The 222,806-nt window shown below is 43.6% G+C and overlaps 12 protein-coding genes and 1 long non-coding RNA gene across 28 annotated transcripts; 4 read left to right on the forward strand and 9 right to left on the reverse strand.

Moving 5' to 3' along the window:
• Positions 1-931: 931 nt before the first annotated feature.
• LOC115559768 (SH3 and PX domain-containing protein 2A) lies at positions 932-47,855 on the reverse strand. 3 transcript variants are annotated; one of them, XM_030378831.1, is made up of 14 exons: positions 47,531-47,855; positions 45,347-45,427; positions 38,196-38,271; positions 37,000-37,076; positions 35,082-35,173; positions 29,943-29,971; positions 21,670-21,798; positions 12,774-12,887; positions 10,060-10,143; positions 7,029-7,146; positions 6,234-6,637; positions 5,754-5,803; positions 5,540-5,659; positions 932-3,928 (listed from the first exon to the last, which is right to left on the reverse strand). In XM_030378831.1, exons 1-14 carry the CDS (start codon positions 47,600-47,602, stop codon positions 1,916-1,918), a joined length of 3,459 nt encoding a protein of 1,152 aa, XP_030234691.1. In that variant the 5' UTR covers positions 47,603-47,855; the 3' UTR covers positions 932-1,915. The 3 variants fall into 3 exon arrangements, with proteins under 3 accessions (XP_030234691.1, XP_030234692.1, XP_030234693.1); XM_030378832.1 differs by lacking the exon at positions 10,060-10,143; XM_030378833.1 differs by lacking the exons at positions 10,060-10,143; positions 29,943-29,971; positions 35,082-35,173; ... (2 more) ...; positions 45,347-45,427; positions 47,531-47,855 and having other exon boundaries at positions 21,670-22,673.
• A 1,371-nt stretch (positions 47,856-49,226) lies between these two features.
• On the forward strand, positions 49,227-76,622 carry slka (STE20-like kinase a). Of its 5 annotated transcripts, none has more exons than XM_030379676.1 (19): positions 49,227-49,819; positions 51,999-52,163; positions 56,176-56,224; positions 57,239-57,388; positions 57,671-57,743; positions 58,663-58,857; positions 59,307-59,388; positions 59,650-59,781; positions 60,171-61,343; positions 61,782-61,912; positions 63,050-63,173; positions 63,829-64,008; positions 66,373-66,465; positions 69,236-69,365; positions 70,804-70,928; positions 72,319-72,510; positions 73,033-73,158; positions 73,912-74,025; positions 74,232-76,622. In XM_030379676.1, the coding sequence occupies exons 1-19, from the start codon at positions 49,670-49,672 to the stop codon at positions 74,376-74,378; spliced, it is 3,531 nt and encodes a 1,176-aa protein (XP_030235536.1). In that variant the 5' UTR covers positions 49,227-49,669; the 3' UTR covers positions 74,379-76,622. The 5 variants fall into 5 exon arrangements, 4 of the variants coding, with proteins under 4 accessions (XP_030235536.1, XP_030235538.1, XP_030235537.1 ...); XM_030379678.1 differs by lacking the exon at positions 66,373-66,465 and adding an exon at positions 67,233-67,304; XM_030379677.1 differs by having other exon boundaries at positions 60,174-61,343.
• Positions 76,623-76,697: 75 nt separating this feature from the next.
• On the reverse strand, positions 76,698-108,434 carry col17a1b (collagen, type XVII, alpha 1b). The gene is made up of 56 exons (XM_030379675.1): positions 108,177-108,434; positions 107,033-107,097; positions 105,275-105,325; positions 104,999-105,121; positions 104,215-104,532; positions 103,961-104,017; positions 103,511-103,546; positions 103,201-103,251; positions 102,528-102,677; positions 101,592-102,224; positions 101,132-101,215; positions 100,858-100,917; positions 100,112-100,267; positions 99,730-99,819; positions 99,607-99,651; positions 97,846-97,992; positions 95,663-96,538; positions 95,061-95,111; positions 94,941-94,967; positions 94,823-94,849; positions 94,663-94,716; positions 94,228-94,332; positions 93,593-93,646; positions 92,923-92,949; positions 92,766-92,819; positions 92,592-92,624; positions 92,438-92,464; positions 92,298-92,351; positions 91,841-91,876; positions 91,436-91,507; positions 88,901-88,927; positions 88,737-88,772; positions 88,432-88,467; positions 88,107-88,187; positions 87,686-87,721; positions 87,164-87,238; positions 86,620-86,697; positions 86,244-86,294; positions 85,855-85,917; positions 85,601-85,660; positions 85,217-85,243; positions 84,977-85,036; positions 84,526-84,603; positions 84,048-84,095; positions 83,843-83,959; positions 83,315-83,434; positions 82,932-83,036; positions 82,566-82,709; positions 82,015-82,134; positions 81,207-81,395; positions 80,637-80,780; positions 79,944-80,183; positions 79,042-79,206; positions 78,587-78,667; positions 78,282-78,365; positions 76,698-77,977 (listed from the first exon to the last, which is right to left on the reverse strand). The coding sequence occupies exons 2-56, from the start codon at positions 107,085-107,087 to the stop codon at positions 77,925-77,927; spliced, it is 5,871 nt and encodes a 1,956-aa protein (XP_030235535.1). The 5' UTR covers positions 107,088-107,097; positions 108,177-108,434; the 3' UTR covers positions 76,698-77,924.
• A 3,997-nt stretch (positions 108,435-112,431) lies between these two features.
• On the forward strand, positions 112,432-114,300 carry sfr1 (SWI5-dependent homologous recombination repair protein 1). 3 transcript variants are annotated; one of them, XM_030379295.1, is made up of 4 exons: positions 112,432-112,527; positions 112,687-112,810; positions 113,220-113,567; positions 113,994-114,300. In XM_030379295.1, exons 2-4 carry the CDS (start codon positions 112,715-112,717, stop codon positions 114,180-114,182), a joined length of 633 nt encoding a protein of 210 aa, XP_030235155.1. In that variant the 5' UTR covers positions 112,432-112,527; positions 112,687-112,714; the 3' UTR covers positions 114,183-114,300. The 3 variants fall into 3 exon arrangements, with proteins under 3 accessions (XP_030235155.1, XP_030235153.1, XP_030235154.1); XM_030379293.1 differs by having other exon boundaries at positions 112,433-112,527; positions 113,220-113,582; XM_030379294.1 differs by having other exon boundaries at positions 112,467-112,810.
• On the reverse strand, positions 114,171-136,143 carry cfap43 (cilia and flagella associated protein 43). Its single transcript, XM_030379296.1, has 38 exons — positions 136,034-136,143; positions 135,590-135,843; positions 135,194-135,290; positions 134,938-135,105; positions 132,609-132,759; positions 132,187-132,325; positions 131,821-131,903; positions 131,342-131,473; positions 131,017-131,127; positions 130,638-130,715; positions 130,027-130,175; positions 129,571-129,671; positions 129,076-129,261; positions 128,554-128,714; positions 127,757-127,921; positions 127,273-127,403; positions 126,440-126,611; positions 125,635-125,736; positions 124,815-124,892; positions 124,186-124,311; positions 123,702-123,806; positions 123,265-123,390; positions 122,330-122,500; positions 121,474-121,680; positions 121,108-121,197; positions 120,623-120,703; positions 120,134-120,262; positions 119,912-120,031; positions 119,663-119,770; positions 119,324-119,410; positions 119,133-119,221; positions 118,668-118,872; positions 118,155-118,267; positions 116,886-117,051; positions 115,962-116,126; positions 115,710-115,784; positions 115,451-115,583; positions 114,171-114,508 (listed from the first exon to the last, which is right to left on the reverse strand). The coding sequence occupies exons 1-38, from the start codon at positions 136,060-136,062 to the stop codon at positions 114,345-114,347; spliced, it is 4,947 nt and encodes a 1,648-aa protein (XP_030235156.1). The 5' UTR covers positions 136,063-136,143; the 3' UTR covers positions 114,171-114,344.
• Positions 136,144-136,207: 64 nt separating this feature from the next.
• On the forward strand, positions 136,208-138,431 carry LOC115560017 (glutathione S-transferase omega-1). Its single transcript, XM_030379292.1, has 6 exons — positions 136,208-136,389; positions 136,817-136,925; positions 137,018-137,240; positions 137,434-137,535; positions 137,685-137,791; positions 138,175-138,431. Exons 1-6 carry the CDS (start codon positions 136,362-136,364, stop codon positions 138,323-138,325), a joined length of 720 nt encoding a protein of 239 aa, XP_030235152.1. The 5' UTR covers positions 136,208-136,361; the 3' UTR covers positions 138,326-138,431.
• A 12,537-nt stretch (positions 138,432-150,968) lies between these two features.
• On the reverse strand, positions 150,969-154,304 carry LOC115559569 (uncharacterized). Its single transcript, XR_003979607.1, has 4 exons — positions 153,450-154,304; positions 152,380-152,498; positions 151,538-151,752; positions 150,969-151,120 (listed from the first exon to the last, which is right to left on the reverse strand). It is a non-coding gene; the product is annotated as an uncharacterized LOC115559569 (long non-coding RNA).
• Positions 154,247-157,509, forward strand: inaa (internexin neuronal intermediate filament protein, alpha a). Its single transcript, XM_030378428.1, has 3 exons — positions 154,247-155,380; positions 156,065-156,189; positions 156,723-157,509. Exons 1-3 carry the CDS (start codon positions 154,301-154,303, stop codon positions 156,946-156,948), a joined length of 1,431 nt encoding a protein of 476 aa, XP_030234288.1. The 5' UTR covers positions 154,247-154,300; the 3' UTR covers positions 156,949-157,509.
• A 2-nt stretch (positions 157,510-157,511) lies between these two features.
• On the reverse strand, positions 157,512-167,459 carry pcgf6 (polycomb group ring finger 6). Of its 2 annotated transcripts, XM_030378429.1 has the most exons (12): positions 167,120-167,459; positions 166,425-166,572; positions 165,360-165,460; positions 164,978-165,077; positions 164,661-164,757; positions 164,104-164,159; positions 162,244-162,303; positions 161,836-161,953; positions 160,250-160,277; positions 159,470-159,568; positions 158,466-158,552; positions 157,512-158,288 (listed from the first exon to the last, which is right to left on the reverse strand). In XM_030378429.1, exons 1-12 carry the CDS (start codon positions 167,255-167,257, stop codon positions 158,238-158,240), a joined length of 1,083 nt encoding a protein of 360 aa, XP_030234289.1. In that variant the 5' UTR covers positions 167,258-167,459; the 3' UTR covers positions 157,512-158,237. The 2 variants fall into 2 exon arrangements, with proteins under 2 accessions (XP_030234289.1, XP_030234290.1); XM_030378430.1 differs by lacking the exons at positions 166,425-166,572; positions 167,120-167,459 and adding an exon at positions 165,574-165,797.
• Positions 167,460-174,269: 6,810 nt separating this feature from the next.
• On the reverse strand, positions 174,270-180,110 carry LOC115559570 (RING finger protein 122). 6 transcript variants are annotated; one of them, XM_030378431.1, is made up of 8 exons: positions 179,912-180,070; positions 179,585-179,648; positions 178,129-178,285; positions 177,255-177,297; positions 176,926-176,967; positions 176,516-176,598; positions 175,924-176,041; positions 174,270-175,462 (listed from the first exon to the last, which is right to left on the reverse strand). In XM_030378431.1, exons 1-8 carry the CDS (start codon positions 179,981-179,983, stop codon positions 175,373-175,375), a joined length of 669 nt encoding a protein of 222 aa, XP_030234291.1. In that variant the 5' UTR covers positions 179,984-180,070; the 3' UTR covers positions 174,270-175,372. The 6 variants fall into 6 exon arrangements, with proteins under 6 accessions (XP_030234291.1, XP_030234294.1, XP_030234295.1 ...); XM_030378434.1 differs by having other exon boundaries at positions 179,727-180,068; XM_030378435.1 differs by lacking the exon at positions 179,585-179,648 and having other exon boundaries at positions 179,912-180,109.
• A 10,565-nt stretch (positions 180,111-190,675) lies between these two features.
• calhm2.1 (calcium homeostasis modulator family member 2, tandem duplicate 1) lies at positions 190,676-193,629 on the reverse strand. Of its 2 annotated transcripts, none has more exons than XM_030378438.1 (4): positions 193,364-193,629; positions 192,392-193,085; positions 191,394-191,912; positions 190,676-190,826 (listed from the first exon to the last, which is right to left on the reverse strand). In XM_030378438.1, the coding sequence occupies exons 1-3, from the start codon at positions 193,402-193,404 to the stop codon at positions 191,508-191,510; spliced, it is 1,140 nt and encodes a 379-aa protein (XP_030234298.1). In that variant the 5' UTR covers positions 193,405-193,629; the 3' UTR covers positions 190,676-190,826; positions 191,394-191,507. The 2 variants fall into 2 exon arrangements, with proteins under 2 accessions (XP_030234298.1, XP_030234299.1); XM_030378439.1 differs by having other exon boundaries at positions 192,392-193,004; positions 193,364-193,627.
• Positions 193,630-193,997: 368 nt separating this feature from the next.
• On the reverse strand, positions 193,998-198,569 carry calhm3 (calcium homeostasis modulator 3). Its single transcript, XM_030378440.1, has 5 exons — positions 198,516-198,569; positions 197,850-198,152; positions 196,787-196,914; positions 196,432-196,559; positions 193,998-196,083 (listed from the first exon to the last, which is right to left on the reverse strand). Exons 2-5 carry the CDS (start codon positions 198,134-198,136, stop codon positions 195,568-195,570), a joined length of 1,059 nt encoding a protein of 352 aa, XP_030234300.1. The 5' UTR covers positions 198,137-198,152; positions 198,516-198,569; the 3' UTR covers positions 193,998-195,567.
• Positions 198,570-198,828: 259 nt separating this feature from the next.
• hells (helicase, lymphoid specific) lies at positions 198,829-208,713 on the reverse strand. The gene is made up of 23 exons (XM_030379518.1): positions 208,400-208,713; positions 208,176-208,276; positions 207,804-207,922; positions 207,507-207,629; positions 207,257-207,298; positions 207,122-207,155; positions 206,922-206,980; positions 206,793-206,834; positions 206,281-206,520; positions 205,762-205,944; positions 205,008-205,151; positions 204,449-204,645; positions 203,786-203,879; positions 203,314-203,478; positions 202,831-202,994; positions 201,721-201,865; positions 201,449-201,532; positions 201,116-201,235; positions 200,764-200,880; positions 200,387-200,546; positions 200,100-200,196; positions 199,670-199,746; positions 198,829-199,364 (listed from the first exon to the last, which is right to left on the reverse strand). The coding sequence occupies exons 1-23, from the start codon at positions 208,414-208,416 to the stop codon at positions 199,276-199,278; spliced, it is 2,613 nt and encodes an 870-aa protein (XP_030235378.1). The 5' UTR covers positions 208,417-208,713; the 3' UTR covers positions 198,829-199,275.
• Positions 208,714-222,806: the final 14,093 nt, after the last annotated feature.

Below are 222,806 nucleotides of genomic sequence, written 5' to 3' on the forward strand. Positions count from 1 at the left end.
TCAATGACCTGTATCGCAGGGGTCTCAAACTCGCGGCCCGGGGGCCAATTGAGGCCCGCGGGATGATATTTTTTGGCCCTCTACTTGACATCAAAATTTAGCGTTAGTGCGGCCCGCACATTGTTGTCGAACGCACATTTCTGCTGAGTCGCTTGCCACGCTTTTTTATCACTTGTGGTAGGGTGACCAGATGTCCCGACAAAAGCCAAAGGACGCTAAAATGTCCTGGTTTCCACCAACGACTAGGAATTTTCCCCTTTTGTCAGCGATTACATAGCCAAAGTTATCTAATTATAGCCCGATCATTAACTTAGATTGGGTCAGTTGTGCTCCTTTTTTCTGTGGAATACTTGATGCGGCCAGCCTGACCCAGACTCTACCTCCAGCGGCCCCCAGGTAAGTTGAGTTTGAGACCCCTGCTGTATCGGATCCATTTCTGACAATATGTCAGAATACAGATACATGGTTTGGACACTTCAATAGCCTACATCTCAAAAACCAAATATCTGTTTTCTAGATATTCACTGGACATGTTCTTCACTGTAAATCTCATAAAAGTGTCTGATAAATTACAAAATAGTAAAATAAAAGCGATAATTAACGTTATTCCAAAGCTGTGATTAGGCTGTTAAAGTGCTAAGTAATGCTGCCCTCCAGAGGCTATAAGAAGTAGGCCTACTTGTTAGCCGGACAGCTTCAATATATTGCTCGCCTGGTGGCAATATTATAGGTAGGCTACGTATTATTTAGTACTTACTTAGACAAATGGCATATGAGGGTTTGAAGTTATAATAACAACTACCTAATTTCTGAATGAGAACGTTTTCATAGAAAATTGTTCTGAAGCACAATAAATCTCACTGATGACACGATGGGAAAACAATAGAAAGAACGAAGATACAACTTATAATAAATAAGACTGAGCCAATGATTATGTGCATTGAAGTGCATTTATTTACTTAATTTGGCACGGTTATCATCGTTGTTCACAGTTATTATAAAACATTAATGAGCGTCTGTAACTTAAAGCTGAAGTCAATTTTACTGCCCAGCAGAAACTGAAAAGGCAATCGAGATTATGCTTGATTCATTATTTTTTTAATTTACAATTTGGCCTCAAATGACTTCATAAAATAATGAGACTCCTATCCCGGCACAAGGTAGTTGTTCATACCACTAAAATCCTTTTTCTTTATTGTTTATTTTACAAAGTGTTCATAAATATTGTCAGCTGTTTAAAAAAGGGAGGTAATAAAAATGTCATCAATTGCTAAAATCGCACCATAAAAATGAAATTATTAACGAGGGGTTATTTGGATTGCATCAGAGATTTGGTGGTACATGTTTAAATAAGAAAGACAATACTTTTTTCTTATTAGACAAAGTAATACTTTAAGAGCATGAAATGGGTAAAATATCAAAATAAGAAACAAGCCATGCAACAAAACAATACGACGGTGACAGAGGGTTCGCAAACATCGTTTTTGGTTGTTTTCTTCATCAATCGAAAAGTAGAAAAGCTTACCAGCCTTTGGCATTGTCAATATACTGAAAGCATTTTAAACATGCATAACTTTATATGCTTGAAAATGTAAAAATATAAAACAATATTAACCAGAATGTTAATAAATTGAACACATGAATTTAAATTCAGTCTTTCATGTTGCATGTAACAATTGAAGAAGAGCAAAGTAAAGCCAATGCTTTTTTTTATTTGAAGAAGTCTTGATCATGATTTCTTGTCATGATTTGGTCTTAAAGCCTGATGAGAGGATGTACCTGTTAAGTTTCCAAATCTCGGCAGATGTTCAGTTCTTTATAACTGACAAAATAAAGTCTCTGTGTAAACGTTTTTTTACAAGCATGTACAGATGTGTCGCCATCTCTCCACACTGTGAGAGGGGGGGGGGGGAAACTAGTGTTTTTTCTCGAGGTAATTGGAAGGCACCCACCCTTTCCGGGGTCGGCCACTGTCCAGCACCTTGCAGTACCACCACCCGTTGGGGTTCCGCTCCAACACCTCCAGACTGGTGCCCTCCGGGAAGCCCATGGTCTCCTCGTCACCGTGGTAATCGGCGATGGAGAGGTACAACTCCCGCTGCAGGTTGTTGTGGATGATGTGGGGCTTGGGTCTCACCGTGGACACGGGGATGGTGGAGGGGGACGACGTCGCGTTCTTCTGGCCCAGGGACTCGGCGCTGCCCGTGCCCGATCGGTTCCTGCCGGGCATGGTCGTCTTTGCCACGGAACTGGCGCTGTGTGTCGGCACGGGTCCGAAGGAGGCGTGGCGCCTCACCGTCGGGCTGGAGCGCGGCGGGTCGGCCGCGCTGAGGGACTCGTTGCGGCGCAGTCGCGGGCTGCCCGAGAGGTGGGCGCCGCCCGGCACGTCCGTTAAAAGGGCCATGGGCGCCGAGATGTAGACGGACTGAGGCCGTACCACCTGCTGCTGCTTGGTGCCGCCTCCGCCGCTCTGGTGCTTGAAAGCAGAGAAGCCGTTGAAGAAGCCGCCGGGCTTGGAGAAGCCGCCGGGGGGCTTGCTGGGGATGGGGGGGGTGGCGCGCTTGAGGCTCTGGTTGATGTTGTTGAGTGCCTGCACGCGCTGCTCGTTCTTCTCCAGGCTGTTGGACTTGCTGATGCTGCCCGGGGACTTGGTGGACGGGCCGCCGTCCGACTCGGAGCCGGCCGCGTCGTCCTGCGCCCCGACGGGCTCCAGGTAGTAGGTGGGCGCCCAGCCCTCGGCGTCGCCCAAGCGGACGTACCACCAGCCGCTCTCCTGCTTCTCCACCACCTCCACCTCCGCCCCGGCCGGGAAGCTGATCTCCGTGTCCTGGACCTTCTCGTACGGGTCGGTGGTGCGGTACCGGCTGCCGCTGGCGGAGCAGCCCTCCGGCTCGAAGTCCCCCCCGCGGCTGCTCTTGGAGTGGGTGGACGAGAGGTCCGAGGTGCTCTGGGAGGAGAAGGAGTCCTCAGAGGAGATGACCGACGCCGTCTCGGAGTCCTCTCCCTTGGAGGCCTTGCAGCCGTTTTTGAGCTGCCCCGTGGGGCGCAGCTGTCTCCTCAGGGTGCTGATGTCCATCTTGTCGGCGCTGGAGGCCTTGGCGAGGTGAGGTTTAGGCCTCACCACCGGCTTTGGTTTGCAGGCCCACTTGCCGGATGAACCAGACTTACTCTGGTCCTCCTGGTCTCTTGGGGGTCTGGACTGCTGGGAGAGGTCTGGGGTGGATCCGGAGGAAGGGGATTTAGGGCTGCTGGGTGACTCCTCAGCTTTGGCTGAAAATGAGAGGCTGTTGTTCAGGTCGATCTTGAGCTTGTTCACGGTGGGGGGGGCCTTGCCCGGGGGTTTGCTGGAGCACGCCGATCGGGCAGTGTCCACGGCGACGACGGGCGGAGGGCTCTTGGCGGGCTCCCTGCTGCACTGTCTCTCCGGGGTCTCTCTCCGGAACGGCCTGAAGCCCTCATTCTCGTAGATGCACTCTCCGTCGCCGTCTGCGTCGTTACAGTCCTCAAAAGACTCGCCCAGCTTGGACGAGGAGCTGTGCGGCGAGGACGCCGGACTGGGTTTGGAAGACGACTGGTTCAGGTCCTCGCTCTTACAGTCCACCAGCGACCCACCACCCCGCAGGAACTCAAACTCAGACTCCATGTCCAGGTCGCCGATGGCGGGGACGTCGTATTCTGGCTCTTCGTAGACGGGCCGTCCTGCCGAGACCGGGGACTCTGGGGCCTCCGACCCAGGGCTGCCGGGGGTCTCCACAGAGTCCTGCTTCTTAACGGGCGGGGCCGGGGGCGGGACTTTGGGCCGGGTCAGTGTGCTGGTGCGGCGGTTCAGGTTAGGCTTCTTGCGCTTGTCGATGTAGGAGCAAGGAGCCCAGCCTTCACGCTCTCCTATCTGCACATACCACCACCCACCAGAGTTCTTCTCAATAACCTGGAGTAGGCAAAAGTAGGCAATAGATTATTATCATGTTTTTGCATTATTTTCTTACTAGCCATTAGGGGTAAATGATTTTGACTATATGGAGCAAATTTAAAAATGACATGCCAATTAGTTTCTATTGTTGTGTATTTTACAAAATGCAAACGTTCAATTTATATCTGCTATGATTCTTGTCAGCAGCCTAACTTGTACATTTCTTTGGATAAATCGACAAAACACCAAATGAATAACTGTATTTCATCCAAATCCTTCATTATTTTCCTTGTTCTCGGATCTATTGCTTTTGTCTACCTCTTCTAGCGCTGAGGTTCGAAGCGAATTTTTCTCAGTATGAGATACTGAACTAATGGAGGTATTTTCACGACTTGCGTAATCTGTTAAATATAGATAGTTTACATTTACATTTGTTTTGCTAATTAGCGTGAATAGCTAAAGACGAACATAATTAATCAATATAACGGTCACATTAGCATAACTAGTTACGGCTTATCTATGTAGGGGATGTTCACAATGTTTTTGCCTTTGTGATAGGAGAGATTCGTTGGGAAACCTGTTGACTTCGCTTCTGCTATGTATTTTCATAGACAATAACGTTACAGGTATGTAAAACAAACTTAAGTACATTTATTTATGTGACTTCAGTTCCAAATCAAAACAAAGATTCATGTTCAGCCAGTCACAGGTGCACCAGAACTACAAATATATTAATGCATTACATTTTTTAAGTGTATTTTTTAATACTACAGTATAGGGCTGTCAACGAATATTCGAAGTTCGAATATTCGTTCGAAATGTATCCAAAAACGCGAATTCGAACGTGAAAATTAATATTCGAATGTGAAAAAACACTCCCGCGGTACAAGCGCCTCTATCTGCTTTGTGAATGAGCCTCTGTCTGTTCGCGATGTCCCTCATAATATTCGAATGTGAAAAAACACTCCCGCGGTACAAGTGTAACAGACTAGTATTGTGAAGAGCGAATGTATTTTATCCCCTCAGGGTTTCCGTACTTGGATATAGGTATTCCAGCTCGGCTATGCCATTCAATAAGCATCCGAAGTAGAGCTCAGGGAGCTAGTAGTCTGGCTGGTGAAAGCTGCTATAACGCAATGTTCTCGGCAAAGTCCGAGACAGCTTTTTTTTCATGAATCCGAACGGTGCGTAGTGCTGGCCCTTTCGCTAGCATGGTGGAAGACGTAGGCGACATGCATTTTTTTCTTTATCGATTTTAATAGGCCTTCTCGATAAATGGTAAGCAAAGCAAGGAACGTTACCACTAGCATACTTTGTAACATTCAGAAGCGGGCGTCTTCTTCAGATTACTATAGTTTGCTCGCTTGCAGGTGTGGTGGTGAAATGCAAGCGATACAAAGTTGTGGCTTTTCATGATTAGGCCTCCACGTTACTGGGCTGTTTATAGGATAGATAGATATATATCCCACTAATTTGAACCATGGTTTTGTCGCATTATTGACATATTGACGGCAACTGCGTAAAATAGGCAACCAGATATTCGAATAGTTCGAATTCGTGATTTTTTTCCAAACGAACATTCGAATGTCATTTTTGAGCAATTTTGACAGCCCTACTACAGTATCTTACCTCTGCTTTCTGTCCCCCATTGAAGCTTATACCATCTGATATACATGACTGGAATTCCGCAATGGTATAGTACTCGGCTTCGACTGTAGGGGGCTCTGGAGGGCATGGCAATTGAAATCCCTGTGTACACAAAAATGTGGGACTTTAGACATACTTTTGTGCGGAAATGTGGTCGGATAAGTGAGTTAGTATAAGTGGAAATATAAACATTTACCAGAGTTGTGTCTCTTCGAGGAGGAGGTTTTTGCCTCAGAACTGGAGATCCTTATAAACAAAAACACAAAAAGGATCAGACACATTTTGTGGAATTTGAATGAATTTACATTAAATTAACGTGTTGGCATTTAGCAGACACTATTATGCAAAGAGGCTTTGATGTAAAACTGAGGAATAATCAAAGCGGAACAAATGACATTGGCATGAGTACAGATTTCAAGTCCTGAAACAACCCTGCAGCCCATCCTACGATACAATATCTAATCATCCTACAAAGTCCTTTTTAGCAGAGCCTTTATCCAAAATAACCTACAGTGACTTTAGATACATGTCATTATGTCGCAGGTGGAGGTTCGGTCTTATGCCTACAGGTGAGCTGCAGACTTTGCGGTTTGAACCAGAACCTTTTTACTGAGGTAAATAAAATCCATGATAAAAAAAATAAATAAAAATTGTATCAAAAGTGTTAAGGACGTACCGATCTCCACCCGATGAGGGGCGATGCGCGCGACGGCCGGTGAGGCGGGTTGAGGGGGCGAGGACGGCTCCGCCTTGCTTTTAGCCTCCAGCAACGGCGGGGGTGGCATGGTGGGGCATGCGGTGGTGGCGGTGACACCTGTCACATTGGCAACGGGCTCCGTGCAGGGCAGTGGCAGGCTGATCTGCCTCCGCGCCAACATGGGGCTCTCCTCAGGGAGGGAGGGCGGCGGCACGGTGTCCTTCTCGCTCAGCGGCTTCTTGTTGTTCAGGAGGTTGCTGATCTCCATGATGTTGCCGATGATCTCGACGGGGCTCGCCGTCGACTTCTTGCGCTGAGAGGTGAAGTCTTCCTTCACCTTTTTCAGGTAGGAGGCCGGGGCCCAGCCTTCCTTATCCTGGTACCTTGAGGAGGGAGAGAGACTGACTGAGTCATTGGGTGCTTATCCCTCTGGCTTATGTCATATCCCCGAAGCCCCAGGACAGAGACGGGGACTCTTGTTGGATGAGACTTTAAACCGACTTTAAACCGATGTCCTGATTGATCCCTGTGGTCACAAAAGATCCCATGGCACTAATCAGCACCACAAGACCCTACCCATGGTCTCTGATTGGATCGTTTTATTCTTAATTTCTCAGCTGGAATGGCCAGTATTTGTGGTATGCAGTATGGTGCAAATTAGCTGGTGTGCATCCCCAAGGTGGGTGCTACACACCGGTAATGAATGAAGTGTGTTGGTAGTGGATAAGGGAGACATTTTCCAGGCCTCAGATGTCTTGAGTGCCTGAAGGTTACCTGATAAACCACCATCCCTCCAGGTTCTTCTGGATGACCTCCACGATCACTCCCTTCTCGAAGGCGATCTCGTCCTTGCCCTCGCTGGTGTAGGGCTGTACTGTGACATAGCTCTCCTCTGGTGGCAGTCCAGAGGGGAAGAGGCAAGGGATGTTAGGACACAGCTCGCAGGCAGGAAGAAACTTATTCATAAAGAAGAAAACATACATATATAGTATATTTAATCAGGGTTTTCCCTGGCTCAGATTGGGCCTTTGCCGGGGTTACTACACATGATTTGTCTTCGTAAAGTAAAGGCAATGTCTGTTTTACCTTATTTGACAGATATCTAGGAATTTTCTGGTTATTTATAAGCATTTGATAAACACAAATATGTATTACGCTTAAATAAATAAACCCCAATAACAAAACTGGTATAGAAAATAAATATTGTATTACAACATTGGAAGGACCAGGCAATTGCAGTGGTACTTGACTGATCAATTCTGATCAGGTTCCTGGTGCCAAACTAACTAAATTATAAAAGCCAACATAAATCTTTAATAGCTACTCATGGGTCAGGTGTTTAAGAATCTGAAGTCATTGAAACTTTTTTTTCTTCTTTAAAGCACAAACACAAAAGTGACTCTTAACACAAAGGAATGCTATCTGAACCCGCCCTCACTTCCTCCCCTTCTCCATCATTCACCTCTTGTCTCTCTATCTAATTTATGCTTTGAAAAATAGCAAATGTAAATGTCTAATGCCCGCAGATTATATTCTGTTTGCTCACCTATACTGTTTGCTCACGAGATCTATCTACCGGTAGGCACATTATCGAGGATACTTGTGTGGTTAATTATGCGTTTATAGCAACGGTTTACTTTACACAATGGCTTAGTTGTTGGTAGGTTTTATATGTTGTGATTCTATATTGTTTGTAAAGCTTTCTTTTTTTTTTGGAATTCTTGTAGACATCCTTTAAAAATAAAGTAGGCTGGGATGTAGTTTAGGCTTTGGGATTTTACGCTTGGCTGCAAAAGGAAACCAGATCCACTTGTCACCGCCAGTCGTCTCAGCAGTACGAGACAGACTGGTCAATTGAATGTATAAAAACCAGCAGGTCCAATGTGGAGATTACATAACACGATTTGTCAGGACGTTCTTCGTCTGTGCTAGCCAGCCAAAGACCATTCTTATCAATGGGTCTGATTGGTTGGCTTCTAGTAAGCATACAACGTACCGCCATCCGCTGGCCAAGGGACCATATTGCATCCAAAATCAATTCCATCAAAGATTACTTTATTTTACGCTTTCTTTATTAACTGTCTCTTTGGTGTCGACATTATGATTATGCGCCCAATAATGGAAAAACCTGATAATAATCAAAAAATTGTAATTTCCTACGATAAAATATGTATTTCTTTCTTAATTTCTGTGCTGTGTGCACAGCAAGCAAGACCCCTTGGGATAAGGTAAAATGGACCCTAAACCCCATGTTTATTTGTGACTTCCCAAGAGGCCATGGGGCACATTTGGAGACAGTTTCCTGCCATTTTAGAGCAGGGGTCTCAACATAAACAGACATTCTGCAGTCTGTTTGAAGAAATTGGAGAAGAAACTGAACTGTACACAACTAGCCACTGGGCTGAGCAGCAGAAATCAATACTGTAATTTAAAAATACCTTTTCTTTCCTTTGGCATTGTATATCAATGTAGTATACTGAACTGATACTTTGGATTGTTATAGGAGAGAGAACTACATTTATTTTGCACCAGTTCTAATATGTACATATGGTCCTGCAAACAAATGAGTGCATGAGGACATTTCCTGTTTGTTTAGGTTTCTGTCTCTGAATGCTTCTGGACGCTTGTTTGGAGCATTTCCTTTTACTGAGCAAGCTGTCCTGAACCTATTTTCAACAACCACAATGACAGTGGTAGACATGGCATTTCTAAATCAAGATATTTTCCCCAAAACCCATTGTGTACTTTTTACTGTGAGCTGATTTATTTTGATGAGCCAGCACGATGTTGGTCATTTTTATTTTTTGTGAAGCAGGATTATGTTCCTCGTGTGGAAAAAAGGCCTCCCAGAGCTGCTTGGTGGAAAGTGTCTCAAAGCACAAACTAAACTTAAACAGCCCTAGTGCTCATTCCTCTGACTGCTGTCCAACTGAAACATTGTTATAAAAAAGAAAAAGTATGATTTAGAGGAATTATGGGTAAAAAGTTGTTTCTTTGTTGTTTACAAACCGACTCATATGGCAACGTCATAGAATAGAGAAAGGTACCCACCTTTACAGTTGCCCCTTGGAAGCAAAGCAAAGTTGCTAAATATACCATTCACTATTCCAAGCCCTATTACTGCACAACTTCTGATGGGCGGTTGAGATCCATTCCTTAAATAATTTGGAAAATATCGGTCCAGGCAAATTATACTCAATAATAATAAGATGCAGTACTTGCATAGAGAAATCTTCTGATTTAATGTGAGGTCGATTTACATAATTGTAGCATTGAGTTTCGCTTTCACTTTCAAATGACTTTAGTGTCAGTTAGTGGTTATTATTGTGAGTAGTGGGCTGCGGGTCGTGATAACAGCGTGACTTAAAGACAGCATGGAGAACAGGACCAAACAACATAACGCAGCCACATCAGGCGTATGATGTGGGAGACCACACTGCATGATGGAGAGGGGAGGTTTTTATGTTGGGGGGGGGGGGGGTGATGAGGAAGAGAAGGGGAGATGGAGGGGGAGGAGGAGGAGGAGGAGGAGGAGGTAAAGGGTCATGGAGGGAGGAAGGTGAGGAAGAGGGGGAGAGGGATGAGATCGGAGGTGGAGGAAGGGAGAGAAGAGGTGGAAGGGGAGGTGGAGGCAGGGAGGGGATCAGAGGAGGAGAATAGGGAGGTAGCACGAAGGAAGAAGGGGAGCGGGAGGGAAGGATGGAGGTAAGATAAGGACGGCAGCTAGGCCGGGGGAGGGAAGGGTAGATGAGGTGGAATGGGTGAAGAGAGGGAGGAGGAGGTGCAGAATCAAGTCTGGTGTCACCTCGACTTTGCTGCCTGCTGATGACACCACCCAAAGTCCAGCGCCGGTCCAGCCTCTTAAGGTGAGACTTGCGTCGCTTAGTAACTGACAGAGGGATGAGTGAGGTGTTATTTAGACACACAAACACATAGAGCACACCATGGGGTACGAACATGGGTTGGGGGTTGGGAAGCAAAAAACAAACATTTGCAAACACAAAACATGGATGGAACTGTTAAAGGGTGTTATTAGTGACATGTGGGAACATCTAAAAAGACCACAAGGTGACGGTGAGTGAGGACAGATGAGATGAATGGTTGGATGATACCAGGAAGGAAGTGTTGAAACAACCTGAGCCTCCTTCTCTCTCCATGGCATATAATTAGCATTGTTGTTTACCAACATCTGGGGCGCACATTGCAGCTCGAGACGGCTTAAGAGTTCAGTCCTGTGTGTGTGTGTGTGTGTGTGTGTGTGTGTGTGTGTGTGTGTGTGTGTGTGTGTGTGTGTGTGTGTGTGTGTGTGTGTGTGTGTGTGTGTGTGTGTGTGTGTGCATGTTATTCGCTGGATCTTGACATGGTCTCAAAATGAGAAATGAGAAATTGGCAACAATCTAGAAACATCTGACATTTGTACTAACTCTAGGAAATATGCTTCCAAATGTGTTTAAAATAAAAAATAAAACCTGGTTATTATAAAAAAACATTGACTGGTGGATACTAGCTGTCAAAAAGCAGACATGGAAGAAACAAGTTTAACTCTAAATCAAAATGCCAAATCATTTTTAATAATTTAGACCCAACCAACCAAACCAGGGGAGACAAAACACTGTTTTAATCCACTCTCCTAAAAAAATCAATGCACTATAGGGATACACATTTAACTTTATACATTTAACTTAAGAGCACATTTCATTCAAGAACCAGTCAAACCATCCTTTAGAAAGCACCAAATATATAATATATAGTGACATTACAGTTACAATAATATCCCAATATCTCTAAATCTAATTTCTCTGCAACAGAGTTAGTGAGTTGACTGCTAGAGGCTGTGGAATTGACAGCAATGCACTGATTGGTGGTGAGACATTCTTTAGCCTGACCGGGCCAATAAACACTATGTACACTGACTGGTTGTCTCTACGACAACCATCTGCCAGCTATCTGTGTCTGCGAAAAATGCACCACTTTGTGTGCGTGTGCACACACACATGGTTTTGTACACGTGAGCATATTTGTGTGGCCTCTGCGGTATGCAAGTGCATATTTGGTAGGCATGCATTAAGAAATATTCAAGTAGTAAATAAGGGTTTTGGAAGTCCAAACAGGGTGGGTGAAAGGTATTCATCGCATTGTAAAACTGTCAAGCCATTACAGTAATGTATTCCGCTGCACTTTCCCGCCCTGAAGATATACAATACTAAAAGAGATGTGGGCTCCCCTTTAACCAAGTGCAGAAAGCGCAACAGCGTAAAGTTGTCTCTCTGACTGAAGTGATTGTAAATTACATTCATTAGCGATGTGCAACATCATCGCTTTTGCCCCAGTTAACAAGCGTGGCGCCTACATTTCGTGTCTGAATGTGTATGCTGTCGCACTTAAAGCACTAACCTGTCAAAACTGAAATAGGACTAACTCGCAGCAGTAAACATCGAACAACGATTCCGGCTGTTTGTGTGAATTTATGATGCGATGTAGTTTGCCTGTGTGCGTTAAGAATCCGTCAACGTTAATTGTGCAATAATACGGAGGGAATGTGAAATGGGTTCAAGCACGATGACACCCGGCCACCTGGGGGAAATCTTGACGCTTGTGTGACCTATGTGAGCATTTATTGGAATATTCATCATTTATGTATAAGGCGTTTCCTGTATGGGATTTGGGGACTTGCAGACTTGCTCTGATTCCAAGAAAACATAAACAACATAACAAAGGATATTTTTTCATCTGAAAGGTATTGTTACGAAGGGGCTGGGTAATCGCGTGGCAAGCTGTCTAACCCCTAGCCGCTCATTAATGTGTGACTTTGTTTTATAGACGTTCAGTCATTTTTTGACTTGTTGAATCCTCTTCTGAATGGTGAATGAATGGCGTAACTCTGCCATAGCCTTTAATCTGCTATTTCAAAGCTCCTGTAATTGCTGATTGATCCAAAGTGATGCCACAGTGATTAAACCCCATTGTGTTAATAACTCTCTACTGTTGACAGGTGACAGCCCACAATAGGTGTGAGTGTGTGCTTCAATGATAGGTGTGTGTGTGTGTATGTGCGTGTTTGGCTTTATGTTTCATCCATTGCGGAGGGTCCAATCTCGGCGGCGTACATTGCCTTCACTGTAGAGCCCCGTTCTGCTAAACACACCTCTGTGGACGTCTGTGGCCCCCATGGCTCCTGGCCCTCTTCCTGTCTGTATTGACTTAAGCTCGTCTGAATCAGTAGGCTGTTCACCGGAGAGTGGGGCAGGGGAGTGGGCCTAGCCACTGCTAACAGACAGATAGTGTGGTAGCCCTTGGGTGGTTCTGTTGTATTTTGTCCGAGATGGAAATATGTGTGTGTGTGTGTGCAAGTATTTTTACCATAACCCATGATAAGCTGTGTGTGTGTGCGTGTGTGCGCGCGCGTGTGTGTGTGTGTGTGTGTGTGTGTGTGTGTGTGTGTGTGTGTGTGTGTGTGTGTGTGTGTGTGTGTGTGTGTGTGTGTGTGTGTTTCTTCCTCGTAACACTTAAGTGTCTTACCTTCCCCAGCCTTGGAGGCCCCTAGGTCGAGGTCGTCTCGGGTTCCGCTGTGGGAGTTCAGATACGTGGCGGGGACCCAGCCCTGCTCCTCTGCGGTGCTCACAAACCACCAGCCTAATGGAGACACACACAGACACAGAGTTAGCAGGTAATTTAGCAAGCTAACCTAGCAAGTTAATCTAGCAAGCTAACCTAGCAGGCTATTGTATCGTCACATATATCTGCAGACAGATAAGATCTAGGACATGCTGCATGTTGGCTTTCTATGATAGAGCTAATGTAGCATGTCATGTGAATCACACACAAATTCCCCGCTAAGCTTTGCTATCAGGGCTAACTTAGCCAGCGCATATCTAGTGACTCATGCGTCTACAGACAAACCATATGATAAAAACTAAGCACGGTTACGCAAGTTAAACTGTAACTTCAAGGCATGAGCTCATCTTGCACATGAATTAATCAATGATGTCTTCTAGATAAATTCGTACACTATCTATTAAATTCATATATCTGCAGTTTGATATCTGTAAAACCGCAGCTACACTTGGAAGATGAGCACAGTGCTGATCCAATTATGTATCTCTCTCACCCCTCTGAGTCATCATTTGAGCCTGTGCCCACTGTGTTGGTCTCTGGGCAGATCATTGGAAACATCTTTCTGGAGCAGTGAAATTAATTAGCAATGGACATGTAGAGAACTTGAATTGAGTCGGACTGATAGTCTTCGGCTGCAGAGCCAAAAACATCAGAGGGGAAGACAATTGTGGTATCTTATAAAGCAACAGCATTCTAGGAACCTGCTTTCCATCAGTATCAATCATGAATCAATGGGTGTGACCAACTGGGCTAATAAAACTGGCCCCAAATTTGTATTTTGCAATTGTCTTATTGTTTGGTTTGGAGTGGTATCATATGTTGAACATTGGCGCCAGGGATACACTGATAAATGACTTAAAACATACACACAACAGCACTGTTTCATTAAAGACATAATTTCATAATTTAGTTTTTATTGTGCAAGGCCTGAGGACAGCAATTCCCTCCAAACAAAATCGGTGGACATTTCGAAAATGTATTATGAAACAAAAAAGACCGAAGCAGAACAAGTCCATTAAAGTCTCCCTTCAACCTCACACACTTGTGTGTTACTCTTGACTGTGACAAACAGACACCGCAGACAAATCGTTTGTAGTGGTAACACAAAACAATAAGGCATGCAGCTCTCTCAACAACTCTCAAGAGTAGATGTTAGATGCTGCATTGCACATGCTAATACTGCCTTTTAAAGAATAAATGTTTTACAATGGGTTAAGGGTCATCAAATATGTCCATCCATGGTCCAAGTGTGATGTCTGACGCAATGGCATATTCTTTAGGCCCTAATAAACCAACAAACAAAGAACTGGGTTTAATTGGCATCTACTTTTTATGGAAAGTAATGAAACAAAAAAGGGAGATTTCAATGGGCTCTCCTTTCACTAAAATCTCACCAATTTATTGGGGTTTGAGAACAATTGTCTTGCTGCCATTGAACACCACCGAACTTGACACTGACAAAAAGGGGGGATAGCTCCACCATCAGTTGTGAAGTTGCACTCTATTACTGCACTCTACTCATGCACTCAGGTTTAGGGTGTTTAGTGTGGGTAGGGGAGCGAGAATACCTGCGCTGTGTCTGAAACTGAGCCCCGTGTTGGCCAGGAATCAAGAACATAACAGGCCGTGTAATGTGCTGCTCAACTTTAATACTCCATCACTGGTCTCAGAAATCTCGGAACCCCCAGAATTTTGACCAGTTTGTTACTACTGACTGTACCCTTTTACTAAATATTTTCTTCTACTTTGAGGGAAAAACATTAGCTTAAAGATTCAACAATCTAAAATCCATCACCAAAAAAGTTACATTCATGTAATGTGACTGCTGTCGATTATACTTGACACAAACAAAGAGCATCCTTTTAAAGGCAGGAAATCAAGAAAAACACGTTTGTAAATTACAGATAATTACACTTAGGGAAGAAAAAAGTGGAAAGTCTCTTCCAAAGCCAATGCGTCTTGTCCAAAGCCAATAAACATTTCTAGCTATGCTGCAAAATCCAATTCTCACACTACCATGGCATCATGGGAAAAGCAGTTCCCCTTCAACATACGTTTTACAAACTGGTACTGACACTGGTACAAATGTAAGTAAACACCCTCTCCACTAAATTGAAAGCATTCAGCTCAAACGTCTGAATGAGAATACAGCACAAATTCACGGGGTCACCTGGACAGTGCTGAGTAAACATGCAATGTTATTGATGGCTTGGACCGCCACGGTTTTATTTTTTCCTGCCCCCCTATCGGCAGGTGCTTGGGCTGAGTTCACTCAACCTTTAAAAGAGACCATAAAAGAACGTAGAGCAAAAAGCTGGCACGCCCCATTACAACCCTGATGACTTCCTGGCTCAGGCTTATATTGGGCAGGTGGGAATCAGGGCAATTAAAAGAAAAAACGATTCAACACAGGGTCTGCTATATGTCTTTCATTATAAGCCTTAATTCAAACAAGCAATTAGATTCGACCCAATAGCATTGGGACTTATTTATGCTACATTTTGAGAGCCAAAAGGTATTGAGGCAGATCATGCGCAGAACTACGGGAATGGGAAAGATGACCTCAGCAGAAGTATGCACTGTCTCTAACATACGTTTTTCTGGGTAGTAGGGATGTTCAGCTATGGGAGGAATAAGATTGAAGAGGAATATTTTGTGTGCGTGTTAGCTTGCGTTCATGTAGGTGCACATGGATAAGTGAATGTACAGGGGAGTGTGTGTGTGTGTGTGTGTGTGTGTGTGTGTGTGTGTGTGTGTGTGTGTGTGTGTGTGTGTGTGTGTGTGTGTGTGTGTGTGTGTGTGTGTCCACTCAATGTTAACACCCCCAGAAGGGAGATATTGTCTTGACGGGAGGTTTTCTGCTTTCTGTCTGTTCTGTATCAAGATATGCAAAAAAAAAAGTCATGCAGCCAGACCGATGTTTACATTACAGCATTGCACATTCTGACTTTTTTGAACCCTTGGTATTATGAGAAATACCATTGGGCAGCTTCTTTGCAATGCATTTACTTCCCTGCGAGGGTAGAACCACAACAGCTTGTGGTTCTGAGATCAGCATTATTATTTTTGCCTTTTAACTCTCCTCCTGACGTGATCATGGCTTGAATACAACAATATGATTCTTCCCCCCAAAGTTATTTCATATACATCATAAACATCAGAATGTTGAGATCCTAACCACACACATGAAACTAATATGTTCACAACTTCAGACAGAGAAGAAAACGCCATCGGGTCTGACATGAGTGTGCAGAGAGAGAGAGCGACCCCAGCGCACTACAGATTGATGTGGGGGAGACACAGCAGGTTAAAGGTCATGACGGCTGATTATACGACGAGACATGCAGGACTTTGTCTTGGTTTAGGTACATCCTTAAACAGAAATCAACAAGACCATCAACAAAAGTGTATCAACCAGGAGATAATGTGTAAATAACAACAGTGAATACAAAGACAGCTCTTCCTGTCACTTGAGAGCAAGAGAGCAAGAAACTCTTGCTAGGTATAATAACCAAATATATAATAATCCACTTTAGCCCTGAATTCCTGTTTGAATGTGTGATTGTGAGCTTACTGTTAATAAGTATGGAGTAACGTGTGTTACAGTTATACAGCTGTGAAGGGTGGAATAACTGGCTGGATATTCTGGACGGGGGGAAACTGGGGTGACGTCAGCCTATGCCGAGCCCGAGACGTTCAAGCGATAAAACTGTCTGCTTACGGTTATTTAGCCTATATTCTGCACATCTAGTTAGAGGACAGAGATAGGAGAGAGAGAGAGAGAGAGAGAGAGAGAGAGAGAGAGAGAGAGAGAGAGAGAGAGAGAGATAGAGAGAGAGAGAGAGAGAGAGAGAGAGAGAGAGAGAGAGAGAGAGAGAGAGAGAGAGAGAGAGAGAGAGACATAGAGGAGCCTTTTAGTCTCATTTGTCTACCATACGGTACCTGCCATCTGGAAACTCTATCAAGTTAAAGACCCCGGCCGCCGTTTTTTACTGTAATCAACAACAGATTTACAGCTGAGCCAGAAAGAGTGAGCAGAACTCCAGATTCTCCATTTCCTCCTGGTCAATGAATCAACCAATAGGATTAATAAATAGCAATATCTGTCTGATACATATTGTCAGGCTTTATCCATAATTATGAATGACTAGAATTGTAGATTGCCTGCATTACACTCCATAGCGGAAGCAACAAACCAAAGTTGTAGTTTAATTGTTTAGGTGTGGATTGATTTTAGTGTGCATTTGCAGGATAAATCACAGCTTTACTTTAAGCAGCATCAGTCAGTGTTGTGTGCTCTATTCTATTTTGTAGGTCAGGTTCTTCAGTGATAAGGAATGCAGTGGTTCAGTTTGTCAGCAGATATGTAACACCGCTGTCAGGAGTAGAGCGCATTGCAGGAAGGGAAAAAAACAAACCCATTGATCCCCAGCTTCTTCTATTTATTAACAGAGTATCTGTTATCAGAGTGAAAGTGGGATATATATCTAGCTACAAACATACACACTGTTCCACTGTGTTTCCTGACACACCAGAGTACTCCATTACCTGGGTCGCTCCTCTACACTGGGGGAAGTGAACGACGGCACAAAAAGGACTGTTCAAGAATATTCAAGGGCTGATGTTGACCTAAGGAACAACCTCACCTCCTTCTCGCCTCCTTCTCAGCTTCTGAATGAACCCCCTCATGGCAATCTCTCTTTCTCTCTCCCTTGCTCTTTTTTTTTTATGTGCTTCTGCGAATCGGAGACACAGAAATCCTTGGCTTCGCCTGCACACCCTCGAACCTTAGAGAGTGGGTTTACCTTCATGGTCGAATCCTATGTGTGGGTGTGATGGATTGAATTCCTCATCAGACCAAAAAGACGAGACTGTATTGCATGAAGAAATGTGCCCTTCAGGAGCCACTACAGGGTTGAGGGCATCCTGCCCAAGGATAGTATGTTGTGGAAATGTGGGATTGATCCCAGTACCTTTGAGTAAGGAGTGGAACACCGTAGCCTTTCCACTAAACTACCCTACCCCACTAAAAGGATTTCCGGATGGATTTCAAAGATCCCCAATTACCGCAGATACACCGGGTGGTACTGGAGCGCTGGCTGAGGGCGGCTCGGGGGATGCCTGAGGGTCTGAGCGATCAGGGCTGTCTTCTCCAACACAGACATTCCATAAGATAATTTGGCATATTCGGATTCAGACGACTTCATGACTTCATTCAAAAGGGGTTCTCTCTGAATATGGACCAAAGGCGAAAGGGATAGCCTGCAAAATAACATGAACTCTAAATTGAATTGAAAGTTGCGATTATCCGCAATTATTTTTCAACTGACCTGATAGCCAGGTGCTAAGTACTACAGTTTAACAACGGTGCGCGTTTAGTCCCATATAACGTAAGCCCTGGAGGCATCCTGGAGGATACATTAAACCATTGTAATGAATAAACCTCCATGAAGCGCTACGTTTGGCAGGAAATGGATTTTTCCATATTCCCTTCGAGTTTGACCCAGCACTCTCTCTGCTCTCTAGTAAGCGCCTCGCTCTCTCCTGGCAAACTTGGGAAAATGGACAAGAAAGAACCAACAAGGAGGAACGGTAGGAAGCTTTAGGCAACATGCTTTATGGAGTCATGAGGGATGTTTGGCTGATTTGGTTTCAATAGGTATAATATCAATTTATATTCCATAAAATACCAACTATAGAGCATGTCTCAAACAAAAAAGTATGCAAACATACATAATTTGAAAAATTGCATACTAGGTCCCAGAACTTGGCACTAATAGCACTGCATCTAGAATCAACAGTGGACTGTATTGAAAAACGTTGTATCCACAAATGAACACATTGAATCATTACAATATAAAAACAATAAAGCAACTAATGCAGAATAGGCCAAGAACCCAAACAAAAAAACGTCCTCATCAGACTAGCGCAATGGAAAGTCCTGCCTTGGCCGGGGTCTGCAAGCTGGAAAACAGAGAAAGCTGAGCTTGCTTAAAGCCCTGACCTAGATTCAGTGCCCTGTCAAAGGCATATATTATCTAATCTAAGGTAAGGGAAAATCTATGACCACACTAAACAATCACAGGCACAGCATGGTGTACATTCTGTATATAGCAGCTTCACTGAAAGGTGAGGCAAACTTTGGCTCGGGATAACTCAGTGAAGTAAAAATGTGCATTGGTGTTTCAATGTTTTATTTCTATCTTGGACGTTTTCCAAACAAAGTGATTGTGTTGTGGTGAATACAGTACAGTCTAGTGCACTGTCATGAATGGATGATTCTATTGATAACTAATTGCCTGCTTAAGCACAGCTCTGTGATTCCTCGGAAACAAATCCACCCTCTAGTAATCAAGAAAGCAATGGAAGGTAATTCAAAGGTCTTTTCTTTTTTATTATCCCCCTACTTTAACTGATTACATCTGTAAGAGTGTCGGAAAGGATTTTCAATGCACACCGGTTGATCTTGCCAAGAAGAACGGATGCTAAACCTGATGGCTTTGCACCTAGAATTGTTAGTGTTTGCTGCTTTGGCTTGAGTTTGATCTGTGTCACCAATCCAGCTTTAGGCCTGCCTTCATCTCCAGAGTGACGTTCAGCCCTGAGTTCATTGCTCTTGGAAGCAACCCCTGCAGCAAGATGTAAGAGGGCGGGGGTTGTATTTACTGTAACTTCAAACACTGAAATTGTCCATTGGTGCCTCGTAAATATGTCAAAGGTGTTTAAGATGAATTTTAAGATGGATTGACATTGGATCTTTTGGTTTTAACTGCAGTTTTTAACAGTTCAGTTGTCTTACAAACCAATAGTTTAGGAAACCTGGCAAGTAACTCCAATAAATAAATAGGCAATTATTACTTAATAGCAAGATAGCTTAAGGAAGTGGAAAGAGATATGGTATGAAAACACAATTTTCCTCCATGGAAACAAAAAAGAAACTGACCGGGAACGGTTTGGGTAATAAATCGGTTGTAGAGCCACTGAAACTTTCCTACTGTGCACGGATCATAACCCGAGCAAGATCCTCAAAAAGTGAGTGCTTGAGTTGCAGGGCGATCAAAAGCTAAAATATACAGTTTGCCGCACACTCTGCTTGAACGCACAAGGGGTCACAGTTTCCACATTCAAACACATCCTGTAGGGGAGGTCTTGTATAGAAAAGACAGACTTCAAGGTGTTTGAATATCAACCTGAAGCGTGGTCCCCCCCCCCGCCCACCACCACCGCCCGCGGAGGGGATTGGGTCCTTCTTAGGTCCAGGAAGGGAAAACAAACTTGCAAACTGGGGGCCGGCCGGCCATGTAAAACTTCAAAGCAGAAACCACTCCATTACCGCTCCCTTAAGGCCTCCCGAGGAGGGCATGGGGTTTCAGTCACGCTGAGATTAACCCATCCCAGCCGCCTCCGATCGCCATTTCCACTTTTCCCCTGCAATTTATATCTCTCCCAGAAGCCCTCTGACTTCGATTCATATTTTTTCTTTACGTTCGGAGCATGCCGTTGAAGAGATTGTTTTTCAGTCCTCCTTGGCGGATCCCACCACCATAAGGTCACTCTACCGTTTCAGATGATAAATGTTCCGAAAAGGGAAACGTCGGAAAGGTTTTTCCTTTTCTGGCTATAGCATTGAAACACTGGGAATGATCAACGATTGAGCTGTGTTCTATCCAGGAAGTCAGTACTATTAAAAAAACTCCTCAGCATGCCTCATACCATATGGTGTTAGATAATAAACCGATTTGGCCCAACATCAATAATAGCAACGTGTTTTAATTTTATTCCTTTAAATTCATACCACCGTCAAACCAAACAATTGTAGTAACAAAATAACGTTATCAAAATAAAACAACCATTAGTGCTGATGCTATGTGCTTTGTGCAAAGACGATTGTGTTCCTAAACTTGACGACATCAACGTCCTCCCAATGTGTTTCTACTCATGTCTTACGAAACCAGCTGAGTCAGGCCTCTCTGCAGCTGGCATCTGTAAAGCCCCCTCTATGTCTTCCCCGCTTTCCATTAAAGTAAAGCAAAATAATTAGAATAAGCCTAGAGGACATTCCTCCCGCTAAAGGCAACAGCTTGGACCCCAGCCTAAACCAACAACAGTGGCGGGGGGGGCCTGACTGCTGACCGAAGCATGGCGCAAACCCGGGGATAAGACATGAGCAAGAGAGGGTCTGCAGACAAAGAAGGGGTGAGAGAGAGAAAAAGGGGGGAGCAAGACAGGCAAGAGGACGAGAGAGAGAGAGAGAGAGAGAGAGAGAGAGAGAGAGAGAGAGAGAGAGAGAGAGAGAGAGAGAGAGAGAGAGAGAGAGAGAGGGAGAGAGAGAGAGAGAGAGGGAGAGAGAGAGAGAGAGAGAGAGAGAGGGAGCAAGAGAGTGGGAGAGGAAGGGTGAGATAAGGAGAACAGGGGAGGGGCTGCATCAGGGTTTGGAATCAAACACTGTTTAAACAAAAGTGCTTGAACGTGTTCCGTAGAGGGCCTGGATAACAGCTGGCAAACAGGCCAACCTGCAGGATTTTTTTTTGTGCATTTGTTGTTGTATGAATGTGTATGCGCGTGTGCACGTGAGGATTTGTCATTTGCGCACCACATGTCTTTTGTGCCCCTAACTGTACGCAGTAAACGTCTGTGTGTGTGTGTGTGTGTGTGTGTGTCTGTGTGTGTGTGTGTGTGTGTGTGTGTGTGTGTGTGTGTGTGTGTGTGTGTGTGTGTGTGTGTGTGTGTGTGTGTGTGTGTGTGTGTGCGTGCGTGCGTGCGTGCGTGTGTGTGTGTTGTCGTCATTGCCGTCACCTACCACTCTCGCTCTTCTCGATGACGTCCACCACCTCCCCGGCCTGCAGGCTGATCTCGGCCGGCTCCTGCTTCTCGTAGCCGGCCACCACCACGTACTGCTCCAGCAGCATGGGGTCGGACGCGTCCAGACCTGGCGTGGACGGAAAGAAGCACGCCGTCAGCCAGCTGCCGGACACGGACCCCCGAGGGCGGCCCGCGACGGGCGCCGGCCGCTGTGCCATCGGCCCTGTCGACCACTGGGGGGCTCCTCGGCCAGTGACAGAGAGGCACTCAGCACATCTCCGCCCGCCGAGTCCCGTCTGGCCCCAGAGAGGTGTCCCTCCTCCCTATCTCCAGCCCAACATCAAGGGGCGACCAGGGAGACCCAGGGACCTGAGGAGGAGGAGGAGGAGGAGGAGGAGGAGGAGGAGGAGGAGGAGGAGGAGGAGGAGGAGGAGGAGGAGGAAGAGAAAAGGCCTCTCTCCACAACGCAATGCATCAGGCGCTTGGCTCGGAAGAAGATCCCATCTGGTAATGTCGAGGGGCCCCTGCGTCCGTGTATAGTCCAACAACAGTTGCGACGAGGAGAAGGCGAAGTCAATAAAAGAGAAAGAAGTGGACAAGAGGACAGTGAACATAAGAACAGAAAGAGGAGGGAGAGGAAAGGAAAGAAGGAAAGCGAGCGGTTGATATGGAAGAGGAGGAGTGGAACTAGTGACCCAGTTGTGGACTGGACAGTGCAGAGGCAAAGAGAAACGGTTTCCTCTGGAAAATAAACAGTCTGCTGAAAGCCTCCTTCTCTCTGGTCGGGGGGCCGGAGTTGGAGAAAGAGGAGTGGGGGGGCGGGGAGTAACGTACGCCAATCATACAAGTCGACACTGGAGGCCTTAAATAGAACCAGATGAAGGAGGCGGGAGCGGAGCTCAGCAGGCCCGCCCTCTACCTCTATGAAACACTAAAGCTCAGACTAAAGCATGCACACCAGCCAATGACAATCCTTCTCTGCTCTTTCTTTTTTTCTCTCACCAACCAACAGGAATCCTCCTAGCGTTCTTTTTTTTCTCTCCGACTTTTTCGAGTTAACTTTATGAGAACCAAAAGTGAACTAATTGTAATATTATGACACCTCTTTCATGAGCTGATCGTTTATTATCTCATTCAGTTAAGTTTGATCTTAGTTTGAACTTAGTAACTGAATCTTCATCCTTTGACTTATTGACCAGGGACAAATCGCCGCGGTAACCACCAAAACAATGGCCAAAAATGGTATAGAAGGCGTGTATAGCACGCGAATAGTTAAGGTACACATCCAATCTCAAGCAACACACACTTGAGGTTTAAATCTAGAGATACCATAAACAAAGCATGCCTGAAAAAGAAAATGCACAAAGAAAATCAAATGTTGGAGCAAAACTAACTAAGTGGCAGCTGCTGTTCAACAAGCCACAGCTCTGATGTAAATCACACATCGGCATAAGCTTATGAACAAATTCAAACTAATCTTGTCCAACAAACTGTATGTATGAGTGGGCATTCATTTAAATCAATTGTGTTCTTCATTATGCTTCTTGTATTGAACCTCTAGCATTTCAAGTAGAATGCTTCATTCTCTCATCATTGCCACAGAACGTGCCAGAAGAAATACAATATCTCAATTTGTGTCTGACGTTTTCAAGAAAGTGTCTAGGAACTAGAACACCTTCAAGATGAATGATATCAAACTGCTTATCCAATCGATGGAATGTGAGGCTTCGAGATAAGTGTTTGAGATTAATATCACTATGTGGTCAGTTAAAGACAGTGACTACTACCTTATGACAGACCAGGAACTCATTTTTTCCTTTATCCAAATAAGGATTATCTCCTCACTTGGTGTCCTCCAAGAGGAAATAACAGTCCAAGAAGATAAGTATTAGGTTGTAATTCCTCAAGCATTTCAGCTATTTTCCTCAAAACCATATGTTTATAACACGTTTGGGTGACTTGATTTAGCAAGTAAATTGTACTTCACAATTTAAGGTATTTCTATTTTTACCTTGAAGATTTCCATGGAAATAAATGGCTGCCCATGGCCCACTAATGAAAGTACTTGCAATTTGTAGTATGAGGAATATTACAAACAGTGTGGTGACACTTGTTTGTATCTCTGGTAAAAAAAAAATACCTCCAAAGAGTACGAAACAGAATAATGGCTCATAACAATTTTTAAACATACTTTTCTGTTTAACTATTGTTATTATTAAACATGCACTGTTTTCAGCGACCTGGTTTGCTGAAAACAGACCATGTGTGAAAAGTGAGCGGCTGAACAGCAGAGCTAATATTACAACCTCAGCATATGAAATGTTCACCTCAACAAGAACACATGGCCAGAATAAGAAACGCAGCAGTTTGAAGGAAAAAGCCAAGATCAAAATGTTGTGGAAAATAATCCTACAGATCAAGTTTTTTTAAGATGCCTGAAAACATCCTTCAGCTCGTATTAATCACTACCTTGGTTGACTTGCATGTCTCAAAAGTGCATTGTGTGCGTGTCTATGTGTGTTGATAACTTCATTCGTGTGTCTGCATTCGTGTGTGAGGTTGTGTGTGTGTTGGAGGGGAAGAAGTGCCTTATAGAGTGTAATATGGACCTCAGGCCCGTCTATACAGCGTAATCCAGGCAGTATTTATGAGCTCTGAAAAGAAAGCATTCTCCTCTTGGGTTGGGGTATAGTTGGGAGGGGTGTCACCATCAGATTACCCACTCATTCTGTTTACGTTTCTCCTGACTCCGATTTCTACACCCACTTCCTTCCCCCCCTCCCGCCCATCCTCCCGACCTCGTACTCTGAGACACCTTCACTCCCCATAAACCTCTGTCCCACCCCTCATCATCATCAAGATCTATCCAGAAAAAAATCCCTCCATGACAGTTTGGAAGTCTGCGATAAGGGAAGCTTCGGGAGTCTTTTCTGCTGCCAATCTTTTAGCCTTTTGTAGCGATGGCAGACAGATATTGGAATTTGTCGATTTATATAACAGACAGCGTTTGACAGTGGAATACAGTTAACAGAAGCATGGTTGGAAGGGGGGGGGGGGGGGGGGGGGGGGGGGCGCAGAGTTGTGTATCAAAGACGTTGCAGATGGACTAGACTAGAGCTATTTGTTAGCCCCGGCAGCTGCAGAAGGGGAAGTTGGAGATGAGGAGGAGAGGACGCCGGCTCTGCTGCTCTCAATGTAACACAGATGCAATCATGTCACTGAGTGAGTATGTGGCCCCCCGAGAGGAAGACTGGAGCAGGCACAGGAAGTGTGTCCAAACAAGCACAACAGTAATGCAACGGTGACAAACAGCAATACGAGCTTGCATTTAACATTAAGGCACGATCATGCAACTCTTTAATGTGTGTTGCTATTCTTTGTGTTTTTTTCAAACTTTTGTTATTTAGCAGATGCGTTCTTAGCAACTTGAAGATTTCAAATACACTTCCATCACGCATTAGAGCAGTTAGGGGGCTTGGCCATCTTGCTCAATGATGCCTATGACTTAGGCTGCAGATACCGGGGATCAAACCCAGTACTATTTGGCCTGCCCTTGCTCTATTCTACCACTATCCTCTTGTTTCTGCCCATAACGCAGGCCCCCAGGATTTGAAGAGGAGGCGCTCTCATAGGGTGCACGGTTCATAATGGCTTTCCCCTGGTTTTTAACATCATGGATCTTTTAAACCTCTCCCAAAAAGCATGCACGGAAATCCAATGAAAGATTGCACGTGACAGTGGAGTGGACTCTACTCAGTCAATAAGGCGTTAAATGTCTGTTGACTTAGATTAAAGTGTAGCTTTGAGCTATCCTTTAAAGGAGCTCTTTATTCAGCCATTTAATATCGACAGGGAGCAGCTCGCTGCCCAAACAGTTCATCTTTATTAACCCGGCAATTAGAGTACGACCATTTATCATAATTACTTCCTGCCGTGGATAAATCTCCTTTGCATGCCTGGCACACACAAACTTTGTATGTTTGGCTCTTGATGGGTTAACTATGAATGCATTCATTGGCCTTTCCAGTATGGCTATCTTGCATATAAACGCACAAGCAGCACACACTGAAATGTACACACACACACACGCACACACAAACACACGCCTCCCATGGGAGGTGCATGGGAACTGCAGGGAGATGGAATGGAGGGGATAATTAATGCATTTCAGTGAGCGGGAAATCCAAATCGCACACTGTATAAAAACTAACAATGAGAAACGTGTTGCACAAAAGAGCTGTATATGAACGACTGCCCACTCGTGTGCCCCAAAGTGGCAAATGTCATAGTCGCTGTGCACGAAGGGCCCGCTGCACGGCCCCACCGGATGTAGACATCGCAAAGCATGGCCCCGCGCCCTCTCTCTCGTTGCTGCTTTGCAATGTTGATGATTAAAGTGCTTAAAGCCAGGAAATGTAATTCAAAAGGAGTTCATATGGTTCTAGGACTCACTGAATGTCAATTGGCAAATCATGACACCGAATGCTACCCGCTCACTCGGCGCAAATTTGCATAAAGTTAACTGAAGTTCAACTTTTTTCCCGCCCCTGCGAGCCCCCGCCCACTTTGGAGCATTCACACAATTATCTGGGAAATGCGATATTGCATCCAATACAAAAGGTGTGGTCACACTTGCAATCGTTGAGGGCGAAGTTCTTGGCTTCACAGCACCTGACATGTTCTAATTTTTCATTCCTCAGGTCTCATTCTCGTTCTTATTAAAGCCATGTACACACAATTGATCAGACTGCTCACGCCAACATTTTCTGCAACCTGTATAGTATGCATCCTTTATGTTTATTATGTCACTGTAGTGATTTTCTGTTTGTTGAAGCATACACAAGGGTGTGTAATGAAGGGGAAACGGACATGCAAGTGTTTTTCTTTTTGTAACTCTAGATGGAGTTTCAAATGGACAATGGATAATCATGACAAATGAATAACGCTGTTGATGAACTTCGATTTTCGAGGGACCCAGGGATGACATTTATTCATATTTTTTTAGACGGACAAGGCTGACGAATTTGGGCAACCAAGAAGTGTGACCATGACCAATAGGGCTTTCGTGACAAATCCCCTTTCAAACATGCAGTCTTTCCCTGCAATGTTTCTGAACAATTCCTGCATGGGGTCATATGTGAATGTGAACATGGATTGCTATTCCAGGAAATCTACGGTGTAGATTTGCCTGCTCAGGACCAAGTTACTTTTCCGTATAACTGCCGGTAAGGCTGTATTGTAAATAACTAAGCAGTAACTTTGCCAGAAGAGGAACGAAAAGAATGATGTCTGTCGTATGTAAGACACTCTAAAAACCCAATAGACTGATGATGTAGTAGAGTCCGCAACTATTTATCGTGACGCACCAATGCTTTTCGGAGGATTCAATATCAATGTAAATTCAGCTTCTTTCGTTTGCATAGAAGCCCTCTTTTTAAAGAATGACTGGAAATTGGACCGTTTTATGGTGACTGGCATCCACTTCCATCAGTTTTATGACGATGTTGCACTACCGCCACCTGCTGGAGTATCCCCTGGCCCATCTATTCCGGTATGCTATGTGTGAAAGGGGGCAAGACAGAATTATTCCAGAACGTAGCTGAATGTGTGAATAGGAAAACAGTTTCAAGGTTTTTGAAGCATGAATGCAATCAGTAAAGTATAGACTACAACAAATAATAACATTGATTTCAACTCGTTGTCAGTTTTATATTGCAAACTCAGCGCTGATCGGATTGTTAAAAAGCATAAAACACAAACGCGCGCACGCACACACACACACACACACACACACACACACACACACACACACACACACACACACACACACACACACACACACACACACACACACAAACACAAACGCTACGAACACAGCACAGTCAGATGAATTTTGCACGCAAAACCCCAAAACAAACAACAAGCACAAGCCTTCCACAACAGACCTACTCAAACACACGCACACAAGCCCAGTCCATTCCCTATATGGCCCCCTGAGCTTGCAGCTGAAGTAAAGACAGTGAGGAGGCGGCAGCAGCACATAAACACACTCCCTGACTCAGTTCACTCACATGCTTTCCACTGGCCACGGAAACCTCCACTACACACACTACAAACTCCATCTGCTTTTCACATGAACACTAACACTGAGCGCGCTCTCTCTCTCTCTCTCTCTCTCTCTCTCTCTCTCTCTCTCTCTCTCTCTCTCTCTCTCTCTCTCTCTCTCTCTCTCATATTTACATAGTACCTGGTTCAGTGCAATACATCCTTTTCGATCAACCTTGCTGAATGTGTTTTTAGATGACTAAATAAGGAAAAAAGACGGAATGACAGAGAAAGGGGTATTTTAACGGTGGCAGTCGTGACCTGGTAGCTGTTTAACCTAAGCTGCTGAGAGATAGCCTGGGAGTTCATGGGTCCTTTAGCCACGCCAGGTAAACAGTTCTCCCCGCCACCAACCACCCCAACCGCATGCAGTCTCTCCCCCCAGTAGGGTCAGGGCTTACTGTGCGCTTGGGCCAGGCCAGCCCCATGTTATTATGGTGACCATAAGATGCAGCAACAGCACAAATTCACCACAGACCAGGCACACTTTCTCTGGTATCCTTTGGTGCAGAGAATAGAACTAAAACAACGCTAGTCAAGCTGCGGTTGTAGTGTTAACCCCCAAGTTAGACAGGCGGTCCTGGCATTGACTAACACAAGGAATGAAGGCTAACTACGGCCGACAACGATGACAGGAACCACACGTTAGGTATGGGATGGTTAGTTAATAGGCCTGTTTTTTCATTTTTCAAACCAACGATACGTGTTTTGATTTAAAAATAGATTCTAACCATTCAAATAAAATACATTATCAGTGCATATTACATTCTCAGCATAAGCAATTTTCCAGGGCAGTCAATATGGAAACTAATTTAATAACTGGTGAAGACTCATCGCCGGCTGCATGCACGAAAGACGCACACACAGACACACACACACACACACTCACACACACACACACACACACACACGCATACTCACACACACACACACACACACACACACACACACACACACACACATATGGCTGAAATGAGGAAATCTTTCCATTTCACTATGACACAGGAATTCCGAGTTACATAAAGTACCGATAGCATCGACCGTATAAAGAAATTAGCTTAAATTTGTCCTGCATTTCATTGGCTGTCAGCTTACAATACAGTAGGTCAACAGAGGGGAAAAGTAATTGATGGTTATGTATGGTGGTTCTTCTGCTCATTTCATAATTCAGTGTGAAAAGGCAGCAGAAAGGGGGAATAAACATCTGCTTGCAAGATTAATAACCAATTTAGTATTGCATGAAAATATTCAGAGAACTCATGCATATCAAGAGACAGATCGAAAATACAAAACATTTTGATTATGCACAGCTGTGCAAAATAACAAATGTACAGCTGTTAATCAAGCCACATGCATGCAAGTCCTGTACTGTATCATATAAATCTCTCCAAGACACACTCCCTCAATTATACCCACGGCTCGAACGCCCGGCCCCAGACTACATCATTGTGTCAGAACATTTCCACTGTCATGTCATTCATTTATTATACCAAATATTTATTAGTTATTTGACATTGAAAATGTCATAAATAACATAATTCTTGGACAACTGTAAAGATGTAGCGATGACGTTACTCTGTCGGCACTGGCCTTGACAATAGCCCCCCTCCCCCCCTTGTATGACGCCAACAATGGGCTAGCACACAGCTGGCTAACAAACAGCTGGCTAACAAACAGCTGGATAGCACACATTTGGCTAGCACACAGCTGGCTAGCTGGCGGTGGTTCTGGTGTTTTGAATTTTTCTCTCAATCCAACAAAAACCCTCTATTTAGCCACATGCTAATCCAGTTTTACCTAAACGTATGGATTTATATAACGGAAGTAAGACATGCTACATTTTAATTTATGGTTGCCTTTAAACCCTGCAATCTAAATAAGGCTATGATTGGTTAGGCTGAGCTTGCCAACTGTTAAAATGTATGACATAAGTTCTCCATATTATTTCTCGTTCATAGTTTGCTGCCCTTGAGTATCAACACAATGGTGTGAATTCACAACAAACTCCCACCCGTACGTCATTAAGCACAATACTCAAAACATTAGAATCCCCAAAAAATGAATCACATCCTGCAGCAAGCATCCAACGAGGGGGAGCTGGGCTGGTGGGGCAACAGGTGGAGTTACAACAATACGTTTAAAGCAGGTCAATATGCTTCAGCTTACCTTTACGCTTACAGGAGCCTCCGAGATCTCTGAAAAACAAACAACACCAGAAAGCCATGGTCAAAGTGTGTGTGTATAGATATTTGTGTGTATATAAGTGTGTGTGTGTGTGTGGGTAGAGATTAGAGAGACCAGTAAATGTGCTGGTCTCCCACACCCACACCAGCAGCAACTGGTTACAGTGCGAGACGCTGCCAATTCACTTCTATTAAAATATCCCCGCTCTGAATAGTGGCCATCCAATAGCTCAATGACGTCCAAACTATTCGCCAAACCCTTGTTAAGAATGCACGCCAAGTGTGTGTGTGTGTGTGTGTGTTAGTGTGTGTGGGGTGGGGAGGCTGATTCACCGAGGGAAGGAGGAGTGGGTGCTTTTTGGGTTAATTATACTGCTGCAGTCTGTATCCAAGCTGAAACACATACTTAGAAGGCACTTCCCCAAATTAATTTACAGTGTCTGTTACTTTTATTTTATATACATCACTCATTAATGAGCAAGTAGTGGTAAGGGCAACTTGCCCAAGGATACCTACAGAAAGATATCAAACACAGTCTCTTCAAAGTATTTGTTTTTAAGGACAAGTATCTGTTTGAACTGTTGCTTGTGGGAATGACTTTATTTCCCAGGTCCCGATCTGAATGACTGAATTGAAATGAGACTATTAGTCGGAATGAGGAAAGAAGGTAGTATGGGTAAGGTCAAGGCTGGCAGTGGCTATGGATGAGACAACATGGACAAACTGGATAGCCCCTGTCAAACATTCACCAAGGACTGTTTGCCGACCTGTGGTTTGAAATGGTTCACGGCTAACCGAGAGAGAAAAAACAGTACTCACGAAAACATATGCTGCTCTACTTGGACCTAGTGTAATTGATGAACACTAATAACACTGAACATGAAAACAACAGAAGGTGCTTTTACCTGCTGTGGAACAGTGTGTACGTACGTCGACCATTTTAAAATCCCAATAAAGCTTTGTGTATTTCTTCCCCCCAGGTAAACTACCTCCACATCAGATGGTCCACAGTCTACCTGTGGCCATGGGCTTTGATGCCTACAGCAAGATGCACTTACCCCTACCCGCTCCTTAATGACATGTAACCCAATTCACTGTAAGTCACTTCGGATGATGGTACCTCAATTAATAAAAGAAGAGGCGTCCTCACATGATTTCTAAAACCAGGGGTTTATGGAAGCTGCACACAGAAAGAGTCAATTTTGCTTTTAAACCCAGTAACCCTTTTATTTTTGGTTAGCTTAACTGTTAATCCATCAAAAGAGCCACCGTAGAAATAACACATCCTCACACTCTACACACTCTACAGGCGTCACAACAGCAGTCTCTTAACCTGAGTGCTAACAAAGTTCGCCCCCCCATCCCATCTGTGCAATAAATCCGTAATAATAAAATCTGTATTGCGGTAAACAAAAATATCCAGTCATTCATTTGAAAAGAATGTGCTCATCTGGTGCACATGCCTTAATAAACCATGTATGTATTAAGAAGGATGTACCATGGCTGCAAAGGGCTTTCTGACCAGGCCCTGCTACGAGAGAACAATATACAGCAACCAGCACTTGCTGGTTGCTGGTTGCTTTACAATATTATTCCCAGAAAAAGAAATGAGCACACAATTCTGGCACTGACCGCTCTCCTCTGAACACCAGTAAAAACGAATAAATGTTGGGCAGGTTCAGGGGCGAGAAAACATGTCCAAGCGCTATTAAAATGTTTAAGACTCTGTGCATATGTTGTTTTTCCGTGGTGAATTTTTGCCGTTTTTGTTTTTTTCTAACTGAAGGGATAAACCACTTATGGCACAGTTTAGCTTCAGCTGCATTCTGATTCACAATGTGTGCAACAAGCACAGAGGAAAGATTAGTTCAGATCGTTAACTGCTTAGATTGAGCTAAAACGTGCCATCTGCTAGCACATTCTAACTTGGTCTTTGTAGTCTGGCCGAATGGAAACAGAGTGTCTGCTTTGCGTACAATCACACTCATCTGAGCGTCACGACCTCCGCCTAAAAGGTCGCGGGGGTCAACGATAATAAGTACAAAATAATTGCGATCATGTACGGAAGTGCATTTGTGCAGAGACTTGCAGTGTGAGCATGCAGATCCTTAAGAAAAAACGTTTTCCTTCACACCACACATCACAACCAGCACCAGCATTCTCTTTGATGCACTCATGCATACTCAAACACACAGACACAAACCCTTAAAATCCCCAGTAAGGCGAGATCATCAGTGAAGGATGATGTCATTGGAGAGGATTGTAAGTGTGAGGGAGTTTGAGCCACTAATAGCTCTGCTTGTGGCCAACACCGTTTTTCAAAATTAGGTCACAAGGCCGTCAAATCACTCAAGATCGCGAACAGGCCGTAATTTGTTTGTGCGTGTGTGTGTGAAGAAGGGGGGGATGGGGGTGGGGAGGAAGATAGGGGAGGGAGAGTGAGGCAGAGGGGTGGAGAGAAGATGGCAAGAGAGGGAGGAAGGGAGAGGGAGAATGCTGTGTGACCTAGGGAAGGGATCCTCAGATGTTGAAACAATAGACAAGTGAACCAACAAGCATAATGAAAGGAATTATTAAACAGAAAAACATGTCTTTCTGGCAATATAACAGCTTTCTTTTTAAATGCAGGCGTGTCGTTTATTTGCTTGATTGATACCCTCAACTGCTCATCAACTCAGATTTCAGCCTTGCAAACAAAGCAGAACTGCATCAAATAGAACATATTTTTCTGAGAATTATACCTGAATTAAGTTAAACCTGGTCATTTAATTGTGTGCTATTTTAGATTATCATGGTGATTATTGTTAATTCATGTCTCTGCCATTCCCTCTCTCCTCTTTTAGTTGGAGAGTTTTCACCGATCTAATCTCACCAACCATCACTCAAAATGAAATTCAGTGGCTGAAGATTCTCTCCCACATGGAAACAAATCAGTTAAACTGCCATCAGGAGTAGCTGCCTGCTGCAACAGCAATATATGGTTGAGGGACTTAACATGAAACCAATTCAAAGTACTGAACTTTCAACAGCATTGACATCGGCTGATGTATGGCGCCACCTTGTGGCAACCAAAGCAGAGGCTCATTGGATAAGATGACCCTATATACAATAGCCAATAGCACAACTGGCTGCATTCTAATTTATGATTTCTTCCCCAAAGCCATTCATAATCTAAAAGCCCTGCTGTGCCCTGAACCCTTGCTCCTCCTTTGTCCACCTCCTGGGATATGGAGCTGCTGGTATCAGCTGTCACATCTACACATCATCATTATGAGGGCTAGTGACCCCTCACCCTTCACCATCCATCATCCCTGATGGATGGATTAACATGGATCAGACCTCCGGTACAGCTGCCTAATTTAATAGGCATGACCCACACACCCCACACATGACTGCACGCAGTACACACATACACACACACAGGCACATGTATTATATATACCATCATGTGCACATGCATGTAGGTAAACACACACACAATTATGGACACACAGGCACCCACCGTGGGAAATGATGTGTGCACGCACACAATCGTATGCATGCATTGCAAACACACCCACATGTTTTGTGAACATAGGGCTGGGCAATTTGGCCTGCAAATAAAGTAAAAACCAGCTAATGAACAAGTTTGGATTCAAAGCTAGATTTTGATCAGTTTTTCTCTAAACAAACTAAAAAATACCAAAATATAGGGTCCATCATTTGCAACATCTACATCTTTTCAACTACTGTATATATGGGGACTATATCTATTGCGATTTAATATGACAGCGCATCTTTGATGGCCTGCCACCAGGGCCCTGTCTTGTCACGAGGAATGACATGATGTTGACAGTATTGCTGCCAAGGTTACCAGCTTTCTTGCAGGCACTTTGTGGCTGCAAACACATGGTTTTGTTCCCCAAACACATGGTAATATGTCTTATATGATCGTCAACACAGTTATTGATTCCACTCTATGTGAGCATTCCGCTCTGCCTCGAACACCGGTAACGGTCTTGTCGTCAGTATACTAGTCTGTGACGTCACGACAAAGGGACGCCCGAGGCGAGGTGTGTGTGGACGTGTAGCGCTTTGTCTGGGCACCGGTTCAATGCGACGTCCGAGAGCGGGAGAAGCTTCTCGGATATACGTTATAGTATAATGCGACGGTGTGTGTGATGTGTGGAGCTGGAGGGACAGCCGTTGATGTGGATGATCATGTGTCTGAGAGGGAGTCCACACTGCGATGGGTGTGGCTTTGAGGAGCTGCATCTGAACAGCGCTTTATTTTAATGTCCAAGTCTGAGTGAGGGTTTAGCTTCTCAGTATCACAAAGTTGGCAATGGTCTTAGCGCGCCGCCTCCTTCTCAGAACTCTCCACTCATCTTTGAATAGTGTTCAAATCCCAGCTGAAACAATGGCTTAACTTGCCCTTTATGTTGAACATATCTGCATAGTCTCGAACTTTATAAGTCTTGTTTTTTTGTTTAAGCCATTTCACAAATCGCAGGAAAGCAAAAATATGCTAATTAATCAAGCAAATCCAAAAAATCGTAGCTTTATCTGAACACACATAATTATGTGCAAGCAGCACAAACAAGCATACAAACAATCACATGCATACACACACACACGGGAACACCCCAAAAACACGTTTATGTGCATCAAACACGTCAACACACTCACACAATCAGGCATGCACACACACATCAACACACTCAAACAATCACATGCATGCACAAACGTCAACACACATAATCATACATGCACACACACACTGAACACAACCCCATAATCACATGCATGCACACGCACGCACGCACGCACGCACGCACGCACGCACGCACGCACGCACGCACGCACGCACGCACGCACGCACGCACGCACGCACGCACGCACGCACGCACGCACGCACGCACGCACGCACGCACGCACGCACACACACACACACACACACACACACACACACACACACACACACACACACACACACACACACACACACACACCCTTACACGCCACCAGAGGGCAGTGTTTAACGACTTCTGAGACGGCTATGGTCGTGAACAAACTAAAACTCAATGACATCCATTGTGTCTTGTGTGGTCCGGAGCGAGCGCTAGCAATCAGGGACACTCACTCTTTGGGAGGGTTGATGTCCTCTGCGTTGGTTTCGAAGAACCCAAGCACCTCCTCACTCTGGGAGATGTGGGAGGGGAGCTTCAACAGGGCCTGTGGGGAGGAGGAGGAGAGGAGGAGGAGGAGTTCAATGGCCATGTTCCATAATCACAGATTTCTAAATAAATGACACAAATAAGTCAAGACAATGTTAGTGTCCAGCCCTGAATCCCAGTTTAACTAAAGGACAAGGTAAAACTATGCAAACACAGAGGGGAGGAAACCTTGAGAAGGACCACAGAAGAGGGATCCCATAAGGACAGTAAGGCGTGCAATCGACGCCCAACGGGCAGTCGTATAATAGTGGCACAACCCGGAGCAGAGAGGTGACGAGGAGACGAGGGGCGGGGTAGGGGTGGGAGCGGTAGAACAAGGCGTGCAGCAGCAGTCATTGTATGAACAGTGAAATGAGACAATGCTGTGGGGCAGATGGAGGATGTGGAGGGGAAGGAAGAGGGGCCTTGAAACCTCAGCCAACGATACGCTAGACACACCTTTCTGGGAGGAATAACTGGGAGAATAAAAAGAATAACCGAGGTAGCGGTTGAAATAAAGAAGCAACACATGGATATAATTAGTATTTTGTTTCACACATAGTATAAAACCCAGAATAGTCGTTTTTATTTAGTCTACGAAATGACCTCAGTTATTCTTGTTTAAGCCCTTTCATTGATAATTGTTTTTAAAATGTGTATTTAAGTCATCAGTTTGGCTTGGTTATGTTTGTTCAGTTTCCTTTTTCTGTGGTAGTTTTGGGGCCACATCGTGGATTGCCTCTTCTGTTTTGCTCTGCAAACCTTTTCTAGATCTAAAAACATCCTTTGATCAAACCTCAACCAGCCTCCACTCATTGGGTCCTAACTGGGAACTTTTGCACCTTTTCTCCGTGCCGTAAACGACTCACATTCTCACCTGTTTGTCATTGAGACGTTGATACCTGACAGCTGCTTATTGGTCCTACAGTTCATAAAGTATCCCCTTGTTGGGGTTCAAAGAAAGTCCACCACCTAGCTCCAACTCTGAATACGGGGTCCTCCCTATATAAAGAGGGAGAGTTTGGGGGATAGAAGGGTGTAGTCTGAACATAGGGAGGACCCTATGTTAGAGAGATCATGCAACTAGCACCTCATTTGAATTATTGTATATTTATCTGACCAGCTTGTCTTACATTGTTGCCCAGATGCTAAAGGGAGCAGCCAAAAAACACTGAAGCACTTGGAAGTGGAATAAGGGTGAGTACATTCTACAATCATGCTAGCCATTCTGAATAGGCCCTTTGGATCTAAAACTGCAATTATCCTTTAAGGAGTTCACGCTAGGTCCTGTGTCTCTCTGAATGGATAGGGTGTTGCAAGAGCTGCTCACGTTGCCACGGCTGCGATCACCTGACTCACAGTCCCCCTGACGTTGTGATTGGCCAGAACAAGGTCAGGTACAGCCAGCTGTGTTTACTCCCACGCCTCGGATCTGCTGACTCACCCTCGTCTCTGTGACGAACGTCACTTACACACCCTCACCCCACCTCACCCCTCCTCACCCACTGCTCCGTCTCCCTCTCTCCCTCGCTCCGCCACCCGCTGTTTCCTTCGTACGCTGCCTATTTACACTGGTGAAGGGAAATGACCGGGCAAGATAGAGCTACTTGTTTTCCTGCTGTAGAGGCTTGGAAGGAAGATAGATGTAGGGGGGGGGCTCTGTTGTTGTGAGAGCGCTGCATGCTAAGACAAATGGTCTTGGAGATAATTGCATCCACGTTTCTTACTGCCTGCTGAAGCAGTTAATGGTAGAGCGTAGCAGTTAAGGAATTTACCTTGGTTATTGTTATATAGTGCACGTTTAATGTTAGGACACGCGGCTGCGGCTGAAGGATTATTTCTTACTTTGCAGTAGTTGTCCAGGTGCTTCAGGCGTCGAACCGCCACGTCTCTGATGTGGCTTCGCCGAAACAACACCTTACCTGGAAAAGAGAAACGCGTCAAAACAATCCATATTGTATAGTTTTTTTTTCTCTCCAACCGTCAAAATACTGGTATTGTATTATACAATGCATGGCTACTTTACAATCATCATTCTTACAAACATTAATTATATATTGCATGTACGCATACTTGTTTACATGTAATGCTATACAAAGAATCAATAAAAAATATTAGGAGAAAAAGGTCTTACATCGTGATAGAAGTAAGCACTTGAATGTGACAATAGAGAAAAGGGAATATTATGGTTGACGTTCTGTGGAGGGATCTTTGCTTATCTATTTCCCCTAGTCTGTGTGCAATATTTGAACGCTACATTTAGTGTGTTTAGCTGCATCACAAATGACTCTTAAGTGACCTCCGAGAGCATTAGGGGGCCTACTTTAAGTGCTTAGACCCTGAGGTCACAAAACGGTTCTCCACTGTTTCTCTCTTCTTTCAAACCCATTAGACCCCATTATAGCGGTCACCCTTTCAAAATAAGAGCACTGTCATACAAAATAGATTGGCTACAACCTAAACGCCTAATAGCAAACATTTCAAACAACTGCTGAGCATAGCTATTAACGGTAGTTGCTCTTAAAGAACCCCCGCGTGTCTCGGTTCATAAGATAAGGCGTAAAGTGACCACTAACCTCTCTGTTTTTGTAAATGCGCAGAGACCACTTATTCTGATATTTATCTCTGTGGCGGTGGGCTCCTCGCAGCAGCATCCAAAACAGCAGCACAAGTCGAGACTCTAGAGCTGGGCGGCCTTGGCTAACAAGGAGTCTCTTCACTTCTCTCCCCTGCCCCGGGCCGGGGTTTATCAGATTAGATGAATCTCTCTCTCGCTCTCTCTCTGTCTGTCCGGCCTCCTACTGCCATACCAGACCACTAACTGCTCGGGGAGATTGCTGAAGGACAGAATGCCCACAATGCAGTGTTGGTAGGCCTTGCTATGGGGCGTGTAGGCGCAGAGACAAATCTCTCTTGTGGAGGGAAATGTCACTCTGCCATTGAGTGACTTTGCTGACATAGTTACACTTTTCAGTGTTACGCATTACCAAATTTGCGGGACATGGATAAGTGACAGTATGGATGTGTTTTGTTTTTTTTACCAGGCAGAAATGGAATGATCCTCTTTTTGGGGTCTTTCTGGCCGCCATCAATCGGGAATTTATCAAGTATCCGCATCTGAAACAAAAACAAATCGTGAAAAATGAATAAGTCCAAAACATCAAAAGATTATTCTGGAATAGAGTGTCACATCCAGTTCTGCTAAAGGCAAAGCATTCCTTACGATTGAGTAACTCAAACTTAATGATGGGTCGTTATCAAATTAGATAAGATTGGTACTTTATTGATTCCCATTTGGAAATTTCTTTGTGACAGCAGCACAGAACCAATATAACAAGACAGATCCTAATAATGATCGAACAGTGAAGAATACATACAATTAATTGGAATGAAATTATCTGTATTCATATTTACACAATATGTACATAATAACTAATATCGGTAATGGTCAGTTACTTATTGACCTAAACCACCATGTTGTCTTATCTATCAATGAACCAGAGATGGAATTTAAAAATAGGGGGATCATTTGTGACCGGGGGTCACACGCTCGGTGGCAGCGGATGAACTTCCTGTTACTCGGCAGGAAACACAGGGTGTTGTTAACACATCGGCGCTGACAGACTATTTTGTGATGTCACTGGAAAGAGACTCCCTGTGATCTCAGAGCAGGATGGTCAGGGACACATCCAGGCATTCAACGTAGTTTTTGTATAGCAGACCGCTGCTATGTATAACAGAACGTTGCTATGGACGCAGTTCCAACCATATCTAACAGACAAATTTATTAGCGGAAGCATCTTTTTTTGGGTAAATGAGTGGGAAGGTATGGTGTGTACAGTACATGATCCACACTTGCCACAGGTTTCGGTGTGTAGTCTATATTATCTTTACTAAATGCTCATTGTTACTTCATGGAAAAAATGTGTGTGTCTTTGTGTGTGTGTGTGTGTGTGTGTGTGTGTGTGTGTGTGTGTGTGTGTGTGTGTGTGTGTGTGTGTGTGTGTGTGTGTGTGTGTGTGTGTGTGTGTGTGTGTGTGTGTGTGTGTGTGGAAGCCTCATTAAAAACCACCACTACAGTAACGTCTGCCACAATTCTGCCGAAGCTCCCGCCTTGTTTCATTCCAGATGTTCTCCTCTGGCCGCCAGAGGTCTGTGAACCTCTGGAGCTGAAACACAAACATCTGAGTCCAGCCGGGACAGGGCTGGGTGCGGCGCGGGGCCAAAGAGATCCAGGTGGAACAACACAGGACAGGGTCCAGTGGAGGTGTAGGGTTGAGTCCACACTGTCTGCTCCCATGCTGCCTTCTGGGTCACTTGCTTTTTAACAGAGCTGCAGTTGGCTTTTCTCTCCTTGTGGTAACTTTTTGGACTACTTTTGTACTTTTTCATTTCCCTTTGCGGTGGCTTTTAGTGGTATTCTGGCAACCCCCCTCCTCAAATAAATATAGACAGAAAATAAGGAGTGGTTTCCTTTGAGGAGAGCAGCCGGCTTTTTTGTGTTTTGAGTTCAGATGATGAATACAAGGAATCTCTTCGGGTTTAACAAAACCTCTTAATAGGCACAAATGCATCGCCATGTGTTTTGAGGTTTCCACGACATGGCTTTTTCTTCTTTAAACGAAAATAACAACCAGAATAAAACTTGGTTTTAAGCTCTTGTATGGCAATTAGCGGCGAAATAACCCTAAAACTTTTAACAAGGGTTTTGTTGAATGTTATTGCACAGAATGCACAGCAACATAAACCTTAATACATCCTTCGGGATATGAAAAGAATAGCTATCCGACACATCGAAATACACGCCCAACGGCCTGTCTGAATAACAAGTGCACACTCCCTCCATACTAGCTTATGAGAATTATATTGTCAGTCACGTCATAACACAGAATCCCTGGGTAACAGACAGCTGTCATTCAGAACTTGCCAAGATGATGATGAATGGGCCCCAAGATAGGGATTGGACCTATTTTGAGGCACACCCAAAAAGGAATGAGCATACACACAGAAAAATGCATAGGCCGCCACTGTCAATAAGAATTGACAGTGTCGTCAATTCTTACATATATATGTATATATATATATATATAAATAATATACAGTATGTATATATAAATATATTAAAAAAAAACATAAACACAAGCCTGTGCACATGCCATATTATATCATATAAGCCACACCCACACACAATCATGTGCACACACACACACACACACACACACACACACACACACACACACACACACATACGCACCACGGACGCACACAGTGCAAGAGAGAAATATGGGCTGAGTATCTCGTCGGCACAAATAACTATCACCTATAAGTTGCAGTGTCAGCCAAGTTCGTGCCCACTTGGGAAAAACAATTATGTATCATGTAGCAACAGGTGTTATAATATAGACACAGGGTTTTCTTTCACGGCGGCTTTTCAGTTGCGTCATCAAGCAAGCAAAGCGAATAAACGTGTGAAGAGAAGAGAGGAGAGGGAGTCAGGGAGTGCAGATTGTTAAATGGGTTTGCAATCATTCACCTCTTGTTTCTGCCATGGTTGAACATCTGAAATCAGACAGCAGCTCCTGTGTAATGGTAATAGGTAATAAGAGCGACCTTTTTACAAAAGGGTGATGGAGAGAGGTGAGAGAGATGTTGAGAAGTAGAGAGGTAAAGGGACAGAAACCCAGACAAAAAGAGAGCAAGAGTGACGGATATCGAAAAATAGAGAGCTGGATAAAAAGAGAGACCAGAGGGAGTTTGAGAGAGAGGGGTAGAGGGAGAAAGAGTAGAAGAAAGTGCCACATATCACATAGAGAGAGAGAGAGAGAGAGAGAGAGAGAGTAAGTGCCACATATCAGCCAGAAAGAGAGAGTGAGTGCCACAGAGAGAGTGCTTGCCACATTTCACCCAGAGAAAGAGTGAGTGCTATATACAGAGAGTGCCACACAATGTGAGAGCAACATATCACCCAGAGAGAGTGAGTGCCACATATCACCCAGAGAGAGTGAGTGCCACGTGTCACCCAGAGCGAGAGTGCCTGATTCACCCAGAGAGAGTGAGTGCCACATATCACCCAAAGAGAGTGATTGCCACATATCACCCAGAAAGAGAGAGTGACACAAATCTCACAGAGAGAGTGCAACAGACAGAGAGAGAGAGAGTGTGAAGCACATCATCCAGAGAGAAAGAGATTGCAACATATCACCTAGAGAGAGAGAGAGAGCGTACCACAAATCATCCAGGGAGTGAGAGACACTGCCACATAAAGAGAAAAAGGGAGAGAGTGCTACAAATCGGAGAGAGAGAGAGAGAGAGAGAGAGAGAGAGAGAGAGAGAGAGAGAGAGAGAGAGAGAGAGAGAGAGAGAGAGAGAGAGAGAGAGAGAGAGAGAGAGAGAGAGAGAGAGAGTCACAGCCCCAAGAGATAGAGAAAGCTCTTCATATCACCAAGAGAAAGAGAGAGTACAGGAATGCTACAGGGGGAAGATTCTATCCTTCAGCCCGGATTTGAAATCCTGCATGCTGTTAACTGCTCTGAGATTATGTTTAACAACCTTTCCTCTCAGTATTTGCTTCTCATTTTTGGCTGCAACTCTGTTTGTGCATCTCAAAACACGATGCACAACCATCCAATTTTCTAAATTATACCAAGGATTTTTCCGTTTACCATTATTGGACAACGACGTACTTACTCTTACAAAGAAACTCATTGCAATTTCATCTGTTGCTCCTTTGCTTACACACATTTCCCCCAGCCTATTAATTCAGTTGGCCGATTCATTCATATCACTGTTATGTATTATTAGTTCCTCTATTCTCCTGAGCCTGCAAAGTGCTTCAGGTTTTAACTTTGAGTGCAGGAGGAATGGCTGTCACAGAGCAGGCTTATTACAGGAATGTAGGCCAGACAAATTACAGAGCAGACAGGGAGGGAAAGAGACGGGCTGGAGTTCGGCCTTCTGATCCAGAGAATAATGACTTGGTGAACACTGCAGGAGTTTCTCAATTGGGGCAACTTGCACACAGCTCATGTACATAGTGTGGTATAGGGGTGTGGGTGTTCCACTGCCAACTGAAAAGCATTGGATTCGGGCTCCAGTTGTCCAAAGCCTAATCTGTAGGCATCCTTCAAAAAGATGATTAATCACCCCTGTTCCTTAATAACCTGTATCTGCATTCAGTTTGCTTTGGATAGAAGCATCTGTTTAAAAATAGATAATAATAATGGAGTGGAATAGAGCGTAGTTATCAATTGAGCTAGAAGGTTGGGTTTAGGACCTCAGGCCATTGCAGAGTGATGTATCATCACAGCAGATATACATCACTGTGGTGCACCCCACTATTAGTGGATTGAGATCATCTGCTTGACAACAACAAGAGGAGGGTTTAAGAGCGGAGCCAAGACAGTATTTGACAGCTGGGTGCCTGCGTTGGCTCAGGTTCAGGTACATTATCCTTAAGCAACATGGGAGCTGGGATTTTTTTGTGATGTGTTTCGTTGTTAAGTGGCCATGATAAGGTCACGGCATCTTAGGTCACACGGCCGGCATGAGCTGCACTTCTGCCGCTCGTCGCTAGGTGTGTGGGGCATGGGTGTGCAGACAAAGGTTGCAGAGTCTGGTTGGGACTGGAGGTGTCGGCTGGCAGATGAACAATAAAGGGCTTTGTGTGGATTCATGTTCATCATGTTTATCATGGTTTTTTTTTGGCAACACTGGCAGCAGCTCAACTTGTTTGTGCAAAAAACGTGTGCGATACTACAGTTCCGGTTGTACGACTTTGACGTTTTCGGCCTCACTTAAGTAATCTTGGATAAAAGTAATTTAGCGTTAATGAATGACGTTAGTCAGTCGATCAGTTCATAGGACACGACAGGCCACTGTGAACTGGAGCCCATTGTTTTGGGTTTCACTGCTTAAGAGACAAGCTCCCTTGTGTTTCAAAGAATCAACTGAGTGGAGTACTTGATGGAATTAACATCAAAGGGCCATGGTTCATTTAGGAGTGCACTTGCAGGTTCCTGGAGCAGCACTTATCGTGTGTGTGTGTGTGTGTGTGTGTGTGTGTGTGTGTGTGTGTGTGTGTGTGTGTGTGTGTGTGTGTGTGTGTGTGTGTGTGTGTGTGTGTGTGTGTGTGTACTAACCACCTCTTCCAGGTCACAACTTCCTCCTTATTTCCATTCAGATTATTCTGGAACTGGTCTGCCAGCTCCAACCAATCTAGCTAATTAACAATGGCTGGTTGGACTACCGGAAGATTATAACACACACTTACCACCAAAGCACTCAGGTTAGCATGCTCATGCTTGGAAACTTTTGCCTCAATAAAACATTAACTTGATAGTATAATAAAAAAATATATAAATGGCTACACAATAATATGTATATTGGACTCAATGATTCTATCAGACTGGTTAAATACAATAAATAAATTGATAGACATAGTCTATCAATGCTATTCTAGTTGCCAAAAATACAATTAACTGCTACGTCTAAATCACCCACTAGTTTAACCTAACAGCTGGCAAGTTTAAGCACAGAAACTCTGGGGATAAGTATAAGTACTACATGTACTTATCTGACACCACCACCAGAATAAGAAGGAGTGAATGCATTGAGGATAGGAGAGGGCCAGAGTGAGAAGGCTGGTGTTGACAGAGACAGGAGAGCTGCCTTGGAGCAGCACGGGGCAGCAGGATTTTCCTGGCTATTAGCAAGAGGCCCTGGAACAAAGAGTTTCCTCCTGCGCTGGCTCCGACAGCGGCCAGCCCGACCTAGCTCCTCCGTTCAGCGCTGCGCTGGGCCGTTATCTGAGAGGAGCCAATCCTCTTCGCTTGTATAAGAAATGCACATACACACGTACATACTGCTCACACGCCCACACAACCTTATGCACATGCACTCACTCACATTCTCATGGACATACACTTAGACACTCACACACACAAGCATATACACGCACTCTCACAAATAGACTCACCCTAACATACACATACACACATGCACGTAGGAACACACACACACACACACACACACACACTCATATATACAACACACACAGACATACATAGACACTCGCACAGATACACAGACACACAAGCAGATACACATTGTTACACACAGACAATACAGAAAAAACACTAAAACACCAACAGGCGCTCTCATACATGCTCCCATAGACATACATATACACAAATGTGTACACACACCCACACTCTCAGCCACACACATACACACCCACACACACGTTATCTTCCCAAGTACCGTGTATTACTCAGGCAGGGAATGAGTGTGTTTACATGGTCACTATCCATCAAGATAAGGTTACAGAGATATTGAGCCATATTGACGGGTGATTAACCCTGGGCTTGGCTGAATGTTGAGGATATATTTCACAGATGACATTGGACAATCCAACTGCCCTGTGTTTAGACCAGGTGATATGTATGGATATAGCATAATATCCATATGATGAATACAAAATAACATTGCAAACCGTCCAACCCATTGGCTATTGAAATAAGTGGACATTTTAAAGTTATAGGAATCAAAAACAAAATGTTTTTATTCCTGGCCGATTTTTTAAACTTCATATCCTTATACATTTTTAACTGTCTTCTGCTGAGTGGATGTTTGCATTTCATGGCTATCCATCCACCACTTAAAAGTAGATTTCGGCTAATATTAATCATGAATGTGTTGTTAGTAATATATGTGTATGTTGTTGCACCCCGGTAGTCATTTTTCTCAAAGGCATCATTGAATACTTTTTAGTCGTGCGGAAGCAGCCCATGAAAGCTCAAACTCTGCTGAACTTTGAACTTTCAATGCCAGCCCTCCAACCACGGGGCTAGGGTGGGCATGGGGGGGGGGGGGGGGGGGGGGGTGCCATCTGGGATGACATCATCGCCTATGGGCACACACTGGGCACATTGAGACGAGCGGAGCACAGGCGCCCCGACCACACGCTTCAGACCGAAAGGTCAAACTGACCTCATACAGCCAAGAATTGTCTGATGAAAAAGCAGAGGGGGGATTTTGGCCACTTTGTTCCCACAAACTGCTTACAAAGTCCATTGCATGGTGGTTTGGTTGTCTGTATATTTTGTGCGTCATCATATATAACTGACAACTGAAGCCAAATGTGCAAATCTAAAAGAAAACATTGAAAGACAATGAAAGTGTAAAATAACTTTACCTGCAGGTCGAAAAACTTGCTGTAGCGTCTGTAGATGATATGGGAAGTAGAGTCAGAGTAAGTGACATTGATAAGGTACACCTAGAGAGAGAGAGAGAAAACAAACAATCAAACCAGATTCATGAGGGTGTGGTAAAGAGCCCTCTGAACAATCCGCAGCAAACCCTGACTCCCCCGAACTCCATCCACACCCCAATGACCCAGACTGGAGCCACTCCTAACTCAACTCGACGGGGGTCACCAGGGGTCAAATACAATCGTCATGCCTGCACGTCATGCAGCCCCACCTCATCAAGAAGCTGTCACAAAATACTCTCTACGTTTATTTACTATCCTACCACAGCATGGTTGAATACTTGATTCTGATTGGTCAACAACGTTCCAAGAATGCATTATCTACGGGACACCTCTGCCTTTTAAAGGTTTCAAATGCATTTGCTACAAATAAAACATTAAAACAACTATCATACACCTATCGACAACATCTTACATTGCCGACGCAATAAAGACAATATGCTCAAAGCTTGTAACAAATCGCAATTGACATTTGATTTGATGGTTGTTGAACTGTAACTTGTATTCAATTATTGTTGGGAATTGTTGTATAAGCAGAATAAACCACTCAGGGTCTATTCCTAACCTCTTTCATGGTAAATGAAGGGACGGGGAACATCCACACATTCATACTTGCTGGTAACAACTCTGATTCACAGACATGTCACCTTTCCTAGAGGAGTTGTCATCAACAAAGGAAAGGAAAGGACACTGCATTCCTGTAGCACCACATCTTGTGCTCGGCTCAGCAACCACTTGCACCCAAACGCATTTTCTTTATTTATTTACAATTATAGGTAAATTGATTTCAGTTTTCTTTCAGTTATTTTTGTCTAAGGAAGCAAATCTAACACATTCTTAAATCTAAAAAAGAATCTGAGTGGAAGATATTTTCTACAGAAAACACAGTCAGCTGAGTAAATAAAAAACTAACCCGGAAATCAGAGAGTAAAACCTGCAATCAAGTAAACAAACCCACGGGCAATAGAACCCAACCTGTGCTTTTAACCTGATGGCATTTGAGTATACAAAGGAAAACATTAACACATGGGGACAATCTGGAGAGCTTTATTTACCTTTTCAAAACAAAATCTATATTTCATAGCTGCTCAATAATGCACATAACTAGTCAGAATCATGCGTCCTAAGGTTGCTTGTTTGATACAGTCGATCAGCAAAGGCATTACAAAAATATATATATATATTTGCTGAATAGTAGAACCAATGTTTTTTTTTTATGTGTGTAGTGCACATATCCTATCACGCGTTCATATAGTCAGTAGCAGAGTAATTACATATGTTTATTTTGTGAAATAGGCCACTTTGCTTGGAGTTGGCCCGAGGCTTCCTTTACTGGAGGCACACCTCCACAGCCTCTTCAAGTGCCATGCAAAGAGTGACAGTACATTTTGGGGTGGCAGTTTGTCTTTATTTCTGTCTTGAACACAAACGATGAGGTAAGTCTTTAGGCCCTATATCATCAAGCATTTAGGAAAAGGAAACGCGAAATGATACACTATTTGGATGAGCTCATGGCATGATTGCCGGTGGTAGTAAGTCTTTTTGTAAACAGATGAGTCGCCAGCAGGTAGCCTACAGTCTGGGACGCACAGCTCTCTGAAGTGGCTGTCCCCCTGAAAGGAAGCGCGACTTGAGACAAAGGACAATGACTTCATTCCTCTGGGTAGTCTGCTGAGGCATTTCCAGTGGCTTAGCTCGTAGATAACGAGATCTTCCTTCTTGCAGAGAACACGATACAACACGATCTTGCCATTAAGGGTACGATCCCAAGGGGAGAGGCTACGGGGCCCTGGGGGAATACCGTTCACCAAGCGAGAGAGAAATTGAATTGATCCTAACTCTTAAGATAATGAATCCCATCGCCACTGATGGGCAAATTGATTTCCTCAGGGACCTTAGGGACCCTAACTTGTAGGAAATGTCATGAAACGCCATGGCATCTCTGGAAAAATGACACAAGTAGCCTATCATGTGATGTTATTTTTTTCCTTAAACAACTATGTTTGTGTTTGGATCCGTATAGCCTACACTTGAAACAGCATAGTTGACAACGAAGTGTTGACCCGTCCTAAGAACGGTCCCGAGATACAAATAAATAAATCAACTTACATAGTGTTTGGACGGGTTTCTTCTCTTCTGCACATCCACAACTTTAACTTCAGCGACTGTTCGTAGATGCATCCTGACAGCTCACTCAAGACTCTTTAGCGCGCTGGAAAAGTCATGGACATTTAACCCCCTGGAAATAGTCAGTCCGGGAAAAACACGCAAGTAGACGAAAAAATAAAACAAGTAGCAACAAGACGCGAAACGAAGCGTTCCCCACAGTCGCTTATGCCCTTCCTTAATTGTAATATGCGAAAGTTGTCAAGGCTGCAACACGCGATAGGACAATCTGGAAAGCCGTCCCTTGCTGTTAGAAAATCGTCTTGTCCCAGAGAGGGGCTGGGCCATTATGAAGACAGCATGGCCAAGAGAGTTGCTGACGCTCGTTTGACCATTGACATGGGCGGTCCTAGAAAGTGACTATAGAGACAGTAGTGGTAACTGTTGTAATGTTATATTTGAGATCTGTATGACCTCCGTTCAAGGGATTGTATGTCCCGTCCGTCTCCCACCATGCATGTATTCACGCTTTTTGAGGAATGGGTTTGGGGGGGTGGGCATATGAAAGACAACAAAAGTTTAATGATAGAGCCTATACACATGCGGTCGTTTTTATTTTGTTTTCATTTTAAAGCTGTGGTTTGCCTAGAGGGCGTATAGGCATTGATTTTAGCCGAAAAATGAAAATACAGTACGACCAAACCTGATGGTATTGTCTCCACCTGGTGGAGGTTATAGGAATATAAAATATTTGGAAATTTCCACAGGGTTAGGGTTAGGTGGCGCCTGTAAAACTTAGTGACGATTCCCCAGCAGGCTTTGGCTCGGCATTGTGTATCCCAGGAGACAAAGTGGTAACTCAGCTGTGCATTGGTAAAATAATTTACATTTAGTAATTTACCATACACGTTTATCCACGGTGACCGCAGTTATATTCTTGAAGTTTCATAATGTCACATAAGCCAGTTATATGGAGCGTGATCCGAGGTCTTTCTTCTAATAGAAACAAAATAAGAATATAATGGACACACACGCGCACACACGCACACACGCACACACACACACTCACACACACGCACACACACACACACACACACACACACACACACACACACACACACACACACACACACACACACACACACACACACACACACACACACACACACACACACACACACAAATACTAATTACGTATAACAATAATATTATTATTGTAATAATAATATTGACTTGCTACAGGGGATATGGCCTACGTTATTGTTCAGCAAATTTACTAAAATGATGCTGACGGTCATGCTGTACATTTACCACATGGGGGCGTTTAACCCCATGTTTCCCTAAATTATAGCGTCTTCTTTAACAATGTCAATGTGGGTTTAATTTAACATTTCAAAAAAGGGAATTCGTTTCACAAAATTATGTTTTAATATCATTGAATCCAAACATATTGGAGCAGTTGATAGTCTTAATTCTAAAAGCCACGTGTCGCCTAAAAGCCTAATATGTCCAGGTTATAATAGGCATAGTAGTGCGAAATACGATGCAAGAATACATACCTATATTTTTAATGAATAACATTTGCAAATAGCTATTCGTTATTATTCATTAGGTCTAAAGGGTGCATATGGAAAACTTCACCCATTTTTTGCTGATCGTGACGACAGGAAGCGAAGCAACGCATGCGCAGAAGCGCCAATGGGCTGAGCAACGAGCAGCACGTCTTGGAAGAAGAGTTGCAGGATACAGAATACCGCTAACTTCTAAGATCAACCCACCAAGACACCAAGAGCAAGGGACTTTCGTTACCCAATCGTTCGGGAACCTCTTCCCGTTTCCCATCAACGATGTAAAGGAGTTGGTGGTGGTGGATATTGTTTTAACTCCTGTAATCCTTCAAACTGGACCGCTAACGTTAGTCAATGATCGGTTAGTTTGTGTTATTTGGCCGACGAGTGCCGCGCTACGATGTTACGAGTTCAACGGTATAAAGGAAGAAAAGATATGAAAACTCGGATGTATTGATATATATCTGAATGGGACCTATTACTGTTATTTGAAGTACATCGCTTTGGATACCAATACGTGTGGAGTACATTTTCACGGCGGAAATAACCGCATCTAGTTATCCGGCCAAAAAAAATGTCGTTTTTCAATTTTCGGAAGATCTTTAAATTGGGGCCGGACAAAAAGAAGAAGCAGTATGAACATGTGCACAGAGACGAAGACCCGGAGGAGATCTGGGAGATCATCGGGGAACTGGGAGATGGGGCGTTTGGGAAAGTGTTCAAGGTAAGTGTGTGACAATGATGGCCTCCATCTCTTCTCTCCTCTCCGTTTCCTTATTGTGTGTCTGGTCACTATCTGTTGATAAGACCAGTTCACATTTACTGATGAGCTCAACACCACGATCCCTAGTCAGTGAGACACACGTGCTTTTTCAACGCACCTCCATTATATTCCAAGTGTAACGTACAGATCCGCTCTCTGTCATATAAGACTTACTATCTCTGCAGGAAACATGATCAATATCAGTATTGATTAGTGGCATTAGGTAATTAATTTGTCTTAGAGGTCTTCGTTGTCATGTTAGCTGTTAATATGACTTTGCTGTGACATTGAGGTAAAAGTTGGCCCTGGTTCGATATTCAACAGTTGAAAGGTGTGGCTCCACTTCCACCGCCAGCAGTGGCTGAGCTGTGAGGTGAATACCCCTCGAATTCATGGTTTCAAGCCAACTCAGACTGGACACGTTAGTAGGATCTCAAGTGTTATGAAGGGGTAGTTACATGTCACCAGCTGAAGTGCTTGTTATCAATGTGTCGTTGCAACAGTTGGGTGGATTGGGACATTTTGCCCACCAGTGTTTTGTTTACACAACCACGATTGGTCAGGATGTTAGACTGTTTTATACCAGACTACAACCAGAATATCGAGACTTAGTGGGTCGGGGATCGATTGTAATTTTTGGTCGTTCTCAGCCTTCCAACCTGTTAGTCAATTTGTCTAAAAGCGTCTGCCAAAAGGCTCTATGTAAATAGAGCCAAGTCAAATAATCGTAGAGTAAACTGCACAAACGTTATGTTTACCATTGCTTTATGTTGCTGTTTGTATCTGGAACAGCTGAATCGGTAGCTGTAGGTGATATACAATGACGATTAACCCCAACGACTAAATTGATTAATAAAGGCTCCTTTTTGCTAGCATTAATAATTAGCTAGGTTATATTTGCTGAGCCTGATTGCCATGTTTTCAAAATAGAATATTGTGTGTGTGTGTGTGTGTGTGTGTGTGTGTGTGTGTGTGTGTGTGTGTGTGTGTGTGTGTGTGTGTGTGTGCGTGTGTGCGTGTGTGTGTGTGTGTGCGTGCGTGTGTGTGTGTGTGTGTGCATACGAGTTAGCCTTTATCCAGTTTTGCTATTATTAGATTTGAAGTAGGATAATGACACTGTTTTTAAAGTGGTATTGTTAACCGTGCATGAATCAGCCTTTCGAGTTGGGAATGGGCAACTCCCTGGCCTACTTCATTACGTCCTCACAAAGCAACAGCCAACGTCCTCACATGTCTTGGCATGGGCGTTGGGATGTTGCCGTTGAAGTGGGTGTGAGGCATGGCCACGCCAAACCATAGGAGACAGTTCATGCCATTGCCAACACAATCAAGTAACAATTTGGCCCTGTTCGCAGAACCAGCTAGTTCACATAGCTGGATGGGGCTTCTGAATACACCAATTAAGAGACAGAAATGCCTCAGCCTATGCTTTGTCATGTGAATCTTTGGGCTGTAACTGCCAGATTAATTGAGCCATATTGTCAATACTATGTGTTTGACTAACCTTACCCGATTATGTTGACGTTGTAGGTGGTGTCGTTTGTGTTTTATTAATCTATAAAAAAAAGTACTTCTCAAGATCAGACGGAACGAGAGAGCAAGAGATTAAATGAAATGTAAAGAGTTGTGGTATTATAGTCGCTTGCTCTAATGCCAACACTCACTTTTTCCATGCAATACAGTTTGTGGGTCAGCACACGTTTTTGAGTGTTTGGTTTTAATTCTCAGAAGGAAATGTCAAATGTAAAACCGACCCCATCTTAGTACATAATCTTATGATATAATAAACCTTTGCAGAGAACTGACATTTTTTAAATGCTTATTTTGAGCTGCACATCCAATGGAGCACTCCTGTGCTTTTTGCTGTGTTAGCTCTGAAATGCTGCATGCCTTTTTGACATAAATCGCTTATTGTGAGGCTACCATTTTCAAAGCCTGTAGTGGCAGTGGCTCAACTGGCTGTTATGAAGGTCTGTTATCATTCAAAAGAAGGCTTGTTTCCTGCAGTTTTGCTATACCTAAACAGGGTTTCCCGCAAAAAATGTGTTAGTTGAGGTTGTGGGGATGCCATCAGTCAAAGTCACAGGCAAACAATTGATCCAAAATGTACTTCTATCTTTGTGTTGATGTACTTCTCCAGGCCCAGAACAAGCTGAACGGGACCCTGGCAGCAGCCAAGGTGATCGACACCAAATCAGAAGAGGAGTTGGAAGATTACATGGTGGAGATCGACATCCTGGCCTCCTGCGACCACCACTACATCGTTAAACTGCTGGACGCCTTCTTCTTTGAAGGGAAGCTATGGGTAAGAACCCTCTGCCCTGCTAACGCTTACTTCCACACGTTTTGAGCATTTATAGGTGCATGACTTCATGATGGAAGAGTGAAATATGATAGTATTGTTGTATGCACAATGCTGCCATAAAACAGTTGAACAGTTGAACAACGAACAGAGCAAGATGATTAAATGATATGTGATGATGAGCAGGTTGTTTAGTTTTGTGTTTTGAACTGTCCAATCGAAACGCCCTTTATTTATTGTATTCTTGACTGTTTTGAACTGTTGCTAATTCTTTCTTGAAAGCAAAACCAGGAAATAAAAAGGCTGTAATTATTGGCAATTATTCAAGGAATATACAAAAATGTAAAATAGTTGGAGTTTGGCCGGATAGTGCATTTAAGAGCTTGGAGTTGCTTTAAAAGGTGATGCAATATTTCTGTGTCAAAAGTTTTTATGTCACTGATGGATTTCTACTGGTAGGCAGCAAACATGTGGTTCAAACGTTGTACCCTTTGGTTAGGCTCTGCTCCACCATGCGGCCCAGTGTGTTGGCTTGTTCCATGCAGTATAATTGGAACAATTAACCCAACATGTGGTAACATGTTGGGTTAATGTAAATGTCAAGCCTGATGTATAGACTAGTTGTCACCAGACACCGAAACCAATTTCAGCTGACAGGAAATTAGGTTAATTAGATGTGTATTAATTATAATGATGTGTTTAAATGTGTTGACATGAATGGCATTTTTTGTATTTGATGCCCAGTCCATCGCTCTACAGGAGATAAGATAATCATCCACTTATCCTACCAGAAATTCACAAGACTCCTCCCTCCATCTTTTCCTCCAAACCAGGGGAGGTAGCCCCTGCAAAGCCTTCAGGAAAGCGATAAGATGAGACATTTTTGTTAGGCTTAAACAACACAATGCCAGTCAGGGCCCATTCAGTGTGTCTCTGAGACCGGGCCCAGAGAAACGAGACAGCTAGCTCTCAGGGGGTGTCATGTAGCTGTCCCTCATATCCATGGAGAAAGATAATGGAACCAGGAGAGGTGGCCAGAGAAAGTGCCTGTGAATAATTCAGATCCGCATGAGGTCGTTCCCTCGGGTCTCTTTCAGCAAGGGGCCCGGCAGATGTGTGACTGACTGCCCCCATCTGAATGTGTTGGTCCGGGTGTTTTGTTTTTTTTCTGTCAAAAATAAATAAATAATGGTGTGCCATTTTTGTAATTGGAGATGTTACGCTTACCTTTGCTTTAATGCTGATGATTGCTGTTTCATTTAGTTTTGGTCATTATTATATCGGGATTGCCAACCTTGGGTACCGTACCTGGCTGGAGTGAGATTCTGATGCCATGGCCTTAATCACGTGTAAACATACTCGCACACACTTAATCACGTGCACTCAATTACGTGGACCCAATTAACCATCAGGGTTTAAAAACGTAGTCCACTTACACATGTGGTGGGAACGGGAACCTAGGTGTACGATTTGAAGATAAGCCTGACTGACTACACCTGCTCTCTGACCTTCTCCACCCAGGAAGGCACTCCCAATTTCACAATATCATACATACCCTCACCCAATAAAGGGCATACGGGTTTGTACACTAATGTAAGGGAAAGGCGTTTAGTTTAATTCCCATATAAAAAGCTTGATTGAACGCCTTGTTGACTCCTGGCAGTGAACTCGACCAGTGGTCCAATAAACACTGAGGCCCTGTCCTCACGGAGTCGATTTTTTGGTGAAACCACATAAGTCTTCTGCGTTTCGGCCGACCGTCCAGACGGAGCCGGCGAATCCGGTGCCTGAAATCGCACCATGTCCCAGGGTGGTTTCAAATCTATCTGGATGAATGCGGTTTCGTGTTTGGATTCGTGTGGGCGCCTGAAACGCAAACAATGCTGTCATTAGCCCCCCACCAGCTGGGCGACGTCAGAGTTGCTAACTTTATTTTAATTAAAAAATATATACATAAAAATATTTCATTTTCAATAAAAAAAGCTTTAAATACAGCCCCTTGATAAATTGTATTAATAACTTTACATTCAAAAGTTTTTCTGCTCAATTTAAAAGGTTGAATCTCCTCGTGACTGAACGTTTTTATACAGCACGCAGGCTGTATGCGCGCAGGCTTGATGAACTCCAGTTCTTTGCTGGAGTGCTTTAGCAGAAGCAGCGGCCCTTATGGGCCTGGAATGTCTACCACAGTGTTTCTACAGCTCGATGCGGTTTCGCAATGAATCTGTTTTTAAGAAGATATTCTTGAACCGCATAAAACAAAACCGGATCGTTTTCGCCCGTTTTGGCTCTGTGTGGACAGGGCCTGAGATAAGCATCGCACACCAATCCGGGATAATTAAAGAAACCGTTACATGGAAACCCCATATGAAACACCAGGCGTTCGAATACTTTGCTATCTTTTAGAGTCAAAGTCGTTGGACGTTGGTTTAACCATTAAGATTTGACCATAATACGTTTGCCTGTTAATCTCTGTTGCTGTCTCTGTGTTTTGGCGGGAGAATTGTTGGGGCAGTGTTAAAGCGTGAGGCTGCAGGTGAAAGAGTGTGTCAGATGCCTAAAGCATGAGAATTGGCAACCCTGTTGTTATTATTGCATCGTCATTTTTTTTGTAGTATTTGGAACATGGAAGGACCTTAAAGAATCCGGCTCTACTTTTGTGGTGATTCTCAGTTGTGAATGGACGCCATTGTTTGCCTGTTGCAGAGTTATGATTGATATCGTCCCATTCGCCCAATCGATTACCTCCGGCTGTCCGCTGATGCGCTACAGACGCTCATAGACTAAAAGAGATGGTGGTCAGGTACACGGCAGGGGACCATTACCCCCAACGTCGGCCATTGGTCAGGTTTATGGTCCCACTAACCGTGTTAGTGAGATTGCATTATGATAATGTGATTCGCTGCGGAGCTAGGTCCATCGGTGTTTAGCTGGATCGATGGAGGTCTGCTAGACAAAGATAGGCTGCCTCCCTTCGTGTAAGACTTGGCAGATTTATGTAAAGTGTTATGGTAATCAATAAGCAAAGGCAATCATGCTAGCACACAGTCTCTTTGCTTGTGCATCAAACCGTGCATCTTACATAATCAGTTCGGTCTTAGTTATTCAAGTCATTTTGAGGTTGTATTGTAAGTTGCCAAGTTAGTGACGAACTGATTCACATCTGATGTCCGGCTCCCTTTAACAATTTCCTGTACTTCAAAGTTTTTTGCTAGATTTGAACAATTAAGTTAGAAATAGTAATTCTTCACTGTTTTGAAGTGGAAATATGAAGATCAAAACAGTGTATATCCCGGGCAAAGGTTTACCTGGATCCCGAGTTCAGAGCTATGTAACTATATTAAAGAGTATGTGGTGATACTGAAACAAGGAAGTAGTTTTAACTAGAAAATAGGATGAAATAACCTTTCTGACTCAATACACAACTTCTGCTTGTTCCAGAAACACAATCCATTTCCAGTATTATTGAAACCGGTCTTCTGCATGTCAACCGGTCATACCCCAAAGAACAACACCTGCTTGAGTTGCATACACTTAGTTCAGCAGGAATAGATTAAATAAATGCTCTGTATCTCGATAACCTCAAGATACCTCAGGATTGAGGTTGTCTTTTCTAAAATCAAACTCTTGTGGCTTGGTGGCTTATCCCACTACCCACAACCCATGGTCCTATGCTACAAGTCATTCCCTCTCTCTCTCCTTTCATTGAATACAAAAGAATTGGCTAAAATATATATATTTTTTATTTTTTATTTTTAAGTTGATGCCCACGCTGAAAAGGCTGGTGCATTCGATTAAAAACTAGACAGCATAACAGAGCAGTGGAAGACAACATACAACTCAACCCAACACAACCTCAAATGTTACTATATAAAGTGCTGTGCATTATGGGTATCATCTGGATGGAAGAAGGTGTTTTGACTTTAGTGATGAGCCGTTCAGCTGTGCTGAACCTGAACCTGAATCAGGGCTGTGACCCCATGTCCTGTGTTCCGCCTGTCCTCCTCTGCTGCAGATTCTGATCGAGTTCTGTGCGGGCGGTGCAGTGGATGCCATTATGCTCGGTAAGTCACAGTTTATTTTAGGGCAGTGTTTTTTTTTCCGTCGCTCCTTTTTCACTGTGGTGTTCACTTTCTTTCCATCGCAAAAAAACACTCACAGTGGGACATTGTTTCCCCTCGCCCTCCACAGAGTGGGGAGGACCGGCCCAAGTGCGTAATTATCATCCCCGCTCAGATTTCAAATAAGCGGTTGGTCCACTCCAACGACTAATGACTTTTTCTACCTCTTATCAATTTTGATCACACAAAGAGAACACCTTCTTTATGTGAGATGGACCAACGTCATGCTGCGGTGAATACTCAGGATCTGGAGATCTCCCCCCGACTTAATGGCACACTGTGATTAACGCTCGTTCAACGGGAGGTTTCAAAATCTGGGGCTTTGATAAGAGAGATTTTGGGAGAATGTTCTGGGGATAGTTTTCTCCGGTTTTGTGACATAATCATACTTGACACCCTCACGCACACTGACTCACACACACTGACTCACGCACACACACATCTCTCCCTCAACCACACAAATTAAAAATACCCTCACACACACACACACACACACACACACATACACACACACACACACACACACACACACACACCCCTCCACACACACTCAAACCCACTCAAGTTCATTCATCCAGGCTGACTAAAACCCGGGGAGGAGTGCTTCCTCCTTGTTGCTACGGGTGACCATCAGAACAACTATTTATGTTATTGTGCCTGAGTTGCCGGTGTTGCTTTACAGTCAAACAAAAGATTAACTTTGAAATGCACTACAAAAGAAAATGTGCCGCCAACTGCCACTATTTTGTCACAATATTGGCACCTAAATTATAATAATGTATTGTTTATGTTGTATCATTATAATTTCTTTATTATTTCTGCCATAGGTGTAACATTTCTTAAGGATAAACTGTTAAGCAGTGGCATGAGCTGTCTCAAGAATGCCATTTGCGGCACAATGCTCATTCAAAAATAAACGAGGGGGGCTCTGACTCTGTTGCGCACATGGGCCGACAGAGCTGGAGAGGCCCCTGACGGAGCCCCAGATCCGGGTGGTGTGCCGGCAGACACTGGAGGCCCTGGCTTACCTCCACGACAACAAGGTCATCCACCGGGACCTGAAGGCCGGCAACATCCTCCTCTCCGCCTCCGGCGATGTGAAACTGGGTACGATAGATTCACCATTTACCATTTAGTCGTTGATATTATCCACCATTAGTTGATGGGAGCAGGTATTAATTGTGCAAACTGAATGCAATGCAGTGTTTGCATTGGCATTTAGCATGGAGTGTGAGTTGATCCAACCTTTGACTTTAAATTTAAGAAACAGCGCTTTCCAAACTGTTCCAAGGTTACAACCTGCCACTTTGGAAAGTGGAATAGTCAGAAGTGGTTGATGAAATGAACGGAATGAGGAACTTTCTGTCCTACTTTTTATTGTATCTTTAGCTGACTTCGGAGTTTCGGCTAAAAATACCAAGACGTTGCAGAGGAGAGATTCATTCATCGGGACGCCCTATTGGTGAGTCATGCCACCCTTGACAAAGAGCACTTTCTTCTCAGTGTTAATGATTTATCCCCCTGCCCCAACCCCCCCCCCCCCCTCCCCCTCCCCCAACCCCAACCAGACGGAAGTGATCGCATGATATGTCTTAGCCGGGGGGTGATTTCTGACTCGCGGCCACGTATGAGCAACAGGGGAAGCTTCCTGTCCTGCTCAGGCCCCCCAGGTTGTAGCCTGATCCTTGACCCTAACCCTCGTCTCCCAGAAAAGATACATGATTCCCTGATTACGTAATACGCATAAAGAATGTCTCATTAACTGAGACGCCCCCCCCACACCGCCCCAAAGCTGACGGAGGCATGAATTGCCAGACCTACTTATCTTTAGCCTTCTGCAGTTGATGCTTAAATATCGTATTTAAACAATATCACTTAAGCGGGGGTGATGCTATACTGAATATCAGCACTTAATATTCAGTCGTAGGAACGCACACACGCCCACGGGCCGAGTGCCGAAGAAAATCCCAGCCGTGATTGTCTTTTATAAGTTAACAGTAACAAGCAACCGCAGATTATGATTAGTTTGTTTATTTAACTATTATTTGACTATTCCCATGAGTTTTGAAACACCTGTAAGGCGGAGTGGTATATTTTAAAGTCCCAGCTCTGTTATACTCTATATCAACACTCATGGAATGCCTTTTGTCCAATCAAATTCAATTCAATTCAATTTTATTTGTATAGCCCTCAATCACGTATATTCTTGTTTGTCCAAACGTTCCGTCCTTTTATGGCACTATTTAATTGTGATTTTGCTTTGTTTGACCTCTTCTTTTCTCAATTAACTTGCCAGGTTAAGGATTGGTTAAATACATGCATTCCTACACTCACATTTCCTCATCGACCTGTTCCACCTCTCCCCCCCTTGCTCTGGGTAGGATGGCCCCCGAGGTGGTGATGTGCGAGACCTCCAAGGACCGGCCCTACGACTTCAAGGCCGACATCTGGTCCCTGGGGGTGACGCTGATAGAGCTGGCGCAGATCGAGCCCCCCAACCACGAGATGAACCCCATGAGGGTCCTGCTGAAGATAGCCAAGTCGGAGCCCCCGACCCTCATGCAGCCCTCTCGATGGTGAGGTGGTGCACCCGCACTCTGGGGACGGTGGTGGAGAACACACACTGGGCCCCTGTCGGGGTTGGCGTTGGTGGTAAAGAACATTCACTGGGCCCCTGGTGGGGGGTGGTGGTGGTGGTGGAGAACGCACACTGGGCACCCTGTCGGGGTTGGTGTTGGTGGTGGAGAATGCACCTGAATGCTTCTGGGATGTTTTTGGTTGATCTGTTTGTTGGAGTACAGGGATAGGGGGATAATTGTGGTACCCAAATCATTAATCTAATTTCGCTTTATTGAAATAAACAAGATGAGTTTTTGTATTTAATGAAAAGAAAATACCCGTGAAGGTTAAGTTAATCATATGTAAATTATTTTTGTGTAGTTTGTATATATTTGAAACCCTGGGGTCATCAAGTATTTTTTTGTTCTACTTCCTCATATCAACGTTTTTCTTGTCGAAACGGCAGGTCTCCAGAGTTCCGTGACTTTCTGAGGAAGGCGTTGGATAAGAATGTTGACCAAAGGTGGGGCACAGCCCAGCTGCTGCAGGTGAGTTGGCAGGCTCTCTCTCTCTCTCTCGCCCCTCATTCTCTCTGTTCTCTCTGTCGTTCTCTCCCTTCACTCCCTCTCACCGGTCCCCTTATCTCACACAGGGAGGTTAATATGTAACGTAGTGTGCGTTTGTGCTTGAATCAAAGCATTCCACTTCAAACTTGTGTGGTGCTCGGTGAGTTTGGCAACCAACAATCTGTTTGCCTGTCTGTCTGTCTGTCTGTCTGTCTGTCTGTCTGTCTGTCTGTCTGTCTGCAGCACCCTTTCGTGTCCAGCGTAGCGGAAAACCGGCCTTTAAGAGAGCTCGTTGCCGAGGCCAAAGCTGAAGTCTACGAGGAGATTGAGGAGGCGAAAGAAGAGGAGGATGAAGAGGAGGCAGAGGTCCCTCCAGTACGTATGGTTTGAGCATCCACCCTCTGAAATGGTTTGCAGGTCGATATGTGCACATCTCGACCTGCAAGATTGGCAAGCCTGTGTATTGATACTGGACCCATGGAACAGAGAGGCCATTCATGCCAAGTGCTTTTCATAGTCAGGAATCACATTTTAAAGACATTCAAATGTAAAATGTAGGTATAAAAAGGTCAAAAAGTAAATATACCAGACCATGCATATGTTTTTAATGCAAAAAGTAAATGGATGAAGTTACGTCACACATATTGTAAATGTAGAATCCTTTGAATGGTGATCAGTGTCCTGTACGTTCTGCTGCGTAACAACAGAACTGTCCACGTTGTGTGCGTTCACATAGTCCAACCCCCCGTCTCCTCTCTATCCAGCAGGACGCTGGGCACAAGCGGCTGCCGTCGGACGTCAGCGCCGCCAGCTCGGAGGACGAGAAGGTTCCTCCGCCGGCCGCCTCCGTACTGGAGCCCGTGGCCGAGAGGGCCGAGGCCCCGCCCTCCGCCGTCGCCGCGGACGACCACGACGACGACGGCGGCAGCGGGAAGCTCTCCGACGAGGGGCTGGGCACCAGCAAGTTCGACAAGGACGAGGAGGAGGAGCAGAAACCCCCCGAGGCGTCGGACGCGAGCCGGGGAGACGACCCCGTCGAGAAGGTCCCGGTCTCAACGGAGCTCCCGGAGGCCGGGTCAGACCAGGGCGCTGTGACCCTACCCCAAGAGGCGTCGGACACAACAACATCAACAACAGAAGACGAAGGACAGGAACCGGTGACTGTGAGCCAAGAAACCGGGGAGGAAGAGAGGGAGCCACAAGAGAAGGAGGCCGAGGGGCAGCCGCCTCCAGAACCAATCAGCGAAGCGACCAGCGAGGTAAAAGAACAAGACGGAGTACCAAATGCTGGCCCTCTGCCTGCAGTAACCACAGAGTCTGCAGGGAAACCAGAACAACCAGCTCTTGTGTTAGAGGAAGAGAACAAAAGCCCTGCAGAGGAAGTGCTGCGACAGGAAGCAGAAGAGGAGAGAAAACCGCACCGAGCCGACGAGGGCGACAAACAGGAAAACGAAGAACCAAACCGAGAGTCGAGCGTTATCGGCGAGGACGGAAACGGCGCCGCCGCCGAAGCGAAGCTCAGCACGGACGAGGTTGTGTCTGTTGAGGCAGCAGAGGAGACTCAGACCAAAGAGGAGAACGCACCGGAAGCAGAAGAGTCTAAAAGCCAAATCAATGAAGAAGCCAAATCCACCCCGAACGGCCCCGAGCCTTCATACGCCTCGATGCCGGTACCGGCCGTCCTGGGCGGGGAAGGGACGGCGGCGTCCACCAACGAAGAAGAAAGAGGAGGAGAAGGCGTCGTCTCCGTACCGGAGAGCGAGGCCGAGTCGGACAGCAAGCGGTCGGAGCAGGGCAGCCCGTCGATCCGGACGGACGCGGGGAAGGACTCTGACTCTGGGAGTAGCTCGGCGGCGGACAGCAGCAGCATGGACATCAACCTGTCCATCTCCAGCTTCCTGTCCAAGAGCAAAGAGGGAGGCTCCATCTCTATACAGGTACACCTGGACACCTTTACACCTTTATTAAAGCTTTTTTAAAGCAGCAGTACTGCTTTAAACCTGATTGGTCTAAAAACTAACTAACTCCGCCCCAGCTCATTAGACTATCAAAACTATTTTTGCAACTCTGAGAAAGAAAAAATGTGGAGTACCATCAGAATGCTTTATCATGATGCAATGTTGTGTGTTGATTACATTTTTTAAAGTCAAACTGAATTGCTAATTCTGGCAAAGCTGCATAGCAGTTGGAATTCACCAAGCTTCGTAGCAGATGCACAACATATGAGAAGTTGGGGTCATGAGAAATGTCTGAGCTTATCACTATAAATTCGGGTGCACTTCAGTCATTAGAGTGACTGCAAAAGTGAAATATAAAAATGTTGATAAATGTTGTTACTGTGTAGTTCACCGTAATGTCAATACTTGTTTCTTCAGGACTCGAAGCGGCAGAACAAGACGATGAAGAAGACGCGTAGGTTCATGGTGGACGGCGTGGAGGTGAGCGTGACCACGTCCAAGATCGTCACGGACAACGACGCCAAGAGCGAGGAGATGAGGTTCCTCAGGTACGCTCGGGAGCTGGTCTCCCAGATCAAATCTTGGATGTATGATCCAAACAGACTGGAGGAACGGGGCGTTTCGCTTCCTTTCGCTTCATTTGTTTTGACCCGTCATGTTGCAGAGGCAGGGAGGGATCTGTAAGCGCGTTATTGTGTAACAGGGAACACAAACTCGACCAGACACGTAATCAAATCCGCTCCGTCTTCCCTCTCGCAATCTTATATCTCCTTGATAGAATATCTCCGGCCAACAAAACTCGAAACATACCTCCACCCCTTTGAGTTTGTCACACTCAGAGCCTTCTCCCCCTACAGGAGCTCTGCTAGAGCATAGTAGGACTGCTGGATCCCAGATCAGCTCTTAGTCTGCTAGCTGTAGGATTTAAATGTGGAGCACGGCCTATTTCGTATCCAATAAGCCCAGGAATAGATGTGGTTATCACACTGGGCTCCCACAGCTAACAAATGGCACATAGGTTAAATGCTTTTATGGATGCTGCACTTATCTCCCTGTTTTTTTCCCAATTCCCCATTCTTAAAATGACTGAATTAGTATGCATGAACACATGTTGCTGAAAATATTCAGATTTCGACATGCAATGATCCAGAAACACAGATGGAGGGACAGAGTTATCTCTAATTTAAGTGTGGGGGTAGCTTTATATAATTCTAATGCGGAGAGGAAAGAATGCTCAAGAGTCAAAATGAAGATTGGATTCGCTTGCAGTTTCAAAAGCGACTTGATAAAACCTCCAGTAGGTTGCATATTCAAAATGCATTTGACTACTGAATACTAATGTAGTATGGATTCATAAACAGGCTTTCAGAGTAATATTGCTGCTGTAAGGAGGATATTTGTTTTCGTCGTCCATCATCAACAGAATAATTCATATTTACCATTTCATGCCTTCCACTCATGCACGTTGATAATTGAGTTACTCGGCGCTAAACTTCACATCACTCAGGAACAAAGCACAAATTATTGAACATTTTTAAATATCAATATCGTTCATCACTGATGGATACTTTTACTTTGAAAATTATTTTAAGTGTGTTGCGTCTTACAATACAGTCATTCCTGGGTATTGATCCTGGAGGTCATTTTATTTTGAAGTGTTTTAAATGCATTTGTGTGGCGTCCAGGCGCCAGGAGCTGCGGGAGCTGCGGCTGCTGCAGAAGGAGGAGAAGCGGGCCCAGCTGCAGCTCACCAACAAGCTGCAGCAGCAGAGGGAGCAGATCCACCGCCGCTTCGAGCAGGAGACCACCGTGAGTCACACCCACCTCTCTTATTCTGAAAGGGATGACGACTCACTGGCGTTTGTTTTCAATGTGATGGAGAAGAGGCTAATATTCTCCTGACATATAGACAGTGTTTGCTGTAGATGCTAATAAGATCAGATAAGAATATTATTTTCATTTAATATCAGTGATCCAATATACCCTGATGTCCCTCTCCTCTATCCTCCTCTCCTCTCTGCCTTCCCTCTCTCCTTTAACCACGCCCCTCTTTCCTTTAACCACACCCCTATCTCCTGTGACCACTCCCCTCTCTCTCCTTTAACCACTCCCCTCTCTCCTCTAACCACTCCCCTGTCTCCTGTGACCACTCCCCTCTCTCCTGTGACCACTCCCCTCTCTCCTTTGACCACTCCCCTCTCTCCTGTGACCACTCTCCTCTGACCTCTCTCCTGTGACCACTCCCCTCTCTCCTGTGACCACTCCCCTCTCTCTTGTGACCACTCCCCTCTCTCCTGCGACCACTCCCCTCTCCTGTGACCACTCCCCTCTCTCCTGTAACCACTCCCCTCTCTCCTCTGACCTCTCTCTTCTGACCACTCCCCTCTCCTGTGACCACTCCTCTCCCTCCTGTGACCACTCCCTCTCTCCTGTAACCACTCCCTCTCCCCATGTCCCCCCACAGGGTAAGAAGCGGCAGTACGACCAGGAGCTGGAGAACCTGGAGAGGAAGCAGAAGCAGACGATCGAGCGGCTGGAGCAGGACCACACCAACCGGCTCCGGGACGAGGCCCGGCGCATCAAGGCCGACCAGGACAAGGAGCTGTCCAAGTTCCAGAACATGATGAAGAACCGCAAGAAGGAGGTACGCAGCCGCCCGTCGCCAACGCTAGTGGGGTCTCTGCATGGCTTGGACTGGGACATCGAGCGGGCAGTCGTTGTGCTGGGAGTGGCGCAGCAAGTAGAAAGCACACACTTAAGGTCCAAAGCATACTTCTGTGTCGAATGGTGACATTGTAGGTACACCGCGTCATACACGACGATCAAATTTTAACCAGAAAGTGTAGCAGGAAAATCATGTAGTAAATGTCATTCAAAAAAATTCTTAAGACCGTGTCAATGCTTACAGCTGTGGCTACGTAACTGGCTACGCCGGTTACGTAGCCACAGGTCTCCCTAAAGTGCTAGCTGTTCGATGCAGAAGTTTTCTTTATAATGGCCTCAGGACGCTTGCTTTCTTTGGCTCTGCCGCAAGACATTGGCTCCAGCAGCCAGCTGTGGTTTACGTTCTGTCGCTGCGCTGCCTGACAGTTATCTAAAGAACGCTAAGTGGCAGGCTGTGCTCGATGGCTCGGGCTGCAGAGAGCTCCATGTGGATGGATTCATCATTCACCATGCACGGTCCCCCCAGGCCCGCTTATCTGTGCTTCCTACTGCAACACCGCATGCCAGTGCAACAGCTATTGCACATCTACTCTATTTATACATGGCTCATATCATTATTGTTAAGGGATTCTATTTGTAGTTATAGGGGAGGTTGGGAAGGATATTCTTGTGGGTTATGGGTTCGACCCCCCAGCCGAAGGATACTGGGTTATAAGTCCGATGTCTGCAGTCTACCTGTAGGCATCCTTGAGGAACTCACCCTAAGCCCCTGCCTGCTCATAAGTGACCAAAGAGTGAATCTATAGTATGGTGTAGCATCTAAGCATGGACCATGGCTAAATGGTAAATACATAGGTGTATAGAAGCAGGGTGCTTCACTAGAGGGGAGCGCAGAGCCTGGGATGCGTGGTGTGTTTGTGCTCTGCCTCGTTGATTACTGTCATACTGGGAACGATTTCTCGAGACATCTGCTGTGCCGGTTTTTAAGCCTTTTATACTGGCTTAATGTGGGATGGTAGCCTGCCAATGAAAGAATGTCATCCTTTATAGGCTTCATGGGAGCTGTACAGGGTATTGTGGGGGCGCTAGGGAGCAGGAGGTTTGTTTTCTGTAGAGCTGCAGCGATTAATCTATTCAATTAATCGTTTTAGTCATTTACAAAGACGTGTATAGCTCTACAAATGCAAACTTGGGTGCACGTTAACTTGTGCGGCTACGAGATTTGCCATTATTTATGGCATTTCATAGACTTAATTGTGTGCTTGATTAATCGTAGGATATCAATAGATTAATCAACTATTAAAATAGTTGTTAGTTGCAGCTCTAGCTTTCTGTCTAGCTCCATGTACTTGTCGGTTAAGTGCATGGTTTCGTCAATATCTCCGCAAGCTATTATCGACTGTGCAGGCTTGCTTCCACATGTTGCTGGGCTTCTGAATGAATGCTACAGAATGTTATGTATTGGTTATCCATTGAAATACATAGACTTGTAGCATTCAACAGACTTGTAAGATTAAAAAGTTGTGCATCACTTTTAATAATTGTATGTGAATAATATTTGTTTTTTACCTGTTTTTGTTTGAAACCGTCATTGTCACTAACTCACTTTGTCTCCTGTATGCGGATGTGTGTGGTGGCTTTTGGTGCTGGTGATGGGAACGCAAACTTGGGAGATTGATATTGTTGTTTTGTGGGTACAGGGAGTAGGTTACAGTAATGGCCTAATGGAGTAACTGCAATGGAATAATTTGGCTATATTGTGGGACTGGCATTAAAGTGCAGAGGCTAGAGTGTTCGACTCCCTTGCACAAAGGTACTGGGTTCGATCCCTCAATGTCCATAGCCTAACCTTTTAGACATTCTTGAGCCCGATGAAAAAGGGTTAGGGTCTACTTAATAGACTCTACTTAACAAGAAGAGGCTTTCAGGCAGCCTGAGAGCCAACTAAGGGGGCCTAAGTTGTCCATTTACCAGTCTGATTATTCCTCAGTTTCTCACAAGGCCTTTGTAAATCACTGGGGGTTTAACTGTTGGCTCGGTAAGGCTAGGACATTCTGGAATGAAACTAACATCTTCTGCTACCTACAACAAGATCGACCTCTTTCTTCAAATCGATCGATATTCTCTACTCTCTTTAACCGGTGGATCCATGCGGTAGAGGGCTACAAATCAGAGGAAAGTGCATTTGTCCATCTCATCACAAACTCTGGGATGAAATCGGGTTTCCCGTCTCACATTTGATCAAAAATGGTGGCTTCGGATTTTCTAAAACGCGGCCCTGCCCGTCTTTACATTTTGTTGGCTAAATTAAAACCTCCAAACCTATCAAACATGCAAACTGTAGGTGAAGCAGGAAGTGGGCCAGTCGCCCAAACACTTGAGAAAAGAGCTTATGAGACGCTTAAAGGAGGACCTGTCGCTGGTTAAAAGCGCAGAGGTAAACCCACTCACCACAACTCTCCTTCTCCTTCTCTTCCCCTTTCTCCTCCTCCCTCCATCTACTCCATTCGTCCATCATAACCAATTGTTTTCCCATTGCATTCCCGCTCTGGTCACCTGTGCTCCATAACATCGGAGGAAGAAGACTTTAACCATCAAGAATAAAGTCAAGACTTATTTATACTCCAATATAAAGCTTCTTTCATTCTTCTTTTTGTTTTATTCATGTATTTATTTCTGACTTCATCTCTTTTATTCCATCACTTCCCTAGTCTTTCTTTATCACCCCTCCTTCTCTTTAATTGAAGGCAGCATGCCACTAGGAATGAGCTCGCGGCCCAGCCTTTAGGCTTGGTTTCAGAGAACCTCAGTATAATAGGAAATAACAACTCATTCATTCCATCAATCCATCATCATGGTCTCCTTGTAGGGCGCCATCCTGCTTCTACTCACCAATACTCCCATAATAACAGGCCAGTGTGTAGACCAGTTGTTATTAGTTATTAGGGGTGGGGGGTGGGGTTGGTTGTGTAGCTTTATTGTCAGTTAGGGGTGTGTGTGTGTGTGTGTGTGCGTGTGCGTGTGCAGGTAGGCTGAGATCCTGTGTTTGTGTGTACGCTCACAGATGGGCTCATGTGTGTGTGTGCGTGCGCAGGTGGGCTCCTGTGTGTGTGTGTGCGTGCACAGGTGGGCTCCAGTGGGGAGGTGTGTGTGTGCTACCCTGCTGAGGGTCAGTGCGCTGTGTGTGTCTTCCCCCTTCCGCAGGCAGTGGCCCAGGTTATGATTCAGTCTTTTCAGTTGTCCTCTTGCGCACTCTTCAACGCTCAGATGCAGGATGTAAGTCACCCCCTCCCTCCCCTCACTCCCTCTCCCTCCCCCCTTTCCTCTCTCGCCGCCTCATTCCATACTTAAATGTGCTCAGTTTCCTCAGGTCAGAGGTCAAGGGGGACACATGTAAGCATGGGCGTGGTGTTGTCAGGTTATGTTTTGCAGTGTCCTCGTCGCTACAGTGTCTCTCTCTCTCGTTCTCTCTTTCTATCTCTCACTTACTCTCTCTCAACTCGCTCTCTCTCTGTTCTCTCCCTGTATCGCTCGACCACCAGATCATCACCCGTGCTGTTATATATGTACAGTATGTGTTCGTGTATACACAGTGTTGTCCTTGGACAGTAGAGTAGGTAGATATTCAGGTGACACAGGGACCATATCCATTTCCCCCCCCCCCCACATTGATGGAATTAGTTATGGACCTTGTCATATAATTCCTGTGGCGTCCTCTCCATAAAGAAAATGACTCCGTTCCCTAAGAACATAGTGGGTTCCTAATTGCCCTTCTACACACAACACCACTGTGTGCAGTACAATCCTGAGTAAATCCACTGACGATTTGTATCCACAAACATCACAAACCTATTTCCTTTATGATGGTGGTAAATCAATGAATCTACCCTTCACGTTGCACTACAATAATTGTAATATTTCATGATCAAACATCATTCATAAATGCAATGCTTTTAGTTGAGCTTCTACTTTGTATCGAATCTTTCTCACTAATGGCAATTATCGAAAGGCCAGATCATTTGAACACGCAAATGTGCGTATGATCCCTTTGTAGATGTTTATTATCTATAAATCTCAGCTCTTTAAACTCACTGTGTCTCTTCTCCATTATGGATCCATTTTCTCTCCCCCATGACCCCGCTATTTCTCTTCTTCTCTGGTTCCAGTGAAGTGATGCTGTGATATTTCTGTAGTGCAGTGCTCTGTTCAGTTTTGTGACTCCAACTCAAAAGATTGTGGTTGCTATGACACCTGCCCACGGCTACCATTTAGAACCCATTCATAGACTGTTTGCGTGATGCACCGTGTGTGTGTGTGTGCGTGTGTGTGCGTGCGTGTGTGTGTGTGCGTGCGTGTGGTGTATCACGCAAACCGACATAAGAAATATATATTGTTGTAATGTCCACATTTTTCTATGTAAGATGTCTGAGTTTCGTTAAAAGCGATAGAAATTTATTAATTGTATTCTTGTAAAATGTTTTCGCTTTATCTGTCTGTTCCAATGCCTGTCTTGTTGAGTTTTTTTGAAGATGTGTTCAGAACTTCATTATTCCTTGAGTCCGTCTTCTCTCTCCGTCTATCTCTCTCTTTGAAATAATATGAAATAATGTTGGAACTCCTTTCATTCCCTCACCACACCTCTCTCTGTACCTCTCTGATCAGACTCTTTAGATAATTCTGTCACTTCTTCGTCCTTTACCTCTGGCTGTTGTAACTCCTCTTTTATTGTCTGAAGTGTGTGAATGAAGTATGTTTGAGCATCTCTCAATCCTTGACCTCTTCTGTGTGTACCTCTCTCTGTTTAGTCTTATTCTTGAAAAAGATGGTAGAACTCTTTCAACCTTGTGTTCCTTAACTCCCTCTTCTCTCTGTCTGGAGCTGTCTGTTGTAGCTCCCTTTTATAAAGTTGTGAAAGTATGTTTGGAGCGTCTTCTTACCTTCCGTTCTCTCTCCATCTGGACATACCGATGTCTTGGCGTTCCTCTGTTTGAAATTGTTTGTTTGAAAACCTTTCGTACCTTCACCTCCTCTTCTTCTCCCTCTCTGTCCGTCCGTCTCTCTGGAACAAGATGGCCCTTGTTTCATTTTGCTCTCCGTCTATACCTTTTCTGTTGTCTCCTCTTTTTGAATTGCCCTGTTTTTGAGCTCCCCTTCGTTCCTTCACTACCTCTCCTCTCCTCTCTTCCCACTCCCCGTGGCTCCTGCAGGAGCAGGAGTTCCTCCAGAAGCAGCAGCAGGAGTTGGACGGAGCGCTGAAGAAGATCATCCAGCAGCACAAGATGGAGATCGCCACCATCGAGCGAGACTGCCTCAACCACAAGCAGCAGCTCATGAGAGGTACAGGAAGGAAGTACTCCCACCCCCGACCCTCCCTGTAACCAAATCTGTGCAGAAGGATGTGACAGTGATGACCTCCTTTAACGACCAATGCTTTTATTCGCCCTGGAAGTGGGGCCACACACCATCGAGTGCAGATTAGATATAGGAATCAGCACGCAAGGTTGATCGAAGCTGGCAGACAATCTTTTTATAGTAGAAAGAAAAGTTGCGACAGTGCGTTCTGACTCCAACACTAGACAATTAAGGAAAACGTCGAGTGCTTTACTGCAGCTGTGGTCGAGAAGGATGTTTGGCTCCAAGACAAACGGCTCTGGGTTCAATCTCCAAAGTCTGCAGTCAATCCTTGAGTAAGACGCCCCTAACCCCCCTACCTGCTCCTTAATCACATGCGTTGAATTCAATGCAAGTCCTGTCATATTAAAGCGTCTGCTGAATCATTGAGTAGTAAATAGTGTGCGACATGGTGACTGTTGGGGAGAGCTGAGATGATTGTGTGTTTACTTTGGGACCCAGAGGCTGTCGAGTGTATCAGAGATGCTTACTATGGAGACATGGAGACTGTGATGAGAGGAGTGTATCAGAGAGCTTACTATGTGACATGGAGCCGAGTCAGAAACCTGAGAGGGTGCTTGTGGGTAGACGTGGGTCTGCCCACAGGCTGATGTCACTGTCTGTCTACTAATCATCAGTGTAGACTCAAGTGTCAGAGTGGTGGTGTAGTCTAGTGGCTATGGTTGGTAGAACATCCGGTTCTAGGTTTTAATCACCCAAGTCTACTTGTAGGCATGAATAGTCACTTGGATAAAAACATCTGCTAAATGACTTTATAGTAATTATTCCTTAAATTCTTATGTTAATGTTAGGGTAGGCAATTTGGAGGAACCCGCCTGAACAAACTAGATTTTAAAAGTATCCAACCGAAAAAAAATACCACCCTCTCTTCAGGCCTCCCCGGATGCCACTCCCCCAAAACACAACACTAGCTGGCTAGCTTTAGTCATGGTTCTGCCTAGCCTTGTGGAGTACTTTAGTCATGCACAATGATTATATGGGCAGAGTAGGTGCAGGTAGAAGGTAGATGGACTGACGGGTTAGTCATCCATTTATTGAACTTGGTATGAATGAAATAATTGGGACAGGCTAATTACAGGCCTGTTACAGGAACAGATACCTTATTTTTCCCGTTTAAGGTCAGAGCATTTGATTTATTGATTGGCATCGGGATGCAAAGAGGATTTCAACAATATGAAAATATGACTGAAGACGCTTGTTAAATAAATGTCCTACCCTCGCTTTAATTGATGACACAATGACTAAATTGTGAGCACAAATGTCCTTCTGGATCTCTATGCTATCACCCCAGACGTGGCGTGTTTATTGGCTACATTCTGTGTGTGTGCCTGTTTTCTGACCTCTTCTTCTTCTTCTCCTGCAGCTCGGGAGGCGGCCATGTGGGAGCTGGAAGAGCGGCAACTCCAGGAGAAACACCAGCAGCTCAAGCAGCAGCTGAAGGACCAGTACTTCATGCAGAGACACCAGCTGCTGAGGCGACACGAGAAGGTCAGCAGGCAACAAGATGCACTCATGTTTATTCGCCGTTTCCCTTTCTCACATCCTGGTTATAAATGGGTTACTGTCACATACTGTGTATGTGAAAAAAATTATCTCTTGAATCCTGAAACTTGATACGGTAGGAAGATGTCTAATGAAATGATGCAATTTTGTGATTTTTGGCACTTCAGGGTGTGATTATTTCAACAGAATCCGTACATGTTGCTATCCAAGACCTGGTCGAGATACCTTTACTGTATTTATTCTATTGTTAGAGATTTGAGTCATGGAAAATGCATACATTTTTAATTAAATGTTTGTCTGCACAATTTTTTCTTATTTTCCAATTGTATACTTTTATTTAATATGTTTTCTGAATGATAGTCCTTTACCCTCTTTTAAAGATTGCCCTTTAAATGTTAATCAAAGAGGACGTGCAATGCTTGGCTATTTTCTTATGTAAGAGTATGTAAGTATATGGAGTCTGCCACATCCACTCCCTCCCTGATTTATTTTGAGATGTTGGACCGTTGTCATCAATTGCTAGCTAGTGCTAAACTCAACCTGGATTCTCCATTCAGCTCCCACCGGCACCCAGCTAGCGTTTTTAACCCAGAGGGCCTCTGCGTTTTAAGGCCCTGTACCGTGTCTGAAGGGTACCACATCAACCAACCCAACCTTGCTGCGTCCTTCCTCGGGTGTCTCTCACAGGAGATGGAGCACATCCCGGTTATAATTGGGTTACTGTGTATGTGACAACGTAAACCCCTGAAACTTGCAACTTGATATGGTAGATGTCTTATTGATTTGATGGAACCTGATGCCATCTTTGTGATTTTTGGCACCTCAGGTTATTATTATTTCATCGTAATTCGAACAGCTTACATGTTGTCTCTGCTGCTATCCAAGACCTGGTTTCGATTCCTTTACTGTATTTATTCTATTGTTAGAGATTCCAGTCAGGGAAAAGTGATTTTTTTTTAATTTAAATGTAAAGTATGACTATTTTTTCTTATTTTCCAATCATATACTTTTATTTCATATGTTTTCTGATTGATAGTCCTTTACCCTCTTTTAAAGATTGTTCTTTATATGTTATCTAAGAGGACGTGCAATGATCGGCTATTTTCTTATATAAGAGTTATTTCATTAAAGTGTGAAAATATTGGAGTCTGCCACATCCACTCCCTCCACGCTAAAAAATTTTTGTTGGACCGTTGTCATCAAATGCTAGCTGGTGCTAAACTCAACCTGGATTCCCCATTCAGCCCCCAACTCCTACCCCGCTAGCGTTTTCAACCAGGATGGCCGCTTTGTGAATAAGGCCCTGAAACATGTCTGAAGGGTACCGCATCAACCAACCCAACCTTGCTGCGTCCTTCCCATGTGTCTCTCACAGGAGATGGAGCAGATGCTTCGCTACAACCAGCGGCTGATCGAGGAGATGAAGAACCGGCAGACGCAGGAGCGCGGCCGCCTGCCCAAGATCCAGCGCAGCGAAGCCAAGACGCGCATGGCCATGTTCAAGAAGAGCCTGCGCATCACGGCCAGCGCCGGGCCCCCGGAGCAGGAGCGAGAGCGCATCAAACAGGTGAGGGCCTTTGTTAGGGGAGCCCCCCTCCCACGCCCACAGTGTGAAGCGCCTTGGTGTTTTCTGAGCTGTTGGCACATTGCAGTAGGGCTGGGCGATTAATCGAATTTTGATTGCGATTTCGATTTAAGCGTCAAACGATCACAAAACTAACAATCGAGTTGGAACGTTTTTTTTTCTTTTATTTTTTTATCTGTACATTATTTTTGAATTGAGCATTTTCGTGTATTTTCTTAAGGCGAAATTTAAAGTTCTCAGTTACAAAGTGTTTTTGGAGAGATGCTGAATATTGCATCATGTTTTCAAACTCACAAATGATCGTTGATTATTCGGGATTTCAATATTAACCAAAATAATCGTGATACGATTTTTTGTCATAATCAAGCTGCCCTTCTTAGCAGTAGTGTGTAGTGAATGCTGTCAGCAAGTCTTACCTAGAGCTGGTGTGGCCACGGCCGGTACCAGCTACTCTAGCTCGCTAAGTTAGCTCTAGCCCTGAGCTCAGCACTTCTCTTCTTCCAGTTCGCGGCTCAGGAGGAGAAGAGGCAGAAGAGCGAGAAGATGAACCAGCACCAGAAACACGAGAACCAGATGAGGGACCTCCAGTTGCAGTGTGACTGCAACATCAGGGAGCTGCAGCAGCTACAGGTCAGCCTGCCACACGCACGCATGCACGCACGCACGCACAGGGTTGACCGCAGTCGCGTTGTCTCCAACCCTTCTGCGAGATGGTGGAAACCATGGATGTGGTACTGAAGCCTGTGTGTGCGTGCGCATGTCAAGCATGGTTCTCTCTTAAACTGGCCCTGCGTCTAAACCGGTTGGGACGGTTGTGAGGGTGAACATATCATTTTTTTAATCTAGATACTATCTAAATTCATAAACGCTTATCAAGGTATAATCTTGATATTTCCAGGGCTGTTCCCGACTCCAAATTGCCTCGGATTTGACAGTTCAATCGATTTCTTTGTCTTTTGTTGTGTAAACCTATTTTCTGTCTTGCATGCCATTACGGTTGCATACAAAACAAGACTGAGCTAAGCTAACATGCAGAGCTCCAACAGATCTTTTGACAATAACGGTCCAGATGGTTGGGTCGCCGTTGCAGCACAAGCTTGTTTATTATGTGTTTTTCTCGTTGGATCTCGCATGAAACAAGCCCACGTATCCTCACGAGGCATTGTTCTCCTGTCATCATTATTGCCTCTTTTCCATGAGTAACATGTTATGGGATCCTGCATCTAAGCCTTGCCATAACGTTTTGTGTGAATTATTATAATGCACAGAGAAAATAACTGTGTGTGTGTGTGTGTAACTAGAGATAGACATTTAGCTAGATCTTTGTACAAAGGAGGATTAAAGGAGACGTAAACATGTGGTTTTGTGACGTCTCTCTGCTAGAACGAGAAGTGTCACCTGCTGATCGAGCACGAGACCCAGAAGCTGAAGGAGCTGGACGAGGAGCACGTCCAGGAGATCAGGGAGTGGCGGGAGAGGCTGAGGCCCAGGAAGAAGGTACTGTAGTAGAGGGCGTCTCCATCACTCCCTTCAGTGGCTTTATAGAACTACAAATGTAGTTCACCGCACCATATTGTTTCTAGGGAAATATTTCAATCCTCCCTACTGTATTTTAGGCCCCAAATCACCAAAGTTCCTGCAACATGATGTTATCTATCCACCAACTAATGGCCTCTTTGTCTCGTTTCTGCTGCCCCCTGCAGGCACTGGAAGAGGAGTTCACCCGCAAGCTGCAAGAGCAGGAGGTGTTCTTCAGGATGAGTGGAGAGTCTGAATGCCTTAACCCCACCACCCAGAGCCGGGTTTCCAAGTTCTACCCCATCCCCAACATGCATAACTCTGGCTCATAGTCCACGAGACAAACGGCATGTCTAGCTACTCAACCACTGTGGCTGTGCTCACAGGCTCCTTCTAGTGGCGCCGGACCCCATTTTATTATTTTCTGACCGTTACTGATGAAATGGCATGTGATTACTACACTGCACTCTTTCATTTTTTTCCTCCACCATTTGCAATTGTGACATGCCTGACCACACAGACTTTCACACACATACACACGTATAAACACACACACACATTACAACACACACGTGCACATATACAATCACACGCACACACATTGTGCCACTGGTTTCCTGGCATTGGGAAATGTTGTACAAAGGACAATCCTTGCTTTCTGATAGTTTGATGGCAGAAGGCAAATCGCATTGTTCTAATGATTTGTAAGCACAGCCTCTTATTGTATTGATAATCTTCAGTGCCTGATAAGTTACAACTATTATTTAGGTTTTGTTTAGGCTCTTCCAAGGTTACATGCTGAATGTCTGGCAGGTCTTGCAATGCCTACCGTGTATGTAAATGTTGATATACAACAAACATCTCCATATGTAGGGATAATGTATCATGCCTTATTCCAACCGTATGTGGCCTAGGAAAGGGAAGCTTGGGCACCCACGACCCAACCCCGGATAAGCGGTTTGAAGATGAGGATGAGGCCTTATTCCAACCGTATGTTTCTTTCAATCTGGGAATCCACTGTTCTGGTGTTGGGGGGGGGGCAGGGGCGAATCCACTAGTGAAGCAGAGTAAGTGATAATCAAGACTTTTTATTTTTTAACATCCTATTTATTTGGTGTGCTGCGTTTAGGTAATATGTTGGTTGCTAATTGGTCTTGGAAGGGGAGGCCCGTTGATATTGTCTTGGGAAAGGCTTACCAGAGTTCTGTGTTATGTGGGATGTAGTGTGTGCTCTGACGTTGTCTGATGTGTGTATGTGGAGTCCAGTGTGGTGCTGTGGTAATGTGCGTACATTGAGGAAAATTCCACCCACAACCCCCCCAGTAATGATGTTTCGCTATGTTAAAGCGAGGGTAGGCAATTGTGTTTTTGAGCATAGTTCACATCTCTACATCCCGCCAGCATTCAATAAATCAAATGCTCTGACAAAAAAAATTAAAAGATATGATATCTGTGATTGTCACAGGACTATAATACTTGCATTTGGCCGGAATGAAATGATTGGATGGCCGACCTGTCTGTCTACTTACCTTCCCGGCTACGGGCTCTCTGTGCATGATAGACAGACCTATCGCTAAAGCTAGCATGTCTTGTGTGTTGTGAGTGGCTTTGAAGGGAGGGGTCTTTTTTTGTTGGATACTTTCAAAATCTAGCTTACGCTGGCTGTTTTCTCCAAATTGCCTGCCCTATCTTTAAATAGGGGCTTTGTTTTACCAAAAAGGCCAATTTAATGCATACTTAATTTTTGCTAACCCACATATTGCATATCATAATCACCATATTTGTATTCTGGAGTTATCAGGAACAAGTTCGACATTCTTGCAAAGTTCTGTACTTTGAGATTGTTTCACATTTGGGGTGCAAAACAACCTTATACTGAAGGAATGTAAAGCTGTTTATTTGCACTGTTGACTAGCCTTGAGCTAAAAGAATATGCAATGCTGTCGTATGTACGCAGTATATATATATATATAATTTTATTTTTTGGACGCTAACTGCCCAAAAAGCTTTGCCCTTCTCCCCCCCCCCCCCCCCCCCTTCCGAAGCCATTTCTAGTTCCAAACCTCATCCAGCCGTCCCTGTGTACTGCGTTTTGTGAAGCTGGCAATGTCAACGTCAGCATTATGTTGTCTCTGTACCTTCTGTGTATGTGTGTATCAGGTCCAGAGCGTGTGTCAACTCTGTAATTTTTAAGTGACCACTAAATGCCTCCAAACAAAGATCCCGGCAGAAATGTTATCATAGTTTTATTTTATTTTTGTTTTATACACAGTGCACACCTTAAGTATGCCAGGCTCTTAAGAATACTGAAAACGACTGCTAAAATGCCGTTTGTTTTATTGGTTTATTCGAAATGTTTTTTGAATGCTGGACTTTTATTGTGAAACACTCCATCGCCTTCATATATTTCAGAAGCAAATCTTTTATTTTATTATGTGTGTGGAACCGTTTTGATGATTTGATGGTGTTCCTTCCTACCGCTGAATAATCGGAATGCTTTTTTTGAAGGTCTGATCAAATGTATTTAAGGGGTCTTTATAAATGGACATTTTGTTGTAAATAAAATATCGACCGGATCTTGTGAATGTTATCTATGAACACTTTCCTCTCATGAAAAAGTATTTTACACAATATCAATTATATATCACGACTCACAATTCCAAAAATAGATTTATTTGAGTGTCTTAGAAATTGGATCATGTTTGCAAATGTTACCAAAACACCATAATCCTTTCAAAATATAACCTGGGAAAAATTGCTTCCATATTTAATTGTTTTTATAACTTAGAACTGTTTTCCTGTCACTTAAATACAATTTCATCTCTCATACAAAAAATATACATTCCAATCAGTAATCATAAGTCCCTAGCATTGCAAGTATCTTCTGAAGTGTGAATTATTTTTACCGTTTTTTTAAACTGACAAAAGATCATGATTTAAAAACAACATCTAAAACTAGATGGGGGGGGGGGGGGGGATTTACTGCCTAACAACACTTTGCTGGAATGCTAGTTATATAGCGCTGATATGGACCTTCGCGTTCATCTTCAAGCAGCTTTCCTGAAGCTGCTACCATTAAAAACTACTAGCCCTTCTAGTGATTGCAACCAATACAAATGCATGGCATGCATTCAACTTACAAGGGGATAGTTGATCAGTGTTAATTTCCTTCACGGATACCTGAAGCCACCCTTATTCCTCAGAGGCCAAATAAAGCACATTTTAAACCCAGCTTTACACCAGGAATGCTTTGCTTTCTCCTACTCTATCTAACAAAGTGCTTTGCCTTCAAGGGAATAGGAGGCTTGGACATTTTGTTTGGTTTAATGTTATGTCTGGAAATATTCCTAACTATCTTGAATAAAAAATGTTGTAGTTCTTTTTAAGTATTATGGACACCCAAGGTTAAAACATACACATCTTATAAACGAAATACTGAATTGAGCCTTAACTAAAAAATAAAATCGTCAACACAGGAAGAAAGACTAACGTAGTGCAAAATATCATCATATGCTTATTATTGCCTGAAGAACTACGGTTATCTGCAAAAAACAATCCCTACTCAAAGCCTTATCACCAGATAAAAAAGTGAAAATACAACAAGCGTAACACTAAAAATACTTTTATAAAAATGGCCTGGACCTTAAAGAACACAGACCTTAAAAGCACCTGCAACAATGCCTAAATTCAAGCCATTTGATATAAACTGCTTTTTTTTTTTTTTCTCTATGCCATAGCAATCTATTCTCTGTATCTCACCACTGGACTTCACTACACAAGGCAAGCGGAGGAAGCCTAGCATGAGCCGCTGGTACTGTATGTACTGTGTGTATAATTGTGTAAAGACGCATGTGTAAATATCATATCCCTATGAGATGCTAGACTCCAGTGGACCGGCGCCGGCGCTGTCGACGAACCTCCCGGGCTTCATCTGGGGAGGAGTGGAGAACGTCAGTTCAGTTGCTGGGTATGTATTTTTTTTTTCAAATTGTATTAATGGTTGGATTTAGCATCAAGCTAAAGAATTAGCCAACTGCTCTGTCTGGGTTGAGATCTTCCGAGGTGAGTACACCCGCACACTGTTGGCATGGTTACCACTCGCACACTCATACACAGTTGCCCTGGTAACCACAGACAGTGGTCTCAGTGACATGAGACGCAGTGCAGATCTGTTTTATCAGCCCCCACGTGAACTGCCCTGTGTGCTCTAGGTCACTACTAGTCAGTGAGTGCACCTGCGTCTCTCTTTTCCACGCGGTGCTGGGTGTGGATGGTGTGGAGCCCTGGTAGTCCTGGGGCCCCTGTCTTCCCGGTCTCTCCTGTGAAAACAAACACACCATCAACCCCTCAGTCTTCCATCCAGTGCTACAGTTTGACTGGACACAGGACTAGCAACAAGTCGACAGTGGAGCATGAGAGAGGTTATAGAGTCCAGGCCGAGTCGACAGGGGGGCCAGCCAGGGTGGCACATGGCCCCCCCCACACAAAAAATAGATTTGCCCCTCGAGCAGTAAGCATTCATAGTTATCTTCCAGTGTACCTTTTTCTCCAGTGGGTCCTGGGTATCCTCTGTCTCCCTTGGGACCAGGTCCCCCCATTGGGCCCGGGACGGTACCGTATGCTGCAGGGGGAACATCAGTCAGAACTCTCATGGTATTTTCACATTCGGTTACTTTTTCTTCTTAAAAAGAGATCGACCGTGAGGTGCTCCGATGATTTTGTACCCCTGATTTATCACCATTTTATTATCAGTTGAATAAGGCAAGGCAACTTTATTTATGTAGCACTTTTCATACACGAGGCCGACTCAAAGGGTTTTACATAGAAAAATCATCAAATTTATGTTAAAAATGCAGAATGTAGAAAGTGCAATGTATTTAAGATTTAGCAGAAAGCTAACGCAAACATACAGTAAAATGAAGTAATTAAACAAAATAAATACGTAAGAATATGATTATATGACTTTGATAAAAAAAAAAAAAAAAGTGTCCTTACTCCTGAAGAAATCCATGAGGTCAGCGGTGACGTTGCCGTAGGCCCCGATCACCCGGCTGTAGCCAATAGGTCCGGGGGGACCGGGTGGCCCAGGAGGCCCTTGGACGGCCCTGACTGTCGTCCTCACGGCCCCCTCCCTGACATAGTCCTGCAGTAGGCCTTGGTCTGTAGAGGCATTGGAGACAGTGAATGATCTGCCTAACACTGCTGGTTTATCTGGATGCTAGGCAGGACTGGCCTGGTCCATCCTCTGATGGCAGACCGGTTGATGTTGGAGGGCCAATAGGGGTTGCTCATCCCTTTGGCCTGGGTAATATAGCCACCCAAATGCCCCAGGATGGAGACCAGGTCTCTGATCTGTCAAAGAGCATTGTCTTTCGGATGAGACGTTAAACCGAGGTCCTGCGGTCGCTAAAGATCCCAACGCAGCGCTAACCCCGGTGTCCCAGACAAATTCCTTAGCCAATACCCGGATCTCTAACCAACATGGCCAGCTCGTCATCCCATGGTCTATAATTTGAGGATTCATCCCTCACCACAGTGTGGGTCGAGCTCTTTCTACTAGACTATTGTTTGGTTGGCTAGTTGTGGCACTAAGGAGTTATGACTCAACCACGCAAAAAGCGATGTAGTGCTTAACCCTCGATAATGCTTCTTAACTCTTTAAGCTACTTGTTTGTCGGTTGAATGATTGAGTGTCGTGGAGTGTGATCGGGGAGTTATGAGGGGTTATCACCAGTAAACGATCTACAAACGACTCTCCTGACGTAGTCCGTCACTCTACAACACTCTCGATAAACTTGAATCTACAAGCTAGCAGTTTGACGGTTGAGCGGTTGGTGGGAGGCTGCGTATGTGACAGAAGAGTGACCATGAGAGGCCTCCTCGTGTCCGCGACTCACCCCTGATGTAGTCGGACACTCTGGAGGCCACTCTGGAGTAGTCGAGGTTCTCCGCCAGGGTGCTGACGTCGATGGTCACGCGGCCCTCGGAGTCGCGGTTCGAGGCTCCCTGGGAGAAGCTCTGGCTCTGGAGGAAGCCCTGGACCGGCCCCGGGGGCCCGCGTTCTCCCTGGTAGCCCCTGGGGCCCTGCGTGCCCGGGGGCCCCGGTGGGCCCTGGATGGCCCTTCGCACGTTGTCGCCTGGAAGAGGGGATGAAATGGTTGGTAAGAGACGTAGTTCTGCTGGTAGCATGAGACTGTGTGCTGGCCGTGTTGGAAAAGCCTCTGGTGTATAGAATATCATTTTCGTCGGGGAAAGGAAACTGGTGAAAATTATAATCTAAATATGGAAATATAAAACTTTTGAAGATAAAATATATGAAGAAGAAAATAGAAAAATAATATAGAAATCTTAAATATTGGTTTATTAAATCTACTTGTGAAATGTCAACCTATAGTCATCTTTGACTGAGATGCCCTAACCCCTACCTTCTCTTCAAATCATACATTTGATAGCATAGCATAGCTTATATAGCACGCTTATTTTCAAATCGAAATCTATTTTGAAGTATTCACACACAAACAGAGGATTAGACGATGAGCCGTGAGGTCACTGTGCATCAAGCGGAGTGTGAGAGAGTGTGAAGGACTCACTGCTGAGGTACTCCTGGAGCTCTAGTCGGATGATTTCTCTGGGCTGCTGGGTTCCACTGTAGGTCACTACGCCCGAGGACTGACCTGGGGGCCCCTGGGGGCCGGGAGGACCGGGAGGCCCCTGGAGACCTCTGAACCCGGAGCCTGAGAGAGAGAGACACATGTATTGGGTCATGCAATCAAAACCAGAATCCAAAAATACTTTAGTACTGCAATGTTATAGTTCGTAAACTATTTAATCAATCGGGAGCCATTCTTTTTGGGTCTTAACTGGATGTTGCTTTGAATAAAAGCATCATGTTAATGTTAATGTTCATGTTAATGAGCAAAATAATTTTGAACAAAATACATACCCGGCATCATATGTAACAATCTATGCATACATTTATATTTTATCCTTTATTTATTGCTTTAAAATGACTACCGTTCAATTTTTATAGATATATCTTCTCTATAGGTTTAGTATAACTGTGGGTCTCTTGCGTCCGGGGCCTTCTGTTGTAACTCCTGGACGTTCCCATCTTGGACTAATGAAGTTTCCTCCAAACTCCTCCCGGCCTCCACACTCACTCTGCAGGTACTTCTGGATGTCCTCCATCCTGTAGCCGCCCTGACCCGAGGACCCGTAAACGGTGGAGGTGGAGGAGAGACCCGGGGGCCCTGGAGGCCCCTGAGGGCCGGGGCCTCCTTGGAACCCTGGGGGGCCGGGTAGGCCGGGCCGCCCCGTGGCGCGGGCCACCAGCGCCCTGAACTCTGAGTCTGAGGAGGAAGGAGACGCCACGGCAGGGATGAGGACGTGACGGCGGCCGGGTGAGGGACCAGAGTGGACGTCGTCAGCTGCTTACTCCACTTACATCTCATTTACATTTAAATCACATCTTGATTATCTTGTATCGCAGCATAATTACTACTAAATATTCTAATTGGCACATCAAATGTACATGTTGTTCACGGAAGCTAAATAGCATCTCATTCTAGTTGACATATCCCCGTCTAATTTAAATATTATTTCCTACCTCTTAATTAAATCTCAATTATATCTAAATGTAAACAAAATCATGTATCAAATATATCTATATCAAATCCAAATTATAGTACATTTACATATCAACTATCTCAACTACATATCACTGTTTAGCAGCATTATCAACCATTCAACACGTTTGCATTAGTGTAAAGTGTTAAAATATACAGTATGACTATTCACAAAAGCCTGTGTGGAGCACAGTGCCGGTTTTAGGCACCATATTTGTGGGGGGCGCCAAATTATGGGGGTGGGGCTCCACGTAGAATCTAGAAGCGCTACTGGTGGAGCGTGTGACAGCAGTGATGGTGTCGTGTGTGGAGAACCCAAATGGTCAGGGCAGACCCGTCTTACTTCTGGTGAGAGTGTTGTAGTCAATGGTGGCGGTAGTTGTTCCATGGCCTGGACCTGGGGGCCCGGGGAGGCCACGGGGCCCCTGGGGGCCGGGCTGTCCCCCGTTGGTCATCCCTCTCTCTGAAACACACAGGAGGTCAGGACGGCGTGAGGCTTTTACCCACAAAAATAAAACACAGGCTGGTTCTGAGCAATACCATTCTGAGGAGAAGGGGGGGGGGGCATCTACTTACTAGGTATGAAGTAAGAACATTACAAAAACGCTTGCTTCAGCTTGTTCCATTGTAACAACCTAGTTCACTATCCTATCAATAATTATTAAAATAGAATAATGTAACATGAGTTCAGATTCAAATATTTATGATCTGAAGGTGTTGATGAAGGGGGTACTTCAACAGTACTGTGGGGGTACACCCAACAGAAACGGTTGGGAAAACACAAATATATCCACATATGGGGTCTACAGAGATGATCAAATACTTCATATGTATCTCCAAAGACTATGAACTATCAACCTTAGCTTTGAGGGAGTAGGAGATCTCCCGCCTTACCGCTCATGATTCTGAAGACGTAGGTGGCTATCTCCTGGATGTTATAGTTGGCCACGCTTCCTGCCGATGTCCCCGGCGTGCCTGGGAGACCGGGGGTCCCTTGAGGTCCTTGTGGGCCTGTCATGTACCTTCTGACGTCGTCCCCTGAAGCCCGACACAGTTAAAAACACGGTTACACACTAAGACATGTTCCTCTGAAGCTAGGCTAAATGCTTTGCTAACTTTGCTGACCATAGTGGTGTGTCTGTGTTCTGGTTTGTTCTTATAGTATCCATCAGGCGTTCATTGTTATCATCGTTAACAGCCCTCAGAAGGCTGGCGGGGCTAATGTTCAGCTCAAGGTTCTGATGTGGTGGTGGGTCTTACTCTGTAGCATAGCGATGAGAGCGTTGAGGGTGAGTGATCCTGATCCTGGCGGGCCAGGTGGTCCGGGGGGGCCCTGAGCCCCTACGCTGAAACCAGACCCGGAACCTGAAAGAGAAACGTTGTTAGTACTTCTTTCTTCATCCTACTATTCTTCTTCATTATAAGCGTAATATTAATAAAGGGCTCGGCCTATTTGAAACCACAAACAGCTGTGCGTTTGGTGATCCATTACAAGCCTGGTAAGCCCAACCCAGATGCATGATGGGTAGATGGTCCATCACCCTACCACAACAACCAGTTGGTACAAGCCTATATCTGGGTGGGTTTTCAATGTGACTTGACGTGACCCCTGCTGGTAAATAGGGAAAGAATAATTTGCTCACGCTGCAAGTAGACAATGATGCGAGAGGACAAATCCTCCAGGGACCCGGAGTAGGTTCCCGGTATTCCCGGGGACCCTGGAGGGCCTGGGGGGCCAGGGATGCTGGACTGTCTGCTCCTGCCTGTGGAAGATGAGTGGATACCGTGTTACAGTGCATCATCTACAGCTCCCATGGGTGTCGTTCCCTCACCATGATGCATTGAATCTGCTAGTGCCAGTGGTTCCAGTTGTGACCCGAACATTGTACTCACAGCCCTACGGCATACGACTGATTCTGTTATAAATATACATAGAGGGGTGAAGCTAACGCTTGAACCCACAAAACAGCCATTGGGTGTACGATTATTTTTTTTAACTGCTAGCTATTTTGAAGACTAACAAACCCAGATTCGGAAATATCGAGAACATGAAATGAGCAATTCTACCTCGTGTTTTTAATGGGGGCCCAGTGACAGAGAACCCAGAGAGTCATACGACACATTGGGGCCTCAAGAGGGGGGCTCTGGGGGCTCGAGGGGCCGGTTCTTACTGAGGTATTCGCCGATGTACTGCTGCATCTCGACGGAGGAGGAGAAGGATCCAGGGTGGCCAGGAGCGCCCGGGGGACCGGGGGGTCCTGGGGGCCCAGAGGTGGCCGAGTAGGTGCCTGAGAGTAAAGAATAAAAATGAATAAATCAAGCAGGCGGGACGTGGGTACTACTAGTGCTGTGTGTTATGAGCTAGTTAGCTGTTACCTCTTGAGGAGCCGGCGATACCAGGAACACCAGGTGATCCAGTGTCCCCTTTGTTAGACAATCAGACAGAGAGAGACAGACAGAGCGAGACAGACAGACAGAGCGAGACAGACAGACAGACAGACAGACAGACAGACAGACAGACCGACCGATGAGTACTCTATATACATCCCCATGGGAACATTCGGTCGAAACAGCAGCATACAATAAATGTATCTAAAGAAAAATACATATTATAGTATTTGTAACCTGTACAGTTTATATGATATGAATTATATATGAACAATGATCATTTATGATATGTAAAGTACAGACGCGCAGCGCAAAGACACATTGCGAGTGATCAATGGGACACATTATATAACTGAAGGTAATAACGTGACATAAAAAGCGATTTATCCATTAGAATTAATTCCTGCTGAGGTGTGCGTTGCTGCATCTTGTCTTTGTGAGCTCATGGGTTTGTCTTCAGGATTACCTTTGTATCCAATTGGTCCCTGAGGGCCTGGGGGCCCGGGGGGTCCTGGGAGCCCCTGAACGGCACCGTAGGACACCACTGTGGAGGACCCCAACAGCTTGTTAGTACAGCATCAGATCACAAGGGCATATGTGGTGGTGTGGACCGCGGCTCAAACTACACCAGCTAAATTCTACTAATGCTTACCATACAAAGGTAACCTGTGTGTGTGTGTGTGTGTGTGTGTGTGTGTGTGTGTGTGTGTGTGTGTGTGTGTGTGTGTGTGTGTGTGTGTGTGTGTGTGTGTGTGTGTGTGTGTGTGTGTTTGTGTGTGTGTTTATATGTGTGCCTGTGTGTGTGTGTGTGATTGTGTGTTTATGTGTGTGGTTCTGGGTTCCTACTAGTATTATTCATTTGCACATTTTTGAGACTACATGAATGAATGAATGAATGGGTGAATGAATGACTGTACCTCTGTCGGAGCTTCCTGATCTTCCGGGAGTGCCAGGCGTTCCTTGCTCTCCCTTTTCACCTATAGACAGAAACACATCAGTTTAACCATCTGTAAGATATCACTGTTAATTTGGTTTAACCAATGTTTTATCTGTTTTTGTCTATCTTTTTGCTTGTTGAATAAGTAAGCTGAATTCAGGGTCTAACACGACTACAAATCTCTCTTTTAATAATTATATTACAAGAATAAGATGTTCACCTTGGTATCCCATTGGTCCAGGAGAACCTGAAATTCAAAACACAAGTACATGTGGTGACTGAGTGATACTGGGACAGAAGAAGATCATAACTGTTATGAGACGTATTGGGCACACTAAGGGGTGTGTCTACTGTGGGGGGCCTGAGAAGGTGAATGCCATCTTCTACAATTTTATTGGCCACCACAAGTGCCAGTCTGACTAAATCTGACAATTCAAAGGATTTAAACTTGTCCAACCAAATCTTGGTGTGGGACCCGCAGTATATTGAACAATGAACACGACACCGAACAACTAGCACAAACCCCTAGCTACGAATCAATGATCAGATGGGATATTTATAATTTCTCGGATGACCCCTTTGACGTCTAAAGTAGACCCCTCACCTGAGGACCCCTTGGGTCCCGGAGGCCCTGGGGTTCCGGGGGGTCCAGTGAAGTATGTTCCTGCAATGAAACCAGCCGTCAGCCATGGCCCCTTTTCACACACGATGCAATGTACAGCAAACAATTATTGAAATATGTTTTCTGCAAATGGTGCTCGCCTATATACAGTATGTAATCCAGGTTGATGAGGGTTGATCTTTTTTGGTGATTGAAGGCCGATCACAATGATTGAAAGATTTATTATTGATCTGTACCTGAGCTGGACACAGCGCTGCCGGGTTCTCCTCTCTCTCCTTTAGGACCTTGTTTTCCAAAACCTAATATATCATCAATAGAATGTTGTATTAAAAACCAAACCTGGTACTGCGTAGCTCCGACCTGTTGTACAACCTAAACCCCATTATTAGCCTTATGTGTCTCCTTTGGATATTGTATATTATTGGTTACATATATACAATATTGGTTACATATTTCAGATTTCAGGAATGTAAGGGCCTTATTCACCAAGCGGCCATATTGATTACATCATCTCGGTTCTAAACTAACCAGGATGGCACCAATTGGGCCGCTAGGTGAATAAGGCCCAGTGCAGGATGTGTACCAGGAGACGGGGCGTTGCACGCGGCGTTGGCTTCACACTCACCTGACACTCCAGGGCGGCCGGGGGGTCCCTGGGGTCCTGATATCGAATCCCCTGAAGAAATAAACACAGACATTAGATACATTTTAAAGAACACAGGCACTGCCAAGTTAATAATAATAGTGATGGATTTTATTTATATAGCGCTTCACTAGACACTCAAAGACACTTGTGAAAGTTGTCAAAGACACAATGGCAATAAAGGAAAAAATAGAATAAAATTGTTTGATTAAAACAAAACATTAAAAGAAAATAAATAATTAAAGGGACGGCTAATGTATGATGGTGACCCCTAGCATTGTTACTCCATGTGAATGCCATGAACTTGGTATGGGGCCCATGCCATTGGCGTCTTATTGCGTGGGTCATGTTTGGTTACCTGGACGTCCCGGTATCCCAGGCTGTCCCGGGGGACCAGGGGGGCCGGGGACCCCAGCAGCAGATGACCCAAACTGTCCTGATATCACAGACACACAGAGGAACACATTAAAGCAGGAGAAGAGGGCCCCTCGGTGCGGTCAATGATCACGATGTTCCCGCTGAAGCAAGAAAGTACGATAACGTATCTTAATGAGGGTTGCCGCCAAACCCTTAAGATAAGATTATAGTTCCCTGTGTGTTCTTTATCGCAGAGGTGTGGTTATGCTTTTAATCACGAACAACTAATGTTGATCTTAATTAAAGATGAAGACTATTTCATCATACATGATGCAGCATAGCTTTTTGCATGCTGGCGGGACCCCATGTCTTCCAGAAGGTGCCCTCAAAGAGATTCCGAATAGGTGTGTGTGTGTGTGTGTGTGTGTGTGTGTGTGTGTGTGTGTGTGTGTGTGTGTGTGTGTGTGTGTGTGTGTGTGTGTGTGTGTGTGTGTGTGTGTGTGTGTGTGTGTGTGTGTGTGTGTGTGTGTTTTTGTAGGACTCACTTTCAGCTCTGGATGAGCTCACGGTCTCTGTAGTTCTCACTGATATTCCTGCATCTCCCTTGGCACCTCTAGGACCTTTAGGACATGAACACATAAGTAGCATGCAACACATTCAGGGTCGTCCCTGATGTAGATCATGACTATGCATCAGTCTCAGCCACGCCAGCTTTTCTGTGGCTCCACCTAGTGGTGGAGAGTAGGTACTGCAATCTACCCCCCCCCCCCCCCAGAGACATATCCCAGTAGTCTTAATAAGATGATGTAATATTGTATTGGTATATATTTTTACGGTTGTATAGTGTAACTATGTTGTGCATTCATAAAATGTTTAGATATGTTTATAGGTAACATAAAGATATTATATCTATTACATATCTGCCTATCTATTTTATTTATGGTTCAGATGTCTAGCCGGTAGCTGTTGGCCTGGTTGCTAAGCAACACTGCACTTCCAATTGGTTTAGGGTTTATAAATAGGGGTTAGGAATTCCAATTGAGATTAATCAATATGAGACGACATACCAGCTGGGCCAGGAAGACCAGCAGGGCCAATGGGACCTGAAAAACAAAAACAAATTAACAATTAACAAATAAACAAATGCAATAAAATTGATTGATTCTACGCAATGTATAATATATGAAGGAGTGCTACACGTTATGGTTTGTGTTTGGGTTCGATCAAGGTTGTAAGTGATGGACACTTTAGACACTTTTGTATCATGATCAATATGTATAGTTAATAACAATAATATATCTTAACGGATAGAGGAGTGCTGTTTAATGTGTTTGATTTAATTGTTTGAATGGTTGTTTGATGTAGTTTGGTAGATGGATTGGGGATGCAGGTGGTTTTTGAGTTAGTGTGTTATGTGTTCAGTGATATCCCTGGTTCTGGATCCGGGACCAGCACTAGAGGATCGGTACCAGAGGTCAGAGCAGAGACCTGATAGTCCAGGGGATCCGGCAGGTCCGGGGGGTCCAGAAGAACCGGGGGGGCCTGGGATGCCCACAGAACTGGAGCCAGCTGGGGACAACATCACAGCGAACATGAGGAACACCAAAACATCAAGGTAAAAAGAAGCGCTTTATCCAAAGCACTGGATTACACTGAATGTTCCAGGCGCATGTTATTAAGTCGCAGACTGGTTAGACTTTAGTCATTGTCGTTCAGAACCAGAACCATTAGAAGACCATCCTGCTTTCCTTCCCCTCTATAACCATTATAAAGTCTTTCTAAATCTGATCATATTCCTCAGCTCTCGTTTTACCTGCATTGAGGACTCTTCCTGGTTCACCAGTTTGACCTGAAACAAACACACAGGGTAAGGATTCACACCCTGTCCATCTGTATACCCAATATGATATTATAAGATCTCTATAATCGCATTACATTGAGTCTTGAGCAGATTATTCTTTTATCCAAAGCAATTCACACTCGTGAGGCTGAGAACAATCAAAGCATGCAATCAATATTGGAGCCGTTACAAAAGATTTATCGTTCCTAAAACAACTGAGTAAATAGTAGACAGTAGATGTAGTTGTTGTCTGAAGCGGACAATAATAAATGTCTTACCCCTAGATCCTGGGTGTCCCGGAGTCCCTGGTATACCTACGTAAATATGGATCGTGTTTTAGCGAACAAACAAACAAGAGCTATGACAGACAGACTCTTAAATTGCTAAATGAACCATTGAAACTAGTTTTTAGGTTTAGTATCTGGGGGTAAAAAACACATACCTGGTGGTCCCTGTAGCCCTGGGGTGCCTTTAGGGAAGTAGGAAAGATGTTTGATTAATCCTCATCAACCCATCATCAACCCAGTGCCTAGAAGGTGGTGGTTGGACCACACTACCGGTGCTGCACTACCATCACTGTGTGTGTGTGTGTGTGTGTGTGTGTGTGTGTGTGTGTGTGTGTGTGTGTGTGTGTGTGTGTGTGTGTGTGTGTGTGTGTGTGTGTGTGTGTGTGTGTGTGTGTGTGTGTGTGTGTGTGTGTATTCATTATGTATTTAGTATAATGCCCAAGGAAATCACATTGAAATCAAATTAATTTAACAGAAACCAAATAATATAAGAGATATATAATATAATAAAGAATAGGATACATATATATACATGAGGAATAAGCTATATATGTCATATACATTCAATACTAAATAAACGTGACAATATAATCTACAGTCATGAACACAAACAACATACAGATGCAGTGTCTAAAATAGAAAAATGGTATGCAGATGAACGACCTGCTCTTCAATGCCCTATACTTACCTGTATGTGTCTTTACTCTGAGACTAGAGTGTGTTCTGTAGGGTGTGATTCTATGTGTCTCCACTGTGAGGCTAGAGTGTGTTCGGTTGGGTGTGATTCAGGCCCCGTCCACACGGGCGAAAACAATCCGGTTTTGTTTTATGCGGTTCAAGAATATCTTCGTAAAGACGGAATCATTGCGAAACCGCATCGAGCTGTTGAAACGCTGTAGTAGGGCCCATACGGGGCGCTGCTTCTGCTGCTGAACTTCTGCTTCCAAAAATAAGCTAGAAATCACTCACTATTCCCTATATGATGATATAGTGAACTATACAGGGAACAAACAAACAAGAATTCGGACAATACGCTAAACATTTCTAAATGTCATTTGCGTCAGTAAATGACTGGATTATTTGAATCCAGTGTCCGAATACACACTTTTCTGAAACTATTTCCCAGGGTGGTTTCAAATAAAACAGGACCTATGCGGTTTCGTGTTAGGATTCGTGTGTACACCTAAAACGCAAACGATGACGTCATCGCCCCCCCACCCGCTGGGCGACGTTAGAGTTGTGTAGGTTTTTTTATAGCTTTTTTTATAGCTTTAAATACAGCCCCTTGGTAAATTAAAATAATTATTTTTGCTCAATTTAAAAGGTTTAACAACTGCCATCTCCTCCTCGGCTGAATGTATGTACTACAGCGTATCTAAAGCTCAATACTTTTTCGCAATGAGTCCGTCTTTATGGAGATATTCCTGAAACGCGTCAAAGGAAAACGGAAGGCAAAAGATTGTTTTCGCCATGTTACTTGTTCCTCTCGGACTGTATGGGCCCTATCTTGCATCCAGCGCAATTTACTTTCTACAACGACGCATGTGTTGTTGCTAGTTTGCAACTGTCGCGGAGCGTTCTTTTCCCTCCACAGGCACGCGTCGCTAAATAAGAGAATGTGCTTGCGCCCCAAGGGGCGGTTCAGCAAAAGGTGGAGGCGTGTTCTGGCGCAAACGTTTCATAGTGCTATTTTGCAGTTCCAGCAAACAATTCTGTCACAAACCAGGAAATACGTGGTTTAAAGTCAGTGGGGCGTTGTTCAGATGCTATTTTAAGGGAGCATGCATAATGTTGCTTGTGCACCTCGCGCATACACTTTGCTTCTCTCGTCTACCTAGCCACAGATTCTTGGTAAATTATTTGGGAAAGAACAGGTGGTAATAAGTTGTACTTTTAAATCAATGCATCTCCAAACTCGTACAGCAAACACATATTTTATTGACACAGACACCGTGTACAAGCCACTAACTTTTAGGATTCATGAGTATTTGAGATCGTGAGAAAACATTGTTTTGCCGCATGTGAGTGTTGAAAAGAATGAACATCCCATATTAATAGGCCATATTATTTGGCCATACCCTGAGCCATTTGAAGTTTGAAATTCATGTGGTCATGCATCTGTCTCATCGGAGACTGTAAACGCAAAATATCAACTCGTCCGATTCAAATGCGCTCATGGCTCTTAAAGGGGATGGAAGATGGCACTCTCATTGGTTTATTGCACGTTACACCCAAACCACACCTACGGGTAATTAGGCTACTTCAGGGAAACCCTTTTTAGATTTGCGTCAGGCGCAAGAGTAATTTATCCGCCAGTATAATAGCAACGTTGCCATAGAACCGCCCACAAAGCTACTTGCGTTTGGCGCTTCTCACTTCCGTTTCAGACTCTTAAAATAGGGCCCTCTGCTTGTAAACAGCGCGCAGGCTTTACGCGAATGCTCGCCTCTTCTTCTTCATTTTTTTGCTGGACTTCTGTAGCAGAAGCAGCGCCCCCTAAGGGCCTGCAAAGTGTACTAAAGTGTTTCTACAGCTCGATGTGGTTTCGCAATGAATCCAAAATACTATATTCCTGAACCTTATCAAAGGAATATAGACGGGGCCTCATCAAGAGTGTGTTCTTTAGGGTGTGTTTCTAGGTGTCTTCACTGTGAGAGAAACAGTGTGTTATATAGGCCGTAATGTGTTACCTGTGTTACCAGCATCTCCAGGTGGTCCTGTGGGTCCTCTGATTCCAGGTGGGCCGGAAGCTCCTTGCCCACCTGTCAATCATACACAATATAAATAAAGAAAAGAATGAAAAGAAACCTAGCCCTAGCCTACACTACCAATAACATGGAATCAAACATAATTTTAACAGAATGATCAATCTAAAACATAGGCCTAACCCTGATTTACTTTATTTAAATGAGGTTGCATAGCAGGTAAAAGCAATACACAGGTGAGCAAGGCATTAGGTAACCAGGCTTTAAACGAAGAGGCATCAACATTAGCTGAATACGTGCTGAACATAATTCACCTAACAACATAGTAGCCTGTTCATAGAAGGAAAGCATTATTAGTTCATAATTTAAATAATTAAATAATGTGTATACCTGCGGGTCCTCTCTGTCCATCGATTCCAGCAACACCTATATCAAGAAACAGTGAGTGAGGTTTATGCGGAAATACTAAATGTGTCAATTAAAATTCAGATAATTAGGTTTAGTCCTTTTAATGTATTTGTACAGGCGGGTTTCTACTAGGCCAGTAGATCGAAACAATAGTCCCTCTCTGCAACACTAATGCCTATATCTGACCTGCCTGAGTCAGGCCTTCTACTGTCTAACTTTTTAATGCTATTCCACTTTTTAGAAGTAATTTTAGAGTGACTCAGATACATGCCATTAAGGAAAAGGTAAAGGGTGAGGGTATTTTGCTCCAAGATGGCTACTTCAAGTTTAACTACTTAGGGGACATTTGGGACCCAATAAGACCCTCTCTTCTCAGTAATTCAACGTTTGAGGAACAGTTAAGGATTGGTCACTCCCTCTCTAACCCACGCACACTCACCTCTAGATCCTTTCGGTCCGTCCAGTCCCGGAAGTCCTGATAAACCAGTATTACCTACAGGACACAGTGGGACACAGTGAGGGGACACGCTAGTCTACATGCTAACACTACTCAAAATCAGTGACGGCATTTTATCTTACCTCCTTGTCCCTTTTCACCTCGGTCCCCTAAACACAACAAAGACAAATTGCTTTGTAAGCCCCATAAACTGCAGCCATATTCTCTGTCTAATTCATGTTTCATATTTAGGTGCATAAACATTTATCCTATATTAATAGTAGCCGTACGACCAACCTTTGATTCCTGGAGATCCACTCCCTCTGTCCCCTAAAGAGTCAATGAGAACCATTATTGTGGCAAAATGAATAGAATACAGTACCAATGATTAACCATTCAACTTGCGGTATTAAGCAATCGAGACATGCTGACTGGTCGGATCATTTATGCATGTTTTTTGAAATATCGTACCTTTAAGCCCGGGTGGTCCCGCCTCTCCTCGGAAGCCGTTAGAACCGGGTTGGCCTGGAAGCGACAAGTTATCGTAAACATACGTAAACACATCTGAGCAAGTAACAGACGGCGTTTGATGTTAAAGAGATGTTGATCTAAAATAAAATAAACTCACCTGGTATCCCAGGTGTGCCCGAAGAACCTGGAATACAGAGGAGAATTATTTATTAGAACCCTCTTTTTGCATAACGTATATCTATAGATATTTTTTAAATAGTACAATATCGCATTGGTATTAACAGCAAGCCTTGTGCATTAAATGTTAGATACAATGATCATATAATGCAAAACAAAGATAAACATTTTAAATGGAAGAAAACAGAATTGTCATCATGGTAAGTGTTGACTCACAGCAATAGAATACATTGATTATGCTCATTAACAAAACCTCTACTATCTGTTCATCTAGTGCAGGGGTCACCAACACAGTGCCCACGGGCACCAGGGCACCCGCAAGGACCACATGAGGCGCCCGCAGGCCTGTTCTGAAAATAGCACTACTCATTCTCGAACAACTCCTTCCCACCTTTTTTAAGTCATTTTTGATAATTATTGTGAGAAATCATTAACATGACTTAATTAATCAACATGTCTTCAAATAGATGAGTATCATTAATCATTAATAGTAACTAAAGGCAAACTGAGCAAATTTGTTATTTCAGAAGAGTGTATAGAACTGGGTGCCCTTCGTATGACTCAGTGCCCATGAAGTAGCTCTCAGGTTCAAAAAGGTTGGTGACCCCTGATCTAGTGTGATGATCATGGTTATCAGGTAGAGGTCTCACCTTTAGGCCCAGGCGGGCCCGCGGAGCTAGCGCCACCGCTGGTTCCTGGAGAACCTGTTACACGCAAACATAAAGGTTTAAATGAATGAATCCAATCCTCTCCTTGAAGGGGTTAGCGCTATCCCCTCTGATGCACCTAATGACCTTTAGGGAACGCCAATCTTATATATACTGTATCCAAATAAATAGTAATGACATTTGCTTAGCAGCCGTATGTCCCCTAAGATTTAAGAGGAATAAGTAAGTAAGGAATAGGAGCCTTACATCACAGGCATTACTCGTTTACTTATTTTGGATACCTCTTCCACTGTGGCACATCAAACAGACCTGCCCTCACAGTCATGATTGATGGTTTTCCTCACTTCTATATCTACCTTCACTTTAATAATAACTTAATCCTGACTATCGTTTCTGCTTTGTCTTTTGCTCACATAGCCGTCCCTGGAAGCTGGGGCCCCTCACCTGTGTTACTTCTCAAAGGCTTCTTCCGTCTGGGCGTGGGGAGCGGTTCATTTAAGCTTTAGAGTTAGGGGTGTGTCTTAGGTAAAGTGGGGGCTGTGAAGCCCTTTGAGACTGTCCCTGTGAATGAGGGCCGTACAAATAAAAGGCGACACTGCAGTGAGATCCACACCCACCTCTCTCCCCCTTCTCTCCAAAGCCAGAGACCCCTGGTTCTCCCCTGGGGCCGGTGGCCCCGTCACGGCCCCTGATGCCCTGGGGCCCCTCTGACCCATGCTCCCCTGTTTGAGACACATTAAACACATCAGCATGCACACACACACAAGTGCAAGCGCTTGCTTAAGCATGCGCACGCAGACACACACACACACACACACACACACACACACACACACACACACACACACACACACACACACACACACACACAAACACACGCACACACGCACGCACACAGACACACACACACACAGACACAGACACACACAAGTTCACAAACACATGCACCCACAAAAACACATGCACCCACACAACCAAATGTGCCACAGAATTAGAAGCGATGTCTGTGTAGAGTAGTTGCTTCACATCCGGTTCGAGATGGATTTCGTTACCTTCACTTCCTTTTTGTCCTTTTGGCCCCTCAGGGCCGGCATGACCTGGAGAACCTAAGGTCAAAGTTTAAAGGTCAATGATGCATTGTGAGCCGGTACTATGTTTTTAAAGCGTAATGTCAACATGCACATCATGCCATGTTGATAGTGTTCTATTTACCTGGGGTTCCTGAAAATCCAGTATCACCTGTAAAGAACATTTTGAAAATTCAAAATATTGATATATTAACAGTATTATGAAGAAATGCTATTGAATTGGTTTGTATTCGAGGACTGACCTTTCAATCCTGGGCTTCCTGAATCTCCTGATGATGGACATTACATGACCCAGGTTAATAGTTGGCTGAATGAGGAGTGCTTAGATATCATTAACAGGTGTTGTGATACTGTATGTTTACCTTTAGCCCCCGGCTCCCCTCTCTCTCCTCTAGACGAGGCCATTATCAGAGCTGGAAACATTGGACAAGGTTATTTAAACCATATGCTGTATGCGTATGGATACATATACTGTATAATATGTAGCATCCCTGCGTGCTTTGTGAGGAATGTATTTGTGAGGACTGTGTTTGTGAGGACTGTGTTTGTGATGTTTGTGAGGACTGTGTTTGTGAGGACTGTGTTTGTAAGGACTGTGTCTGTGATGTTTGTGAGGACTGTGTTTGTGAGGACTGTGTTTGAAGTGTTTGTGAGGACTGTGTTTGTGAGGACTGTGTTTGTGGTGTTTGTGAGGACTGTGCTTGTGATGTTTGTGAGGAATGTGTTTGTGAGGACTGTGTTTGTGAGGACTGTGTTTGAAGTGTTTGTGAGGACTGTGTTTGTGGTGTTTGTGAGGACTGTGCTTGTGATGTTTGTGAGGAATGTGTTTGTGAGGACTGTGTTTGAAGTGTTTGTGAGGACTGTGTTTGAAGTGTTTGTGAGGACTGTGTTTGTGTTGGTTGTAAAGACTATGCTTGTGATGTTTGTGAGGAATGTGTTTTTGAGGACTGTATTTATGGCTCACCTCTGAAGGAGTGCGACTGCATTTCAGTTTGCAGCATCTGCTGGATGGTCTGCTGAAGGACTTGACTGTCAACATATCCACCACTGACACCACCAGTGCCTCCAGCGGCACCTACATTAACACCCGTACCGACACCGATCCTTGTAGCGCTACCACCATCGCCATAAGCAGTTCCCCTGCCGACAGATGTGCCAGATGTGCCACCAAAACTAGTACCACCACCATATGCAGTACCACTACTAACACCAGTACCAACACCATAGCGACCATCACCGACAGAACCAGTACCGCCAGCATGACCAGCACCTCCTCCGTAACCACCAGCAACAGAACCAGTGCCGCCAGTATGACCACCACCATAACCACCATAACCACCACCAATGTAGATATTGGTGTTACCACCGCCTCCGCCAGTACCACCAGCATGACCAGCTCCCGCACCAGCAACAGAACCAGCACCACCAGCATGACCAGTACCACCAGCACCAGCACCAGCAACAGAACCAGCCCCACCGGCGAAGCCAGTGCTGACTCCAACCCCAGTGCCGGCGTGAGTTCCTCCACCCGTGTGCAGCGTGATGTCGTTGTTTAAGTGGGTGCCTGTTCCTCCTCCACCAACACCACCCGCCCCTATAACACCACCTGCATGACCAGCGCCTGCACCACCACCTGCACCACCATGGCCTGCAGCTACACCTCCACCAGCACCAGCAGCAGCGGCGGCAGCACCACCAGCGGTACCAGCCCCGGCACCACCGGCGTTGATCAGGTGGATCTGGTTGTCTGAGGCCGAGAGACGACTGGAGCGCACGGACGCCACCGAGGACTCCGCCTCCAGGGCCGAGACGCGGTTCTTCAGCCTCCTCACGTCCTCAGCTGGGGAGCAGATGGCAGGGAAGGTTAGTCAACAGGCATAGCCGAGTAGCATGGTCGTATCTGCAGTGCTCGTCCTATAGTGTAAGAGCTATGTGTCTGTCAAGTAATTGAATTACTTTTAAATGAAAAATCAATCATTAACGTTATATCTATATATTTTTTTCTTCAAGCAAGCCTTTTTCAAGCCTACTTTTCTAATGTAGGTAAGAGAACAGGGTGAACCTATTTGTCATAAGATTGACTTTTAAAATGATCAAGGTAATATTCAATCAAACATATTCCGTAATGAATGGACTGAATGGACTTATGAATTGGAAAAAGACATAGATACCTAATACCTAAATAGATAACTCATTTCAACTAATTCTGATAGCACTGATGCCTGTTCAATTATAAATAATACCTAATTAATACCATTAACTAAACTAGCGGCTTGCATTAACTAGGGGCGTTTGGGAGTGTGGTATAGTGTGGGGCTGAGGAGCCCTTCAGACAACTGACTTGACATGACCTGAAAATGTTTTGAGTTGACTAAACATTCACCAACTTTGTGGCAACTTGTGCATCTTAAAATACACACGACCACGACCAAGACAGTTAACGGTTCTAAAATTGAAGAAAGACTTTAACATAAATATGTTACATCTGAATTTGTCTCTATGTCAGCGAGAGAGAGAGAGAGAGAGAGAGAGAGAGAGAGAGAGAGAGAGAGAGAGAGAGAGAGAGAGAGAGAGAGAGAGAGAGAGAGAGAGAGAGAGAGAGAGAGAGAGAGAGACTGTTGCAATGTTGTTATCTGGAACAGGTCCAACGGACAATGGGAACCAGACGTGTCTGTGGTCCCGGAGGTCCTGTGACCCCGCCCGGTGTCAGCTTTGATTAGGTCTTCATTTCCTGGTGTTAAAGCTGTTACCATCATGTGAATCTGTCCTCTCCGGTCCGTTCCAGTGAGAGCAAGCGTTCCACGAGGGTAGGACCGAGGTCCAGACACTAACTCGTTTGTTTTTAATAACCGTCTTGGTTCATTTCCTTTTTTCCAGAGCAGATTTGTTCAGAAGTACAAATGTTTCACAACCCTCACCTAAAATCGCCACCTAAATTAATAAACAATTTGCTTACTTGCTAACTAACTAGCTGACTAATTAACTTACTAAGATAACATCTAAGGTGGGAAATTCAGGGCACTTACTGAGATCAAACAACTAACCCACTGACTAAAAAGCCCAAAAAAAACAAACGACCCGCTAGCTACAACTAACCACCAAACAAACTCATTAACCACCTCGCCCCGCCACTACCCCCTGACTCACCCATGGCCAGGAGTCCAAAGAGGAGTCCGAGGAGGAGCAGGGCGAGCAGCAGGAGGCCCAGCAGCCACTTCCACCAGGAGCAGCAGGAGTCGGCGCAGCAGCAGAAGGCCCCTCCTCCTCCCCCACAGCCGTCGTCCTCCCGGATCTCTGGTGAGGGGGGCATTAGAGTCATCAGCATGCTGGCCTCAATGGTGGGCAGCCACGCAGTAACTTAAGGGGTCCCATACACACAGGTGTAACAGGTGCAATGTGAGCCTGTCAGCCTGCTGTGTAGACCATAGGCACAAAGTAAGATATAGAGCAGGGGTCTTCAACGTTTTCCAGGCAAAGGACTCCCAAACTGATGGAGAGATCGAGCAGGGACCCCCTACTTATATATTGTATAAAATGTGTTTTATATTAAACTGGTCCTATAGTGCCATGTATAAATGTAACTTGTTATTTTGCATTCAATACATTCAAATAATACACAGGTTCATATATTAATGTTTTTATTTTAAACATGTGCAAGGTACAGTGAGTAGGATGGCCATGCCACTGCCATTCATAAACATAACATAACATAATAAACTGATACCTGCCAAGATCAACAATGTCTGTCAATTGCATGAAATCATGCATAAAAGCTATTCAAATGGACATTTTTAAAGCATAAATGTGGAAACGAAAATTAGTGATGTTTGTTAGTGTCTTTCTTATCGCTCCGGAAGTAGTCCGGTAACTTATTAACCCCAGCGGGTCCAGTTGCTAAGCGACGTCAACGTCTTTGGCGGAATATTTCTCTGCTGATCGCTTATTTTCCCAATGATGACTGGCGTTCTGTACATTATCCCTTTCATAACAGCACTCTCTCTCTCCCATTAGTCTTGGCTGCGCACTCTCATCCAAATACGTATTGTTTTCGGCGGAGGAGGGGGTATTAACAGAGGCGCCGCATCCCATTAGGCATACCAGGCAACTGCCTGGGGCCCCGCAATTGTTTGGGGGCCCCGGGCCACGGGGGGGGGCCCCCTAGAGCCCCCCCCCCCCCCTCCCGTCAACAATCGCTCCACCCCCCCCCGTCAACAATCCTCTGCCTAGGGCCCCCACATTGCCTAGAATCCCCCCTGGGTATTTATAAAAACCGAACGAGAAACTGACGTCGCTATGCTGTCCTTCTTCTTAATTGAAGGAGCAGGCAGAGAAAAGCTCTCTCCTACTGGGCTTTCATTAAAATCAAATGCATAAAAATGTGCAGCCAGTCCAGATATGTCAGGTGCGCGCGAGAGACTGTAAGTGCACGAACATATGCTTACCACTTTTGTAAATTCCATATATAGTAGGACATTCGGATTGCATGATAGGAATAGATCTATTCCGATTAGAAATCGGATCAAAAGTGTCCATGTAAACGCGGCTAGTGTGTTGGATTCATGTTAATGTGTGTTTAAAGACATTTCAATTTGTGGAAAAAATTGCGGGGGGGATATAAAAAAATGTCTCATCAACCAAAACTTTCGCGACCCCCCTGCAGTACCTTGCGGATCCCATAGGGGTCGCGGACCCCCTGTTGAAGACCTCTGATAATGAGAATCACATAAATATTTAACGCGGAAAAATATACAAAGGTAAGAAAACAATATATGAATAATAAGATGATTTACAAAATAGAAAAGATAATAATAAAAAGATTATTATTATCATTATTATTATTATTATGGAAAAACAAAAGTATAATGCATGCTATATGCATGATTGAAGCCAAATAATATATCGACCTACCTGCATACGTTGCCTTGTCTTTCATGAGAACTCCAGACGATCCATCTGTCAGAACGATTTGTTGTTCAGCTTTTATACTCTAATCAATTCACATTGTTTTTAACACCGCTTAATTTTCCTTACAGTAATTGCCGCCGGCTTGTTTCATCTGAGCTCCTTCACTATAGCTGGAAACCATCTTCTCCTTTTTCATGGAGTCACCGGAAAGAGAGCCTATAAAGGCAAATCAGATGATTCAAACGCAAAGTCAAAAATGTGTAAAAGTTGCAATAAGTTAAATAATTAAATTAAACTAATTAAATCTGCATATTCCAAATCCTTTCTCTTATATAATAGTGCTTTGCTTTAATTAAGCAATGGGACCTATTTCTAATGAATATTAAAATGTTGTAAGATAATCATTAAAACAAACGGTTATTCAAACAAGATTAAAAAGTATTGTTTATAATAAAATATATATAATACTATTTCAAATCTGTCCACAGGGGGGCAGCAAGGTACTGACCGCTTCCTAGATGAATGCCGCTGCTGGTGAACTGCTTGCCGCTGTCCTTGGCGAGGATCAACACCTCTGTGTCCTTATTGGCTACAACGTTCTCCTTGTCAAAGATCACGTATTTGAAGTCCTTCTTGTACGAATCTTCTGTCTGAGCTCTTGTGGCTGAGGGGAAAAACAAAAAACAAATCATATCAAGAAAGGCTAAACATTTATTATAAACAAAAGAAGAAAGTGAAGGTGAAATGAGGTGAACAGGTGTGATGGAAGGAATAATAAATTGTGTTGAAACTTGTTCTGCTGAATTATGTTTGGTCTTATGATCGATGTTCGCATTATGATTAACATCATGATTATAAAGCCTAATTTTATTAGAAGGGTAGCACTTCACAATTAGTTGGTTGTTTATGCATTCGTTATGCAACAATAAACATTATTATATAGTATTAGCATAGGGGATAGTCTTAGGTTAAATCATATTAAATAATGTATAGATAAATAACTTAGCCAATATGAATACTATTATCTTAGTTATCTTGATCACCATTAGCAAAAATGAACACCATTATTACATGATTAATAGAACATTAGTTAACTGTTAATTAACTGTTAGTTAATGCTTATTACTGCATTAACGTATGTTAATTAATGGTTGATTAATGTGCCCTTATGTAAAGTGTAACCAGTAGTAATTTATCTTGAGTACTCTATTAATATCATTGCATTATAAAGTAATTGGGGTCCGTTAAACGTACTTCCAGAGACTCCAGTGCTGAGGAGACCACCGCTGGAGACATTCTTCTGTACTCCATAACCTGATCACAAACCCACACACACACACAAACGCACACACACACACACACACACACACACACACACACACACACACACACACACACACACACACACACACACACACATAGTATTTTAATGTCACATACAGGGAATAAATAAGATAAGCATTTGTTATAATTTTTGGTAAATTAGCAACAAATAGCATTGTACAAAAGACAGCTTAGTTAAGCTTACCCCCTGTGCCTGCAGTGACGTTAGCACCGCTGGTAGTAAGCACAGTGCTCGAAGTAGGTCCCAGATTGTTCTGGAAGCCGTAGACTGTAAACAGAGACACACAGATTGAAATAACATAATCGTCTCGGCACTTACATAACCTGAAATGTCACTGTCAGGGCTTTTATTGTCAAGTCGTCGGGAAATCAAAAACCCGGGGATCATGTGATTGGTAATTTGTAATATAATATGATCAAATTACATCAAAAAGGGATGAGAAAACAGGATGAACCGTTCTAAATGTATGTTATTACTACTATTCAGCTATGATGAAGGAGATCCGATACTTTGTATTTACGGCCTATCGAATGGCGTCGTTAACCCGCCCAGCGTGCTAATACACGTCCACGCGGGTCTGAAAAATGTCTGCTTGTGCACGTGACACGTGTACACGTGTGCACGTGTTCACAGGCGCTCTCACCGGAGAGGGAGGACGGGGTGGTGCCGATGATGGGGCCGGTGCCCCCCATGTTGTTGGTGCTGCTCTGGTAGACGTAGCTGCTGGTGCTGCCGGCGGCCACGTTGGCTGCGGCGTGGGAGGTGGCGGCGGTGGTGGGGGAGGTGAGGAGGGCGTTGGTGGACCAGTTGAAGAGCGGCAGGGCGCTGGCGTCCAGCGTGGCCGTTTCGTACTGACCCGAGCGGGCGGTGCCGTCGTAGCCGTAGCCCGACCGGGCGCTGGAGTCCTGGCCCACGGACGACCTGATGGTGGTCATCTCGTACTGCTGCTGGCTGGACTTGGTGCCGCCGTTGTACTGGCCGGCTTTGGCGGTGCCCACGAATATACCGGGGATGATACCAGAGTCGTAGTGGTCGGACGTCACGGTGGAGTCGTACATGCCGGACTTCAAACTGTCGTATTGGCCCAGTTTCCCGTTCATGTCGTAGTGGTTGGTTTTCAAACCGCTGTCGAACTGGGAGACCTTCAGCCCATCGGAGCCGTACTGGGCGGCGGACTGGGTGGACTGGCTCGTCTGCACGGCCATGTCGTGATGGCCGTTGGTGAAGCCGATGGGAAACGTGCCGGATCTGGGTTTGTTCTCAAAGTGGGTCGAAACTGCAGCGGAAAGAATAACAAGAAGGAGATTAGCTAAGAGGTTGTGTCCGAGACTTCACTTGCGTAGGCGTATGTTTGTTGCGGTTCGTGTATCAATTTGTGTAGTTGTATGTGTGTGTGTTTGCATGTGTCCTTGTCTGAATGTGTTTATTTGAATATGTGCGTGCATGGGGTAGCGGATAAGGTCCTCTTAGTGAGTGAGTAGATCAAGACTATAAATACATAAGACTGGTTCTCGGTTCTGAGTACCTCAGACTATAAATACGCCCGACTGGTTCTGATAGTGTGAGTGTGTCTAGCTACCCGTCTGTGAGGACTCGCTGCTGACCCGGGCCTCGGCCGTGGCCTTCCTGGGGACAGGAAGGGTGGTGGAGTGGGTGGAGGAACGGGTGGGGCTCACGCTGCTGGACCTCCCAGCATTCAGCAGCCTCTTCACATCATCCAGCTCCGTCCCTGGAAACCACCGGGTCATTAGCCTAGTGAGGACCGCACAGAGCTGACTCACGGCCCCGCAAACCACCTTCTATTCTAAAGTGTGGGATGAATGAACTCCTAACTACATGCAACGCCCATGAGTTTGAATAAGGTAGAGGTTCTTGGTTTTTGGTTGATCTACAATCTTGATGGGTTAACACGACTAGGCAGATAAAGAAGAGAGCAAATCTTTAACCTGTAATTACTTAAATAAAGCTTTTTGTTATTGGAAATATTTTGGTGGGAACCAATACAAATGTACAACAATACTGAATGGGACCTGTGTGAATTTGTTTAACAAAGGGATTGTCTCCATCTCTTATTCATAAATTCAATCAAGCAGCTGGATCTCATGAAGAGATTGATAAAAGATGGAGCTAAAGCATTTTATTACTAGCAACACTCCCATAGAGTCAACACTGAGGTATGTCCCTAAAGCATGGCTTTAGTGTGTGTGTGAAACATTACAAAACAAAAACTGGCAGATGGATGATTGGCTCACATCGGCAGGCAGTGGGAGAGGCACTCTGGAGGCGGGCTCTGATCTCACTCTCTATAAACCAAAAGAGAGGGGAAAAAGAGAGCGAAAAAAATCATGATGAGATGGACAGAATTAAAAGACATCCAGATGTATAATACTTGTAAACCCCTCCCACCACATTCTAAAAGCGGAGGAGTGGTCAGCGATAAAAACAATGGGGGGAGAGCAGAGTCTGTTTTATTTGTTCAGCTCTTAATCATGTCCACAGAGGAAGGAAAGGGAGTGCGTTTGATGATAGAGAGTGTGTTTGATGAAGGGAATCGAACTTCACCTCGGCTCTGGCTCCGCCCTCTTGGGCCATTGGCACCTGTGAAGAAATAAACACACATGTTAGCCCACGCTCATACGAATTCACACACATGATGTACTGTATATTCATGTACGTACACAGATGTATCTAGCATATCTATACACACACACACACACACACACACACACACACACACACACACACACACACACACACACACACACACACACACACAAATACACAGACAGACAGACAGACAGACAGACAGACACTCAGGCAGGAAGGCAGATAAACAGACAGACAGACAGACAGACAGACAGACAGACAGACAGACAGACAGACAGACAGACAGACAGACAGACAGGCAGGCAGGCAGACAAACAGACAGACAGAGTATCGTCAGCGTTGATCCACAAGTTGCCACAACGTAAAGACAGGAGTGAATCGCTGTTGTTTCCTATCCTCACTCACAATAGTTTCCATAGTCCTTGCGGGACAATTCTGGTGAGGAGTTGCCGCTGGAACTTCCTAGAAGACGAAAGAGAAATTGAAACAACCCACAGAAGGAGAGGTGCGAACGGCGCTCCTGTGACCTGCGCTGACCCCCCCTGTATTATTGGACTCATGCTTGTGTTTATCTTTCTCTCTCTCTCCCTCTCCTTCCCAGAATGTGCCAGGCCGGACGCCAACTAGGCATCCATCCCACGGCTCCCAGGCCTCCTCACCCTCGTAGCCCCCGGAGCGGCTCGTCACGTTCTTCCTGTCACGGAACGACGGCGACGGCCCCCCCGCCAGGCCGGCGCTCTGCAGCCTCCGCCCGCTCCCGGTGCCGCCGCCCCCGGAGGAGCTGGACCTGACCTTGGACACGGAGGTCACCACGTAGCCGCCGCCGCTGCTGTTCCCGCCGCTGCCGTAGCCGTCCAGGTCGCCGTAGCGACCGCCTCCCACGCCGCGACTACCGCTTCCGCCGCCGGAGGAGTCCCCCCCGAGGTAGACCCCCGAAGAGGAGCTGTAGTTGCTGCTGGCGTTCACGCCCACGGAGGCTGGGGGAGGGAGGTTAATTCCGGTCAGTGCACTAGACCACGCGACAGCTGGAACCTTTTAACGGGGGTTTACTGTAACTTTAGGTTCAACCGCTTTTCCCTTTCATTTTTTTTTTGTTCTTGGGGGTTTCCTTTAGTAAAACGCACACATGTGTACGTCGTCCACATGTCATTTAAAGATCATCTTAACGAGACTGTTATTGATACTCTACAGATATGTGGGATGTTGTCACCCTGAAGGAGGGTGACTGGTTTAAAAGTTTCATATGATCACATTCGAATTGTTGATCTTGGCAACCAAACATCGACACTCAACTCTACTCCCCTTCACGGCATGAGCAGCACATTTTTAAACAATGAAACAAGTTTGCAACCGGCATCCCCCTGACTGGCGCTGAGCAGCGTCACCGAAGGAGGCACACAGCCTCCCGCACACAGATCATGATTTATAGGGCTTCTTGCTCACTTGAAGAGAAAAAACTTCCACCGCTGTTCTGGGTTAAGACATTCTTCTCCAGCCCTCCGCCTCCTCCTCCTCCTCCTCCTCCACCACTGGACATGTTCCTGTGATTTGATCCACTGGTTCCCTCTAGCAACAGAGACACACACAACCAAACAAAGAGGGAACGGCGGCGCGCTATTATCCACACCGCTCCACCTCCCCACCCCCCGACATCCCGACAGTAGTCGGTTTATATTTAAAACGGACTGAAAATAAATAGAAAAGGATGAAGGAACTCACTTGGAGGCAGGGAAGCCAGTCTGCTCGAGGAAATTATAGTTTCTGTCAAGACTGATAGATTTAAAAAAGACACAAAAAAAAGAGAGAATGAGTCACTCACTCCAGACTTTGAGATATATATACTTTTCTTTTCTTTCTGGTTTCTTAGATGTTTGTCTCTTAGTTTGTTGGTTTAACATGAATCTGTAACTTGAGCCGCCTTAAATGATTAATTGCAACCTTTGTTTGTCAGAACCAAAGCTTATAAGCAATATAAACACACATTCACCACAGTGCGACCCAGCGGAATACATTGCGTACCAAGATTCAGACCTTCAGCTTCATAGACCCTATTAGTCGGGTGGGGAAACCTTCCAGAATCTTTGGAAATCATGACGAATCAATGCATTATTTTCAGTTCTGCATTCTGTTTCTCCACCAGAGTAGCACTTAGAATGCATTTAAACTGGGTTGTCATGGTTCCCCCAAAGATTCGAGAGGGTTTACCCACCAAACTAATCAGTACGGCTGCTAGGTGAATCAGATCCAATGGGAATTTTACAGAGTGAATTTCATAACGGAATAATAATGCCGCTAATGATATCAAATAAGGATAACTCTACTAATTGCCGGGAAGTTTATCCTAGCAACATAATGCAAACACTTGGAGGGAAACACTTCTTTTCCAGAACTGGGTTGGAGATCATTTACTGTATGCTAAGAGGAACTTCCAACTTCTTCTAATCTTGAGATCTAACATTGGATGTGAGAGAGCGCTGACTAAGGCAGAATAAGCTCTGATTATATATGTTTGTCTGTGTTGGTGTCAGGCGTGTATAATCATCTCTCTCTTTGACCTCTCCATCCACCCATGTGTCACAGTAATTATGCCAAATAAGCCTTTTCTTATAAACCTTTATTCCACATGTTGGTGGAGGCTGAGACTACTAATTATAACTTATTCTGATTCGCACAGCCCACTCAGAGCGCTAATATGCACAGGGTTAGTTATAATAAATAATAATTAGTTCTTATTTAAGCAGAACTTGTATGAGAGTGCAAATACACACCGGTTATATTTCTTGTAAATGACAAAAACACACAATGCTAGTTCTGATTCAAACAGAGCACTTAGTGCAAATATACACAGGTTTAGTTACAGTATAGTTACCACTACTTCTGATTCAAACAAAGCTCTTCGAGGACAAGTATTACACAGGGTTATAGTAGATACTAACTAGTTCTGAGTCAAACAGTGCGCTTATTAAAGTTTACCTTAATAAGTGTACTTAACAGATCGCTTAGAGTGCCAATATTGACAGTGGTAGATAAGTAAATTCATGTAAAACACACACATTGGATACCCAACAAAAGATTGGCAGAGGTTCTTAATGAAACACCGTTAGCCACTTGTTGTCCACAACATCAACTCTGGCAGTACTTTGTCCGTTGACTTTAGTGGCATTTTAAGCAGTGAACCAAAGCCATACAAGGCAATGAGGAGAACAATCGCTTCACTTTCTCAACCACTTGTAGCCCTTATAAATACCCTATCCGTTTAAACTTAAACACACTTTGATTCTATAGTTGTGTGGTGTAGGTTGGGTGCATGTCATATTTCACAGATAAGTTTAAATAACTATAGGGGCAGCTGATGCACTTGTAGTTGTAGCCTACGGTTAATAAATATGGCCTCTTTAGTGTCTGACTCGTCCACAAATAAAATGATTGTCTTTGTTGAAGGACACTTATACAGATGAGTGAGTGCAAGAATCTCACCATTTTCTCCCGATATGTCTGAGAAGTTCCTCTGTCTTGTTGTTAGATCGTCCATCCAACGTTATCTGGAGAGGTGATGATGGTTAAAATGAGAATATAATATGATACTGCATTGATTAGTCCTGCTGATTGGGTTCAAGCTGAGACCAAGCACTAATGATGAAAAGTCTTTGTTTGTTTTTATTCTAATCAATAGCGCTGCAAACTTGAACCTACAAATTATAAATATAAATTCTCTCTAATACAAGCTGTCAAGAGGTGGATATTACACAGCAAGGCTGCTGTTGCAAATTGTATGATAAAATTCCACATTTCAAGACATTGTTGTCTTTTTCTGACATTGTGCCTCTCAGCAAAAACACACCAACACTACTTTATTCTCATTAGTGTGCTGTGCGAAATGTGCCACGCTTACAGCATTAACCAAATTCTGACCAACTATAATAGATAAGCTCACTTGCTTTTATAAATCAAACACATCTAAATGAATACATCTTGTCTATGGCTCATGTTAAATAACACCACCAGATCAGATAAAGATAGGGACATGGGGTAATAACAATAATGATTCATGATCCATCATGAAAGGGAGAGAAGATTTCAATAGGCTTGGGGTTAACTTTCTGTCTCTTTTAACGTCATGACAACAAAAGAACAGAAGCCATTGAATTCTGAGGGCACAAAAGACCTCTTTATCACCACACCCTTTTTGCCAAATTTCCTTGAACATGTCTCCTCCTTGATCTTTAATTGTGGCCGAAATTCAAAGGTATCATTTTATCTTCTTATCAGTCTTTCCTTCTACTTTTCTAAGTTTTCATAACAATCCCATACTTCGTCCCTATTATAGTAGTCCAGTATATTCAAACCCAGACGAGTAAACGCAATGCAGATTTGACTCGTTCCATCATCAATGAGAAAGTTTCGTTGAGGCTCGAAAGTGATCGAGCTCCGCAGGAGACCACTCAGTAAAGTCCACTTTGCAATCCAATAGTCGACCAAAAAAGTATTTACAATCCAGAAAAAAATATATGGGAGCGCATGTGAACAAAACACAACAGAACGCCATCAGAGCAGAAAAAATACACAATTCATGCATCTATAGATCAAACAAAATGTTATCCAAAAATAGGGAAATCCATACCTTGAGCGAAGTCGATTACAAAAAAACACTTCACGTCACTTTTTACAGAGACGACGTGTTAAAATCCAGCTTGCCAAGATGTATGCCAACTGATTTGGGTGAAGCAGCGCAGAAAGTATATAAGAAGTCCAGCCCGGCGCTGGTGGTGGGATGTTCTGGCGTGTCACTCTCAGTCCACTCGCTTAACTTTCTCATGCAAGTCATAACAGAGAAGTGGGCTCAGCTCCCAGCCGCGCCCATCGGATCTTGGCAGACAGGTAGCAGGCCTGCACACAAAGCTGGGGAAAAGCATAGCCAGGGGGGGCGATGAATAAGATTTAACCAACGAGAGACTGGCGTAGTCACCTGATGTTTTTGGGGGATTTAAGGTCAGAAATCGATGCGCATTTTTATGTAGCCTACTTTTTGTCAGACTTTCCATACGTCTGGGCGCATGGACCAGCACACCGTAGACTGTAATTCTGCCCAAACAATTCAGATAAACCAACTCAACGTTTTCTTTCAGAAATAAGGAAACTGATTTTCTGAAGCCGCTGATCGAATGCATTCGAAAAAGACCTCGACTGTAGCTTCGCTTCACATCTGGCGCACACATTGGAGGAGTGAGGGGAAAATAATTCATAAATCATCTGCTCTGAACCACACACTTGTGTGTGGGTCACCGGCTCACAATTCATACCGTGCATTATGATTTGTATGCATATTTTTTATTTGTGTGCGTGTGCACTGCATTTTCGCTCCCTCTGTCTCTGTCTCTCTGTCTCTCTGTCTCTGTCTCTGTCTCTCTCTCTCTCTCTCTCTGTCTCTGTCTCTGTCTCTGTCTCTCTCTCTCTCTCTCTCTCTCTCTCTCTCTCTCTCTCTCTCTCTCTCTCTCTCTCTCTCTCTCTCTCTCTCTCTCTCTCTCTCTCTCTCTCTCTCTCTCTCTCTCTCTCTCTCTCTCTCTCTCTCTCTCTCTCTCTCTCTCTCTCTCTCTAACAGACATATTCATACCGATGCACTCATTTATATTTCAAAAGTATCATCATTGAACAATGTGCAACCGCCGTTGAATTCGCAGACAGAAAAAGCTAAATGCATGTTGTTCTCTCTGTCATTTGAGTCAATAGCTGCTTTTCCCCCACTGGCCGCGAGCTACATGCACGGGAGAAAGTGCCAAACCCTTGCCCACACCACACCCCACCCCGAGGAGACACCCACCCGTGACTCACACACACTGAGCTCCGCTCCAACCCGAGAAGATGGAAAATAAATTGTTGCTGTGCGATTGTGCGTGCATGGGCAGTGCCAGTCCGTTTCGAGGGGAAACGTGTAAAGTGAACAATTCACAATGGTAGGCTATAAAAAAAAACCGGGAACTGCATATGTGTGAGGCTCAGCACTTGGTAAAGCTAGGATTTGGATAGACTTGTTGATGTTCTCCTTTTCAGAGAGCTCGATTCTGTTAATAGAGAATGGCAAGTCTGTAATTCAATTAGGAAGGGCGTATAGGGGAATTCCTAAAATGATAGAGGGTGCACCATAGTGTAGAGTATCCAACCACCCAGAGAATAATGCTATAGGCTTGGAAAGGGAAGACTATTAAACCATCAGAGTTGAGATAAGATAAGCCATACCCAAAACTTGATGCCGTGGTGCAGGCTGCATTAAAATGAGTAATAAATCATCATAAATGTTCCAAATAGGCTATGTTAAGTTACGGTATGTTGCATTACATATATAGGCCTACTACATATACCAACATATCATTCTTCAATGGGCTTTTATCCCTTTTCAGTCTTCTTCAATTATCAAATTAAGAATACAAGACATGGATATTTATTATTACATTTTTTTGAATGATTGGCCATACATCAATCCACTTGGCGCCCCACTGTTGAGGTTGTGACCCCCAGCTTGTAAAGCCCCGGGTCAGACCATTTAACGTGACTAATGAGGATCCCTCCCACTGATCTCACAGGTCCCATGGCATGAAAATCTCACTTTATGAGGTTTTCTAACATTAATATGAGTTCCCCTAGCCTGCCTATGGTCCCCCAGTGGCTAAAACTTGCTTTCGGTGTAAAACGAGCGCTAGGTGTTCTGCTCGCCTTTGAAAAAATGGAAGCTCAAGCGCGCTGATTTGGAATGTGGCCCCATATGTCGTCATAAGGGGCCAAGCTGCCTCCCCTTTCTCTGCCTTGCCCGCCCAGAGAATTTGGCCTGGCGAGCGCCACATGGGGTTATCTCAGCCATCGTTGAGCCCCGCTGCCTGCCGCCCACTGCCGCAAGGCACCCCACCGCAAAGCACCGCCGCCCGGCAGTGGGCAGCCAGCTGCCGGCTACATCAGATTGATGTGGAAGTGGAAGAACCAGAGACGTCGGAGAGCCTGACGCAGTCGTTTCTGATTCATAATATCGTCTGGAGGCTCACAAAGCTTTTGGTCGTGATATTATGTATTATATGATATGTAGGCCTATTAGGCTAACTGATATTATTTATATATAGAGCTCCAGGACTGTAACGCAAGTGTTGTAGGCCTACACTTCTTTATTTGGATAACCGTTCTGCTGTTGGTGTTATGGCGCATAACACGTCGGACTCTCGTCTCTGGTATTTCCACAAAGAGACTCGTAGTGGGGGTTATCTCAGCCATGGTTGAGAAGGTATTGGGGGAAAGGAACTTTGGCTTTGACTCCCTGAAGTACATGAACCAAGACATACAGGAGAAAGGGATTGTTGCCCGAGATTGTCTCCCACTTGAGCCCCGCTTCCCGCTTCCCGCCGAGGGACCACAGCCTCGGCGTTGCCCGCTGCCCGCTGCCGAGGCGGCGAAGCTCCGGCGGGAGAAAATCGCAGGTCAACAATCGCGGGCAACATTCCCTTTCTCCTACATGTCGTCGTTCAGTCTACTTCAGATTGATGTGGACGTGGAAGAACCAGAGACGTCGGAGAACCTGACGCAGTGGTTTGAGATCCATAATAGTGTTATCAGGTCACTGTGACTTGTCCTCAGGGAGATCCAGGAAACGGCATTCCAGCTGCATTACATGGCTGACAGACCGAGAATATATGACACAGTATTGACCCTCCTCCCTTTTTATCACACATCAGTGTCTGGTGCAATGAATCTCTTATTTGTTCATTTCCCAAAAATGTCTCTGTCTGTCTGTCCGTCCGTCCGTCCGTCCGTCCGTCCGTCCGTCTGTCTGTCAATCAATCTTTGAGCATGTATCTCTCTGTCTATCTGTCTGTTTGTCTGTCTGTCTATATATCTATCCATCTTTGAGTATGCCCATATATCTCTATATCTATCTACCTGTCTGTCTGTCGTTCTGTCTGTTTGTCTGTCTGTCTGAACTATCGATTCACCCATCGATTCACCCACCCTTACTAACTATTTTGGTCAATTTATTGTGTGCAATAGTTGTGCTTATTTTTGCTCTGGATTGTGAGGGTCAACTACCAGGCTGTTTGGTTAATGTGGTGGCATCCAATTTCACTTTAAGGGATTATTTTATTAACTGTATTGAATAAAATCCCATGCTCTAGTTAAATGGTACAAATCAAGAAAATCAATAGCCTTGATGATCAAAAGGTTTGACAAAAGCTTGTGAGTTTCCTAACAAGGTAGCAACACCAGGAGAGCAGTGTGTTTAAATTTAAACCATAACATTTTTTGTGAGTGCTTCAAGTATCATATCTCAGATTTCTTTTTAAAGCTCATGAGCTGTAAAAAGCATGGAAGAAAATGAGTCACCAACTCATGAGCAGTAATTACCCTTCCCCTACAGGCTTATGAGATTCATCATTATACAATGTTAAATTCCGCTTTCCCTGGGGTGGTGAAAAAGCAGACATTGAGCAGGTCCACTGGTCTGTTCAAGTCCCAGCAAGATGCCTTACCTTCCCGCTGAAGGCCAAAGAAACGAATGAAGAGGAACTATAATCCAAAACAAAGACTGAATAGAGTGCAGTGGAGCAACGTCAGCATTTTTAATCCTTTTTTAAACGTTTGAATCAAGGTGTTGTTTCGCAGCAATGAATCATCATCAGACAAATGCTCATCGTTCCATCATCAGTTACTTAATTAATAATTAAAAATAATTTAATAATTTATCTACATTTCTATTTTTCGGAGTTTTTTATATGATAAAAATGAGCTTAAGGTTTATTTGTATATATTTTATAGTTTACATGCATAGACTATAAGTCTCCATAGGCGGTATACAATTAGTTTACGCATTAAACCTAAAATGCCAATGTACTACAAACCACCGAACTACAACACCCACAATGCCCAATCCCCGGATGTTGCGATTGTAATTTCCGCGGGTTTCTTGAACCGAAGAAATGAGGAACTAGTGAAATAATGTGAGTTATAATCAACAACAACAACAACAACGACAACACAACTCTCAAATGATAGTTTAATGAGTTGTATCAATGTGCGCTAATATGTCTAAAGACGAGACGAGGTTCACTGTCAACTTAAACTGCTTGGTTTGTTAACAATAGTGTTAACTTTATCAGACGACCTGGTGTAGACAAGGTGTACCAAATGGAAGGTAACGTCACTCCTAAAGCAGACAGGACGGTGTCGCTCACACCTTTACATTCAACTAAATCAACCCCAACTGAAGTCACAAGTGAAAAGGTAAGCAATCGGACAATTTAGTGACCTGTCAGCCATTTGTTATACTAATTCTATGTTTTTACGTCTGCAAATCATCTTCCGCCAATTGTTACGTGACGTTACGAAGCAAAACCGTCTATGGTTTTGCTTTGCAAACAAAAATATCCCTCCATCTAATAACTGTTGATCTATATTGTTAGATCACAATATATTGTTTTGGATTATATTGTGTGTTTTTTTTTTTCAAAATATGTATTTACTGTAGTCATTTGTGCCGTGCTTATAAAATGTTTTTTTTGTATAACGTTACTCCTGTTTGATTTACACTGCCCTTTTTTGCTGCTGTCACACCGGAATGTCCTTGTCTTATTTATGTTACCCTCATTTGGTACACCCTGTTCTAACTAAGATATTCTGGCATGGTCAACAGCCCCGTCAAAATCTCAGTGCATCACTGAAGGCTAGACTGAGTAGATCGAGGCGCTCATTCACCACACCCTCCTCTGTGGCCAAACGGCTTTGTGTTGACGTTGACGATGAGGATGAGGAGAATGATGGACTGCAAGTCGTGGCAGATCCCAGTGTGATCGTAACCAAAACACCGGGACACCGGTATGTTGCTGAAAAGAAGATTCAAGTTCAGTCACGGACCTCGGGTGGTCTTTCTGAAGCCGAGTTGGCGCCACCCTTGCCAGCAGGCCGGCAGACCCAGAAAGAGCGGCTCAGGAGAGAGCTGAGGGTGAAGATGGACGACCTGCGCAGACTGAACATGGTGAAGGTATACAGAAGCAAGGTAGACCCCGTGCTCCAGCTCTATTATACAATAACAATTATTTGTTTTCTTTCAGCCAAAGCGACTCATATTGCTCAAGGATGCTTGTAACTTGCAGATGATCAAATTGGTTTAGGAAGGAACCGTGAACCAGTTGACTGTTTTAACCATGACACTATCCTGCCCCTAATCTTATAACACACTAATTTGTTATTGTTGGGCAGGACAGTTTAGTCAGCATATTCTATGGTGTTGTACTACCAGTATCCACAGCCCAACCTATCTTATCCTCGAGCCAGATTCCCTAACCCTTACCCGTCCTTTAATGACATGAATCTGAATTCACTGTAAGTCACTTATGATATTATTGTCTGCTAAAAGACTTACTACAAATGCGGTTTATGAAGTTGTTTGCGTCTTGACGCTTTACAGAACGACTTGGCCCATCTCCAGGCGTTGATCGATAAGTGGCGTGGATGTTCCCAGGCTGCACTGTACCAGCTCCAGACAGACCTGCCTCTAGACGGACGTAAAGCCAGCCTGGCTCAGCTCATAGACCTCTTTGGTCTGGAGGACAAGATACTGCACTTTGACCGCTTAGAAGACGAATTTACAGATTAAACATGCTTATATATATTTATTATTAAAATCCAAACCATTACAACATGACAGTTTCAGGAACCGGTTGCTTTAACTGTTTCGTTTTGTCTGTATTAATAAATTATTTTTCCCAATTCTACCATGTGACATGCATCCTGTGTTTTCATTGTGTGTGTTCTGAAACTAATTGAGTGTGGGAAAGTTCTTCATCCTGGAGACCTCCAGCTGTTCCCGGAGTAGGGCCAGTTCCTGGGCCTGGGTTCTGGCAAGGTGCTTCAAGTTCTTCAGCTGAACGATCTCTTGGTAGAGCTCTGCCTCCCGCTCCACGCCCTGGTCGGCCTCCACGGCTACAGACACAACACAGAGGGTTCATTATTCACCAGACCAGAGCCGGCACATTTGATCCGCTTTGGTTTTGTCATTGAAGCAGCCACAGGGGCACTAAAAGCAATGGTATGCAGGAAATGTGTGTACAAGTAGTATTAAGTGTGAATGTTCAAGTCACATCAAGATCTGTTGAATATCATATGAAACTGAAGATATGAATAATGGAGAGGAAACTGCAGTGTATTTGAAAAAAACGTAATTGCATCTTATATTATGCGTAACAAGAACACAGGTGCCATGTGTCCTGAAGTATATTAATGTTGAAGTTATTGAGAACTCAGGACAACAGCTTTAGTGTGTGGAGCAGTCACCATCAACTGTGAATGTTTCAAACTAAATAAATCTAATTGAACCCCATTATTAATTAATTTACTTACTACTTAACTAATTTATTAATCAATGAATGACTTGATTGATCCTGTGGTGCAGGGGTCACCAACCTTTTTGAACCTGAGAGCTACTTCATGGGTACTGAGTCATACAAAGAGCACCCAGTTTGATACACTCTTCTGAAATAACAAATTTGCTCAGTTTGCCTTTAGTTATATATTATTAATATTGATTAATGATAATCATCTATGTGAAGACACTGATCATGTTAATGATTTCTCACAATAATTATCAACAATGACTTAAAAAAGTTGGGAAAGAGTTGTTCAAGAATGAGTTGTGCTATTTTCAGAACAGGCCTGTGTGCGCCTCATGTGGTCCTTGTGGGCGCCCTGGTGCCCGCGGGCACTGTGTTGGTGACCCCTGCTGTGGTGTATCATTTCTCTCTGCTCATGATGATAGAAATTGAAAAACAAAGTACATAAATTCTTAAATATTTTACTTGATTGAATTGTAGTGTGGCTTCCCTTGTTAAGAGCTCTAATAATAACGCTGATTGGTTGATACTGTACCTGTGGAGTCATAAATATGGCTCCTCTCAGACACAGCCACCTCCATCTCCGCCAACTCTTGGTCCAACACAGCAATCTGCTCCGCTTTGATCGCTGCCCGCATGGACACCTGTCTGATCTTCTCCTGAGGACTCTGTCGAAAGACATTAATAACATTCTGTTATGAAACATGCCGACACCTGAAACAATATATATATGTATAACCAGATTTGGTTTGGGAAGATTTCACCACATATCAAGGTAACATATTTCTTGTTACCTTGTCATCAAAGGCGGTGTGCTTCTCCAGACTAGAACCCTGGTCCACCATTTCAAGATCCATCTGGTTTAAATACTGTGGGGAGAAAATACACACCTTTATTCGGCCTGTACCTCTACTATTTTTAACATGGCCTTTTTTTCAACTGCAGACTGACTATTCTGCCAAAAGAAGAGTACAATAAAACATGCATGATTAAAAAAGGATGCATGTATTATATCTTTCATGTCTATGAGTCCTATCTGAAGTGACCTCCTGCTGTTCCTTGGACAGGTGCAGCTTCTGGATGTCCCTGGTCTGCATATCGTAGTGCTCCGTCTGCATCTGGATCCTCCGCTGCTCCCACTCCAGCTGGATGATGCCCTTCCGGAAGTCCTTGCACTCCACCATGGTGGCGATCTTCTGCCCCCCCAGCGTCTGAGGGTCCAGGAGGGATTCACATTCAAATGGAGGACACTGAATGCCGATGGACTCTGTTACCATATACTTTCCAGAACTCCAGCAGACACATTTATCCAAATATATTGAAAGTGAATTTTTGATACATGCCATTAGAGAGCAGGTAGGGCCTTTTGATCAAGCCTACAAGTACCTACAAGTTAGACTGGCTACGGTGGGGCTATATCCCGGAACCTTTGGCTGAACGTCAGCCAAAAAACAGCCTTATTAGGATATGTTTTCAAGCCATCGATGCGTCATTTAAAAAATTAACGGTCTTTCGTTTGCTGGAAATACGTGTGGATTCAGTCTGGGCCGTTGCTACAGAGACAATGGCCAGACGTTTCACCGTTCATTCGTTGTCTACGCTTCGTACACTGAGAAGATACCTCTTGATACGCCAATTGAGTAATATGTTTATCTAAAAATAAACACGACATTTGCCTTGCAATAAATCTGTATTATCTACCAACTGCATCGGAGGGGTATTTGTGTGTGTGTGGGTGTCTGTGTGTGTGTCTCTGTGTTAGTTATGCAGCATCCTTGTTTTGTTTCTCTTTCCAGTCACCTCTTCCAATACACTTATAAGGCTGTGCTTTTGTGTGTGTGTCTGTCTCTGTGTGTGTGTGTGTGTGTGCGCGATTGCGTCTGTGTGCGAGTGTGCACTTCCTCTCAGGATGACTCAACGGTGAGTCATGTGCCTCAGCGTTGTCATGTGACCCTGTGGTGTGTGTAGACCTTGATGTTGGCGCTGAGGTCCTCCACCACGCTGCGGTGGTGCATCACAGAGTCCCTGTGGTCGGGGATGCAGAGGGCAGGGCTGACCTCCACCTCCACCTGGCCCTGCCTCAGCAGCACCTGCACCAGGAGGTCCAGCTGGAAGCGCACCTTCTGCTCCCGCAGGCTGAGGAGGAAGGGGAGAGCTGCTGCATCTCATTCACACAATGCTAAGGGAAAGACATAGCATAGTGCAACAAAATAGCACTCGCGAATTAACTTAACATTACTAAATACTAAGTACGTTTTATTTAATACATGACATAAAGGAGCCGGTTGGCATTAAGGCATCTCGCTCAAGGACGCCTAGAGGGAGACTGTGGGGAATGGGGTTTGATCACAGAACCTTTCAGCTGGGAGTCGAACACCTTAACCAATTTATAGTAAAATGCATTTTTACATGGTTCTGCACGTGTTTGGGAATCATGCTTCATGCAGTTTGCTTTAAATACACAGCTTATCATTTATCATTTCACAATCTGGAAAAAGTAATGCACGCCCACATTACACCACGGCTGGATTACTGCAACTCCCTTTACCTAGGACTCCCTCAATCACTCCTCTCTCGCCTTCAGCTGGTCCAGAACTCCGCAGCAAGGCTGCTGTCTGGATCCAAAAAGCGGGATCATATAACCCCCATCCTAGCATCCCTCCACTGGTTGCCCATCTAGCACAGAATTCATTTAAATGGCCTGGCCCCGCCCTATATCACAGAGCTCATCCACCGCCACTCAGCTCCCAGGTCCCTTAATTAGATCACGTAGTATGGGCCTCCTGCACGTTCCACACACTAGATTAAAACAGAGGGACGACAGGGCTTTTGCTGTGGCTGCCCCCCGCCTTTGGAACGAACTGCCGCCTTCAATTAGAGACGCTCCTTCTGTCACCATTTTTAAATCTAGGCTCAAAACACACCTCTTCTCCCTGGCCTTTCCTCCCCTTTTGTGATATGTTGTTTATTTATATGTTTTTTCATGTACTGTCTATGTATGTGGTACGTGTTCTTTTATATGCCTTTTTGCACCATGTACGGCACTTTGGCCAGTGAAAACTGGTTTTAAATGTGCCTTATAAATAAATTGTACTTACTTACTTATTTACATCTTGCACAGTGGTAAGAGGATTTTCAAACACATGTATTTTTATCCCATTTATATTCCTATTCCACTTTATTTAGATACTGGAACACCTTGATGGAGTCCGTGTTTTATCAATAACACAAAATCATACCCGTTGATTTCATCCATGAGAGTTTGGATCTCATGTTTTGCTGTCTCGTCTTCATCAGTCCGCTTCTGGAGAAAGGCCTGCATCTCGGCCAGGGTCAGGGCCTTCACCTTCACCTGGGGTCAGACACATTGAGGTGGTATCTCTAGCTTGGCCAGCTCCTATCATTGTCCCATCACTTCAGCAAGTACAGATTCATCTGGGTTGTTTATTGTTGGCTAGGACTCGACTTTAACACATTTTTGTCTTATTCCATTACACCGCAGTTCCAGGAATAGAACGAATGATTTATTTTTATATCACCCTTTAAACAGCAGACCTTTCATTGTAAAACCCCAGAAGCCCCAAATTACCCAGAAAAAGATTCATGTGCTGTAAATATTTAGTATCAATAAGCTGAAATTGTATACCTGCAATAAACATTCTTATATAACACCTGCTTCCCCCAAATGCACACCATGCGAGATGAAAGTGACTGTAAAATCGAACAGCCGAACACACGCAATGCGACACTACCTGTTGTTCGCCCTCCACCTTGGCCCTGCGGACCAGACAGAAGCGCTCCCAGACGGTCGGCTCCAGGCCAGCCGGGGTGTTCTCCGGGGAGTCCAGCTCCTCCATGGCCTGCAGCATCTGGCCCAGGCCGTCGCTGGCCGCCCCGCCCAGCGAGAAGCGCTTATTAAAAGGCTTGTTGTCCGCTTGGTCCCTCATCCTCTGGACTCTGGAGGGGGGAGGGAAACGTTCTGAGATTAGAGCCGGATCTCACTAAATCTGCCTCTATAGCTGGGCACCTCTGGGTTTATATAACTGATTAAAATATGAATATGATTAATACAAATTAAACATTGTCATTAATGTCCCCTCCTTAATCCAAAAGACAACTTATTTATTGAAAATACATTTATTTTCTTCTCATTTTTGGCAATATCCGACACTGTGGATTGCTAATAATTGACTAACAAGTTACTGAGCATGACTAACCTGGGTCTGTGCTTGAACAGCTTATAGAGATGATCCACAACATGTGCTTGAACATCGAAGAACTGCTTCCTAAACCCTTTGTCCAGAAGCTTATCGGAGACGTCAACAGATTACTCACCCATGCTTAACCAAAATACATTTACGATATGGCTTTTTATGTGCATTTCTTGGGGTTCTCTGACGCCACTCACTCTGTCCTCAGCCACCACGTTGTCATAGGCTTTTCGACAGAGCTCCACACCCTCGCTCACATTCCTCAGTTCCTCCACGATTGCGTTCTGCACATGTGAATAAGCAGCTCTTAGACCTCCAGTGAAAGTAGAATGAGAGAGAGTGCTAATTGCAATGATAAAAGGTGAAGGTTTGGCGTGCCACGCCAAATTTGTTCTTGCCCTTGAGATGTGAGCAAGCCTTGTTGGAAGATCCTACCCAATTAAAAATCGGATCTGTGAGAAGCGGTCGTAAATACGTTTTGTGACGCGGCATGACTGTGATAGGCAGCATTATTAGGGTTATATAAACAGCCTTACCTTGTCTGCCCTCCGCCTCTCCATGCTGAGCACCAGCTCTCTCTCCCGGTTCCTTATCTCCTCCTCTATCAACATGGAGTACACCAGGTGGGCTATCTTCAGCTCCTCCTAATAAAACCATTTAAAACGTAGATGCTTTGATCCAAACCGTCTTACAAAACCGTTGGTGGCCCCATTGGGAATAAACCCCCTAACCCTGGCACTGTTAATGCCTTGCTCTACCTATGCCTTGTGTAAAAGTTATCTCACCTGGTATATAACTGTCTCTGATTTCAATTTCCTCTCGAACAGTTTGGCCAAGACTTCATCAAACCCTTGTGTTGACTCCAATATGGACGCCTGCATTTTTTTCATTTCACTTTCCAGTGTCTGTGATGATATGGAAACATAGATGAAATGTCTCATTGAAGTGGCCGGAGCCAGCAGTTCTGATAATAGGTTGATAGGACCATGTGTCGATGTATGAAATACCTTCTTGTATTTGTCCTGCTCTTCACTGAGATCCTTGGCCTTCTTCTCATAGTCTTTGTAGATCTTCTTCTCCTCGTCGCTCCACTGCAGCTCCGGTTTGCACACAGCAAACTCAGGCTGAATAACTTCCTACAGGTGTGGGGAATATTAGAGGACTGGGATTTGCTCTGTTTGCTCTGGTTCTCTCTGTCCAGCGGTCATTTTTGACTAAAATCTTCATTAGGACGTGAAGGTTTGTTTTGTTGAGCGAGCTCTGAAGGGAAGTGTAAATTGATTGTCTTTTTTATTTGCTTCCGGAAATGTGTACATCTTTTCTAAAACATTTTTATTTTCTCATTTTTTGTAATTGCAGAGTTAGTTAGTCAGTCTAATAGCCAGATAAGAATGGTCATATATGAAGTAAAACCATTGGACAAAAGTAAGCAAAAACACTTTCATGATGTTGTAGAACAACATCATGAAACCAATGTTGGAAGGAATTTTACCAACCTTCTTCAAGATGTCTTCTTTCTTGACTTGAATGGCCCCTCCCATCATGTCCCCCAGCGCTCTGTCTCTGGAGTTATCTCCCTGGGAGGACAACAACACATCCATCATGTCACCCATCAAATACACTCATACAAATGTTACATCTGAAAATGGTTGCAACACCAGTCTGTAAAGTTGTTATGCAGTGGCAGAAGATGACTTGCTGGGACATGGGTCCCACCAAGTCATCTTCTGCCACTAATCATTTGCCGGGCTTTAGACTTTTTAACACTTTCCCACCTTTTAAATTTAAAAACATACATTGTCAAATATCTATAGCTTATAAGTAAGCAAACTCAGGCATCATGGCAACCAACAAAACACGATTAAACGAAAAAGCAGCCGTCGTAATTACTGCAGAGCAGGAATTCAAAGGTGGGGGGGGATAAATATATAAAAGATTGGGTGGCAGGAATGAAAGTAAGACCACATTTAGTGTTGCATACCTTGGCAGCCAAAAGCATTTGTTCCTCCAGTTTTTTCTTCTCCTCCTCAATCTTCTTTTGCTGCGGGGTGAGGTACTTTTCTACTGTTATCTGAGGTGGGGGAGGGAGGGTGTGAGGTTATCAATATGGTGCATATCATTTGGGTTTGTTTTAGCTTGACGCTATGGCATAGCATCGATCGCATTCGCTTTCTAAAAGATATCAACCCACCCACCCACACTACTGTTTATATAACAGCCCCTCAATAGAATAAACAGAACAGTGAAGTCAAGTTTCATGAGTTGTCTCCCTTCCTAACAAGGCCTCTAATGAGACACTATCTCCATTATGGAGTGTCCCTGGAGCTCCAGGGGAGGGGCGGCCCACCTCTGAGTCCTCCACAGTGAGGGCCCTCTCTGGCTGCTCGCTGTCCCCGAGGGTAGGCTCCCACAGCTCCCGGTTGGCCTCCAAATCCCCCATGATCTCCGCCATGCGCCGGTTCTTCTCCCGGACACGGCTCATCTCCTGCTCCTTTTGCTTGCGCACGCCGTCGAACTCGCCGTTGAACGCCTTCTTGACTCTGCAGATCACATCCTAAGGGGAAGTCAGGTCACTTTTCATTTAGAAAGCCCTTATTTTAGTTCTCTACAGGGCTCCAAAGAAAAAGTCCCCCCAAACCCAGAGGGAAGAAACCGTGAGAGGGAACACAGAAGTGGCATCCCTTCTTCCAGGGAATGAATGATTAAGTTGAACTACTTTAGTCTTACAGTCGCTTCAAAACAAAGCAACTATGGTGGATTCAGATAATTGTCATTAAGTAGCTGGTAGAGGTTCAAGCATCTGGCTCAAAGATGTCCACAGGTAGACTGCAGACATTAGGGATTGAACCGAGAACCTTCTGGTAGCCTAACTGCTAGATCCTGCCTGAATTAAATGGTTAGATGCCGGCAGGACATGTACGGAATATCTAATATTGTTTTATTTACTCTAACCACTTCTCGACTGCTCGCCAAGGCTCTACGATGCTCATAAAACATAGGCAACAGTACAAACATAAAATACTAACCATGTATGTTTTTAATTATCTGTTCACTTCAGTGGATGCTTACTGTTATATCCAATGTTTTTCTTGTGTGATGCCGGCATCCAACTAAACAATAAGCAGTAAATCAATCCTAACATCGTTTTATTACACCTAAGAACCGGTGGGATGGATCTAGAAAGTGTACCAAGGCTCCCAGACCTGGAGCAGAGTTATCTGGTTGATCTTCTGCTCTGTGACGTGCAGGTTGAACTGATCGTAGAGGTGGGGGTTCGAGCAGCCGAGCTGGCCCGCGAAACTCCCGGTCAGAGCTGCGGCCTGGACGTCGGACCCCCCCCCCCTCTCCCTCCTCTCCCTCCTCTCCCTCCTCTCCTCCGCTGGGCCTCCCGTGCGGGACGTCCTTCTGGGTCTGCAGGTTTCAGGGGGAGGGTGAGAGAAGGCTGTCTTGAATGATTGGAATTGGAACGAGTATTTGGAAAAACGACCCTGTGGCTTTAAATATAGAAGTAATTGCAGTGCAATGCAGGGTCAATGGTAAGCCTCTTGTCTTTGGAGGCCAAAGAGATGGTGTACTGGGCCCAAATAGCTCTGGGCCTTTCTCAAGCATTTAGAACGTTGTGGCCTTTCATAGGTCATAGGTTCAGACCCAATGTTTGTTTTTAAAGTTTTACACAACATTCCGTTCATAAAGTTGTTTATGACATCTTGATTGGCTTAGCCACGAAACTCACATCCAAGTGATTAAAGTGGAACAACCGGAGACATCAAATGTAATTGCCTTGCTGCGTCTATGCAGAAAACAAACACAAGCCAAACTATCGCTGAGGCTGTATGTTGGTCATACCAGGGCACTGCCATGGATCAACACAGGCTGCCATTCTGCATTGCATATAAAAACAGCAAACATCTGGATTAATTTCTACCAAATCAGCACATGTGGCTATGGAGCATTTGCTGGCATCCAAACCCTCAGACTCTGTGTTCTTGTTAAACTGAAACTGTGTGTGTGTGTGTGTGTGTGTGTGTGTGTGTGTGTGTGTGTGTGTGTGTGTGTGTGTGTGTGTGTGTGTGTGTGTGTGTGTGTGTGTGTGCCTGTGCGTGTGTGTGCGTGTGTGCGTTTGCATGTGCGTGCGCACGCTGCTTACAATGCGGTTGGCCGTCTCTATGGCTCTGATACTTTCCACCCTGAGGAGATCGTCCAGTTCTTTCCCTGTTCGCTCCTTCATCGGATAGTTCTTCACTTCAAGGTCAGAATGGAAGCCCTGTGGTAGTGAATTGCATTTCTTTAAAAACCTTTAATATGATGGATAAATCAGCCTATAACCCAGCCTGGCCGTTGGCTGTACCAACTGGTAGGCTGATCCATACATCATACATCCGGGTTGACAATCTCCCTTGTGATGTAGCTGGAGGGTAGATTTATTAAATGGCTTGTAATTGTTGATCAATATCCCACATGGTGATAAAATATAGGGGTCCTATATTAATAATTATAATTCAAACACTCTTATTTAATTTTTCTACTTTAATTGGTAGGCACGTTATGATCGGTTAACGACTTGGCTCCTCCTACCTTGATGGCCTTTCCTTTCACCTTCATGGAGTCCCAGCAGTCTCTTTTGAGGAGTTCACGCAGGTAGCTTTTGGCCAGGTTCCCCATTTCTATCTCTTCCCTCACCTTAAATACCGGGAAACACACCAACATAGAGATTACTCTTCCCATCTCTACACACACACAACAAAAGGGTGACTAGGTCTGGCATGAGTACAAGGCTGGGCTCCGGGCCTCGATTTCATTAGTCACCTTATATCAAGTCAAAATAAGTTAAGTTTGTACTCTTATCTTTTAATCACAGACGGGAAATTGGAAAAATAACAACATAACAGTACGACATAACAGCTTCCCATATCCCCCTCTACACACAAAGACACACACACACAGAAGCAAACAGAAGCACACAGACAAACAAGGAAGCACACAGACACACACGGACACACACAGAAGCCGACATGGTGAGTAAGCTCATGACTCATAGACATCTGTTGTGTGGCGTTACCGTGGCGACCTCCCGCTCTCCGTCGACCTCTAACCTCCTCTGCTCGCCCACGTCCAAGTTGAACTCGTGCCCGTCCAGACGCCAGATATCTGGGAGCTCCTCGTTCGCCAGCATCCTCTCCCCACTCTGGACAGAGGTCAGTCCAGACTACCGTTACTCCACTTCGTTGGAAGATGATTAATCACGGAACACGACCCAAAAAGCTTTGAGAGACGCTTATCCACGTAGGGATCGGTGAAAGCAACACCTAATGTATGTTTTTAGTCTGCCGTTATAGTTATACCTATAAGGCCTGCATGGTTCTTATAACATTCATATTTCAGGAAATGAGAGAACAGTAGGTGAACTATGATGAACCTTCAAGGTGACTCAGCACGAAGCTGTGCAAATAACTTTGCAGCCACAAACAATTTACCTTCTGTTTTTAATTTGAACGCTGTTTGTGAGGTGCTAAGGAATGTGTTGGAAAAAGCTGTGAGTCTAAATCTAACCCTTTGTATTCATGTGTTATGGGTTGGGTTGGAGCTGCGTGTATGGTTCACTATTGTGATGAGACCGCTGCCCTCATTTGAAGTTTCTAAGCGTTTTAACTGAACATCAAACAAAAATCTCTAATTCAATCCACTCACAGTGTCAAGCAATTGTTTTATGCCTTTTCTTATTTCTTCCTTTTTCTCGGAATACCGTTGCTGCTCCGCCTCCAAAACCTATGAGACACAAACAGAAACATCCACGCTTATAGGTTAGAAACTCCATACAGTAGCCTAGTCTAGATATTATAAATCAAACGTCTTATCTATCATCACTCCCTGCAGAGATACGCGCGGTAGGCAAACACACCTGTGCGCTACACACACACGGAGCTCCTACATCACAGAAATGTAGACGAACGATTAGCGCCCAGCTGGAAGGCGTGTAGTGGCACAGGAGGGTGATTAAACAGACTGCTTGTTTCCCATGTGGGTGCAAACTAACATGTAGGAAACCCACTACATGGGGAGTGTCACCTCTGTGTATTGTTATCAGAACTGATTGTTGCACAGCAGTGAGTTTCCAGATTTTCATCTTGATCTGTAGGCATTCGCCGCGCCGCTGTGTTTTCTACTTGATTGATGACCGATTCATGATCTCGGGAGATATCAAAGTATTGCACATCATCGAAGGAATGCGCCCACAGCGAAACAGCTCGTATTTTTCGGCTGAAATGTGTGTGCCCAAGCGTGGATCAACACTCATACGTGCACATACTCTCACATTCACTCACTCACACAAACATACAAACTCACAGACACGCACAAGTGCATTTGACCATGAAGATACAACCCAGAAATTGCAAGAATCATCAGAGAGACACACACATACAAACACACACATGTATCTGATAATCGTGGGGACATTCCACCCGGTCCTCATAAATACCACAACCGTTTATATGTTTTTAACACTCACCGCCTCTTCTCTGGTTTCCAGCCAGGTGGGGTCGGAGGTCAAATTGGGGTCCCCCTCGTCCAGCTCTGGTGACATCTCCGTGGCGTCACTGACCTCACTGACCTAGAAAAAACAGGAGCCACTTGGTGTTAGACAAGACAGTATGAATACGATGAATTACAATGTAAATTGTACTTAGACACACACAACCACACACACACACACACAATCACACACACACACACACACACACACACACACACACACACACACACACACACACACACACACACACACACACACACACACACACACACACACACACAGCTGTTGAACAGGTGGAGGCTCTGCATGAAATCCGAAACATATTTCTAGGGACGGTGTGAGAAGAGGAGGGAGGAGGTTTGAATGTTCCAGACTTTACTACAGTATTATGAATATAATTAGATGGCTGCTCCAAGTGGTTCAACAGGACAAGACACAGTGTTTTGGTGAAGTATATACACACTCAGAAACCTGGATTACCGTCATATAGTTGGGATAGCTTAAGGCAGGGCCGTGGTCATGTCTAGTGTTTGCTTGACTTCACCCTCGTCTTGGCACAGTGTCGAGCACAAGGAGATAACATTTCACTGATTAATTCGTAAAGTATGAATGTGATGCATGATAACCTGACATCAATGACACACAGTGAATAAATGCATATATGCATTTATACTTTTTTGAGAATGTACTTATTAATGCAGATGCTTGTATACTAAGGGATTCATCTACATAGGTTTACAGACATTAACAGCTGACTTTGCGGTGGCATTGAATGGGTTACCTCCTCTGTCCCTGGGCGTGGGGAGCCTAAAGGAGGCAAGGACCCTTGGGGGCCCTCAGTCATGGCCCCCAGCGCGGCATTCTCTACTTTCAGGACGTTCTCCAATTGCCGAGCGGCACTTTGGCAGTAATATGTGGCTTCTCCGGCCTCTGAGCTGCCAGACGTTTCAGTTCTGAAATACAAAAATACATTGCATCCGGTGACAACGTATACATTTCACTTTATTCTTCAAGCATGTTTTCGTCACTACAGTAGTAGTAGCAATAAATATAATTAATTGTATAATTGTATGTTTTTATTGATTGCTACTATTCCTGCCTGCAGTATTTTAAGTCATTGATATGCATGATGTTTTTATTATATAAGATACTATTTCATTATTTTGGCATGTATCCAAAACAATTAAAGTATTTTCTTTAAACATACAGAGAGCCCGCCCTAGAAGCCACCCTTGTGGTGAACTAATCCATGATTATATGGTGTGTTTTCATTCCTGCTGCTACAGTGCATTGGATTTCCTTTGTGGATTTTTACATTCCATTGAAAATACTTTGCAAAATTGGAACCTTGAATCGCTGATGAAACTTCTCATTCAAAAGTTTAAAAACAATTGGACACACTAAAAACTGCTGGAGTTTCCAATAAAGTTTACACTATTTTGGGGATCAAATATCATAATAAAAGACTTTCAAGGATTTCATGTGAAAGGCCATTTACATGATAAGAGTCTGCGCTGACTTTGCCCGACATTGTCATGGGCGCGCCCGCACCCTCTGCTGGTGAGGTGCGGTATAGCATCTGCTCAACTCTTAAAATAAAATCAATCTCCTCACCTCAGCCTAGTGCAGACAAGGGAACCGTCCCCCAAGCCTGCAGTGACTAGCGTCTGGCCGTCGGCAGAGAAGGAGAGGCCACCAGCGCCTCCCAGGCGACACGAGTGACACTCTATCTCAGCGTACCTATCCTGTTTAGAAGACCAGAAATAAACCAGCTTTGCAAACACATACATTAATATGAAACACACCCTGCTGACACACACTGTCACATTTATTATATTCACAAGTCGGTCACTGACAGTTGAACTGGTGGGGCAAGACTTCAAAACTGCTAGGGTAAGGGCTGCCCTACCCATGCAAACAATGTGTGCAAACTGGTCATTTGAGGACACTTTGCATAACAGCAGCCACTGCTCCCATTTAAAAATGATAGATTAAATCACAAAACTCGTGATTCATAACGGCACCAACATGGCAGTTTGTCTGCTTCCGCACAGCAGGAGTGTGTCCAGACAACAGGAAGTCATCAACCTGTCCCTACCAGAGCGGCGGTGGTACGCAGTCGCAGCAGGCCGTCCCTTCCCACCGACGCCAGCCAGGAGCCGTGAGGGGACAGGGCCAGGAGGCTGGGCCCCAGAGGATGACCCTCCACTTCCTCCTCCGGCCCCAGCTGGCACACCGTTGGCCCGGGAACACCGCCTGCATCCTGCCAGATAAGGAGCAGCCAATGGGATTGAGGTTACCACATCAGCGGCACGCCAGATTTTAATCAAGACGGTTTGCCAAGTGCCTATGTACTGTTTGCCAACGGGTCGTCCCTTGGGTACCCAGAGCCAAGGCTTTGACTTAGAGAATCTCCTTTTGATTCTGTGTTGTTGTTTTTTACATTATCGGCCCGGATTTCCCCTACCACCTCAACTTTAACAACACACTCATGCTTAGTGTGAGGTAGATGCATTGAAAAACATGCACAAAGTGCAGCCTGGCGCTTTTATAAATAATGATATTCGGTCAGATTACCCTCTAAATGTTCCCAACTGTTTAAAGCTTTCCAATAATTACAAGAAAGCGTGCACCCGAAACATAAACAGTCCAAATAATAATCAATAAACCAACCGTAGTACAACAACTTATAACTCCTAAATAAATATTATCCTCCTGTAAATACTCCCATGCATTCTACTCTTGTCTCTTTTAGTACCTCAGTGAAATCTAATAAAGCGACGACACATCAGTCATGAGAGAAGCCGCAGGGCCTTAAACACAAACGACGGCAAACCACAGAGACCGACGGCTATCATGTGGCAACAGAGGGGCGTGTTGTTGTAAAACCCCCACCTGGGACACTTTAAATCTCTGCAAAGTCTTGAGCTCCTCGCAGCACGCAAAGATCTCCCCGACGCCCAGCACGCATGACTGGAGTGCACGTGGCGCCTCATACGTGCTCGCCTGGAAAGTGTTTGCAGATAGACGGCCGTGTGCGTCCGCGCAACTTGGACCTGCCGTTTGGGAACAGGAGCACAACGTGGACGACTCGCTGGTCAAAAATGCAAACCCGTTCCAACTCTTCTTTTGTGCCTCTCTTTCACCAGCCCGACCTTTAGCACAACTAAACCGGCATTTATCTTTTGTTGGAGGGACAAAGAAAGATCCTTCACGTGTGATTGTGTCCACAACATTTCCATTCAGTTGTCCGATGATTATGATCGAGCATGCCATTTGTTAGTATGAGCCTAGTCATCGGCAGCACATCCTTTTACTCTGATAACCAAATGGACATTGAGCCGAGTAGTGATAACAAATGCAGTAACGTAAGTAACGATAGACAGAGAGGTGGGCTGGTGTCCTCAGGTGGAATACCTGAAAGCTCCTTCAGAGAGAGAGAGAGCAGGTGGAAAAGACTTCCTCCTCCTCCTCCTCCTCCTCCTCCTCCTCCCCCTCCGTTCTTGGGGTCCTTGGGTCCGGGGCACAGCGCTAGAACCTGCACCCGCTCAGAACCTCTCTTGTGTTGGGTGGACAGGGATAGAACGGGCCTGCCGGGAGCGACTGAAACAGCAGGGGAAGTAAACTGTGTTAACAATGCTGGTGGGAATGGATTCGAGGGTCAGGGTTTTTGACTCCCACGGCCTTTTACCATATGTATACATCCATACCTGTAAGCACTGAGCAGGGTACCCTTACCCCCTAACTGCAAATTAAAATAAAATCGCTCAGTGACATGGAAGACAACTTAAAAGGGTTGCCAAAGAGGGAGCGACCCATCATTTCGTCTATGTCTGGGTCATTTATATTGGTAACAGACCAGACAAAGAAAATAAGAGGACATTTGTTAGTGTCCCCGTGTATGGGCCCTACCTGTGTATCCTATGACCGCAAATGTTTTCGACGGTTTGGCGTCCAGTAGGAAGATGTGGGAATCGGACGCACAGACAAGAATGTTTCCTCCTTCGTCAAACCTGTTACACAAAGCAATAGGAACACAAACACACAATCATATCACACCAACATATGTACTGATGTATTGTATATATCTATTCGATTATTGATAGGTTTCATATGTTTGTTTTATACACATTTTTGAATGTCCATCACTTTTTAAATGTTTTATAACTGTGTTGCGGTAACGTAAGCCACATTCCCTTACCAGTACATCTTACATTTCTTAACTTAACAAAAGTGAACATATAACATCTAACAGCTACACATCTGTGCTCCATTCGCCCATGAGAGGACATGAACACATGTGTGAAACCTCAGACCATGTGTGAATGCAAGTGTGTGTCTGTGTGTGCGTGATGGAGCGGTATGTACACCAGGCAGTCCACGGGCCTGCGGTACAGATGGATCTTGAGGACGAGGCGCGGTCGCCCCGCGCTGCTCAGATCAACAAACAACAGGTGGCCTGAGAGGGTTCCAATCGCAGCATAGTGGGAAGCAGGACAACAGGCTAGACAGGAGACCTAAACACACACACACACACACACACACACACACACACACACACACACACACACACACACACACACACACACACACACACACACACACACACACACACACACACAGGGCATCATATGTATAGCTAGGCTATGTGCAAGTGAGGCCGTTTCGCTTAACGCAATAAATAAATAAAGGTTTCAATATAAGTTATTTGAAGGTAATTTGTTTAGAATTAAGTTTTGTTGTGTGCACAGTGTGACTAAACCGAGACATATCTCAGACATGTACGCACAACAAAAATGAGGGGAGGGAATGATGAATACTATGAAGAAAGATGACTGAATGAATGAAGAAAGAAGTGCATGGGTTTGGTTATTGTGATTCTGTCAATGACGACATATACGACTCTGTCACAATAATCAAACCCTCTGTCAAGTCTCTAAATGGAATTGTCCAAAATGTAGGGACGTGATGAATCAGACCTGGGTTCGAAGGGATAGTGACCCTGTCAGATCGCCCTCAGAGGACCACTGCTGCAGTTCACCACACTCCCTCAATGACTGCAGACACCATGATCAGACACACACATATCAACATACTACAGGACGGCATATAAATACAGTATGTATATTTTTCTGCATATCTATATCTTTCTAGGTTTTTTATTGCCTTGCTCTACTTTTGGGTATTATATTCTTAATGAAGTTTGTCTCATCATATATATATTGTCCTTTCTAGACAATCAATTGTTATAATTTAAACAATGTATGGGATCAATTAGATAAACAGAATCTAAAAGCATGTTTTAGTCAATAAATCACCAGGCCACATTTTGCTTGTCCTCTTATTGAACTCTCTCACCACAAACGTATCCTGGCCCATGGAAGCTGCAGCTACAAAGCCTCCAGTGAGGACATCCAGGATGTTTTCCATCGAACCCGGCTTGAGCGGTTGGTGTCTGTAGATCTGCCCCTTGAGGAGGTTGATCAATGTTAACGTTTGACAAAACAAACCAAAAAGTCCTGAAATTTGTATTTGTATTTAAACAAATACAAATTGTATATACTTAAATTAAGATATCCATTTATAATTGTATTTATGGAAATCATTTATTTGGTTAAACATTATGAATAACTATGTTACAGAAAACACATTTTTGATGACAACCAACCGGTCTCAAGCTTACCGAGCTTGAGACCAATAGTAAGGAATTGTAGTCAGGGGAAAAGACAATGGTCCTGATGGCCTCCTCCACTTCAAGCGTCTGGGAGATCTCAACTCTGGTCCCGTTTACCTTCAAGCAGTGCAGGAGATGATCCTGAAATAGACAAAGCACTGGTGACATCAATGCACTCATGAGCCCACTATTTCATTCAAAGTGACTTACAGTGAATTCAGATACAAGTATTGGGGAGTAGGTAGAGGGTGAGGGGCGTCTTGCCTAAAGATTCCTAAATTAGGTTTGTGGACATCATTATCTTTTGGCTGGGAGACGAACACCCTTACCACTACACCTTTCCTACCCCTCAAAGTATTTTCAGAGGCATTCTATTGCAAATAGGATCTTCAATCCCAAAACACAGGACATAGCATAGTCAATTTAAATTGACATGGCGAACTATACTATATTGTTCAGAAATGGGAAAGGGAAATACTATTAATTACCTTTCCTGCAACATACAAGCCATCACTGTGAAGAGCCAAACTCTGGAACCCACCATCTTTGAGTTCAGGGTTTGCATCAGGAGCTGAAGTAACAACATAAAAATAAAACATGACTGTGTTCTTCAACAGCAGGTGTATCGATGCACCTGATCAACGTTATCGCCTTATTGGTTAGTTGGGTGAATAAACCTTCTAGAAACTGTGGAAAACATGACAACTCAATCCGTTAGTTAGCACCCAGGTAGCATTTACAATGCATTTCCATTGAGTCGCCATGTTTTCCCGTAAAGATTATAGAAGGTTTCCCACCCGACCAACCAATAGGCCTGCTATGAACACAGACTTATTTCCAGGGGCGGGGGGTACCTGTGGGGTTGTACAGGATGCGGACAGAAGGGGCGTCCGGGTTGGCCAGCAGCAGGTACCCCTCCTGACAGCCTACGTAGAGCTCAGCGGCGGGGGTCCAGCATGCGGCCAGTGGGGTCAGTCTGGGGGTCCTACGCTCCTGTGGCATAGGCAAATAAACTAACAAATAGCCTCGTCACTCATCACCGAAAACCCTGGACGATGACAACAAACGGCAAAATTCTCAAACGAAACAAGCTGATTATATTTAAGTAACCTTCAAATAATATTGACTTTTACACAAAAGTCAAAAATATTGGAAGGCCTCAAAATTGGATTGAAACCACAACAACAACAACAACAACAACATCAAAATGAATCATTATTTTCCCTTTATTATCCATATAATCTATTACTAGGGTTCAGAGCGACGAGCGAGCTACCAGAAAGCCATCTGCCCTGACTCCTTTTAGGCCGGCTATAGCAGACGCTGGCATCTGAGGGCCCCAGTAGGTGAGCCTGCCGTTCACAATGTGTGAGGGCGGGCCTTCTCTCTCGATCAGGGAGCCATCGGCTGCTGGGAGATGAAGTTCTCTGGAAGACAACCAAACAAAGTTTAATGATAATAGTTAATATTTCACAATCCAACGGCTATACTGCCAAAGCTCTAGCAACACCGTTAAACTGCAACATTTGAGGGTTATGACTCTGTTCATGTTGTCACATCTCAAGAGTTATGTATTTGATTGTTTCTTTCATCGCTTCCTGTTATACTTTGTTGTTCTCACATCTCTCGATTTAGATACTTCACTTCCTGCCCTTGTTTTTTGCCACCTCTGTGATTGTCCACCAATGCTGTGGTTAGTTTCACCTGTTAAACCTGTGGGGGGGGGGATTGGGGGGAGTTGGCTTCGCCTGGGGATTACCCCCAACCTCGGATTTGGTGTTGGGGGTATAGGGGAGCATGCCATTTGTTAGTATGAGCCTAGTCATTGGCTGCACAACCTATTACTCTGATAACCAAATGGACATTGAGCAGAGTAGGGATAACTCTCTGCTCAATTACATTGAGTAATCAGTGTAAGACGTTCAGCCAGCTATCTCCACACGCACTAGAGGAGTTCTCCTAGCTGGCAACCACCCCAGGCCATATAATAATCAAACAGTAACAATGAACCATTCTTTCATCACCACCCTTTGCCCTTTGTCTAAAGGAGCCCAATAAAGGTCAACTAGGTGGTGTGCAGCCGGGACTTTGCGTCACAAACTACTCCTGTTTTCTACCAGCTGCAATTGAGTCCTTTTGCCAGTTTTTACACCAGCCTAGTCTGCATGTTTCCCTCCAAGTGACAGTTCGCCTTTGTTCTTCATGTCAAATGTCCCATCTTTTTTTTTTCTAGAGTTTAGTGTTCCTGTTGTTTTTATATCCCTGCTAGTTTTCCTGATTACACCTTTGTCTTCTCATGCTGGATTTGTTTGCCTGATCGCCTGAATGATTCCCCGTCTGTGGGAGTGTGTGGATGATGGCCGGTTTAGGCAGCCTCTGGTCCAGTTGGATAGGACTCTGGGGCTGGGGCTGGCTGCACACCTGTTCAACCAGCCAGAGGTTAAACCAACCATCGCCACATGCACTCAAGGAATTCTCTGAGATGGCAACAAGCTATGTATCATGATCAAACTTTTACAATAAACCTGTCTTTTATCACCCCCAACCTGCATCCATTGTCTGGAGGAGCCCAATAGAAGTCACCTAGGCGGTGTGTAGCAAAGACTTTGATACACTGGTGTCCAATTTGGGGCCTCTCCAGACTGCTTGGGACCCAGAACGGCTCTTCAGGGACACACAGCAGCTGCCCGTTCCCCAACAGCACAGTGGAGCCCAGAAGAGGTTGGGGGAGGTAGCACAGCGACCACAGGCAAATGTCTGTGGATAGCCTTCCCTGGAGTCAGCCTGAAGCAGTCCACACCTCTGTCAGCAAGGACAGTATCCAAAGAAGGCCCCATGCTCCATGAGGGAGATGGGGTAGAGGGTGGGCCTACCACAGGCTGTGTCCGGGCCCTCCGAGGATCTACCACTCTAGCCCAGCTGAACCTTGACCCAGCCCGTCAAGACAGCCCTGCCAGCCCCTCGTCCGTTGAACCTTCAGCAAGGCAAGGTGGCATCCCAGGCCTCCAGTCTCCAGGAAGGAGGGGGAGGTTGGGTTGGCGGGTCACAGTGGAGGGTATAGGGACATATGGTTGGGAGCTTTTATTTTTAGGTATGATAACCCTGTGGTACTGATGTAAAAATAATTTGGAGGGAATTAAACCAGCCCACTCCACATACTAGAAGAGTTCTCCCAGATGGCAACAACAGCAGGCCATGTCTAATTTTCAAACCTTTAGAATAAACCGGCCTTTAAACATCACTACCCTGCGTCCTTTGTCTGGAGGAGCCAAAATAAAGGTCACCTAGGTGGAGTGTGGCGGGTATCAGCGACTTTGCTACACAAACCTTTTCTCAAGTAAGGACTACTCTTGCTTTCTACCAGCTGTTGTGGAAATTGAGACAACTTGCTAGAGTTGTCCCCAGCCCTTACACATATGAATTATGAATTATTATGAATATCATTTATTATTAAACCTAGGGGCACCAAGCAACTATAGTGGGGGCCAAGGCCTCATGCTCTAGTTAGTCTACAGGTTGGCTGTGAACCTTGGAGATTAGACCAAGTAGCCTTAGAACAGCAGTCAAATATAGCCATCCCCTATCCTCCCACTAAACATACCTACCTTTTCATCAGGATGTGATGTGTATCGCTCTTCTCGATGTTCCACACTGTGAGGGTTTTTGAACCCAGAGCACATATCTGCTGCCAATTCATTGGGTTGAAAACCAAATAAATTACATCTTTTCCAGCTTGTGGTTGAGTACAGATTATCTCTGCGTTTTCCCAGTTCCTGCAGAAGAGTTGTCAATAAGATTTAGTACAGATTATATTTCTGATCTTATTGTTCTGTGGAATAAATATTAATGTTCATAATTTACCACACTGTGATGGTATGATCTGGCAGAGAGGAATAGCAGCATAAGTATGGACCGACATCGCTCAACGCCAGAGAAGTATAGTCAAGCGTTGCTGTGCCTGATGGTAAAATCAGAAAAGTATGTTTATAATCAATGAGATTGCATTGAACAGACAGACAATGCACTCTGTTACTTCCTAAATCACAGATTGGAAGTTACTGAGGAAGTAGGCAGGACAGTATAATGATTTAAAAAGAGATTAAACTAAAAATATATCACAATACACTTCCAAGATTACTAGAAATATATATAACAATAATTAGATAAAGAGAATAATTTAACGTTATGGCCTAACATTGTGAGAGTTGAGGTACAATATTGAGTTGTTCATTACTGATTTATAAATAATGCTACTACCTTTCAGCTCATGTTTTAACTTGAGTTCAGGATAGCTGAGCACGAATATTGAAGGGTTCAGCCTCTGCTCAGAGACAGCCAAAACCCTAGAAGTCCCACTGGCTGTGAATGCACCGATGCCTTTGCCAGGGCTTTGGAGGACAGTTCTCTTTTTGGAGTCAATGTTAAGGAAAACGATGTGGTTTCCACACGTATAACATGCTGTTATCGTGTCAATGAACACCACTCTTTGCTTTGCAAACCCCTGTGCCCACCTGGGGAGAGAAAACAACCCAAATGAAGTCATTGTTCATGTATTTTAATGAAGTTCCTTTTGAGAGACTAAAATAACTAATACTACGAATATTATCAATGATGACAAAGTAGCTATTCCTTTATAATGACGAGGCTACATTACCCATACATTCACAAATAATAATTTGAACAGTCAATCTTTCAATGTACCTGACTTCTAGACTCCCAATCTCATCCATTTCAACTGAAAATGAAAATGACGTTTTCTGTATGCAGCGAGAGAGTAATTTGGTATCCTTGACAACCAGTAACTAACAAACGGAACGCCACAAGATGACGCGAAAGACTTAGACACACCCCCATGATGACGCGCTGAGACTTAGACACACCCCCATGATGACGCGCTGAGCTGAGACGATCCCATTCAGGAAGTTCAGAGCGTTTATATAGGCTAATAGAAGGGCCGACTGTTGTTCTAAATTGCGTCTTGGTCATTCATACACCTTCGATTTGTATCATTGTCCCCCCGGCTGAAATAATGTCTACTCAAAAGTCTTTCGCCAAAGGTAATTATGATCTATTGAACTTGACGCAATACTGAATAAACAGGATATGCATGTCATTGCAAAATATTTTTTGGAAAAACGGTATGGTTTAGATACCGAAAATATTAGATTAGAAAGAGGTTGAAATGCTTTAAAATATGTTCTTATAAAATATGATATCTGTTATCTGGTAGGACTATAAGCGCCGAAGGCATACTGTACACATCCAGTGTTTATTCATTAAAATCCACATCGATAGGCAAGAATATAAATTATGCAAAGTCATGGTTTGTCGTCTTCCCAGTGCAATCACGAGTTGTTTTATTTGATCAAGGAAACCTGGATACTGTAGTTGGCTACGGTGCTGTGTTGGCAATTAATTGTTTCACTATCATGACCTTTGTGAATATGATAATGTTATCATCATCATTCTTTTGATGAATTTCAGGCAGCACTGCGCCTGGTCCAGTGCCTGAAGGCACTATCAGACTGTACAGCATGAGATTCTGTCCATTTGCCCAGAGAGCCAGATTAGTACTTCAAGCAAAAGGCATCAAGTGAGTCAATTACATAGACCTGGATCAATCGACTGTCGGAACCCACTGTTCTTTAAGCCTTACGATATTTAAAATAATATATGCCTCCCCAGGCATGACGTTGTCAACATCAACTTAAAGGAGAAACCCGACTGGTTCTTGGAGAAGAATCCTCTTGGGTTGGTGCCGACTTTGGAGACCCCTAGCGGCCAGGTGATATACGAGTCCCCGATCACCTGCGAGTACCTGGACGAGGTTTACCCCGACAACAAACTGCTTCCGTCAGATCCGTTTGAGAAAGCTCAGCAGAAGATGATGTTGGAATGTTATTCCAAGGTAGGCCTACAAAAGCTACCTGTATTTTCTTTCTGTGCATATCAGTAAATGCCCTTGCTCACTAACTAACTAATGAAAATAGATAATTTGCTTTTAATAGAGAGTGTATCATTGTTTTTATGACATTTGGCTTGCTGTACTCTTCTCTGTCATCATGTATGGATATTAAAACCCACTCGTTATTTTTCCCTAGGTTGTACCATACTTCTACAAGATCCCCATGGGCAAAAGGAACGGCGAGGATGTGTCTGCCCTCGAGGGGGAACTGAAAGAGAAGTTAGCCAAATTAAATGAGGCAAGTCAATGTTTTTTGCCGCTAAGCAAAAAATACGTGTGTTGTCACCGTTTCTAGCTTCTTCTTTTTTTCTAGCTCCAAAACCAAATTATATTGAACATCAGTGTGCCAGTGTTGATAACAAAATATTTAACATTGTTTCATTTCAGCATCTTAAGACTAAGAAGAGCAACTACATGGCTGGTGACTCAATCACAATGATCGATTACATGATGTGGCCTTGGTTTGAGAGGATGGAAGGCATGCAGCTGAAACAGTAAGTATTGTGCAGAAATACATGGCTTATGTATTCTCAGGTGACGCATAACGACGGGGTTGGCCTGGTATGCATGGGGGTTTGCAGGGGATTGTCATAAACTATAGATATTTGATAATGCAATGATGAAATTATTGAACTTATTTGTTTTGGTGATTTGCATACATTCACTGGGACATCGATATTCCAGATGTTGATGTTAATATTATCAATGTCACAGATGGGATTAAAACGATGTATTGGAAAGAAGGTTGGAAAAATGTAAGAAGTTGGGTTCACAAGCCAAATTAAGTTTGGTATTGTCTTAACAGGCCCCTATTTGAACACCAAAATAGGGGCCCTTTAAGAAAATAAGTTAAATACAATTGTGTTTTTTCCCCTAGCTTCCTGGATGGAACCCCAGAGCTTAAGAAGTGGACTGAGCGCATGCTGGAGGACCCTGCTGTTAAAGAAACCATGCACGCTCCGGACACACACATAGGCTTCTACACGTCCTACATCGCGGGGAAAGCCGACTACGACTATGGCCTGTAGAGAGGAAGAGAGCAGCTGAGCACCATGCCTATTGAGATCTTTTCTATTCAGGTCCAATCCCAAATGTTTCTAATGAGTCATAATTAAAGCTTTGTTTTAATTAAGACTGATGTGTGTGTCCTTTTACCTCCTGGAGATGTCCTAAAGCGCTCAATGCAAAGCACAAAATATTAACAGTATTTCCATTGATCGAACGATTTTTTTGATAAACTGAACTATTTCATAAATGAAATAGCATTGTATTTATAATATACCGTAGTATTGGATTCAATCTTTGAAATCAGATCAGATTTGTTATTTTTAACTTGAGCTGCCTGTTGATAACTTTATGAGTAATTATATATTCATCGACCAGTGTTTTCTACTTAAGTTTTGCAAGAATAAATATATCAATATGAAAAAGATGGAAGTATAGAAAAGTGACGGAGAGAATACAATTTTGAGGAAAAGGAGGTAGTAGTGGTATAGCGTAATGTAAGAAGTAATTGTAGGAGGAGCAGTTGGCAGTAGAAATGTTGAATAGCTTAAATCAAGTGAGTGATTAGAACAAAATGTCATAGTTTCAGCAGTATTTGCTCGTTTGAAAACTCTATTTGGGTAGCCACTGCTGGTGCGCTCACGAGCATCAGGAGCAAACTCCAGCAATCGCGGGGTAACACTGTCGTTTTTTATTGGTCGTCATGAAAAAAAACATAAGGGAAATAATAGAAATACACACATACATTTTAATGTCATGTATATCCTCTTTATTTATGATTGATTTTTGTGTTCTGTCATCGCCTCAGTGTTGCAGTGGAGTGCACACTGCCTAACCCCCTGGAGACCGGGGTTCGAGTCAGGTTGATGGCCTCTGTTGGATGACTCGTATTTCTATTTCATGCGGATTATAAAGTCAAGTATAACCATTGTGATGACTTTATTCGGTGTCTTAGTGGTGCATTGATAAGTTTGGTGGTTAACACTCTAAACAGCTCAGGTTCGGATCCCTGCAAAAATGTTGACTGGGGTACCACTGTCATTTTTTATTGGTCAACATGGAAAAAACATGAGGTGTAACACTGTTGTTTTTATCGGCCGTCATGAAAATAAACATAAGGGGTAACACTGTTGATATTTATCAAATAAAACATGAGGGGTAACACTGTCGTTTTTATCAAATGAAACATAAGGGGTAACACTGTCGTTTTTTATCGGTCGTCATGAAAAAAACATAAGGGGTAACACTGTCGATATTTATCAATTAAAACATAGGGAGCAACACTGTTGTTTTTATCAAATGAAACATGAGGGGTGACACTGTTGTTTTTTATTGGTCGTCATGAAAAAAAACATAATTGGTAACACTGTTGTTTTTTATTGGTCGTCATGAAAAAAAACATAAGGGGTAACACTGTTGTTTTTTATTGGTCGTCATGAAAAAAAACATAAGGGGTAACACTGTTGTTTTTTATTGGTCGTCATGAAAAAAAAACAGAAGGGGTAACACTGTTGTTTATTTATTGGTCGTCATGAAAAAAAACATAAGGGGTAACACTGTTGTTTTTTATTGGTCGTCATGAAAAAAAACATAAGGGGTAACACTGTTGTTTTTAATTGGTCGTCATGAAAAAATACATAAGGGGTAACACTGTTGTTTTTTATTGGTCATCATGAAAAAAAACAGAAGGGGTAACACTGTTGTTTATTTATTGGTCGTCATGAAAAAAAACAGAAGGGTTTGTCGAGTGGATATTTATCCATTAAAACATAGGGAGTAACACTGTCGTTTTTATCAAATGAAACATGAGGGGTGACACAGTTGTTTTTTATTGGTCGTCATGAAAAAAAACATAATTGGTAACACTGTTGTTTTTTATTGGTCGTCATGAAAAAAAACATAAGGGGTAACACTGTTGTTTTTTATTGGTCGTCATGAAAAAAAACAGAAGGGGTAACACCATTGTTTTTTATTAGTCGTCATGAAAAAAAACATAAGGGGTAACACTGTTGTTTTTAATTGGTCGTCATGAAAAAAAACATAAGGGGTAACACTGTTGTTTTTATCGGCCATCATGAAAATAAACATAAGGGGTAACACTGTCGATATTTATCAAATAAAACATGAGGGGTAACACTGTCGTTTTTATCAAATGAAACATAAGGGGTAACACTGTTGTTTTTATCGGCCATCATGAAAATAAACATAAGGGGTAACACTGTCGATATTTATCAAATAAAACATGAGGGGTAACACTGTCGTTTTTATCAAATGAAACATGAGGGGTGACACTGTCGTTTTTCTTTGGTCGTCATGAAAAAAAACATAAGGGGTAACACTGTTGTTTTTTATTGGTCGTCATGAAAAAAAACATAAGGGGTAACACTGTTGTTTTTAATTGGTCGTCATTAAAAAAAACATAAGGGGTAACACTGTTGTTTTTTATTGGTCGTCATGAAAAAAAACAGAAGGGGTAACACTGTTGTTTTTTATTGGTCGTCATGAAAAAAAACATAAGGCGTAACACTGTTGTTTTTTATTGGTCGTCATGAAAAAAAACATTAGGGGTAACACTGTTGTTTTTTATTGGTCGTCATGAAAAAAAACATAAGGGGTAACACTGTTGTTTTTTATTGGTCGTCATGAAAAAAAAACAGAAGGGGTAACACTGTTGTTTATTTATTGGTCGTCATGAAAAAAAACATAAGGGGTAACACTGTCGATATTTATCAAATAAAACATGAGGGGTAACACTGTCGTTTTTATCAAATGAAACATAAGGGGTAACACTGTCGTTTTTTATCGGTCGTCATGAAAAAAACATAAGGGGTAACACTGTCGATATTTATCAATTAAAACATAGGGAGTAACACTGTCGTTTTTATCAAATGAAACATGAGGGGTGACACTGTCGTTTTTCTTGGGTCGTCATGAAGAAAAACATAAGGGGTAACACTGTTGTTTTTTATTGGTCGTCATGAAAAAAAATATAAGGGGTAACACTGTCGTTTTTAATTGGTCGTCATGAAAAAATACATAAGGGGTAACACTGTTGTTTTTTATTGGTCATCATGAAAAAAAACAGAAGGGGTAACACTGTTGTTTATTTATTGGTCGTCATGAAAAAAAACATAAGGGTTTGTCGAGTGGATATTTATCCATTAAAACATAGGGAGTAACACTGTTGTTTTTATCAAATGAAACATGAGGGGTGACACTGTTGTTTTTTATTGGTCGTCATGAAAAAAAACATAATTGGTAACACTGTTGTTTTTTATTGGTCGTCATGAAAAAAAACATAAGGGGTAACACTGTTGTTTTTTATTGGTCGTCATGAAAAAAAACATAAGGGGTAACACTGTTGTTTTTTATTGGTCGTCATGAAAAAAAACATAAGGGGTAACACTGTTGTTTTTAATTGGTCATCATGAAAAAAAACATAAGGGGTAACACTGTTGTTTTTATCGGCCGTCATGAAAATAAACATAAGGGGTAACACTGTCGATATTTATCAAATAAAACATGAGGGGTAACACTGTCGTTTTTATCAAATGAAACATAAGGGGTAACACTGTCGTTTTTTATCTGTCGTCATGAAAAAAACATAAGGGGTAACACTGTCGATATTTATCCATTAAAACATAGGGAGTAACACTGTCGTTTTTATCAAATGAAACATGAGGGGTGACACTGTCGTTTTTCTTTGGTCGTCATGAAAAAAAACATAAGGGGTAACACTGTTGTTTTTTATTGGTCGTCATGAAAAAAAACATAAGGGGTAACACTGTTGTTTTTTATTGGTCATCATGAAAAAAAACAGAAGGGGTAACACTGTTGTTTATTTATTGGTCGTCATGAAAAAAAACAGAAGGGTTTGTCGAGTGGATATTTATCCATTAAAACATAGGGAGTAACACTGTTGTTTTTATCAAATGAAACATGAGGGGTGACACTGTTGTTTTTTATTGGTCGTCATGAAAAAAAACATAATTGGTAACACTGTTGTTTTTTATTGGTCGTCATGAAAAAAAACATAAGGGGTAACACTGTTGTTTTTTATTGGTCGTCATGAAAAAAAACAGAAGGGGTAACACTATTGTTTTTTATTAGTCGTCATGAAAAAAAACATAAGGGGTAACACTGTTGTTTTTAATTGGTCGTCATGAAAAAAAACATAAGGGGTAACACTGTTGTTTTTATCGGCCATCATGAAAATAAACATAAGGGGTAACACTGTCGATATTTATCAAATAAAACATGAGGGGTAACACTGTCGTTTTTATCAAATGAAACATAAGGGGTAACACTGTCGTTTTTATCGGCCATCATGAAAATAAACATAAGGGGTAACACTGTCGATATTTATCAAATAAAACATGAGGGGTAACACTGTCGTTTTTATCAAATGAAACATGAGGGGTGACACTGTCGTTTTTCTTTGGTCGTCATGAAAAAAAACATAAGGGGTAACACTGTTGTTTTTTATTGGTCGTCATGAAAAAAAACATAAGGGGTAACACTGTTGTTTTTAATTGGTCGTCATGAAAAAAAACATAAGGGGTAACACTGTTGTTTTTTATTGGTCGTCATGAAAAAAAACAGAAGGGGTAACACTGTTGTTTTTTATTGGTCGTCATGAAAAAAAACATTAGGGGTAACACTGTTGTTTTTTATTGGTCGTCATGAAAAAAAACATAAGGGGTAACACTGTTGTTTTTAATTGGTCGTCATGAAAAAAAACATAAGGGGTAACACTGTTGTTTTTTATTGGTCGTCATGAAAAAAAAACAGAAGGGGTAACACTGTTGTTTATTTATTGGTCGTCATGAAAAAAAACATAAGGGGTAACACTGTGGTTTTTTATTGGTCTTCATGAAAAAAAACATAAGGGAAATAATAGAAATACACACATGCATTTTAATGTTATGTGTATCCTCTTTATTGATGATTGATTATTGTGTTTTGTCATCGCCTCAGTGGTGCAGTGGAGTGCACTCTGCCTAACCCCCTGGAGACCGGGGTTCAAGGCAGGTTGCTGTCCTCTATTGGAAGACTCTTATTTCTATTTCATGCGAATTATAAAGTCAAGTACAACCATTGTGATGACTTTATTCGGTGTCTTGATGGTGCATTGATAAGTTTGGAGGTCAACACTCTGAATAGCTCTGTTCGGATCCCCGCAAAAATGTTGACTGGGGTACCACTGTCATTTTTTATTGGTCAACATGGAAAAAACATGAGGTGTAACACTGTCGCTTTTTATCGGTCGTCATGAAAAAAACATAAGGGGTAACATTGTTGATATTTATCCATTAAATCATAGGGAGTAACACTGTCGTTTTTTATCAAATGAAACATGAGGGGTGACACTGTCGTTTTTCTTTGGTCGTCATAAAAAAAAACATAGGGGGTAACACTGTTGATTTTCTTTGGTCGTCATGAAAAAAAACATAAGGGGTAACACTGTTGTTTTTAATTGGTCGTCATGAAAAAAAACATAAGGGGTAACACTGTTGTTTTTTACTGGTCGTCATGAAAAAAAACATAAAGGGTAAGACTGTTGTCTTTGTCAAAGAAAATATAAGGGGTAACACTGTCGTTTTTTATTGGTCGTCATGAAAAAAAACATAAGGGAAATAATAGAAATACACACATACATTTTAATGTCATGTATATCCTCTTTATTGATGATTGATTATTCTGTATTGCCATCGCCTCAGTGGTGCAGTGGAGTGCTCTCTGCCTAACCCCCTCGAGACCGGGGTTCAAGTCTCGTTGATGTCCTCTTTTGGAACACTCTTATTTCTATTTCATGCGAATTATAAAGTCAAGTATAACCATTGTGATGACTTCATTCGGTGTCGATATGGTGCATTGATAAGTTTGGAGGTTAACACTCTAAACATCTCAGGTTCGGCCATCATGAAATAAACATAAGGGGAAACACTGTCGATATTTATCAAATAAAACATAGGGGGTAACACTATTGTTTTTCCTTGGTCGTCATGAAAAAAAACACAAAGGGTAACACTGTCGTTTTTATCAAATGAAACATGAGGGGTAACACTGTCGTTTTTATCAAATGAAACATAAGGGGTAACACTGTCGTTTTTCATCGGTCGTCATGAAAAAAACATAAGGGGTAACACTGTCGATATTTATCCATTAAAACATAGGGAGTAACACTGTCGTTTTTATCAAATGAAACATGAGTGGTGACACTGTCGTTTTTCTTTGGTCATCATAAAAAAAAACATAAGGGGTAACACTGTTGTTTTTCTTTGGTCGTCATGAAAAAAACCATAAGGGGTAACACTGTCGTTTTTTATTGGTCGTCATGAAAAAAAACATAAGGGGTAACACTGTCGATATTCATCTATTAAAACATAGGGGGTAACACTGTCGTTTTTATCAAATGAAACATGAGGGGTGACACTGTCGTTTTTCTTTGGTCGTCATGAAAAAAACCATGAGTGGTAAAACTGTTGTTTATTATTGGTCGTCATGAAAAAAAACAGAAGGGGTAACACTGTTGTTTTTTATTGGTCGTCATGTAAAAAAACATAAGGGGTAACACTGTTGTTTTTTATTGGTCGACATGAAAAAAAACATAAGGGGTAACACTGTTGTTTTTCATTGGTCGTCATGAAAAAAAACAGAAGGGGTAACACTGTTGTTTTTTATTGGTCGTCATGAAAAAAAACATAGGGGGTAACACTGTTGTTTTTTATTGGTCGTCATGAAAAATAACATAAGGGGTAACACTGTTGTTTTTAATTGGTCGTCATGAAAAAATACATAAGGGGTAACACTGTTGTTTTTTATTGGTCGTCATGAAAAAAAACTGAAGGGGTAACACTGTTGTTTATTTATTGGTCGTCATGAAAAAGAAAACATAAGGGGTAACACTGTTGTTTTTTATTGGTCGTCATGAAAAAAAACATAAAGGGTAACACTGTTGTCTTTGTCAAATAAAATATAAGGGGTAACATTGTTGTCTTTGTCAAATAAAACATAAGGGGTAGCACTGTTGTTTTTTATTGGTCGTCATGAAAAAAAAAAAGGGGGAACACTGTTGTTTATTTATTGGTCGTCATGAAAAAAAACATAAGGGGTAACACTGTTGTTTTTTATTGGTCGTCATGAAAAAAAACATAAGAGGTAACACTGTTGTTTTTTATTGGTCGTCATGAGAGCTGTCAGTTAAACGCGTTATTAACGACATTAACGCAAACCAAATTTAACGGCGTTAATTTTTTTATCGCGCGATTAACGCAATTATTTTATAAAAAAAAAAAAAAAAAAAAAAAAAAAAATTCTTTGGCTCAAAACAAAGAAGCAGTAGCCTGACTGCTTTGTTCAAATGACATTTGTTCAAAGCATTCGTTTAATTGCACTATAGGCTCTTTTTTTGTATCGTCCTGTTTTGATCAGTGTATATGCCAATGTTGTTATCAATAAAAAATCATTTGCACAAGGCAAGCCGATGCACTTCACCATGTTGATAAGAGAATTAAAATGAGAAGAATTATGGGACAAAAAAATCAAGGGATATTTAGCATAGAAAAATAATTTGTGATTAATCGCGATTAATTAGAGTTAACTATGACATTAATGCGATTAATCACGATTAAATATTTTAATTGCTTGACAGCTCTAAAAAAAACATAAGAGTTAACACTAATCCTTTTTCCATCAAAAAGATAATGCGCTTTAAAATGATGCGCATCAAAAGTTAGTGCGACATATGTGATGGAAAAAGGGTTATATCGCTCTAACGCCGATTTTGTCGCACTAAGTTAATTCGCTCTACAGAGGTGGTTTTGGGAAAGTTCTAGCGACATAAAAGTAATGGAAAACGGCTGAAGCGATATAGAATGTCGCGCATGCGCATTGTTGATGGAAATTCATCTAGCGGGTCAGAAAAATGCGCTTCAACACGGGGCATTGTGACACAATTTTAATTCGCTATAATCATTCTCGCGATGGAAAACCGTTTAGGTGCTTCTTATGTCGCTACAAATTAATTCGCTTTAAGAGTTAATTCGCTTGAAAATCTGATGGAAAAAGGACTACTGTTGTTTTTTATTGGTCGTCATGAAAAAAAACATAAGGGGTAACACTGTTGTTTTTAAGTGGTCGTCATGAAAAAAAACATAAGGGGTAACACTGTTGTTTTTTATTGGTCGTCATGAAAAAAACCATAAGGGGTAACACTGTTGTTTTTATCGGCCGTCATGAAAATAAACATAAGGGGTAACACTGTCGATATTTATCAAATAAAACATGAGGGGTAACACTGTCGTTTTTATCAAATGAAACATAAGGGGTGACACTGTCGTTTTTCTTTGGTCGTCATGAAAAAAAACATAAGGGGTAACACTGTTGTTTTTTATTGGTCGTCATGAAACAAAACATAAAGGGTAACACTGTTGTTTTTTATTGGTCGTCATGAAAAAAAACATAAAGGGTAACACTGTTGTCTTTGTCAAATAAAATATAAGGGGTAACATTGTTGTCTTTGTCAAATAAAACATAAGGGGTAACACTGTCGTTTTTTATCGGTCATCATGAAAAAAACATAAGGGGTAACACTGTCGATATTTATCCATTAAAACATAGGGAGTAACACTGTCGTTTTTATCAAATGAAACATGAGGGGTGACACTGTCGTTTTTCTTTGGTCGTCATGAAAAAAAACATAAGTGGTAACACTGTTGTTTTTTATTGGTCGTCATGAAACAAAACATAAGGGGTAACACTGTTGTTTTTTATTGGTCGTCATGAAAAAAAACATAAAGGGTAACACTGTTGTCTTTGTCAAATAAAATATAAGGGGTAACATTGTTGTCTTTGTCAAATAAAACATAAGGGGTAACACTGTTGTTTTTTATTGGTCGTCATGAAAAAAAACAGAAGGGGTAACACTGTTGTTTATTTATTGGTCGTCATGAAAAAAAACATAAGGGGTAACACTGTTGTTTTTTATTGGTCGTCATGAAAAAATCATAAGGGGTAACACTAGTCCTTTTTCCATCAAAAAGATAATGCGCTTTAAAATGATGCGCATCAAAAGTTAGTGCGACATATGTGATGGAAAAAGGGTTATATCGCTCTAACGCCGATTTTGTCGCACTAAGTTAATTCGCTCTGCAGAGGTGGTTTTGGGAAAGTTCTAGCGACATAAAAGTAATGGAAAACGGCTGAAGCGATATAGAATGTCGCGCATGCGCATTGTTGATGGAAAATCATCTAGCGGGTCAGAAAAATGCGCTTCAACACGGGGCATTGTGACACAATTTTAATTCGCTATAATCATTCTGTCGATGGAAAACCGTTTAGGCGCTTCTTATGTCGCTACAAATTAATTCGCTTTAAGAGTTAATTCGCTTGAAAATCTGATGGAAAAAGGACTACTGTTGTTTTTTATTGGTCGTCATGAAAAAAAACATAAGGGGTAACACTGTTGTTTTTAAGTGGTCGTCATGAAAAAAAACATAAGGGGTAACACTGTTGTTTTTTATTGGTCGTCATGAAAAAAAACAGAAGGGGTAACACTGTTATTTTTTATTGGTCGTCATGAAAAAAACCATAAGGGGTAACACCGTTGTTTTTATCGGCCGTCATGAAAATAAACATAAGGGGTAACACTGTCGATATTTATCAAATAAAACATGAGGGGTAACACTGTCGTTTTTATCAAATGAAACATAAGGGGTAACACTGTCGTTTTTTATCGGTCGTCATGAAAAAAACATAAGGGGAAACACTGTCGATATTTATCCATTAAAACATAGGGAGTAACACTGTCGTTTTTATCAAATGAAACATGAGGGGTGACACTGTCGTTTTTCTTTGGTCGTCATGAAAAAAAACATAAGGGGTAACACTGTTGTTTTTAAGTGGTCGTCATGAAAAAAAACATAAGGGGTAACACTGTTGTTTTTTATTGGTCGTCATGAAAAAAAACAGAAGGGGTAACACTGTTGTTTTTTATTGGTCGTCATGAAAAAAACCATAAGGGGTAACACCGTTGTTTTTATCGGCCGTCATGAAAATAAACATAAGGGGTAACACTGTCGATATTTATCAAATAAAACATGAGGGGTAACACTGTCGTTTTTATCAAATGAAACATAAGGGGTAACACTGTCGTTTTTTATCGGTCGTCATGAAAAAAACATAAGGGGTAACACTGTCGATATTTATCCATTAAAACATAGGGAGTAACACTGTCGTTTTTATCAAATGAAACATGAGGGGTGACACTGTCGTTTTTCTTTGGTCGTCATGAAAAAAAACATAAAGGGTAACACTGTTGTTTTTTATTGGTCGTCATGAAAAAAAACTTACGGGGTAACACAGTGTTGTTTTTTATTGGTCGTCATGAAAAAAAACATAAGGGGTAACACTGTTGTTTTTATCGGCCGTCATGAAAATAAACATAAGGGGTAACACTGTCGATATTTATCAAATAAAACATGAGGGGTAACTGTCGTTTTTATCAAATGAAACATAAGGGGTAACACTGTCGTTTTTTATCGGTCGTCATGAAAAAAACATAAGGGGTAACACTGTCGATATTTATCCATTAAAACATAGGGAGTAACACTGTCGTTTTTATCAAATGAAACATGAGGGGTGACACTGTCGTTTTTCTTTGGTCATCATAAAAAAAAACATAAGGGGTAACACTGTTGTTTTTCTTTGGTCGTCATGAAAAAAACCATAAGGGGTAGCAGTGTTGTTTTTAATTGGTCGTCATGAAAAAAAACATAAGGGGTAACACTGTTGTTTTTTATTGGTCGTCATGAAAAAAAAAAGAAGAAAAAATAAAAAAACAATAAAAAAACGGTTGTTTTTTATTGGTCGTCATGAAAAAAAACAGAAGGGGTAACACTGTTGTTTTTTACTGGTCGTCATGAAAAAAAACATAAAGGGTAACACTGTTGTCTTCGTCAAAGAAAATATAAGGGGTAACACTGTCGTTTTTTATTGGTCGTCAGGAAAAAAAAAACATAAGGGAAATAATAGAAATACACACATACATTTTAATGTCATGTATATCCTCTTTATTGATGATTGATTATTCTGTGTTGCCATCGCCTCAGTGGTGCAGTGGAGTGCTCTCTGCCTAACCCCCTGGAGACCGGGGTTCAAGTCTGGTTGATGTCCTCTTTTGGAACACTCTTATTTCTATTTCATGCGAATTATAAAGTCAAGTATAACCATTGTGATGACTTTATTCGGTGTCGATATGGTGCATTGATAAGTTTGGAGGTTAACACTCTAAACATCTCAGGTTCGGCCATCATGAAATAAACATAAGGGGAAACACTGTAGATATTTATAAAAAACATAAGGGGTAACACTCTTGTTTTTCTTTGGTCGTCATGAAAAAAACCATAAGGGGTAACATGGTCGTTTTTTAATGGTCGTCATGAAAAAAAACATAAGGGGTAACACTGTTGTTTTTAATTAGTCGTCATGAACAAAACATAAGGGGTAACACTGTTGTTTTTTACTGGTCGTCATGAAAAAAAACATAAAGGGTAACACTGTTGTCTTTGTCAAAGAAAATATAAGGGGTAACACTGTCGTTTTTTATTGGTCGTCATATATTAAGTTCAGCACATACACCAGCTGCCAAAATTAGTTATTAGAATAGCCTAATAATGCAACCAGATTAAAGTCTATACTCTACGGGGCTACAATAATAAGATTGTAGCGCGAACGTTCAAATGACATGGCGCCACTTAGAAAAAAGTACTACCTGAAATTCAGTCAGTTGTCAAATTTGCTGAACAAAATGTTAAACTTAAATAATCGTTCGTAATTAACTTGTAGTCCATTTATTTAGGCTCTCAATAGCATAACCATACAGCATTGCCACATCGGCGGGAATACACGGCAGACGCAATGGACGACGGAAGGCGTGTCTGACGGATGGGGGAGTGGTATTTCCCGACGGAGCCACGATCTGATTGGCTGACGGATCCGTTACAGCCCGAAAAGTTGAAATTTTCTCAACTTCTGAACGCAAGAGATGGAGCCGATGGAGCGGACGGACCCAGAATCCATTTGAGGATCGCCCAATGCAAAGTCAATGAGATCCTTCAACGGACGGATGCAGTGGGCAAGGTGTGTTTATAGGCCTGCATGTACGGTAAAATTCATGCTGGTATAAATAATACATTTGATAGTATTTCCCATCTTTGCTGAGCAACAGTTATTTTTGAAATGAATAGGCCTACACCTAGCAAGCACCTAGCCTCTAGCAAAAATCTTATGGCCCAAAACTGGCATGCCATTTTGGCAATGCTTTGGAATGATGTACGGCCAGATTTGTGCCAAAAGGCCAAAACCCAGCCAAAACCAATTTTGGAATACCAAAATGTAGCCAGAAGTATCCCAAAGAGTGGCCAAAATCCCCAGACCATTGCCAAAAAGAAGCCATAACTGACCCAAAGTGATCCCAATAACCGACCCAAAATGATCCCATAACTGACCCAAATTTATCCCATAACTGACCCAAAGTGATCCCATAACTGACCCAAAGTGATCCCATAACTGACCCAAACCTCATAAGTTACATTGTTAATTTATTTTCTATGAGTATAATGCACAAATAATTGAACAAAATATTTTAAAGTAGTATCTTTTATTCGATTTAATCAGTTTGCTCCTGGTTTGGAGCCGGCTGGCGTTTTTTCCTTCCTCCCTCCCTATCCCCAGCCCAGTAAAACCATTGTTTAATGGCATCCGCAAATTTGCACATCCGTTTGCTGTTGAACAGGATGGATTGCGCCTCACTGCATCTGAAATTGAAGACGCACACAAAGAAAGTTTGTGTCTGTGATTTTAACAAATATAACTGGATTTAAACAGAAATACTGCAATGCATGCTACAATCTTCTTCCCGCAAAGTTCCAACTGTAAGCATTGCCAAAATAACTTATCACGGGAGATAGGTGCATGCTCTGTGGCTGTGTGGGCTGTGTGTTGTCTCCCAGAAACGGGGTTCTGACGGCCGTTTTTCATATTAATCACATCGTTTTAGTTAACAATAATTTTGAATTAACAATAATTTTGGCCAGGTGTGTTTCAGCATGGTAGCCTATACTAAACATAAAAAAAAGAAAAGAAAAAAAAAAGCAGAATAAATTTAGCGCTCAGTGTTGATTCTGTGGCGCTGCGCTATGTATGGGAAACAAAGAAAATCAAAAGCAGCTCACCAATTCCTGACGAAGGTCCCGCTGGCTTGCCAGGTCGCCCTCCAGGGCCTCCAGAGCCAGTTTATCCCCTAGCGGAAAATAGGCAGTATGGCTGGAGGTGGTGGACATCTTCTGACCTCCCTGGATAGATCTGTGGAGGTCTTGGATCATGCGTATCATGGTCTTTTGCTGGTCCATCAGGATTTGTTGGTTAACCAACAGGTCACGCAGAAGAGCTGCAAAATAAAAAAAGCAACATTAAGTAGGCTTATAAAAAGGCAGTTTTAAATCTTCAACGCATGCATTTTTGTCTGTACATTCATTTTTATTTATTTATTTATTAATCTATTAATTTGCCCAGCTACCTATCCATCTATCTATTTATCTATTATATTCCAAGGATATATACCCATATATATATATAGAGTGAAAATATCACTCATATCAAGTGACGGCTGGAGGAGTGTAACACATTAATTCTTACTTCCACACATATGATCACAGCCTCTGATAGCATGATGCCCCTGCTGACTCCCTGACCCTGGACTGACAGACTGGCCCTGATAAGGTGTCCCTACTATCTCCACCTCTGTCCCTGACTCTGCCATGTCACCTCCACCATAACTCGTGCCAATTGCTTGGCGAAGGGTTGACCCCAGGGTCATTAAGTGCTGGAGGTGGGCGTAAAAATATATATTTTAAACACCTATGAATTATTATTATTTCAAATTTCAACTTAATTTTCAATTATGATTGCCTAGTTTATTAGTCAACAACAGATTAGATATTTTTTCATCTATTATCTCCACTAAAAAAAGCAACTTTTAAATTACATTTTATTTAAAACTAAAGACTTTAATTACAGCGGCTGATGTTGGACGGTCCAGAGGCAGCAGGGGTCTTAGGGAGATTTTGGAAGGCCTGTTTGTTTGGAGGACTGGGGTCTTGACTTTCAAAGTCCAGTCGGACGTGTCTACTTGGCCTTTATTAGAGACAGACAAAACAAAAGACAAATATATGAGTTCATAAAGAGACTGGCTTTGCACAGGGGCTCTTCCAGCTGCCTTATGGCCCGATTGACTCCCTCAGCCTTGTGGGGGGGCCACCTGCATGCCCCACTATTGTACCATTGCGTGGGCACAACCTCCACCTCCTCGGAATTGTCAAAGCAGACAACGGAATACATAGTAGCTGGTCTTCTGCATGAGAAGAAAAATCAAACTGTTAACCAGTTTAACCCTACTGCCTTGCTTGCCAAAGCAATTCAAAAATAACTGAACATATTGTGTGTGTGTGTGTGTGTGTGTGTGTGTGTGTGTGTGTGTGTGTGTGTGTGTGTGTGTGTGTGTGTGTGTGTGTGTGTGTGTGTGTGTGTGTGTGTGTGTGTGTGCTTGTGTGTGTGTGTGTGTGTGTGTGTGTGCAGGGCCGTCGGACTGCGGGGACAAAGGGGACAGTTGTGGGGGAGCCCAAGGCAGAGGGGGGGCCCATGACCAAAAAAAAACAAAAAAACACAACAATCGCTTCCCCCCCCCCCCCCCCCCCCCCCCCCCCCCGTCAACAATCGCTCCGGACCCCCCCCTGAATCTATCCGCGCTCAAAGGTAGCGCGGATAGATTCAGGATTTACCATAGCCTTATCTATAATACCTTTATACACGTTAAATGCAAGGCGTATTATCCACAAGAAATAGGCTAGAATATATTCTAGCTTGAAAGGAAATAATGATCGGCTCGCTGCAATTGCCTGCTCTATATCCAACCATATACATTTAGTCCTTTAGCAAATGCTTAACGTAGGATAAGCTATTAAATGTAACGTTGTGGAGCGCATGACTAGGGCGTTTCAAACCGATACAACGACTATGAGTAACTTAATGTGAGTAATAACAATACCTTTTTTTAGAAAGAGAATAAATGTAGGCTATGCAACTTACCTTAATTTATCACGCCGGCAAACTGTTGTTGGAGAGCTCTTCTCTGGGCATGAATCTTCAAAATTCTCGGTCTTTGCGCAGCCTTATGGCTAGCCGGATAGATGCCAAAGCGCACCCGTAAGTCATGAAATGCAGTCCCGCTCATCACCTTGTCGGCTGGTTAACCGGACATAAGCCATAAGCGCACCCAAAGTCATGAGATGCAGTCCCGCTCATCACCCTGTCGGCTGGTTAACCCATAACTCAGCCAGAATTACATGGCGCCCTTTATTTATTATGGCAGATCATAATTAAGCCACAGGTCTCCCAAACATCTTAGAGGAGCTTATGATGTGCCAAAAAATATACGAAGCCGGTATGAAATTAAACGGAAAAATGGAAAAAAGTATAAATGATGCAATTATGTCGTTAAAGCGGTGCACATTTTGATAGTTGAATGGTTTCTGTAGCTGAAAGTATGCAGGAGTAGAATACCAAACATAGGGGCGGAAGAATAATAATAAAGATTTGAATATTTAGAGTGAATGCTGATACAGAATTCACACGATGGGGAATCAAAAGCAGAGAAAAATTTAGGTAATTTTTTTAAATGTTAAATTCCCTTTTGAACCACTTTCGTGGCCATTCTGTTTCTCACTTAATGAGGTGAACTTCATTGCACCCTGTCGGCGCAATTAAGTGTTTTACCGTAAAAGGCAACCTAGATGCGCAATCGATCCTTTAAGTTTAGACGGCGAGGGCGCGCTACTCCGAAGTGTAGATTGCGTGACCGCAGTCCTTTATAAGCTCCACTAAAGCTCTTAAGTAAATCAGTCTGTTGCCTTCCCCCTCTACGTTGTCGTCTCGCCGCAATGACGAACTATGGAGACCAACACTATTCTTCTTCATCCTATCGAAAGATTTTCGGGGATTCCCCGCGTTTTTCGAACACATCCACCTCCTCCTCCTCGCGCGGGAGAAGCGCTGGAAGTGTGTCTCGCGGCTCAGCTGACACCAGATCCCTGAGATCTCTGCAGGGGTCGTCGTCTCGCAACACCGCGTCCGCGTCATCCTTCGGTTACTATAGGAGGACCCCGGGTGCCGGGGACTTTGTGGATTCAACCCAGGTCTCCGCGGTCAACAGCGAGTTCAAACTGGTTCGGACCAGCGAGAAGGAGCAGCTGCAGGGGCTGAACGACCGTTTTGCCACTTTTATCGACAAGGTCCGGCACCTGGAGCAGCAGAATAGTGCCCTGGAGAGCGAGCTGGTCACGCTGCGACGCAAACAACAAGAACCGTCGCGCGTCGCCGAGCTTTACCAGGAGGAGCTGCGCAACCTGCGCGCCCAGGTGGAGGAGCTTAACGCCGAGAAGAACCAAGTGCTCATCGAGCGGGATAACTTGGAGGAAGAGCACCAAAAGCTCCTCGCCAAATATGAAGACGAGGTCAGGGCGCGAAAGGAGGTCGAGCAGACCCTCAAGTCGTATCGGAAAGACGTCGACGACGCGACCCTCGCACGCCTGGACCTCGAGCGCAAAGTGGACTCGATGTCGGAGGAGATTTCCTTCCTGAGGAAGGTGCACGGCGAGGAGATGCACGAGCTGAGCGCGATGATGCACGCCGCGGCGCAGGGGGCGTCCGTGGACGTGGCGATGCCCAAGCCCGACCTCACGTTGGCTCTGAAGGAGATACGGAACCAGTACGAGGCCGTGGCGTCAAAGAACCTCCAGTCCTCCGAGGAGTGGTACAAGTCCAAGTTCGCCAACCTGAACGAACAGGCGATCCGGGGCAACGAGGCGATGCGCGCCAGCAAGGAGGAGATCAACGAGTTCCGGAGGCAGCTGCAGTCCAAGACCCTGGAGCTTGAGACGCTGCGAGGGGCCAACGAGTCTCTGGAGAGACAGATGAGGGAGGCGGAGGACACACACAGTGCGGAGATTGCCGCCATGCAGGCAAGAGCAGACACCAGGAACAATGATAACATTGATTATTGCTTTTATTTTGTGGAACGTTTGAATAGATTAGGATTTCAGGTTTGACTTTTACTGGAGATCGATTGCACATCGCTTTAACGTCCATTCTAATACACAATAACGCAGAAAACGTAGGCTACTATATCAACTACTAACCCAAACGGTGTCCAAACGATTCACCTTTAATTCATTTATCTCGGTTCAACAACCACCTCAACCGCCACCCTGGACCCTTATTGGATCAGAAGGTGGTGGCCTTAAAGATGGCACGTTAATCCTTCTTAATGGAAGGTGTTGAGTCAAAGGTTAAAGTGTACTTGTTCGAAGGGCCTGATTGAGTGATCTATCAGTCATTCGTCTCATTAGTTTTTCTCACAGCTAGTGGTATAATAGGGCAATTTTCTCACTTTCATTCACCCACTCGCTCTATCTTTTCCTAAAATAAGATTACAAAAGATGACAACATTTGAATAGAAAAAGAAAAGTGATAATGTAAAAGTTGAATGCAATATCAATCAGAAAATATGTAAACAAAGTGGAAAAAGTAGCCTACTTGAATAACACAATTGTATGTTTGTATATTATATTATATTACAGAAAAGTGTTAGCCTTGAGATGAGGGTTGGCGTTCACCCACTCAGCCTCTCTTTCTGCATGTTCCAGGACACTATTGGCCACTTGGACAGTGAACTGCGCAACATGAAGAGTGAGACAGCGCAGCACATGAGGGAATACCAGGAGCTGCTCAACATCAAGATGGCACTGGACATGGAGATCGCAGCATACAGGTACCAGCTAGCAGACCAACCAATTAGCAGCTTGGCAGCCCCCATCGTTACAATCCTTTTATCGAGATGAATACTAAATGGCTGACGAACATATAGAACAGAATGTGTCCTCAACTTTGTGGTCTTTAATAAGTAAATAATAAGTTACCTGTTTGATGCATTCTTGATACCTAAAGGTATATACATGACTTGTATCCCAAAGCAAACTAAAAACGTATTGTGGTTTGATGTTAAGAGTAAAGAATAAAAAAAAAAGATGTGTTTGAAGCAGATGCAAGTTGTGATAGCAATACATTTTCTAATAAAAATGAGGCCACAGGCCAAAACCGGTTGGCAGCCACTAGACAACACTAGAGCCATGGTGCTACAGTTCTAAAACATGACCGAACAAATTGACTGTACAATTAACGAAGACGGAAAATGTAAAGAATAGAGAGGTCAACCTTTCCACCACACCCACTGTCGTCTTTATTCCTGTCAGAGTAAGTCATAACATCTCCTGAATATTAATCTTTTCCCTCTTGGTCCAAAAGAAAACTGCTGGAAGGGGAGGAGAGCCACTTCAGTTCGGGCGTCTCGTTCGGCGTGTCCAACCACAGTACCGTGGGTGGCGGCTACGGCTTCCCCCTGCCCCGCTCCTCTCTGAGCTCCACCGGGAGCAGTCGCAGAGAGAAACAAGCCTCCCCAGAGGGGAACACTGCCAAAGAACCCGGGGAGATGAAGAACGATGATGACGCAGACGTCAACTCCAACAGCTAAACAAACCCAAAGAGAATACTTAGGGTGACTCGACTTTGGGTCTGATCTATTCGGTTCCGGTTGCATCTTTAACAGTTATACTAGATATTTTAAATGTTTGGCAGGAATGTTCAGGTTTATTTAACTATGCTGTTTATTATCAATAAGCTAGGCTCTACTCGTCTAGTAGAGCATATACTAGACGAGTAGGCCTATATGCTTGTCTAGTGGGAGAATGGGCGGTGGGAGAATTTGTCCACCTCCTTCTCAATCGAGACAATCACTAAATCTACTTACTGAAAATAAAGTACTTATGTAACTTACTTAATTATGTACTTATACATATTAATCTGTTGATACCGGAATATAGAATAGTTCATTTATGGTTATTCCTGTGTTTGTAAACATGTTCATTGATATCACAAATAGAAACAAGAAAAGCCTTGTCTTGTGACGAGGCCGCCTCAAATACCTGTTTATAAAATATACCAGGATTAATGTGATTGATTAATAAATGTAATGATTAAGAGTTGATCCTTTACGACTGTTAAATGCCGTGAATAAACAATGAATTAAAAAGGACCTCAGTTTCACACAAATATTTATTAAACACGCAAATAAGTACTTTGAAAAACAGTTCCCTACAGGTCTCAAAACAGTAACAAAAAAAAGCTTGTACGGAAGTGAGAAGCTGGGAGATGACGTGCGTCACTCAACGTGGAAGCAATTGATTCAGAAGATAATGTACAAGTAAGTTCAATCCTAATAAATTAAAAATAAATTTGGTAACGCTAGTAAGAGGTAATTGCATTTGGAGCCCTTTTTTTTATTTTATTTTAAATAATCAATTCTCCATCCCACAACGTAAACGCAAAACAAACGCATACAATTATTACGAAGTCGCTGTGCTTTGTCCCAACATACGACCTCATCAGCATGACCATTGGTGGAGGAAATAAAGCCATTTCCATGGCAATCAACAGGCACGGGGTGATGGTCCAGACGGTCGATCCCTTGGGAACAGGGATGGTGTTTGGGTGCAAGAACTTCCTGAGTAGTGGTGCGCTCCTACGACAACCTCTCCTAGGAAGGCATTTATGTCGGTTTGTCCGTTTCTCCCTCCGACGTTACTTATTTGGAGGGCAGGTTTCCTACCTCTCTCCCAAATGTCTCCAATACATTTGTCCCCCCAAAAAAACACTACATCACTAGTCCCAGCAGGACCCAGTCTGCCCAGTAGGTGGCGGTGCCGGGAGCCTGAGATGAGCAGACACACCCACTGAGTGTATGTCCGTAGGAGGGTCTCGTGCTCAGGACTCGTTTGGTAGAACGAGGCCAAAGTGGAGCACCAAGAGGCCATCCTACAGGGGGGAGAGCATTGATTTAAAAATAGTTTTAACACTTCCTACACACCGTTCTGGGACACAGATAGTTATCAGAGTGTCTATATTGATGTTATTTTTAAGTCTTCTCCTTTGTCTCTACGGCTTGTGGACCAACTTGTGAGACAGTGTGATTGAGAAACCCAGTGTACATACCTGGACAGCCTCCTCTCCCATGGTGTTCTGGATTTGTTTGAGGGACTGGTCGTGGTCCAGGAGATGATCTCCACACACCATGTCCACCTGGGGGAGCACAAGCACATCTCACACCACAACCTCACACACTACACTTACTTTGGGCGACGAATCATAAGGCAGCTGTATATGCAAGACCTGGAGAACCTTTTAAAATATAGGTATATTTAAATAATTTGCTGAGGGTCAACAAAACAGTAAGATATACCGTGAGCATGTATTTTGAATCAAGGACAGATTTAAGAGTTGGCAATTAGCATTGGGGACAATTACTGAAAATAAAAATAAATAGATAATCCCAGCGGTTCCCGGTTCCCAAGCGGGAACTGAGAAAAACCAAAGACTTCTAATAGCATTAAGAGTCTGAATGCCAGCTGATCATGCTCCTGTCCTCTTCCTGTCCTTTGCCCACTTCCTGTTCTGCTCTATGTTTGGTCCTGACCCTGAGCTCTTAATCTGATCCATGTAAACCTGCAGCCCCTAATACCCGGAGGCCCAGCCCGGCTTGGAATCCTCAGCAGAGCTGAACGGTAGACCTATATTATAACACTAAAATATACCATCATCGAAAATAGAAGCTGATTGCTGTGCCAATCAATAATGCAATCTCAGACCTTGTAATAAATGCATTAAATGTATTAACATCTCCATCTATATCAGAGTAATGTTGCTCCGCATTACCTAGATTTGTGCACTGCCAGGGATACTACTATTTTTAGAAACTATCTAGTATCCAAAGCTTGGCTGCTTGAGATCGGCTAAATGATTAAATAGGACAGATAATTTTGTCATTAAGCATCGTGCCAAATATAAAACTCTGACATACTGTAATTTCTTTTTTTATAATTGTTCCCTAATAAGTCTATTCATATTCCATTGTCAGGCGTACGACTCTTCACAAACACACACACACACACACACACACACACACACACATTGTCTTAAGAGACCTGTAAAACACTGACCTGGCAGGTGGGGCTGAGCTCCATCTTCCTCCTGATGAAGAGCTCCACGTGGCGCACCGTGGCTTCTCCAGACACCCGAACGTAGCGCCTCTCCAGCGGCTGGGGGACGAGACAATGCCAAGTCAGTTATTTGGGACTTATACTTTCACCTCTGAAAGTGGCAAATTCACAGATTTAAGTTACGTTCTCTTTGGCGAAACCTTCAGCCATAAGCGTTAAGGTTACCTTATTCTACAAGACTTGAAAAGAAAACATTAGAAATTTTATTTTACACGATCTTATATTTATTAGGGGTGTAACGGTTCACCGATACAAAACGGTAACCGGTTGGATTAACACAGATGCGACTACATTGATACGTGGGCCCCTGAATCGATTTAAAATGACAGAATCGGTTGATGCATCGATTTAAACGTTATGATTCGGTTGAGTTAAGCTTTAGTCTGATATCAAGACAGCATTTTCAATTTTCGAAATAAGGATAAGGGAATAAGAAGCTAAATAAATAGGTTTTTTTTGACCAATGGGATCGCTCAAAAAAAATTAATATATTTTTTTGCCTCTGGACCCTTTTGCAGTTCAACTGATAACTAATTATGAAGTTATCAGAAATTATCAACCTGCTTTGATTCCTACTAATTCGGTCGCATTTCATTGTAGCGGTATACTTTGTCATCATCAGGTTAACTCTGGTATCTCTGTCTTACCACTTTGTTTTGACTGAGATAGGATCAGGTTTAATTGTTCCACATAAATACAAGACCTTAAATTAATTATTACCTTGTAGTTTTTGATACCATCCTCAGCACTGGGGGAAAAAACAAAATAAAATGTTTGGTATTACACTTTACCTTCACAATAATACGCATTGATAGCACACCTCCAATATAATGCAGTGCTTGTCTTGACCCCAATTTAAGTCAGTTGTACTTTTTAATTATCTATATTTTTATGTTTATTTCATGAATCAATGTGTCAATGCTTATTTCATGTAGTAATGTTGTGTTTCCTATAATAAAATTGTGATGTGTGAAAGTGGCTGTTTCAGCATAACCTACAAAAATAACTATGCATGTTCTTTTTAGGCAAAACAATGAAATAATTAGATTCTCGTTACATCTCGATCTCGGTAATAACACAGTCAGTCATATAGGGCAATGGCCACGTTATAGCTAAAGTTAAGTCTAGTTGCTTTTTTGCATGGAGCAGCAACACAAGAGAGACACTATCTGGCAACAAATGGAATGACAAGCCAAATACATTGTTTTGTGCAGTAAAATATGCAAACATTCTTCAAAATAAATTGTATATACCGTATATATTAGGGCTGTAACGATACACCAACTCACGATTCGGTTTGTATCACGATTTTTGACCCACGGTTCGATACATCCCACGATTTTTAAAAATTGAAAAAGCATTTTATTTAAACAACACTTATCTAACAATTAACTTAATGTAACATTTAATAACAAATCATTTGGAACACTGAACAGATTTGAAAAGAAAGAATACTATTAAAGTATAGCTAAATTAATAAATAAATAACCAAAGATTGCAGTTGGAGGATGCTTGCAGGTAGGCAAAAACCCTCAACTAGTTTGGTTGGTTTAGTCAAATATCTTATTAGCGCTTCTTATTAGGCTATAGCTTAAATAATGACATAATCAGGCCATATAGAGTGCAACATGTTTAATAGCCTAACTTTCAATAGATGGAAAAAAACGTCATGAACGTCGCAATAACGAGGCATGTGTTACGATTAGCGTATGTGTGTGCGCGAGAAAGGCAGTGTACGTATGTGTGTGCGTGAGTGACGTCAGCGAGTGAGTGGACAAGCGAGGAGAGCGAGCGGTAGCGTGTGTGTCTAGTGAAGAAGCGAACGAGTCCGGTAGAATAAAGTATCCAACCTGTCAATAATCGGTGGCCGCTTCATTCCGACCTATAAGCAGACAAACTGCCGGTCAAATCACACAAAACAATAGAGAAAGGGATCACACAGGCAATTTTTTTTACGCTTGGCACACTCTGGATAAATGTCGCCCATATCGCAGATGCGGCTGTGGAGAAATGCAATCCTCCGTAGCCACGGAGAGCTGTCATCACAGAGAGGGCATCTCGTCGCATACTTACGGCATCGATAAGAGGGGGCGGTGTCAGCAGACTATTATTTAGACAATTTGACCGGAGTTAGAAAGGGCGTATCGCGCTTCTGCCTACTCACACCGCGAGACAGGTTCGTGGCTTTGAGTGTCGCGGTTTCGATACGCGTATCGTTACAGCCCTAGTATATATATGTAGGAAAATTTCAAATCCCACAGTCAACTTGTCCCCTGCTGTGACCCACTAATCTAGCAGAGGCTCACCCTACAAACTGCAGCAGCAGAGACACGTCCAACTCTGGGGGGATGGTGAACACGGAGTGGGTGGACGTGTCCTTCTTGGGCTTACGTGCAACAGTGGGAGTCGGGGGGGACAGCACCACTGAAGAAGATGAGGTGGAGGAGAAAGGAGTAGAGGAAGATCAAGAAGAGGAGATAAAGATGAGGAGTAGGAGGAAGAGAAAGAAGAGAAGAAAATAAAGATGAGGAGGAGCAGAAGGAGACGGAAGAAGGAGAAAGAAGAAAATGAAGGAGAAGGAGGGGATAAAAAACAGAGGAGGAGGGAGAGGGAAAGAAACAGAAGACATGAAACAGGATGGACTAAGTAAAAGTTAGTCTGCATAAACACTTAGTAAGGTTTGTCAGGTCATAAAAGTGCAAAGTTTGTATTACCTGGTTTTGGCACCTCCATGCCTCTCTGTTTGTAGAAGTTACACATTTGATCTCGCTCTACTGCAAAGAATCATGGTAGACATGATAATAAAGTTTAACATTTATTCTGCAATGCAACAGTTTATCAAACAAAGGGTCTTGTAAGAAGTACTAAATACTAGTATAACTAATGTAGAATGTTGGTGTATTCTAGTGTCTCTATGTGTTCACATTCATAGTGTTGGGACAGGCCAGTGCCTTTCCAACTGATACAAGGTGTTATTTCAAACAATCCTCCATTTGTTTGGCCTTCTGGGTCATAGCCAGGGCCATATACCTTATCAAAGGAGACACCGCATCTGTTATTTTGTGATTCATGTCTTCTTTAGTATAATACTTGCCCTAGGGATGGGCCGATAGTCGATTCTATCGACTATGGCCGATAGATGGATTCCATCGTCTGAAGTTGCCGATAAAAAGGCGATCATTTTTTTTAAATAATATTATTTATTTTTTGAAAAACAGCGCTGTGGTAGCTATTTTTACAACTTAAAAAGCCCCGCAAATTGTAATTGAAATTAACTGCCATAGGTGGAAAACATACTATGTAGCGCTGACCTGCCGTATTTTCTCACTGCTGCGAGAGGAGAGGGGAGGGGCTCGAAACCTACCGGTCTGCTCGCAAATGACATCACACATCACAACCCGCTGCACCATTTCCGGGTCACAGCTGTGGTACATGAGCTGTGTTCGAAATCGTTCCCTATTCACTCACTATTCCCTATAGTGTTCATGATATAGTGCACTACATAGGGAACGAACAAACGAGAATTCGGACTCTATGCTGAACACTTCTAAACGTCATTCGCGTCAGTAAATGTGCCGGGTATTTGTATGACGCAGACAGATGCTCCCAAATCATGGAAACAAACCGGGCACTCTCGAGGAAAGCAGGATGTTGAATGTTACATTTCCTTGAACAAGGTTTTTCTTATTAATTTTGAATGTTACATTTTCTATGTTAAATCCCAAATAAATTGTTGACATTTCTAAACGAAAGCCGGAGACTCCATCATTAAATGTATTTGTTTTCGCGGTTATTCAGCTTCTTCTTCCCCTCCGGAAAAACACGACCGCATGCATTGTGGTATACGGGAGTAACACGTAGGGAACATCATATGTACACTCAAATTTGGGGTATTTTAAGTGCACTATATAGTGCATGAAATTAACCTGTGAGAATTCGAACAACACCACAAAATGGCGAGCACCATATATAGTGCACTATATCCGTGGTAGGGAATGATTTCGAACACAGCTACGAGCTGTGTGTCATCAGCGTGTGTCATCATGACAGCGCCGCCGGCACCGACATATCGAAACTTAAATCAGCGGAGGCTCACGCTGGTCCAGGGGGAAGACCATCGTTTTTAAGAAAAAATTAGAAAAAGAAAAAAAAATTATAAATAATTATTATAAAATTATTATAAGGTTGCCCCCCCCCATAGTATAGACTATCGGCGATCGCTAGGGGGCGCTATTTGACGATGGAAGCTTGTAGACGATTGCCCAACCCCAACTTCGGTGAGAAGAGGGATCAACAGAAAAGCAGCAGGATCTCCTCCAAGAGCGCCTCACCCATCTACACTATAGACTAGTGTAGGTGTGATGTAATACCTTGCTGTATTACATCCTGTAATAAACCATCTATTTGATCCTCTGATCAAACCTGTCATGCTGTCTTTATTTCCACTTCAAGAATTACTACTACGACGAAAATACGCAACGCAGATCTAAACGAACAGCTTAGAACACCAAGAAATCTAACATTTGGTGCTGTGACATGTTATAAATGTAACACTAATTATTTGTACTACTTACATTCCTCCAGAAAGGGAATCATTTTGTAGACAATATCCTGCAGTTGCCTGTCAGGTCTGTAAATGGAATAGAGGAAACGTAAATTAGGGCATAGAATTGAGACTTTGCTGCAGATATACAGTATTACATGTGATATATGACTTGAAACAAAAATCAGCTTCTGGTGTACAAACTGCAAACTGATTAGGATTAATTGGAAGGGGGCTATATTTTGCTTGTGTGTTTTTCGATAGCTACACTAGTTATGCGTATTCATAATTTGGGTGAGGAAGCTGTGCTAATGACTAGGCTGAACCAGGAACTACGTCATCGGCGCATTTCCCAAGCCAGGGCCCCTATGGGGACTCTGGAGGAAACAACAATGATCTTATTAAAGGGTTTCTTATCAGCCTGTTTGGAAAAATAGTGTTTGGCCTACAAAAGGTAGTGTTGATGCTGATGGAAATGGATCTGGTTCTTCAAAATGTTGTTTCTAGAGTACTACAGACATATGGCTGGAGTATTTGTAAATTAGGTGCTCCAGACAGCCTGAGGATAACCCTCAGGATCAATATCACCGTATGTTGTAGAGAGGCTGTGTCTGGTGGACCACAATGCTGCAGGTAGGACACCTGTTGCCATAGAAGAAATGCTTCACGATGCAGCTTTTGCAAACTGTGAGAAATTGAGAAAGTGATACAATGCTTTAATAATCTAATTAAGAAATTCACAAAACCAGTACAATTTCCATTCAATAAGGTAAATGGACTATTGCATCAGATTTCATGTTGTTGTTGATATACATCATAGAGTCATCAAATTCAACTGAAAATTTAAAAAAAAACATCATAAGGGCCTCTAACTTTGGGACTTGCGTTCCAAGATGTGGACTCACATGTATGGAGGCACTCTGTGATGGTGGTGGCATCAATGAGGAAGCCACAGCACAGACCACAACGGATGTATGGATAGAACTGGTTGAGAGGAAGCTTGGGCTATGGGGGAGAGAGAGAGATGCAAACATTTAAATAACATAATTAATCAAAATGTCTACTGGTAACATTACCCCTTATGCCTGAAAGTTGGACAATCAAACCATGGAGCAAAGTATTTACGTCACATTACCTTTTGTAAAAAATATTTTTTTCGAAAAAGTACAAATGAATACAAACAAATAATGCTCTCATCGACGTGTTGATTCAACGTTTTATTCAATATCAACGGTTAAGGAGTAAAACACTTGCTGCAATGATAGAAGTGTTGTCTCTTTGAATTACCTCATCTTCGGAGTCGGTATCTGATATGTAGGGCGAAGCATCTTTGTTTTGATGCGTCTCTTCCACTTCGTGTGTTGACAGGGACATTCTCGACTTGTGGACTAGAAAGCAGTTCACAATTAAAACAAAGCGCGTGCGGTGGACTCTCCCGTTGGCGTTAAAACAAAAGTGAACAACTCAACGTTTCACATTGGTGATGGTTGTTGGTTATTACCGGGTCGGCCGTTTGGTTTAGAGGAGCAAATGTGTGGTGTCTCGGCTACAGTAGAGTAAGTAACTCGGGTTCAAAGGTTAGTTCTCAAGTATATCGTCTTTACTTGTCTCTGTTGCTGTTTACTCGATAGTTCCCGGTTGTATTTCCCACGAGTTGCCGGGTGCAACGGTCTTCCGGGATGTGTGTAAACAGGCGCCCAATGAGACGTTCAAAGACAGGAGGATTGTACACTGACAAACCTCGAACTGACTCTAAGCTATGGGGAACGACTACGAGTTGATTTATTATTTATTGGTTCATCTACGTTTTAGAGGTGCGTATGTATTTGTAATTTTAATGTCGTGGAATTGTAATTTTCATGTACGTTAAATCAACGAAGACCGATATATCTTCCCGCTGGGTACTTTGGTCTTCCCGCGGTATCTTATGCGACTTTCAAGTGCAGTCAAAATGCGCGAAACCTGATCGGAACATGTTTTGTGTAGCCACTCAGCGCTCCGTCAAAAGATTTTTGGGGGAAATTCTGAAAACCTTTAAAGTCGCATCGGATAAAAGTGTCGGCTAAATTCTCAACACACACACACACACACACACACACACACACACACACACACACACACACACACACACACACACACACACACACACACACACACACACACACACACACACACACAAAATCGGAAAATAAAATAAATGTGTTTACATAAATGAACGGGCGAAATCGGAAGATAAAATAAAACTCGGGCGTTACGTAATGTGTTTACATAAATGAACGTAATAAATTAAGGTATAAAATCGGATAAACGCTTCCGGTTTTGGACAGAAGACTTGACGCTCGCTCGATTTACCGTGAGACCATCGCGGGGGCTTCAAATAACATTGTGTCCCACTCCCAGCGTCAGAAGTGGAGGAGGGCAAGGGCTGATCCCCAGTATCGACACTCTCCACAGTGTCTACACTGTCCACGGTCTCCTGCTGTGAGGCGTCTGTCAACATCTTGCGGAAAAAAAAAAAAAAAAAGTATATTAGTATAAAGTAGGCTATAGTATATATAAGCATATAAAAAAGAAATGCAAGGGTGTAGTGGTGAAATAAGAGTTGGGTAAACTATAAATACTTAGATCAGTGATTCGCAACCAAGGGTAGTGCATTTACTGTATTGGGAGGTAGCTAAACTCTGAAGTGAGTTGTGGGTAAACTCTGTTTCTGAAATTTCAGAGGTGGGTAAACTGCGTTTGCCTCCACTACAGCCCTGGTGACACAACACAAAACGCAAACACACTGTTGTGAAAGCCGCTTGATGATGACGATCACTGATCCAAACACTAGCCATGAAGCTTTCATGACGATATGGACATTTACATTAAGGCTACTTCAGGGCAATTTTGTTTTGGCTCATATTCGTGAATCACGGAATATGCTCTTCTAATGTCAGACTGATCATGCTTGTAGTGGAGGCTGTGTCTAAGGGAACACGGTATGCAAAATACACAGAGCTAGCTAACGCGCAGCTTGTAATTAGCAGCTATAGCATGATGCTTACCGTGGCACTCTCTCGCTTGCGGCAGACGGTGTCTCTCGACCTCGGGACAGGGCAGGCAGAGAGGTTTGCATGCACAGACGGCACGGCGGTAGGAATTAACTTTGCCAACCTCTCACTCTTTAAACCAAGTGAGACCATCTTGGCATCCCCTGAGTGGTAATCCTCCTCCTTGAAATGCGCGCTGCATATTCTTGAGTGCGCGGTAACAGAGCTAGCGGAAAAACCTGCTCGCCTAACCTTAACAAATTGCACCCAGCTTTGGAAGATCCCTTTGTCCTTGGGGAAGCAATGGACCCTATGTCCACTTTTGCTGGAGTTGTTGCACCCGCCACAAACACAGTAGTAAACCATTGTATCTATATATCTACTCTCTCTCTATCATCTATCTATGTTATGTTATGCTATGCTATGGTATCGCTCACTATCTATCTATGTTATGCTATGCTATGCTATCCCTCACTATCTATCTATGTTATGCTATAATATCCCTCACTATCTATCAATGCTATTCTATCTATCTATCTTTATATATATTTATCTATATAGGCTATCTCTATCTATATATTTAGTTATATAATCTGAGTACCTCATGTGACGTCATCTTCTTCTTCTTTAGGTTTTATTGGCGGTTAGCAAACCAACTTGTAGGTGCATTACCGCCACCAACTGGACTGGAGTGTGAACGAGAGATATTGCAGCTAATAAAAGGAAATAAAATAAAAATAAATACAATTTTATATATGTCTATACATATAAATATATATATATATAAATAAAAATTAAATAAAATAAAACAAACAAACAAAAATAGATTCTTTCTACTACACCAATTTCCCTTAGGAACTTAATAATGCTGTGATAGGCATTGCCTGCTGATTTCCCCAAAAGCCCTGATAATGAAAAGTTGGTGTGTTCTGCCTTGCTAAATGTCTGAAAAGGGTGGTCTCTCTGGGCATTGTACTCACTACAATTAACTAAAACATGCTCAACGGTTTCTGGCTGGTAACAGTGTTGGCATTTCCCAGTAGGATGCTTGCCTATTTTATGCAGTGAATAGTTCAGACCTGTATGCCCGATTCTAAGACGAGTGATTATACTTTCATCCCTACGTTTGAAGCCCACCTTCCTCCCATCACCAACGTGTCTTTGGATACTGTACAAATGCCTACCTGTTTCACTCATGCCCCAATGCTCCTGCCATGTATTTTGTGCATATGTCCTGATGAAGGATTTTACCTCAGCTTTGCTCAGAGGAACATGGAGATCTACATGTAATACCTTGAGTGCTTGTTTGGCCAGAATATCAACTTGCTCATTTCCCTTCACACAAACATGCGCAGGAGTCCAGATAAAACATGTAAATATGCCCTTCATTTGCAGTCTGTACATTATAAAAAATATTTCATTGAATAGATCCATTCTAAAAGACGACCTTCCTGATCTAATGCTGGATAGAGCAGAAAAACTGTCAGAAGCAATAACTGTGTTGGGTACCTCCTTCTCCTCTATCCACTGTAATGCCAATATGTATCTGTATACACCACAGCTCTGTGGTGTATACAGATACATGGTCCGATACCCTTTTCTTAATGCAAGTTTCGCTCAACGGGATGAATACTGCTGCACCTGCTTTCCCTTTGTCTGGTTCTTTGGATCCATCTGTGAAAATGAATACGGAGTTTGTGAAATGCTTATCAAAATAGTTCTTGACTATGCGCCACACTGGAAGATGTTTGGAATTATTCTTCAACTCCAGCTGAATATTGAGGTCAACACTTGGCAAGGGGAATAACCAAGGAGGAATTGATGAGAATGACACTGCGGAACTGTACTGTCGTTGACATAACCCAACAGTTGCAGCTTTTGCATCACCAACCCATCCAAAACTCAGATGAGACTCATTGTGTTCCCAGCAATCTTTCAAAACGCTCTTTGCGGGATGAGTATCACAGTGCCCCTGAAGATTTACCCAGTATGCAAGCATTAACTTAACTCTTCTTATTCTTAGAGGCATTTCTCCCATCTCAACCTGCATTGCTGACACTGGAGATGTTTTAAAAGAACCACTACAGATTCTCAAGCGCTGGTAACACATCCAGTTTCTTGAGATTAATTTCTGCTGCTGACATGAAAGCTATACACCCATAATCAAACACAGATCTCATGAGTGCCAGATATATGTTTAATAGAGATGTTCTACTCGCTCCCCACTCCTGTCCTGCCAAACAACGAAGTATATTAACAACCTTTTTACATTTATTCTGAACCTTTGTTATGCGAGTGTTCCATGTAAGCTTTTGGTCAAACCATACACCAAGAAATCTGATCGTTTTAACTTGTTCGAGGGATTATGTGACGTCATGCAATACATTGTGGGAGAAATAAGAATCATCGCTAACCTGTTGATAACCGCTAAAGTATCCCTTACTTTTCTTACTATTATCCCATACTTTCCTTATTATACTTATTTTTTGTGATACCCTACAACATCAAATACAATGGAAAATTGCCAGAAAATAAAAAAATAAAGGGCAATAGAGATTGAGGCTAATAATTATTTTAAATGCAGCAACTATGTATGAGTGGACAGGAATAGTTAGAACAATTCCTCAATAGCTTCTCCTTTTCTGACATATTTATATTAGGTCTATTTATGTTACATTCGGCTGTCTTAATGTCATAAGATTCGACTGCACATATTTATCATATGTTATTTGCACTTTTGCATTCCTACATTCTTACTCTGAACCATCATTCATTTAAAATCTGCCTCTAATTGTGTATAATATTGTCTTACCTTGTGCTCCTGGACCACCTTGTTTTCCCATTTTTAAATACGACAAACTGAAGTCTGTGTTTTAACTTAGCTCTGTGTGTAACCAAGTGAATAAGTAAAGTCATAAAAAAATCAAAACATTGTAAACGTTTTAACACTTTATTCGGAAGCGCGTCATACACTCAACAGCTAATCAAATTCAGAACCTCAACACACACACACACACACACACACACACACACACACACACACACACACACACACACACACACACACACACACAATATAAAGGCCGGTAATTCAGTAGTGGTAGTCTACACGAAACTGGCTGAAAGTTGGAAAAACTTAATATTTATTAGGGGTGTGCAGCAATTATTGTCCCTTCAGAGCATTGACTTTATCTATTATTGGCATATAATTAATGATAAGATATATTTCTACCTCATACTGTACTTTACATCTGTTTCTCTCTGTCATATGTTTTATGAACTGTCCGAGCCCCAGCACCCTATTGACTGGGGGACATTGAACATTTGGATTTGAGACAGGATAGTAGGCTATGGTAATTCACTAACTTTTATCCGTTTTATTACATTTTTCATCTCTTTTACCCCTTTTAACTGAACTAAGTGTTATGATCTCTTAGTTATAAACAGATTGTAGCCTATGAACTAAACAGGCCGATCGAATATTTAAAGATCGATTTTGTCAATTGAATGATCTCAGCCACCGCAGCGGAGATGAACAGCTGATAGGTGCAACTCTAGTTAAAGCGGAACGAGCTGCGTCAATTCAATTCGTGGTCATTATTTTATCACAACTTAACTCTGTTGGTCTACAGATGACCAGGGGCGGCGCCAAACGGTTGCTTGCCGTTGCTATAGCAACTCCAAGCAATTAATCAGAAACCCCAGAGCAACCCCTGATTTTTTGTCAAACTCAAACAACATATTTGAAATAATGCCATTTTCCGTAAAATTGAGTCAAACCTATGGCCGAATGCGGTAGGCCTACCCGTCACCATACCGACCATTCCTGTTTTATGAATCACCAGATTAAGTGCATAATCAGTGAGTAGCGTCAACATTTCAGGGCCGTGACTGGACTAGCACATGCTTGCTAGCAATGTTGGTGTGTTAAACCGTATGGATTAAAGTGGAATATTGCAAGACGTCCTGTGATCAAGACATCGATTTAAGGTAGGCCGTTTGTTTATTAAGTTTGCCCGTCGCAGCATATTGACTTGGGGCCCATGTGATTTTGTTTTGAAGTAGAACTAGATTCTAGGTTTGGCTCTTGCAAAGGATGGGTTTATCGTAGCCTGGTATGATCCGCCCTTAATAGAAGTATTATGAAGTATAATAGTATCAACAATAATAGCAACTATTGTATTAATGTTCCACATAGGCCTACATTTGAGACGTATCGCGCAACTAATGTGAATGCTTTGGAATGTACCGTGGCGACGGTAGGTCTGAGATGTTCAATTCACCACTATTGACAGGACAGCTAACCTTGTAGTTGGGGGACTGCTGACGGGCTGTTGATTGAGAGAACTATGTTGTTTGTTATATGTCGTGTGGCCGCAGTGCCACCTGGACTAGCAGTGAATGTGTACATGCCGCTGGGCTATTTTCATGTTGGCCTTCTTAAAGATCTTCCTCCATATTGTTCTATGTCTTTACGTCTTTATGTCTGTGCGTGTGTGAGGGAGAGGGAGAAAGATAGCGCACGTTGAACTGTCAAATGATACGATCACACTCAATCACAGTGGTGCGATTAGTCTGTGTTGTTACTGTACTGTAAACTTGCCTCGTACGGGACCGCAACCACCCCAACCCGTGCCGAAAATGTCTTCCCGGCCGTGCCTCTGCCAATTTCAGGTGTTTTGATCAAGGTTTTTTTTTTTGAACAGCAACCACTTCAATTCATACAGCAACTGTTAAGCAACTGCAACAAATTATTTCTGGCGCCGCCACTGCAGATGACTGTCAAAAGTCAACATCTTAAAAACGTTTACACTCGCAACACATCCACAAATCTGTAAAATCGTTTAATAAGACCGACTATAGGCTATAACGTTTCCAAAACACATTTGCCTATCTTGCAAAAATTAAACCTAGCTAGCGTTACCCACGTCAGTGTGGATTAAAAAAACAATGCTTCATGTTGGTGTAACGTTCGGTTATTTGTTTGATGAAAAAATCTAAACTTAATGAAACTAATAGATCGGTAAAGAAATGCCAGTCTCGTGCATTTATAATTGTATCGCTGTTTTGAATAGTCACCTACCATAACCTCCAAGTGCAGCTGAACCGAACGTGTCACATAGCTTCGTGCAGTCCCCTCCCTTTCACACGTTGGCAATAGAATTTGCAACTCGCGCTTGCGCAGTGCAAAACGACATTTATTTATTTTTGCCATTTCCGGTGTGCTGGTGGATGTTTCTGTGGGTGGATGTCTGCAGCGGAAGTTCTGTGAGTGGATGTCTGGAGCGTGTGGGTGGATGTCTGCAGCCAGACCCCTCTCAAATTATTAACTGTGCACGCACCGTTGAAAAAGCCATGCCATGCTCCGCTGAACGCCGAAGCTTCGGCGGCAATCTGGCAGCTCCGGCGGGGGAAGCTAGGCAGCAGTCCGGCATCTCAGCTCCCGGAGTACAATCCCTTTCTCCTCCATGTCACGCTTCATTTGGACTTCAGAGAGTCAAGGCCAAAGTTCCTTTCCCCCAATTCTTCTCAACCATGGCTGACATAATCCCCACTACGAGTCTTTACTTGTTGTGGAAGTACCAGAGACGTCAGACGCAGTCTTTATGATTCATAATATCATCCGAGGCACACATAGCTTTTGGCGGTGATATTAGATATATTTTATAAATAACCTATATATAATATAACAATAATATTATTATTATTATTATTATTATTATTATTATCATCATCATATTATAGTATATATATAGAGCTCCAGGAGTCCGCAAACGGCAACAATCACTTCTACTCCATGCTGTGGTTCACTGTGACAGCTCATTGGTCAATTGGCAGCAGCTCATTTGCATTAAAGCTACAGAAACCAGAAACAGCGCATTCTGAAGGGACTGAAACAGAGGGGAATACTGGTAGGTGAGATATTTCCAGCAAACAGCTTCTAAAACATGTTTTCTGTTTTCTGGAACTCATATATTATGTTTACTTGTTGGGAAAACACCATAATATGTCTCCTTTAAACCTTAATAGCTTCCACTATGCCAGTCTAGAGCAGCGCTATTCAACCAGTGGTAGCCTACCACTCTGGAACCACTCTACCAGGGTGGGAGAGGGTACCAAATGTGGTGTGTCAAATGTTATTCTTGAAAGACAGACATTTACAATAATATACAAATGATAACATAGATAATTGATAATAAATATATCATAAATATTGTTCAGTAAATAAAGTATTATGACTTATTATTTCAAATAATAGTGTCGCTATGGATTAGCGTGCATTTCATCCCATGTTTTCCACTGGCATTTTTTCAGCAGAACACACTAAGCAGTGTTGCTTAATTTTCTAACCACCTTTTTGAGCATTCCTATATGAGCTGATCCAAAAAAGGTCTTGATGACCATTCTGTGGTACACCTAAGGATAAAAGTTGTTACCACTGGCATAGAGTGGCATATCAGATCGGCATATCATGCTATTGCCACATCAAACTATTTTGTCTTTGCCATTAATGAATGGGTTTTGGTCTATGTGAATAGTGTAGCCCAGGTAATCTCCTTATTTACCAGCCTCTTAGCCAAGAGGGAATTCCCCTTTGGGTTGAAGTTGGACATTTATTTTTCCTTGTCAGACACCTGGATTGCAACCAAAATCTACAGCTTACAGTGCCATCCAGTATGGGTTTGGGTGGGGTGGCTGGCTCCTGAAGATATTTGTTTAGTTTTGTCTTGTTTTTTACAAGGAAAACCCCAGTAACAACCATACAAGTTACAATTATGATGCTTCATAGATTTGAGTTCACTAAAGGGTATAACTTTTGTCCAAACTCAGACATGACAGACATAACAGATATTAGCCTAAATTAAATCTGTTCTCAGCAAACACGTATCCCACTCTGAGTTTACGTGGTATATCCCGGATAGACAGTCAAGGATCTCTTCAGCACATTGCTAGGACACACCCTTCAGGCACATGACGCCCCAAAATAATACAGGGCTGATACTACAGCAGGTCTGAACAGGTATAATTGGCATTCTTTCCCCACCCACCAAATATCCACAACTGGGTTCTTAGTGCAGCAGATGAGGTGTAACCACCGATAAAATCTACCGGAAAATATTTGGCTTTATCTGAACACGGTCCATTGTAACAACCATCTCAAGGCTGAAAAATCGATACCCTTTAATTGCATGCAATTCTACAAATACAAGGTGTATTGTTTGATTGAAAATCAAAGAACTTATTAGGGTGTGAGCTTTTAAAATGCCCTCTAACCATCTAGTCATTCTTTCAACAACTAAATGAATCAATCAAGATCTTTGTTTACGGCAAATGATCCTTCAGCAAGTTTGCCAATGATTTTCAACCTCAACTTTAAACATACAATTACGAACCAGTGACTCCTTTTATATAAAGAGTCACTGGTTGGTATACAGATGAATCACATTCAATTGCCAAAATATTTTTAGTAATACCCACTTTATTAAAAGCAATTTATGATACAAAACCTCTAGAAATAACTTAAAATGATATATGTTTATTCAACCATATTCATTGACTATATTTCCTTCTATATTCCAAACCCTGTAGTGAGTGAAACATGTGGCAGTGCTTACAGGTGTTCCCATTAACCAACCGGCCAAACAAGAATTTAACCCCTATCCCAGTTTTTTTTTGGAAGTCAAGGCAATAGTCCTCTAAACTCTCAGTCTCATTGCTGTATACATGCCTTCACCCCAGAGGCAAAAGCAGGAGTTGATGTCTTTCTTTTTTTTGAATAGCTGGTGTTGGGTTTTTTGAAGAAGTTTTCACCTGACAGTTCATGACAATCCAATGAAACACCATTACATCCATCCTTGTAACCTAGTTGAGTCTTTATGCTGCCTTTAGGGATAGTTAGTGTAAACCGTGACTCTTTGTTGCTTATTGGAGGGAACCGGCCAATGATGCCGAGACATATTGCAGACACAATATAGACCCAATCACTCCTTGTGAAGCCATGATCAGTGTTAAAATGTTGGGTAAATATCTGTATAGGGAATGTCTAGTTACTGCCGGGCACCATCTTGTGAGACAGAACCAACACGAGCAGTATGTTTCTGCGACAGAGGAAGCTGCAGTTTCAGTAGAATATTGAATAAACCTGTACAACTACAAGTGGTTTGGAAACTATAAGTACTACCTTGAAAGAAAGTAGTTCTTAAATTGCGGCCTCCTCTATAGCAGCCGCATACTACTGATCAACAGACCCACAGAAGCAGGGACTTGTTAACATGGCACGTCACATTCCCTATAGGCCTCCTCTTCTCCTTTGGTCTTTGGTTGGGCTCTTTTGGCCAGAGCCACCCTCTCCGGGCCCTGTCAGTGATGTTAGAGGAGTGAGAATCAGGAGGGGAGGGAAGTAAATTGGGAATACACCATTCCCACACATGGCTGGAGTCTCTGAGTCTCTGGGTGAAGGAGGGCGATGGGCCAAACCCCACCCTCTCCACCCAGATCATCACTATTCCAGCTCCTGACTCCAGGGAGTAGAGAAAGGTTACTTCAGGGACGAGACAGAGATTGCCTTGAAAGAACTTTCTATCCACGAGCAAGCGCCTCAAACTTGAACACACCTCTTTACAACTCCTCAAAGTTCAACATGTCATCATATGCACCCTCTGAATGATTGTCTTATGTGGATCATCGCACATAAGAGTTCTGTTCCTACTCGATTACACTGGAGTCCTAAGGATGTGGTGAACACCAAAAAAACACGGCTAGTCATTCACTGGCCTATCTGTGTGGTAATAAAAAAAATGTTTTCCTTCCAATCAGACCTCGGGGGGGTCTTGGGGCGCCTGGGTTCCCTGCACTGAGGCCTCAGGCAGAAGGCGGGAGATGGGCTTGTTGCACATTGGGCAGACGCTGCGGATCTCAAACCACTTCAGCAGACACCTGAGGAGAGGAAGAAGAAGCGGTGACTCGATACGCTGACTTAATACGCCATGTTCCTGCAACATTAGTCAACAACACCGCTTGGTTACAGGACCTGGGGGTTTAACGTTTACTCGTCAGTTGATCAGCTAGCTTCTCAAGCCTGGGGTCACTCGTTGGAGGGCAATGCATTGGACAATAACAGACGGCAGTTCTGAATAACATGTTTCAGAAGTTTATGAAAATTCCTGTCCAAATGTTTTTTGAGGTTGAGAACCCTAGAAAATTTGCTTCCTATCCTCTATCTCTGGGGTTATTATCTTTTTAATAAAACCTGGAATTAAATGAAATAATCATCCTGAACATAGTTATGTTCAGGACGCACAACCCACCACCAACTGTATAGCAAATGATTTTCTCAAATTGTAGTTTAAGAAACACTGCTCTATGTTCAAACTGTTGTTGTTTTGTGTCCACCCAGAGCTGAGTACTCACTTCTTGTGGAAGGCGTGGGAACAGGGACACACTCCGAGTTCATCACGGCTGCGGAATTCTTCCAAGCATACGGCGCACATTTGCTGCGATGTTGGAAAAAGAACGAGTATCAAGAAAGTAATCTCGAAAATCACAATTCATGATTTCACTAATTATGACCCGATCGTTTTGGTGGTCACGGCTCAAATTGCATGTATGTTCATGTATTACTACTATTACATTTGGAATTTACTAGGAAGACATGATGCACAATATTAGGATAATGATCCTGATTTACCTAATTTTGGTACGTTATACAACAACAAAAATCCCCACTTTTATATCATGCTTTGAAATATGGCCCATAGTTGAACATTTGAACACGACTTAACATTCATTAGGATATTTTTGTGTCACATTATTCAACTTACACCAATAAGCTCGAGTTTATTTCCTGCTTCTTTCAAAACGACCTGTTAATACAAAAATGTTTACCATATTTAAACATTTAAACATAAATAATATGTCTGCGGCTAATTATATGATTTGTATAATATTTGTGTAAAGTGTATCGTTGCATTTGTTTTGAATTAGTGTCAGGTCTCATTTGTCATCGTACGTCAGATCTTCAGGTACCAGATTTAGCAAATAAGCAATGGTAGCACTAACATCCTCATTTTCCTCAGATGTGTCCTTGTTCTATTGTGTTATACTCTTTAAAAGGGAAGTAAATTAGGCTACGGCAAAGCTCACATCTTACCTGATTATATCCATACTGTTCTCTAGAGCTTTGTCGTCGTAGTCTTTAGTATATAAAAAAAAAGATCAACATTAGATTTTTCCCATGTTAAATTTCTATTCACTAATAAGTTATACAAGTGACTTGTCGTAAGCCTCCGGATACTTGTCCATAAGAAGCAAAAACATGTACTCTCATGGGCCGGATGCCTACAGGTCTACCTACTTTAGGTGTAAAGGTTTGAACCAAGACTCCCAGTTTGCATGTCCTCTTGCAAAACATAGCGTCACGCCTCGACACAGCAACTTCAGGAAAAATTTCTGCCACGCTGGTATTAAGTAACAACAACCAAAACCCAACAAATGTTTTGGTTTTATTTTTCAGGATGAGAACCGGAGGATTCCAAAACACTGAAGAACGACCAACAGAGGTTCATCAGAAACACAAATTATGTTTTCCCTCAGACTCTGAATCATTACTTACTAATAAATACCTTTTTTTTGAAGAGCATAGAAAAAAGTATCCTTTACTAATAGAAAAACAAAGTATGCGGCAGGTAAAAGTGTAGTTGTTGGAAATGCTTGAAAATACTGGATTTGATCCCCAAATACCCATCGTCCAACCTGTAGGGATCCTTGAGCAAACGGCCAATAATCCAACCTGCTCCTCAATGTCCTGTATCTGTCTTCACTTTAAGTTGATTTTGATAACTATAGTAAATAGTAAAACCAAATTCCTAAAATGGGCTGTAGCAGATGAGAATGCTGATGCTGATAGTTGTCCAGGATACATATGCTTGGATAAAAACATGAGAAAACACATTTAATAGGGCGAGGCGTTCAAAGCAGGGTGAAAGTTTGGAGAATCTCATGCAGAGGGTCGGCCTGTTTTATACCTGAACATGTAGCAGCAGATGATGAGGCTGAGCATGAAGACGAAGAGGGCTATGCCCAGGAGAATGACATAGATGTTGAGGGGCAGGTGATAGAAGTCTTCTGTAGTCATGTTGCATTTGAGGTCTGAGCTTTGCATTCCAGATCCACAAAGACACCCTGGTTGGGAGAGGATCACGTCGACACAACATTAATAACTTGCAGTCTCGCATAAAGTGTTGTTTCCTGATATTGCTAAGTTATACACTAATATGAATTATTGTTAACTAAACGAAAGACATACTAAGGTCTTTGCTGATGGAGGTGAATAGTTTCTTACAGGCGGGTTTCTTAAACTGTCACATATAGTATATGTATGTATACTAGAATGGTACCTGAAATGTCAGGTATAAAGATGACGGAAAAGGATGACATATAGCAGTCCTTAAGCATTATTATAATCAGTCTCAGTATTTCCAGTCAAAGGTGAGGCGAACTTTGAATAGCTGAATGTTGAGTGAGAATTCCAGTGCTTTTGTTATTCACAGATAATTTGCAGAACCTCAAGGTTGAATTTGCATATTGGTTTAGCATAGTTTGCAAATGTTTTTCTTAATTTCTACTGAATAACCAGTTCTAGTGGTTTGTCTCGCTTTAAGCTTGTCTGTGTGTGCGCATTTAGATTTATTGTTTGATCTGAACTCAAGTCTCTCTCTCTCTCTCTCTCTCTCTCTCTCTCTCTCTCTCTCTCTCTCTCTCTCTCTCTCTCTCTCTCTCTCTCTCTCTCTCTCTCTCTCTCTCTCTCTCTCTCTCTCTCTCTCTCTCTCTCTCTCTCTCTCTCTCTCTCTCTCTCTCTCTCTCTCTCTCCCTCTCTCTCTCTCCCTCTCTCTCTCCCTCTCTCTCTCCCTCTCCCTGTAACCAGAGTCGCTGCCCCACCAAATTCCAGGTCTGAGTGTCTATTTCTCCTTCAAATGTCACCTTACCCCCGCCCTGAGCAGGGGTCGAGCAGAGAGTAGCCTACACGACGTCACCTACACAGAGCATATGCAAGCATGGTCAAACCTCTATGATAAAACAATCATGCGACGCAATGCTGTGTGGACTGTAGGTGTTGTTTTGTTAGTATGTTAGTTTGTTGTATTTGTGTTTGGCTCGGGGGGAGCTGTAGTGTCAGAAGCAGGTAACGGGTAAATCATTGATAGTGGAACACTTGGCCAGTGGCCACAAAGCGATGCCTCTTGGACTACCACTGTGATTTTATGGGAGCGAAGCAATGTTGAGCACATATTAAAAGCACAAACAACAACAACAACAACAACAACAACAACAACAACAACCACAACAACTCAAATTGCAGTCCAAACCCTGTCCCCTGCCATTTCCCAACGCTTTGAACGGCGTTACTGTGGTACACAATATCTATAACTAAATACAGTTCGGTATGATTACTAGTCTAAGCGTCTAGAGTAGGCTACTCACCACTGCACCACTTGACGGGATGCATATAAACCAGCAAGTAGTCCCGAGGTGACGAGTGTAAACACTGCCAAGAAACGTTTTTCAGCGATTCAACTTTTAATATGCCGGGGGAAATAATAGTCCGGGACACTGAAGTCGTTACCTGCAATTCCTCAAGAATACTTTATAAATGTCCTGCTAATTGTACTACAGCGCAAGACTTTCGAGGTGTGACGATGATTGTGACGATCCAAAACCAAAAGCAATGTTTCGATTTCACAAGACATGGGATGCGGCCAAGACGACATCTGTCTCTCTCTCTGTGTCGTTGTATTGACGTCTCCTCACCAGAAGTGCAGTGGGTTTTGTAAAACACTGTAGTCTGCTGCTCGATCGGGTCCTGTCTCGCCGAGGGCACATTGTGCTTAAGGGAACACGGTACACTCCATGACAGCAAACAAGGCGGAGGAGAAGCGGAGAGGTTTGGATGGGGGGTGGGGGTTATAGTCTCCTTGCTCTCTAATTACAACACACACACACACACACACACACACACACACACACACACACACACACACACACACACACACACACACACACACACACACACACACACACACACACACACACACACACACACCCTTCGCTCTCTCGTTTACGTCATTTACAGACTCCCGCGTTGCCCTCAACGACGAGTCGCTGAGGGCCAATTAAGAGGTAAACGAGAAAATGGGAATGAGGATGTGCTGTCTTTCCCTGACGGCTGACGCACACAACGCACGCACACACAAGGTTTCAATTTTCCAGTATTTCTCATGAGAGTGCGTTCAGTTCAAAGGCCTATTACGATTCATCCCCGTTTTCACTCACTCGTTTTCTCTCTGCCTCTCCCCTCCCTCTCCCCCTTTATCCGTATGTGTCTCTCTCCCTACCTCTCTGTGGTGCCAAATTCACTTGAGCAGCCTCAGTTTTGTAAACAGATCTCACATGATCATCTGTCTTCGCTACATCCCCCACCAACCAACACACACACACACACACACACACACACACACACACACACACACACACACACACACACACACACACACACACAATGTATCAAAATGTTGTGGAAGTTATATCACAGAGAGGATAGAGTGTAACTAAATCTAGGGCATAAATAGCAAATTACGTGTGAAATACTGTCTGTCCCTCTCTTTATCTCCCTCCCTCTATCCCTCGGTCTCCCTCGCCGCTTGTTTTTGTTGTTATGTTAATTAACCAATTCAAAGTGCTGATATAAGGAGCCGGAGGGCAGGTCCAGCACAGTGATTGTAATGAGTACATACATCTTATTGATAATGGTTTCACCTAAATGTAAAAATGCTTGATATGATGTATTATGTATAGGTATTATGAGGTTAGGGTGATAAAATGATACATGGATGTAAGGATAGGGTGACTGGGAAATAGTTGACAACAGGCCAAATAATAAAGGGTAACAATTAAAGAGTTGTAGATAGAATGATACAAGAGGGCCGCCTGGTGTCAATTAGCAGAAATGTCAGCCAGATGCCATGAATCATAATGGAGGAGGAGAAGGAATAGATCGTCATATGGTGTGATGGTGGGGACACAGCCAGCGGCCGAAACCGATATTACCGAAGAAACAAGTTATTAAAAGTCGGGTAGCCAGCCTATGACTACTGTGTTTAGTGGAGAGAGAAAGAGAGAGAGAGAGAAGTAACATTTTGATTATACTCACTCCTATGCAGACTCGGCCGAAATGTTATACTTGTACCTATTTATTCTTCCTTTGTTAAATCTCTTAAACCACCATTTCAATGCAAAAGCGAGAGAGCAAGAGGGAAAGAGAGAGAGACATACATGAAGAGAGATATTTTAAGTTTAACAAAAAAGAAAATAACTACTTTTCCAGACACATTTATAAGCTTCAATTTGAGCCTGTGGTGACCTTTATAGGCTATCTTTGAAATTACACTTTATGTGGTCAGAAATCTTCACTAAACCTCAAATACGATAAAACAGAATTTAGAGTCACTAGTCTTCCAGATGGAGGGTATCATGTTTTGGCAGCTAAATGTTTTAATTTGGACTGCTAATACTGCTATCTGAAGTGAAGAACAGGAAAAGTGAACAGGAGGATAATGATTGCTTTTAAATGGTATCCTAAAATGTTAAATAGTATATGTTGTAAATATCCAGATGGCTTATCCAAAATGATGCACTTAAGTAGTGTGCAGCTATTACATTACAAATATATTGCTGACAGACTTATCCAAAATTGACCTACAATAAGTGGATTCAACCATGAAGATACAACCCATAAATTGCAAGATTAATGTGCAACATTCTTCATATAGATAGCGAAGATATTCATTATTTTTCAGGGGACAAGATTTTTGTCTGAAACAGAAGATGTTCAGGGCTTTTTGCTGTCACAATGTCAGTGGGGAGCTGGTTCCACCATTGTGGAGGCAGGAAAGCAAATAATCCAGATTTTGCTGAGCAGCAGCTGGCAGTCGTAGAGCGAAGTGGACGGGCAAGGGTTTGACGATTCCTCGATATACGATGGGCCCGAGCCATGTGCAGCAGGGCAGCCGAGTTCCCGAGACTTTAATCAGATTCGAGCAGCCACCAGTAGCCACTGCATGGTGCGTAGGATTTATATGCTGTGGGAGAATTTGGTGGTGGACAAGCAAGACTGATTATTGTATTCTGTATTCTGGATGAGTAGCAGAGTTTGAATGAGATATGCAGGCGGACCAGCTAGAAGAGATATGCATAAATCTAAGAGCAGGGGTGGACTGGGAGAAAAATTCAGCCCTGGCATTTTCTCTCCAGACCAGCCCACTACATTATTAGCACTAGGGGTGGGACGAGACGAACGGGAAGAACCCTGTATATCCGAATAATAGTACAGTTTTTTGTTTTTCAAGTTTGTGTTTCTTGTGCTGCTGACAAGAAAGGTGTGAAACCCGAACAGGAAGTTAACAGACATCCTGTTGTTGCTGCATCTCCACCCGCCATATCTACTACAAAACCCTTGTTAAATATCACACATGATCCAACGCTAATTCCTCTCTTGCAGTTATTAGTCTGTGATTGTCTTCTTCTTTCGTGTAATTTCCTTTGGAACTATCACACAGGGATTGCTACATTCAGCAGCCAGTTCAGTGTCCAGCTGTACCAGGCCTCTACGGCCTGGTACATGTGGGGCCATGTGGGGCGCCAAAGGGATCAAGCAGAGAACCTCTACGTCGTGGTGATCCTCTAACGACTCATAGTCGGCTAATCTCAGCAACTCAATTTCCAGAAGGAAGCTATACACACTCTGTGACTGTGAAAATCGTTTGGTGTAAGCCCAGCATTAGTTAAAACCAGACTCGGACAATAATAACAAAATCTACTGAAAAATAATCTAAATAGAAACATATTACAGACAGTAACAGCATTAGAGCTGAAACCAATTTGTTTTAACGGTGACTCAGTCATTATGAAACCATGAATAGAGAATTAATTTTTTTTTCTCATATACTTCTCATATTCTCATACACGTGTATGTGCACATGTATGTATACATGTGCACATACATGTATATGAGAATGCATATCTATTCAGACCTGTAATTCGGCCTACCTGCATAACTGTTAATTTAACTTAAAAGATATGCAAATGTTTGAAATTAAAATCAATGTGAAAATCTTCAACCAGGAAATAATCATAATCAAACCATTTGTTTCAATCTGAGGCAAAACAAGTTGCATAATAAACTCACAAAGTCAAGAGAAGCTCTCTCTCTCTCTCTCTCTCTCTCTCTCTCTCTCTCTCTCTCTCTCTCTCTCTCTCTCTCTCTCTCTCTCTCTCTCTCTCTCTCTCTCTCTCTCTCTCTCTCTCTCTCTCTCTCTCTCTCTCTCTCTCTCTCTCTCTCTCTCTCTCTCATCATAGAATAACTTCTAGCAGGTGAGGAAAACCTGTTTGACAGGAGATGATGGTGGCAGAGAATATAAAGAGACATTTATGAATAACCAATTGTCATTTTATCACACATAGTATGTTTCTTCACATAAACCTTTAAACATACACATATTGCATTCCTCTCACCACATGAAATAGTCATCACCTCAGTAAACAATAAATTAATTGAAAGATTACAATAAATTCAATGGCAAATATTGCAAATTAAACTAATTATTTCCAATAGGTTTACTTGTAATTTGTGCTAAAATTCAAAGTACCTCATCTGTATTTACAATACAGCTTGATTCTGCATCTCTATTTACAGCTCATTAGTCCATGTCAATGTTTACTGTTGCTATGGCAACAAGAGACTGCTAACGTTAGCAGCTGTTAGCTAGCTTAGCCAAATCATCTGAACAATAATAACCAATAATATCACAATTCGGCCTATTTAAACAAAATCAACCACAACTACCAACATTCACAGCCCTCCAACTCTGGGCTAATATGTTGTCACAAGTATGCAGTTAATTAGGTCACATCACATTCAATGTAAAAACGTTTTCTACTTTGTTTTGGACATGTCTCAAAATGTAGCCTAGCTAGCCCCAGGCTAACGTTACTTAGCATATATGCCTCCACTCGCTCGTCTCCTGGCGCAGCAGCACCTGCTGGGGTGTGGACTTCGGCACCAAATAGGTCTGTCAACTTTGAACATTTAACTTCCATCTCCAGAGGAATTAAGTTGCAGTTTTTCGGCGCCACCCGGGCGTTTTCAGCTCCCGCGACTCCGGCCCGCACCATGAGGTCCCGCCCACCCTGGTTTGTGTTGTGATTGACAGCACTTTTCTGCTAGCTCTCTGTAGCCCATTGGCCGGCCCAATTGGAGGGAATTTAGAGGGAGAGGAAAAAATAAAACATAGCGGACCGGACCGGCCCACATTGGGTCAACGGCCCACCGGGACGATGCCCGGTATGCCAGATGGCCAGTCCACCCCTGTCTAAGAGAGAGATGACAAGAGCCTGGACCAAAGCCAGCGTGGCCTTCAGGGTGAGAAACGGTTGTTTCATTCTTCCTGAATCTGCAGGAGGGGATGTTAGCAGCAAAGGACAGCTTGTCATCCAGTGTTGCCCTATAGTGCCTTGCCGTCAAGCCACAAACACCACTGAATTCTCAATAATGATAGAGAGCTCATGGATGGGAGAAGCCTTCCCTGGAATAAAAAAAGTTCAGTCTTGTCCAGACTTGACACTCAGAGATCGGAAAAAGCCAAGTGACAGGATCCGGTGACTAAGTTTACAGGGAGAAGAGGAGGGTACCCCCAATATAACCCTGAGAGACCCCAGCAGAGAGGCTATAAGGATCAGACAAAGGTTCAAGTGTGATCCTTGAGGTAGGATGTAAACAAGTAGAGTGCAGTGCCTGAAACACCCAGTTCTTGGAGGGTAAAGAGGATGATCTTGGTGGGAAGAGGATAGGACCCACAATAGAACCCTGAGGGACCCAGTAGACTACTGAAAAGTCTAGCACAATGACAAAGAAGGAGAGGGAGGCTGTCCCAATGCTGTGTGTCTTCTCATTGATGGCAAGGAGGGCAGTATCCATTGAGGGGCCTGCCTTGAATCCAGAACGAGGAGGGCCATTTGCATAGAGGTAAAGTCAGCATGCGCTGGTATTTCTGAAATAAGTGGTAGAAGAGAGACAGGTTCATAACATAACGGTATCACACTGGAGGCAGATGGGTGGAACAATGGTCAACACATCTGTTATGAATAGAATTGTTGATAGTTGTTGGTAATTTGCTCATGGCTATGAATGATGTTAATATATAGTGAAACTTTATAGATCAGAAAGGCCTATATGTCATCTAAGAAATCTAACCTTTAAGACAAGAAACAAATCACGGACCTAGAAGTATTTGTATTAATTCATGTATTTATCGAGCCCTATTTAAGTCTTATTGGTACTAGGCATAAATAATGGGAAAAATAAGTATGAAAAACAGGTTGTTTTTGTAAGAAAGGATCCACTGTTAGATATATGCTGATCAGGATCCACTTCAATATTTGAATAGCAGCTGATTCAGTACGATATAGGAGCTGTTTCTTTACATATCTTGTTTTTCGCTTCCCTTTACATGCTTTAACCGTCTCAGTGATGAGAACTGCACCACAACCTCTACTAGTGTTCATAATGCACAAGTTAAATAACAAGTTCAAAGAATTGCTTGGTAGTTAAAATGAACGGTTAAACTATGGCTCATTCTCCTGCAGTAGTTGGGCCAACATACAGTAAAACAGTAGTAGTCTCTGCAGGTAGGTAATCTAAAATGGAAAACTGATACTGTCATGATCCGCCCCTGGTTTTCTCATTCACCTGCCTGCCACCCTGATCACTCCCAATTAACCCAACCACCTTCACCTGGGTTTCCCCTATATCAGTCCTCTCCTCCCAAACATTCCCTGCCAGATTGTCTCTTGTGTTTCACAGTGCTTTCCCGCGATTCTACTCCTGACCTACCACCGCTCCTGTCTGCTCTCTGATCCCCACCTGTCTGACTATTCCCCCGGTTCCTGATCCCTGCCTGTCTGACTCTCCTTCTGGTTCCTGATCCTCGCCTGTCTGACTCTCCTGCCGGTTCCTGATCCCTGCCTGTCTGACTCTCCTTCTGGTTCCTGATCCTCGCCTGTCTGACTCTCCTGCCGGTTCCTGATCCCTGCCTGTCTGACTCTCCTTCTGGTTCCTGATCCTCGCCTGTCTGACTCTCCTGCCGGTTCCTGATCCCCGCCTGTCTGACTACCCCGTTGGTTCCTGATCCCTGCTTGTCTGACTACTCGCCTGTCTACGAAATAAACTATTGACTCTGTTCCACGCTCGTCGCCAGTCTGTGCACTTGGGTTCAGCCAAACGCGCACGTTACAGAACAATCTGGCCAACAATGGACCCAGCCCAGATGGACGACCGCATCTCCCGGACGGAGAGCGCGCTACACCAATTGATGGTCGCCACGGTTCAGAGGCAGCAGGATCTGGTAGAACTCTCCAAAGCAGTCCGCAAACCTGTTCCAGAGCTTCAGCCACATTCTTTCCGGCCACACGGGTTCCCTCTTTCCAAGCCTTCAGTACCCCCTGTCTTCTCCTCATCTGTTCCAACCGCTCCCGTTGGTTTGGGCGGCCCCGAGCCAATACGATTGGCCCGCACCCCCCTTACATCGGAGGAGAGGGATAGGAGGCTAACCTTGAACCTCTGTTTGTACTGCGGTCAGCCTGGTCACTTCGTCAACCGGTGCCCAGCAAAGGGGCAGAGTCCCCAAGTGAGCAGGAATATTCTTGTGAGCTCCGCCATGGACACTACTTCTCCATCAAGACCCATTCTCTCCGGTGAGCTCCTGTTGCCCTCCTGTTCCCATCCCATAACCGCACTTGTCGATTCAGGGGCAGACGAGAGCATCATGGATCGGTTCCTCGCTCTTCGGCTGGGACTCCTTCCAGAGAGACTGCCAGTGCCGATCTCCGCCAGAGCCCTTGATGGGCACGTGCTGGGGAGGGTTACTTCTCGGACAAATCCTGTGCACATGCTCCTGCCTGGAGGCCACAGGGAGACCATCCAGTTCATGCTCCTGCCCACACCCAACCAGCCGGTCATCTTGGGTCACTCCTGGCTTCGCAGACACAACCCCAACATCGACTGGTCCACCTGCTCCATCCGAGAATGGGGAGTCACCTGTCAGCAATCCTGTCTCAGGACTTCTTCACCGTATCCTGTTGCTCCCGCTCCCGCTCCAGCCTCGGACGTCTCCGGGGTCCCTGTCATTTACCATGACCTCAGAGAGGTCTTCAATAAGGCCAGGGCCACCTCCTTGCCCCCTCACCGTCCCTATGACTGTGCCATCGACCTACTTCCGGGCACTTCACCCCCCAAGGGACGCTTGTACTCCCTCTCTATTCCTGAGCGAGGGGCCATGGTGGACTATATCCAGAGCTCCCTAGCCACTGGGATCATCCGACCCTCCTCGTCACCGACTGGGGCCGGGTTCTTCTTTGTGGACAAGAAGGACAAGTCCCTGAGACCCTGTATCGATTATCGAGGTCTGAACAACATCACAGTGAAGAACCGCTATCCCCTTCCACTACTCTCCTCCGCCTTTGAGCTGCTCCAGGGGGCAACGGTCTTCACCAAACTCGACCTGAGGAACGCCTACCACCTGGTCCGTATCAGAGAGGGAGACGAGTGGAAGACGGCCTTCAACACCCCAACGGGGCATTACGAGTACCTCGTGATGCCCTTCGGCTTGACCAACGCCCCGGCAGTCTTTCAAGCGCTAGTCAACGATCTGCTGCGGGACATGATTGACAAGTTTGTCTTTGCTTATATTGATGATATCCTGATTTTCTCCCGCAATCTCGAGGAACACGTCACCCACGTCCGCTCCGTTCTCCGTCGCCTCCTGGACAACTCCTTGTTCGTCAAGGCGGAGAAGTGCGAGTTCCATGCTCCCTCCGTCACCTTCCTAGGATATATTATTGCTAAGGACAGCCTTCAGATGGATCCAGCCAAGGGCTCTGCTGTTACATCCTGGGCTACCCCGGAGACACGCAAGCAGCTGCAGCGTTTCCTGGGGTTCGCCAACTTCTATCGGCGTTTCATCCGAGGGTTCAGCTCCATCGCCTCTCGGCCCTCACCTCACCCAAGGTTCCTTTCCGTTGGTCTGATGCTGCTCAAGTGTCCTTCGAAGCCCTCAAGGCCCGCTTCACCACCTCCCCCATCCTCCAGATCCCCGAACCCGAACGTCAGTTCATTGTGGAGGTGGGACGCATCAGGTGTGGGAGTAGGGGGGATCCTCTCCCAGCGTTCATCCTCCGACCAGAAGGTCCACCCGTGTGCTTTTTTCTCTCGTCGCCTAACCCCCCCGGAGAGAAATTATGACATTGGAAACAGGGAGCTTCTGGCGGTGAAGCTGGCCCTGGAGGAGTGGCGGCACTGGCTAGAGGGTACCAGGGTTCCGTTCCTGGTTTGGACTGATCACCGAAACCTGGAGTATATCCGAACCGCCAAGAGACTAAACTCCAGACAGGCCCGCTGGTCTTTGTTTTTCGACCGGTTTAATTTCACCCTGTCCTATCGCCCTGGCTCTCGGAACACTAAACCAGATGCTCTTTCTCGACAGTTCCCCGAGTCCCCTGATGAGACGGCAGAACCCTCCACCATTGTCCCAGCCTCCTGCCTTGTCGCTGCCGTCACCTGGGAGATTGAGGAGAAGGTAAGGGCCGCCACCCTTAATCTGCCAGCCCCCAGTTCTTGCCCCCCAGACCGCCTGTTCGTTCCAGCCCCCCTCCGCTCCGACGTGCTCCAGTGGGGTCACGCTTCCCGACTCACCTGCCATCCCGGCATCCAGCGGACCCAGGACTTCCTGCAACGGCGCTTCTGGTGGCCGTCACTGGAGGAGGACGTCCGGGGCTTCGTCAACGCATGTTCCGTGTGTAACCAGTGTAAGACCTCTCGCCGCCCCCCTGCCGGCTTCCTGCACCCCTTGCCCATTCCCCATCGTCCCTGGTCGCACATCTCTCTGGACTTCGTGACCGGTCTTCCCGTGTCCAAGGGCCACACGGCCGTTCTCACCCTTGTGGATCGATTTAGTAAGCTGGCCCATTTCATTCCCCTTACAAAACTCCCCTCTGCCAGAGAGACTGCGGACCTGCTCCTCCACCACGTCTTCCGCCTCCATGGATTACCCACCGATGTCGTCTCTGACCGGGGTCCCCAGTTCACCTCGGTCTTCTGGAGGGAGTTCTGCAGCCTAGTCGGGGCCACCGTCAGTCTATCTTCCGGCTTCCATCCCCAGTCAAATGGACAGACCGAGAGGGTTAATCAGGACCTGGAGACCACCCTTCGATGCCTGGTGAACCGCAACCCGGCCTCCTGGTCTGACCAACTGGTATGGGTAGAATATGCGCATAACACCCTCACCTGTTCATCCACTGGTCTCTCCCCTTTTCAGTGCGCCTACGGGTACCTGCCACCCCTATTCCCCGACCTGGAGAAGGAGTCTTCCTGCCCCTCGGTCCAAGCCCTGATCCGTCGTTGTCGACGCACCTGGACCCGGGCGCGCTCTGCTCTCTCAAGGGCTGCAGATCGCCACGCTTCTGCTGCCAACAAGCACCGCACGCCGGCTCCTGCCTACCGTCTTGGCCAGAAAGTCTGGCTCTCCACCCCTGACCTACCTCTCAAGGTGGAGAGTCGCAAGCTGGCTCCCAAGTTCATTGGACCATTCCCCATAATTCGCATCATTAACCCTGTGGCGGTACGCCTTCAGCTTCCTCGCTCCATGAGGATCCATCCCACCTTCCATGTCTCCAGGGTCAAACCTGTCCAGGAGAGCCCTCTGGCTCCTCCTGTTCCGCCCCCTCCTCCCCCTCAGCTCGTCGACGGGGGTCCGGTGTTCTCCGTCCGGCGTCTCCTCCGCTCCCGCCGCCGTGGACGTGGGGTCCAGTATCTGGTGGACTGGGAGGGGTACGGTCCGGAGGAGCGCTCCTGGATCCCAACTCGCTTTTTCATGGACCCCAGCCTTATCTCTGACTTCCACCGATCCCAGCCTGACCAACCTGCCCCGTCCTCCCGCCAGCCCGCTACGGTTCCACCGGCGAGTGGTTTCTCTGACAGAAGGGACTCCGATGTCGCGTCCTCCTCCTCTTCGGAGGACGCAATCTCTGAGGCCTCGGAGGAATTCTATGGGTTGTATTCTTGGGTTCAGCCAAACGCGCACGTTACAGATACACTGAATATATAGCCTACAAAGGTAGGCCTACTTATAGGTAGGATAAGGCCTATTGGTTATATAAACCGCAGAATTTGTTCGTTCCATTATAATCCTGAAAACATGTCAAACAACGTTTCTCCTTTTAGAAACCGAAGAGCTAATGTTCTTACAAGTTAATTTCCCATTTGTCAGACTTTGTTAAAGTTTTCCAGCAGCAAGCTTTTTATGTAAGCAAATGGAAATTACCTAATCCAACTACTTTCGCATTAGTAAAAAACTAAACAACCTAGGACAAAAGCTACCACAAGTGATCACGCGTGTGTGTGTCTGTCTGTGTGTGGGGGTGCTGCCTTGCAGCATGCAAGAAATATCACATCCTCTCCAACAGAACCCAAATTAACTGATCGATTTTATAAAAATGCACAACATGGAGGTTTACAGGTTGCATCGTTTTTAACCTTGATTTCATTTTTACAAAAAACGCACCTGAGAAACATTACATTGTATTGTTACATCACAACTCCAGGTTGTGGAAATTTAATCTAATGCCGCTTTTCCACTGCATGGTACCAGCTCGACACGACTCGACTCGACTCAGCTCGCCTTTTTTGCGTTTCCACCGCGAAAACATGGTATCTGGTACCTGAAGTGGCTGCTTTTTCTAGTACCGCCTCGCTCTAGGTTCCAAGCGGCTGAGCCGATGCTAAAAGGTGACGTCGGCAGACGGCCGGCCACTGATTGGCCAGAGAGTGTGACGAAGTCACGAGAGCGACATGGCAACCATGCTGGTAACAGCCATAGCAGCGCCGCAGCCAACATATTCCACTTCTTCAACATGCCAGCTAATAATACGAACACGAATACCATCGCATCGATGTTCTCCATTGTTGTTATGTGGGTTCTGTCCATGTGTGGGTTACGTAGGTGTTGTTTGCGTCGCGTATAAAAATACGTCACGGCCCTTTCGCGCAGCCGACCCCGCCCACGTCCCGGAGGTACTATTTGCGGTGGAAAAGGACCCGCGCTGCTACCGTGTCGAGTCGTGTCGAGTCGAGTCGTGTCGAGTCGTGTCGTGTCGAGTCGAGCTACATGTGCGGTGGAAAAGCGGCATAAGCCTACTCGTATGAAGGTTGTGCGCACGCCAGTCCATCGCAGCTCCCCCTCCTTATCGGGGGACATACAAAGTGTCAGATCGCATCATAGAGTGTGAGCTTTTATCTAAATCAGCTGAGCTTCTCCATGCCCTCTGTGTTGTTATCCACATGGTACCGAGCCCACTTGTGTAAGCGGCTGTACAGCGGCACCCCGCCGTTCTCCCGGTACAGGTAGACCCCCGCCACGCGGTTCCAGTCCTCGCTCTGGACGGGCGTGGAGGCTCCGGCGTGCTCCTCCACCTGCGCCTTCTCCTCGTCGTCCAACGCCACGAAGCCGAAGAAGCTCTTGACGTTCTCGGCGGCAACCAGGTTGGCGTGCACGGCCGCCGTGCGTTTGAAAAGGTCCTGCTCGCTGGCGTGGAAGCGGCTCCAGTACTCCTCCTGCTGGGAGCCGAAGGGAGAGCAGCAGCGCTTGGCGCACAGCATCAGGAAGACCACCACTGCCATGGCCGCCACAATCAGCCAGCCCAGCAGCTGAAAGAAAACAGATAAGAGTGAAGAGAGAGGAATTGCTGGACGCTAACCAACAAATGGTTCAGCGGAGATCGAGGAATGCAGCAGTTTATTTTATTTTATTCTGCCTATATGGACAAGAGTTAGAACAGACAAAAAATAGGTTGAAGAAGAGAGGGGAGACACCTGCGGGCCGCAGCTACAAGGCCTTAATTAAAAAAAAAAAAAAAATCTGCTACTTATGAGTAGCCAGGTTATTTGAAGGGCCCCATTTTACCAGCAGGTGTGATGCTGGGGATGCTGCAAGTTGTTAGTCTACTTGGTAGTCTGGCCAGTTGAGCTAACCATCACACATCTGGGTGGACACTCACCCTTGATATGTCCCTAGAGGGTAGAGTTTTAAAAAGGCTTGGTAAGGCTTATCAAAATCACACCTGGTGGTTAAAAAAGGGGGCTTCTAGGCATCTGTCAAACTGAAAAAAAAAAAAGATCCTCAGTACCTGAGACTCGTACTTCAGTCGTCGCTCGATCTCCTCCCAGAAGGGCAGGAGCTCGCTGGGAACTGTTCCTCTGCAAGGGAACTTGGCCATCAGCTGGATGACGTTGCGCCCCTCTTTCGGAAACTCCTCCAGCGTGTCCGGGTCGACGAACTCGCTGAGCGCGCACATGTACGCCTCCCCCTGCAGCAGCGAGATCAGCACCCAGGTGACCGGGGCGATGGCCGCGCGGCCCAGGATGTTCCCCATCACGGCGAACACGGACACCGCGGCCAGCCTTCGGCAGCGCCTGAGGCGGCATTCCGAGAGCAGGTCCCAGGTGCTGCGGTTCATCATGACCCCCAGGAGGAAGAAGACCAGGGCGGGAACTCCGATGGCGGCCAGCCCGTAGCGGTGGTTCCTCTCAGGGGAGCAGGGGCAGCTGAAGGCGAACACGTTGTATGCTGTCTGGCTGGCCACGGTGCCCAACGCGATCAGCCCGTTGAAGATCATCACGTCCTTGCTCTTGAAGAAGAGCGAGACGAACTTGAAGTTCTCCGTGACCAGTGCCGCCGCCGCCATCTTGGATCCGGGTGGAGGGTTGGAGGGTGGAGGACGGAGGAGGACGGAGGGTAGACTGTGGTGCGTAGAGGACAGAGGATGATGGAGGGTTGAGGCTGGGGTGTGAAGGCTCTTCAGGTGGTCAAGCTGATTCAGGCTTTTGTAGGGGTGAGAGAAGAAGAACCTGGGGTCGTCTTCAGTCTGGTCTTTGGGTTTGGTTGATTTTTAGAAAATAAAGACACTGGTTGTTTTTGTGCAAAAGGCAGTGTGCCGTTGGGAGGAAGGTTTTATGAATACACCCATTCAGTTCTCTTGTGGAGTTCTTCTCCAGTCGACTCTCAGCTACATATGGACAAAGAGGCGTGGGAAAGACATTTTGTGCTCAGCGTTGCGGGGCTCCAAAACCGATGACAAAGTATGCAAACAGGAACTTACCATGCAGAATGGTTTACCGTGGAAGGATGATCATATGGCATCAATCTGAGGAAAAAGGACTTCCACAGAAATCCAAAATCCTAAGATCTATAACTGACGGCAGAACAAGCAAAGAATGTAAAGATGACAGAGAAAAGTAACTCCCCGATTCTAGGTTTGAGAAGAGCGCTTCCTTTGTGTGTGCGAGAGGGGCTTTTGAAAGTATGTGTATGTGTGTGTGTTTGAGTCTGGGCAACCACGATGAGTCACATTCAGGGCCAACCCCCTAGGTTTCCTCTTGCTTTGGAAAAAATAAAAGCTAACAGGAAACACATGTGAGAGAGGTTCAAAGAATGACTATTTCAAACTTAGTACTTGAACATCCCAATATCCATATGGACTTCGCTTCACTATGGAGTTGTTTTAATGATGACCAATATTCACTTCATTATGGAGTGGACTTTATTATAAAATATTATATTTTAATGTACTCGATTGGAGTTGCCCATGATCTATGTTCATAGATTAACGATTAACTTTAATCCATAAAGATTAACTTCCTTAACAGAGAATGGTCATGTGCCTGATGGTGATTAAAGGGCCTAGAATATATTTATTATTGTGTTGTTCCAAGAAATAATGGCTTGGGTCATTGTTTCAAAGGGTGCTTCAGGATTTATTTTTTTAAACATTCATAACATGAATACATTGCCGAGCATTGACCCAACTCAAAATTTCTGAGTTGTATCCATCTCTCTATCGAGATATAAAGTGAAAGAGAATGTTTGAAAACATATACGTATTTTTACAAGACAGTACAGATTTTAAGGGGGATAAAATAACCATATTTGTGGATGCGAAGATTTACAATGCACCATATGTGATATTGGTGAATTAACATAGATATATCAAACCCTAAATCCTTTTGGGGGTGTAGCTTTAAATGTGTATTTAAATGAGTATTTTTGTGGTTGCTATGAAACCTGTTAACCACATATAGTCGAGTTGGCACATTGACAGCCAGCCCTTATTTCCATAAATCAGCGTTCCGTTTTTTTCGGTCCTGCCGATTTTTATCGTCCAACTGGGCCTGTTGTTTCATGTTAAAACTTATGTGGCCTTCATGTATTTGAAGTGATTTTATTCACACAGGACATACATTTACTTAACTTTTTTACACCTTAAAAACTTTTTTAGACATTTCTTTACACAACAGTATTGTTAGATATATGCTCCATATTATATCTCATTTGAATAAAACTTATTTTTACACTCTTAACATTTACACAAACATAGATTACTTTTTTTAGTCATCGGTCCATAAAAATAATCACAAAACGCTGCATTCAGTCTGGCAAAAAAATCTCATAAATACAGAGGTTTTTCTCTCTCTATTTAAAATATTTGGGTTAATGCCAAACCGTTAAATCCTTAATGAATGTATTTTATCAAGGTCTTCTATAATATTTATGACCAATATATGATCAACAATTATAAAACATGACAGACAAGCTCACCTGTGTTAAATGGGCCGTGTAGCTTGGCCCAGGTAGTTGATCTGATCGCTAGCCAGAAGGTTCCCCCTGTATTCAGGAGACCCAACCCAATGTAAACTCAACCACCTGTATGCAAAAGGAGCTAAACCGAGGACCCAACCTATTCAAATAGCCCCCAGGGCACAGCCTGCCTTGTAGACCATACCTTGTGGTCCGGCTCAAACACAAAGGAGGCGTTGAGCAATAGGATCCTACCCGCTTCACCCATCGGGTCATACTAGAGCAGGAAAAGGTGTTATCTTATTTACAACCTGAGCGGGTATCAATTACACTGCCATGCCTGAGATGTATATGTTACACACTTGATATAAACAAGGTCATTCAGAGGCTTTATTTGACAGTTTCATGTGTTTTTGAAGCTATTCATCTTTTCAATCCTTTTTAAATAAAAAATAGTTGTATCTATAATCTTATGAAATATTACTCCCTCCCATACAGACTGCCCTTAGAAGTATGCATCGATCTGGCAACACAGTAAGTTGCTGTGGATGAGTGTTGACTAAATCATTTGTCGTAGACTATAATTAGTTGACACATACTCATCCAGAACTCCCAGACACACTGACTGCTACAGCATCTGTAGCAGTCTGTACAGCGTTAATGCACTTTAATTTAGACACACTCATCCAGCCACCACACACACACCTGCCTGTGTGTTCTCTCTGTGCGCTAAACATCTGAGTAGAGGCTCCTGCCGTAGGCGTCCTTCCAGGTGATGCAGATCCGGTTGCGGTGGGCGATGTGGGTCACATCAAGCTCCGGCTTGCAGGCAAACCACTTGATCAGCATCCGGTTCACCTGCTCCTGCCTGGTCATCCCATACAGCTTCTCTACCTTCCTCTCTTCGTCCTCCCTTTCACTTCGTCCTCCCCTTCCCCCTCCTCCCCCTTCGTCCTCCATCACCTGGCGGTAGCCGGTGAAGGGCGGCTGGGGGTAGGGCAGGTTCAGCACCTCCCGCTCGTTCTCTTCCTCCTGCACGCCCTCGAAGAACTGCACCACGCACTTGCGGGCGAAGTCGCGGGTGTGCAGCGCCACAGTCTCGTCAAACAGCTTCTGCTCCACATCCAGGTAGTTGCTCCAGTAGCGCGTCTGCATGGAGCTGCCTCGGTTGTCGAAGCAGGGCTTGATGAGCCGGCCCAGCGCCCCCACCATGATGAGTAACAGCAGGATGGACCAGCCGAACGCCTGGAGGGGGGGGGGGGGGACAGCATGCAAAAGAGGACAAGTCATGTTTGAAAAGGTCTTATTGAGCTTTGGATGACTGTAGTTGAGGGAAGGGGGTGCTTTCGCAAAGGAATCGCTCATTGAGTTGATTGTATGAAACACACAAGGAGAACAATACAAAGGTCTGGTGGTGGATTTGTTACCGATAGAGCCTACTGCCAGAAGACTATTAGGAGTTTCTGGGTCTTTTGTTTTTGCACATTAGACTTGCACTTACACTCGCACATTAGGTGCGAGTGTAGGTGAGTGAATGACAGAATTTCTTAGCTTGGGTGAGGGTGTGCGTGTCCAGGTATAAATCCAGCCTACCTGGGAATAGCAGCGGACGTAGCGTGACACGGCCTTACGGAATGAACTGTTCCTGAAGATGACGTCCTCCTTGCAGGGAACCTTGGCCATGAGTCTGTGCACGTCCAGACCAGTATTGTTTGGCATTCCTGAAAAGAAACCACAAAGGATTCACCCAAGGGTGGAAGTATGGTGGCGATAGGGGCATTTGGTGCCATTTACACAACAATTCCAAAAATCCCGGGGGGGAAATCCCCCACACACCCCATAGACTGCTTTGGTGAGCCAAAACAACATAGGTAGTAATTCAAACATTGGGATTACAGAGACAACATTGAGAGTAACCGAAGGGTTGACATGGGACTCGTTCACCTACCGGTAAAGGTATTCGGGTCCACGCCCATGCTAAAAGCACATATGAAGATCTTCCCGTCCATCAGGGTCACCAGGATCCAAACCATGGGGGCCAACAGGGATCTCTGGAGCATGGCGGAGAACAGAAACCTAAGGAGATACCCCGTTGAATCTCTGTATTAGTGCTGGTATTCTCATGGTCGTAGGGAATTAAAAAGGTACAGTATTTGGATTTGATTGGCATCTTAAGGAACAAACTTGACAACAATTTAATATTATATTATGTGTATGTTTAAATTAGTATACAATCCCATGTAAATAGGAATTGTGCTTTCATTTCCTTAGAATTAACCCTATATATCTACATAGGGAGCGGGTCCTCCTCCATGAAGCCTACCATGTAGCTCTACAGTAGCCCAGAAGGGACAAACGGCTCCAGAGAGGATGGGTTTTAAATTATTCTTCATAATAGCTATCTAACTTCTTAACTTTGATTCGTCAGAGACTAAACAATTGATTGAACCTCATCATTTGACACTTGATGCTACTCGATGCTGTCGTAGTCGATTAGATCATTTTGGAATACTGGCACCTTACAGATCATTACAGGCCCCCATAGCTTCTTCTGTCATTAGAAAGGGAGGGGGTATCAATTCCGCGCGGTAGAAATCTGCAACCTCAGTGCTTGATGCCACTAAATCCTGGCATCTAGCACTTTAACAAAACAGAATTATCAAAGTATCTGCAGACAAGGAACAGGATTTGAAGCAGGCAATTTGAAATAGGATTTTTATAGGTTTGCCTTCCTCGTTCCTCAATCACTCACCTTTAACAAAACAGAATTATCAAAGTATCAGCAAACAAGGAACATGATTTGAAACAGGCCTATTCAATTTGAAATAGGATTTTTAAAATTACATTTAGATAATAACCAAATTATTGATTTAACTTTATTTTGGAGGACAATATCATTAAAAAATACAGGAATCAAAGCAGCTTTGAAAAACATCCTACTTAACTATAGCAACAAAAGAAAACCGCGGAAAAATACGTCCTAGAAATATTCAGCAAAAGAACCGACTCACTTAACCACTGCAGGGTTTTTCGTCCTTTTCCCGATCGGCCTCACCCACTCGTCCATCATGATGCCGGTGTGTCGGTTCACCAGCACGCCCAGGAAGAAGAGGATGATCGGGGGCACTATCATCACGCCCATGGAGTACAGCTTGTTGTACTGCGGCAGGCAGGGGCAGTTGAAGTCGAAGGTGGTGTACAGTTTGACGCTGACCAGCGCCAGCACAATGCAGATACCGTTGGAGATGGACTCTGAGTTGGTCTGGAAATACTGGAGGACCAACTTCATGCGGTCCATAGTGGCCGACTGGTTTCTAGCATATTATGGACAAAACAAAAAAAAAAGCATTCGCTTGACTTCAAGTGTTTCAACTTTAGGAAATGTAATTCTTATTAAAGGAACATTGTTTTCATTTTGGCTACAAAACTAACAACATAGCAGCCGTCTTTGCAATGCAGGCCTAGAGACCACCTGGTCTACGGAAAATTGGTTGAGGGCACGATGTAGAACTACAGGACAGAGCCTGCTTAATATTGGAATTAAATCGTAATCAAATTACAGACCTAAACATTAAATATCTCTTAGGCACTTATATTTTAATGTATTCACGGTTACGGTTTAAGAATTGCAAATGGCAAACATAATGACAATACAAAGATAAAACCTGTTTGCCTACCTGTGTGCTCAAACGCAGTGCCGGAATCAGAGCTTCCTACCACCAGCAGTAAACAAATCACAGATTATGAAAGTGACCACACCCTGGGCCCGCCCCGCCCTCACACAGGCTTCTAAGAGTGTGTGTTATGGTCTGATGCTTTGAAAACAAGTCGCCATAAGTAGTCCACAAGTGAAAGGTGAAATTTACCGACCTGGCCAAAACACGTTATATAAAATATACTATTACCGAAGGAATAGTTCAATCCTCATTAAAAGTAAGAAGATAATTCTCCATCGCACCCTGATCCTTCGTGATGACACCAACACACAAGTTTAATATTTGAGATAGGATTTATTGACATAATTGTATAAGAACAGAACGATAAAAGATCAAGTCGTATGTACCAAGTTTGCTTTGGGGCCATTAAAGTGCTTTAATTTAAATGACCGTGCTTGGCTTTGGAATGGGCAGAGAACATAGCTGAACTGGATTGACACAAACTGTTACATGTGCCTTTTTTTTATATATATATATTTACACACACAACTAGGACTTTATTTTAGCAAAAATACGCACTTGCACGTTTTGAACAGTGATTCAGTCACAGGAGAACAAGAAGACAAAGCTACCACAGGTCAATAGCAAGAACAACAGTAGTTTTTCCCGCTTATAAAGGTCAACTTACAGTAGTTTTCGAACGTTTTCGAAAAAGGGTTTTCACTGGAAACACAAACACCAGCGTTAATGAATGTTTTATTTTTCTGCCAATGACTCCTCCTCAGGGCAAAAGGATCTCTGAGGCCTCCTTGGCCTCTATCACCCGGAACACCCCCACCTTCTCCTGCTTCACGTTCTTCCTCCCTTTGTCTGGAAGAGACGGTCAGCATGAATCTACCTGTTCCCCTCCATGTGCTTCAGGTGTGGTACCTAGGTTTATAATAGCCCCACACTGGCAGCAACAACAAATGACCCGACGTTTGGCTTACAAAATATGATGGATTGAGAAGATGCATTTCATTGTCCACAAAGTAGAAAATCTCAGGTCTCATTTGAAACACTTACTAAAAACAATAAGGATCAAAACAAGTTGGAAAATATGCTATAGATGCCACAAAAACGTCAAGGGTTATATTTTGCTCTGTAAAAGGTTGCTGGTTCTGCGGCGGACTCACCCATCATGTTGCTACGGTCCAGCAGAACCTCCAGGTCCCGGTCACTGATCACCTCCCCCTTGGTGCTCTTCACCTCCCTGGGACAGTCAAGAGGAGGAATATATGTTGAAGACACCCACACGATGCCATGCGCGGGATTGAGGGGTGAATAACCCTAACTTTCTTGAATAATCAGCGGCATGTGCCATGAATGAATAATCAAATAGTCGTTGGTGTAACGACATTCGCAAAGGCAGCCACGGATCATCGGAAAGAAATAGCTTAAACGCACCATGCTCCATGTAGAATAAAAGTATTGCACATCTAACGTTAATTGAGTTGAACTATTTTATTCACTGTAAGTCTCTTTGGAGACAAGCTTTTGCTCGACAACATGAACAGTAAACAACGGCCCTTGAAGCTGAGCATTTCCCTGGGACGTGTCTCTTACCGCTCTGCCTCCCTGGCCATCAGCATCCCCATCAGCTCGTCCAGGTCCAGGCAGCTCTTAGCCGGGGCCAGGTCTTCCCTCCCTCCCTTGAACTTATCTGAGGCACAGGATGACCCAACATCAATTTACATTTCAAGGTTTGTAAATAGGATTATTTTAAGCAGTAGCAAATCTTTAAGGGACTCATGAAATAGAGTGAAAGTCTAAAATGTAGTGACATCCCTTAGCCACAAGTTAAACTTAATTCTAATATTTAAATGGCTTTAGGAGGTAGAATCAGGGCTTACTCTTGTGGATGACCATCTGCTCCAGCTTCCTCTTGGCGGATGCTCGCTCCAGGATCTTCTGGTCGATGGTGTTGGCCGTGACCAGACGGTACACCACCACAGGCTTGGTCTGCCCGATGCGGTGGCATCGGTCCTGGGCCTGCAGGTCCGCCTGGGGGTTCTGGAGGGGAGGGGAGGGTACGTATGATGAACACACAGGAAGGGGATTTAACATAGCCCATTCAAACACATGCAATACTTAAATAAGACCCAGGTCTATCAAATATGGCTGCATTTTTTCAAACTCACTCAATCTCAAGCATGGTGATACAGCTCTACATGCAATCTCAAACTGAGTAAAGCCTCTGTAGCCTCTGCGTGTGTGAACGACCACTCACCCAGTCGCTGTCAAAGATGATCACGGTGTCAGCAGAGGTGAGGTTGATGCCCAGGCCTCCGGCTCGCGTGCTCAGCAGGAAGAGGAAGACTTCTGGGTTTTCTGCAAACTTCGTCATCTGAGAGGGGATGGAAATTATTGAGGATTTCATCCTGAAGAATGGACGTTATTATGGATTATTTTTCAACTATAAAGTACCAACAAACCTCAGCTACTTTAGGCTGATTCTGAATTCGTTTTTTAATGCTCCGTCGACCAACACGGATACCAAACTTTTCGTTGGGACTCTACTTTCCATAATAGATAGAGCGCCCCTGTAAAGTCGTCCGGGAATCCCCGCAATGTGAACTCACGTTTTCATCACGGTCTGCGTAGGACATGCTGCCGTCAAGCCGGCTGTACTCGAAGCCCCGCAGGTAGCAGTAGTCCACCAGCAGGTCCAGGATGGATGTCATCTGGCTGAACACCAGCACCTGAGAACACAGGCCGACTCACCGTTAAGAACTGTAGTACCCCACCACCCAGGCGCTGGCGCCCACCAGAGAGGACATGGATTCGCATGGCATCGGAATGTACTAAATGCTTTGCCGCTCTAGAATAGCTTTCTGTTTGTGTTCAAATCTAAACGGAAAGTTAAACCAGCACAAATCCAGTGTCGAAAACAGTGGGGGCCCCATCCCTTTTACCTTGTGGCCCCTCTTCTTGAGGGCAGGCAGCATTCGGTCCAGGATGAGGAACTTCCCCGAGCACTTCACCAGCTCCTCGTCGATCTGAGGAGACCAAAGGACATGAGGACTACAATCGTTATTCAGTCTTCATTGTCACTTCCTGTTCATGGTATAAGCTGCTTAATACCGGTCTTATTGGTGGTTAACATTCCAAAGTTTGGGACGCACAAACAAATGATTTTTTTTTTTAAAGAACGGTTAGAAACACTGCGGCCCCCCCTAGTGGTCACCTGGAACTGCTGCGTGGCGGGGTCTAGGGGGTACTCCACTAGGTAGGGGTGGTTGCAGCACCTCTTCAGCAGCATCAGGATATTCTGGAGCTTCAGGTTGACTTGGGTGTTCAGCAAATTCTTCACCGCCAGCACAGGTCCGGCGCTGGAGTGGGAGGGGGTTGAACATGAGGCTAAATGTAAGCTATCAACGATCAAGTCATTTTAGGGCTCAACATACTTTTCTCATGTTAGGACCAACCTGCGGAGGTTGTTGTGCCCAAATCTAACTAATATTTGGTGCATCAAAACAAATTAAATCAAAGTAGTGAGACGATTATCATTTCTCCATTTATGGCGGTTCTTCAACCCTGTATTCCCCGTCTAATCAAATACAAATCGAAGAGGCAATATATGCAGGCATTCAGATATATTTTTAATAAAAATTAGAGCTGTCAGTTAAACGCGTTATTAACGGCGTTAACGCAAACCAAATTTAACGGCGTTAAAAAATTTATCGCGCGATTAACGTAATTATTTTATTAAAAAAAAAAAAATAATAATAATTTTTTTTTTGGCTCAAAACAAAGAAGCAGTAGCCTGACTGCTATGTTCAAATGACATTTGTTCAAAGCAGTCGTTTATTTGCACTATAGGCTCTTTTTTTGTATCGTCCTGTTTTGATCAGTATATGCCAATGTTGTTATCAATAGAAAATCATTTGCACAAGGCAAGCCGATGCACTTCATCATGTTGATAAGAGAATTAAAATGAGAAGAATTATGGGACAAAAAAAAATCAAGGGATATTTAGCATAGAAAAAGAATTTGCGATTAATCGCGATTAATAATAGTTAACTATGACATTAATGCGATTAATCACGATTAAATATTTTAATCGCTTGACAGCTCTAATAAAAATATCTGGTTTATTGTTGTCATTCCGCAATTCACTAAGAAATCATATTAAAAAAAAACTGGTATACCTGCCACAAACTAACGTATATTAATAAATAGCTTGTTTAATCGGAACACAATCCCAGACGGGAACGTTTTTGACTCATAATGTGGACCTCCCATGCGCTAAAGGTGTGAGGTGCATGAGTGCATGCGTGGCTGCTCCTCTGCTGACCTCTGCTCCCCGTTCTCCTTGCGGATCTTATCCAGGTATCTCTCCAGCGCTTTGGGGGTCTCTTTCTCATCTAGTTTCTCGTCGTAGTTCACCAATCTCTTGCTGCGTCGGGTGGGCCTGCCGCTGGCTGTCGGCGTTGACGGCAGGACGCTCTCTGAGAAATACTAATAGAAATCATGTTTCAATGATTTGTCAACGATGTACAATGAAGACCAGATTGAAAAGAGGGAGTCGAGAATCTGCATGGACATGCGGTGATATGAGGTATATGGATATACCAACAGGTGCATTCCAATGACCGATAAATAAATAAATCATTCCAGGTACACTGCCACTTTGACTCATCTCATTATCGCCCATAAATCTACTGTTGAAGAGGGCATTTTATTTTTAGATCAATTCCTCCCGTGGAGCTCAAATACAAACACTAAACGCGAAGGCGGCCTGTGTACCAAACGGAACAAAACTAAAGAGGTGCGTTACCGTATTCTCCCGGCCAAGCAGCTTGCTGATGCTCTTGTCCACCACGGCCTTGTAGAAGGTCTCCTGCTTCAGGGTCAGCGGGGCGTACACGATGATCTCCTTCTTGGGAGGGACCTCCAGCGTCACGTCCGCCTTCAGCCTCCGCAGCAGGAACGGAGTGAGGATCTTTGACGCAAAACAACACAAGAGGAACGGGAGCCGGAGTCAGGAATAGGACGACTGCAGCGCGTGTTCTCAAAACCTGGGGGAGCAGCACGTGATCGTTTGTAACAGTGGCTTGCTCTCGAGTTTGTGTCACAAGCCAAAATAGGTTATCTGAGCGCCGTCGGGCTACGACCCGGTGGTTTGCGCCCAGTTGGAGGTTGGGTCGTGGCCCGACGACGCTCAAGTGTGCGGTTGGGTCCCTTGGGAACACTGAAATGTTCTTTTAGGGCCAGGGATGATCTTCAGGATGGCCATATGTTGTGCGTACCTGGTGCAGCATGTGGAGGACCGTCTCCTCTTGCTCGTTGGCCACCACAACCCCGTCACTTTTTATGGTGTCGATGTCAAACCACGACTCAAAGCTAGAGGAGAGGAGGAGGAGAAGGAGAAGACGACGGTGAACCGTGGCATAGTGGTAAAGGGTATTCAACTCTGACCTCTGCAACGGATACGCAAGTAAACGAATATTCTTCAGGCAAACCAGAGTATTCTCTCTCATCTTTGTCGAGCTTCTTTCCACATTAACCACTGATATCTTATTTCCAATTTGGACGTTGGATGTTACATGCACAGAAATCCTTTGATATAATTTAATGTATTTATTGTTGTGAAAATTTGCCAAGCATTCTAGGGCTGTAAGAATCTATACCCAATAGGCCGTTAATTGTTGAGTGAAAATATTGTGTTGTTGTGTTGTCATTCTAAGAATGAAGTTAAGAGTAAGATTTATGATGATTTTATGCTAAATGTATTATTATTATTATTAAGACTCCAAAGTCCTACTTTGAAATCCCCAGTGAGCTCTCAGCACTTAGTAAATACAGGGCACTATGGAAACTGTTACAAATCAAGCCCATCATATTGGCACAGTAATACAACCAAAAAACCCTCCCCCTTCACACCACCGACGCCACCAACATTTCGCTCATACCTCTTGAGGTCATCGAAGACCTCTGGCAGCAGGAAGTTGAGCAGGGACCAGAGCTCTGACAGGTTGTTCTGCAGCGGCGTGCCCGTCAGCAGCAGCTTGTTGTCGGAGGGCAGCAGCTTCAGCTCCTGCACCAGCCGGCAGTTGAGGTTCTTGATCCTGTGGCCCTCGTCCACGATGAGGTATTTCCACTGGAACCTCTGCAGGAGTGGGAGGAGGGACGAGAATGTTGTGTTACCGGGAGGAGCTCCGGGAAAATATATTAGTGTAGCCTTTGCTAATTTCTCAGACGAAAGATGATAAGGTTCAGTTTTCATCCAAACTAGATCACAGTGAATTCAGATTTAGGTAACGAAGGAGGATGTAGGGTTTAGGGTGGCCTGCTTAAGTTAGATTGCAGACTGCGAATGGAACAGCCCATTTATACAATATTTTGCCCCCAATACAATATGGGCAAAAGAGACAAATGCACAAAAACAGTGGCATAGGGTTAGGGTGTTACGATTTCTGGCCAAACTGTACCGAGGTTCAACGACCAATGCTGCTCTGTGCATGTGTTTACCTGTAGGACCTTCCTGTCAAACATGGCGATCTCAAAGGAGGTGATGACCACGGGGCACATGTTGTGGGGCCCCTGGGGTTTCTGGATCACCTTCAGCAGACCGGGCCTCTCCTTTGCGGGCCCGTGGTACAGCTGGACCGGCACCTAGTACCACACAAACATAGCATCTGATATTTGGCAAGGAGCCGGATCAACTCATACTTCAGGAAACACACACACAACTAAAGTATTGTCTATTTTCATAGAATAATAGCGAATTAATAATCGATCATATCTAAAATAGTCAACGATCTCATAACCAATTTTAAAGGGGACTTATTATACCACCAGGTGTGAGTGTGATTAGCCTTACAAGCCGTTTCGAAAATCTGCCTAATATGACATCACTAGTGGGTGTGTCCACCTAGATCTGTGCTGGATAGATGAGCAATGTTTACTTCAGTCCACTGGGTAGGCTGGTAGATAGATCTATCCAGCACAGATCTAGGTGGACACACCCACTAGTGATGTCATATTAGGCAGATTTTCGAAACGGCTTGTAAGGCTAATCACACTCACACCTGGTGGTATAATAAGTCCCCTTTAAGTCTCTCATTTCAGATATCCAGGTGTTTTCGGCAAATAATCGCCCCCAAAGAGAGACCAAATAACGGATCAAGTTGTCCATCCAACAAAGGCAACCAAACTGAAAAACAACCACGCGGTCCCATTTCACGTTGACGAACAACTATCAACACGTGAGTGAGCTAGGTACCGTGGGCGTGAAGCGCTTGAACTCTCGGATCCAGTTGGGCAGCGTGGAGAGTGGGGCCACCACCAGGAAAGGGCCAAGCACGCCGCGCTCCACCATCATGGCCACGTGGGCGATGCACTGGATGGTCTTCCCTAAGCCCATCTCGTCTGCCAGGATGCCGTTGATACCGTTCTCCCACAGCATCTACAAAGAGAGACCAGACACATTTAATACCCTATGGGAAGGGATGGATGACTTCTGTTTTGGAATAGGTGCTCCAATTGCGGGCAATCAATCACATGGACTCTCGACTCAAATAATAGCAGAACTAGCACTTCAAAAGAAAGCATAACTCAAACCATGTTTGAGGAAGATTCCACAGAAACTAATCCGGAACCACAAACTCAGCAATTGGGACGTTGTCTAAAGAACTTAAAAATAGCGTTGCAACCGTAACCTCAGCCTTTTAGACGCCATATTCAAACTTCAAAAAAAGAACTACAACATAAAAAAATAAAACCCAAGGAAGCGTCCTCTCACCCGCAGCCATTCGATGCCCTCTATCTGGTACCAGCGCATAGCCCCGCCGGTGAAGAGGCGGGGCTGCTGGGCCGGCACCGGCTTCCCTTCAAACGTCCTCTTCGGGTCCAGCTGGTGCTTGGCGCTGTCCTGCATCGCCTCTGACAGACGGCTCTTGATGTCCGTGTTGGAGTCGCTCATCTTCTCCAGGTCCTCCTCCTCCATGTTCTTCTTCCGTTTTGAAGAAGACGCTGTCTGCACCTGGAGAGACAAAAGAGAAGGGTTCGAGGCATGTTACTGGTGTCCCACCTGTGGGACTCTTTGTTCAATAAGGGGCTTGCAGCAGGGGGGGGCCGACGTGGGTCAGAGTGAAAAAGGTAGGGGACTGTATAAAAAAATATCTAAAATTGGGCTACATATTTCCATAAATGTTATCCAAGTTTTGGTAATCATTGGGGCAGAAAAAACCTGTTGATTAACAACAAACACAATAAAAAATGAGTTAAACATCAGTGTACATCAAATGGTCCTACCTCTTCTTCTAGTTTAATTTTCTTCGACTTTGACATAATTTCCTGAAACAGAACAAAAAATAAGACTTAAAACTCAAAAACACAGGAGCTGCTGGCGCACTAGGTTAGCGTAGCTTCAGAAGAGCGTACCTCTTTGGACATGACATCAGCTATTTTGTAGTCATCTTTCTTGCGCTTCCTTGAGGTTGCTTGAAAAAAACATTGATTTCATAAAATAAATGACGGTAGTCGCATGGCGCAATACAGATCAATAGAGTATTTATATGAAAATGAATTCAGAATATAGGATTAACAACGGTGTTGAAAGTTGCTACTTTAGGTATAGATACCTTTTTCAATGGCAGGTTCATCCTTTTTCGTCACCTATCGAGGTAGGGAAGATGCAGATTTCAAGGTATGTAATAAAGTTATAAACTGAAGAAAACATCACATTAATTAACCTTTTTATAATAATGTTATTTTACCTTCTTAGACTTTTTTTGTTGCTTTTCTTTCTTGGCCTTCTCCTGAAAACAAACAAAATGAAAAAACGACTGGTTATGCCTTCTCCCTGATAAAACGGTGGCACTGTTGAGAGCAAATATCGAAATCACAGATTCCTCCCATGAACATGTATCTTATAATATTTGCATATGCGTATCTTCTTTTACAACAGTTCCTTCAATAAGATACATCCAATAAACACTTGAAGACCCTCACAAGAAGAACACTTACCTCTTGTTGCTGCTGCTCCATTTTAGTCAGCAGGAACTTGGAGTAGATGTTGCTCTTCTCAAGCAGATGCTGGAGTCTCCTGAAGCGCATATCGTGGGAGTCCCGTACAATGGACTCACGGGCCTTCCGTGGACGTAGGTTCATCACAAAATTTTATAAAATAAATTCACTTAGCATCATGATTCAAGGAAGTAATCTCAACCATCACAGAATGGCAGGTAATATCTGAACGAATGCAGGAACCAACGTCATTGAAGTCGTTTGAAAATCAACAACAACCATATCATAGGAACTAACCTTTTCAATCATCTCCTTGTCCATTTCTTCGGATTTTTCTGTCAACTTCTTCTCCTCTTCCTCCATTTCTTTTGTGATCATACCACCAGAGGAATCATTCTTCGTCTTTACCCCATCAACTTTTGAGAAAAGAAACACGAAATTGCCCATTGTGGACGCGTAACTCTAATGTGTTATGTAAAACCTAATAACTTAAAAAAGTGTTTAAATAAAGTGCTAATCTGTTTCAGAACAGAAATAAATAGTTAAAAAAGATTGCTTCCCTGAAAAGCGCTACCAAATTGGTTGACTAGTAAAGTATGTTGGCATGAGAGCCACGGCCACGCTGACTTCAGCTGAATCAATGATCAAAGAGTAAAAAAGTTAACTGACCAGGTGGAGACGGCTGGGTCTCCGTGGCGGTGCCAAGGGGCACCTCCGACTCGTCGGGTTTAGGACACTGCGGGGACACACTCCGAGCTCCTTCATTTGAACTGCATAAGTTAACATAAAGAAAAGGGGGTCAGGTCTTTGAGAAAAGCGTGCTGCCTTTTTAGGCACCGCACCACGTTTTTACAGCATGTTAAGACTAGCCGGGTTGCATGCAAAATACTGACCATGTCACATCTGCCATTTGTCAATCAGAAGAAGCAGACCGCTAGAAAAGTCCAATTAAAGTTTTGTCTTTTGACTAATAGTTCTTCCAATTTAAACAGGACCAAAGACCGAAAATAAGCCCCTTGACAAAGGAATCAGCAAAGAATGGTTATTGCGCATCGGGTGAAAACGAGTTTAAAAAAGGAGGCTTCGCAGTGTACGACAAGTACAAATATTTATTTTCTAGTTGTATTTTCTAAAAGCGAATCATAAAAAGCCAACAAGTAAAATACAGCAGCAGTTCTCCCTCTCCTAGCCAGCAGTCTAGTGGGAGGGTCAAGCTGGGTTTCGCGCGCAGAAAGTAGAAACCAAATAACATCGGTAGGGGTGTTTTACAATTGCAATTTCAAATAACGTAGTTATTTTTGATTAACCACCAACTTCTTCATAAAAAATAAGCTTTACTATCGTAGAATATATTGTGGAACGGGAAAACCATGATTAAATTGGTCAAAAAACAAAAAAAGGTTTAAATAATAAATGACATTGACCCGCGAGTAATAGATACGTTGTAACATTCTCAATATTTCCCGCGAACGTTTTACAATACCCAAATATATGAAGGGGTGGTCGTGCTAGATCAACAAAGCTATATCTGTATCGTCTTTTATGTTGTCAAATACGTTAGATTAATGGACTATTATAGCTTGCAGGAATAACTTTTTTGTTTGGGTTGCACTATCACGTGGCCATGCATTAAAGGGCCTGGTTTATTGTGTATGCTGTACACCACAAGGTGGAACTATTGAGCAACGGCAGCCGCGGCTATTAGTTATTCACTCTGGCTATTAGGTATGCAGAACGAGCCCCTATCTCTTTTTTGCTTGACCACTAAGTTTCAATGCTGTCTAACCAATCAGTGCAGAGAAATACCAGACTCAAGTAACGCATTCGAGTGCTCCATGTTTCGCCGTAATAAAGCTGTGTTGTCTTTACTAGTTTCACTACAATGTAATGACCACCGCTAGCTAGTGGAAAATACATTAGTGTCTAGTACAGTGATATATTTGTATATGTTAGGCTATATAGCCTATATTGAGATGGCAGCGTGCGAAATACCCGTCAATATTCGGGGATGTCCTCATCCCCAGATTGTTCTCGATATGCAGTAGCCAGCTAGGCCATAGCATTACAATATTTCATGGATGCAAGCAAGCCAAGACAATCAATCTATATCTATAGCCTACATGACAACACACACACACGCACACACTTTAAACACACAGGTAAACCAACACTGACATAGGAGCCTGCATTGGCTAAAGTTGTTGGGATGCATTTTATTTTATAACAGGGTGAGGCACAGTTGTGCATTACAATGCAAACACGACAATAATTGGCACCATTCTTGCGCACTCAGAAGAACATGAACTGAATAAATGCCAGGTATATAGGCTAGCATATCGGAGACGGGCACACAATCAGTGCACTTGCAAATGAGAGCCTGCAGTATGACCGATCTTGTGACATTATTTAACCATCCATCTACAGCTAATACGATCAGACAGATACATCATTGATCACATATAAGCCTATAACAAGCTGCCCTATCTAATATATATTGTTTCGGGTTGGGATCAGGGTCAAGGGTAGGCCAGTTCCAGTCACTGTAGACAATTGTGAGAGTGATTGAGTTGGCTCTGAACTTACAGCACTGTTAACAAATACTGATGAGAACTGGTAATGTTGAATCACGTTGAGTCAGATCATTTAAATCTCGACATATATATTTATTTTATTTTTCCTTTTCTGTCTGTCTGAATACCAGCCTTTCTTTCTTTCAACTTGCCTTTCTGTATCTGTCTGTCAAACTTTAAGTCTGCCCACCTGCCTTTATTTCTCTCTATCATCCTGTCTATGTGTCTAATTATCTGTCTGTCTGTCTGTCTGTCTGTCTGTCTGTCTGTCTGTCTGTCTGTCTGTCTGCTCCATGTGTCTCTCACCCCCACTCTACCTCCCACACCACTAAACCGTCACAAATACAGTTGTTTTGTTTCAGCAAACGAACCAAGACAGTGGCCATATTGTTTCTCATGGGGAAATCTCCTGAAAACACCAGCTAACAATGTAGCTACGGACAGTCTCCCAGCAGCTTTGTGAGCAGCGCTAGGATAGCTATCTGTAGCAACATTGTCAGCAGCCCGCTTTGTGCAACAAAGGCCAACTGTCACCACCTTGCGTTGACTTTTCTTTTGCTTTATGCACATGCACACACACGCATGCGCACTGAGGCCAAAATCAAAGCCTGCCTCGTGTTAAAAGTTCTGCTCTTTCAGCAAAAGGCTGTTTTGGCTTTGAAGACTCATGCCCAGGGCGAGAGTCTAGGAGTAGTTGTCCGTAATATATGTTGTGTGTGTGTGTGTGTGTGTGTGTGTGTGTGTGTGTGTGTGTGTGTGTGTGTGTGTGTGTGTGTGTGTGTGTGTGTGTGTGTGTGTGTGTGTGTGTGTGTGTGTGTGTGTGTGTGTGTGTGTGTGTGTCTGAGCGTATGTCTGATTGTGTGTGTTAATGTGTACATATGTTGGTCTGAATGAGTGTGTGTGTGTGTGTGTGTGTGTGTGTGTGTGTGTGTGTGTGTGTGTGTGTGTGTGTGTGTGTGTGTGTGTGTGTGTGTGTGTGTGTGTGTGTGTGTGTTCTGAACACATTGCCTGTGTTATCCCTTTATGTACCATCTGTGCCACTGCACAGCTACTCTTATACAAGCCAGTTCAGCTTCCAGCTGCAGAGAAGACATATAGTTATTAAACACTGCAGCCTCTAACACTGAGCACATCTTATTCTAGTTAGTAAATTCAATCACATCAACTTTAATCTGGCACACTTGCTTTTCCTTTGACATGCATGTGTGCACATACACACACACACATTGACGTCTGTCTAGTCAGAACATATTTTATGAGTGAATCCAGTTTATACTAGACCACACATAAACAACTATGTTCACAAGGCTTACATTAAGTACACAGGCCTACTCACAAAGACATTGTGTGTATGTGGGTAAAAGCATGTGTTTGGGTACCTGTGCATGTGTGCGTGTGTGTGTCTGGGTGTCTGTGTTTTTGTGCGACGGTTTAGTATGGTCAGGATCTTACCTGCTCTTCCATCTGCCCGTCGAAAGAAAAGTTTAAATGGAAAAACAGAAGTGTGCTTTTGAAAAAGTAATAAAATATAACGCTCATTAAAAGAGCTTAACAACTGATGACGTGCGTTTATGAGGGTTGTTTATCCAGTTAAAATCCACACAAATATATGTTCCATTTATAAGGATTTTTAACAACATTTGATGCACAAACATTTAACATACCATAGGGACCAATAGTATAACAATGAATTTACTACCATTACCATTTATGGGCAAAGTGAGGGAGCTTAGGGTGTAATTGTTTCTGTTGCTAAATTATCAACATAAATGATTCTACTGGAATGTGTTTCTGCGTTCTTCGGTCGTCCTTGGAACTGAGATAGCTCATCTCAAGGGTTTTCTTCAAAACATTTTTTTTCTGAGGCATCATAATCCATATTTGGCACAGTTGATTTTCAAATATGTATTACAATTTTCATTTTAAATGTATTTTAATAAAACCACCATTGTGTGGTATTAGTCAACCAATATGTTTCATGAATTTGCTCCTAATTTAGGATAAAAATAATCCCTGTGTATTTGCTCTGACTTTCTTCACTATGAATTTGTTATTAGTAATGAATAATACTATGTCCACCCTGAGTAGTAACTTGTTGGTGTTGGACATCTTGCTCGAGGTTGACTAGGATATGAACATTGTGGATCACACAAAATTCTGAAAAAAAATAACTGTATACACTGGTCTTAACACAAATACGAGGAAACCATGTATTGGAAAACCGATGTTTTCCTTTCGTCATGTGACACGGCAGGCCAAAAAGTGTTCAAGAGGATGAACAGTCCCAAGAAAAAACAGCAAAGTAAATTGAAATAAAATGTAGGTTTCATTTTTGCCAGCCCAGTACAAAAGTTTAGGCAAACATTCATTCCATACGTAAACTTTAAATTGTTATTCGGATTCAGATTGAAATGACAATATAAAATAAAATTCTGTTAGTCAAGAAAAACTTGATAATCAACTTCCGTGGAAGAAGAATAAGAAAAAACAATCACCCTTTTGCTCAATCAATAAATCAATCAATCAATTACTTTGACCCCCCTTAACAAGAAGCTACTTGTCCTGGAACTGGACACATCAAGGGGCTGTCTGCGCTTCCAACCTCCAGGCTAGCTTGGCTCCTCACCTGCCCTCTGATCTGGGTATAAGTACATAAGTATAGCTGTCTTCCCAGGCCAAAAAGAGCTCAAATGACAGAGCCAAGGGTTGGTGTTATCGTACCGAGGTAAGCAGAGGTGTCGGTACATGCTACCTCATAATGATGGGGGGAAAAAAGCTACAGATCAGCTTTGAAAAAGTCAGTTGAATCACTTGAAACATACTTCGGTTGATTGCTATTGACTACAACAGTTCCCAACTGTTTAGTAGGGAGAGGAAAGAGTGCAAAGCTTTAACTTTTAATAAGGTATGTACACACCAAGTATGACAAAAATACAATTAAAAATGTTTTGCTAACTGCTTAAGTTAAAACCGTAACAGCAGACATTTTCATCGTGAGGACACAGGTTTAAATAGAACATTCAACATCATTGAGAAGGTATAATATGACAATGTTTATCAGGACACAGGTTGGAATAACTGGCTGAGATACAGTCATGTGGACCTGACCCGTGCTGCAACACAGCATGAAAAAGGTATTACCCAGGACTCCTGTCTCCAGGCAAATCAATAAAACTAGTGTTGGTAACAAGCTCTGGAAGATCTCCAGCCTTGATTAATATCTGAACAGGAAATCATAGACTCCTGACCAACAATGGAAGTAAATCGTTCGTCTTGTCTTGTGACAGTTCCATTATAACCCTGTTATTGTGAACCGCGTCTCGGATCAGATTCCATCTGCAAGGCGTATCTAACCAAACACCTCTCTCCTACTCCAGATGTTCTCAGATCCACAACTCGAAGGAGAATAGAGTGGATCTTCTCCACAGCATGTTTACACATGCAAGGGGGCTGACTCAGCAGGGAGGAGGATTCCTGAAGTCGACCTGCACGTGTGTCTGGTTGAGTTCAGCAACCATACTCTTGCATCTGTTACGGTGATGGTTGTTCCTTCCATGGTTGTAGGCTATGAGGGATCCAGACGATGAAACTGCCTAACTAATTACATATGTAAACCATGGTGCAATGTATTTAAAACAAAGATACAAACAAAGAGACTCAATTAAATTAAAAGCTACATATGGAGGCAGAACATATACATAAAATATTCAGGAATTAAGGTGAAATATAATGACACTAGAATGAAGCTAGTAAGCTTTTCAACAGATTTGTTTGTCTCCAAATTCTAAATTGCCTCTAAATGGCTCTACTCCAACAACCTCTGTGCCCTTGAGCAATACACTGAACTTTTACCTGCCCAAGGAGTCTCTGTGATACACATCCATGCTAAATTGTGTGTTTATACTGGGGGAAACTAAGTGGAACATAATGATGAACAATGAACGAAAACCTTACCAAGGGGAGTAATCGGTCCAGGAATGCCGTAATGCTATAAGATAATTTGTCCAACATTATCGAAGACACGATAACGAGGTTAAGAAATTCTTATGTGAGAAGTATGTGGGGAGTTACCTCTAAGCATTTTTTTCGCCTGAAAAAATAAATAATAATTAGCCGAGCCATTTCTTATCGTATTCGTATACAGGTTATTTCCGCAGAAATGAGGGCAGCCAAATGTTAAATCAAGGCCACAGGTTTGGGTTCACCCCGATGATGAGGCTCGATCAAAACACAAAAAGAGAGTTTATGTCAGATGGGAGTTAAGGAGCTATACTTCAGGCAACCAGAGAGTTAATGTGAATGTGACTGGAAAGTCATATTCACACAAACCCTCTGGTATGAAAACTATGTTGACAAAGGGAAGGCAAATACACATACCGTACGAGACAAGACTTCGTGGAGCAGCTAAAAGTTCACACTTTTTCGCTGTTACCTTCCACAACTAACAGAAAACATATGCTATATTTCTAAATATGTCACAGTCATCGCTACATTTACTATAAACAAATATTGGTGTTCCTTGATGCCAAACTCTTAAGGCTACAGGGAGATACATTGTGGATCACAGTTAGGTATGTTATATAATGATTGAATATAATTTAGCAGATGAGTGTTCCTATTATGAGTGACTCACAGTTCATATAGTTATATTTAGATAAGTGTAATTAATGTGCAGGTAGGAGTTAGGACCTCTTGCTCAAGGATGCCTACAGCTAGACTAAGGATACTTTGTCTCGAAACAAGAACCGTATTGCATTTTGTACTGTTTCTGTCTTAGTGAATAGAAAGATATTCAAAACGATGGGTTTGAACCTACTAAAGTGAGTCACAATAATACAATAGTAATGTGATTAACAGTTGAAGTGAGTCATTGTACCATTCATAACTGTGACTCTTTGTTGGATATTTCATCATCATCTGTGCCTACTGTTTTTCTTTTTGAAATGTATCCGCCGTATCAAAACAACACATTCTGTCACCATGGTCCAAGGAGAGTTCATACACCTGATACTGTATGTTATGCCTTAGCAAATCCACACATACACACCGTATCATCGCAGGAGGCCCAAATGAAGCTCGGTTTATCAAAAACAGACCACATGTCTTACCATATGACACACTGTAAATTGAGTTACTGGAGGGGAGGTCATCAAACAACCCTCCCAAACCCCAAAGCCTCCTACTCCCACTTCCGTCTCGTCCTCCAACCTCCTACTTTCCCAAAGCCTCCTCGCGCCCTTACCTCCTTCCACCTCCTTTAAGCTCCCTTTTTGTCCCCCAACCTCCTTCTCCCACCATCTCTTTCTCCTTCGCCTCCCTTGATCTCCTTCTCGTTCTCCAACCACCTCCTCGTCCCCTAACCTCTTTGCCCCATCCTCACACCTCCTCCTTGTCCCAAACCTCCTTCTACCGCCTCCTCCTGATCCCATCGTCTCCCCCTCCTTCTCCCACCTCATTCGATCTCCTTCCTGATCTTCAGCCTCTCCTATCCTCATACCTCCTCCTCCGCTACCTCCCCAACCTTCTCTTCCTCCCACCTCCTCCTCGTTCCCCAACCTCCTCCTCCTCCAAACTCCCACTGCTTCCCCGAAGTCTTCTTTATTACCTGCTGACCTACTTTCTCCAACCTCCCAGTCATAGCAGAGTCATGTCGTCACCTTGAATGTGATGAGCAGTCCTAAGGAATGTTCATTGTTCTCTGTTCAAACTGTACAGCTCCACTCTTTACATATAAACGTTTTTTTCATGTCTTTGGATTACGGCCTTCAAGCATTTCAAATCCACCAACTGGTTTGTTTAAGTTTTTATTAACTATGTATCACCACCTGTTCACCTCGAATGAACAATGCATTCCTTGTGATAAACCCTATTAGCAAATTGGCTGAGAAAAGATGACCTCTGCACCACTATTGACAAACTATTGAATGAACTAGCATAGAGAGAATAAAATATACCTTTAACATATAAGACCTATAACATCTGATGCCGCTTTAGAATTGCCATTAAGAAACGGTGTGTTTTTGTACCGGTTTTCACTTTTAGTAACCACTTAAAGCGCAAAACACATGGCCTTGTAATGTTTCAGAATGAGTCTAAATTTAACTTTAGTCATATTTGAAGAGAGTGAAAAGATACAACCCACAACATTCTCCCCGTTCTGTGCTACATTAAAAGTTCTGGTTCTTATATGTTTCACGCAACAAAGATGTGCTCCAAAATGCTATAGGATTGACGTGCCGGCCAAACCAAAAGCGTGTTCTGCGTTTGGCAATATCTCCCATTCACTTTGTAATCGACAATCCACATTCAGTGAGTACCCCACGCGATAATGTGTCCAATACAAAGTAAATGGGCCGGTGGGTAAGTGTAGCAGCTCTTATTGATGAGAGTAGGAACCTATCCTTACTCGACGTGACAAGCTCTTGTGTGCCCGGTCTAGAGGTGCGTCCACACCAAAAGGGAAAATGCACATTGTACTCGGGTGACTTGGGCAAGGTTGCAAATATCAAAACTTTTCTCAGGTTAGTGATTCAGCATCAGGCAAAATTTGATTTGAAACTTAAAACATTTCTAGCCATTGAGGCCATCCACGCCGCCTGCTTTGCCGGTGGGAAATCTGCATTTATTCGCGCCTTTGCTTTGAGTTTGTATTTATTCGCGCCGCGCCTTGGTTTTGGTCTAACGCACAGTAGCACTTTATTTATACATTACTAACTAATCAATCAATACAAAGTATTGTCATCATCTGGGGACTTGGTGGGTTGATGTTGGCATCTGCTATCAAGAATTTTTGGAAAAGTTTGGTTTGGAAAGACCCGTCGGACGCACTATGGCAGCGTTTCCGGCGCAAACTCAAAAAAGAGGGGGAATATCATTAGACGTGACGCCAAGCCGAGGTTTTAGGATGCTAGCATTCCAGGACTGGCCGACTTCGCACAATGACGACGAGATCCCGTGCAAACACAGTGTAAACAAAGCAGCGAATGGACCGCAATCAGGCCTAATGGAAAACAAATAATATTACGAAAACATCCGCGATGACTGTTCACAACTAGGGAGGATGTAGTGAGGGGCAAAGCAAAACATTTTAACAACCCGTTGCTCCGACTTGCCTCTTACTTGCAGTAGCAACCATGCTATTTTTAGTCCTCTTAATGTGCGTTTGTAATTGACAGGGAGCACTCTCAGGCAAATTGCTCTTATTTTGGTTGGTAGATAGGATCACGGATGTCCTCTCTCTCTCTCTCTCTCTCTCTCTCTCTCTCTCTCTCTCTCTCTCTCTCTCTCTCTCTCTCTCTCTCAGTTAATAGGAAGAGGAAAACCCTAGAACAACAAACTTAATCGTAATGAAGCCTTTGCATGTAAGCTTGCGGTCACTGCTGTCCAAGAGGTCATTTCATGGGAGGCGTCTGTGAAAATGTGAAGGTGTATGTATTTCGGCGTATTCATGTGTCTCTATGGCTGGGTGCAAATGTAACCTTAGGTAGTTTGTGTTGAGTATCTGGAATGCTAAGTGTCTGCAAACAAATTCGACCTCGGCTGTCTTTTGCTGAATTCTTCGCGATGCATTCATTCTCCATATTCTTCTCATCTGCTGAACACAGGAGTTTTTTAGTTGCTTAAAAAAGGACAACAGTGTTTTTTTCTCTGCATCCGTAAAAGGTGACATCATCACCGAAAGAAGTCATGTCAAAAACAGAGACGTGACTCAGGGACAAGCCGAAACTCTGACACACTTACTGATGATATGGGCTGCTTCACACAGGAGCTCAATCGTAAATGTTTGTTTAGGTGTGTGTGAGTGTCTGTGTTTCCCAGTACGATCCCAGGTGTACAGTGGCAGCTATACAGACCTATTGAATTACTGCACCTGCAATCCTGCTCCTCAACCACCAAGTATTCTACATACACACATAAATTCAAATTCCAAAGTGACCCAAATCACAATACACCACAATGAGACACAAAACTAGCCTGGGTAGCCCTGCCCATTATTCCGGGGAATTGAGTTCGCTCTGCACAAGGGTCTGGAAAAGAGCAGTACATTTCTTTCTGCTTCCGATACGTTTTTGCAGGAGCCGATCACCAAGCTGGCTTTTCCCCTTGGCAAACTATTGGCTGGTTTAACACAATGACGACTGGGAAGCGACGGCAAGCAGCCAATCACGTACAGACTCAGTTGAAGTAGGCCCGCTGATCACACCTCTTGTGCTGAAGAAAATGACTGCAGCTTCCCCAGACCAATGTGCAATCTACGATTGGCTTGGTCTGGTAATAGCCAGGCTAACACAAAACATGTGTGGTTGGCTGGAAGGGAGTAGTGGCAATGGGCCTTATTCTTTGCTGAAACCATGACAACAGAGTCAAAATCCATTCTTAATCCTACCTTGGTGGGGAAATGGAATGCACAATTTTAAATTAATCCAATGAGATGTCATGGTTACCCCAAAAATTCATTCCATTAGGCCTCTTCTCGTTCTCACAGACCTGACTTTATATACTCCCAGCTGCCATCTGATAAACCAATAAACAACCACCACACCTACACACACCCAATATCCAATTATCTAATGAACCCCTCACACACTAAATCACACACGACAAAGAGACGGTAAATCGAGCGCACGCCAGGACAAAAGAGACAGGAGGGAGGATTCGATCAGCACAAAAACAACAAAGCTCCATCACACATTGAGGGCCGTGGGGGTCATAAGATCTAGTTAAGTGTCTCCTGTGTGGCGGAGCAGAGAGCGGAGAGAGAGACAAGTTCTCTGGGAATGAATCAGCACCCCTCCCAATCCAAGCCAGATGTTGTTTTCTATTATTATTGTATTATCAACTCTGGAGGAATTGATTCATGAGAACACAGAGGCTGTTCGCCCAGAGACACTTTTGTTTCCCTTACCGGTGGAATAGTTTCAGGTCGTTTTTCCACGTGGTAATAAATTCTCTGCGCAGCCAAGACACACAGGTTTCAAGTCATCTGAAAACAGGATGGTCACGGACGCCTTCTCTCTCAAGGTTCTCAGGAACACTTTAAACTCTGGAGGTTTGTGGACCTCTGGTCTCTGAAGACTTTGTCTCCCAAAGAAAGCAAAAAGACCTGAAACACAGATACCGTAAACAGTTCAGCCAAAAGTTCCTGTAAAAAATGAAATGAAAATGTATGAATCAATGTTGTTTGGAAGACTTGGCTTGGTTATTATTCAAATGCGTAAAAATGAGTTACCTCTTGGCTGTTTAACAGCTGTGTGTTTTCCCAATACAGGGATTTTGGTTTAAATGTAGGTTTCAATACAACTTTGTAATAAATTAATGTATAAATTATAGAAGAATGTATGTAATGTGTCGAAGAATTATAACCAAAAGTAATGTTCTCGTCCGTGTGTGTGTTTGTCTGTGTTTATTTGTTTGCGTAGAGATTGTAAAAAAAAATCTGTAAAAGCATACACATACAGTATTAGGAATGTAAGCGCATATTTGTACAACTGGGTGGGGTTAGTGTGAGTCAGGGTTGGATTCAGGATGTAACAGTGAATAGGTTAGGGTTAGGGTTCAGGCTTAGAGTGTACTAGTTGATTGGTTAAAGTTCAGAGAAAGGGGTTCAAGGTGTACGGGTTAGAGTAGGGGTTAGATTTAGGGATAGGATCTAACAGTGGATGAATTACGGTTGGGCTTGGTTGGTCAGATGAGTCAGATGAGATCAAGGTTAGGGAGTCTTTGCCAACGTTTACACAGATCAAACCAAGATTGTAAGCCATTCTTCTCTAACTACTGAATCACAGCAAAACAATTCAACAACAATTTTCTTCTTCTGACCATTGTAAACACAGTGACTCCCTCGCTCCTTGGTGCCTTGTCACCAACCCAGTAGTGGTACACTCCCCTCGCGCCTCCAATTACCCACCACCGCTATTCTCTCCTCATCTGATAGCGGCAGGGCTCTGCGAAACTTCTAGATTGAGTGAATGCTTAATCAGTCAATACAGGACAGCAATCAGGTTGCAATCCTTTTGTTGTACTTGGTTTCATATTAGACATATTGCAGATAGTTAACAACTCTCTCCAGTCAGGCAATTTCCCAAAAGCTTTGAAAACTGCAGTTATTAAACCCCTTTTAAAAAAGAAGAGCCTAGATGCCTCTATTATTAACAACTACAGACCAATATCAAATCTACCCTTCATAAGTAAAATCATTGAGAAAGTTGTCCTCCAGCAACTTAATCACTTCCTGGCATCAACTGGTTGCTATGACACCTTCCAATCAGGACTCTGGCAAAACCTCAATATTAATGCTACTTGACCTCAGTGCTGCATTCGACACTGTAGACCATACATTACTTCTGGACAGGTTAGAAAACTGGGTGGGGCTTTCAGTCACCGTCTTAAATTGGTTCAGGTCCTACCTACAAAATAGGAACTACTTTGTTTCCATTGGCGACTTTGTATCAGAATCAACCAACGTGACATGTGGAGTCCCACAAGGTTCGATCTTAGGACCCTCTTTATTCAACATCTACATGCTCCCACTAGGGCAAATCAGGCAAAATAACAATATTGACCATCATTGCTATGCTGATGACACGCAAATCTATGTTTCGCTATCACCAAATGACTATCGGCCCATAGATCTGCTGTGCCAGTGCATTGAGCAAGTGAAAGAATGGATGTGCCGAAATTTCCTTCAACTAAATGAGGACAAAACAGAGATAATTGTATTTGGTTCTAAAACGGAAAGGCTTAAAGTAACCCAACACCTTCACTCTCTTTCCCTGAAAACCTCAATCAAAGCCAGAAATCTAGGGGTTATCATGGATTCAGATTTACATTTCGACAGTCACATCAAATCAGTTACAAAATCTGCATATTATCACCTTAAAAATGTAGCAAGACTTAGAGGGCTCATGTCCACCGAAGACTAACAAATACTTGTATATGCCTTTATCACTAGTAAGCTTGATTACTGCAATGTTCTCCTTACAGGTCTCCCAAAACAAACTCTGAGGAAGCTTCAGCTTGTTCAGAATGCTGCTGCTAGAGTTCTGACAAAGACCAAAAAATTTGAACACATTACACCAATTCTGAAATCGTTACATTGGCTTCCTGTAGGTCAGGGAATTGATTTTAAAATCATGTTGATAACCTATAAATCCCTACATGGTTTAGGCCCAAAATATTTAAATGATATGCTTCCACTACATAAGCCTTCTAGACCACTAAGATCCTCTGAGACCAATCTGTTAATTATCCCCAGAGTAAACACGAAACATGGGAAAGCAGGACTTAGTTACTATGTAACAAATAGCTGGAATAAACTCCCAGAGGATTTAAGACTTGCCCCAACTCTGAGCACCTTTAAGACAAGACTGAAGACTTTTATGTTTGCTTTAGCTTTCTGCTAAATCTTAAAGGTTGGGTATGGGATTTGCGAAACGCCAGCAGATTTTGAAAATACACAACTCAAATGGTCCTACCCACTCTCCTTCAACGCTGACTCTGACTCCACCCATTACAAGTACCTGGACGCGCAATCATGCACGAGCGCGAACACAGATGCGCGAGAGCGAGCCAGGCTAGCGTAGGTTTTCGTTAAACAACATGGCAACATTAAAAAAACAACATGGGGAAGGTGGCGTCTTGTCTGCCATGGAAATTGTCTTCTACTGCTAACTGCAAAATGTGGATGAACTAGTTCCAGTAGCTACCGCAGGATAACAACAAACAGGAGCTTGCTCTGGGTCACGAGTAGGCCTACTGCACAAAGGGGTCGCGCGCGGGGGAGGGGGAGTGCAGTACGACCGTTTGATTGACGTACTTACTGTCCAATGCAACTCGGTGGCTCTGGAAATCATTGGCTGGAGTTATTCGAGCCCTGCCCGTTCCACAGATGATTGACTTGTTTAATTTTCATGTCAGTACTTTTAACTCAGTGGCTGTAAGTGGGTTATGATAAGGATTTCAAATAATTCTGCAAAAATGGCCAAAAAAGCGAATTCCATACCCAACCTTTAATACTTTGCACTTTCTAATAAGGTTTTTTAACTTTGCCTTTATTTTCTATTTTAAAACTAAAATGCCTTTTTAACTTCCTATTTTACCCATTTCTTTGCACATGTTTTCTTTTACTCATCTATTATTTTATTTTATTGTATGACAATGTTTATATGTGCAGCACTTTGAGTCTGCCTTGTGTATGAAAAGTGCTATATAAATAAAGTTGCCTTGCCTTGCCTTTCCTTGCTCAATCAAATTTGATGGATTGTTGAGGAACCGTTTTTTTGGTCAAGATATTTATGGATGTATTATAAAAACTATTTCATAGGTAGTAATGAGCCTCCGCTCTTATGTCATGTCATCGATTAAATATATTAAATAATTTTATAATGGTAACTCTCTCTAGGTATGTGTGTGTGAGGGATGTAGTTGTGGAGTCCCTGGCTGCCTACCACACCTGTTCCTCAATAAAACCACAACAGTGGTCATAAACTTCAGCAGACGAGCATCACTGCAACGCCCGCGGCTCAAGGATGACGATAGAGCTGTGCGTGCAGAGAGAGAGAGAGAGAGAGAGAGAGAGAGAGAGAGAGAGAGAGAGAGAGAGAGAGAGAGAGAGAGAGAGAGAGAGAGAGAGAGAGAGAGAGAGCGCAAACATGCTTTGGCAATTTAAATTACAAAATAGCCCCTTGAAGCTGAATCTATATCTTAATCTGAATCCTGAATCTGAGAGAGA

Source organism: Gadus morhua, chromosome 15 (genome assembly GCF_902167405.1).
Source record: "Gadus morhua chromosome 15, gadMor3.0, whole genome shotgun sequence".
In the NCBI taxonomy this organism is placed as follows: domain Eukaryota; kingdom Metazoa; phylum Chordata; class Actinopteri; order Gadiformes; family Gadidae; genus Gadus; species Gadus morhua.

Bases quoted from the DNA above. Each gene is read 5' to 3' on its own strand.
- slka (XM_030379676.1), top strand. From the start codon at position 49,670: ATGTCGTTTTTCAATTTTCGGAAGATCTTTAAATTGGGGCCGGACAAA. The intron at 58,858-59,306 runs GTGAGGTGGTGC...TCGAAACGGCAG, and splicing joins CTCATGCAGCCCTCTCGATG to GTCTCCAGAGTTCCGTGACT. The intron at 69,366-70,803 runs GTACAGGAAGGA...CTTCTCCTGCAG, and splicing joins CAAGCAGCAGCTCATGAGAG to CTCGGGAGGCGGCCATGTGG.
- inaa (XM_030378428.1), top strand. From the start codon at position 154,301: ATGACGAACTATGGAGACCAACACTATTCTTCTTCATCCTATCGAAAG. The intron at 155,381-156,064 runs GCAAGAGCAGAC...TGCATGTTCCAG, and splicing joins CGGAGATTGCCGCCATGCAG to GACACTATTGGCCACTTGGA. The intron at 156,190-156,722 runs GTACCAGCTAGC...TTGGTCCAAAAG, and splicing joins ATGGAGATCGCAGCATACAG to AAAACTGCTGGAAGGGGAGG.
- calhm2.1 (XM_030378438.1), bottom strand. From the start codon at position 193,404: ATGCCATATGATCATCCTTCCACGGTAAACCATTCTGCATG. The intron at 193,086-193,363 runs GTAAGTTCCTGT...CCCCTACAAAAG, and splicing joins ACGGTAAACCATTCTGCATG to CCTGAATCAGCTTGACCACC. The intron at 191,913-192,391 runs GTACTGAGGATC...GTTTTCTTTCAG, and splicing joins GACTGAAGTACGAGTCTCAG to CTGCTGGGCTGGCTGATTGT.
- LOC115559570 (XM_030378431.1), bottom strand. From the start codon at position 179,983: ATGTGCCCTCGGCGAGACAGGACCCGATCGAGCAGCAGACTACAGTGT. The intron at 176,968-177,254 runs GTAAGATGTGAG...TTGTATTAACAG, and splicing joins AACAGTATGGATATAATCAG to GTCGTTTTGAAAGAAGCAGG. The intron at 176,599-176,925 runs GTAAGTTGAATA...CCAACATCGCAG, and splicing joins ATAAACTCGAGCTTATTGGT to CAAATGTGCGCCGTATGCTT.
- pcgf6 (XM_030378429.1), bottom strand. From the start codon at position 167,257: ATGGTCTCACTTGGTTTAAAGAGTGAGAGGTTGGCAAAGTTAATTCCT. The intron at 165,078-165,359 runs GTAATTCAAAGA...TCTCCCCCATAG, and splicing joins ATACCGACTCCGAAGATGAG to CCCAAGCTTCCTCTCAACCA. The intron at 162,304-164,103 runs GTAAGTAGTACA...GATTCTTTGCAG, and splicing joins GATTCCCTTTCTGGAGGAAT to TAGAGCGAGATCAAATGTGT.
- cfap43 (XM_030379296.1), bottom strand. From the start codon at position 136,062: ATGGATGAGATTGGGAGTCTAGAAGTCAG. The intron at 129,672-130,026 runs GTACATACCGCT...TTTGTGTAACAG, and splicing joins AGGCCCGTGGACTGCCTGGT to GTTTGACGAAGGAGGAAACA. The intron at 125,737-126,439 runs GTAACCCATTCA...TGTTTTTTCTAG, and splicing joins CACGCCCAGGGACAGAGGAG to GTCAGTGAGGTCAGTGACGC.
- col17a1b (XM_030379675.1), bottom strand. From the start codon at position 107,087: ATGGACGATCTAACAACAAGACAGAGGAACTTCTCAGACATATCGGGA. The intron at 104,533-104,998 runs GTGAGCAAGAAG...TCCCTCCCCCAG, and splicing joins TGGAAGTTTTTTCTCTTCAA to CCTCCGTGGGCGTGAACGCC. The intron at 91,877-92,297 runs GTGAGTGTGCGT...TTCTTGATATAG, and splicing joins CGGACCGAAAGGATCTAGAG to GTGTTGCTGGAATCGATGGA.
- calhm3 (XM_030378440.1), bottom strand. From the start codon at position 198,136: ATGGACCGCATGAAGTTGGTCCTCCAGTATTTCCAGACCAACTCAGAG. The intron at 196,915-197,849 runs GTGAGTCGGTTC...GTATCTCCTTAG, and splicing joins AAAAACCCTGCAGTGGTTAA to GTTTCTGTTCTCCGCCATGC. The intron at 196,084-196,431 runs GTAGGCTGGATT...CCCCCCCTCCAG, and splicing joins ACGTCCGCTGCTATTCCCAG to GCGTTCGGCTGGTCCATCCT.
- LOC115559768 (XM_030378831.1), bottom strand. From the start codon at position 47,602: ATGCATCTACGAACAGTCGCTGAAGTTAAAGTTGTGGATGTGCAGAAG. The intron at 35,174-36,999 runs GTAAGAAATAAT...TCCTCCCCACAG, and splicing joins ACCTGGACAACTACTGCAAA to GCCCTGTTGAAGCTCCCCTC. The intron at 12,888-21,669 runs GTAGGTGACGGC...TGTCTCCATTAG, and splicing joins CATCGAGAAGAGCGAGAGTG to GCTGGTGGTTTGTGAGCACC.
- sfr1 (XM_030379293.1), top strand. From the start codon at position 112,715: ATGGAAGGTAACGTCACTCCTAAAGCAGACAGGACGGTGTCGCTCACA. The intron at 112,811-113,219 runs GTAAGCAATCGG...CATGGTCAACAG, and splicing joins CTGAAGTCACAAGTGAAAAG to CCCCGTCAAAATCTCAGTGC. The intron at 113,583-113,993 runs GTAGACCCCGTG...GACGCTTTACAG, and splicing joins TGAAGGTATACAGAAGCAAG to AACGACTTGGCCCATCTCCA.
- LOC115560017 (XM_030379292.1), top strand. From the start codon at position 136,362: ATGTCTACTCAAAAGTCTTTCGCCAAAG. The intron at 136,926-137,017 runs GTGAGTCAATTA...ATGCCTCCCCAG, and splicing joins CTTCAAGCAAAAGGCATCAA to GCATGACGTTGTCAACATCA. The intron at 137,536-137,684 runs GCAAGTCAATGT...GTTTCATTTCAG, and splicing joins AGTTAGCCAAATTAAATGAG to CATCTTAAGACTAAGAAGAG.
- hells (XM_030379518.1), bottom strand. The intron at 205,152-205,761 runs GTACCTAGCTCA...GTGTGGTACTAG, and splicing joins TCAAGCGCTTCACGCCCACG to GTGCCGGTCCAGCTGTACCA. The intron at 199,365-199,669 runs GTGAGTCCGCCG...CGTCTCTTCCAG, and splicing joins GGACCGTAGCAACATGATGG to ACAAAGGGAGGAAGAACGTG.